This window comes from Miniopterus natalensis, chromosome 5, assembly GCF_054644295.1.
Source record: "Miniopterus natalensis isolate mMinNat1 chromosome 5, mMinNat1.hap1, whole genome shotgun sequence".
In the NCBI taxonomy this organism is placed as follows: domain Eukaryota; kingdom Metazoa; phylum Chordata; class Mammalia; order Chiroptera; family Miniopteridae; genus Miniopterus; species Miniopterus natalensis.
Genome location: NC_142085.1, coordinates 25,199,492 through 25,487,849, shown reverse-complemented (window position 1 = coordinate 25,487,849; position 288,358 = coordinate 25,199,492). Strand labels below are relative to the sequence as shown.

General features: G+C 37.3%; 1 protein-coding gene and 2 pseudogenes across 1 annotated transcript; 2 read left to right on the top strand and 1 right to left on the bottom strand.

Annotated features, from left to right (window-relative positions):
- The first annotated feature begins 52,251 nt into the window (after nt 1-52,251).
- On the top strand, nt 52,252-216,264 carry COL21A1 (collagen type XXI alpha 1 chain). The gene is made up of 30 exons (XM_087817452.1): nt 52,252-52,382; nt 104,221-104,344; nt 107,363-107,914; nt 120,806-120,974; nt 121,064-121,280; nt 123,597-123,770; nt 124,802-124,879; nt 126,535-126,543; nt 127,093-127,176; nt 133,331-133,393; nt 147,816-147,869; nt 147,958-148,011; nt 162,925-162,978; nt 163,453-163,508; nt 164,127-164,178; nt 164,290-164,343; nt 177,094-177,147; nt 195,241-195,285; nt 197,257-197,310; nt 198,347-198,400; nt 201,346-201,399; nt 203,375-203,446; nt 205,092-205,127; nt 208,425-208,469; nt 211,414-211,446; nt 212,011-212,157; nt 212,240-212,294; nt 212,802-213,002; nt 213,813-213,890; nt 215,042-216,264. The coding sequence occupies exons 2-30, from the start codon at nt 104,260-104,262 to the stop codon at nt 215,227-215,229; spliced, it is 2,871 nt and encodes a 956-aa protein (XP_087673578.1). The 5' UTR covers nt 52,252-52,382; nt 104,221-104,259; the 3' UTR covers nt 215,230-216,264.
- LOC107525807 (bax inhibitor 1 pseudogene) lies at nt 80,540-81,383 on the top strand (annotated as a pseudogene).
- Nucleotides 216,265-280,397: 64,133 nt separating the features above from the next.
- LOC107525821 (cytochrome c oxidase subunit 7B2, mitochondrial-like) lies at nt 280,398-281,742 on the bottom strand (annotated as a pseudogene).
- Between the last annotated feature and the right edge of the window lie 6,616 nt (nt 281,743-288,358).

Below are 288,358 nucleotides of genomic sequence, written 5' to 3'. Positions count from 1 at the left end.
TTCTTGTCTTCTCATATAAATGAATTTAAATGAGAGACTTCAGATAATATTTGGGTTGTGAATTTATTTAAAGTGAATTTATTAAAAAATAAAGTGAAGTTACCAAAAAATTAAAGCATGCACATTTATTAAAGAAGCAAGGCAGGCCCTATCTGGTTTTGCTCAGTGGTTAGAGCCTCAACCTGTGGACTGAAGGGCCCCAGGTTTAATTTCAGCCAAGGGGATGTACCTTGGTTGCAGGCTCATCCTGGTCAGGGTGCGTGCGGGAGGCAACCAATTGATGTGTCTCTCTCACATTGGTGTTTCTTTCTTTCTCTCTCTCTCTCTCTCCTGCTCTCTCTGAAAAGCAATGGAAAAAATATCCTCTGGTGAAGATTAAAAAAATAAAGAAAGAAAGAAGCAAGGCAAGCAAATCTACACATCTGGCTTACATAGCGCAGACAGGCTCTCAGCTAATCTGAAGAGCCAGTGGTGTTGGGGGGTCTCTGCCTTATATACCCTTCTGTCTACACGTTTTTAAAAAATTCCTCTGCTAGAGATCCTGGTACAGGTTAACTCTCAAGGTCCCCCCTTTTCTTTGTCATGGCTTTTCCACAATTTATGAGAAGCACCTGGCAACTTTATCTTGACAAACCCAAGACTGCAGCCTTCACTGTTTAAACAGTGGGACGAGATAGACTGCTCCCGTCTTTCCCCTCCTCCCTGCTGTTTTAACAGCTTTTGGGATGATTTGCCCTAAGTAGTCCGATACCTCCTCTCCTGCATTCTTTTGTGAGCAGAAGAGTTTAACCCTTTGTTCTCAAGATAAGGTCCTGCTACAATCGGCCTGCAATGCTTTTTGGCTTTAACTTGCCTGTCTTGGTTTCCCCATTCCTCCTGCCCTGAAATTTTTCTAGCTTCTTACTATCCTATAACAATGGTTTATTTTTTCCCCCTGAAATGGAAATTGGAAGCATGGTCATCAGCTGAAGCTAAGGAGTGAGGCAAAGGTGTTGAAGGTTTGAAGACAGAAAATTTATGAGGGAGAATTTAGGGGAATGGAAGGTATAGTTGGATTTCCAGGTAGCACTAAGGGTTAGTGAGCACGTGTTTAACTTAAGACCAATCAGCATGGTTGACTATTTTTCTTTAGTCATGTTTAGCTTCTCAGGTACAGGTCAGAAATAGGCAGAGTTGGATTCAACCAGAGTATGAGTCCTACTAAGAGAGTAAAATGAAGAGGACAGAGATTTGAGGGCAGAATTATAATGATGGACCATGGATATGGACAAGGTCCGCCAGGAAGGTGACGAGGGACAGTGAAAAGTAGAATGAATGGATTGTACGTCTATTGTCATTGAAATATTTTGGGGGCAGAAGAAGTAGAGGGATTGAGCTCCAGAGATAGGATGTATGGTCAGAAAATGCAATGTTTGAAATAGAGATTATGGAGAGACTCATATTTTTAATGGCAAATATGCCTGACTATGGGAGTAGAAACTGAGATAGGATGAAGGACATGGTCATCTGAGGCGAGAGGGAGGTCAAAGAAACAAGACCTCCCTCTCTCGGAATATTGGAAGAGTCATTTATATGGATTTTGAAATTCCTAGAAGTTGTGACAGGAGTAACTAGTGTATAAGGAACTGACTTCACACAATGAGGAGGAATCCATAGAGGTTAGTAGCTGATTGCAGCAAAGGAGGCGTTGTGGTGCTGCGGGGCTGCAGCAGAGAGCATCGTGTGATGGGGAGAATTAGAGACGTGGAAGCTTCTGTGTGGTTCCAGGCACACAGAAAAGTTCAGAAAATCATTTTTGAAGTTATTTAGTTCTGACCTGTAAAGAGCTTTGAGATCATCACTCCTGTTCTTCCAAGAAAAAGCTGAACAAACTGAAAATCAGCGGCCCTCCTTGATCCTCAGAGAGCTGAGGTTGTGGGGCAGCCTGCCACTCAGATCTAGAGAGGGCTGAGTTCAGACTCTCATAGGTGAACTCAGAGACCTGCGTAACTGGAGCAGAAGCCGCTAGAGCCATGACTGGTAGAAACACTTAAGTGATCATTGCGATGACTTGCTGGGAGGTTAAGTGTAGACTAGCATGAAAATGAGGAACTCCTGGAGGCTGCAGTCTTCAGTCCTAAATCACACTTCTGGAGAAGTGCTGTGTCTTTAGTCTGGGCTTGAAATTGGACACCCTCTAACCCAGTCTGCTGCCCAGAAATTTTTCTTGTCAAATCTCTGACGAGATATTTTTAATAAAACTATAATTATGTTTTTTAAAAAAATAAGAATAATCTGCTAGAAAATGGATTTTTAATTATAGTTTTATAATTTATATAAATTTGTAATTTATAATTTGGCTCCATCGCAGTTCAAGGATATGCTCATGCAGTTGCAATGTAGAAACACACTGAGTACCACGTGCGAAAAGGAAATTGGTTTGCAGTGACATCACGATTACCACGGTTGTGCTTTTAAGCTGTTTTTTTTTTCCGAAGGATGGGAAAAGGTCTCAGTGAGACTAACTCAGGTGAAGATCCATGTGGAAGAACAGAGTTGGGATGGGGGAGAGGGAGAGGAGGAGGGAGAGAGGAAGGAAGAAAGGGAAGAAGAGAGAAATCTCAAAGGAAACTAGACACAGCCTCTAGAGAATGGGGACTGTACAGTAGTTTGGAAACGGAAAAGATTCAAGGTTCAACCCGGATCTAAAGATAGACCTTTCTAATGGCCCCTCAGGGGAAGGAATCCGAGATCATTGCTCTTTATTTTCTTCTCACATATACTTTTGTAGTCACCTGACTGATTCTCTCCATAGCCGTAAACTTAAATTTCAGAATGAAACTCTTATTGGTGCAGCCAGTCGTTTGTGTAGAGCTTTAGTATCAAGTTACCCAATGGCTGGTTGGCCAGTCTCTGGGTTCTCTCTCCTGCGGGACCCAATCAAGAAGCAGGAGGGTGGGCCTGAGGAGAGGGGGGGCCATCACAGGTGGAAGACATAGGCACCCTGCTCCAAGCCCCTTCATGAGGCACTGTCCCTTCAAAAAGGACAGAATGTAGCTGTCCTGTGTTGTGTAACTAGACATCTGCATTAAAAGAAAGTCGGTTATTTGAGTTGACATTCATGCATTTCCCTCATTTATAGGCACTCAAAATGTTTACATTAATGCTGGCATTAAATCTCAGTTTCATTTTTTAAAGTTATTTGGTCTGTGTTTGCTGTGACACCCCATAATACTGCCAGTGCTGAGAGATTCCAGCAATTACATCATGTCTATAGCTGACCCACCGTAGGATGAAATAGGAAGGTACCAAAGAATCTGTGTTACTGTACTGCCCTCTTGTGGTTTCCTCTTGGGTTTATAGCTATTCTACTGCCATATGTAGAAAGCCACCTTTTGCACTAATTCAAAGATCCAAGGGAAACTCTGCGTCTGTTTCATTTAGAAAATGCAGTGAGTAATATCACAATATCTGTCTATTTCTTACCATGGGAAAATCACAAATCAGGCCTGTCTAACAAAAGAGCCTGAGTTGGAGACTATGGAATCTGAGCATTTTGAACCTTAGAAGCTTTTCAACATTGTTAGAATTACATATAACATTAGGAATGGAGTGAAGTTTGAGACTATTGAGTCCAACCCAGTCATTTTACAGTTGAGAAAGCAAGCTCCAAGACTTAAATAGCTTGGCTAAGGTGCTGCAGATAATTCCCAGGAGCACTGAGCCTAGAAGCCAAGTTCCCTGTCTCCTAGGCAAGGAATCTTTCTTCCAAACAACTACATATTATAATTACACTTATTCAATGGGGAGAGTGCTCAAGGTCCAGGCTGATATAAAAAAAATGATGTGATATCTTAAAAAGGAAATTAATCCATCAGTTGTCTGAAGGAACAGGAGGATATATGCTTTCTTTCAGGAAAAATATACAATTTAAAAATATTCAGAAAGCACAACTTGTGCCTGAAGAAAAGTTAAGACTCAAGTGTTGAAACTTTTGATACTGTCAGTGATTTAAAAAAAAATAACATATAGAAGAAAGTGGTTAAATTCTACTTACAAAAAACAAACCCACCAAACACGAATTTCTTAGTTAAATTGATAACTTCCCCATATGTTCAAAATGGAACAGAAAAGCTAAAACCCATCATTTCTATTAAGATGGGTTTTTTTAAATCAGATTTTTCAAATATTGGAAACAATATTATGAAGTAGCTTTATCTGCCTAGACCTAAGAAAGAGCATTTTAAGTGGTTATACCGGAAATGACTATGTTTCAATTTTGTGGTAGTTCAAAAGTGCTAAATACTACTTGAGATTATAGTTTACAGATTAGTGGCAAGGGCTAGGGATAGGATTCAGTTGAACTCTGACTTCCAGATGCCCTCAAACACGTAGTCCTTCCAAAGTGCAGCCAAAAGCTATTTTGCTAACATGTCAGAGTAATCTGTATTTTTGTATGTGATTTCTACTTTTATAGACTTGTTTTAAATAAAATACATTTTTATGAAAATAAAAAAAAATATTATCTTCTTTATTGATTCTAGAGCATTATTTCTGGGCAAAGCAGAAGAGTGGAGAAAATAGGCTGAGTAAAGCAGAAGCAAGTCAGGGATGTCTATCCATTTTCTGACCTCAGCTGCTCTTCTTTCTTAATCAAAGAATAGGTTATGTTGGAGGAGGGTGATTTGACTGGGGCATCTGTACTTTTTCTATCAGGGATACAAATGGCAATGTTATGGATCAAATTGTGTAACACCCCCCCCCCCCCATTCATATGTTGAAGCCCTAACCCCCAATGTGACTGTATTTGGAGATAGAGCATATAAGGAGGTAATTAAGATTTAGTGAGGTCATAAAATAAGGGTGGAGCCCTAATAGAACTGTCACCTTATAATAAGAGGAAGAGAGAGAAATCTCCATCTCTCCACCATGTTAGGACACAGAGAGAAGGTGCCATCCCAGAAGAATTTTCACCAGAACCCAACAATACTAGCATCCTGATACTGGACTTCTAGAACTGAGAGAACATAAATTTCTGTTCTTTAAGCCACCCAGTCTGTGGTATTTGGTTATGGCAGCTCAAGCTGACTAAGATAGGCTCCATTCTTATCCTTTTCAGGATGTCACTCCCAGAAATAAGGGAGGATTGAACCGAGTATGAGAAACTGAGCATCCCTACTGCTGTCTCCACGTAAGTGGTTGCTTTTGTCTTTCCTTCTATTTCTCCCATTCTGGAAGCTGTAGAGAGGGATCAGAAGACACAGATTCTTCAATCCCACCTTTACCAGGTATTCTGTGCCTGGCCCTTTACCAGGTAAAGTTCCTACTTTATGCTAGTCACTGTGCCATACACTTGCTATCGTTAAATTTTAACTTTGCAAATTTTGGAAACTAAGGCTCAGAGGATAACTTTCCACCCTTGTAAGTGGTGGAACAACATGTCAAACCAAAGTTGGCATGGTTCCGAAACTCTAGATCATTCATTCCATGGCACTGTGCTTTGGCCATGTAAATACCTTTACTAGTGGCCTGTAAGCTGCCACCGCCTGCCCCATGCCACCTGGAATGATCCTAAGAAATCCATGGAGATTTATCAAGCATGGTTTAGTAGTCACAACAATAAAATACATGTGCCGCGACGCCAGTCTTCCTAGAACGAGTCCATGGATTCTGCCTTCTTACTGACTTCTCTGATGGGTTTGCCACTGTGGACCATCCTCTCCTTGTAAAGCTCTCTTCCCTTAGTTTCCATGGTACCAATTCCTACCGGCTCTCTTTCTTCCTATATAACCCTTCCTCCCTTGTCTCTTAAGAACACTCTTTCCTCCATAAACACTGTAGTGCCGTTGATGTTTTCCAAATGGTGTCTGTCCATTGTTGTGACTCTAAATGTTTCTTTCTTTGGTCAATCTAATGTCCAAGTGTATTATTATTAATGATAATACTTTATCATTATCAGTATTATATATTATTATTTTACTACTACCCATATTCTTAGGCCTTCCAAGTAGCTTTCTCTTTCTTTCCTTTCTGTCCTTAAGTCTCTCCTGAGCTTTGGATCCCTGTATCAAGTATCTGTTGGATATTTCTCTTTGAATCTCTGACAGATATTTCAAACAAATTATACATCAGAACTTAGAAGTTTTCATTCATTGAATGTTTTTACATAAATTCGTCATTCCCAGACCCAGCAATATCAACAGCTTCCCAGTCACCCAAGCAAGAGAGCTTGGAGTCAGTCTCTGTTTCCTTCTTCTTCTTCTCCCTAACCAGTCAATCATCAATTCCTATCTATTTTATAACCTAAACAATCACAGACTTTATTCTTTCTCTCCTTCCCTATTGCCGTTACTCTGTTTCATAATCTCTTCATTGCTTGCATGCATTGCCCGTCTAACTCGTCTCCCTGCTTCCATTATTGATCCACTTAAATCTTTCATACTGCAGCTAGACTAAATAATCTAAAATACAAATGTAATTCATTTCAAAGGAGGAAGTTCAGTCTCTAAAACAAGGTGCATATAGTCCTTATAATTCAGTCGCTGCCTTTCCTTCCAGCCTCGTCTCTAGTCACCTGTATAGCATACATCATATTCCAGCTTTGCTAATTTTTATAGTTCCCTGTTCACATAATTCTGTTGTCAGTTCACTGTGCTCTTTCCTCTGTCCATTAGTCACTGCTGCTCCAAACCTCAGAATAATGTCTATAACTTCTCAGTTTTTCAAGACACAGTTGAGGTGTCTTCCCCTCCAAGAAGCCTTCCTGATGTTGCACTAGGCTAGGTGTCCTCTCTTCCTGCTAATATAGAATCCTGCACCTTCCTCGGCCACTGGACCTACCATTTTGTAGTTAATGTCTGTCTTCCTTTGCTCCTCAAAGGCAGTGGGTTCAGCCCAATGCTTAATAGGTCCTAACAAGTGTTTGTTAGACTGAGGTTATTTAAGGGTAGATTTATGTCAGAGCCTCTCATTTCAATACCTTGTGGGCCACTATTAATTTTTAGATGTATATTATATTAATTATACTTCATTAATTGCATTATGTCATTAGTTATATTAATATATGTATATATAGTCATGTAATATGTAGGCATATATGTATATATATTTACATAGCTATAAGCACATTAAGTAACTGCTGTCTTCAAAAGTACAGAAAAACTCTGTTATAAATATCTAGAGCTATATTGCAGATCATTGGAAGGAAAATTGCTTTATCAAGGTTCAACACTCTCATGAATATATGGATTGTAATTTTTATTTACCTCCCATTGTAAACAGTTCCAGCAGCAGCACTTTCAACGTTCCCTCTCCTTCCCATTGTTTATCTGATCAGAAATAAGAAAAGGCATTAAAATAAGTAGGGTGGCAGTGCAGGGGCCCAAGTTACTCCCTGCCAAGGGGCTCTGACCTGGACGGCTCCCATCATTGTATCTGCAACACATGTTTTCAAACAAATGTTCTAATGTAACAATTCATGTCCTGGAACAAGTTTCTAGTCACTAATCCAAGACTTGTATTCTCTGGTTTATTCTTTTTACTCAGAATCTTTCTGTGTTCATCTTGGCCAGAAAAAGTCATTGTATTCTGTAGAACTGGTGTTTGATGGGCTACCATTAGGAGTTTTGGAAGTTTTCTCCTTATAGAAAGGTGCCTTTAAAACACATTGGCATTTCATTGCTAAATCCATGTCATATCTTTTTAAAACTGAAGCTTTTATTAGTCCTGGCTTTTGTGAGTGAAGTTTCTGTTAATTTGCTACATCTGTGCGAGAGATTAAATGTTTTAATATTTTAAATGTCTACTCCTCAAATGTGCTTATGGGCCATCCAAACAGTCAGATTTCTGGTAAAAGGAAAAATATATTAATGTATATACCAATATTAATATGTTTATATAGTATATTTAAAATATTCTATGACAATATTTAAATAGTAAACACATTAATATATAAATGAATCCATATTTATTCATTTGTTCTGGACATACCCCTTGGCATTGGACAGTAAGGTTTTTGCCATAATGCTGACTTAATTAGCCATATAAGTTATTCTGGCTGTAATTATGTATTTGAAAATGGCTTCCAAGTAACTTTTATAAGCATAAAAAGAAAAATGATTGCAATACTAGAACATGTACATTTAAATAAAATTTTTGGTCAGTAGTAATTATGGGGCACAGTTTCAGCAGTGGGGAATTTACTTATAGTCTGCAGGCCTCCCTACTTGTCAGGCATTACTGTGCTTCTAAGACAGTGGTTCCCAGTGTTGGATGGATATTAGCCTCATCTGGGGAGTGTTAAAAATTCTGATACAGACTCTTCTCCTAGAGATTCTGATGCATTTTATTTGGATGAGGACTTGGGTATTAGTATTTTTCAAAACTCCCCAGTGCATTCTAGTGTGCAGCCAGCACTGACAACAAACGGCTGAGCATGATTAACAAGCAATTGGAGGTTAAATGGAAGCCTCTCCATTTGCCCCATCCCACTGCCCTCCACTCTGGCCAAGACAGTTAATCAAAAGCATATTACATCCCAGAGAATAACAGAAATTAGTGCCACTCTTAAGGGTCTAAAGCCAGGCTGCCCCCCAAATTTTCTGCAATGATGGAAATGGTCTATGTCTACCCTGTCCAAGAGAGAATACAGTAGCCATACGTGGCCACTGAGCACTTGACATATGGTTAGTGCTACTGAGGAACTAAAATTTAAGCTATAGCCCAGCTGGGCGTGGCTCAGCATTTGAGCATTGACCTGGAATCCAGGAGATCGGGGTTCGATTCCTGGTCGGGGCACGTGCCCAGGTTGCGGGCTCGATCCCCAGTAGGGGGCGTGCAGGGGGCAGTCGATCAATGACTCTCTTATCATTGATGTTTCTATCTCTCTCTCTGAAGTCAATAAAGGTATATTTTAAAAATATATATATATTTAAATATAATTTAAATAGCCACACGTGGTTAGTGGCTATTGTATTAGACATCACAGATCTAAAGAGTGCAGAAATGGTGACCTCATAGTTCCTTTTAATCTCCTCCGGAAAACTGTTTCTAGTCGGAAGCAATGTTGTTCCTATCTGTGTCTCCTATTGCTGCTGTAACAGTTTACCCCAAACTTCGTGGCTTGAAAGAACACACATTTATTAGCTTAAGTTCTGGAGGTCTGGAGTTTCTGGAGGTCAAAAGTCCAAAATGGGTCTTACTAGGCTAAAACTAAGGTGTTGGCAGGGCTTTGTTTCTCTCCAGAGGCTTTAGGAGCGAATCTGTTCCTTTGCTTTTTCCTGCATTCCTTGGCTTGTGGCTTCTCCCTCCGTTTTCAAAGCCAGTAGCGTAGCACCTTCACATCTCTTCCTGCCTCCCTCTTCACTTATTGTGACCCTTTAGACTACATAGGGCCCACCTGAATAATCCAGATAATCTCTTCATCTCAAATTCCTTATTTTAATGATACCTTCAAAGTTCCTTTTGCCATGTAAGATAAGCTATTCAGAGGTTTCGGGATTAGGATGTGGGCACCTTTGGGGAGCCATTATTCAGCCTATCCCACAATTGTAGTGATTGTGCCTTACCTTCTAGTTTCTCATGTGCTTTTCTAACTCCTTGAGAGCAAGTGGGCATTACTGATTTTAGTCCCTAGGATAAAGCTGTGGCTTTCACACCATAGGTACTCAAAATATATTTGTTGGAATGAGTTGATTAAAGTAAATAAAAGAAGAGAGAGTATTTGATAGATGCTGAGTGAATGAAGCATCAAGGTGGATCCTGATGCAGTAAATTAATTTTGAGCATGTTCATGGATTGAAAATATTCAGTAATCAATTGAACAGTCAACGCATTAAACAGATTTTGGAGCAATATTTATCAATCACCAATCAAATATGTTTTGAATAATTGGGCCCTGATCTGTTTATTTTAGCAAAATATGTACCTTGGATTAATGCAAGTCATGGAAACATGATTCTGTAGGAATTAAGTCAAGAATTTACATACTATTTGACGAAGGAAGTTAGTGTCTGAAAATCTCTATGATTACTTTTATTAAGCATATATGTCTAATGAGTAAACAATTTACTCTTGTTTTTTTTAAAAAGATATTCCAGGATGTCCAGTTTATTTATAAATTAAGAATTTAATAACAACTTATCCTACAAAATTTAAACTTATTCAGAAGTAGAAAGGATCAAATAACAGGCCCTATGGACTCATGACCCAGATTAAACAACTGTCATCCTAAGGCCCGTCTTGTTTTAATCTATACTTCACTTCCCACTGTCTGTCCCCACCTCCACCTCCACTCGGATTATTTTCAACCAAATCCCAGAATCATTTCATTTTATGTATAAATTTAATCATTTATAAACACATTCGGGCAGATTCGCTAATGAGTTTCCTTATATTCATGTGGGTTTCCTGCACGTTTTGCCGGCTTCATAATCTTCCTGACATTTCCTGTCTTTCCTTTGCCTTCGGTGGAATTTGTACTAGAGGACAAACATAACCAAATATAGAAAGTGCTAAGCTGGCCAGCCTTGTATAATTTTCCCATTGCTTCAATTCGTATTTTAGAAAGTAGCTTACAAAGTGGAAATATATGAGATTACAAGTAGAGTTAAAACAATATTTGCATTTTTACTTAGTGGGGGAAAGAGGGGCTCTTAACCGCAGGAGAAATATGAGTGAAAAATCCAAGCTCTGTTTCTTCTTATTTTAGGAACATATTAAATAATCTTTTTTGTTTGTTTGTTAAACCTCACCCGAGGATATTTTTTCCATGGGTACTTAGAGAGAGTGGAAGAAATGGGAACGACGGGGAGAGAAGGAGAGAGAGAGAGAGAGATGGATTGGTTGCCTCCCACAGTGGCCTGGAACAGGGCCAGGGATCGAACCTGCAACCCAGGGACGTGCTCTTGGCTGGATATCCAGCACAAGACCCTCTGGTACAGGTTGACGATCTAACCACTTAGCACACCGGCCAGGGCCAAATTAAATAGTCTTAAGGTAAAACATATATAATACAGTTTAAGAAGGAACATAGAGGACTTTCAGGATTGGGAATATTCTGAAGGAAAATTTTTTTTTATAGAAATAGGTGAAGTCAAAACTGGAACTGAGAAAGAAAATATAGATAAAATAAAAGTCTGATCATAAAATATGAACCCATACAAAATACAGTTTTATAAAATATGAAAATATGAAATGTTTCTTTTGGGCACTAAAATACTATCTTTTCATAACATCTCTATATGGTTTCTTTTTCTTTAAATGACCTCCCTCAATATATTAAATATATTAACAAAATGGCTATTTTCAGGGTTGGCTGGGCTGAAGGAGTTGATGATTTTATTATTTTAAAATCATATATCATTTACAGTTGTTTCTGTCTTTCTGCCATTTATTTCTGTCTTGTTGTCTTAAATTACCAAGAACCAGAGCTAATTTTTCCATTAAATGGACCTCAGTCACAGCACTTTATTAAAAAAATACAAATTAAATATTTGGAGAAACAAGTAAAGTCAATTTCTAATTTTTCATTTCCAAATTTGGCATTCTAAAATTCATCAAGCTGAAATTCCCTGTTATACCACTGCTTGAAAGCAGAAAGTTTTGAGTATCTGTTTTATTCATAGACTCATAAATAATTCTGGCTGAATATAATATATAAAATTATCTAATTCAGCTTCATATGTGGGCTCTGATGTCTCTGGATTAAGTGAATTGCTGAAGGTCACACAGATAAATAGTGCCAGTTCAGAGACAAGAAACTGACTTTCTTGCCTCCCAGGTTGGGGCCCCCATTCCAAATGCTACAAAAGATGAGAGGCTTTTTGTTTGTTTATTTGTTTTTGTTTTGTTTTGTTTTATTTATGTCCTTATTGATTTCAGAGAGGAAGGGGGAGGGAAAGAGAGATAGAAACATCAATGATAGGAGTCATTGATCAGCTGCCTCCTGCATGCTCTTCACTGGGGATCGAGCCCACAACCCGGGCCTTTGCCTGACTTGGAATGGGACCGCGATCTCCCGGATCATAGGTCAGTGCTCAACTGCTGAGACACACCAGCTGGGCAAAAGATAAGGTTCTTATCTCAAGTGACACATAAACAGAATTATTTGATTGTGTTAACAATCATCATTGTGTGATAATATAGAAATCAATACTTAAGTGATATGACTTTGAATAGGCCTTGTTTCAAGGAGTTACAGGGTTCCCCCACTCTCCAAAAGTAAAGCGTTCCTATGAAACCTTTTGTAAACTAAAATGGCATAAAGCGACGAAGCAATTACTGTCATTTATATGAAAAAAATTTGAGTATTCCCAAACCCTCCAAATAACTTACCAAATGATACCAAATAACACATAAAACCTAAAATAACATAATATATAGTAAAAGCAGGAATGATTTACTACACACACAGCCTGTATAAAGTAGAAATAATGAGTGTACAGTGTAGTTTCACTTACCTGACACGGGAAGACAGTGAGCCCAGCGGAGGGCTGAGAAGTACTGATGCTGGTGCGTTGGACTGAGTGGTGGGAGGTACAGGAGACTGGGGCGGAGGGTTGTCTATCGACATGTCACCATTGGAACCCATCATGTGAATCCACCTTCTTATGTGTCTGCCTGCCTTGATGTTGAAGGTCAAGGTTTGTCATCTGCTGTGGCTGGTGCGGCTGATGTGGAAGTCTTGAAAGAAGACAATATGCTTGACTTCTTAAGCCTCACACATTTTTGTACTATGCAATTTTTTGTTGTTTTGTTTTACAGGCACTCAAAACATCCTGCAAAACTGCCTGACATATATATGCTCTCTCAAAACTGAAAGAAATTTTTTTTTTTTAAAAAAAAAAAGAAAAGCCATTCTTTTTCTGCAATCACTGTGGCGCTGTCAGTCGTAGCGAAAACCTTGTGCAGGCGCTTCCCATTCAGTTCCTAGATGAATTCATTTTTGTGCTGTTTGGTGTGGTGTTTGGTTTCCATTTGTATCTTTTGCTCTTGCAATGGCATCAGCTCTTCATCAGTCAGGTCTTGATCATGGGTTGTCAAAACCTCCCCGACGTCATCTTCATTGGTTTCCACAAACCCAGCCTCCTTCGCGACAGTCACCTCCTTCAACGAATAACTACCTTCTATGATTACTTTCTTCGGTTCTTCTGGGAATTTCTCAGCAGCTTCGGCACCAGCTGCAGCACTCTCTCCGGCAACCTTTCAGCCATGGACTGCCCTCGCCTCCATAACAAATCAAACCACCCATGACCACCTATAAATTCCATGTTTGCAAAACTTTCACCAACTATCGTCAGTACTTTCTATTTCCATTTATTAAAAAGATTGAGTTCTCCTTAAGTATAGCATTACTTCACAGAACACCGCACTTTGCACACTCGTCAGCCCACTCAGGCAATAGACTTTCCATTTTATTCGTTAGTAAACGCCAACTGAAAGAGAGCAGTTTGCTACCAGCAGAACCAATAGTAACTTGGGCCATTTTCAAGATTCTTTCTCTCTGCATGTGGATGGTGGTTGCAGGCCAGTTCAAGGCACACAAACTGTCTTTATTTCATTTTCCACGATAAAAATGGCTTACTTACATCCAGTGTTGTGCTAAGTGTAATACCCTTATGAGCTCTCTTAGGCTTTTCTGATACCTTAGGACACATTTTGCTAACGGCTGCACAAAACAAATCAGGATAAAGCACAGTGGAAACCTCTGGGGGCTCCATGCGGAGACGCTGAGGGTGGTTCCCGGGAAGGAGCTGCCCCCCCCCCCCCCCCCCCCGACGGCTCCCTGCTAAACCAGCCTGGTGCTATTTTCTCATTTTGCCTGTTTTCGTAAAAGCGAAAACCTCCTCTTAGAATTTCTTTCTGTTGGTAAAAATAGGTACTAACGTAGGCCTTTCATAAATGTGAAGTGGTGACGTGAACTTTCAGGAAGCCAGGGGGTATTTTTATATGACTTTTACGGTCCTTTCAAGCTTTCAGGTGATGAATTTATAAGGTGAGAATAAGATCCTGGTTTGAATTTTAAAAACCTGAATACTAAGTTTTTGCACACTAATGTCATAAAACTATGCCAAATAATACCAAAAGATCCAATATAAATAGAGGGAAGACGGGAGGGTTAGCCGTCGGCTTCTGGTTTCTCCATGGTTGATATTAGTGGAGGTGACGGTAGGTTTACGGCTGTGCCCAGCGCAGTTCTAGCAACAGCAACACGCCACCCCCAGCCTTTCCTCCGAGGCCTCCCTTCGCTTCCTTGCTTCCACTGAAGCTTTGTTCTTCCTTGAACATACCACCCACTGCCCAGTCCCCTGGCCTCCGGGCTGAGAGCGGGGTGCTACCCTTCTCGCTCCCCATTACTATTTTCTAGTCATTTCTCCTCCATCCTCAGACCACACATCCAGCTTCCAAGTGCACGTGCAGTATTTTTGTAATTAATTAGTTTTGTTTTTGTTTTTTACTATTATAAACAGTACTTTGAAAGCACATATTTATTTATTTTTGTTTAAAATATTACAGATGTCCCTTTTTCTCCCCAGTGACCCATTCCACCCCATCTCACCCCCCTCCAATTAGTTTTTTTTATTTGAACTTATTGGGGTGACATTGGAAGTTTTGTACAGGCCCAGCAAACTCAGTTGCTCCTAACTCCCCTCGCCCACCATCCCCCTGTCGAATCTTCTCCACGTCCTGTGCTCACTGTCTCACAGAAAGACAGCCTGAATTTGCAGTTGCTCAACACAGAAACCTGGGAACGAGGCTTGGCCCCTTCAGTCAAGTCCAATTCTGTTGATTCTACCATCAATACACCTCCGATCTGTTTGCTGCTCTCCAAGCCTGTTGACATAACGTCAGTTCCCGTCATCATCATCTTTTTCATAAACTATGACCACAGACTCCCTCACCGTTAATTAGACTTGGTGCCTCCCAGTTTATTTTTCTACATGGTGACAACCATGTGCAAAGTGTTTTTTTCTTGTAGCATCCGTGTTGCTTTCAAAACAGAAACCGAACCTCAGGAAAACCAAACAATCTTCTCACATTAACACAACTTTTGCATGTCAGAGCCAGATATTCTGACCCCTTACAAGGGCTCCGTTCACTTCCAGATGCCTCTTCTGCAGGTCTAAAGATACGTGTACCCTTGAAAAATAAATAGGACAGAATTAAGGGCCAACCACAGGGTAAAATTATAGGAGGCCCTCAGCTCTTAAGCCCTAACTGTAACAGTGTTCAGCTGTTTGAAGGGTACGTTCTGAGTCATAATAATGGCATTTAGATGCCATCAGCCCACAGCGCTGTGACCTTTTGAGAACTATAACTTCATTGTGTATAACTTGTTTCTACTTTCCAGTATCTCATTTTATTATCATGATAAATCATGCTTGTTTTTAAAGGACTTTAATTTTCAGATTGCCATAGATGAAAAACTAAACTATATTCTTTGGGCAGAGTTGTAATAATCAGTTGCCCATGAAGCCAAATAAAAAAAATTACAATCCATGAAAGAGCACAGTAAATATCTTAACTATTCTTGACTACTTTTTTCCCAACTTGGACCTATTTCACAATACAACAAAACATTAAGCAAAATAAAAATATATATGTTGGCTACTGATCAAATTTTAAGGTCAGTGAAAAGTAATCCCAGGTTTCACTTGATTTAAGCTGAAGAGAATAAATAGAACAATGAAATGAGAAGGAAATTCTGAGATGTGCAGGTTTGGGGAAGGCTTTACTGAGACTCCTTTGAAGGGCAGAGAATAACAGAAACTAGTTTTTACTTGTCCAAGGTTTTACTTGTTTTTCATAACTCTAGTTCATTGTAGCATGATCTGTATTCAGTCATTGTTCTATCAAAGTATGCTGTCACTATAGTCTGTTTTGAATGCTCCCTTCCCTTTAAAAATTAGGAAATACGTGAGGCCCATATTGGGTCTTTATGGGAGATTAACAATTTAATAGGGCAGTGGACTATATTCTCAAGCTACAGCAAGAGTTCTGAAGACTGATATCACTTATATGTGGAATCTAAAGAACTTAATAAACTGATGAACAGAATAGATTCAATGACATGGAAGCATAGATGAGACTGATGAATGTCAGAGGGATGGAGGGGGGCGGGTGGGGGGAGGGGGAGAGAGTAACCAAAGAATTTATATGCACATATGCACAACCCAAGGACACGGGCAATGGTGTGGTGAGGGGTTGCGTAGGGGATGGAATGGGTCATTGGGGAGAAAAAGGGACATCTGTAATATTTTAAACAAAAATAAACAAACAAAAAAAGAGTTCTGAAGACTAAAAATTTAAAAAGTGGGTACATAGTCAGAGGGGCTTCAGATGTCTCATGAGTTGAGCCTTCCACAGGTTGTTAGACATGCCGATGACCAAGAGCCTATGGACAGTAAATACTTTTGGAAACCCATCCTCACTTTGATAAAATGTGCCATATTTTCACTCCTGTGATGTTTCATATATTTAGTGCTGAGGTAAAGCATTTTTCAAGTATTCTGTGGACAGTTACGAATACTTTTTTGAAGGTGAAATGTACGCTTGGTCAGAGTGGCTCAGTTGGTTGAGCACTGTCCTGTGCACAAAAAGGTTGCCAATTCGGTTCCCGGCCAGGGCACATGCCCAGGCTGTGGGTTTGATCCCTGGTGGGGCGTGTATGGAGGGCAACCGATTGATGTTTTTTTCTCATATCAATGTTTCTCTCTCTCAGCATGTCTTCGGGTGAGGATTTACAAAAAATGAAAAGAAATGTATAAGTATTTTGTTCCTGAGAAACTCTTCTTGGTGGTTAGCAATGTGGGAATTTTGCATGAAGTTTTCCAATCTGGCTGTCCATGTGTTGGCATATTTCTTCCCAAATGGTAGTTTACCATAATGGAGACATAGTCTAAGTATTATCTCAAGTCACAACTTAGCATAACATACAGTATGTCTGTCAACAATTTAGAGCCAATGAAACAAATTACAAATTGCCTTTGGGTGTTTATTACACATGGCACCTATGTGTGTTTCAAGAGAAAATTAGAGGAAACGTAATAATAGTTTTTAAATATCAGATGTGTTGAGGTAATTGGAGAACTAGCTAAGTGTCATGGACAAAAATTTAAAATAATTAGTATGCATAATAGTTTAAAGAAGTGATTTTGACCAGGAGAATTGCAGGGTAATTTTGCTTAAACATGCTTTTCATTGAAGACTGAAAAATGCTATTGCTACTTAACTACACCCATTTGAAATTATTTGGATGGATTATCTTCCTTTCAAAAAATGATGTATATTGGATATACTGTTACTTTAAAAGTTTTAGGTTAGACAAAAAAAGATGACATATTACCCACAATGTTTTAAGACAGATTTTATTTTAATGCTGAAACATACTAATACTTACATTAAAATAAAATAAGATCCCAGCAAAGTAGGAAGGGAAGGGAACTTCCTCAACCTGATAAAGGACACCTACAAAAAAATCTATCGCTAACATACTTAGTAGTGAGAAATTAGATGTTTTCCCACTATGATCAGGAACAAGGTAAGGATGTGTCTCTCACTACTATTCAACATCGTACTGTAAGTCCTAGCTAAAGCAATAAGAGAAGACAAGAACATCAAAGGTATGCCAACTAAGAAGGAAGAAATAAAACTGTCTTTGTTCATAGATGACATGACTGTCTATATAGAAAATCAAGAGAAAAAAATTCTGGAACTAATAAGGTATTACAGCAAGGCTGCAGGATGCAAGGTCAATATAGAAAAACCAATTGCTTCCTTATGTACCAGCATGAATATTTGGAATTTGAAATTAAAAACAGAATGCCATTTATATGAGGACCAGAAAAGAAAAGATAACTAGGTATAAATCTAGCATAACATGCCTAAGATCTGTGTGAGGAAATAACAAAAATGTGATGAACAAAATCAAAGATTTGAATAAATGGGGAGATAATCCACATACATAGGTAGGAAGACTCAATGTTGTTAAGATGTTTGTTCTTCCCAAGTGGATCTATGGATTCAAACAACCCCAACAAAAATTTCACCACGTTGTTTTGTGGATATTGACAAATTGATCTAAATATTTATATGAAAAGATCAAAGGCCAAGAACAGCCAATAAAATATTGAAGGAGAAAAACAAAGTCAGAGGACTGACTTAAAGCTACAGTAATCCAGACGGGGGGCATTGGTGAAAGAATAGACAAATAGGTAATAGGAGGCCCAGAAGTTGGCCCACACTAATATAGTCAACTGATCTTGATGAAGGGGCAAAGAGCAATTCAATGAAGAAAGGCTAGTCTTTTCAACAAGTGGTGCTGGAACAACTGGACATCTGCATCCAAGAAAAAAAAAAAAAAAAAAAGATTCTAGATATAGACTTTCACAAAATTAATTCAAAATGGATCATAGATGTAAATAGAAAATGCAAACTATAAAAATCCCAGAAGGTAACATAGCAGAACATTTAGGCAGCTGTGACTTTGGCAATGGCTTTTTGCATACAGTACCAAGGCATTAATGCCAAATGTTAGGAATAGAGGAAACTGTGTACACGTGTGGAGGGGGTGGGCGGTGGATGGAATCTCTGTACTTTCTGCTCAGTTTTCTGTAAACCTAAAAAGCAAGAGTGTGAAATTGCTTTCCTTTTGAAGGTGCACTACATAATTTATGAATATTATATATTATTAATGTATAATTGATATACAGAGGACTGCACATATTTAATGTGTAGGATTTGATGAGTTTAGACATGTGCAAACACCATGATATGATCACCACAGTCAAGGTAACTGACCTGTCCAACGCCTCCCGGAGTTTCCTTGTGTCTACCCCCACCTTTTTGTGGCAAGAAAATTTAACAAATTTTGGAGGGCACATATTGTATTGTTAACTATTATAAACACTGTGTTGTACAGCATATTTCTAGAACTTGTTCATAGAGCATAAATGAAACTTTATACCCATTGAACGACTCCCTATTTAATATCCCCAAAAAAGAAAAAAAAAATTTCTACAACTCCATTACAAAAAACCCAATAACCTTAAAAGGCAACTTATGGAGTGGCAGAAAATATTGGCAAATCATATATCTGATACACATTGTTTCTGGAATCTTTAAATGTCCTTGTTCTGTGGAATTTATTATTTATTTTTAGTTTTGACTGAAAAGGCAAAAAAGTTATGTCATCACGAATCGCAGTAAACTCACAAAGGTGGCAGGGACGTGTTACTTAATTCAATCTTGTCTTTCTGTATAATTTAATATCAAAATATAATAGTAATGATAGCCTGAGTATTTAGTTTAGCAAGGTGAAGATAGGTGTTTGAAATGGTTATGATTGGTAGAGTAATACAACAGTTCTGGTTCATGTAAATTGCCATTTCAAATCAATTTTCTGGTTTTATTTTAATTGAGTTTGACTCACCACATGCAGTTTTCACCATATGTGCTTCGCAATGAACCGGGATAAATTCCAAAAGGAGCCAACGCATCTCAGTTGTCACAGTTCAAGTTCAGTTGAAACGTAACACAATAGAAACTTTCCCCCTTTCATAAAAGTTTCTCATTCCTGAATGGGTTTTGTATAATTAGCCAACTGTTTTGAAATTGTCATGTAACTTTTTCTTTATTTTGATGAAGTTTAAAAATCCAAATAATCAGTTTTCATGTTTCTTCTCCATCTTAGATTTCTCTGGCAATTTTCTTTTTTAAATCAAGAGCAGCATTTCTATGATAGGTTTGTAAAAGAAACTGATGAACATAGACATGGAAGCATGGCACAGATGGACAGATCTCAGAAGGAAGGTGGGAAGGAGGTTGGGAAGAGATTAATCTAAGAATTTATACGCATATATGCATAGCCCATGGATACAGGTAATAGACAGGTGAAGGCCTGGGGTGTGGGGGATCTGGGCAGAGGGGGACAATGGGGGGAACAAGAGGGACATCTGTAATACTCTCAACAATGAACTAAATTTTAAAAAAGACTTAAGAAAATACATACACACAAAAGGGCAACATTTCTGTAATATGTTTGTTAGCAATTGAGTCAGAGAATTTCAGAAGAGTTTTTATCTAAATCTTATTTTTTTCATTAATATTCAAAAATTAATAATAAGTTTATGACATGGTTAAACACTGAGATTTTTTCCCCTTTTAATATAGGACACCTGGTCTTCTAATCTCTGTATAGTAAATGTATGATTGTTGGAAGTTATACTTTTTTTTTTCCTGGAAGAATGTCAGATAATATTTTTTTCAGCATATTTACTTATCAGCTTACTCACACTCAGATAAAAGAATCCCTAGATGTCATATGTCATAGAGAGTTTTAAAGAATTGAAAATCTCAGACTCCATGGCGGATGAAACTTGTGAGGAAAACCACCCTATTCACAAGCAAAACAATCTTATAAAATCAACTTGTTTTGGCAAACCAGTTACACAGATGTGAACCTTTGATTTGAAATCATTGACACTTTTTATGTTACTTAATTTTCTTATCTCATGCAAAAGTTGAAAGAGAATTTATGATGTCTGGAACTAAAAACTGAACACGTACATATGGATGGAATTGTGATCCTCTTAGTGTATCTTTAAATTATAAAGAATCTCCCACATTTGCAAAAAAGTCACTTTTTAAATTCACACTTTCATATGAGTTGTGCCCTCATGATAAAAGCATACTATAAATTTCCATTCTTATTGAATATGTATGCATATGTTGTTTATACTAACCCCATGTATAAACATATCCCATCTTAAGTGAGTTTTAATACAGTTATTAAAAGGATCGGCAGTTGTCAGGAACAATTATCCTTAAGCTTTGAATAAGTTCAAAATGCTTAGACTTTATGACTCAAGTTTAAGCGTAAGCGTCAGGAATGCCCACCAGGTGGCAGAAGCGTATCAGAAATGTTCCCAAGTAGGCCCCTGCCCTGGGAATGTGCTGGTTATGCCAAGGCAGTGCCATCAAGGGCATTTGCTGGCCAGTTATTTCCCTCAGCTGGGCCTATATGGAGGCGCTGAGCTGCCATGCTCCCCACCCGGTGTCCCTTGTGGCCAACAGGTCACATTTACCAGATGCCTGGCAGAGTGGACCACTCCTGGCTGGCTAACGGCTTCTCTCAGCGCCCAGGCGCCTGGGTGGGAAAGAAATGCTGAGTCCTCAGGCTTACTAGCCTCCTGCTGAGTTAAAAGACCGAGTCACCTTGAGGGGGTCCCTGTTTTGTTGGTATTAACTGCACGATCGAGCTTTTTAAATTTTACTCAGTCGCTTAAGGAAGGACTATGGAACAAAAGGATGCCGATTTGCTTTTGTTTGTAATACTTTAAAATAAAAGGGGAAAAGAGACAAGGAAATATTTAGCTTTTATGAGAACACAGAGACTGAATTCATTTCTTTCTCTCATTGAAAATACTCTTTATAGGTAAGATGATAAACCACAATAAAGTCATGGTTTGTATCCTTGGCATCAGGGAACGATGTGTGATTATTTTGAAATAGGGGTTGCTGCCAAGCTACTGACTAACTTGCGGTAACTTGTTTATAGGTCAGGGTAGATTAAAGAAGGGACAGCCTCCGAAGCAGGACTTCTCACACTCTGTCCTGCGTGGGAATCCCCTGGGGATCTTGCTGAAATGCAGATTCTGAATCAGTAGGTATGCCCGACATTAAGCTGTTGTCGCTCGACTCCAAACCTGCCCTTCCAAGCCTTGTGTTGCCGAGGCTGGACTCTGCCAGCCGCCTTTGTGCTTTGCCAGCTGGCTCTGTACTAGGCTTTACCAGCAGGGGGTGCTACAGGGAGGCCGCAAAGCCAGAGGCAGAGGAGGCCGCAGGCCACGCGTTGCTCCTGTGGGCATCGCCCAGGCAATGCCGCTTCAACCCTGCAGCAGCGGTTCCTTTCTGCTGCAACACTTTCCAGTTTGTAGCTGTAACACTTTTAGGATGAGCTTCATTGTACCCTTAGGAGGCCCCAGCCCTCCAGCACTGGCCCAAGAACTCCCGTCAGGGATTCCCACCTCCTTCCTGTATTTGCCTAGCTCTACAAGTGGTAGCTATTGTCCACAGTGGCTATCTCTCTAATGGTATTAGAGTTTATTTTTACTCTTTTAATTACCTAGGTAATGACTTTATACCTAGTTAACAATTCTTTATATGAAATTCTCACTTTTGAATTCTCACTTATGGTTTTTGTCTCCTGCCTGGACTCATGCAGTAGGTCTGGGATGGGACCAGAGTCGGCGTTTCTGACAAGCTTCAAGGTAGTGATGCCAGCTGCTGGTCCACGGACCACGGTATTAGTAGCAGATAGCTAGAGAAGTGATGATCAACATTTGGCTGCCCATTGGAATCACTTAGGAACTAAAATAAATACTAATGACCAGATGCCACCCTAAGTGAGCGCAACTTAGTTGGTTTGAAGGCAAAGAAAAGGGGGAGAGGAAAAATCACGCCCAGAGGCCAAAGAACTTGGAAAAGCAAGGCATACTTGGAGAAGGTAAGTGGTCTGGAGTAGGTTCAGTGTTAGGTGAACTGATCTTAGCCGGATGAGGGAACTTCTGGACAGAAGGTGGACGGGTTGGTGGAGGTGAGCCCCTGAAAGGCCGGGATTGCCGTAGTAACGAGATGGGTTTTATTCTGTATTCTTTTGAGAGCTAAGGAAGAACTGTAAGGAAGGGACACAATAAGATCTGTACTTTGGAACGACAATTCTGGGATGACTGGGGCTCATGACTGGAGAGAATAAGACACCATTGCCAAGGAGGCTACTGCACTAGTCCAGGCGGCTAAAGGCACTGGGCTGGAGAGGAAAAGCCATACTCTACAGACATTTCTGGGGTAGACTCAGTCTGGCTGACCAGTGGGCTGAGGCTGATGAGAAAAAAAGAGAGTCCAAGAGAATGCTGTTTTCCAGATTATGCTTTCAGGTATAAAGATCACTTTTAACATCAACTAAAAAACTACATACATTCATCTGTATCCTGGTAATTACAGTTTTAATGTTTGTCGATTGAAAAAAATCAAAATGATTGGCAAGCTTGCTCCAGGTAGGCCGCTTTTCTTCTGGTTACTGTTTGATTTATCTCTGTCTCAGCTGGGGAGGGGTGTGCGTGTGTGCGTGTGTGCGTGTGTGCGTGTGTGTGTGCGTGCATGCGTGTGTGTGCATGTGTGTGCGTGTGTGCGTGTGTGTGTGTGTGTGGCCCTGCCCTGCCTTCCTGAGATTGGATCTCTCTCTTTTTTTTATTGGAATTTTTGAGTTATGGTACACTGTTCAGCGAGGTTTATTTAAAATATTAATTCTTCCCACAGATAGCTACTCAGATTTGTGTATGATTTTTTTAACTTTTACTGATTTTTCTTTTTTGCAACATTGTTTCATTATGTGTTGTCCTATCACCAATCATCATACTTTCAAAAAAATAAAATAAAATTTATCACTGGGTATCAATGACAGAAACAATTTAAAAAAATAGTACATGTTCATTATAAATACAACATGTAGGAAAGTTGACGAAGAAAAGATTTACTCACAATAGAGCCCTCTCATACTGTTAGCACCTTGGTATATTTCAAGTATGCCTACACTTATTTGTAAAGGTAGGAGATGGCTTCCCAATAAATTATTATTTTCTTTATTTTTTTTTCACTTATTCTTGGATTATGAGAATTTCTCCACATGATTAAATATTTGTTAAAAATTAACTTTAATGACTGTATATTATTCAACTAAATGGATTCACAATAATTTTTTTTGCTATGCCCCTTTGTTGAATTTTATTTTTGTTTCTTTCATAAATGATGCTACACTGAGAACCTTGCACATAAATCTTTGTGCAAGATCTGATGTCCCAGGGATAGATTTTTGTTGTTGTTGTTTGCTTGCTTTTGTTAATCTTCACCTGAGGAAATTTTTCCCATTGACTTTTAGAGAGAGTAGAAGGGATGATGGGAGGAGAGAGAGAGAGAAACATCGATGTGAAAGAGGCACATCGGTCGGTTGCTTCCTGCACAAGACCGGCCCAGGGCTGGGGATGGAACCCGCAACCCAGGTACATGCCCTTGACTGACAGTCGAACCCTTGACCCTTCAGTACTTGGGCCGACGCCCTAACCACTGAGCAAGGCTGACCAGGGCTGGGATAGATTCTTAAAAAACGATTTACTGGGGTTAAAGTACATTTGTCTTTGGAGATCATGTATATAGGTTGTTAAATTACTTTTCAAATTTTTGAGCATATTTACAGAATGTTAGAATGTATTGTGATGCTCTCGATGTTCCTTAATTGTAATAAGAGTTTCTTCTGACCTATACTGAACATTTTTTTTAATGAGAAGGGTTAATCCAAAAAAGTATATCCATGCTGTGAGAGCCATGGGGAACAAGGTTAACACGAATAGGCTACTACGTAGGCTGGTAAATGGATACAGCATATTCTTATATTTTTTATAGCCATGAAGGGGATTACTGATACAAATGATTTTTAAGAGCCAGAGTTCATTAGCTCAGTGGTCCTATGATAGGTTTGCAATGTGGTTTTGGGTGGCAAGGAATCTTACTGAGTGAAGAATAATCAGGTAATTAAAATCAACCTATACATTTCTTGGGAAGCCTTTCTGTATTGAAAATTGAGCGAGGCTAACAAGGGTCTGGATCTTGTTTATCGAATCCGACACACAGCAATGCATCTGGAAGAAGTCTTCATGCTGTGCCATGTTCTGCACGCAGGTCTGACCACAGAGGCGCTTTCCCATCATAAGCTCATGCTCGACAGACTTCGAGCCCTTTATTCATGGATCTGGCATCCAGGGCTCTTTTCTCTACACATGTTTTATAGTAATAGAACAATAGAAATATGGCATCAGTCTTTGTACCTTTGTTTGTAATTTTCTTTTTCCCCCTGGGAATATCTGCTCCAAAATTATTTTCTCTTATTATGGAAAAACCATGCATGTAAAAGAAGATGAAATCTTATTTTTAAACAAAATTTACCGCCATCCCCAACAGAAACAAGCATCTTGTTTACCCTTTCTGGCTTAAAAATTTCTAGTTTTTTTTCTTTAGGGTTCCATCAAAATTGTCATTGATACCTCTAAAATTTTGATGGTAACCAATACAAAGGTTTTCTGAGGTGCTTCTTTAATCTGGGAACACAGACTTTTTGTGTGTGACCCCAATCAACAGTTGCTTATTTGGCATGCCTAGGACTGTAATTTGAAGGCACCAGGGCTTTTAGGAATCCTCCCAAAATATGTACAATGGAAACTTACCACTTTGAAAACAGCAATCCTAAAAACCCACGCCCGACACGTCATCTCCCAAAGCAACAGCAAAGTTATTCAGTATTCAAGATATTTTCTAAGAGTTTCTAGAATTCGATATTTCTCCTTTTTCAACTCTCAGAAATTTTTTTACCATATCTTTCTGATGGCACTTAACCTTTTCTGGGTGTTGGATTTATCAATGTAGGATTTATCACCTGATTCTTACCTGTACCCAGCCTCCCACATAGTATGAGCTCAATTAATACAAGAATTGGGTACTTACATTATTTCTTAAATTTTCAGTTTGAGGTCTGGAGGCAACCACTCAACTCATAGGCCCTGGAGGGGCCGCTCTAGATTAGCAGATGAAGTTAATTGGCAAAAAGAAAGAAATGGAACGATTAAAACATTCACTCAGTTCACGATGAGGAAGAACATCAGAACTGGAGATTTTATTTTTATGAAATCCTGGAAGTATTCTTGATGCCTAGATCTCACATACCATGAATGCTTGCTTGGGTTGATGATGATGTCATTGGTGGTGGCTAGGAGAGAAGTTCCTTCCTTGCTTTTCTTCATTACCACATTATTTACAAAAACATAAAATCTTTCTTAGTATCCGTGCATAGTTTTTATAATGTGTGCATTAATGTGAAACTTCTTTATAAACTGTAACTAACTGTTATTTGAGATTGTTATTGTTCACGAAAACCTAATCATCTTCCATGACATAAAATCTCCCATTTTCTTTCTTTTCGTGAGGCCCAGCACACCAGGCTGTGGCCCTGTTTGGAAGCCTCCCACCTTGGAACTCCTGGATATGAATCGTGCAGGAAGTGTGGAGGGCAGAGACCTTAAGGTCGTAGGAGAGAAAGCGGGGTGCAGTGGAAAGGACACTCCCCTTGTAGTCAGACAAACTCTGGTAAGTTATTTCACCTTCCTGAGCCTCAGTTTCTCACCGATAGAATGGTGATGATAAAATCTCTTTCATATGCAAGACAATGCCTGTTAAGTTCCTGAGCTGGTCACAGAGCCTAGGAAGCCACCGGCACCTCCATCCACCTGCCTTAGGAGCCAACTTCACTCAGCCCAGTATCCTGACCTCCAGGACTCCTGTGTCCTTCAAGGGCAGGGATCGTCTCTTCCTCACTTTTCATCTCTGGTGACCAGTTCAGTTCATGGCAGAGTGTCTGTGAGTGGTGGTTACACTGAGCTGTATTCAATGTGCAGAAGAAGCCACAATAATAGGAATTTGGAGAAGAGTTGAGAAACTCGGAAAGCAGCAGAATAGACCAAGAAAAGCCTGGTCCTGTGCCACCTAGTCACTTATCTCTCGATAGTTCAGGGCTTGGTCAATACCTGTTGAATGAATGATATTAATAAGAACATTTGTTTTTGGTTTTTAAATATATCTTTATTGATTTCAGAGAGAGGAAGGGAGAGGGAGAGGGAGAGAGAGAGATACAAACATCAGTGATGAGAGAGCATCATTGATCGGCTGGCTCCTGCACGCCCCTGACTGGGGATCGAGTCCGCAGCCCGGGCATGTGCCCTGACCGGGCATCGAACCTCGATCTCCTGGATCCTAGGTTGATGTTCAACAGCTGAGCCACGCCTGGCCGGGCACTAAGAGCATATGTGAATGAGCTGCACAGGAAAGGTATGTGGAATTGGGATTAGGTGACCTAGCTGCGTGCTTGGCAGGTAATGGACACCAAATAAATATTCATTGAATCAATGAAAACATGGTTAAATAAATAGAAGACACAGCTGAGTCACAGATGGTAGTTAAGTAAAACAGAGTATTTGTAAGGTGATGTATGTGATGGAAGGTGGTAACCGTTTGTATGTCACCTACACAGTATGTGTGTGTGGATGTGTGTGTAGGGGGGGAGGGGAGGGAACCACTGAGGAACTGAGTGATTTATGAGGCTAGTGTCCTGTCATTGCTATCAAACATTAATTTCGATACTGAGGGAGGCTGGTGACCTTAGAGACAAAGGGAAAACTCATCTGACTCCTGTAGCTGAGATACAGAGCTGTCGGATCCTGGCGAACAGAGGAAGGGACGGCACCTCACCCTGGCTACGACCTCTTGCTAGTTCACCTGCTCACAGACCAAATTGTTCTCCAGCATGAACCAAGACTCATAAAAGAAACTTCCTTTGGTATTTTAAGCAGTTAAATGAACATGGCTTTTATTTTGCACCTGAGGTTTGTGAGTCACCCTTAGGCACTTGCAGCATTTTTCCTGCCCCAGGCTGGAGTTATCGAATCTGGCGATGGGACTTGAACGGTTCCCAGGAGGACTGTATCTCAAAGGAGTGGCCGCCGCTTCCTTTCCAAGAGAAAGGCCCCCCTGCCCCCTGCTGTTGCTCTCAGGGTCCTAGGAGCTGCCGGGGCCCAGGCACAGCTGCCAGCCTCCAGCCCGGCTACAAACAACCACTGAAACCCCTTCAGCCTCATTCTCCGCCACCGGCTCCTAGCTCAGTGCTAAACGGCTTTCTTCTCATGCACGGGCCTATTTATCAAAGGACTAGAGATTAGAATATTTTATTGCTATTTCAAGAGCAAATGTGTTCAGGGAGGTGGCGGTATTTAGGTGGTCAGGGAGGTCTGTGGAGGCTCTCGCGGGTTGCAGGTTCCGCCATTCACCAGGCGTTGGAGCGATGTGGGGGTCACCGCCCCTCCTGAGCCCAGTCCTTCATTTGGACGGTGACCACGCTCCTACTCAGCCACGGGGCTGCTCTGAGCATCACTGGGAGCGGAGGGGAGTGGGCTGCGGGCCGCACAAATGTGCGTATTTTGTATTGTGCATATGTGCAGAGAGCGGGGAAAGGGAAGGGGGAGAGGGAAGCCCCTCCGGGCGTTAGGAGGAGTTTGGCTGATTGTGGGGAGCGGTGGGGGCGCCGTGTTTATGGGCTCCTCAACAGGCAACACAAATGAGAGCAGGAGGGCACAGAATGACTTAGGGAAATGAGCTGCTTTTCCTCTCCCTCTCCAGCCCCCCACTGTCAAACCCCCTGCCCCCCTTCGGCTTCGGCGCAGGGCTGTGTCAGCTGGGGTGCTTCCTGAGATCGTGAGGTGTGGCCCCAGGCAGTTGCACAGTGTTTTAAGCGCTGCTCCACTTAGGGTAGCCCCGCCACCTAGACATAGTAAGGCAGGCCCAGCGCTCAGGGCAGGAGAGCGCTGCGAGGGTCCAGGCGACAGGGCCCAGCGCTCAGGGCAGGCGAGTGCTGCGAGGGTCCAGGCCACAGGGCCCAGCGCTCAGGGCAGGAGAGCGCTGCGAGCGTCCAGGCGACAGGGCCCAGCGCTCAGGGCAGGAGAGCGCTGCGAGGGTCCAGGCGACAGGGCCCAGCCCGGGCCAGGAGAGCGCTGCGAGGGTCCAGGAGACAGGGCCCAGCGTGGCCAGGAGAGCGCTGCGAGGGTCCAGGAGACAGGGCCCAGCGTGGCCAGGAGAGCGCTGCGAGGGTCCAGGCGACAGGGCCCAGCGCTCAGGGCAGGAGAGCGCTGCGAGGGTCCAGGAGACAGGGCCCAGCGCGGGCCAGGAGAGCGCTGCGAGGGTCCAGGCCACAGGGCCCAGCGCGGGCCAGGAGAGCGCTGCGAGGGTCCAGGCCACAGGGCAGGTGAGCGCGGCCGCCGTCCAAGAGCATTTGAAATAAAGCCCAGGTTCGAAGGACATACTTTGCCACTGTGAACAACGTTATTATTTCAGGCTCCAACAGATAAAAAGGTGCTCCCAAGGTCTTTAATTTTGATGAGAATTATATAAAAACTTATGAGAGTTAACAAATAATAACTTAAGTGGGATCTTTTGCATAATTAGTTGCCTTTGTATAATTAGTGGAAATATCATCATTTCCTTGTTAGGAGATAACTTAGTCTGCGTCTTATTAACCCCCGGCATGTCTCATCTGAAATCACAAGCCATTATTGGCGTTGTTATAGTTCACTTTCTTATGTGAACCTTTTTTGATTGTTTTAACAAGGATGTTTAATATGTGAAATGGCTTACCCAAAAGGTGATAAAAAATAGAATGTAGATTTCTAAGATCAAGGAGTTTCAGGACATTTAAAAAATCTTCTGCACAGTTGCAAAATATCCATACGAGTTGACATTTTTTTTCTTTCAGTTGTTTAACTTTATTTTAGGGCTAGAAGTGACGTTCAGAGCTTGAGTAGGCTTATCTTTTTTTTTTTTTAAGTTTCTTTATCTTTATTGTTGAAAATATTATAGATGTCCCCTTTTTATCCCCATTGATTCCCTCCACCCCACCCCGTATCCATCCCACCCCCAGGCTCTCCCCATACCAATGCCTGTGTCCATGGGTTATGCTTATAAACATGTAAGTTCCCTGATTAATCTCTCCCCACCCCCTCCCCCCTCCCCACCTTCCCTCTGAGATCCCTCAGTCTGTTCCATGCTTCTATGTCTCTGGATCCGCTTTGTTCATCAATTTATTTTGTTTATTATATTCCACATATAAGTGAGGTCATGTGGTACTTGTCTTTCTCTCACTGGCTTATTTCACTTAGCATAATACTCTCTAGTTCCTTCCATGCTGTGCCAAAGAATAAAAGATCCTCCTTCTTTACAGCTGCGTAGTACTCCATGGTGTAAATGTGCCACAGCTTTTTTATCCACTCATCTACTGATGGGCACTTGGGCTGTTTCCAGATCTTAGCTATTGTGAATTGCACTGCTACAAACATAGGGGTGCATAAGTTCTTTGTGATTGGTGTTTGGGGTTCCCCAGGATATATTCCTTGAAGTGGGATCACTGGGTCAAATAACAGGTCAATTTTTAATCTTTTGAGGAAACTCCATACTGTTTTCCATAGTGGCTGCACCAGTCTGCGTTCCCACCAGCAGTGCACTAGGGGGCCCTTTTCCCACACCCTCGCCAGCACTTGTAGTCTGTTTATTCAAAATATCTATATGGGTTGACATATTTTTATAAATTACTGTGCTAATCTTAATAGAAATGACTAGTATATGGGTAGATATTATACATGTGTAGTAGCCATAATAAATATATCTCTTGATTAAATTACAATACCTGTTAGAGTTATGCTGTGGTAACGAGTCTACAAATTTATAATGGGTAAATATTATAGAAGTCAATTTCTCGCTCACATAAAGTCCAAACCAGGGAACTTTAATTGACAGGGAGCTCTCCTCCAAATGGTTATTGGTGACCCAGGTATCTTCCATTTGGGGGTTCTCCTCTCTTCACCAGGAGTTTCCAAGGTTGCTGGGCTCATCTCCATCAAATCGGTGAAAAGAAAAAGACATGGAAGATCATGCACAAGAGGTTTTGATGGACCAGGAACAATTCACTGGCTGTGTCCTAGGAAGAAGAGGAAGCAGGCTGGGGAAGAGCTAGGTGGTCTGCCACTCTAGCACCCTGTTAGCACTCAATGAGTGTTGGCAATGATCATTGCTGTTGTTGTTACTATTATTATTATATTTAATGTTAATATACACCTTTATATTTTAGATAATGTGCAGGATAAAACATTTTTTTGTGAATGTGTGCCACACTGAGAACCAAGATTAGTAATCTAGACCCCTATTTGGAAGAGCTGTTAAAGAGGGTACTCCTAGGCTGTATCTTAGACTAAAGTCAAGCGTGAAGTAACTGGATTTTTAAAGTAACCATTTACATTCAGGCCTGAGCTATGAGCCACGGAAAATATGCAGATATGACTAAGTCAATATGAGCTATTAATAGTTAACTGTACATGGGAAAAGAATGGTGAAATTATTTCTTTTTCCTGAACATAGTTTGAGGTAGATAATCTTCATCAAGTACATTCTTTAAAGAATAAAAATAATTCTTAAAATGAGGTTAGTAAAGCACTTCTGATGTCCTTTTTTCACTTCCTTTAGATGATATGAATGAAATTGTACAGGTAGGTGGAATATCATCTACTTATCTATCATCTATCTATTATCTATCTAGTAGGTGGAATATCATCTACCTATCTATCATCTATCTATCATCTATCTATTACCTATCTATCATCTATCTATCTATCTATCTATCTATCTATCTATCTATCTATCTATCTATCTATCATCTATCTATCATCTATCTATCTATCTATCTATCTATCTATCTATCTATCTATCTATCTATCTATCTATCATCTATCATCATCTATCTATCTATCTATCTATCTATCTATCTATCTATCTATCATCTATCTATCCATCTATCTATCCATCTATCTATCTATCTATCTATCTATCTATCTATCTATCTATCTATCATCTATCATCTGTCTATCATCTGTCTATCTATCTATCTATCTATCTATCTATCTATCTATCTATCTATCTATCTATCTATCATCTATCTTTCTATCATCTATCATCTATCTATCTATCTATCTATCTATCTATCTATCTATCTATCTATCTATCTATCTATCATCTATCTATCCATCTATCATCTATCTATCTATCTATCTATCTATCTATCTATCTATCTATCTATCATCTATCTATCCATCTATCATCTATCTATCTATCTATCTATCTATCTATCTATCTATCTATCTATCTATCATCTATCTATCATCATCTATCATCTGTCTATCATCTATCTATCTATCTATCTATCTATCTATCTATCTATCTATCTATCATCTATCTATCATCATCTATCATCTGTCTATCATCTATCTACCTATCTATCTATCTATCTATCTATCTATCTATCTATCTATCTATCATCATCTACCTATCTATCATCTATCTATCATCTATCTATTATCTATCTATCTATCTATCTATCTATCTATCTATCTATCTATCTATCATCATCATCTACCTATCTATCATCTATCTATCATCTATCTATTATCTATCTATCTATCTATCTATCTATCTATCTATCTATCTATCATCATCTACCTATCTATCATCTATCTATCATCTATCTATTATCTATCTATCATCTATCTATCTATCTACCTATCTATCTATCTATCTATCTATCATCATCTATCTATCATCTATCATCATCTATCTATCTATCATCTATCTATCCATCCATCCATCATCTATCATCTAACCTACCTATTATCTATCTAAATAAATTGTACTGTAAAAGGTAAGGTACTCAGGTACTTTTCTTTCAAAGGAGAGCAGTCATTCTGGCCTACCTAGAGAGATAGCTTTGCGGCCAGGGCAGCAGTTAGCAAACACTTCCTGTGAAAAGCCAGGTAGTAAATATTTTAGGCTTCGCAAGCCATAGAGTCTCTGTCACAGCTACTCACTTGTGCTGTTTTAGTATGAAAGCACCTGTAGACAACATGTAAACAAATTACTGGGGCCATGTTGAATAAAGCTTTATTTACAAACACAGGTAGCAGCCCAGATTTGATCCATGGACTGTAGTTTACTGACTCCTGGTCTAGAATGTTCTGTCCTCTCTAAAAAGGTTTCATTTTCTAATTGGATATTAGCTATTTATGACATTTATGAAGCTGGTTTCTTTCTACAGCATTTAGAGTTTTGCTTTCTCCTTGACTTTTTGTGGGAACAATGACCATGGCCTCGTATAACATGGACTATGTCTCCTGTCATCTGCACTAATGAAGCTATAAATCTTAGTTATGTTGGCACATTTAGTTAGGCTACAGGCCTGTAAATGCCATTGGTTACCCAGAGTAAAGCTGCCTCATTAAAAGCACTGGGAGAAAAGCTGCAGTGACTGCTAAAGAGGGGTTGTAAGCCTTTCTGACTAAATTCAGCCTTTAATGAAACTTCAGTTGCATGTATTTGCTTATTTTTTCTTCTAATACGTAGATGGAATTTAATTTTCTTACTTCAAAAGATTTGCTCTGCAAGACTCCGGGTAGCATCAATCATTTTATTTAATGTTTTCAAACTATGTAGGAGGGGATTGTTTTCTAAAATGTCATCAGCAACTAGAGTGAAAAATTAGACACAACCCTGTGCACCTGGCAGAAGCCCATAAAGAGACCTAATTAAGTGATATAGGTAGAAGCAGGCCTGCCGACTGACACATGTGAACCGGGGGGTGTAGCCTTCTCTAAGGAAAGGAATTATGGCATCTGCAGCATTTGTTTATGTAACAATTGTTTTTGAACTAGGCTTTAGACCCATCTTGCAGGGGGGTGGGGAGTATCACGGTCTGTCCTCGAATCAGGCCCTTCTGGTAGGTGGGGTAGGAGGAAGGAAGGGAATGGACAGTGTCCCTTCCTTGGTTGGCTCTTTTGTGGTCCTTGAGCTGCTGGTTCCTGCTTTTTATTTGGACTAACACCGACTAACCTGTGGTGACTTATGTGTGAAAAGCATCCAAGTTCTATTTCCCTGTGAAGAACTTGCACGTATTCTATTGTCTCTCCCAGCTCCCTGCTTAGTCTCCGCCCTGGGCGGTGCCCTCTAGAGTGTCTTGTGCCCGGGGTCCCCATCAAGGGACCCACTTGACCCATGGCAATCTCACACATTCTTGATTTTCCCAAGTAGCTTGTAGACGATCTCACTGCCAAGCCAGTCTTAGCCCAGCTGTCTCACTCCAGCCGTCTTCTCCTCTTGTTCGGCTAAGCACAGAGGGCAAATCCACAAGACTTTTGTGTGAGGCAGGCATCCACTATGGAATGAGACACCAACCTCCCTTCATATAGGCATCTCCAGTTCTCGGAGTGATTCTTTCATAGTTGCTCTGAGAGGTGTCATCCCTTCCCTGTGGGTAGAGAAGGGGAAGGACTTCGCTAAGAACTACTGATGACCCCTGGGCAACAAAGAAGTCCCGCTCAGCATCCTGCTTCAGTATCTTGGGCTCGGCTAATGGTGGTGTTAAAGCATAGAAGTGGATAGATTAGAAATATTTAGGAGATAATATTTATAGGATGTGGTGAGTAGATTATTACATTAGATTCAGTGTAGGGGGTAAAGGGGACTGGGTGAGAGAGAACACCAGAGTAGGATCAGGTTGGGGTTCATGTATCACAGATTCAGGCTTTGATATGTTGAGTTCGAGACGATGGTGCAGACGTTCAGATGGAAATGTCACATCGGCTGTTAGTTACGTGTACTTCAGAAGCCAGGTCTTGAAGCACACACAGGTTTGTGAGTCATGTGAATCAAATCATCTAGGGAGACAGTTTGGGATGGAAAGACGAGGGCGTCTCGGATTGATCTTTGAGGAATTCTAACATTTAATGGTTGGGTGGATAGGAATACGCATTGCGAAGGAGACTGAGGAGAAGCAGCCACAGAGGCGTAAGGGAAACCAGGAGGTGGTTTCCAGGGTGGACAAGACGCTTAAGGCAGCAGTGGTGGGATACGGGGTATGTGGCAGAAGGGGGACTCTCTTTATAGTGCTCCTATCCATGCACGAGGGCTTAACTAAATGGAAATGCAAATGCAAATGGAAGCATTCTGAAACTCCTGTGGGGAAATGCTCATGCTGTTAAATAAACTTTTATTTCAGCAATTTGTTTCCCATGTGTGTTATAATCAGTTCCAGAGAGGCTTCATTTATCATAAAGACAATGCTCTATGTATCACAAGGAAAACATTATAAACAAGGAGTCATCCCATAAAGGAATATAATTTCATTCTTTATAGATTTTTAAATATATCTGTGTGTGTATGTGTGTGTGTGTGTGTGTGTGAGTAATTCTTTTTCTAAAGCCCAAAGTTATCATTTGTTCTTTCTTCTAGATTTCTTATGATATTGTTTATGCTATGTGCTGGGTTAATGGTCAAATATCAGGGAAATATTTAAATAACTGCCTGAATTGTATGAAGCTTATTAGAAAGAGAATGTTCAGCAGCTGTTTTCTATTTCTCCTGATAAAAACAAGAACACAGCTTCCTCTTAAGCCATAAAGACTTGGGTAACAACAAAATAGAATTGTTTTCTAGAACAGAATGAACAGTGGTGGGTTCCTGCGGTCTAGAATGAAACATGGCTTAAGTGAACCATGATTTGGGGATAGTCTGGTGCATACTCTTGGTGTCCCTGGCTGTGGACATTGTTATAAGTGAGGCTTGCCTTTGGAGTGCACACAGTTCTTAACTTCTCTCCGACTTAAGCATCATCTTCCTCTGGAAGATGGCAAAGCTTCTATAATTTGATGCCAATGTACTTTTTAAGCCTTACCTCCCACCACTCCCCTATTTCAATCCTCTATTTTGGGTAAAAATGCAACCTCCAAATATAGCCCTTGTGTCCCTGGGTCAGACTTTTCTTTGGAAGATCTGGCTCATATGTCATTTCTGCAGTGGAACCTTCCAGAGCACCCCAATAAAATGTAATCTCTCTTTCCTGATTTCTTTAGCCTTTCTTGAAACACCACTTATTTAAAACTTATTCATCCATTCAATAAATATTTATTGAGCATCTACTAATTCAGATTTTATATTGGTGATAGGAACTTGGAACAAAGTAGTCCTTGACTTTATGGCGTTTGCATTTCCATGGCAGTGTAGGGGCTGAGGCCACATATTTGGGGGCCAATTTCCCTTGGTTTGCATCCTGGCTATGTTACTTTCTAGCTGTGTCATCTTGTTGAAATTTTTATATTTCTGTGCATTAGTGTCACCATCTGAAAGCTGGAAATAAATCACAACTATCCAAAAGAAATGTTTGGTTTCAGTTCGTGTGCCACCCCAGATCCATGTCCTCACCTTGCTTTCTAGCAGGAGCCATCCTTGTAGCAGCTTGTCCTCTCCCCCTGGGCATGGACCCAGGCTGCTGACACTACTACAGACCTGGAGCCCGCAGAGTGGCTGCTCCTGATCTAGTTGGAGATGGGATGGACTTCTCAGAGACATAGTAGTTAGTGCCTTTTTTGCCTCTCTAAATCCCTCTTCATTTCCTTTGAGCGTCTAGCTTGTCACAAAGCTGTGGCCAGGTCTGTATCCCAGTCCCTGATATATGTTCCCCCTTTTCCCTGCCTCATTTTCCTCTTCTTACCCTCCTGTTTCTTTTGATTTCCCACCTAACACAGGGCTAGCACATATGCTCTGTTTTCTGGGGAACTTGGGCCAAGACACCACTTCATTGGCTTATTGTGGGAATTAAATGGAAAGGCCTCAGAAGAGCACCTGGCGTAGAGTAGATAATAAATGCTGGTTATTATTGTGGGGAAAGTATATAAGAGCCCGGAGAAGGACTCTTTTTTTTGTAGGTGAACTAAGGAGAATTATTTTAAAGATTCTCAGAAGAAATGCTGTCTAAGCCAAGACCCGAAGGTTGAGCAGCATAGTGTAGGGTTTGATGGTGGAGCACATTTGTGAGTATACAAAACAGAAGGAGCCAAACAGAAGGAGAGTTATGTTTGAAAGCCTGGGGAAAAGAAAGAGCATAGATTTGAGGAATTGGATGCATTAATAATTAAAAATTATCTGTTATATTCAGCTATAGTTACTTGTATATATACACTTAGCAGAGACAATAAGTTTATCAAATATTCCACTTTCTTTCCTCTGCCTCCTAGTCCTCTTGCAGTTCTGAGTGTTGAAATAAAGCAAGTGACATGTCACTGCTGGGCCAAGGCACTGTAAAGTCTATATTCTTTTTCTGATCACTCCAGTGATCAGAGACCACATGTTTCAGATGGATGGGATACAACATGGTAAAGCTTCCATAACCCAATTCCTTAAATTGAGTTAAGCCCAGCAGGATTATGGGATTGCTTTGTTATTACAGCTTAAGCTAGCTCATCCTTACTAATACAGTGATTAATCTTCATGACTACAGCATTAGCTTCTGGATCAGGGTCACGTCTAAGGTGACGCAAGCATGTGGGAGCTAGGGTGCAGGATTGAAGGAGGCGCTCACTCTTAGGCCAGTGGGTGATATTACGACCAAAGCGGAGTGAATGGGTGGAAGAGTGTTGGGAGGTGAGATCTGAGAGGTTGAGGCTTCAAAGACCATCACTGATCTTTGGATTTGTAATGGAATTATAGTTAACTCCTATTTTCTATAAAAAGCGAAGTCAAGGAAATTTCAAGGAAACCAAAAGCCAGAGGAATTCATTTAGACACGGAAAACTTGCTTTTACTATTTAAAGCAAAATTGTGCTCCCAAAAGGTTCTTCGAGAGGAAAATTGTCTTCCACTTCCACTTTCTCAAAAACCCTCCCTGGAGTTTCCACATTGTCTATAATAATATGACGCTACCTTGCAACTTTTGTTGAGGCGTCCTTGTGAGTCAAGTTTGTGGTTACAGAAGATCTTCTCTATCAGGTTTAGGGTCATTCCTTGAAGTGGATTAAAAAATAATTCATCTTAAGCCTGGATTCATGAATGATATTCTCCTGTTAAACCAGACTCATTATTTGGTTCTGACTCCCCCTCTTCTTCACTGTATTGTTGAATTTGAAACCTGCTGTGTGTGTATGGTGAGATGGTAGTGGGTTAGAATCCAAATGTTAATATGAGAAAGTATGCTTTTGCTCCTTGGTAAAGAGACTTATGAAAATGACCAGAACAAATCCAGGATATCATATTGTGGCTTGGAAACCGACAAATGCTGAACTGGCCATGCGTTTCTTTAAGCTTTCGCTATAAGGGGCACATACTTGCAAACTGGAATAATTGGTTTTGAGACGGCTATCCTAAGCAGCACCAATATTCTAACCTGTGCACTTAGCAGCCTGGCTATAGAAATTAGCTTTTGGGAGAAGTACGTTTTTCTAAGAAGCTATTCATTGAATTAAAGGTTAATGCATAACTCTCCCTATTGTTTGGATATCTGAAAAATATTGCCAAAATAGAAACAATGAGATGCATTCAGAGAAGAGTATGTATTGGATGTGCTCAATTCTTAGAAAAACAAATGCAGGATCATCTAATCTCACCACAGTTGGATACATATGTTTTTATAGATACAATGTTATTTTTTAAAAATGTCAGCTGTGTGTGTGTCATAAATACTGAAAACATATGCTAATTTTTGGCAGCAGCCAAGGGAAGCTATGGTGCTTTTAATGTCAATTTAAATGCACAGTTGCTGAGTGAGCATTCAGCAATGATGGGAATGTGCTAGAGCGATAGCACCTGTGGCATGGAGTCAGCGAGATTGATAGAAGGAAAAGCAGCAGGTGGAGAGGAAGGGGGTTGAAAGAACACAGTTGTCTAAGTAGAAATGCAAATAGAGCAGCCATGAAGCCCCGGAATACAATGCACCCCCTCCAGGGTGGGTGTGATTCAGAGTCTGAGACCATCCCAGTCCCAGGCAAAATGACCTGAGGAGGGCTAGCGCCTGTTATTCCACCCACCCCTTTCCAAATTGGCTGTTTTATTGGCCAGGTCGAGATATTCCCTAGAGTGTTCCTTGGAAACAGTGTGGGCTGGATGTTTAAGTGTTCCTGTTAAAACAAATGCGGGAGGGAAGAGCTGGGAGACCACAGTAAGTTTAGAATACAATGAATGTAACAAAGTTAAATGGCTTTCCTTACTTTTAGACTTTGCAAAGCCTTTCATGTGCTAATATGAATTTTGAGTCTCAAAAATGTACGTAGTGTTGCGTACAAATATTATATGCTGCACCTCTCACAATGATATGAGCACAGATCTTGTTTTTTTCTTTCCCCATGCAACATGTCATAGGCCAAGTGTTTGTGAAATATGCTTGGGAAACGCTGGCCTGGATGCCTGAAATTTACCCATCAGCTAATTTTTCAACTGCGTTGAGATATTCAGATTCCAAGCCTCTTGTTAAGATAAATATAAGGAAGTTTCTGGAGTCTTACAGAGTCAGCCCGCCGTCCGGTGCATAACCACAGGGCCGACGCAGGGGCTTACAGGCTGCTTGCTGACCCGGAGCCAGCAGCCGGCAGAGACGAGGCAGGGGGTGCGCCTGGGGTTAGATGGGTGCCCCCGAGAGCCCCGCTGGGCGCGGGTGGGGTGGGAGAGGCGGGGGGGGGGGGGTTCTCATGCCAGCGTGGGGGGGGGGTGGCATGAACCTGCAGAGCAGCCAGGGAGTGGCTCAGAGGGAAATGAAAAAGCACTGGGACAGGCTCTGACTTTGGGGCTAAGATTTAACGATTAAGTTTAAAAATAATATGCCCCTAAAAGTAAGTGAATTGTTATCTCATGTTTAATAAAATGGTGGTGTTTGGAAGTTATTGCTAGAAAAGTGTGAGCTTCGTCCAGAAGTTCAGAAAGGCCAAAGTTTGAGTAATGTCTAAAGAATGAGAAACAAGTGAATCTTTTTAGCCAAAAAAGTTCTCCTTAAAGTGTCATTTTGAATCATAAAATAATATATACTTACTGTTGAAAAATCCAAAAATATAAAAAATAAATAATAAAAAATCTGTATCATCCATAATCTCCCAACCTAGAAATAGCCACTATAAATCTTTTGGCTTATTAGATCCCAGTCTTCCCTCCTCCCCCTCTCCTCCCACTCCCTCAATTTGTAAAATTTTGACTCACATTAAATATTGAACATAAAATTTGAATAGTGATACTTGAATTTAATCCAGGGGTTGTTAACTCTGGTCTACCACCTGTTTTTGTAAAACTCATGACCTAAGAATGGTTTTTACATTTTTAAATGGTTGAAAAGAATCACAAGAACATTTCACAAAATTTGAAAATTATACGCATTCAAATTTCAGTCCCTTAATCAAATTTTATTGGAGCCCAGCCATGTTCACTTACTCACTATTGTCTCAGCTGCTTTCACACCACAGCGGGGGAGTAGCGGTTCTGACGGCCTGGTCTGCACAGCCTAAAATATTTACTCTTCGAGCCTTTACAGAAAATGTGTGCTGACCTGCGAGTTAACGAGTCTATGATTTGGGGGCTCCTTTGGTTTTTATTCTTTTGCCCATTATATAAATGATGTTTCATTGTTATCCTTGCACATAAATCTTTGCCTACTTTTCTGATTATTCTATATGAGTAGTTTCCTAAAAATAGTATTTCCATGTCAAAGGGTATGGATATTTTAAGGCTCCTGATGCATAATGTCAGATTTCTTTCCAGAAAGTTCAAACTAAATTCAACTCCCACCAAAAGCATATGGGAGCTACAAAGATTTTCTTTTTGGCAATATAATCTCTATACTATCCTGCCTTAAACTATTTTAATTTAATAATAAAACAGTGTTAATTAAGTCCAACCTTGCCAGTAATGAGCGTTTGCTGATGGAGTGTCACCTGCTTTATACTTTTTCTTTTCAATACAGCCCTGAATCTGTGCAGCGTCTGCTCTCGACACACCCTGTTGTGAGACCTCATAGACTTGCTGACTCCTCAGTCATTACAAATAGGAGTGTTTAATGAAGAAATGTCTGTCTCCCTGTATTATGGGGATATAAGATTCATCAGAGCCTGCACCTGATTCTGTGTAATGCTGAGAGTACGGCTCCTTGGCCTGTCTACACAAATTTACTTGCATTTTGAATGTTAGAGTCAATATTACAACTTCTAACTGAACCTGCCCACACGCATTTCTCCTCCAGTGGATGAATGTGTTTGCCTCCTGAACAGGGAAGCGTTGTTAGCTTCACTCCCAAGTGGAGCTGAATGGGACATAGCTGTGCCCGTGAAAAGGGCTGAGTAACTCTCGTGTTAATGTTATTTCGTTGGATGAGTGGAAGAAAAGATAGGTTTCAAAATCTTAAATCTAGATTTTACCTCTCCTTAACAGAAAACTAATTTACATTATAGAGGGCACAGTTGCAATCTCTTTCTGTTTGAAGCTTTACTTTGGCACTGCGCAAAAGTTATATTGGGTCCTGATTCTGAATATTTTTGGGCCAGATTTTCAAAACTGTAATTTGACACTAATTTTATTTATTTATTTAACTTTTAAGTTGAATTTATTGGGGTGATATTGGTTAATAAAATTATATAGGTTTCAAGTGTACAATTCCATGATACATCACCTGTATATTGCGTTGTGTGCCCACCACCCAAATCAAATAATCTTCCATCACCCCCTTTACTGTTTGCCACCCACCTCACCCCCCCTTTCCTCTGGTTACCATCATGCTGTTATCTGTGTCTATGAGTTTTTGTTTGTATTTTTTTTTTGTTCATTTGTTGCTTTCAGTTTTATATCCCACAATGAGTGAAATCATATAGTTCTTGATTTTTTCTGTCTGACTTACTTCACTTAGCACAACATTCTCAAGGTCCACCCATGTAGTCACAAACGGCAGCATTTCGTTCTTTCTTACGGCTGAGTAGTATTCCACTGTGTACATGTCCCACAACTTCTTTATCCAGTCATCTAGCAAAGGACACTTAGGTTGTTTCCATGCCTTCACCACTGTGAATAGTGCTGCAGTGAAAATAGGGCTGCATATATCTTTGTGAATCAATGTTTTCAAATTTGGAGGGTAGACACCCAGAAGAGGGGTTGCTGGGTCATATGGTAACTGTAGTTTTAATTTTTTGAGGAACCTCCCTACTGTCTTCCATAGTGGCTGTATCAGTCTACATTCCCACCAGCAATGAATGAGGGTTCCTTTTCCTCTACACTGTCTCTAACACTTGTTATTACTTGTAATTTGACACTAATTTAAAACTTTTCAATTTTTTTCTATTCATAGGGAAAATATTTTATAAGTAAGATTTTTTTTTTTTTGACATAAAACAGATTTTCACCTAGAATGAAAGTGCAGAAATACATTTTATTAGGATTTGAAAGGAAAATATAATGTTGTTTATGAGATGAGTATTTCCCATCTCTGTCCCATCCTTATATGCACCAGAAATCAGGAGACTGGACCTGAAGCTCTTATAAGGTCATCCTCAGATTAAATTTTCTGAACTCCTAAAACAGAGCAGGATGAGAGTAATGGGCCGAAAAGTGTTATAAGACCTTTAAATCGCCTTTCATTTTAGCCTGGCCTTAGGCTAGTTGTCACTTAGAGAACCTCATTCCTTTATTCCTTTATTTAAGGGTTGAAGTTTCTGCTAAAAATGCTCTGATGCTCCTTAACTTTTCTGCAGGGGAAAAAATCAGAAATATTCCAAGAGAGCCTCTAGAAGTATTCTCTTACATCCATCCTCACATAGGTTCCATTAATCACGAGATGAGAACCTTTGGTGAGGCTCTTTCTTTCAGCTGAGCCAAGCAGACCTCCTAGACTTGTCTCAGTTCACATTTGGAAGAAACCTGGGGAGGTTCTCCTGCGCAGTCCACTACTCTCAGAGACCAGCTGGGGTAAGAGGTGAGGCTGTGACCCCATTTAAACCTTGCTTTTATCAGGTACATTGCGATTTTCTCTAGTTCATGTTCGAAGGTGTTATCAAACTCAAACTCATAAAGGGGCTGAGGGGGAGCCACATCTCTCTTGTACACAAGGTCCTAGCAGACGACTCTGGCACAGCAGAGGGACTGCTCTGTTTGAATAACTTGGCACCTTTGAAAGTCTGCATGCAGCCAGCCAAGGAGTTCATTCTGGCCCACTGCTGCTCCAGGAGGCTTCCCAAGTATGCTTTCAGCCAGGGAACAACCTTGGCACAGTGGGAGGGAGAGATTATTTCCTTGTTTCTTACAACAGGAGGTCATGCAGGCAGGTGGCATAATTTATGAAGGCAAGTTCTGGAGATAGCAGCTGATAAAAAAAAAAGTATGTCTATTAAGAAAAGATTAGCTTCACAGGGGTCTGTGCAGCTAGACTGCAGAGAAAACACTAAGCATACATACACCCTCACTTGCAAGAATAATGATCGATTTAGAGGGTTAGGAAAGAAAGGTTTTATACCCAGAATACAGCTTGTTCAATTAACTATGATTTATAGAACATGGGAACTGGGGTAAAAAGGCAAGTTGTAATGTATGATTGTAACTAGGACTTGACTGTCCCCATAGAAGTCCAAGCGCGTCAGAGCTGGAAAGGGACCATAGACATTATTTCATCTGTCATCCTGATTTTTCGTGTGACGCATGATGAAATATCTCTTAAATCTGGTCAAAGTGACCTTTATAAAAATATATTTGGAATTAAATTGAATTAAAATTTAAGAAAATGAAAGCTGAGTCATTTACCTGGGGGGAAAACGTAGGTTGGATAATAAATGACTTATTATGGCAGAAAAAAATCTGATGGTTGTTAACATGAATTGTGAAGCCAAACAGCACAGGATTTAAAAATAATTTTTTTTTAACCTTCACCCAAGGATATTGTTCCGTTGCTTTTCAGAGAGAGTGGAAGAGGGGGCAGGGTGGAGAGAGGGAGAAACATCGATGTGAGAGACACACTGCTCGTTTGCCTCCCGCACTCCCCGGGATCGGGACCAAGGTATGTGCCCTTGGCCGGAATTGAACCTGGGACTCTTCAGTCAGTGGGCTGGCGCTCTAACCACTGAGCGAACCAGCTAGGGCAGGGTTTTTTGGTTTTTTTTTTAAGTAAGCAGCATACTGTGGAATGTCTTCTCCAAGAGGTCATCACTGATACTTTCCTGCATGAATTATAGTTCAGGGACGTATGCAGAACTTGAAGACATCTCAGAAGAGCACTAAGAAATTGATTGAAGGAAGGAAAAGATGACTTTTAAGGCAAGTTCAAAGAATTTTGTTGTTATAATTTTTAGAAAAATATGTTAAGTAACTTTAATGCCTTCAAGTATTTCTCATTTGTATACACACACACACCCCTATTGGACCTTAAAACAATTATTTTGTTATATATTGACATTTTAACTTCAAAGTTAATGGAATACTCTTTAAAAAGTATCCTCCCCAGCCCGGCCGGGCGTGGCTCAGAGGTTGAGCATCGACCTAGGATCAGGGTGATTGGGGTTCGATTCCCAATCAGGGCACATGCCCAGGTTGCGGGCTTGACCAATGACTCTCTCATCATTGATGTTTCTATCTCTCTTCTTTCCTCTCTCTGAAATCAATAAAGATATATTTAAATAATAAAAAATAAATTAAAAAAATAGATAAAAAATATCCACCCCAGCCTGCTACTAACCATTTCTATAAAGCATTCAGGGACTTGTAGAGTCCTTGTTGATAGGATGCTATTTCCAATTTTTAACTGTAACTCAAAGGAAAGCCAGTACTGGATATGTAGTTTCACTTCAGATGAACCATTTCAATCATAAATGAATTCACCAACAAAGAATGTATCTTCCTTCTACTTTTGAAGATGCCTGGACATAAATGACCTCAACACTGAGGGCAGCCATCTGGTGTCTTCCCTCTGCACTGGGCTAACCACATGAGACACCTTCGAAGAGTTTCTGTAGGGAGAGCACTAACAAGAAATCATCACTGCAACTAGTTAGAAAGAGTGCAGTTTCTCATTTTTATGCTATGGTTTAACTATGAGCGATGTTGAATTTTCCATGCAGCCCTTAGATAAAGATATAAGAAATGTGACCTAAAGCCTGGGGAATATGAATTAATTTAGTGTTTTGGCCAGAACTTGGTATTCTGAAATTGAGAAAGAAAGAAGCTATGAAATGGAAGAAGTATTGTCAAACTCTCTCTGACTACATATATATTATATATATATATATATACACACACACACACACACACATGCCTGCCAATTGAGGTGTCACATATTTGGGTCTAAGAACATTCCCTAAGAAATAATACCTGAAGATCACCCAACCATATTAGTATATGAGTTAAATTGTATTGAATTTTTAGACTCTAAAGGGGACTTATAAAAATACCCATTATTGATGCCACACCCTGATATTAAGTATTGATATTTAGCATTTAAAGCTATACATTTAAGAATTTAAGACACCAAAGGACTTTATGTTGACATTTTTCTTAAGTCTTTCAGTTTTGGAATTGCTTTTGGGTGTTTAAGTTAGAGCTCTTCTCATTGAGAGCAACAGAAACACAATTCAAATTAGCTGAAACAAAAACAGGATTTATTGGCTCACATAAGGGAAAAATCTAGAAATAGGCTAAGTTTCAGTAATGGCTGGATATATATGGGGTGTTCCAAAAAATGTATACACGCCATGTCTGTAGATTCTATTAAATTTTGAAAGTGAAATGCATTTTAATAAACACTGCCTTCATAATTATTCAAAGTGTGTATACATTTTCCCCCTGACACCCTGCAGATACTCAAAAGGTATCAGTAGATTGTTTTCTCTTTCTGTAGTTCTGCTTCTGTCCGTATTGGCTTCATTCTCAGCCAGGGTCTCTGAAAGATCTAGGCTTACATGGTCCTTGCTGTTCAAAAATCAAAGGAAAAAACACCCAAACCAGCAAAACTCCTCTTTCCCTCCCTTCCAAAGTCCTAGAGAAATGCTAGCCCAATTTGGGACATATGTCATCCCTAGGCCAGTCCATGTGGACGATGTCCTCTGTGGTTGAGTGGTCCAGTAATGGTGTGGGAGCCCAAACCAAGGATTATTAGAATCACTCCTGAAAAATCATGGGCCTCTGGGCTGTGACACTTCTAGAAACACTAGCTCAAGGTCTGTAGCTCAGAAGTGATAACCTGAGGTGTTTTCCAATTATTTTTAAGGTACAGCTCTTAGAAGTCGTATCTTCTTGCATAGGATACAATTATTGTACTTCAGGCCCTTTGGATTTATCTGTCACTGGAGGTGTGTGTACAATACAAGCGTTGGAAGCAGCAGGGGGTGGCTCCTATAGTTGGTTCTGAAAATGTCCTAAGGAAATGGCGTAGTTTTTCTCTCTGAGGTGGCTGTTTTGTTTTACCCACTTAGCACTCATTTCTCCTTTTAATGGTACCAGCACCCTGTTTTCCTTTGAGGATTTCTTCTTCCCCACTGTGGTAATTTTAGCAGGCGAGTACAATTAGATACCTCTCTCCTAGCTGAAGGGGTTTGCAGGTGACCCAAGCTAGGCCAATGAAGTTCACTATCCTTATACGTTGAATAAATTAATACAATATATGAATGGGGGAGAATAGCTCATTTCTACCGCTGGTGGTATCCTTTCAAGAATGCTAAGTAATTCCTGCTACCTCTGTAGCTTTACCTGGTTCCTCAGGTAAATGTGGCTTTTCTAAATGTGGCTTTTCAGTCCTTCTGTGAGCTACTCGTGTATTTCCAGAGTATTCATTTTCTGTGTAAATTAGAAACAGTTTTTGTGCTTGCAGCCAAGGGGCCCTAACTGATACAGAAATGAAGGCCAGAAGTAGGATGTTCCAAGTCACAGAGCCTAATGTGCAAAATTCTATGCGAGGGAAGATGGAAGACAGAAAAGATGCACCTGTCCAGGGCTGAAGAAGCTGCCATGGTTATGATTCAATAGGGGGAAAGCTTGTTAAGCTCCAGCCTGTAGTGACTCTGGGACTCAGACCACCTGAGTCTTTCAGAGACACAGAAAACAAAAGTGAAGATAGTAACATTTTTGCCTACATCTTGCAATCTTTGGTAAGACCCAAGAAGGAACTGATACAAGTAAGCTGAAGCCCATTTTGAAAACAGGGAAAGTTGGAAGAAAAAAAAAAGCTTTTCTAAAGACACTGATTGGAACCTACAAAATGGGATGGCTTAAAGCCTGGTGCTCTGGAGCCTTGGATAATTGGAAAAGCTGACTTTTCTGCTTAGTGATAAAGTGAGTGTGATGAAAAGTAGGAAGGTGGGAACCACGGAAGGAAATAAGATTGCCTTTGGGTGAAGATGAATCCCTAAGCACCCTTGCCTGGAGCTCTTATCATGCAGCATCTGATTGTCAAGAGAGAGAATGTCATTCACTTCAAAGATGCAGTTGGGCCGTAGTTTGAAGACAAAGGTCAGATGGGGCAAGACTCTCCACCCCACGTTCCTGTTTATAATTGCTCTACAAGGAGGCTAGGGAGATGGGCAGAAGCCTGACATTGCTGCCAGGAAACCAGAATCCTCAAATAGATGTCTAGATTCTGGAACTGACCAGAAGCCTCCCGGAGATGAAAGATCTTCTCAGATAGACCTCAACCTTGGCAAAAATGTCCTCTAATCAATGGTCAAGAGATATCCTCCTGGAGGGCCGATCAGGATGCTCACTTCTCTTTCAGGGGACCGTCTTGGCTATTTCTTTTCAGCAGGATATATTATGGACAGGGGTGGTGGGATGATAAGTGCACTTTTTTCTACCCTTTTCCAAGTGGGAGGCCTTTACTGTAGTTCTCTCTCCAACATTGACATTCGTTAATTTGATCATTTAGCTACGGGTTGTTGGACCATCTAAACGTGACCAAGAAAAATGCACACCTTGGATTTGGAGCTGAATATGGTACTCTGATGAGGTTTGGGGCTGTCTTTACTTGGGAAAAGAATGCATTTGGAAGCTGGACAGCAAAGGTGTAGACTTTGGAGGATATTTGTAGCTTTTCGGTATCTCATCTCTCAGGTCTGTTTCTTCTTTTTCAATTAACGGAGCCCTGGTTCTATTTGAAGAACCACCATCTCCCTCTTCTAGTCTGTGGGCTCCGGATGAGGCTCTGCTCCTGGCCGTAAGGATGGAGCATGTGACCCCAGCCTCTTCGGTCAGCACCCTGGACATTCCTCCCATGGGAACTGCTTCAAGGTTGGCCCCCTGGTCAAGCAACTTCCTCATGACTCTGGGAACTACTTAAGTCTACTCTGTATTTGAAGGAGTTCTATTGGGCAGGGCTGACTTCATTTTCAGGTTGATCAGATAATACCCAGTTCCTGATTGTCACCTGGTGTCCTGTGGTCAGACATTTTCTGGCCACCAGCTTTGGAACTGCCGACCTACCCTCCCCTAGCTAGGGCAGTGGGCATCTAACCGAAGCCTGGCTAACTGGATTCTCTCCCTGGACTTTTATTCTTAGGTGGAACCCTGCAAAGGCAGAAAAAACAGTTGTGGTCCATTCTCTCAAGCTGTGGTGCTTTTACCAAACTGTGGAGCTGTATCTGCTGCACAGACTCTGCCCTGACCGTCTGTCTTTGTCCAAACCTGGTTCTCCAGCCTTCCTATCAATTCTGTGGCCACTATCACTCCAATACATTCCTTTGCTGCTGAACTAATCCAGAGTTGGCTTCTGTGGTTTGTACCTCCAAGACCACCAGGTAATTTGCCCTTTCCCTGTGCAGGGAACTTCTTATACCCTTCACACATGCCCTTGATTTGAGTTTTAGTTATATTTTAGTTACATAATATTACTGGAGGAAAGGGTGAGAACATAACATTTTCTTGGGGTGAACCTCTCTGCAATCTTAGAGAGAGCATTTGAGAACTGCCTGCCTTTGTGAATGGCACGTTATTTTAGGGTGCTGTTAGCTATTTATGAGGGAGGGCTGGGGCTTGTTTTGTTCACATATATGTCCCAAAAGTCTAGTGCGGTGCCTAGAGTGTATCAGTGGGTTCAGTGTGTACACAGTGATGTTAACCTCCCTTTGTCTTGTCACATTAGTTCATTCATTCACTTGATAAATGTAATGGTGATCAATATAAGTATGGCACTTGCTCTCATGGGTGCTGACTTCTGGTTGTGTGTGTTCAACTCCGTGTAGTAGCTTGATTAAATATGCCTTTTTTGTTGAGAATTTGATACTTAAAATGTGATAGTATAGCAATAATATAGGCTTATTCTTCTGGAGAAGAGAAAAAATTGTTACCGTGAGCAGAAGTGAACTTTGAAAAGACAGAGGACAAGGCATTTCTTTTTTTTTTCTTTTTAAAAATGTCTTTATTGATCTTAGAGAGAGGAAGAGAGAGAGACAGAAACATCAATGATGAGAGAGGATCATTGATCGGCTGCATCCTGCTCACCCTGCAACCCGGGCATGTGCCCTGACTGGGAATCGAACCCCGATCTCCTGGATCCTAGGTCGACGCTCAACCGCTGAGCCACGTGGGCTGGGCCAGAAGGCGATTCTAGTGGAGCACTGTGTCAGTCATAGGCAATCCTACTGAAACAGTTCCTTCTATATCCGTGGGGTAAGAGGCATGGATGGTGCTGAGAGAAGACAAAGAGGGTTGCAAAGGAAATGAGGATTCTTTTGGTCTCTTTTGCCCTAATTTTGGAATCTATGACTTAGATCTTTGTTGTTGATGAGAAAGAGGCAATATTGTAGATTTGGGCACAATTATGTCCTAAAACAAAAACTGAGAAATTTTACTTGCCAAGCATATATTTCATCTAATTTTAAAATTTAAGTGTTTACATGCAAGTCTTACTTAAATAATTAAAATATTTAATATATATCTTAAATTTGCCAAATCAGTAACTAAACAATTAATAATCAAATAAAATTAAATAATAAATAAAATAGTTATTGAGGGATATAATAAATATTAATTGTATATCAAAAATATATTATATTTATTAAAATGAGTAGCTCAGGAAATTTATACCTTGCTAGAAGAGTTGGACTTCAGTTCACTGTGTTAATTTTTCAATGTTGTGTAACAAATTACCACAAACTTTGCAGTTTAAAACAACATAAATGGACCCTATCACAGTTTCTATAGAAAGGACATCTGGGCAAGGAGGGTCTGCAGCAGCAGAAGTTCAGTGTGGAGAGTGTTTAGAGGATAGGGGGGTAAGGAGGTGGGAGGAAGTGGGAAGTCCTGCGAGGTAAGCAAGGTAACAGTAGTGGAGAGAGGCTGAAGAGCTCAGAGCTTATCTTAACAGTATTAGAAAATCATCTTGGTGTTTGAATCAGGACAGGCTCAGATGTACTTTAGAGTGGAGACTATGGAAAGTCCTGTCTTGATCAATTGGACGAATAGTGGGCCCTTGGGAAAGATAGGGAATGTCGAGAGCAGGAGCAGGTTTCTTCTTGAGGGGGACAGAAAGGTAATAAGCTCAGGTTTGACCGTATTTTATTTGAAGTGTCTGTCATTCATACAAATGAAGATGTCCGGTGAACAGTTGGGATACTGGCTGAAATTTGGGGAAAGGGATCTGGGTTGAGATGTGGGCATGCGAGTAGATGAAGGGCTCTTAACCTTTCTGTGGGTGGAATAATGGTCAGAGGGCTATGCTTTGATAATCTAAAAGAATCTAAAATTCCTCTCCCCAGAAAAATTAATATATATATGTGTACAGAATACTGGATGAAAATTAAGAACCCCAACTATCCATGAAGCTATGGAAATGGATAACCTGGCTGAAGGAGAGCTCACTGGGAGGAAAGAAGGCTTGGGGCTGAGCACCTAGAGACAGAAGAAGGGCCTGTAGCAGAGACAGGTAGGTTGGTGAAACGTTAGTAAGGACAGGGGAAGAAAATATTTCAAGATGGGTAGAGTAGGGACGAACTAGGTCGAAAACTACTGAGAGATTTAGAGAGGAAAGAACTGACAGGTGGCCTTTGCAACAGCCTCAACAAAAACTGTGTACTATAATGACCGAGGGGGAGCTTCTGCCACCTGCAGATCCTTAGGCCCCATCACCACGCTTCTGAATGAGTATCTGATAAAGTAGGGCTGGTCCGTGGAATAGTGGAGGTTGCTAGCAAACGGGGCTGGAGCAGTGTTAGGGAGCGGTGAGAGGAGCAGTACGTAATGGATTGGGGTAGGAGAGCCTGGAGGAAGTTTAAATAAGCTTTTGAAGAGGATGAGTTTAAAGATACAAGAGAGAATTGGAGCCACAAATAGGGTGGTTTCTGAGGAGACAGAAAGGGATGGGACACAGAGTAAAGGTGGGGGGACCCCCTTTTCTATTTTAATAGATGCAAAGCAGAAGCAATTGGGTGCGGGTTTGGTTTTGACAGGCTTCAGTTTCCTCTGCAAAGTAGAAGAGGCCATTTGCTGAGAATTTGGACTGTATTCTCTTCATTAATAAAAGTAGTGTCTGGAAATTGTTATCCATGTCTTCATACTGAAAAATTATTTTTACATTGCCATTGATACGAAAATATCCACGAAGAAGCATATTTACATGACAATGGGCTGTGTATAACATGAATGTATGTACAATGCATGGAGATGTAGGAAATGATCATCGCTCCTGTGTGTTTGCATCTGACCTTGAGCTCGGAAGGACTGAGATAGAGGGAAGGCATTCCTTTGTCAAGATTCTCCGTTGGGGAGATACTGATTCACGCGTTCACTCAGCCACTATTTATTAGACACCTACTATGTTCCAGGTATTGCCTTAGAGACAAAGGGTAAAGCTGAGTAGAAGACCCATCCTCTGTCCTCACAGAGCTCACCTTGAGATGGGAGCAAAACAAAAGCGCAACAAACAAGTAATAAAATTACCCCCTCCCCCAAAAAAGTGGGGCTAGGGGATGGCATGGTTGTGGGGTTTCCACCTGGCTGGGTTGTGCAGGGAGGACTCTGGGAGTGACGCTGAGACTTGAATGAAGAGGAGCCGAGCTTTGGAGGCAGAAGGAAGCGCAGTGAGAGCGCACGCGGGTGCGGATAAGGGAGGCCCACAGGCCGCCCCGGGGGAGCAGAGTGAGAAGGGGGGAGGGAGCCAGCTGGGGGCCAGAGGACAATGGAGCCCTAAGAACAGGAACGTTAAAGAGCTTTCTGGCTACTCTGAAAGATGGACTAAAAGGGGCAGAGCACAGAGCACCCCTTTATTAAGCCAGTCACCTTTTTTCCAGGACTTCCCTGCGCCTCCTAACTCCTCAAAGGTAACTGCGCACCTGTGTGAAAGTGAGCGCCTCTCGGGCTTTCGGGCAGCGACGGCCGCAGGTTCCAGGCGGGACGTCAGCGAGTTTGCTGTGGGGCAGACTAGGGTGCCCGCCCCTGGCGCCCCAGGGCCCTTCTCACCCGCCCGGGGAGGAAGGAGGGAGGAAGGCCTCCCGGGACGAGCGCGCTGATGCGCCCAGGCCCCCGCCCGGATGCGCGCCAGTCCTTTCCGCCTCCGCGTCGCCTGCACCTTTCCCGCCGCATTCTGCCCGCTCTCAGGGCTGTATTTTCTGGTCCCAGCGGCACTGGAAGTGAGCATGTGTCCATCAGGGTTCCCCTAGCAGTTGGCGCTTCGAGAGCCAGATCCAAAACCCACCCTCTGGCCTTCGCCCCGGAAAGGGGGCGGGTGGGGAGCGCGAACCTTATCTCCCGGGCTCCGCCTCCAGGGGGCCGAGAGCGCGCTCGGGAGCCGCCGCGCTCTGCAGGGCCGCTGCCGGGACGCGGGCTCCGGGCGGAGCGCAGCAGACCCGCCGCGGCCCAGCTTCTCTCCGGGGTGCCGCTGGTCACCGCCCGGGACACCCCGTACCCCTGGCGGAGAACGCAGTTGGCTGCGACCGCGACCCGGACCCTGGACGCCGCGCCAGGTAAGGTGGCACCGCTTTCTCCCGTCTCCTGGCCCGAGTGACAGCTAGGGGGCTTCAGGGCGGGCCCTCCGGGGCTGCAGGCGGGCATTTGGGGTGCCCTGAGGGTGCAGGTTCCTGCCCGCGCTGCAATGCGCGGTGAACCCGGAGGCGGACTCCGCGCCCCGCGGGGACGGTGGGACGGCAGGTTTGTCCTGCGAAGTTCCTTGGGTGTTAATGAATCTAGAGGTTCGCGGGGCGCGGAGTTCTGCCTCGGAGCGTTTGGCCTCTGAGAACGTGTAACGTGCGGGCATTTACTTCCCTGGCCTCTGTCTGCTCGGAAGGGGCCGCGGCGTCCACACGTGGTGCGCGCGGGAGCAGGGCGCGGGGCGCGCGGGGCGCGGGGCTGTGCGGGGTGGGCCAGAGGCTCCTCTCGCTGGCTGCACACGAGGCTCCCGCGGGAGGTTTAATAAAATTCGGGGCGTGAGCAGCACCCCCAGCCCAATGAGGTGAGCCTCTCTGGGAGTGGGACTTTGGGCATCCAATTTAAAACGCCGCTCCCAGGTGATTCTCGGTGGAGCAGGGTGGGAGCGCGGGAGTGGGCAGAGCCTCGGCTCTCACGCCCCGCCGGGCCCGCAGCGCCGGCCTCACCTGGGAACCCTGAGAAATGCAAACCCTGGGGCGGGGCGGGGGGGGGGCGGGGCCCCTGGGAGCGGGGCCTCCAGGGGCGGCGAGCGCGCACCGCTCGGGACGTGGGCCAGGTGAGCGCGCACAGCTGGAAATGCCCCTCGGCGGAGGAGGGCGAAACAGGCCATTTTGGGAAAAATACAAGGTATACTGTGAACTGTGGAGAACCCCCGTAAAGGGCAGAGGCTTAGCCGTCATCTTGAGCAATTTTTACATACCTGAATTAGCGTTTTTGCTTTAGGAGAGATGAAGAATTTCATTTTTTTCAGAGTTGAAATGAAGCCAGAGAGGAAAGTATCTGCGAGTCTTGCCTCGGGCCCCTGATGACAGGATCCCAGGTTATTCCTGTCACCGGTGCACATGACAGGACTCATATGCAGTCTTGTTTTAAAAAGCCATTGGGGGTTCCAGGGATCCGTGCCAATTCTCCAGAGCGAGAGGGAATTCAGCATTCCAGGTCTTGGAATGTCTGAAGTGGCACTTTCTTTTCCCCTTTTAGAGAGACCCGAGATTTCAAAATTTTGGCTAAAAAAATTCCAGCTCTTCTTAAATCATTAGTACAGAAATAAAAGGACTTTGCAAATAAGCTTAAGTGGACTAGAAAATCTAACATGGGATTAAAAAAAAAAAAGGCATGGCTCCAGTCCCAGCACGTGTGCTGTGGTGAACACAGTGCTGACTGTACCAAGGCTTTCCATGCAGAGAATGTTTACTTCCCAAGCTGCTGTTCCTGCAGGTTCAACACCTGCTCTTCTGCTTCTCTATGCTCTTGGGTGGTGGCATAAATTCTCCAAGTCTCAGTTTCCTCATCTGTAAAATGGGGACTGTAGTAGTATAAAGCGTACTTCATAATTCTCACAGTATTGCCTGAGTTAAATGAAATAATACTTCTATAGTGTCTGGTGTAGTAAATTAAACATGTGTTAGCTTAAAATACGCACATACCACACACAAACTGAAAAAACCCCCACAAGAACCTAATTCCCAAACACTTGAAATGAAAAAATACAGTATATTGGTAACATGGTCAGATTTCGTGTTTATTTACATGCCAAACTCACCCTTCGAATTTAAAGTTTTTGCTTTTTACCTGAGTGTGAACATATGGATATCCTCTGTTGGTCTTCAGGATTTTTTTGCATGTTTTATATAGAACTTTCTAGAAAAAAATTTGAAGGAGCTTAGCTGCAAATGAACCGCTTTGTTTTTGTCTACTCACTGTCTGTGGTGAAGGATTTCATCATGTGGTGGAGTTTATAATCTATTAACATTCACATTTAAGTAGTCTTAAACTCTAGCTCTCCAGGATATCATTCCGTATAAAAGAAAATTCATATGGTAAGAGAGTACCTAAAGTGGCACGTGTGGCCTCCAGGAGAACCAGTTGGGGAGTACTGTCTGGTGTTTCTTAGGTTCTTGAAAGAGAGAATAAAATGAAACCTTAACCAGTTACATCAAGGTTTGTTCAAGACAATATAAGACAAAGCAAAATGAGGACACACAGCAGGGACAGGCCTAAATTGGCAAAAAGGGCAATTGAGGTCCTTTAAGGGTCATATGCAGTAATTTCGAAATGCTTCAAACCACATATACAGAAAGCAATTTCTTTCACGTTGGTTGGAACTGATCTGGATGATCCTCTTAGGACCAAATGGTTCTACTGGGAAAAAAAATTTATACTATGAATTCCAAAAAGGATGCCAATTGATTCTGTGCTTTGAAAGTCGTATTGATTCTCCTTTAATTTCAGTGATAAACTGAATAGTAGATTTCTAAGTTGAGTACCTTTTAATGACTCATCTTGTATCTTTTTAAAATTAAATTTATTGGAGTGACACTGGTTAATAAAATTACTTAGGTTTCAAGTATAAAATTGTATAATATATCATCTGTATATCGCATTGTGTGTTTACCACCCAAAGTCAAATCTCCTCCTTTCACCATCTATTTGGCCCCCTTTGCCCTGTATTTCTCCCCAAGCCCCCCTTTCCAGGGGGGACCACCCTGCTCTTGTTTGTGCCTGTGAGTTCTCGTTTGTCTTGTTGGTTCATTTGCTGGTTTCAGTTTTACATCCCACTTATGAGTGAAATCCTATGGTCCTTGCCTTTTTCTCCCTGTCTGACTTATTTCACTTAGCACGATATTCTCAAGGTCCAACCACGTTGTCCCAAATGGCAGTATTTCATCTTTTCTTATGGCTGAGTAGTATTCCACCGTATGTATGTACCACATCTTTATCCAGTCATCTACCAGAGGACCCGTTGGTTGTTTCCATGTCTTGGCCACCATGAATAATGCTGCAATGAACAGAGGGGTACATAAATCTTTGCCAATAAATGTTTTAAAATTTTTCAGGTAGACACGTAGAAGAAGGGTTGCTGGGTCATATGGTAGCTCTCTTCTTAATTTTTCGAGGAACCTCCATATGTTTTCTGTAATGGTTACACCAGTCTACATTTCCACCAGCAGTGAATGAGGGTTCTTCTTTCTCCACAACCCCTCCAACACTTGTTATTACTTGTGTTGTTGAGAATAGCCGTTCTAGCAGGTGGTATCTCATTGTAGTTTTGATTCGCATTTCAAATGCAAGTAGTTATACCCTGCCTATTACCAAACTTGCATGACTTCTAGAAGACTAAACATAATCCAAGTTCTGGCATATAAACATCTTACTGACTCCATTCAGGAAATCAGGTCTTTATTAGGATTCTTTTGAAATTACAATTTAATGTTATTAAATTGAATAGAATTTGAATTTAATGTTATTGAATTAAATGTAATTACAATTTAATGTAAGTAGGGCTTTTTTGTTTGGCTCACTGTATATGATATGATTGTCTGTGGGGGTGAGAAGGAAAGATCAGAGGCCCATCTCTTGATGGGAGAAATGAAGGCCTGTGGAAGCAAATTCAAACTCTCAGTTCTCAAATTAGTGTTCTGGATAATTTAACTGAAGAGCTAAGAGAGTCTGTGATGTTGCAATTCAGTGACAGGATGTGGCCAATTAGGAACTATCAATATTGCAATGCCCTACAGTAATTTTACAATTCTCCATTTACAGGCATAAGGCCTGGAGCAGAGATGATCATAAACAAGTTTGTGTAATTGCACTTGATTTACATCACCTGGCTCACTTAGAAAGGTTTTGATAAGAGTTACCTGGCATTCATTTGGGTTCATTTTGAGGGCCTATTTGTTTTAAAGTGGATTGTTTTACTCTTAAACCCAATCTCCAAAGTCTTGTGAGTAAACACATCACAGAAAATGGATACGTTTTTATTTTGTTATTTATTATCTTTAGATTACACTGTTCAGCGTGCAATAGTAATTCTTTAGCTTGATTCATAATCATTCTTGTGAAAACAAAGTTGAAATGTTTATTTCTGGTAGGTGGTTTAATCTCACTCAAAGAATTAGCCATGGAGGCCGAGTTCCTCCACTTTCTCCACCTCATAATTAAAGACATCCACTCTTCAGCCCGACTGCCTAGCCTTGACCCTGACTCTGGGTCTTACTAGTTGTTTGAACTTGGACAAGTTACATAACCTTTTCCTTTTGCTTCTGTTTTCTGATTAGTAAAAATGGGGTCATAGTACCTACCTCAGCAGGATTGTTGTAAGGAGTGAGTTGACAAATAGGAAGTTTTTTTGTTTATTTTTTTTAACAGTGCCTGGCTCATAGTAAATGTTTAATAACAATTTGCTGTTCTTTTACCGTGGACATTAATGATTGGTTTAAGCTGAAGCTCTCTTTTCTTTCTTCACCTCTGAAAACTGGATCCTAAAAAAGAAGTAGCCATTTATATTATGTTCATTTGATATTTTTTATGTTTCAGCAAGGGGGAGAATTTGTTTTCTGAATACATGAATTACGTCAAGTTTTTCAGAAAATGATACAACATTTTGAACATTTATAAAAATTCCCAGATACTGCTGCTGCTGGCCAGAGACCACACGTTAGGAATCACTGCTTTAAGTCACTGGTCCCCAAACTTGACTGCACTTTGGAATCACTTGAGAACAGTTTTTTAGAATGCTGATGCTCAAGCTGGTTAAAAAATTAATCCCTTTGGTTAATTTATTGTGAAAAGGGATAATGTAATTATGTCCTTTATAAGGAGACCTATTAACTACGTTCATGGGATTCCCATGTGCTCATAGACTTGTTAGAACAGTAAGGGCAATTAGACGTTTTCTGGTATAAATGGGGAAACAGACTTGGAGACATCCTTCTTGGCTAAGGGCTCATGCCTGAATAGCTAGTGGTGGCCCTGGACAGCAGCTCAGGTTTCCTGTCTTCTACTACCTTGCCTTCTGAAAAATCAGATAATGTAACACAAGGCGCATAATCCAAGAGAGAGTGTCTTTTTGGAAAATTATAGGTCATCTTGTCCCATTTAACCCAGTTTGATTTCAGGGTTATTTATTAAAAAGATTTCCTAAATGAAAAACCACTGAAAACAATATGTCCACAGTGACAAGAAAATTAATCTGTAGGTATTTGTTGTGAAAAGGATAACCTTTTCCACTAGGTTTGTCTTTTCTAAGGATTTAATTTAGTTTTTTTCCCTTTTTGTTGTTTCTTTGACATTTTGGTTTTCACTAATGAAAAACTCAGAAGATACCTTTGAAAATTTCAGGAAACTTTGACAGTTTTCTCAAGTCCAAGTTTGGTGACCTTCTGGGAATCCTGCCAGTGGCTTGTGTTAGAGTCACTGTTTAGTTTTTGTTTTGACTTGTCTTGTTTTGATCTAGGTCAATTTAGCCATGATTACAGTGTTATGTTACCCCTTAACTATTTGTTTTTACAGTGACTGGTGTTAAGAAGAAAAGATTAAGAACCAAGAGAATTTCTTTTCTAAAATTTAAAGTAAAAAGTCATTGTAGTGAAGTTTGAACTTTATAGAAAGTTTGTTCTGCTGTAAATATTCTTTGGAAATTGCTTTAAAAATGTTTATTGTGTAACAGGGATAAATAACAACAAACACTCAGAAAATATGTATTACATTTTTATGGTAAACTTTCAAATCCATAAGTGACTCAATGATTGAAACAACTTATTGAAATACACACTTTAAAAAATTCTCTAAAACTTTCATACATGAATTTTGCTACTTTATTGGGAAGAGCGAGTTTGATTCCACCTGATGGGGTTTGTGTAGGTCCGTGTTTTCCACTAGTACGTTGAATAGATAGAGTATTAAAGATAAGACAGGGAGGAACATTTTTTGTAAGGGCTCAGCCATTCATCAGATAGTGATTTAGTGCCTATCAAACACCTGGCTGTCTTCAGAGGATTCAGAGAAGTTGCTAAGTGCAGTTTAGTCAGTCAATTAAAAGCCAATTGGAAATTTATTTTAAAGGGAAAATGCCCTTCAGTTTATTGAATAAAAATAACATTTTATAAATATCTTTAAATGAAAAATGTATGAGGCAGAAATAGTTTTCATTTTGCCCTGGCTGATTTGGCTTACAGGTTAGCGTGTCCGCCCTCAGACGGAAAGGTCCCGGGTTCGATTCTGGTGAAGGGCATGTACCTCGGTTGCAGGCTCCATTCCTGGTCCTGTTGGGGAGCGTGCAGGAGGCAACCAGTTGATCTGTCTCTCTCACGTAGATGTTCCTCTCTCTCTCTCCCTCTCCTACTCTCTTTGAAAAGCAGTGGAAAAAATTATCTTCAGGTGAGGATTTAAAAAAAAAGTTTTCATTTAAATTTAGAAAAATCTACAAGCATAGCATGATGTGTCACTTGGTTTCTTCTCAAACCATTTTTGTATTCTCATTTGACATAATGCCATGTGCCAGCCTGTAGAAAGTGCTGAATGTGGTTTGATGGTGTGTCTTGGCAAGGAGAGGAGAGGTTCTCCCAGAGAGGGGCACCGTGGAGAAGGCAAACATCCCAGGTCCTGAGAATGTAGGCAGCTCCACCCCTGCCCTGTAGAAGCTACCCTTCCCCTTTGGCGGCCTGCCTGGGCATCACTTTACAGGGCCTTTACTCTTCTCACTCTCATCAAATCATCCAGCACCTCTGGATTAAGGGTTGAAATGAGAGTGAAATAAAATCTGTGAGGAGCAGGCATGACATGGTAGCTGTCTTAACTAGAATGGTACAGACAGAATCCCTACTGGGGTCCCTTTGGTGAGGAGGGGGCAGGGGTGAAAGAGCTCTAGATGGCAAGTGGAGGCACATGGAGCCTAACGCGAATTCCTGTATATTTAGTGAAAGCAAATATGGGAGTGTATAGTGTGAGCAGGTAGGTACCTACAGTCCACGTTACGTGGCCTTTCTATGCTACCATTTAAATAATAGCAATAATATTTATATGTCAAGTAATACATAAATAGATGCTCTCATTATTTCCAAGAAGGCTCTAGACCAAGAAATGGGAAATCTGGTTTCTCATCCTAGTCTGCCACCAACTTACTGAAAGTTGGTAGCTTAGGAAAGTCTACAGTCGGAGAGCTGCGCAGGTGTGACTGTAAAGTTTTCTCATTTTGCCCTTTGCATAATTTTCTTTTTCTTGGTTAAAAGCACCCTTTGCGGTCATCATGGCACATGTAAATAATCGCAGCTTAGAGCGTCTGTGTATGGAGTTGAAGTCACTGTGGAGTAGTATTCTTTGGGAAGTCAGTCTACTGAGAAATGGAGAATGCATTCCTAAAATTCCTATCAGCATGCTTCTTGAATGTGCACTGAAGATGGATGTTACTGTGAATGAAGAGTAATGAAATACCAGGTCTTTTTATTTCCAGAACATTTTCATGATGGCTAAACAAATTTTTCTTTTGCCTCCATGTGGGAATTATATAAATAATGTTCAGCACTTGAAAAAAATTTCAACACTTGAAAAAAAATTTTTTCCCCTGATTCTGAATTATGGCTTTTGTGAGGGAAATCATGTTTAGATGAGTAATCAAATTATATATTTGAGCTCTAAATTACATGTTTCTCAAAATGTTAATGGTTGTGTTTAAGTGGCAGAATGATAAATATTTTCTTTCCTGCTGTTGTTTATTTTTTAATATACACGTATTACTTTTATAATACTGAACGAATGCATAACTACATGGTTTGTAGAGAGAAACATTTGAGGGTTATAATTTTGAATTTCCATACAAATGAGAGATAATGATGTTATAGTGTGATTAATTTATGCTCCTGTAATTCATAAAGTACATGTTACGCCAGATGTACTTTTTACATATCAGACACACTAAATACAGATAGTAAAATCTGGCTAAAATGACACAAGAAATTTTTCTTAAAGGCAGAAAAATCAGTTTATTACTCCTTGTGAATGCAAAAAGAATATTATGTACTCTACTACATCAAGACCACATGAGTAATAGCTGAAATCATGGGTGTTGTGCAGTTGTGGCCCTGACACTTAGCACCTGTGTGACCTTGTGTATGGCATTTCACCTTTCAAAGCTCAATGTGCCCATCCATTTGTTGAGGATCTTAGGACCTATTTCATAGTGTGTTTAGGAAAGTTAAATGTGATAATGCAAATACCTGAGTACAGAGCCTGGCCGATGACAAGTACTCAAATTAGCTTAAAATTTGTTATCATAAATACAACATTCTCCCTATTTCTAAGCTTTTACACATTTGTGATTTGAATATCTATCTTTTGAAAAGCTTGTTACTTCTTTAGATGAGAACATCTTCCATAAAACCTGAGTCATGGAAGAGAGGCAAATTCAGGTTTTTGTCATTACCCATGTTGTGCTAGGGGAGAGGGAATGGCCAGTGCAGGGGAGGGACCTCCCGAAGCTGGCAAAGCATAACAGCCACAACAGAGGCTTTGAGAGCAACTCCTTGTAACTGTCAGTGTTGATTCTGGAGTCCGAGATGCTGTCATCCTTTGCCACTTGTCTCAGTCCCAGGAAGTCACTGTGGTTGTTGGGTGGGATTAAAGGTATCCTCAATTCTTGCTTACAGCTGCAGGTGGCTTGTCACAAGCTCCTAGGTTTAGCAATTGTAGAGATCTTTTTGGTGAGGGCCATAGATAGCTAATATCGACAGTTTGTGAAAATCAGAAGATAGCTTTTTCTTGGGGCAGATGTAGCCCTGGGTTTCAGTATCCCTTTGCCTCATCTACGTGGGATATGCATTAACTCATCCATTCAGCAAATATTTTCAGCCCTTTCTATGGTTAAACTAGATCCTAGGGATACAGTAATAAATAAGACACAACCCTGTCTTCAAGGACTAACAATCTCTTAGCACTTTTCCCCGTGGATGCTTTGGATGTCAGGGTTGGTTGTCAAACCACAAAGCTCCAACTCTGTTCCATCGCTGCTTAGGGTAGAAGGCCTTGAGGATGCTGTTGTGGTTGTTTGTATGTTAATTGTCTCACCCCCACTAGTACAAAGGTTTATAATTAGAGATTGTGGTTAGATCTATGTTCTCATCCGAACTTTAATAAGTTCAATGTATATAATGCACATCAGGAAGCTTCTACAAAGTATTCAGACTAAGCATATCTTCTATTAAGCCAGAAATGAAACAACAAAAAGCCATGATGAAATGAGTTGAAATGGCTGAGTCTTAACAGAAGGAAGTTATGGAGGCTTTGGAAAAAATCAAAATCAATTATTTTTAGACTACAGATGTCAACCCTGGAAATAAGTGTGAATATTTTTTATCTCTCAGTCCTTCTATGGAAATAAGTGTGAATATTTTTTATCTCTCAGTCCTTCTAATAAGTTAATTAAATGAATGTCTGGACAGTTACCGATGTAGGACACTTAGAGTCATTTGTGCATCTGCGCTTTCATAACTGTGGCTCTAAATATTTTTAATACTTAGGTGGATAGTGTAACTTCAGATTGGTCATTTTTGGCCAGACCTATTCCGTTATTAAGTGCTAAGCCTGAGTAATGCAAGAAGTTTGTGCATTTTAAGTGTTTCTGCATCATCTTGCATATGGCTGTCAAGTTGAATTCCAAATTTCTCTTCTAGTAACTTGCCATGTTTTTGAGCTTTGGGCCTGAAGCAGCCTACATAGGTCTAGAAAAGCAATTATAGTTTCCCATTTTCAAACTTGATTTGAATACTAATGGCAAGTTTAAAGTTAATGTGTGTATGTTTATCCCCTCTTCCTGTTTCTCTCCAAAGAATGAGCATTTATTATAAAGTTAGCAGAAGAAAGTTTTTTCTTTTCCTCTCTTTTATTGTTTTAGTATTTCCGGTCCTTAGACAAGGCCAATCTATTTTATCCAAAGCTGTGTTTTCAAGGAACCCACTTACACAGAATTGCACTCTTTCCAAACTGCATTGAAGAGGAGGAGATGCAGCCTGGCTTCTTTAGAGTGCAAGGCTTTGCTATTACTCTGCTCTAGAGAACTGCAAATTTTGACTTTTATTTCTTCACAATCTTTCTTCTCCTGGCATTTACCTTTTATTAGGGCCAGCTATTGGTATGTTCTAAGGTAAAAAGGGAAAGGGAGAAGGCATATTTTATATCTACAAAAGTGGCAATAATGGGTTCCAGTTTCTGCAACCATTATTCTCATTAGGGAGTTTGGAAGTTTTAAGTAGAAAAATACAGGGATTTTGATATATCAGAGGGGCATGGGGGACACAGGAAGTCCCAAGGAAGTTAGTAATTTGTATGTCATCACTTTCACAGCAAGGATATATCGGTAATTGTGAAAATATTGAATATATGCTATATGTAAAAAGCAAGAGAAGTGATAAGCCAGCATATGTAATTTCATTGGCTACCAGGGTAGATTGATGTTCCATGACTCCAGGTTGCTTGTGATACAGTTGGGAGATGGACCATTTCAAATCTAATTTATAAGAAGCAAAATAAGACTGTAATTGATCTTCAAATGGTCTAATACTGGAGGTAGAGCCTGTGGAAGATATGGTCTGTTTCTGTCATGATTCGCTTCCTAGAGGAGGTGGGGCTTGAACCTACTTCTTGAAGCATCGGTCAATTTGAACAAATGATTCAGTTTAGATACACACTCCAGTCAACATAATCATAGGACTGGAAGTTATCCTACAAATAACTGTTGTTTGCAATACAAGTATTGTTTATACCAGCAATACTTGATGGGTTAACATCTCTCTCTCTAGCATACTTAATGAGCAAATTAGCCAATGCCTGGCACATCCAGTGATGGGTCACTTTCAGTTTCAGGGACATCCCCATTTATTTAAAACATTTTCCTCGAATTAAACTGAAAACTTCCTCCCTGGAATTTCCAGGCATTGATCCTAATTCTGTACTCTGGGAGTGACAGGGAAAAGTAAATTTCTTTTCCACATGGCAGTCTTGCGAGTATTCGAAGACAAGTGAAACATTATCTTCTAAGACCGTTTCTCCTTTGTAATGGTCTGGAGTTACATCTCCAATCTTATCAGCTTTCTCTGGCCACATTGACTTTGATTCTCTCTGACCACTGGTTGCTGAATGGAAAGGGTGCAGCCCTGTTCTTTTTTCTCACTTGTAGCCCAAGGCCAAACAAATTGTTGGCAGCCAGTTCACACTAATGACTTCAGTTTACCATTAGCTAAGACCTTACAGTCTACTCAGACCTCCTGCTATTAAGCCAACTGAATCCTATTGAGCATTCTACAATCCAGATTTTGGCTCCTGGGATTTTCCTGTGTTTCTTTTGAATTTTGTCTTCTTGCAGTTGGCCCATTATTTATCCAGGTGAGATCTTTTACATCCAAAGTCTTTCATTTAGTTAGAAACCTTTTTTAGCATAGCTTTGTCTGGAAATTGATTTGCAGCTCCTCATTGCCCTCTCCAAATTACAAACAACTAATTAAATGAACAGGGCAAATGTCCTGGAAGACTAGAAACTTCCTACCAGGATGGCATATGGTATTATTCTCCTTTGGGGAGCCATTTAATTAGTTTTATATTAAGCTTGCATTTATCTGTTTTCATTTTTGAAATATCGTGAGCATGGTAATCTAATATCAGCCTAGTACTCCCATCAAAGAAATACAGGTCAGTTTCATATGATTTGTTCTTGACACTTGACTAGTGTTTTAGGTAGGTTTCTTGTTTTAAGCAGTATATAGGTGGACTTAAAAACCACACACAAATCTGAAATTTCTGAATTCAAATAGCAAATTTAACCCATTAAACTTTATTATAATTGCTAATATATTTGGACTTTTTCTCTGCATGTTACTTGGGTTTCTATTTTTACAATGCTTTCTTGTGCCTTATAATTATTGCTATTAGTTTTTCTGTCTTTGTTTGGAATTAAGTTTGCTTCATTTTCTTCTTCTACCAGTTATCTCTGGAAATTATGTTCCTATTTACATAATAATGGTTACCATTATATTTCTATATATCAATTACAACTTAATTTTTTCTAGTAGCTAGTTGGAATCTATCCACCCACCTCTGAGATAATTTACCTACTTTATTTACATGAGTCAGATCACCTTCACTGCCCACCATCTCCCACTCCTCACCTAGCTCCTAGTTTGAGAACTTGTATTTTATTTCTAGAATTTGATTAGCTTTTTAAAGTAACAGTTTTAGACAGAAGTTTATTTTGGAGAAAAGGTTAGGGAGGGTGGCAAATTTTGTTAATTTAAAAACAATTTTGTAACCCACAATTAGCTTAGTTTTGTTGATCTTCTGATAATTATTTGGAGAGAGTGAATAGATAGTAAACATTTCAGTTCTTTAATGTTCAAGTGATCAAAATGTTTATGAATGAATATTTCTTTGGTTAGGTCCATATTTTCCTACAGAACTTTGAAACTTTTGATCCATTGCATTTTGGGCTCACTTCTTTGGTAATCTCTAGATGATCTGAATTTATTTCTTTTTAGGAATTTTCCCCACCTCCCACAGAAACTCAGGATTTTTTGCTTCATCCTTTGAATTGTGATTTTTTTCACTAATATTTGCATAAAGGAGGTCTTTCTCCCCCAACATGCAGTCAATTTGGCACTTACAAAACCCTTTCAATCTGAAGGTTCAAATCTTTACTTAGCTCAGAAAGCTTTTAATTATTTCTTCATGACTCTTTTTTTTCCTCCTAAAAATTCTTTTTTTAATATTTTGGAAAATCTGTGTCTTTTTCCATTGTAATCTGGTATAATTCTTCAAATTGGTTTTTCCATCTAGCTACTTTTCTCTTCAACTATCCTCACATATATCTCTGAATATTTTAATTACATTTAAGTTAGTTGTCTTTTTACTGTTACTTTTACTGTTACTAACTCTATGGGTGCTCCTTACTATATTTGTTGAGTCTGTGGCCTTCCTCCATGATGCTTGTTTTCATTGAATATTTGTGTTTGCCATTTCATGTTTACTACTATATGGATTTTCTTTCCTGTTTACCACAGCTTGCTCCTAATGATTGTGGAGTTGGACAATGTACTGGTTTGTGTCTTGTCTTCTGGATATGGCTGCTTCCTGTTTCTCTTGGGTTTTGCTGGTGGGGAACCTACCTGAGACCTGCTTTGCCAAACAAGTCTAAGAGCCCATACTTACGGCTTCCTGTGGATACAAATGGAAAAGAGTTGCATACTGTCCAAGAGGCCACAGTTCTTTCTCATTCACACAAACTGCTTCCTGCTCAGCCTGAGAGACATCTACCTCTGTCAGGATACTTTTCCTTCTCTTATTCTGAGAATCCCTTTTCTCTCATCTCTGAGTAATGTTGTTCCCCTGGCCTTCTCAGCAATGTAGGCCATGGAGTTGGGAAGGAATCACATGTTCACTGTTGATCTGACAGTTTTCTAAAGCACCTGTAATTGTAGAAAGGAACAGGCATTTTGGTGCCTGTTTTAGTACTTCTGCTATTGTTGGGGGAAGAGATGTTGATCACACTCTGTTAACTGTGATTGTGAAAGCCAGGAAGGCACCTAAGAGGAATAGGACCATCGTTGTTTAATGATTATTCAACTCACTCACTATAGATAAGAAGTTTTCCTGCAGATCTTGGGAAACTGGAGGATGTGCTGCAAGAAGAAAAATAGAGCTGTAAAAAGATGAGACAGCTTGGGGCCCTGTGGGTCCATTGCTCAGAAAAGAAAATGCATTTCCAGAACAGACAAAGGACAGGACGCACTTTGATTTGGTTGCTGTGCCTGGGGCCTGACCCCTCTCCGGGAGTTTGCCTCAGAAATGCTGACCACTCTCAGGTCCTAGGAACTAGTGGAACTGGGTTTTAACACCATGGAAAATTAACTACCTTGTTTCCGGACTTCAAGATCCTGGAAGGAGACACATGGACCACAGACCCTGCAGCCATCCTCCCCCTGCTTACCCCCTTGCATGCAACCCTATATAACCAGCCAGGTAATAAGGGAAGGGCAGAACAGATTTTATGTGGACAAATCCCACTGCTCTCCCATTTTGCCAGCAATAATGGAATAAATGCTCAAATATGATTGAAACTTGTCTCTGCTTAATTGACTGAAGTAGTAACAGGCAGCCTGGACCCATTATGTCCATTTTCACTGTGAAGTGAACATTTTGGACCAAGCAATATATAGACAGTCATAGTTGCTCCTTTGGGCTGTTGGGTACTGTGACTTTAGGGTCCTTGTTTACAAGTTCTTCTGAACACAAATGGATGATGTAGAACAATAAGAGGATCTTCTTTTGGATTAAACTCTGACATATTGTAATTCTGAGATACACTTGGCACTGCCTAGAGAAATGTCAGTTTTCCATCATGAATGAAATCCATCTGGTACAGATGTTGCTGTTTTAGACCATTGAATTTGAACATCTGTTTAAGAGAATGTAACCAAGAAACTTTGGAATGAGAAGTGAGGCATGAGAGTTTCCCACCTCATGAGTTTTTTACATTGTAGATGTATTTGATGATAATAACAACACTATCTTAAGTTTGTGTATCATGATCCCTTTTAGGGCTCTTTCTGCAAGAATTTTTGTAAATATTTAATAACAATGTCACCTCCTATAATTTATTCTTTTTATCACACTAGCCTCACAGAGCAGAGATTTAAAGATATCTTTTTAAACATCACACACTATTCTTATTTGCCAAGGTGTGAACCAAAATATACAAAATGCTTTCTAGTTCTCTTGGGTTGGATTTTCCTCAGAAAGTTTCATTATTTACTCAGCTTGAAGTACAGTGTTGTCAGTTTTCAGAATGCCAGGCATAGTTTTATTCAAATATAAGAATTAAACACATTCCAATGCCCACTTGTATGCCCCCCCCCCTCCACCATTTACGAATATCTGTACAAGTTTTCTCCCGCCATTCCAACTGACAGGTAATCGAAACTTTACTGTGATATTTACTTGCTAACTTTTGGTGTGTGTTCTGGGGAGAAATGTAAATAGTTTAAGAAAGCCCCCATTTTAGAATTCAAAACCACACTTCAAGCATGTAGTTGAATCTGTGTACTGCTTGTCATTTGTTTAAAAGGAGGAGCATTTTTGCCCTGGCTGGTGTTGCTCAGTGGTTAGAGCATCAGCCGCACACTGAAGAGTCACGGGTTCGATTCCTAGTCAAGGGCATGTACCTGGATTGTAGGTTTGATTCTGAGCCCCGGTCGCAGGGTATGTGTGAGAGGCAACCAATCGATGTTTCTCTCTCTCCTCCTTCCTCCCTTATACTCTCTCTAAAAAAGAAAATCAGTGGAAAAAATATCCTCGGGTGGGGATTAACCAAAAATAAATAAATAAAAGGAGGAGCCTTTTCAAGTCATTATTTTTTGTCTGATAAAAAAAAGTCTCTCATGAAAAGAGAATGTTCAGAGTAGTATTGTGCATGTCTTTGGAGCTCTTTGAATGTAAGAGAAATGTTAATGGTGTGGTAATTTTGCTTACACAATGGTAATTTATAGAAAATTCATAATGTGTAAGATCTAGTAGATCCAGGATGGAATAATGGAAAGAAATGACCTTTTTGGTTTTTTTGGTTTGTTTTAAGAGGCTAATTATTAACTTGTATTTAGTGAAATAAGTAGGTATGTTATTTACAAGACTAGAACTGTAGCCAATTTGAAATGGAAGGGGTCCTCTAACTCATCTCCTCACCCCTGGTTTTATGGAGGAGATACTGAAGTGCAGCCAGGCTTGTTTTCTCGCCCAGATTCCTACAGTGTCCTAGTGACATTGTTGGGTCTGGGACAGAGATGGTCCAGCTGCAGGTACACCTCACTGAATAAGGCCAGGAAGGAACTGAGTATTGTGACTCATCACTTTTAAACAAGTTACTGTGACTGAACTGAATATAATGCTTCCTTAATTAACAAATGCAGGATGTTCATTTTTCCATACCAGAGCTTCCTTTTAGATGGTAAAAATCTGCACACTAGTTTGTTTTTGAGGATGGTCTTTTCATTTCCCATTCTTTTCAACAGTTAGTCATGGTTCATTTGGTTGCCTTGACTGTCAGGATGGTAGGCTGTATCAGTTCCTTTTTTCCTCAGGAAACCTCTGGCATTCCTAGTGTGTGGCAGTGGAGCCATCTGGGAGGCGAAAGAAGATTGTGCCACGTGAGGCATTTTGTTTTTCTTGGACGTTTAGCTAGCATTCTTCTGGGAAGAACAAAAGGTTGGCTTTTGAACTGGTAGTGCTCTGAAGGGCGCACAGGGAAAACCATGGCAGTGTATTTGGGGGAAGGGTAGAAAGCATTGAAATTGGTTGAAATCCTCACATTTAAATAAGCACATAAACATTTCACATAGATGATAGTAAGAGTTAAGATGAATTCATTAAAAAAATTGAAATGAAATTGATGAATATTTCACCTTTCCCATAAACAGGCCTATAGACTGTGCACATTTCAAGTTGGTATTTTCTTAGTTGATGAGAAAAAGGAGGAAATTGGGAATATTAAGTCTTTGTCAGGGAGTTAGACACAGTAGGTATTTTGCAGTTTGAAATATGTGTTCTTCCCCTAAACATCAAAGCATTAAGTATTCAAGATAAAAATCATCCATGACAACATTATATGTTAACAGAAATATAGAGTAAAAAAAGAATTAGTACCATTCATCTTGGTCAAGGGTGCCATTTAAGTTAATATAAGAACTGCATATATTCCTAACCAATAAAATGAGGCTCTGTGGAATTGAGGAAAAGCTTTTGAAGCTTAAATTTTTGTATTTTAGGAGAAATAAAAAGTGAACTCACTACTTGCAACTCACTAGGTGCTAAAAATACGAGTCACTTCATAATATTTCTTAAATGATTTATTATTAAGAGAATATTTTATTAAATAAAGAGTAAAAATTGGACTCAGTTCTTTAAGATACCACAGAGGTACCAAACTTTTATGGTAGTCATAGGACATTTGATCACAGGAGCCTGTATGAAAATTATGTTTCTATATATGTGGCTTAGTTGGGGCTCTCATAGAACAATGGCTTTCAGAAGTTTTTACAGAACCCACAGGAAGATAGTTCACATTATGACACATCTGTATTTATTTGATAGATGTATATCAAATATTGTTTCATGATCAATATCTACGTTTTGTGCATCATGTTCTGATTTTTCTCCTTCAATTCCATTCCATTCTACTGAAAAACACTGGTCACAACCCACTAAATTGATTTTACAATCTACTGATGGGTCATGGTTTGTGGTTTGAACAACACTGCCATAAAATTCCCTCCAATTTTTTTTGGGGGGGGGTTGATGAATTTGTAGTTATGTGTGATCATTGTTAGCTCTATTTGCCAAATATATTTCAGGTATGTGATGAGTTTATATCTCCTGATCCCATGGTAGTCCTGGCCAATAAGTTCAGTGGAAATTGACACACACATGTTTCTGTTTGAGACCTTTCAGGGCTCTTTACTTCTGCCAAGCGAGTGGCATGCTCCTCAGAATGGGTCCCAAATAGAGGAATGTGGAGCAGAGCCCTTAGCCAGCCCATAGTGGACATATAGCATGAATAAAAAATAAAACTTTGTTCTTATAAGGCACTATAATTCTTAAATTTGCTACTCGGCATACTCCAATTTCTCCTGATTGGTAGAGGATAGTTCAGTTATGTGTTCTGCTGGTGGTGGGAGAGAAAGCTTTCTTTTGGAATTGACTCTGTCTAAAAATATATATAAGCTTAAAAATAAGCTTATTATTTCTGATTATAAAACAAGATGTATTCTTTATAGAAAAATATGGAAAATATGGAAAGCATAATGAAAAGAATTAAATATTTGTAACACTACTATTTGGAGGTAATTTTTGACATTTCTATGAAAAGAATATTTTTACTCAATTACTTTATAGGTTTGTGTTTTGCTATATCTCTTACTGTTTTTTAATGTTATTAAATACCCTTGGAACACATGGACTTCATGCCTCTCTAGTGCTTCATCCTATAGATGAACCAGTATTTATTTAGCTATTCTTGTAACCTTAGATGTTTGTTTGGTTCAATACAAAGGGTTTTTATGGTCTAAAATCACAGCCCTTGGCACTCAAAAGCAAATAAAAAACCAGAGGACCCACATCCACTGACTCTGCTTAGCATCAGCTGCATCTCCCCATTGGCCCTTTCCTGGCAGAGTGGGACAAGTAAATAATTCCATATGTACATATACCATATGTAAAGTTTATACTCAACTTTCTAAAAACTAAGAAGCTTTTTATTTCCCCTCCTCCATCCCCCAGCAAACAAATTTGAATTTCCTTCGGAGTTCTTTGTTTCAGGAAAGGTCTTTGCCATCTACTAGATGCAAAAGCCAAAGGCCTGGGGTCATTCTCATATCTCTCCTCCACACAAACATAATTAATCAAACTTGGCTTGTTTGTACTCCTGAACCTCTCTCAGCTCTATTCCCACTGCCCAGTCCTATCTCAGGCCCTCACTGCCTCCCAGTGTCTTTGCTGTTTCCCTGTGCATAATTCTCCCTTTCGCTGCCATCCTGAGCTTTCTAAACCATGAATCAGAATGCCATTCCCTGCTTAAAATCCCTCTGTGGAGTTCTAGAATGAGCTTTAAAGATGAAAACCATTGCTTTGCACTTGATTTAGAAGGCCCTTCATGATTTGTTTCCTGAGTACCCTCCCTGTCATTTTTTTTCCTGACTGCCAGCTGCGGACTGAATTGTGTTAGAGCCTTATAAGGAGATAATTAAAATTAAATGAGATCATGAGGAGGGTGGGGCTCTGATACCATTGGATGATAAGATTAGCAGTTCTTATAAGAAGAGATACCAGGGAACTCTCCCCCTCACCCCAACACACACACACACACACACACACACACACACACACACACAGCCAGCAAGGTGGTGGCCTGCTTACAGAGAGGTCTCACCAGAAATGTACCATGCTGCCCCCCTAATCTTGGACGTCTGGCCTCCAAAACTGTGAGAAAATAAATGTCTGTTGTTTGAGGCCCCCAGTCTATGGTATTTTGTTATGGCAGCCCCAGCTAAGACACCGCCTCCCATTCCCCCAGATACTTCACTCCAGAAATCTTTGCTTCAGAAATGCTGTTTCACTGAGAACATCTTACTCTTTAGTGTTACCAGGCAAAATCAGGTACTATCCTCCTATCCTCAGATTACCTACAAATGCCTGGTTTTCCTTCCAGTCACAGGTCAGACTTTACCTCCTCTTGGAAAACGTTCCCCTCTCCTCTCTGCCAGGGGATTTTAGGTTTTCATTTCTCTGAGCTCCACTTGCGCCTCACTCACACCTCCATTAACATCTCTACTCTTCTGTGGTAACCGGATTTGACAGTTTCCCACCAAACCCTGCATTTCTTAAGGCCATTAACTAGCTTTTTCATCTTGTATCCCCAGTGCTTAGCACATTGACTGAACAATAGTAGGTGGTCATAAATGTTAGTGAATGAATAGACAATAATAGTAGTAAAGTAGTTATTCATGTATTCACTTTTGTCTCTGGAAGATCTGTTCTACTCTTTTACAATCCAAACAACCAAGCTTCATGTATTCTTATCAAAACCAGCTGTGAAGACAGGATTTGAAATTTATTTACTCTGAAGTATAAATAACCAATAACTTTATGTCTCCTAAGGGCATTTTGATTTTAATAGGGATAGATTTCTTAATCTAAAGAAAGAAAGCTCTCTTGGTGGAATTTCAGGCTTAACAAGCATATGGGATTGGTTTTAAGTGAAGGTAGGGATAGGGCTTAGGAACTTTTCGTTATTCGAAATTCATAGCCCATAGGCTCTGCCTAAACATGAGAGCAGTGCCATACCTGCTAGCTCACAGAATGGATTGGTATGTCAAGTTACACGGCAAATTCATTTTTGTTTCTATTGCACACCATAGATCATATGAACTTCACATCTGGTAAACGTTTGCACATAAAATGTGCAGCTGCCAGAAATTGTGGTTTCCTGGTACATCCCAGTGACGCTGAGTCAAGGTCACAAAGCCAGCATTGCAGAGTTTTGGTCATCTGGAACTGCATTCTGCTTTTAGTTGCTGAGAAAGTTGCTCTCTCAGTTCCTTTGAAGACCCTCTATGTCACCATCATAGCCTTGGGAAAGCAACTGAGTGAGTCAAAGTCCATTCAGCTGTTTATGGGCTCCTTCTATGAAAGTTGTTCCACCGGCATGAGAATCTTGTCATTCAATAAAAGAAAATCTCCACACACAGTGTTTCCCAATTTTTCTCAATGACCTCTTTTTATGTTTGATGGTCTCATCAAAAGTTTCATTCTCATACTAACTTAAATCCTTCCTAATTTAGTTTTGTCACACAATTCTGCTCTTCATAGAAGGGAGCAACATCTGATTTTCATATAAAACTGCAATACTAAAGAGACCAAGCAGTAAATTGTCCCATAAAAGTGAAACAAACTGAAGTGCACATCACAAATACAACCGAAGTTTAATTGAGTTAGGAAAATGGGATTTTCTAAATACAACGTGACTCAAAGCAGACCTGCTGGTTAGACTAGAAGGCTGACACGTTGGTATGTTGCTTGTATTATCAACATTTCCGATGAATTTTGTCCTGAAAAGTCTTGTAACATTAATATAATTGAAGAATTGGTTTATTTTGTATTATTTTAATTCAGAAAGCAGTTAAAACATTTCATGGTAGTTATTTTCTTTGAGGATTGTGAAGGAGAGGGACAGATACTTATCTCCTGAAAAGTAGAATCATTTAGAAAATGGATCCATGTGAATTAAATGATGGAGGGACATTTGGTAAAAAGTTACCTTTCTCTAGTTTCTAGAAAGGAATAATATGACATTTCTATCATTGTAGGTGAGGAAATCAAAGCGACTTATCTTGGTATAAAATTGACTGTAAAAGCTCCCAGATTGGGGATTCAGCTATGCCTGATAGTTTCGGTATTTTCCTCTTAGTGAATGAATTAACCATTAGTAATATTTCTGATGTTGGGTTTAAAAAGTAAAATTTGATGCATATGAATTCTTCAAACAGTTTTGTTTAGTATTGTTGATTCTTAGGAAGAGTATTTGAAATAAGTTGAAAAACAGAGATCACAACAGAGATACAGGCATAATACTGATTGTAACTACTATAAATATATACACCTTAAAAAGATAAGATGCTCTGTTAAGTAATGAATATAGTTTAAAATTAAAGGTCATGAATATATTAAAAAAATTCAAAATTTTGCCTGTGGTTCATATTAGTGACATGTCCTTGTGATTTGACATCTTTTTCTTTAAAATGATCTTTTTCTGTGCTGAAGTTCTCATCAGATATTTTTTGTGATGTAGATTGTTTTGTTTTCACTGAGTTCCTGAGAACAGCACCTCCGTTGGCCTGGAACAAGCCAAATTACTCATCCGGTGGCAAACTAGCAGCCACATGCTGGGTCTTTGCTGTCAGGGTAGGTTTTGGTTGCTGTCATTCTAGCAAGTACCTGAGGTTCCCTGTGTATTTGAGCAGAGAACTGAGCTACTTAAAGCTTCTAAGTTTCTTTACTGATGAACCAGCAGCAAACACTAAAAGTGAAATTCTGTAAAGTGTTTCAGAAATTTTGAGTCGTTGCCTCTCTCAGCTTTAGGTGTTCGGAATTGATGATCAGTTGATCCAGAGCAGCAATTTTCAACCTTTTGCATCTCATGGCACATATAAACTGATTACTGAAATTCTGCAGCACACCAAAATCCATATTTTTGCTGATCTGACAAAAAATAGGTATAATTTTGATTCATTCACACCAGATGGCTATTGTTTTATTGGCTGTTGGAATTTTTTATTTGACAATTTAAAGGTAAAGAGGTCAGTGCCCCTGACTAAACAGGTATTTATGTTTTAAAAATCCTCATGGCACACTGGTTGAAAATTGCTTATCTAGTGGTTAGATAGTTTCTTAGTAGCTCAGGGTCTCAAAATGATTGAATGAAATGGCTATTTAGTACAGAGAAAGATGTTTGCTTTAAAGGAAGTCTAATTGTAATTTGCATGATATGAAAGGAAAATGGAATCTTTTAAGGGTTTTGTTGGGAGGGAGTTTAAATTGTGGCTTTGAGAGAGTCAGTGGTGTTTAAACTAAGTTAGTGGTTAGAGTGATCACTTTTAGAATTTTAAGAAAAGGGAAATTTCTTTCTGATTTTTTTCCCCTGGAGGGTTAGGACTTTGTCTATTCTCTCCTATTTATTAACATAAGTATTTGTTTCGTGTTAAAATTTATATTACATGGTATCTTACTCAAGAGTCTTGCTATTCTCCATTGTCAGTTTTGAGAAAGTTAGGAAAAATGGTTGGTGTGATTTGATTCACTAGTTGTGATAGTTAAAGCAGTACTTTTCATTAAATACATTTAAATAATAGTTACATAGAATGAGATACCATCCAATATTTCAGCATGGTTATCCAGATGAAATCTGATGAGTCATTATTTTCATCAAATTGTTCATATCGATGTATTTTTCCTCAGGAGGGGACTTGGTAAAATAGAGCAATGTCAGGAAAACAACACCCTATATGTCACTATTTTTATGTTTTGATTCAGTCATATCTGCTGATTCTAAGAGACACAATCCTGGGGTTCTTGGGGAGTGGGGGTGTTAAATATGATTTTTGTTTATGTCTACAATGTACCAAAGAGATTCAGACTTGTTAAGTGGCAATCACTTATTGAAATAAGGCATGTAAAATAATCAGGTCTTTTTTTTGGTTTGTTTTAATTACGTCTAATGCAAAGTATAGACTGTAATACATACTTTTGCTAAAGAAGATTGTAAATCTACATAGTAAATAATGGACTTTAGTTATACACAGTGACTTGGCCTCTTCATTTAACATCTGCAGTTGCTGTGTATCTGCTTTGTTTGTGTCAAGTACTGCCAAGGGTCTCAGATTTTACCCTGCTTGTAGTCTAACCAGTTCGTCGGGCACAGTGTTAGGCGAGCAGACAGGAGAATCTTGGGTCAGACAAAGAACGTTATTAGTCACAGCCCTGCAGACAGCATCAGCTTCATATCTGCATTGGTTCCTCTTACCCTACAAGACCCATGAGGGTGATGTGGAGGGTGCTAGCAAACATGTCCAACATTTGTACTGGAGGAAGAACTCATCTTCATTATACTAGTCAAGAGACAAATCTGCCACCATCTCAAGAAGGAGACACTATCTCCCCAGGCTGTCTGGGATAGTTTCCAGCATCCTTGGGAATAGTCTGGAACAATGGCCGATTCAAGAGGCACAGAAACACAGTATGAAGTTGTATTCCAACACTTTACAGTTGAAAAATCAATTAAAATGAAAAATGTTTATTATATATAGCGTATTAATTAATTTAGTTCTTAGGAAGTGGAAACATTTTTGGTGATTGTTAAGAGGAACCATGTGCATTTTGTTACTCTGGCAGCAGTTAATGATATCACGTTCCTGAGCATCTTCGATTTAAAGGTAGCTTTACCTCAACTGCATTATGCAAATATAGTTTTTCACTGATTAAAGTTTTTATATAGTTTTAGATATTAGGATTATTCCTTCACCTGTGAAGAACCAATGTAATAACTGTATTTATCATCAGAAACCATTTACTGGTGGCCTCCAGAAAATTTTAATGCTCTTTGTTTGCCAACATATATAGTGAACGATAGAAACCTGGTATCTAAATTCTTAGAAGAATTTCATATATTTTTATTTTAAAAAATTTAATGATGTAGGTATTTGGGAAAGCAAATAAATTGGTATTTCTGCGAAGCATGTTATGGAATAAAGAATACTACTGATGGCACCCACATAGAGCATGAATAAAACTATGAAAAGAGAAAGTACCGGCCTTTTTCTTTATATTGCCCTCATGGGGGATGTTTTTACCCTTCAGTGGGAATGGAAAGATAAAATCCAGACAATAGGTAAGTCACCCTGGCCAGGGTGGCTCAGGTGGCTGGGCATCGTCCCGTGCACAAAGGGTTGCCTGTTTCATTCCCGGTCAGGGCACATGCCTGGGTTGTGGGCTCCATCGCTGGTGAGGGCCTGCAGGAGGCAGCCCATAGAGGTATCAGTGTCTCTCTCTCTCTCCGTTTCCCTCTCCCTTTCTCTCTCTCTAAAACTCAGTAAAAAATCTTTTTAAAAAAGGCAATAAGTAAATAAGCAAAGGATTTAGGTTCCCTAAAAAGCCACAGCACTGTCCTCCCTTCTACCGATATTTCTGCCAGTCACTAACAGCCTTTCTTCAAATAAACACGACTGATACATAGACTGATTTTCATGGAAAGTAATATTGGTAGGATTACTGTTTATCCTAGAAGAGACTGGGCCAATCATAGCTTAACCAGGGATTGCAAAATTTTTTTGATTCTGAACTGACCCCAAGAATATCTCTTCAAGCCTCACTATGTACCTTCTCAGAAGCATTTAATAAAAAATAAGTATATGAACCATTTACATGAGAGCTCTTGTCTCTTTGGTATGAGAGCAAAGATGTGAAGAATGGGAAAAGTAAGAGACATAAAATTAGTCCATTCACTTACCATTGTCAAAATCATGTATTTAGTCTTAGTTTTTTGGAATCTGGGAGTTCTGATCTGTGTGAGCCACTTTGAAATTCTCCCAGCACCTCCCTGGGAGTCCCTCTTTTAGAAGAATATGTGCTTAAACTGAGTGAAACTATATCCGATTGACAATCACATGAAAATCCTCTAGGCTGAAAGCCAAAGAGTCTTTTTGTACATGGTTTTTTTTGGAGCCTTAAATGTAACCAGATGAATTTTCTTTTAGTACTATCCTACTCAAGTGAATTAAATGAATGATTTGCCTTCCAATGGGAAACCTGCATTTTGTCACACAGATGGATTACATGCCCTAAATTTTACTCCCTAGAGAAGCAGTACCTCTTTTGCATTATATTCTTTCAAAGTATTAAGACTCAGACTATATAACAGTTTCATTATATGCATGAGACCTGAGAGCTTTGCAGATATATGGATTGAGAAGCATGACAATATAACCATCATTATGTGAGGGAGTGAAGTATAATAAAAATCCTCATAGGCAACATTATTATAATGTTTTGCAATTAATTATCTGTGAAACCAGAATAAAATAGAAGGAAAACGCTTTCAATTTTTTAAAATATATCTTTATTGAGAAAACACTTTCAATTTTAAAGGGACTCTGTTGTTCATGGCCAAAGAATTAAAAGCAAATGCAAGCCATGAAATTGAGTGTGGTAGGTTTTTTTATTTGCTTTTAGATTATTTTTTTAATAACTTGATCCTTTTCAAGAACATTTTATTATGAAATAGAAGCAAAATCCTAGAAATACTGATAGTGAAAAAGTAGAGTTTATTGAAAGTCTGAAACAGAAAGGCTAACCAACAAGTTTAAGCCTCCTTAATATTTTAAACAAACTAATACTTTTTTACCTTATTGGCTTATTTTTTGGGCAAAGGACTATGAACATGGTAGTTGGTTCCTACTATGAAATCTAAGGCAAAGTTAAAATGCAGTTTCATTCATTAAGTCATTCTGATTGACAACCCTTGAGGCAACCTCTAGTGATTCAATCGGTTGATTTGGTCCCTGGCTGGGTCTAGGGATATTTTTTGTTTTCACTATTGGAATCTAGTGGATAGAGGCCAGGGCTGCCACAAACACTCTAAAATTCACAGGACAGACCCCATGATAAATACTTATCTGACCCCAAATGTCAATAATTGAGAAAACTTGAAGTAAATACATGGTAGTGCACTTATTACTAAAGAACTATAGAATATCAATTAACAAGAGGTAGGTTTTTGCTTCAAGAGCAGCACCAAATTGGGCAGTAGAAAGCAAGGCTTATATTGGCCTCAGAGGGACCTTACTAAAATTTCTGGCTCTGCTTTTCTGACTACCTTCCTGTAAATCTTTCAGAGCCTCACTGTGCCATTGTCAAATAGGACTAGTGGTACAGTTGCTACTTCAAGGGATTGTAGGACTAAGTTAAATAATGTATGTAATTGCTTAATCCATTGCCTGGTTCATATAAGATCTCAGTAAAAGTTAGCTCTTATTCAGGGTGCTATCAGGAAAAACCGTAAAGCAGTTAGAACCATCTAAAGATTGATGGTTTGTTTAGGAGGTAGTTAAATTTCCTGTTCTTAGATAAGTTGAAGTAGAGTATGGACAACATGTGTTCCTTTTGACTCTATAATTGTTTATATGGCATTCCATTTTTCTTAGTTATATAAAACCATTCCTAAATAAAGCATAAAATGGCTGATGGCTTTCCTTGAGTTTTCAGTAAGTACAAAATTTTAGGTGAGGTTGACATCAAGAGGGCATAGATAGCTATGATACATTTAGTAATATTAAGACATCGATATTAACTTTTTCCCTCTGCTAAGCAGTGTTAGTTATTTTCTTGGACCCCCCCCCCCCCAGGCTGTTTTCTGTGTTTCTTTGTACATCTGTTGCCAAAATCAAGGGGTGTTCTATTTAAGAAGAGAAGTGGTTGCCGTTCGGTAGTTTTACTTACTTGCAACAACTAAAGATGGGTCATTCACTAGAAAGCTCTGTGTCCCTGAAGGGAGGTTTAGCCATTGCTTATACACACCATTTGGTTAATTACATGTTGATTTCTTCTTTGCAGTTGGCTAAACATATCCAGTTGGGTTCTGGTCAAGTTTATCTGCTTACAGCTGCATCAGCAAAATACTGTGCTCCATTATAACATTTAGCAAGAATAGCATTTAGTAAAAATCACCCAGATCTTGAGACCCTTGTCCTATCCAGCACATCCATTGTGCACCCATTGCCTAATATAGGTCATGGCTGGCTAGCTATCATTCCATCTAACGTGACACTTATTGAACAGCCCTGTATGCCAGGCACCGTGCAATGTGCTGTACATGTATTGTCAGGCAGGCAATAAGTGCTTATTGAATGAATAAGTGAACAAATATGTTAACAGTAAAAGCAACATTAATTGAACTACTATGTATTATGTGGTAGTACTGTTATTAAAAATAAAAAAATGTATAAAACACATCTTTATCCAGTTCTGTAAAAGCTTTTAGTTTTGTTGGAGAAACAGGATATATTTATAATAAACTTCCTCTAAACAGTGCTTTAAGTAAAATGGATTATACATCAGTGCTTATCAGGCATTAAATAAATATCAGGTATTCAGTAAATCAGACATGCAATAAATGTTTGCCCCCCTAAAAATTGAACAAAGTGCCATTCCGTGGATAGATGAGCAAAATTTTATTGCAACAAAAGTTAGCTGTTTGAAAAAGTGGTATCTTAACTGTGTAATGAAATGGAAGTTTTCGGATGATATCACAAAGGATAGATATGCCTCATTAAAGCAAAAGGTGTTTTATTGCAGTTTTTGCTAACTAAATTTTTGTAAATTTATTTTGGACCTCACAGTTGAGCTGGATTTCTGTTCTAACCTGGTGTTGAGTTAACTGAGATAAAGATGTTTGGCTTCAAATGACCCAGTAGTGGGACCCCCACCAAATGGAGTCCTCTTCATTGACTAGACCAACTGTCTAGAAAGAGAACACCATTCAGTGAAACTCATATAGTGTTCCATCATAGAAATCTTATTTTAATTAAAGTTAACATTATACTTCCATCACATTTGAAAGTATTACTCTCTAACACTATTTCTTCTTATTTTGAAACATAGTATATTTTATAATCAGCACTCAAACTCCTCATCTAAAACATTTTAAAAAATATATGGACCGGCACTCCTAGTTGAAGACTAAGACTAATCTCTTCCAACATGGCTCAAGACAGCTCTCCCAACACAATCAATCATAGGGGAAGCCACACTGCACCAAATTCACAAAAGGTTAACTGAAAATACTCATCAAAGCCTTCAACCAAGAACCTTACCCAGGTTACAATACCAGGCAAAAGCTTGCCTTGGGAATGGGCATTGAAGAGTCCAGAATCCAGACTTGGTTTCAGAATTGAAGAACTAGGCATGGAGTTCTGAGATCAGGGCCTGAGGACTTAGAAGCAAGTCAAGACCAAGGTCATGACCAAGGTCAGCCTGTGAAGACTCCAAATAGCGTTGTATCAGCTACACTTCCTCCTAATTACACACCCTCACTGAGGCATTTAAGAACAACCTGGAGAAGCGTATCCAGTGTTAAGAGAGCTTTGTGGGCTCCAGAAAGGCGGGTAAGAAGAGCGGAGGCTGTGTCCCGCAGACTCTGACATCATGAATATATTTGATCGGAAGATCAACTTTGATGAGCTCTTAAAATTTTCCCATATAACTCCTTCAGCACAGCAGCACCTGTAGAAGGTCTGTGCCAGTTTCACCCTCTGTATGTTTGTGGCGGCTGCGGGGCCTGTGTACACGTGGTCACTCATTTCATTCAGGCTGGCCTGCTCTCTGCTCCGGGCTCCCTGGGGTTGATGATTTGGCTGATGACAATACCTCATAGCCATGACACTGAGCAAAAATGACTGGGACTTCTTGCTGGATTTGCTTTCCTTACAGGGGTTGGCCCAGGCGCTGCTCTGGAGTTTTTCATTGCCATCAATTCCAGCCTCCTTCCCACTGCCTTCATGGGCACAGCAATGATCCCCACCTGCTTCACCCCGAGTGCACTCTATGCCGGGCGCCGTAGGTACCTCTTTTTGGGAGGTATCTTGATGTCAGCCTTGAGCTTGATGGTCTTGCCTTCCCTGGAGAATCTTTGGATCCATTTGGCTTTTCCAGGCAAGCCTGTATTTGCGGCTGATGGTCATGTGTGGCTTTGTCGTTTTTGATACTCAGCTCATTATCGAAAAGGCTGGAAATGGAGATAAGGATTATATCTGGCACTGCATTGACCTCTTCTTAGACTTCGTTACTCTCTCCAGGAAACTCATGTTGACCCTGGCTATGAACGAGAAGGACAGGAAGAAAGAGAAGAAGTGAAATGGCCACCTAGCCTTTCCCAGTTTGGCTTCCTCTCCCTCCGCCCTCATTTTCTCTGCACACATTACAGGTGGAGTGTTCTGTGATAATGAAAAACATCAGAAAAGCTTTTGTACTTTGTGGTTTTCTCTATTTTGAAATTTTTGATTAAAAAAACTGACTAGCAGAATATAGTTTGGAGTTTGGTTTCACAAACAAACAAACAAACAAACACAACCTATATCCTGGGATTGATATCAGAGAGCAACTTGCTAAGAAAGTGGAGGTTCCAGTGTCAAGAGTCCAAATTTGGTTTTATAATTGAAGATCTAAATTCTATAGCCAGAGGAAAAAAGAAGCTGATGAACCATCAGAACAGGAACAAGACCAGGAACAAGACCTCTGACACGAGGGAGTTCAAGGTATTACAAAAAGCTACACACAGTGGCACCAACCTCCTTAGCAACTGTCTTCTTTCTCTGAAGCCAGAACAGGGTGGACCAAGAGACAAATCAGTGTGTTTGATGTCATTGGCCTGGGCTCGAAGCTCTCTCACTCTCCCTAGGAACATGCCCTTCTAATCCCACCTTCAGCTTCTCCAGAAGCTGAGCCTTCTATCTGGAGACAGTAAGTGGAACTTCAGGAGGTGGACAGATACAAGGCACCACACAGCCCTACCTGAGGAGCCCGGCTCCACAGCTGAGCAGTCAAGGGCCATGAAAATAAACTTATTCATATCACTCCCCAGCCCCAAACTGGGTATTTTATCCTTCATTTTTAACTAAGTCTCAATAAAAAATATTAAAAAAAAATGTACTGGCCACATTTTTATAAGAACTCACACAATTAAAGAATATGTATACTGCTGTATATGATATGTTTGCTTAATATAGGAAATACTTATAAGCTGCTTTGGAATATATAAGTAGGACTCACTTTGTAAATATGCAAATTTATTTTCTTATGTACTTAATTTTCAGAAAGAAATAACTGTAATTATCCTATTTTTAAACTATGAAAGATGTTCAGGCAAAGGATCTCTTAAAATTTTTTATTGTTTAAAAATGGAAACAGGTGTGGAAAAATCCAGCTTAGCCTTCATGTGTTAAAAAGTTTTGGCCTGAGTAATAAGACACATGTCAAGAAAATATAGCTCTCTGCAGGTGGTTAGGGATGGGAATTGAACTGGAATCATCTTGTAGTGAATAATGCTGACTTAGTGTTGGCTCCATGCAACTATCAAGCCTCAAGTCTGGGTGAGGTTGACCTTAATCAAGAGGCTCCGTTGATGACTCCGATGGGAATTATTTGTATAACAGAGAATGGAATAGAAGGAGAGAGAATGGGCTTCTCATCTCTTTGAGTCATCCTAGTGTAGACTGAGCTTTAAAAGATATCTTTTGCCCAGAAGGAAATTCATGTGTGTGAGCAGGGGATGGATACCTTTTTGCTGTTTTCATATTTGTTGTGCCACCTTTTGGTTCTACTTGGGTCAAAATTTCAAAGCTAAAATATGATACTTCTAAAAATAAGCTCTTCTCCAAAAAGAATAATATTGGTCTTCTGTGGAGTTGGATGGTATCTGAGCTGGCTTGCTGGCTTGGTTGGAACATGGCCACTAGTGCGGCAATGGGTTGCATGTGCCAGCTGACTTTACAACCACGCTCTGTACACTTTGTCCTAGCCGATCATTCCACTGATGTGTGACTCCAAAAGAAGTTTGCTCAGAAAATGCAGCTGGATTAGCATAAATCTATCACCGCTGTGAAAACATAAAATGAAATATCTTACCAGTGGTGGGTGAGCCATCAAAATATTTCACTGATTGCCTATAACATGTAAAGCACAGTGTGGCTCAGACAATTAGTGGTTTTAAATCCTGCCCTCTAGGAACTCACAGCTAGTCAGGCAACTAGGAGATACACACCCATGAATGTATATTAACTTACAGGAAAGTGATAGACACCTGCTTAAAATTTGCAGATGTTGTAATATGAATGTTCAGGAAAAGGTGATCTTTTCAACTATAGCAATCAGTTGTTTTTCTACTAATACTTTTGAACATCCTTGTGTTAAAAACTTTAAGGAAAAGGGAAGAAAAAAAATAGTATTTTTTGAGTTCTTACGATGGGTGAGAGACTTTTTAAAGGTGCTCTTATGTCATTCCATTTAGCATTCACGGCAGCCTTCAAAGTAGATAGGGTAGATTTATTTCTGATTGTAGAGCCTAGGAATGTAAGGTTCAAAGAGATTAAAAAACTTGTTTTAAGTCACACAGTGGTAGATAAGAACTTAAATCTGTTTTAATTGAAAGCTTATAGTCTTTCAACCATGCCATGGTTTTTAGATTTATGTGCAGGAAAATACAGAAGAGCCCAGATTTGGGCAAGTCTCTAAAGTTACCATTTTGATCTGTAGGTAATTGTACTCCTAAGTGAGGATGGTGGACACTTCTGCAGATAGAGGGTAAGGGTCAGGATTGGAGAGGGAGGGCAAAGAGCACAGGTACAGAGTCAATGGTAGGGCCAGTATTTGAAAACTAGAAATTGAGAACTAATGAGTCAGCATGAAGGAGGCGGTATAGAGGCCACCCAAGCTGTCAGAGCACCCCAGGGCTGGATGAGTGTTTATGCCCAACACTTTACTGGTAAAGAACCTCTTTTAGAGAACCAAAAACTGGCAGGAAACAAGGCTGACATTCAGCAATGGATGTCTATATATCCATCCAGACTGAAGCACACTGGGAGGGAGAGAAAATTCAGGTCATATCACTGTCCTCAAGAAACTCAGATTTTGGTGGGAAAGGATGGACATATATACAAACACTTCTTATATCAGAGATCCTCTGATATGAGACAGAATCCTAATTCTCTCTAACTGGGAAAGCTATCACCATGGAAAGTACCACAAGGATCATGGTGTTTAGCAGGAGTGGACAGCGATGGTTCTTGAATGATATGTGGGGACTACATCATAGAAGGGCTTGTTTGAGAAGGAGCTGGAGCTGTGTCCTGAAGGCAATAGGAAGTTTTTAAACAATTTAAATTAAAAAATATTATTAGAGAATATTTTAAACTCATAGAAAAACAATACAAAACGCCAGTGAACCCATCACTCATTTATTTGCTTCAGATAGTTCTGTCTTTTTAAAAGTAATATAATTTCAGATCAACAGCTAAAGATCTACCCACCCCATGCCTTTCTTCATCTGTTCAAATCCAGAAGTAATCACTCTCTGAAGGTTGCTATATATTATTCCAATGTTAAAATTTATATAGATGGCATCATACTGTTCATTTCTTCCTGGAACTTACTGGTTTCACTTAACGCTATATGGGTACACACAGCTCCAGAATATTCATTTTTACTGTTTTGAAATAGCTAGGATTTATATTTTTGCTGGACATTTAGGCTGTTTTCCTCGTTTTCTGGTTACACATACTGCTGCAGTGATATATATGTGTCCTTGATGCCTGCCATGTACAGAGGTATATTTTTCAGCATGTACTCCTTGAAAAAGACTCATGAGATTGTAGCATATGCTTTTTCAACCATACTAAGCATTGTAAATTGCTCCTCAAAGTGGCTATGCCAGTGTACTCTCTTTAGGAGTATGGATCCCTAGTTTCTTCTGTCTATCCTCTTTAACTTTTGCTGCTAACATATTTTTGTGGGCATGAATAGTGTTTTGCTTTAGTTTGCATTTTCCTATTGTCAAGATTGCTCTTCTATTCATACTGGACATGTGGGATTCCTCCTATTCAAGTATCTTGTTCATAATCTTTACCCATCGTCCTATATAATCACATTTTTCTTTTTCTTTTTTTAAAAAATATATCTTTATTGATTTCAGAGAGAGGAAAGGTGAAGAAGAGAGAGAGACAGAAACATCAATGATGAGAGAGTCATTGATCAAGCCCACAACTGGGCATGTGCCCTGACGGGGAATCGAACCCCAGTCACCTGGATCCTAGGTCGACGCTCAACCGCTGAGCCATGCCCGGCCAGGCTAGAATTATATTTTTCTTATTGAGCATAGATCAGGTTTCTTCATCTATCCACAGCATCAATCTTTGGTTATAAATGTACATGGCAAATATTTTATTCCAGGTTAGGTTTCTCTTTTAACTTTCTGATGTCTTTTATTAGAAAACTATAAATACCTTTCTTTCCCAGTGGTAAAAATACCTTTCTTTTGTACATATTTTCTAAGAGTTTTAATGTTTTGCTTTACACATTTAGGACTCTAATTCATCTTTAGCATATGGTGTAAATAAGGGTATTACTTTATCTATGTCTCCCCTTCCTCATATGATGAGCAATCATCACAGCACGTGCCTTCAACAGTCCGTCTCTGCCATGCACTTATAATGCCACTTCTCTCTCACAACCTGTTCCCATATATAGGTGGGATTGTTTTTAGGATTTTTTTTCACACTCACTGTTCTAGTCTAAACTTCTGTCAATACTAAATCTTTATAATTACTAACGTTTTAAAATAAAATTTTACATTTGATAGTATAAATCTGTTCCTCCTAATTTTTCTTCCTCAAAATTGTCCTGGCTAATTTTGGCCTCTTTTTCTTCCATTTGAATTTTTTTATCAGCTTGTCAAGTTCTACACCTACACTAAAACATAAAACACCTGGGTTTTTATGAGAATTGCATTGAACGTATAGATTATTTGAGGGAAAATCTTTTGCCTTTATGATATTAAGGCTTGCCAGATAAGCACATTTATTTTTTCATATATTTATAACTTTTTTATACTTCAATTATCACCCTAGATATGCCATTGTTTTCATTGCCATCATGAATATTATCTTCAAAAAGACATTAAAAAAATTCTTGCTTCTGGATAAGGGAATGCTATTTGATTTTTAAAAGCTTAGTTTTGTATGCAGATACTTTGCTGAAATATGTTATTTTATTTTTATGTAAATTTTTAAATTTAGATAATGTCCCCAATAATTGATAATTCTATTCCTTTCTCAATCTTATACCTTATTTGTCTTATTTTCTTAGAGTGTCTATTACAGTGCTAAATAGGAGTGGTGATTGCAGGCATTGTTGTATCATCCTGGCTTTATTCAGAGTTCTTCTAACATCTCATCAGTAATTATTATTTTTTCTAATTTTGGTTTTATTATTTTAAAAAAACTTGCCTTTTTATTTTGAAATCATGAATGGGTATTGCATATTTCAAAATAATGAATGTTTAAATTATCAAACATTCCCTCTGCATCTGTATCAGTCGTGAGGGTGGGTATGACAGTGGCAGTGGATATATGGCACGTAGAATCCTGAGGATTTTGCTATTAGTTGAGAGAGAGAATAGACAGAAAATAGCTTTCAGAAGACACGGTTCTGATTTAAGATAGCTGCGTAAATGGTAGAGTCATTCCTTGACTGGGAATAGAAAGAGAATTGTAGCCCTAGTTGGTTTGGCTCAGTGGTTAGAGAATTGGCTCTCAGACCGAAGGGGTCTTGGGTTCGATTCCCAGTCAAGGGCAAGTATCTCAGTTGCAGGATCAAAGTCTCTCTCTCACATAGATGTTTCTCTTTGTCACTCCTCCTCCCTCCTACTCTCTCTAAAAAATTAATGAAAAAAATATCCTCAAGTGAGGATTAACAAAAAAAAGAAAGAGGTTAGCAATTTTTTAGGAGTAGACTCTAAGCTCACTTGAAGATTTGTTGAAATTGAGGTGTGTGTTGGTTGTTTAAATATTGATGTTCAGACTTTTGGATATAATTATTTAGAAATGGACTCTTGAATGACAGAGTTTAGTAAGCTTAGTTTTGTATGCAGATACTCTGCTGAAATATGTTATTTTATTTTTATGTAAATTTTTAAATTTAGGTAATGTCCCCAATAATTGATAATTGTATTCCTTTCTCAATCTTATAGAGGTAAAAATTTATGATTTGGTTATACCAAAGTGGATGTAGAGCAATGAGGGTTTGCAGAATAAGAAAAGTAGAGCCTCTGGCTAAATACCAGGAACCCATACACATGAAGGACAGTAGGAAGGACTCTCAGAGAAGTCTGAAAATAAGATACTCCCAGGAAGAGTGGTGTCAAGGAAGCCTTATGGGAAACATTTTAATTTTCAAAAAAGCCATCTATATAAGCCAAATGCAGGAAAGTTAGGAAAGATGACCAGAGAGAGTTGACTTAATTTGACAGTTGGGAAATCCATGGTACCTTTCACAGGAGCCGTTTCAGCTGAGTGCTAAAAGCAGACACTGGATTTCAGTGAGATGAAACTTTGGCAGGAAGTGAGGAGATAGAGGAGAACAAATGAAGGCTTCTCTCGTGGAGCTTGGCCATGGAGAGAAGGAGAGAAAGGAACATGCTAGTAAGAGTCAGGGGAACAATGATTCTTTAAGAATTAATTGTAAGTTTTCCACTTTTGGAATTGTCATATTAGCAAAACATAGGAGGCCAAACTTGGATTAAATGTGATTGTAAGATCATTGCTGGATGTGGTGAAAAGCTGATCAAGGATGTCTGAATGGCCAGTTGTAATTCAGAGTTGATTGTTCAGGTGCATATTTGCCTGCCCTTAGACTCTCGTTACTTGTGTCTAAAGGCACAGGGTCACGCAAAAGAATTTCATACAGAGCAAACTCAAAGGCTACTGCCAATCCCCGTATAACAATGAGGTCCTTAAATAAGGGCAAAACCTTTAATAAATGTAAAACATGGGACTAAAATATTTTTAAGTCATTAATATAAAACATAAACATTTTTGTCTTATTTGTGGCCTAACAACCATATGCCAAAGATCAAATGGGTCTCTAATATGAAGAAAAAAAAAATCTAAATTAAAAAAAGTAGCCTTGCCTGTTTGGGATAAGATGTTGAATCTATTTTGGTTATCATGATTCAGTAAAAGCTATTAAACCCACAGGCTCTGTTGGTCTGTAACAGAGGAAGTCCTTGTCCCTGTTCTTGCTCCAACATTAGAATCAGAGGACAACCATATTCTAGATTCTATTTATTCTGGCACATCTTTGTTCATTGGATTTGTTTCCAATTTAAATGATATCTTTGCCAGGTGAAGTTGGTAATGATTATAAAATTTAAAAATATGTTTTTAATCCAGTAAGATGCTTTCCATGTATCTATCATTTGAAAATTACATTTGTGATAAAATGGGCAAATTTTTTGAGTTGCCAAATTTATTTTTATAGTTGAAATTAGCCAAAATTGCCAACTTAAGTTGGGCTGCAACAAACCAGTTCAGGGTTTCCATGGAAACATGATTTCATCCCATCTATGAAAACCCATTTTGTTTTTTTCTCCTTTATCGTGGAACTTGAATCTCTGCAATGTTTTTCCTGTGATTCTTGCTCCAAGAAAAAGAAAACAGGTTTCCAATTAGAAAAATATTCACATTTTGCTCACTGAAATTTAACTCCATGGGACATTTTCATTGAGGAAGATAAACAATGGCCATATTCTAAAACCTTTCCTATTTAGGTACAACTATGCATTTTTGTTATTTTTACTTTGTATTTTTTAAATACTTTGGCCAACCTCCAGTTGCAATTATTCCAAGTTATGTTAAAATTACTTCATACTTCTAATATTCTTATCACGTGGTGTCTAGCTGATTTAGAAATCTTCAGTGGAAGAGTTTAATGTTCTTCATTTTAATTTTGTCCCCATGCCTACCCCAAAGCCTAACACAGGTTGGTTCTTAGTAAGTGTTTATTGAGTTAACGATGCAACAAATATTTTGTGCCTTCTGTGGGCTTAGCCTCGTTAAGGACTCTGTGGAATGCAAAAGACATATAATATACTTATTTGTAATGAGGGGTTTGAGGAGGGTAAAGAATGAAATGTAAGTGCTTGCTATTTTACCTCACATAAGGCAGAGCTTTACTATCTCACTTAATCTTTAGAACAGTCCTGGAAGGGCTGTGGGATTACACTGATTTTTCAGATGAAGAAGCTGTCTAAGCAAGGTTTAAGAACTTGCCCAGGTGATTGGTGGACAAGGGTTTGAACCCCAGGTCTGCTTTGGCAAGTACACTAACTATGGGAGACAATTCTTCTGTACAGAAAACAGTTGGCGAAATAGTAAGTGTTCTAGGTTGTGAGGCATTCAGAAAAGGAAAGGTTATGTGGGTGGAAGAAATCATGAATAATGTAAATAAAAGTGCCAAGTGCTGTTTACTAAGTGATGAACTCTGTGTGCAGTATATCTAATCAGTACTGCATATTTGCATTTTATCCACTGGAATGAAGTATCTTTGCTTTTAGGCTAATTTCTTAAATGTCTATGATTTGTCTTTTAGAAAAGCAGGCTACACAATGGCGTAGTTATACTTTTGGGTTAAAACACACAGAATACATGTAAATTGATTTTGCTGATTATCATAGGTTCACAGAATGTCATACTGGTCAACCCTTCTCTTTTTGTAGAATAGAAATCCAAGTCTCAGCAGTCCCAGCTGTTCTTTCTCTCTGGCTTAAATTCATATAATAGCAGAGTCAGGCTAAAGATAGTTTTATAACACCCAGTTTAATGTTCTTTAAGCCACATAATATTTTCACTCATTGATTTGTGGCAGATAGGTACACATCATTAATGGATAAAAGTATTTCTAATAATTTGAGTATATGTCATTTATTTTCTCATGTCTCAATAAGCTATTATAGAAATGTTTACTGTGGAAACCATGCATTTCACATCCTTGTACAAAATAGCCTTAGAGATTATTGAAAATTTTAAGTACATTATTAAATTAGGTGATAATAATGCTTTGTGTCTGTCCCTTGCTTATTTTTTAATGCCTTTTCCTTGGTGATACTTTGTCTCTTTGACAATGACTCCAAATTTTAGTTTTTCCCTAGGTCTTCTCTTGGGTTCCATGTAAATGCCATGCATTTTTATTTTCCGTGATTGATTGTTTTCCTTGAGAGGGAAAAGTTAAAATTTCAGTAAGATAATTATAATCATTGTTCTACTTAAATGCTGTCTTTATCAACGTGTCATTACTTTTAACAAATCGAGAATTTCTCCTGTAAACCTAGAGTACCTGAGAGTAGGAATAGTTATTGTATTTGTAACAAAATTATGCTATGAAATCATGACTTACTAAGTGGTTTATATTCACTATAGGAATATTATTTTGGGAAGGGCTTTGTTCCTGACTCACAATTAATTTAACATTAAATAATATATTACTGGCTATCTCTCAACAGCAATTATAGACCCATGATAATTCAAAATAGAAAAATAATGATCCAAACCTTTAAAAATGAACCTAAGTACACAGTACATATCAATAATACAAGGCCCTAAGGTACCATAAAGCATTTCCAGGAAACCCTCTAGTGTATATCATAGCTACAGTTTGAATATAAGAAATGTTAATGAAATGCTTAGCACTAATTTTATTGGCCCTCTTAGAATTAAGAATGATTTAGGAGTAAATTATTCAGGTTAGACTAAGTCTCTTAAACCATCCATGGATATTTGAATTGGTGCCATCTGTTTCTCCAGTGTCCACTTGATAATTTCACAATCTTTGAAACTCATCAAACTTGGTTAGAAAAAAAATCAGAAAAGTAACTACTCATACAATGCAATGCTTAGAATTGCTTTTATTGGCATAACCGTTCATTGAGTTTTGATCAAAGGGGTACAGATTGAGGTATTTTATTAATTAGGCAGCTTTAAATTAGTTTAAGTTGAAACTAGAAACTGCGGGAGGGAAGCTATTTAATGAAGAAAATAAGTAGTTTTTAGAGAATGTCCCAGTAAAATAACCGTTAAAAAAAGGTTGGGGGGAATTTTACTAATTATTATATATGTCACACATACATTTAAGCTACATTTGGTTAATTAGTCTAGAAGAGAAACATTACAAACCAGATGACTTTTTTTTAGTGGAGGTAAATAACTTAATATAGTGCTTTCTTCCCTGAAATGGCTGAGTGTTTATTTCACTGCCATGCGTGCTCTTTGAGTGTACTGATGCTATTAGCCATACCGAAGAATTTTTTGTGTGACATAACTTTTAGTAAATTCTGGCCATTAAAAAGGTTTAAAGTAAGAAAAGCACAGGCAAAACAAACTGGGTTTACGATTCATCTTAGAAAAAAATTTAGAATAAAAAAGTTTTGTTTTGGATACAAATTTTTTGTTGATTATATGTTTTTTAAAAATACATTTTTATTGATTCCAGATAGAGGAAGGGAGAGGGTGAGAGAGATAGAAACATCAATGATGAGAGAGTCATTGATCGAGCCCGCAACCCGGGCATGTGCCCTGACCAGAAATCGAACCCCGATCGCCTGGATCCCAGGTCGATGCTCAACTGCTGAGCCACGCCCGGCCGGGCTGATTATATGTTTTACAAATATTTTTTACCACTGTGTGACTTGTACTTTTATTATTTTATACGTCTTTTTCTTTGAATACTTAAGAAGCTAAAGCAAACACAATCACCATGCTAAATGGTGAATAACATTTAACGTCTAGTCCATGACCAGTTTTCTCCAATTGTCTCAATAATACATATGTACAGGTGGTTGTTTAAATCAGGTTCTCAACAAAGTTCACAATTATATTTAATGGATGTGTCACTTAAGGTCCCTTACTTTTGTTTTCATGTTATTTAATTATTAATTGTACAAGTTTTCATTTTTTATTTTTGCTAATTTTATTCTCTTGGTGTCATTTAATAAATTTCAAAATTTCTTATAGTTGAGTGGATATAGAGACTTGAATAGATTCTGGTTTTACTTTTTATTGGCCCAAATAATTTGCAGCTGGAAATGTGCCCCTTCTACTATGTCGTGTGAGGAGGAATGACTTACTCTACTTTAATGGTAGGTGAGTAGGTTCAAGTGTAGTCAAGCCTAATGTACCTGTCCTAATTTCTATCTAACCTTTCACCTAATAATACTAGCAGTACTGGGGATCCTTGCCTAGATCCATTATTTCTTTAGGGGTTGAAAAATGTGATTTTCTAATTCTATTAGTCTCTTGGCATTTATTAACTGTTTTATTATCCTGAAATATCATCCATATGTAGTAAGTAGGATAAATGCTTGATTCTCATTTTTTGTACTCTAGCAACCTCCATAGTGTTTAAAAAATACATTTATCAAATTATGAACTTATAGAGTTAATAAATTGCTATATTTTAATCCGGTGTAGTTATTATTTGTAATGATCAGATGATTTTACCCATTGTAATTATTATTATTATTATTTTAAAAAAATATATCTTTATTGATTTCAGAGAGAGGAAAGCAGAGGGAGAGAGAGAGATAGAAACATCAGTGATGAGAGAGTCACTGATCGGCTGCAGCCCGCAATCCGGGCATGTGCCCTGACCGGGAGTCAAACCCCGATCGCCTGGATCCTAGGTCGACGCTCAACCGCTGAGCCGCACCTGGCCAGGCTTAATTCTTAATTCTTTTGCTAGTTTGTCAGAATTTTGCCCTTCTCATTTCTGTTTCTGCCAGTTGATGCTTCCTTCTACTAGTGCTACTACCTTAATGTCAGAAATATAGAACACAATAGATGTGTGTGTGTGTGTGCGTGCGTGCTGTGCATAAAAGCGGGATGGCTAGGATCTCAGTTTTCCTGTCTTTTCCTGTTTTACAATTTAGTTCAAAGACACAGGCTATAAATAAGCATAAGTGTTAGTTAGTGTCTCATGAGGGGACTATTTTTAGTCTTCAATTATATTTGAAGGTTTTACTGCCAAACAAACAACTAAATGTTCGTAGGCATTTTTCCTCACAGTCTCTCGTTTTGAAAACGTTTGTTACTTTCCTGGTGGCTCCTCATGGAATTCCCATGCCTTTCTCGTGGACCCACAGGGAGGAGATACATTCATTTCAAGGAGATAAGGAATTTGCTTTCATTTGTATCCACTCTTCTCAGAAATTTACTCACAAGTACTTATTTTGATTTTAATAAAGTGTCAGAGACAATGACAGTGGGGTATGACAAACACATATGGTAAGGAAATAGAAGAGATATGAAAAGAAAAGGAAAACAGTTGGTGCATTTATCTCTCTTCTGCTTTCCCTGAGAATCAAATTCTTAAATTTTCAGAACTTTGATTTTGAAAGTAGGAAGACTCCCTTAATGTGAAAACCTTGCCATGCTTCACCCATGCTTAAAACCCTCCATTGGATTTAATTTGTACTTATGGGGCAAACAATTCTAAATTTAACATGCTACATGTGGTCCTTGCTATACTTTAGATCCTACCATTATTTTTATTATTTTTTTAAATATGTCTTTATTGATTTCAGAGAGAGAGAGAGCCTGCAACCCAGGCATGTGCCCTGACTTGGAATCGAACCTCGATCTCCTGGATCCTAGGTTGATGCTCAACCGCTGAGCTGTGCCAGCCAGGCTAGCTCCTACCATTCTTTATCTCTCTCCCACATGCATTCTTCCCTGACCTTCCTTCTTTTCCTAGAACAAGTCAAACTTAATTCATTCCCAGAAGGGAAAGTTTGTCTTCAGTTCCTGGCCAAGATGGCTTTTTCATGTTACTCAAGTGTCAGCTCAAATGGCACCTTTTCAGAGGCCTTCTCTGACCTCCAAATCTAAAGAAGAGAGCCCTTCCTCTCGTCCTGGCCTGATGTGGTGCATTACTGTGTTCATTTCTTCATATCGCTTACCACTGCCTGAAAATATCTCACTCTATTATTTATTTAGTCTCTGGAACATAAGGTACATGAAAGCAGATTCCTTATCTGGTTTGTTCACTTCTGAATTCCCAGCACCTAAAAAGAGTATCTGGCACATAATAGGCACTCGGTAAATATTTGTTGAATGAATATAGTGGAGAGAGTTCTGGTGGGAGAGAACCCGAGTTTGTTTTAGGTCTGTTGCTCAGTAGAGGACATGTGCCCGGCAGACCGTATTACCTATTTGCCTTATTTGTCTCAACACTTCCCAAGATTAAAAGAAAGAGTGTTGTCTCAAGCATCGTAAACTATAGTTTTCCTTATCACAGTAATCCTGTGAGATAGAGAATATGGATCATTATTTCTCTGTTGAAGGGAAGATTATAGATCACCAGTTTCATCTCCTTTTCCATTTTGAACATTAGACCCTATAAAAAGATATTAAGTTATAGTTGAAGTGTTATATCTAGAGCCTGGATTGCCTGTTGTATATTTAGCATAGTGTATATTCCATGTTAACAGGTGAGTTCAGTTAAAATTCTGCGTACCTACATTCTGTTATACATAATTTCCTCCTTTCCCATTGTCCATTAAGAACTATTTTATAGCATTAAAAGTTACATTTTCCCCAAACATCATTTTTCATGTTTAAAAGGAGCATGTATTCCTACATTCCTTAGCTGCCCTTTCACTAGCAGTGAGGCTAGTGGTTATGGACCTTATGCCACATCAATGCCACCTGGGAGCTTGTTAGAAATAAAAAATCTTAGGCTGTAAAAACACCTCCTGAATCAGAATCTGCATTTTAACAAGATCTCAAAATGATTTATGTGCATGTTAACCTTTGAGAAATGGGTATGCTCAAGGTCCCTGACCACTCTTTGAGTAGCAAATCTTTGGAAATTTTTTGCTTGTAAAGATTCTCTTGAGTTATGCGTTTCTATTTGGCGTTGCTAACTTATTTCTCTACCAGGGGAATAGAGACCATAGGAACCAAAGGCATTTTTTTTTCTTATTAATCAGTTTTGTATGGCCTCATATCAGAATTTCTAGAACTTTGGTGTTCATTAGCATATGGGAAGCTTTTTTAAATTTAAGGTTTGGTCCCTTACTCTATAATCTGAAGCTATTAGGTAGGGCTAGGACATTCATATGTTCACAAAGCTCCCCGGATGATAGAAGTAAATGTTAAAACTTGACGTGGGCCATTCTCAAAGATAGACCACATGTTAGGACACAAAACAAGTCTCTACAAGTTCAAGAGGATTGAAATCATATCAAGCATCTCAGATCACAAGGGCATGAAATCAGAAATCAACTACAGTAAAACACTCAAAAACATTCAAACACATGGAGGCAAAATAGCATGTTATTAAACAATGAATGGGTTATCATTAAGGTCAAGAAAGAAATAAAAAACTTCCTGGAAACAAATGAAAACAAACATACAACAACCCAAAATCTATGGGACACAGCAAAAGCAGTCCTAAAGGGAAGTGCATAGCACTACAGGCCTACCTCAAAAAGCAAGAAAATTTTTTAGTAAACTAACCCTACAACTTAAAGAATTAGAAAGCTCCCCTGTGAAGCCTTCCGGACAAGGGCTTTTGTTTGCTGGAAGTTTTTTTTATTGCTACTTCAATTTCATCAGTTATTAGCCTATTCAGGTTTTCTGATTCTTCCTGATTCAGTTTTACATGGTCTCACTCATATATGGAATCTAATAAACAAAATAGACTGAGGAACAAAACAGATCCACAGACATAGAAGCATGGAACAGACTCATGAATCTCAGTGGGAAGGTGGGGGTGGGGCAGTGGGTGGGGAGAGATTAATCAAAGAATTTATATGCTTATATGCATTACCCATGGACACAGACAATAGTGTGATGAAGTCTTGGGGGTGGGAGTGGGGTGGATGTGGGGTGGAGGGGATCAAGGAGGGGAAAAAAGGAATATTTGTAACACTTTCAACAATAAAGATAAATTAAAAAACAAAAAGAAAAACTTGATATGCCTCAGTTTATATGCATTATACATAAGCATGCAAAACATTTATACATAGCTATGAAACATATTTATGAAACATATCAGTTATGTCTCAGTGTGGCAGAAACGTGTTTAATGCCCTTTTCATATCATTACTTTAAAGATTGTCCATCTGGAATATAATAAAATTAGACAGTTAAGTTTCGCCCAAGAATTCTGAAGGAATTATTAATAATGAGTATGTTCTCAGTGGAAGAGCAGAATAACTTAATTTTGAAACCTTTGGGGAGGAAGTTAGTCAATATTTATTAGTACACATTGTTGCCATAAAACAGCACATCCTAGTGATGACTCACCAAAAATGCCCCTCACTGACATTTCCTGACCTTTATAACTCTTTGTCCAGAGGGGCCAGCCAGCCTCATTTGAAAAATGACACTGATGCTATTGGACTGATTGTTTTGCATTAAGGTATGATTTGTATACAACGAATTATGCAACTGCCAAGCTTTCATTTTAATGGCCTTAGACAAATTCATATACCTGAATATCACCACTGCAAACGTAGGCTGTTTCTGTCACCCAGCAAGTTAACTGGTGCCACTTTCCAGTTGACTTTTAAAAGCAAATTTTTCCTGATTTCTAACACCGTAGGTTAGTTTTGTGTTTTGGATCTTCATACAACTGGAATCATGCTCTATCTATTCTTTTGTGTTTAGTTTCTTTCATTAACTAGAACATATTGAAAATGCACTCATTTTGCATATAACAGTAGTTCATTACTTTTTGTTACTCTATGTTATTCCATTATGTGACTACACCACATACCTTGTTTATCTATTATTCTCCTATTGATAGCTTTTGAGTTATTTTTAGTTTGGGAATATTATGAACAAAACTGCTATAAATATCATTAAAGTCTTTTTTGTGGGAACATGTTTTCATTTCTCTAGGTTGTATACATACATAGCAGAAGAATTACTAGTCATAGTTTATAAGAAACTGAACTAACAGCTCTCTAAATGGTTGCATAGTTTTGTCACTCTCCTGAACATGTGTGTGTTCCAGTTTCTTCACATAGCCTCTTAAACATTTGATACAGTCTTTTAATTTTAGCAATTTTAATGAGTGTGAAATGATATCGTATTGTGGCTTTAAAATACATTTATCTGATTACTAATGATGAGCACCTTTTAATTTGTTTATTGGCCATTTTTGTATCTTATGTAATGTGTCTGTTCAAGATTTCTACCTATTTGAAAAAATTGATGGTTTTCCTTTTTGTTGATTTGTAGGAGTTTAAAAAATATATATATATATATATTCTGGATACGAGTCATTTTTTCATAAGTATTTTATTCTGAATATTGGCTTGTGCACTTAATGGTGTCTTTTGAGGAACAGGAATGCTGAAATCTCTGTTTCCATATTTAAAATTGCTAGTGGTTTTTGAGTGCTAAGAAAATTTGCTTAATTCCAAGGTTGTGAAGAAATTCTCTTTTGTGTTCTTCTAGAAGTTTTATAGTTTTAGCTTTTACCTTTAAATCTGTGCTTCATCTAATTTTTGTACATGGAATGAGATGGGATCGATGGTCATTTTATTCTGTTTGTCCAGCTGATCCAGCACCATTTATTGAAGACTTTCTTATTCAATTATCCTGACACTTTAATTGAAAATCAATTAACCATGTAAATGTGGGTCTGTTTCTGAACTCTATAGTATTCTATTCTATATGCTTATCCTTATACCAGTGGCACACTTTCTTGATTATTGTAGATTTATTGTAAGTAAAAATCATGTAGTGTAAATTGTACAATATAGTTTTTCTTAGTCAAGATTGTTCTTTATTCAAAATTACTTTTCTTCATTTAAAATTATTTTTTAACTCCAAATTATTTGCATTCTATATAAATTTTAGAATAAGTTTGTTAATTTCTTTAAAAAAAAATCTGCTGGGATTTTTTGGGATTGAGTTGAATCCATAGGCCAGTTAGAAGGGGATGACTATAACCAATACTGAGTCTTTTTATCCATGAATGTAGGTCTCTCATTTTTTTTGCTTTCTTTAATTAACCTCAACAATGTATTATATGTTTTAATATAGAGGTCCTTCATATTTTTCATTAGTGTTATAACTAGGTTTATGATGCTTTTGATACTATTGAATATGGTATTATATTTCCTTCCAATGTTGTTGCTAGTATATAGATTCACTTAAAAAACAACAAAAAAACCCCAACCTATTAACTTTCTGTATTGTGACCTTGCTAAATTCACTCATTAGTTCTACTAGTGTTTTAATAGATTTCCAAAAGTTTTTTATGTAGATAGACAGTCATGCTTTTTTTCTTTATATTTTTTATTTTTCATTTCATATATGGCACTGGCCAGGACTCCCTGTTCATTTTGAATAGAAGTGATGTGAGAGTATATCCTTAACTTCTTACTGATTTTCGAGGGAAAGCATTTAGTCTTTCATCATTTAATGTGTTATCTGTGGATTTTTCATAGATGGCGTTCATTAGGTTGAAGAGGTTCTCTTCTGCTTAGTTTGCTGAGAGTTTTATCATGAATGGGTATTAAACTTTGTTATTTGCTGTATAAATTGAGATGTTCATTGAAGTTTTTTTAAAGTCTCTTTGTATAGTAAGTTATATCAATTGAGTTTTGAATGTTAAAGCAACCTTGTATTTCTGGGGTAAACGTCACTTTTTATGTATTTCTAGATTTGATTTGCTAATATTTTATTATAGATGTTTACATCCTTGATCATGAAGGCTAATCAACTATAGATTTATCTTGTAATACTTTTTTCTAGTGTTCTATTAGGGTTATGTTGGCCTCATACTAAAAGTTGGGGAAAGTTCATTCCTCCTCTATTTTTATATAGTTCTTTTCATGATAGAGTTTTTTTTAGTGTCGTCCCCCCCCCCCCCCCCTTAAATGTTTACTAGAAATTACTGGTGAGACAATCTGGACCTGGAGTTTCTTTGTGAGAAAATTTTTGGTTAAAAATTCAATTTATTTAATAAATAATTTCAATTTAGACCTGATTTAATAAGTACCATATTCTAAGAGTTTGTCCACTTTATCTGTCAACTTATTATTCTTTCAGTGTCTATAGGATCTGTAGTGGCAGTCCCCTGTTTCAATATTGACTTAGGTAACATGTTTTATGTCTTATTTGTTAATTATTTTTGCAAGGATTTTGAAGTATATTCATTTGTTTAAAGAATTAACGTTATTTTTTAATTTCCTGTTTCACTGATAATTTTATTTTACTTTTTGTGTTTAATTCGTTGTTCTTTCCCTAGCTTCTTAATGTGGAAGCTTTGATACTGATTTTTAATTTTTTTTTCTAATAAATGTTTTTAAGCTAAACCCTTCTCTAAGCAGTACTTTAGCTTCATCATAAAATTTTATTTTTAAAAATAATTATTGGTCAGTTTGAAATATTTTTTAATATCCCCTCTGATTGTTTTATTAAAGTATAGCTGACATATAATATTATATTAGTTTCAGTGTATAATATTAGTGATTCAACATTCATATACCTTATAATGTGATCACCATGATAAGTTTAGTAACTGTCTGCCACCCTACAAAGTTATTACAATATTATTGACTATATTCCCTGTACATTACATCCCCATGTAACTGGAAGTTTGCACCTCTTATTCTCCTTCATGTTTATATTCCACATATATGTGAAAACATATGATATTTACCTTTCTCTGTTTGACTTATTCACTTAGCATAATACCCTCTAGGTCTATCCAGATCACAAATGGTAAGATTTTATTCTTTTTTTATTGCTGAGTAGTATTCTATTGGACATATATACCAGATCTTCTTTATCCATTCATCTATTGATGAATACTTAGGTTGCTTCTATATCTTAGCTTTTGTAAATAGTGCTGCAATGAACATATAGGGGTACATAGATCTTTTTGAATTAGTGTTTTCAGCTTTTCTGGAATATATACCCAAAAGTGGAATTGCTAGACTGTATGGTAGTTCAATTTTTTTCTTTTGAGGGACCTCCATACTATTTTCCATACTGGCTGCATTGATTTTCAATCTCAACAACAGTGCACAAGGGTTCCCCTTTTGCACATCCATGCCAATACTTGTCATTTGTTAATAATAGCCATTCTGACGGGTGTGAGGTGATATCTCATTGTGGTTGTGATTTGCATTTCCCTGGTGACTAGTGGTGCTGAGCATCTTTCCGTATGTCTGTTGGCCATCTGTATGTCTTCTTTGGAGAAATGCCTATTGAAGTCCTCTGCCCGTTTTTTTAATTGGAGTGTTTGGTTTTTTGATGTTGAGCTGAATGAGTTCTTTATATATTTTGAATATTAACCCCTTATTGGATATATCATTTGCAAATATCTTCTCCCATTCAGTAGTTTGTTCATTGTTTTATTGATGGTTTCTTTCACTGTACAAAAACATTTTAGTTTGATATAATACCATTTGTTTATTTTTGCTTTCTTTGCCATTGCCTGGAGAGGCATATCCAGAAAAATCTCCTAAGACCAATGTCAAAGTGTTTATTGCCTATGTTTTTTTTCTAGGAGTTTCATGATTTTAGGTCTTATATTTAATCTTTAATCCATTTTGAGTGTATTTTTGTATATGGCATAAACATGTCATCCAGATTAAGTTTTTTGCATGTATCTGTCCAGTTTTCCCAACACCATTTGTTGAAGAGCCTGTCATTTTTACAATTGTATACTCTCGCCTCCATTATCATAGATTAATTGACCATATGTGTGAGTTTATTTTTGGGCTCTCTATTTTGTTCCGTGTCTGTTTTTGTGCCATTACCATACTGTTTTCATTACTAAAGACTCCACCAAAAAACTATTAGAACTAATAAATGAATTCAGTAAAGCTGCAGAATACAAAATTAATACACAGAAATCTGTTGCATTTCCATACACTATTAAACTATCAGAAAGAGAAATTAAGAAAATTCCATTTATAATTGCATCAAAAAGAATAAAATACCTAGGAATAAATTTAACCCAGGATGTGAAAGAACTGCCCTCTGAAAACTGTAAGACATTGATAAAAGAAATTGAAGAAGACCCAAATAAATGGAAGGATATACTGTTCTCAAAATTTGGAAGGATTAAAACAGCCATACTACCCAAAGCCATGTACATATTCAGTGCAATCCTATAAAAATACCAATGGCATTTTTCACAAAACCAGAACAAATAATCCTGAACTTGATATTGCACCACAAAAGATCCCAGATAGCCAAAGAAGAAACAAAGCTGGAGGTATATGCTCCCTGCTTTCAAATTCTATGACAAAGCTTTAGTAATCTCTTTATCTCCTTTTAATTCATGAATTATTTAGAAGTGTATTGCTAAATTTTCAAGTGTTTTGGGATATTCTTCCTTTTCTAAATTAATATCATTTAGGTCAAAGAACATAAGCTGTGTAATCTGAATCCTTTGGAATTTAAGACTTGCTTTTTCTCCAGCATATGATCTATTTTGTTGACTATTTTATATGCATTACAAAAGAATGGATATTCTGCTGTTGTTAGGTGGAGTGTTCTTTATATGTCCACTCCATGAAAAGTAGCTCTTTTTCAGATCTTTTGTATTATTGCTAACTTTTTGTCTAATTCAGTAATTACTGAAAACTGATGTTGAAATTTCACATTGTGACTTGAATTTGTCTTTTTCTTTTTTAGCTTGAAAAAATTATTTTGCTTTGTGTATTCTGAAGCTTTATTATTAGATGTTTACACATTTAAGATTTTTCTATCTTTCTGATCTGTTGCCAAATTTATTACTGTGAAATTTCTATCTAAAATTCTTATTATTGTTCCTCTGTATGTAACATGTCTTTTTTCTCTGGCTAGTTTTAGGAATTTTCTCTTTTATTCTTATTTTCAACTGATTATGATGCACCTAAATGTGACTGACTTTATATATTGTTGGGGTTTGTTGAACTTTTTTGATCTGATTGTTTGCAATGTTTATCAATTTGGAAAATTCTTGGCCATTGTATTTTCAGATATCTCTATATTCACTTTCTCTTTTCCATCTCAAAAACTAATTACTTGTATGCTAAACCTGGATTATTCGATAGTTTCCCATAAATTTCAGATGCTCTGTTCCTTTTATCACTGTCTCCCCACCCATTTTTGGGTTTCATTTGGGATAATTTCAATTATTCACTTATCTTTCAGTTTACTGACCTTTTCCTTATATGTATACAGTTAAGGCCATTTGCATGAATTCTTTTTCAGTCTATGTGTGTGTGTGTGTGTGTGTGTGTGTGTGTGTTTGTATATATACGTATATATATATACATACACACACATATTTATTGCAAGCATTTCAGTTTGTATCTTTTTTATAGTCTCCAGGTCTCTTCTAAGTCTTTTCATATTTTTGCACATTGTTGTCCATCTTATTTATTAGATGTTTTAACAAATTTATTACAGCTGTTTCATAAATCCTGTTTGATATATCTGATATGTAGATCATCTCTGAATCTGCTTGAGTGTTTTTCTCCTGATCAAAAATCAAATTTCCTTTTTGTTGCTATTAATTCTCACCCAGGGTATATATTTTCCATTGTTTTATTTATTTTTGTTTATTTTTTTAAAAATATATCTTCATTGATTCCAGAGAGAGAAAGGGAGAGGGAGAGAGAAAGATAGAAATACCAGCGAAGAGAGAGTTGTCATTGATCGGCTGCCTCCTGCACGCCCCCCACTGGAGATGGAGCCCGCAACCTGGGCACGTGCCCTGCCCGGGAATCGACCCGGGATCTCCTGGATCTGAGGTTGATGCTCAGCTGCTGAGCCACGACGCCGGCCGGGCTCCATTGATTTTTAGAGAGAGTAGTAGGGGAGGGAGAGAGAGGGGGAGAGAGAGAGAAACATTGATGTGAAAGACACATGGATTGGTTGCCTCCCATAGGTGCCCCTACTGTGCCCGGGGATTGAACCTGCACCCCAGCTACGTTCCCCTTGTCCGGGAAGCAAACCTGCGACACTTTGGTGCACAGGCCAGTGCTCTAACCACTGAGCAAACCGGCCAGGGCAGAAATAAAATGTTCTCCCTTCTCCTATTCTGGGAGGTTTCTTTCAGCTTTTCAGTAGGGTTACAGCTTTTTGTATTTCCGAGTCTATTCTCTTGGCCTTCGGCTTTCTGCCTTCCGAGGAACCTCTCTCCATGTAGTAAAGGCCTGCAGGGTCTGGAGGGACTCCGGTGCTGTTGCTTCCCTTCTAGCCCTCGCAAGCCACGGGTTTGTATCTGAGCTCTGTCCTGGGTATCGGAACCGGGGGAGGCTCTCTCTATGCTCTTTCAACTGCTCTCGTCTTTCTTTGTATTACTTGTCTGCTCCATGCGCTCAGTGAAAGCTCTTGGGGAAGAACTGCTGGGTGGGGCACCCTTGGTCTGTGGCTGGGCCCCTCAGGGTGCCAACCTGTCTCACCCCCTTTGGCTGGCTTCTCCCACGCTGTGGCAAATTCCTCTTCTCCAGGGGAGTCCCTTTCGGCTAGGCACAAAAGCAGCCCCGAATCTCTTCTTCCTTATGAAGGACTACTAACTTTTGGAATTTGGTTTATTTAGGTTTCTTTAAATCGAGTCTTTTCTTCTAGGTTTAAAAATACTACAGTTTTATAATTTATCTGGCATGTTCTCATTGATGGGAGTGAAAGTCTTGCAACTTTCCACATTCTAACTAGAAGTAAAGCCCGTGGACTCACTTAAAAGATACATTAATGTCATATAACTGTTTATAAATCAATTATATCTAATGTTTATAATTACACCCCACTTTTAAAAGTTAAACTTTATCACTCAGTTTTATCATATAAATATTTTACCAGATACCATTCGCATGTTTTTTAAATGCAAATACATATTTAAAGAAGACTGTTGGTACCATCAAGATAATACAAAGAATGTGATAAGGCTTTACAGAATATGCTAAAAGGAATTCTGGAAAATATTTTGGGCAAAGCCCAAAGTTTTAGAAAAGTTTATAATTTTTCAAGATAATTATGAATTAAAAGACTTATCAAGGTCTTCCTCAGGTCCTACTCCTTGTGTGGCTATTTTAAACACACAAATTAATTTTAAGGATAGTAAACATCAACTGTACTACAACTGGGTATTGCAGTTTTAAAATTAAACTTACAGTGGCTAGGTTGTTGTGTTATTTTTAAAATATATTTAACTTCCCTTTTTTCTTTTTCTTTTTAGGAATCCTAAAACCAAAATACTTGGAACGGAAACGGAAACATGGCTCTCCATCTCAAGCTCCTGTGGGCAGTTGTGGCCCTGCTTCTCCAGGATTCCCTATCCGCTGAAGATGAAATACGATCGAGTAAGAGCACCCGCCCCCCGCGCCGCCCCTTTCTGTTACCAGCAGGCTGTAGGAATCCAGCAAGAGGCGCTCCCGCAGTGGTTTCAGGGATCTCCTTCTTAGGGTCTTTGATGTTGTAATTTTCTAACAGGAATGAATTGCCATGTTACACATTAGTCGAGAGGAAAAGCTTCTAACAGAGGTCATTTGGAGAGAACTCTTCGGTAATTGTTTATTCTGTTAACCCATCAGGCTTTGGAATAAACCTTCGTGTTGAGTTCAGCCACTTATGATACAGAGATAAAAAAATACCTACCTCCTAGGATGGTTATCAGCACCATCCTCTGAGGTTATCTCACAGAGACAGTGAGATAATTCGTGTAAGCGAGATAATGCATGTAGACAGCCACTGTTACTGTAGTTGCCTGTAGGAACCATTTCTAGAGAAGAGCTATATTAATGTGGTTCTGCTACCCAGGCCTCTACAGCAGATATCATACTTCTTTTTAAGAATTGGCTTATTTTCATATTTTAAAACTTATAAAGGCCCTACTTTAAGTTAATTATGGTTTCTATACAGTTAAATCAGGTGGTTTGACAGCTTCATTTTACTTGGCTTAAAATTTATTAAAACAATGTTTGCCTAACACTTTCATAGTTTAATACACCCAAGTACCCAACAAGGTGGATACTTTTTTCTCTGTTTTGAGCGGGAAAAGAGATTCACAAAATTTCAGGGGGTTACCTAGTTTCATACAGCTCGTTAGAGCTGTAACTAGTCTTTCCACTATGCTTTTATCTTCAGTCCGTTTCTTTTCTATGACATCGGTGATTCATCTCCCCAAGGAGAAGGTCTCTTGGAGTACTATTTTGTCTGGTGTTTATAAATGGCAATATTTGCTTTTTGTACCCATGGTCTTGGCTAACCGTGCAGGTATGAAATATATACTCTATGGCTCTGGAAAGGGGTAGAATTGCCAAGAATAACCCTGTAAGCATTTATAACTACAGATTCAAGTGGCACAAAAACACTCGCAGGTCCAGACAGTAATGAATCTCACAGTATTTAGAAAGGGCAACTTCGAAGAGCTCTGCAAACACAACTTCCCTAGCCTTTCAGAAACCTCAATAAGAGCATAACCCCAGACCAGGGTTCAAAAATAACAGAAAAATTGCATTCCCTTGGGTTAGAAAAGTTGCCAGTGGGCGGAATTCCATTCTGCTGTCCCTGCCCTGAACCCTGGCAGTGGCCACCATGGCAGAGGTGGTTGGAAGAGTGTCCCTTGCTCCCTTCTGCACTGCACGACCACCTGCCGTTAGCACCTTAGGAGTAGCGTCATGATCACACTTGCATTTTTGAGACAAATCCGTGTTTTGGCAGGTTTTTCATTTTGTTTTTTAAGTAACATCTTGACTCATACGTGTTCACCTGACAACAGTGTTTATTTAGCTGGTTACTGTGATGGGAAACTGTAAAATTGAGGACTCTTTATGTGAACCTTGTCATCATCATCCCAGATATGTAAGAAGGCAAACATCAGGAAAAGGAAGGAGAGGAAAGGAGAGGAAAGGAGGGAGCGAGGAAGTGGAAGACAGGGAGAGAGGGAGATTGACTGATAACTTACTCCTAAGGAGATACAAAAATACGAATACTAATTCTCACTAAACCATTCTTTCCAATACCATTCTTTGCAATTATGATATCTTATTTGAAATATATACAGAAAATAAATCATCCTGGGCATCTGATCACAACTTAAAGGAGACCATTAATATGAGTAAAAACATAAGATTTAACATTTGCTGTCGTAGTACCTTGGCTCAGCTCATTTTCTTCCAATTCATCAAATCCAGGGGCATGTGATCCTCATCAGATGGGCTGTGAATGTTTTCATAATACTTTGTACTCTCCCTACCCAGCCAGTTATCTGTCTTACTAGACTGTGAGCTTTTTGAGATATCATATGTATCTTTGGAGCCAGTACCTAGCATGATATCAGACACGGAGTAGGTATTCAATTATACACACTAAAATAACGAGATAGAGTTGGAGGCATGCTGTGTGCTGTGGGAAACAGAGTGAAGTTTTTCTCTCTACAAGTGCTCAGAACTTGTCTAGGTGTAACTTGCACCAGAGTTAGTCTTTTTTCCCAGTAGAACTATAAGATGTGCTGATCACACTGTTTCCTGGTATCTTGAAACAAGAATCTTTATGGAAAAAGAAATAGCTTTATACCTTTGAATATAGATTCACTTCGCACAAGCTAATGTTTTGGCTACGTTAGTCACTGATGATGAGAGATCAGACCTTTAAAAACTCACTTTGCATGTAGTGCAAGACTGATGACTTTGCTGATTTTGGCTCATTTAACTTTTATGAACTTTTAAATGAAGAATATGGATCTTTATTGGCTGCTTGAGTCCTGGAGTTGGCAGAAAGTTTGTTTTTATTTCCCTCTTTTAATTGTTTTTTATATATTTGTAAATAATTCAGGCAGTATTAAATAAAACATATTTCATTGATAATTTAAAACAATAATGTTTGTGTATAGCTGAAAATCATGCGGTTATTTATTTATTTTCATTTATTCAGTGGGGAAGTAGAATAAAATGCTGCTTTATGATAGGTAATATTCATACCTACAAAGAAATATCTAGATATCATGTTCATGTACAGCATGCATATTTTATTCCCTATTTAAAGCTGAATCGTTAATTTTAAAAATAAGATAATTAAAAATATCGGCAAAAATAATAGCCCTCATTTACAAAGAATTTTCATGAGCTAAGCAGGGTATTTTAATCTTCACAAAGCTCCTATAAATAATTACTGTGATCTTTAAAAAAAATTTCTGGGGTACAATTGACTTGTAACTTGTAAGATGTTTAAAGCATTCATCATGGTGACTTGATATACATATACACTGTGAAAGAATTCAGTCCATCTGGTTAATTAAAACATCATGCATGTAAAACTTTCCACTTTTTGCTTTTTATATAACAAATGTGAGCTGATGCTTTTGTTTCCCCCCCACTTAGGTTGTCGTACTGCTCCGACAGATTTAGTTTTCATCTTAGATGGTTCTTACAGCGTTGGCCCAGAAAACTTTGAAATAGTCAAAAGGTGGCTTGTCAATATCACAAAAAACTTTGACATAGGACCAAAGTTTATTCAGGTTGGAGTGGTCCAGTACAGTGACTACCCTGTCCTGGAGATTCCTCTTGGAAGCCACATTTCGGGAGAGAATTTGATGGCAGCGATGGAATCCATACACTACTTAGGAGGGAACACAAGGACTGGCAGGGCCATCCAGTTTGCACTTGATTACCTCTTTGCCAAGTCCTCCCGCTTTCTGACTAAGATCGCAGTGGTACTTACGGATGGTAAATCCCAAGATGAAGTCAAAGATGCGGCAGAAGCAGCAAGAGACAATAAAATAACATTATTTGCCATTGGGGTTGGCTCAGAAACAGAAGATGCAGAACTTAGAGCTATTGCTAACAAGCCTTCCTCTACGTACGTGTTTTATGTCGAGGACTATATTGCGATATCCAAAATAAGGGAGGTGATGAAGCAGAAGCTTTGTGAAGGTAAGCCTTACTATAATTTGGAAACAATGAATAATTGCACTTTCTTACATTTTGGCATAAACTGTTCATTTACACTGGTATAGATAGTTATTTTTAACATCAAATAACATGTTAGAATCGAGGTGAACACAATTTTTTGTGTTATATTTATTCTAGATAAGTTTGTTTTTAGAAACAATTACTTATAATATCTCCAGTTGGATAATACAGTATTTTGTTATATTTGTTGTTTTATCTTTTAATTACAACATGTCTATTGTGGAGATGGCAGGAAATAAAGATATATAAAGAATAAAAATATATGTAAATTACATATGACCATATCACTGCTGTTAATGAGTCTTTTCATCTTTTTTATTTCAGCCTTTTTCTGTTTTAGTTCAGTGTGTCTGAGAGTTTATTCATGTGCCTAAGTAAGGATAATATTGTACATATAATTTAATACTCAATTTTTCTATTATTATATACTTTATTGTTGCATGTATAATTTGTAAACTATTAGCATGATAGCAGACACTCTCCTAAGATTATTTATTTAATAATTTCTTTATTTTTGTATGTTTAGTTCATTTCTAAGTTTTTCTAGCACAAAAATGGGATATTCTTGAACATAGTTCTGAATGAGAAACTCTCATTTCTTCAAAGAAAGATAAAATTACTAACATTTTTAAAACTCTGAAAAAATGTTAAAAATTGCACTTGAGAGAACTGGAACTTCCATGAGCAGTGAGAAAACATTGGAAATATAGTGTTAACCTGTCTATTTATTATGTTTATGCCATTCCATAAAATCTAACTTCATGATAACTTCATGGTATGGGGAAATCCCAATTTCTGGTAAGCATTAATCCTGTTAGGGTATAGACATGCTTATGTTCAGATTATTTGGGGGAGTGTAATTTGTTCAAATCTTTTTATTTTTTAATCCATTAACTCTTCCTGTGATTTCTCATACATTTAGGTTTATTTATTTCCTCTTATTCCACATTTCTCTGTTTCTTCTCTCCCCTTCTGTCCTACCCTCCTTTTTTGGACTGAGATATTTTAAAATTTTTAAAAAATTTTTAATTTTTAAAAATGTATCTTTATTGTTTAAATTATTACAGTTGTCCCCCCTCCTCCCCCCCACTGATCCCCTCCACCCTGCGTTCATGGTTCTGTGTTCATGGGTTATGCATAATGGATATAAGTTCTTTGATTAATCCCCCCCCGCCCTTCCCTTTGAGATTCATCAGTCTGGTCCATGCTTCTATGTCTCTGGATCTATTTTGTTCATCAGTTTATTTTGTTTGTTATATTCCACATATGAGTGAGATCATGTGATACTTGTCTTTCTCTGCCTGGTGTATTTCACTTAGCATAATACTCTCCAGTTCCTTCCATGCTGTCTCAAAGGGTAAGATATTTTTTTTTTTTTTTTTTTACAGCTGCATAGTATTTCCTGGTATAACTGTCCCACAGCTTTTTTATCCACTCATCTACTGATGGGCACTTGGGCTGTTTGAAGACCTTAGCTATTGTAAATTGCACTGCTATGAACATAGGGATGCATACATTTTACCTGATTGATGTTTTGAGTTTCTTAGGATATATTCCTAGAAGTGAGATAACTGGGTCAAATGGACATTTAATATATTATATAGCTGGAAAAATAATATTACTGTAAAATGGAAAGGTTTTTTTTTCCTGTTTACCATCAAAAACTTAAAAATTGATTGGTTCACATTTGATAGAAAAATTTCTAAATGATTGTGGCTTAGAAAAATTAATTTCTCTATTTTTAAAAATATTTGTTTGGGGGATATGGTAAATAACATTTCAAAAGTTTTTTAGATTATTAAGAAATTAAGCATTTTCTTTAACCAAACTTTTAAAAGGTGCCATAACAAGTATAAATAGTCATCACAGTTATTCTTTTTATGAACCTCTAACAATAAGACTGTATTGACTTTTGTTCATCTTGAACAGGCCTGAAGGATATAGATTTTTAAGATGTTGTCAAAGTATAATCTTTGGTTTTGAAGGTAGATATATTTCATTATTAAAATAGACTTTTCATGTTGAGATTTTACTTACTGTTCATTTTTATCCTAAAATATAAATTTGATTAAATATGTCTGCTCAGTGTATGCTTCATAGATTTTTTTATAGATATGTATTTTGGCAAATGCATTCTATTAAAAAAATTCTATTACACATGAAAGAGTAGCTGTACTTAAAAGGGGTATAATTTTTTTCAGTTAAAATGTACAATCTATAAAAAAATATCAAATTTGAAATCTTGCCAAATATTTTTCATCTACACTTTGAAAAGAACGTAAATAATATCCGTGTCTATTCAGTTCGCATATATGCTGTACAATAGCTATCTTTTAAAGTGTAATTTTTGAAATCATAGTTATGGAATATATGGACTTTTTGTACTTGACTTTTTATACTCTATTAGATTATGATTAATTGACAAAACTAATGCATTGCTGTATTGCAGCAGCCTCAAATCATGTAATGTGCATTTGAATCATTTGACAGTTTCATTTTTTGACAAATCGTTAACTTCCACTGTGAGGTTCTCAGCATATAGAATTACCATTTCCTAACACTGTTTACTTTTATGCTATGTTGTGGTTGACCCATAGTGAACAAAATATTATTTATATTTTTATTCCCACATGGATTATTGCACCTTCACTGATTTATTATTTCCCTGGAGGTGTTTTCTACACTACATTCCTTATTTCAGGTCTACTTTTTGTTGGTGAGCAGTGTTTTCTTCATCTGTCTCAGAGTCTAATTTTCTTCTTTTGTTTTCTATTGTATTTCCTTAATTTTTTAATTCTAAGTTACAGTTTACATTCAGTATTATTTTGTATTAGTTTCAGGTGTACAGTGTAGTGGTTAGACAATCATATACTTTACAAAGTGATTCCTCCTGATATTCCCTATGCTGTTGTTTACAACCCTGTGATTATTCTGTAACTACCAACTTATAGTTCTTAATCCCTTCACCTTTTTCACCCAACCCTCCTTCCCCCTCCTATCTGTCAGCCATCAGTCTGTTCTCTGTATAGGTCTGTTTCAGTTTTGTTGTTCATTTATTTTGTTCTTTAGATTCCACATGTAAGTGAAATCACATGGTATTTATCTTTCTCTGTCTGACTTATTTCACTGAGCATAATACCCTCTAGGTCCATCCATGCTTTGCAAATGATAAAATTTCATTCATGTTTATGGCTGAGTAATATTTCATCCTGTATTTGAATCAAAACTTTACTCACTCATCTATTGATGGGCACTTGGGCTGCTTCCATATCTTGGCTATTGTAAATAATGCTACAATCAACACAGGAGTCCATATATTCTTTCGATATATGGGTTTCTTTGAATATATAGCCAGAAGTGGAATAGCTGGGGCGTGAGGCAGTTCTGTCCTTAATATTTTTGAGGAAACTCCGTGCTGTTTTCCACAGCGGCTGCGCCAGTCTGCCTTCCCGCCAGCAGTGCACGAGGGTTGCCTCCTGTTCACATCCTCGCCACCACTTGTTGTTTGTTGATCTGTTGATGGCAGCCATTCTGACAGAAGTGAGGTGATATCTCATTGTGGTTTTCATTTGCATTTCTCTGATGATTAGTGATGTTGAGCATCTTGCTTTCTATTTTTTATTTTGGTAAAAACACAATGTGAGATGTGCCCTCTTAAAGTACACAGGACAGTACTGCTAACTATATGCACAGTGTTGCCCTGCAGATGCAGATAGCTAGAACTTTTTCACGCTGCATGACTGAAACTCTTTGCCCATTGAACAGCAAGTCCCCTATTTCATTCTCTCCACAACCGACAACCACCACTCTACTTTCCGTTTCTATGAGTTTGACTAGTTTACATAGTTCATAAAGGTGGAATTATGCACTATTTGTCCTTCTGTGACTAGCCATTGGGATTTTGATAGGAACTGCATTGAATCTGTAGATCCCTTTGTGTGATCTGGACATTTTTTAAATATTAAATTTTCCAATCCATGAGCATATATATCTTCCCATTTGTTTTTAATTTCATTCAGTAATGTTTTGTCGTTTTCAACACTTAAGTCTTTTGCCTCCTTGGTTAAGTTTATCTCTCAGTATATTATTATATTTGATGCTCTGGCTAGTATTTCCGATAGTGTGTTGAATAGATGGCAACAGTGGGCATTCTTATCTTGCTCCTGATTGCAGAGGAAGAGCTTTCAGTTTCTCACTGTTGGATGTGTTTTTTCGCTGTGGCTTAGTATAGGGCCTTTATTATGTTGAGGTAAATTATTTATTTATTTTGATGAGTGTTTTTCTCATGAAAGGATGTTGACAAATGTATTTTCTGCATCTATTGAGACAATTATGTGACTTTTATGCTTTATCCTGTGAATGTGGTATGTCATATTAATTGATTTCATAGGTTGAATCATCTCTGCATCCCAAGGATAAATTCCACTTGGTCATGGTGGAAGATACTTTGTGATTCTTTTGATATGCTGTTGAATTCAATTTGCTAGTATTTTGTGGAGGATTTTTGTATCTATATTCATCAGGAATATTGGCCTGTAGTTTTCCTTTCTTGTACTGTCTTTTTTTGGCTTTGGTATCCGGGTGACTCTGGCCTCATAAAAAGAGTTTGGATATATTCCCTCCTCTTCAGTTTTTTGGAAGAGTTTGAGAAGGATTGGCACAGTTCTTCTTTCAATGTTTAGTGGAATTCACCAGTGAAGACATCTGGTCCTGGGTTTTTCTTTGTTGGGAGGTTGTTTGAATACTGATTCAGTCTCCTTACTAGTTATCAATCTGTTCAGATTTTCTATTTTTTCATGGTTCAGTCTTGGCATGTTGTGTATTTTAAGAATTTATACATTTCTTTTGGGTTATCAAATTTGTTGGTGTATAAGTTTTACAGTTCCTTAGGATCCTTTGTTTTTCTGTGGTATCAGTTGTAATTCTCTTCTTTCATTTCTATTGTTTTTTATTGGAATCTTCTCTCTTCTTTTCAGTTAATCTAGTTAAAGTTTTATCAGTTCTGTCAATCTTTTAAAAAAAACTCTTAATTTTGTTGAGGTTTTCTATTGCTTTACTATTCTCTATTATATTTATTTCCAGTCTAATCATAATTATTTTCTTCCTTCTGCTAATGTTGGGCTTTGTTCTTTTTCTAGCTCCTTGATGTGAAATGTTAGGTAGTTTATTTGAGATCTTTATTTTTTAATGCAGATTTTTATTGCTATAAATTTCCTTCTAATACTGCTTTTGCTGCATCCCATAAGTTTTAGAACATTGTGTTTTAGTTTTGCTTGATACTTTCTAATTTCTCTTTTGATGTATTTTTTTGATTCAGTGGTTATTCAAGAAAGTGTTATTTAGTTTCCACATATTTTTGAATTTTCCAGTTTTCCTCCTACCATTAATTTCTAGTTCGTTCTACTGTGGTTGGAAAATATACATGGTATAATTTCAGTCTTCTTAAATATGTTGAAACTTGTTTTTTGGCCTAACATATTTTTTCCTGGGGAATGTTTTCCTTGTGCTTCAGAATGGGTATTTGCTACTGTGTGGTGGAATGTTCTGCGTATGTCTGTTAGTTTCACTTGATCTATAGTGTTGTTCATATCCTTTTTGATCTTCTGTCCGGATGTTCTATCTTATATTGAAAGTGAAGTATTGAAATCTTTTACTATTGTTGTGATACTCTATATTTCTCCCTTCAGTTCTGTCAGTGTTTGCTTCATATTTGGGTGCTGTGATGTCAGGTGAATATATGTATTTATATGTATAGTTAGAGTTATGTCCTTTATGTCTTGCTGGTGAGTTGACCTTTTATCATTACATAATGTCCTTCTTTGTCTCCCTTGACAGTTTTTGACTTAAAGCCCATTTCATTGGATATAAGTATCACCACTTTTGCTCTCTTTTGGTTACTATTTGCATGGAGTATCTTTTTCCATCCCTTTACTTTTAACCTGTGTGAGCCATTAATTTTAAAGTACATGTCTAATAGACAGGATATAATTGAATTTTTAAAAATCTATTTAGCTACTTTGTGTCTTTTTATTAGGGAGTTTAATTCATTTATATCTGAACTAATTACTGATAGGGAAGGATTTCATATTGGTATTTTGTTCATTGTTTTCTGTCTTATAGCCTTTTTGTTCTTTTTTCTCTTGTGGTCTTCCTTTGTGTTTCATTGATTTTGTAGCGATATGCTTTGATTTGTTTCTCACTTTCATTTGTGTATGTTCTATAGGTATTTTTTGTGTGGTTACCATGGGGGTTACATTAAACATTAAATTGTTATAAAAATCTATTTTAAACTGATAATATCTTAACTTCAATCACATACAAATACTCTACAATTTTATATCACCCTGCCCCCTCACACTTTGTTATTGATGTCACAGATTACATCATCTTATATTGTGTATCTATTAACATATTTTTAGATATAGTTATTACTGTAAAAGTAAAAACTATATAGTTTATACTTTTATCTTTTAACTTTTGTATCAAAATTAAAAGTTATTCACACATCACCATTATATAGTATTTTAGTGTTCTAAATATATGTTTACTTTTGTCAACAAGTTTTATACTTTCCATGCTTTTGTATTGCTATTTAATGTTCTTTCAATTCACCTGGAGGACTTTCTCAGTATTTCTTGTAAGGCAGGTCTAGTGGTGATGAACTGTTAACTTTTTTAAATCTGAGAAAATGTTTATTTCTTATTCATATTTGAAACACTTTTGCCAGATGTAGTATTTTTGGTTGGTAGTTTTTTTCAGTTCAGCACTTTTAATTTATCATCCCATTCCCTTGTGGCCTGCAAGGTTCCTACTGAGAAATCCACCGATAGTCTTATGGGGTACTCTTGTCATAAGGGGTTGCTTTCTCTTGATGCTTTCAAAATTCTCTCTTTGTCTCTGGATGTCCATTTCCTTTCTTTTTCTGCAACTCCCACACTGTGTATATTGGTCTAGCTGATGATGTCCCATAAAGTGCTTTGTAAAAATGGCCTATACAATAGCCTTCCCTTGCATTTTAATGGAAGTCACAACAGGTAAGGATACACATATCAGGAGCCATGGCAAGGCTACCAAGATGTCTTTGGAGGGGGCAAGTATTTTAGCTTCCATGATTTCGTAACAAATGTGATTAATTTCTATGCTCTCGCATGAAATTGATTCCTTCTATTATTCCTCCCCACTATTGATATGCATGAATTTTCAAACACTGAGGTGAGGCAGGGAGAAATGAGAGGACAAAGGTGGAATGAAGCTTGGCAGATAGAATAGGATTGTGTATAATGTTTTATAAAACATCATCAAATATTTAGGGGAATCACTTTGTATTATCTCTGTAGATTAAGACAATTTGAATCTAATCTGTTTTGAAGGCAACTTACACTATCAGGGCTTGTGGTATATCCAAAACCATGAATTTTCCATTCATTTAATTAGAGAGGCTAGAGCTATGTTTCAAGAAAAGAAACATGATATGTTTATATTTTATGTGAAAAGCAGTGTTTGTGTATTCATTGGAAACAGTGGGATTACTGTGGCATGATTCAGAAAATATACAAAATAAATTGTCAGTGTTTATGATTGGATTTTGGTGCAGCTGTATAAGTTAATGCTAGGACAGAAACAAACAAGAAAACATTCAGAATAATTTTTATTAGGAATATTTAAGGTTTGTATGAATAGCCTATTCTCTCCTTTTTCTCTAAAATATTATGCATAATTACCACCTAATTACATATTTGATTCTCATAACCCCTCTATGCTTTATAAGTGGCAATAGCCATGCTAGTTGGAGTAACTAATATCTGACAAAAGCTCAGTCTATTCAAATTAAAAATGAAAAAGTAAAGGAATAAAGACTAAGTAAAGGACTGTACACATACAATTGTCTGGATCTATGTAAAGGCAGGCATATTAACAGTTGGATAACCAATTACTAGTTAGATACAACTAATTTGGAAAAATTTTTGGCATTATCTACTAGGGCAAAGCATACACCTACCCTATGAAACAGCAAGTCAACTCCTAGATATTTAACTATGAGGACAGACAAAACTAATTAATCTGGTTATAGAAATCAAACAGTGGTCTCTGATGGTGGTGGTTATTGCCAGTAAAGGAATATGAGGTAGCTTTCTAAGGTGTTAGACATTTTTTATTTTGTCTGGTGCAAGTTATCTGAGTGTATACATATGTGCCAGTTGAGTTCTATACTTGAGATTAGGGTATTTTACTGAATGTAGGTTGTACCTTAATAAAGAAAAATTAAAAATTCAGTAAGCACAACGTCTGTTAAAGTAAAGCACTATCTCCTAATGGTTTTATTTGCAAACCCGAGGTCATATGATTATATGGTTGTCCAGCCCAATCTCTGGGAGTCAGGTCCAGATCTGGGGTGATCCCTGACTTTTTCAACTTCTCTTTCGTGAAATGCGATCTTGGGCTAAGTGACTGACTCCAACCTTGGTGATGATATAGACCACATTCTATGAATGCTTAATATCAGTGTTCTAGAGAAGCACTGGAACATGTAAAAATGCCTGGATGCTTTCAAAATTCTCTCTTTGTCTCTGGATGTGCATTTCCTTTCTTCTTCTGCAATGTCTAGTTAAAATGCATGTCTAGTTAAAAAAAATAGAGTGTATATGTTAAAATGATATATAACTAACATCTGACAAAAGCTCAGTCTATTCAAATTAAAAATGAAAAAAAAGGAATAAAGAATAAGGTAAAGGACTGGATGCATATGACTGTCTGGATATATGTAAAGGCAAACATATTACCATTTCTCCATCCATAGTATTCAAACAGAGGAAAGAATAACTTAAAATTTTATCGCACAATCAATGCTTTTAAAATGAAAAATGGCAAAATCAGATGAATTATTTTTATAATTTTGTAAGCTTTTAAAACTATATTCTCCTTAACTATTTTCTAAGCCAAATATGGATTTCCATTTTTAAATATTTTTTCTTATTGTCAAATAATAACATATTCTATGATCAGTGAGGCTACTTGTGCAAAAGATTTGGACTTTTCTAGTTTGCACACAAGTAGTTGGAGTCTACTGTTTCCACTGACTTATCACTGAAAGGAATGCTTTAAAAATCTATGCTTCTTATGTCCCATATGAATCAGCCATGCATCTGGCGGACTTCCTCCTCAGGTAAAGGACTCTTCACTCTAAATTAACCTAGATTTCAAGGCAATGGGAATGCTTGCTGGTAAAGGATGGTGAGATTATTCAGTCTGTAAGGAGAAAATAAATTGTGTAAAGTTGGGGCTGCCTTCTTGTTTATTTACCTAATCTTTGGTAAGAGGATCTCTACTTGGATTATATATTTTGGTTTTGCTATTGTTACTCTCTAATATGATATGAGTTTAAGTTATCAGAATCTTAGTGCTAAACTGAAACAATGGTGACTGTGATGAACTTGTGCATGATAGGAAAACACATGATGAAATAATGGACCTTAGGAAGGTAAATGTATTAAATTGCCACTGATCACTGTTGAGGGGTGTGTATCAGTGGCACATACACTCACGTTTGCCTTACCATTAAAACCAGTTCATCCTAGGAAACTTTGAAGAAATTAATGTGTATAGATCTGAGTTGTACCATAGGCACCATAGATGACTCTGCTTTATTGAATATCAGTAAAATTACTTTTGGTCTCTGACCACAGATCTCCTTGATAGAATTCCCAGTTCTCAATAGAATATGTGACTTTCGGAGTGGAGTGACATACAGTCTGGCAATGTGGAATGGATTGTTAGTCACTTATGAACTAGGCTAGATATATTCTGGAATAATGTGTTTATCAGTGGCCCTGTGATATTAACTTATAACGAGAAAGAAGTATCTAGATGCATTTGATTGCCTTGATTAGAATCAAGATATATACAGTTTTTGTGTTCCTGTTCATGACAGGATTTTAACTAAAACACATTTTCAATGATCTTGATAAGACTAAATTACTTATAATCCTAAACCCTGAGGTTTAACAGAAAAGCAAATATTACTGGACCCCAGGGTTTAAAATAAATGGAGTAATCTGTGCTTATCTCAGAAAAAATTTCTATTACAAATGTTCTCTGGACATATTGGAGTAAACTGACATCATATCCGTGTAGTCGGTGTAGGAAACCATTTGTGAACTTTGGTCTCCTGTGTGTCCTTTTTGCCCTGCTCCTGAATTCACTATTTAAAACTAACTTTACTTACCTAAATTATTCTATCTATCTGTTGTAGGTGTTGAGCAAGTTTCCAAGTGAGTCTCTCTTAGTATTTGATTTTCCTGGTACTTAAAATTATAACTTTTAAGTTCCAATTTTTATTTTTAGTTTCCATTCCCCTCTCTGGATATGGTTGTATACTTATACATATATTTATTTTTTTCTACACAATGGGGATGTTAATTATTTACCTGTTTTCTTTCCCCTGAAATTTGTGAAAAAGCTTTGGGTTGGTAATCAAAATAGGCTTTTATATATGTAAACTTTTTTTTTTTAAACCTATATCTTATCTCTGGATATATGCAAACATACAAACTATATTTGAGCATTTTAACTACATTTTTCTTTTCAATTTCCATGTGTAATGCTATTGTTCTTCTTGTAGATGACCAAATTGGGCAGAAGGTTATTCCTCCAAGAAAATATAATTATTTAAATACATTTTCCCTAAAGAGATGTGCCTAAGTGAACATGGACACATGGCTATATTGTGGCTATTTACATTCCTGACTTCCCAGACTGTCACATCGCTTTCTATAAAGTTTTGGGAATTAGAATGCTGTATGTGTAAAGGATTTTATTATAGAAAACAATGCGTGCTGTATCCCCTGTACATGCATGCGATTTTGGAGTTACAAAGCACTTTCCGTACATCATCACATTTGATCCTCAGGCAAACCCCACGAAGATGATGATTCTCACTTCACAGATGAGAATCCAAAGTTTCATGAAAGGTTAAGAGAGAGGCTTAGATCTAAACCTAAAGTTCTTGTCTTAAGTCTGAGCTCTTAGAACTTCTCTTTTGTAAAGCAAATCAAAGGAGCAGTTGAAATCTGAATATTCTTATGATGTCATGTTGAACACATTTTCTTTTCAGCTGAACTTCTTTGTTTTGCAGTTTTAAATCAAATGCATTTGAAGTGAGGCTTCATAGATTGTTCTGTATACCCCCCCAATACTGCCTCCTATGGCAGGGAAGATTTAATTTTATTCATTGATTTATGATTTAAACTGTGTAATAGTGTATTAGTGGGGGCAATTATTTCCTACTTTTCATGTTTTCATATGGAGGGATTAGCTAGACTAACTCTTTTGCTCTCTCTCTCTCTCTCCTTACCCCCGAAAGAGAAAAACATTTTTGGATTAGTGAGTTTGATAAAAGTAGCTGGTGGAGCAGGTGTGATCTTAGTGGGCAGGGTGTGCCCCTGAGGTGAGTGGGAGTAAATCCGCCCTGCATTGCTGGGAGGCTGTGGGTAACTAGCGTGTACCTCATGACACTCGCTGGATCACACCTCTAACCAACACTTTCTGTTTGCCTGATTTCCCTGTCTCCTCAGTTAGCTGCAAGCTTACCAGGGCAAGAAGGATGTGATTAACTGGGTCCTTTCAAAACTCAACATCTTAAGGCCTGAAGAGTAAAATACCTCTCCCTTCCCAGGGATGCATCTGATTTTATTTCTATCAAACCTTTACTTTATTTCCAATATCCTATGGCACAAGTTATGACTGTCATGTTGGTTTAATAAAATTCATCTCATTACTCTTTATTGTATTATAAGTATGATACCCTCCCCTTTCCTTAATGTCATGTAAGAGAGTGATTATCTTAAGGTATATTTAGTGGAGTTCTTGTTTTCTCTTGTTAGCTGCTCTATAAAATATAAGCAGTCATGCTCAGTGTGTACGTTATATGGGGGCCTTGGAAAAATCTGAAAACATTGCAGCACTTCTACGGTATTAAAGCTTAATGTCATTTCAGCCATATAAAAATTTCCACATAATTTGAGACACTAGTTTTCCAGAGAAGTGAAAGGCGTGTCATATTTTAAATTTACATGGATGACTGCATAATGCAAACCATAATTCTTCTTCTTAACGAAATAGTTTTTACTTATGTATAAATGGTTCTTATAATACATAATATAATTAATGACAGATGAGGTGATAGCCCATTTTTAGAACTTCTGTGAATAGAAAAGACCCAGAATTAAGTTTTTTCCAGAGTGGCAGAATCAATGATATTTAAACTGTAGAATTATAAGCTTCTAGAACTGGAAAGAATATTGAGAACAACACATTTTTTAACCCCTCAAATTCTGGGAATGCAAGAAAGGAATCTTAGGGTTCATCTAGATCCAAGAAATTTAAGAGTTATCCAAGGTCATGTGACTAATTAATAGCAAGCCCTGGATGAGAATCATGAATCTTGTTCCGGTGTCGTCCTACCCTTCTATGGTATTGGGTTGCTTTGCATTCAATATACATAGTAACTTATACACTTCAGCATAGTGTTTAAAACAGTCTACTAACAATTGGATTTCTGTTTTAACAAATGGATTTCTGTCCTCTTGCATTTCTGTTTTATGTTTCTCCCCTTTTAAGGGGAGAAAAGACAATTGAGACTTCACTCTCAAATGCCAAAAAAATTCCCCCATGTTTTCTCAGAAAATACATGTACATATATTTATATATATATATTTGCATGTATATATAAATTTTATGATTATGTTTTCTAATATCTCCCCCTTAATATCATTTTCTTGTTAAAGTTGTCCACAATTAATCAACTTTTACTGCTTTTGCTTTTTTGTTGTTGTTGCTTTTGCTTTTGATTTATAGAATCTGTCTGTCCAACACGAATTCCAGTGGCAGCTCGAGATGAGAAGGGGTTTGACATTCTTTTAGGCTTGGGTGTAAAGAAAAAGGTTAAGAAAAGAATCCAGCTTTCACCGTCAAAGATTAAAGGATACGAAGTAACATCAAAAGTTGATTTATCAGAATCCACAAGGTAAATGTTATGTGTAGATACAATTTTTTAAATATGTCTACAGGTGTGTTGAAAATTCTTTAAGCTTATTCATGTTCTTCTTTTTCTAGCAATGTTTTCCCAGAAGGTCTTCCTCCATCATATGTATTTGTCTCCACTCAGAGATTTAAGGTCAAGAAGATGTGGGATTTATGGAGAATTTTAACCATTGATGGAAGGCCACAGATAGCAGTTACCTTAAATGCTGTGGATAAAACATTACTATTTACAACAACCAGCATTATTAATGGCTCACAAGTGGTCACTTTTGCTCACCCTCAAGTTAAGGTAAAGATGCACGGATATCATTATGATATTTATGAGGAAACACTGTTGGGTTTATGTGTATTGGGGGAAGAGAGCTATAATTTTAACATGACTGGAAATATATTGACTTCATATATTAATGCTGCTTTACTGAAAAAAGCAAGAAAGGAAGGAAAATTCTTTCTTAATCCATGTGGAATTTAGGGGTGGGGGAACTAATATTTTTTTGAATGTCTACTACTAAGTACCAGGCACATTGAATTATAATAACTACCCATGGAAGAACCTATTATTCCCATTTTACAAAGAAACCAAAGTTCAGAGCTATTAAGTTCCTACTCAAAGTAACAGGGCTAGTTAAGTGGTGACAATAGAAATTGAATTTAGGTCTGGTCATTTTCAAAGTCCATGTTGGTCTGTTTCACATTGCCATGTCCCACAGGATATTTAAATGAAGACATTTGTTAGAACATTAAATACAGGCAGAAAATGGATGCAGAATTTACATTAATTATAAGGACATTTTATTTCCCATAAAGGGATATATCTTATAAAATCAATAAGCTAAAAATAAAAGTGTACTTTCTAAGTCATGTGTTCAGAATGCAGATGGGATGATAAAAGCAATTAAGTTTTGATCATTACTATAATTATGAAAGTCTAATGTAGTATATAATTTAGAAAATGTACAAGGTTATATATGAGATTATGCATTTATACAATTTCTTCATTTGGTAAATAGATTAAATTTTTAAAAATGTGTTGTCTGCCATTTTCACTGAAGGCAATGTGCTAGGTCTGTAAGAAAGGACAAATGAATAAGACATGTTTCTTATCATCAAGGAGCTTATTTATAATGAGAAATTCAAGGCTTCTGATACCTAATAGAAGTATAGCATGTTAGCAGAGTGTGGAGGGAAAAGTGGATTCTAATACAAAATATGAGAAAATCTTCATAAATGAGATGGTTTTTGGACTGACTTTGAAGCATGTAAAGGGTTTTGATGGAGAGAGATAAGGGCACATTAAGTCAGTGGTTCAGTATTGAGTAGTCATGTGTAGTACAATTCAGGAATTTTATTTAGAGAATGGATATTTGTATTCCTTGTGTTTGGAGTATAAGATGAATGAAAGAGGCTATCAAGGTATGAACTCAAATTGTGGGGACCTGGAAAGCCACACAAAGGGGTTTGGATTTTATTTGGTGGATGACAGGATTCTATTAAAAGATCTTGACCCTACGTAGGTGTGTCATGGCCAAAGCAACTCTCTCCTCTATTTTTCTTTTTTCTTTCATAAGCATTACTTTCAACTCTATTTTGGAATTATGTTAGGTCCTGGGAATATGGAAGTTAAGATGGGGCTTGTTCTCTGACAAAACTCTAATGCGAGAGATTAGTGGCGGTATGAAGGACCGCATGAAGAAGGAAGGATTAGAGACAAAGATAGGTCTGAACATTATTCAAATAAAGCAAGATACTCATGAGCCTAACTTATGGCAGTGAGAACGGACATGAAGAAGTGAATTTCAATCATGTTTAGGAGACATATTTTGTAGAACTTTGCATCTGTTTAAAGTTGCCTCTGAGGGAAAGGAAGGAGGTAAAGAACCTTGCTTTGGTTTAGAAACGGAAGATACTACGATCCAAGGGAAGTAGGGATATGAAGAAACTTTGGGAGATAGTTCAAGTTTGTTTTGTAACATACTCTGTCAGGCTGATTGTGGACATCCTGGCAAGTTTAGTCCAGCCAGTATTAGAAGTATAGCTATCATATGTTGATGTAAATATGGGAGTTATTCCATAGAAGTAATAATTGACCTGTGGGAATGAATGAGTTAGTCAAAGAGGAGAATGCAAGATGTCAAGGACAGGCCCGTGGGGAGTGCCGCCCCAGAGGACAGGCTGAGCAAAAGGGGTCCTCACAAGGAAAGAGCAGGAGCAATTGGAGAAGAAATGAGGACAGCCAAGATGGCTTGAATCATGGAAGTTGAATGAGAATATCAAAGAGGAGGGACTAGTTATGGAGTCCAAAGTTGCAATGAAGTAAAAAGAATTAGGACTGAGAGGAAGCATTTGGACTGGGAGATTAGGAACTTTTTTGTGACCTTGAGGGAGTTCGGCACAGCTCTTTCGAAATATGTAATAGAAGCTTTAGGGATTAAGGAAAGAATTGGTGGGTGGCATTTGAGGCCCAGCTTGGGTCAGGGAGAATTTGTATATAATATAGCTAATTTATGCGGGGTGGATTTATGGTTGTCAGCAGAGGAAAAGGAATGAAAAAATAAAAGGTTGTTAGGAATTTTATTTATGAATCTTCTGTACTTTCTTCCTATAGATATTATTTGATGAAGGCTGGCATCAAATTCGTCTCTTAGTAACAGAACAAGATGTAACTCTGTATATTGATGATCAACAAATTGAAAACAAACCCTTACATCCAGTTTTAGGGATTTTCATCAGTGGCCAAACCCAAATTGGAAAATACTCTGGGAAAGAAGAAACTGTTCAGGTGGATAAATAATAGTTTGCCTTTTGCACGATACAAAACAGAGCTTTTGCTGTGCTTTCTGATATGTTATCACGTGGAACTGTATTTTACTTAATTGTGAATTCCTTTAAGATACTTAATCAAAATGTGGTCAGTTCATTAGTGAAATTGTGTGTTTGTGTGTAAGTATGAAAATGTAAAGTTAGACTTAATCAGTTTTAGAAGAATCCTTAGAAAAACGTCCCCCTGGGTTCCAGGCAGAATTCTATGTTCTTCTGAAACACTAATCTCATTATTTCCAAGGAGAGGCATAGATAAAATAATGAATTTGGAAAAGGGAATGTGATTAGAGCTATAAATGGCATTATAAACATTTATTTGCAGCTGTGAAGATAAAATTAGATTAATGCATGTTAGGGTTTTTTATGAACGAAACTAACTTTTCAATATCTATTTAAAGTGGAGTATCTACATGTAGGTTGAGAATTATGTATGTAAAAGTAATTTCTTGTAAAATCCTTTATTTGAAATGTATGTTTCACTGTTTTTATTAAGGGAGGACTCTGTCACATTTAAATGTGTGGTTACACACATGGTCTTTATATATTAATGTCACATGTCACATTACAGAAAATATTTAAATAGTAACAGGTGCTGGGCCTACTCATTGCACAACATTTCATGCCAGCAACTAAATCTCTGAAACTAGGGATGGTTCTTGAGCCACCCTTTTTGAGTGTCCTAGGAAATTCTCTCTAGACTAGCTTTTCATATGGGGATACTGAAAAGCTCCACTGAGTTCCTGAAGGAAAGTAGAGATTTGTTTCTGGTGCTAGAGAAGTGTTTCTTAGGAATTATGTCTCATCACATCTTTAATATTATATTAAAAGTAGTAGTATTTAAGCTTTATATTTTCATTGTTTTAGATAAACGATGTGATTTAAACTTTCCATGATTGCTAACTCTAGTGGCTGTTTCTGTGTATCTGTGTTGCTCTTATAAAACAATTAGCTTGTTTCTCGACTTTAATTTGATTGGGTTTATGTTCCTAGTTTGATGTCCAGAAGTTGCGAATCTACTGTGACCCAGAACAGAACAACCGGGAGACAGCGTGTGAGATTCCCGGATTTGTAAGTAGAATAGATTGTTTTTCCCCCAGTGTTGCTTCAGTACGTTCAAAGCAATAAATAAAAAGCAGATACCATGTGAACCTTAATTTAATATATAGAGTTAATTTTTTCAACTGTCAAAGGAAATAAAGTGACATTGATTGAAGCATTTTGAAGCTCATAGTTGAAATAAAATTTTAATGTTTCACTGTGAAAGTATGAATGAAAGATGACAAGAAACAGTTTTTCCCACATCATCTGGTTGTGACTGTTCCAGTATTCACGTGAAGCACAGGACTGGACTTGCTTTAGAAAAACATAGGATATTTTGTCTGACTATCTAGTGTGTAAAATACATTTCTGTTCTTAATTAAATGTATAATTAGTATATTACGCAGCACAATTCTGGATCAGGAAATGATTCATTTTCCTGTTCACCAGCACATTTTCTCAACTATAGTGAACATATAGTTTTCCTTTTGTTGTTATTACCTAAGTAAGATTTTCTTATATTCGTAGGATATAAGCAACGTTTTTATTTATTTAGCTATTTTCATTAATGTGTTAAGACAGAAATAATTATAGGCTAAGATGTTATAAAGTATGCTTATATACATGAGTGTATATAATCAGTCCCTTTTCTTCTAGGCAATAAAGGGCATGCAGTATTGCTGCTAATGCAAATAAGTTACAATGTTGTAAAACTTTCTGACAAGGTGGAATCCCAGTGATACTTGAGCCCTACCTCGTGTTTTAGTTTGCATGGTTGTGCTGTCCTACTCTCCTTTTTTCCCCTATTAAACTGAACAGCTTATGAATCCACATGTTCTGAAAACTTGAGGACATAGAGCAACATCATTAATGGATCTCTATATAACTCAAAGATGGAACCTTTTAGAAATCATTCATTATGGATATTCTAGATAGAATTGCTTAAGCATATAATTTTTAGATATAAATTTATAACTGGAATATAAATCTTTACTAAAAGTATTAATAAGTTATTGCATTTGAGAGTCCCTTGTACATACTTTATTTATTGATATCTCTGCATTGATGTAATAAACATTACCATTTCCCTTCCACATAATAAAGGCGTAGCATTACATGGTGGATTTTGAATTCTCACATACATTTTTTTGTGTTTTCATGTCTTCATTCTTACTCTCAGCTGTGACTTCGTGTAGCCTGTTTGCCTTTTGTACTTTCATTCCCACCTTCTCATTTTCTGATATAACTTATTAGTGTTTGGAAAGATATTAACCTACCTCAATTGTGTGTTATTCAGTAAGAAATAGGCTGTTTAGGGAGAAGCTCTCCTAGAGTGCATAAAATTCAATTCGTGCAGTTTCTGAGTTGGTTAGATATGTTTTGGCTCTTCTCTCTGATTCTTAAAGGATTTCCAATAAGTTTAAGAACACATATAAATTCCTCCTTGAGGTGTTTTTGTTTCTGCATGGCCATTATATTAAGCAGCTTTGGCATTTTAATTTTCTTTTACTCTTCATTATTGTTAATTTTCTTTCTTCTACTACAAATGTAGTAATAACATGTATAAATAAGTAATTTCTTAGGATAGTTATCTGGACCATGAAATATTTGAAAATTAGGAAGATAATTTAGAGATTTAATTAAAAACATATTTTCAAACACATTTGTTATTGTTTTTCTTTCAGAACGGTGAGGTAGGCCTGGATACTATTGTTTTCCTTAAGGTAATATTTGCATTGGGGGACTGGTTAGCTTCCTTCCATCAACTGTAAGTATTTTAGACAAATTATACCCTTTTTAAAAAAAATTAAAAAAAAAATCTATTGATTTCAGAGAGAGGAAGGGAGAGGGAGAGAGAGAGAGAGAGAAACATCTATGATGAGAGACTCATTGATCGGCTGCCTCCTGTATGGCTCCCTCCTGAGGATCGATCCCGCAACCCAGGCCTGTGCCCTGACCAAGAATCCAACCGCGATCTCCTGGATCCTAGGGCTATGCTCAGCCACTGAGCCATGCCCAGCCAGGCAAATTATACCCATTTTTTAATGTAGTTTGAGTATGTTTAGTATTCATAGCTTTTTGTGATTAGAAATTTCTTGTTAGATTAGGCAAAATAAAATTGGAAAGTAAATGTAAGTTACCTTTATCCTTTCACACAGACATACATATATACACCCCCATCGGTACATATACATATATATGCATCTTTCCATATTTGATTATTTTAATTTTTGTCCTCGTAGTGCCTCAATGGTCCCAGTGATGTAGGTTCAACTCCAGCTCCCTGTATGTGTCCTCCAGGAAAGCCAGGACTCCAAGGCCCCAAAGTGAGTAATACCTGGCGTGCTATTCTTTGCTATAACACGTGAACAAGAGCTGAGTAAACGCGCAAAATTCCAAATCACCATTCACCCTGTTCTGAAATTTCCACCTAATAATGCTTTAGAACAGTTTAAAACCTGAGTGATATTTTAAAAAGTGTATTCTAACCTGTATTTGCCTAGCCCACAGTAGAGTGACGGGGCATTATTAGTTAAGTTTGCTTGTTTATCTGTTTGTTTCCCCTCCACTAATACCCTCCAACACTGCTGCCCAGATCCCAGAATGACCCTTACAACTTAGTAAGAAAATGAAGAAAGGGCACTTGTTATGTTCTAAATTTTTAAATGTCTAAATTCTTAATTTATCAAAATGATTTTCAGATAGAAAAATGGAGTAAAAAATTTAAAATTGATTTTAATGTTGTGTTGGATGTCTCGTTCTAAAAATAGAGGCATATATATTTATGTCAGTTAATCACGTAATAATTACTTTGGGGAAATATGACTGGAGCCATGATGTACATACTATTTTATAACCAGCTATTTTTTACATAACAAAATCCTTTGAATATGTTCCTATGTTATTAAATATGAATAAGTTTTTAAGTAAGTTGATACACAGTCTAAGATACCGAGAGGTTGAGTGATCTGTTTGCTATAGATAAATCTTGTTCATTTAATATTTTTTTTAAAAATCCTAATAAAAATGCTGTCTAACTTGAAAGCAAGCATAACTCCCTAGCCAAAAGGATTGTTCTATGTATTGATTATCTATTATTTGAGGTGACCATAAACATTTTTCCTAAATATAAATTATAATTTCTACTTAGATGGAATTTTCATAGTGTTTCAATCACTGTGACTGAAAAATTTTAGCTTCTGGACTGCTGGTCTAAGATAATTTAATCCTTCCTATCTTTTGTGCAGATTTCTTCCATCCATTTTCATATGATAGTTCATGACATACTTCATGCCTAGCCATTAAAATCAAGAAAGAAATTTAAGAAATAAAAGTCTACATTCAATGTTTCATTCAAAGTAAATCTTTTTGGCTTGGAATTTGATTTCAGTACATTATAATTAACTTACTATTGAAAGCTATTTTTAGATTGCATTTACGGAAGTTAATCCAAGAGTTCTTTAGTTAAACTAACTGCATGTTATTTAGAATGCCTGATATAAATGAGAAATACCTATAAGATGTTCCAAGGAGACTATACTTCTAAGACAGCTTGGTGTGACCTACCTGCAGATTTCTTTTAAAACATATTTATATAGTTTAAAATACTGGAATATTATACATAAAATTTATTTGATCTGCAAGAGATACAGTATGGAAATCAGAGTCCCATGTTATGTTGCCTAACCTCTCAAACCCAGAGTGCTTTCCTGACTCTCAATGAGCTCTGGTCACCCCCAGGGTCTCTAATGGGCTGTTGACTTTGAGGAGCCATCCGATGCTTTTGATGTTTTCTGATTCTTCCTTAGTGGTTCATTAGGGGTCTTGTAGTGACACCAATTATTATTCACATGTGTTTCTGCAGTAAATTTTCAGCACTCCCTTTGTCTTATCTGATTTCCAGCATTTCCAAGTTTCATGTGTTCCTCATTTCCATTCTCTTAGTCATAATGTAACCCATTGCCACCTACTACTTTAAGTGAAATTGCAGTTTTCCACCAATCTTCAAGTTGGCTTGCCTTCTCGATCTGCTTTCCATTTTCTTCAGAAAATCTGGCAGGAGGAGAGGAACACACACACACTCCTCCGTCCTTTTAAGGCTCTTTCCCCTGGAAGTGGTTCCTTACCCACATCAGGGACCTGTATGTGAAAAACAGAATCCCTAGCAACACTTTGAGTTTCATGCACTTCCTGTAGAGAATTATTTCTGTCTTGGAAAATGGATAGGATTTTATTTAGAGCCATAGAACCACTGGAACTAAAGGAGATGAAACAATTTTACTATAGATCCAACAACTTCTTGGCTGTTTTTGTTCAATGCTCTCTGGAAGTTTTTCAGAGGTCCATCAAGCAGTTACCTGTGAAAAATAGATCTAGTATTTTTATTAGCCAGAAACAGCATTCTAGGAGGTGAGAGTTGAGTCATGAGACTAAAACAGAAGAGAAATTCTTGTATGACTAGGTGAGTAAGTGATTCTTCTAAGATACAGTCATCTGCTAAAAGTTTTCTAAATTTCCAAAAATATGACAATCCTATTAAAAAACCAGGTCAAGTGAACTGTGATACCACACACTTAGACTTATCATGGCACTATAACCCTTCAATAAGCAAAGAAAAATACCTGTCACTGGACTGTGAGTGCCTTGAAGCATAGCTTGTCCATTTTGAATCTATAATGTCAAACATAGGAAGTGATTAAATTAATGAATGCATCTACTGGAATAATTTTTCTATACAAGTACTTCACAATGAAGGCAAGTACAAACTAAAGTCCCTTTTGAAATTCTAGTATCTAGCCCAGTGTTTAATAGTAATATTTTTTTAATTTAATGAATTATGGAATCATTGAAAATAAGACTTGCCCTTCCTCCTTGTTAATCTGTATGGAATACCTTTGTTCTACCTGAAAGGTCCAAGCAATCTCCAGTTTACAAACAACTTCCTTTTAAAAGACCTTTACATGCACATGGCAGCTTTTCTCACCACTTCAGTAGCCATAGGAACATTTGTGGGGAAAAACTTTCCATTTCATCTGACCTTAATTGTTGGATCTATTAATTCAGAAGTGAAAAGAAAGTATTTTTTTTTTAATTTTTTTTTTTTGGAAGGAACAATAATAAGTTCTTTGCTCAGAAATACCACCCTCTCTCCAACTATATCCCTGCTGATGCCCTTTGTTTCACCCTAATAATTCTACCACGTAGAGATTCATTTGGACTATCAAAGGATCCTCTTGTCTAAAATACAAAAAGCCTTTGGAAAGTTTCAGGGGCCATGGGGCATTTACATTTTTATGTTAATTATCCTAGACTAAGTAGATCCTTTCTCACCTAAGAGAGTGGATGTTTGAGTTTTGAGGGAGGGAAGAGGTTGGTTTTGGAGAATGGACTAGGTCTTAGGTCAGATATTCCTAAGGAGACCTAGGGTAGAACAAAGGTACAAAGATTTTGAGAAAAGGGCTTGATAACATGGGATTCGGTCCTATAAGAAGACTTCCAAAGGCATTTGTTTTAGATGACTAACTTACAACATTAGCTTGCTTTTGCAAGCTCAGCTATTTTTTATTTTAATTATTCATAATTACACTGCTTGAGAGGCAATACTCAGAGATGTTTTAGCTTAGTCCATGACATTTCCACTCCTGTCAGCAACTCAAAATCCCATGGCACAGGTTCAATTCAATGTAAGTAAGTATTGCTTTTCAGCTGAATGCATATTTTTAAAAATTCAAAATGTGCAAATGTTTCAACTAAATTAGAAGAAAGTGATTGGGAATCAAGTCACAATTATACAATCATAGCTCTATGACTAATGTATTTGGAAAATTTTTTCGCTGTTCAATTTGCTAGCAGTCCCCAGGTCTGGTTCTGATCAGCGTATGCATTTTAATGTGGGCAGGGATAGTAGTGTTTAGAAACATGGACTGTAGAGCTGAATTGGCTGATTTCAAATTCCATCTTCACTACTGTTCTGTGAACCTTGAGCAAGTTACCTAACCTTCTCTGGCCTCAGTTTTCCTACATATAAAATGGGAATAATAAAATTATTTGCTTTGTGGGATTATTATGAGTAAGTAATTTAATGTATGTAAATCTTTTAAAGCAGTTCCTAGCATACAATAAACAATAAAGATTGGGTGTCAACTTTTATTATAGTAATACAATGGAATTTTTATTCTAACTGGCCTTCTCTCCAAAATTAGGGTTTTCCTTTATTCTTCCAATTTTATGGAAACAACACCAAACCTACCTGAGTTTTTGCAAATAAATCAGTAGGGCAATATTCAAAATAACTAGTAAAATCTACCATCAATAATAAAACCTGCAAAAGAGATTACTTTTCCCTGCTAGGGCTATTGACCAGTATTATGGTCCTTATGAAGTCATATTGGATTTATCTTGTGGGTGATTTTTTTCCCCTTGGAAACTTGGTTTTGAATCATTTAAAATGTTATTGTTAAGTGTGTTTTGTACTTTTATGCAGCATAAACATAAACTCTGTTTCTTCTTGTGCCGAAGTTTTATTTCAGCCTCATCATAGTAGAAGTCAAGCCCTCTCAGATACTTTTCATGTCCTAGATTTTGCTGATAATTAGTATTCTGCAAGTAAAGGGGTCAGTAACAGGAAATTTGATTTGATTTGAAATAAGTCAATCAGCCAATAGTTATTGAATCTCTACTTGATACACAGCATTGTAAAAAATGAAAGAAAAAGGGAAGAAAATATGGACCACTTTTCAAGGAGTCTAAATCCAAATGATAAGACTAATCAAGGAAAACCTTTGAGAAAACTCTCGTGAATAAGTGATCAGTGACCTAGGAGCTGCTATAACATTGCAGTGGAAAAAGACATCAGGAGAAAGTGGAGTAACGAGGAAGGTGCAGTGATAGAAAATTTTGTCCTGTTGACTTTTACATGGAAAAGGAAGAATATCTTTTTCCCAGGAGAACAGAATGATGGAATTTGTTGAAAGGCAATGAGTCCCACTCGGAACATGGATAGAGAAAGGTGGCAGGGAGGCTAGAGATGAATGCGAATCCTCTGAAAATAAGGAGAGAAAAATTCTAACACTCTAGAGAGCCACGACGTTGCTCCTTGATGCCCAGCTAACACTGGAGTCCTTGGATTAGGTTTACAAATTACACCTTTTTAACAAAACATTAAATGTTTCAGCATTATTTTCCTCCCTGGATTTACAACCGTTCTTTCTCTGCCTCTTTTAAAAATGGCATTTTCCCTCTTCTCAGCCTTTCCTTATGCTAACTAAGCCTCTTGGGCAGCTCCTGAGTGAAAAGGCCATCTCTTCTGCATTGGCTCCTTCATAGAGTTCACATAGTTCTTTCCATTTTTCCTGTTCAGTTTCAGGAACAAATCTCCCTCGCCAGTAGCCTGAAGTAGTCTTTCAGACCAGCAGAGTTGGCTCTGTGCAAGTCCCCTTAGTTAATACATAATCCTTGGGGTTCTGTGTGAATGATTTCTTGATAAAAGCAGTAAAGAATTATTGAGTTGAAAATCAGTTGCCTCTATGCGGGAATTTATTGGTACCGATGGCTGAGACTTCGTGTTTTTTGGCAAGATGTCCTGTGTGGACCTCATGGACTCAGCAGTAGATGATTATGGTATTATTTTTGAAGTATTTCTTAGAATTAAATAATAAAACACCTCACAAAAAATGTTGCTTTCGTTGTTATTTTTTTGAGGGTGGTGACCGTCTGAGTGGGCAGAGCGGCCATGGGCAGCAGCCAGAGTTCCATAGAATGTGCCCGGGCCCACGGCCGTGCTGTGAGGGCAAAGGTCATTTCTCTGTTCCTTAGGCATTACATGTGCTGAAGGACTATGTGGGTTAGGCAGGGTTGTTTGGGTTGGGCCTCCCTCTCATAAAAATATTCAAGTTTTAGGATGTTAGCATGTTCAGATGATACCGTAAATATAGGCAGACACACTAATTGGATGGAAAGAAATGACTGTTGTGCAGCTTTAAACTTGAGTCCCACCACGTATGCAATCGCATGGCTTGTGGACTCTTTTTTTAAATAAATAATTATGAATTGAATTATCATATCATAGGTCATTGATACCTGTAGTATAACATTTAGAGTAGAATTAAGTTTGTAGGCTTATGAATAAAATATTACTATCATTGAAACTATTTGCTAGGACACTTCATAGTTTTTTTAGAATTCTAAAAATGTATCCTGCTATAAATATTAACAATTTGCATCGGTGAAATGTACTTTACCTGTTATACCTCGTGTACTCACACAAATAAATCATTATAAGTTTTACATACTAAAAAGCATTTATTTGTTAAGATAGGCTGTTAAATATGGCATCATTTTTGTACACCCTATTTTAGGACTTCTGTTTGTTTTTAACATACAAAAAGCTGCAAATAATGGAATTGGCTTTGAACTTTGATGGACTCTGACTGTGACAATATGGTTGGTTGGTTTGTATTGAGAAGTTTTCTTCTTCTCTAGGGTGACCCTGGACAGCCTGGGAACCCTGGCTACCCTGGACAGCCTGGTCAAGATGGTAAGCCTGTGAGTACTGAAAGCTTAGTCATCTCCAGTGTTGGGATTATAGTGTCAAAGTTAAAATTTCACTGGGCAAAGTTGGTCAAGGAAAACTCTATATTTTATAATTAAAAAAAAATCTTTATTGATTTCAGAGAGAGGAAGAGAGAGAGAGAGGAAACATCCATGATGAGAGAGTCATCACTGATCGGCTGCCTCCTGCACACCCTTGACTGGGGATGGAGCCCGCAACCCAGGCATGTGCCCTGACCGGGAATTGAAACACAATCTTCTGGGTCCTAGGTCGATGCTCAGCCGCTGAGCCACACCTGGCTGGGGCAAGGGTGGATTCTTGATTGCTGGGGTGAGCTAGTAGGAAAGTACTGGAGGACTTTAGGGGGGAGGTTGATCAATGGGATGGAGCTTGGCAAATGTGAGTAAGCCATCTGTATTTGCTATGTGACACCCACAGAGACTGGGAGATCTGGGCACATCATTTTTTAAGACTATGTTTCACAGGGATGGTTCTCAGGTCTTTGAGAAAGATGGTTCCCAGGTCCTTGCTAGTTGTAAAGCTAGTAAGAAGGTTTTTAAAAAGCTTTACAACTCAAAGGGGCAGAGAAAGAATTTATAGTTACAAATTTTCTAAAGTAAATGTTCTCAGAAAAGAGAGGTTCAGGGCCTAGAGTCAAGAAGAAGCCTGTCTAAACTTTAGTCAAGCTGAGGGGAACATTCAGACTGGTTTGATCAATAGAATTAACATTCTAGTCACTTTTTAGGTATTTTACTTCAAAATTGCATACATCTTTGCTACATTTAAAAAATTGTTCAGTGAATTCCTAGTATCAGTGAATAGTTATTTTCAGAAATCCTTTTATATTGTCCTTTCATGTCTATGGAAATTTTTAAGAGTTAACCTACATAAAGAAATTGAGGCAAGCTCAAAACAGTCAAAAAGATTTGTTTATTTGGGAATAGCAGGGGAATTGCAATTCAGGGCACACAAACTGTACCAAGCTACAGGTGAGTCCACTGAGGGTTTGGTGTAGGCTGTATTTGTGGAGAGGGAATGTAAAGAGGGGAGAGTTCAGTTAAAATCATGAACAAATGAAGACCAGCTTTGAAAATTCCCCAGGCAGACAAAACCAGTCCAGTCATATAAGCAAAGCTCAATCCAGCCAATTTCTGTTCATGCCTCTGGGAACCATAAACAAAATTCCCAAGGTTGATATGAGACAACCCCCGACCAATTTTATTTAATCATTTAAAAAAGTTCTAACATTCTCAGTTTTCTGTAAATCAGGCATTTATGGGAAATCAGTTTATCTGTCCTTTAAGTTTTATTTTTCCGAGAGCACATGCATAAGATTTTCCATTTTATACCCTCCAGTTCCATTTTATATTGAAATTCTCTCACACAAACTAAAACTTTTTAAAGGCTATATCATTTTCCTAAGAATCTATGCACTTATAATTTGTCAAAAAATAATATCCTCTAAGTTTCAAGAGAACTTAAGGGACGTTTATGAATTAAAGAAACATAAAGCAGATCCACTTTAAAGCATTTTCAACAAATATTTACAGGTAAGTTACTATCAGAATGTTTATAACAGTAAATAAACATTAGGAATTAGCTTTTGGATGTTAAATAATTGCCACCAAAAAAGTATCTCCTAGGAGATTTTCTTTATGATGAGACATTAACTGTTGCCATGAAGGATGGGAAGGTTTATATTGTGAGTCAATAATGTTGGAGCAGTTAGAGCACTACAGGCTTAATGTTAAACCATCAGCGTCCTCTTAGGATAGAAGAGGGGCTTGTCATGTCCTTGAGAGAGATGTTGACAAATTTAATACAAAAAAATACAGCCAAATTTTGAAGAGTAGTGATGTTCTGAGGTTTTTTACACCAGTGTTGCATGGTTAAGGGGTCGATTATACAAATGAGTCTCTCTAGAGAGAGATTGTCAAGGAGGGTGGCCAACTGGGGCTGCAGAGAGCAGAGGGGCTGGGTGATTGGGGCTGAGGAGCTAGGTGACTGATTGGGACAGTGAGGCTCAGCTGACCCAGGGGGTTCATTCTAATTGTGATGGCAATCTCTTTGGGGATTCTGAGAAGGAAAGTGACTTGATCTGCCTTATTTTTTAGAAAGAGGAATATACAGGGTGGGGCAAAAGGAGGTTTATAGTTGTGAGTAGGAGAAACAGTTTATTCTTGTATTATTATTAATTCCTGTATTATTTTCCATAGGAACAGCTGTAAGCCTACTTTTGCCCAATGCTGTAAATATTATGTGAAGGTATATATGAGTCAGGAGTGGAAGCAGGAGACCAGATAGGAGGTTATTTCAGTATTCTGAGAAGCAGGAGTAGCCTGGACTAGAGTGATATGGTGATGGTGAAGAGTCATAGTCAGACTGGATTATTTTTTAATGTAAATCTGGTTAGCATTTCTGTTGAAGGAGAGGTGAAGAATGCAGAAAAGAGTCAGGAAGACTTAGAGGATCTGAGCTTGAGCAACCGGGTGAATTGTGGTGCCATTTACTGAACTGGGCAACGCTGGGGGAGATGTAAGTTTTGGGGAGGAAATTGAGACTGCATTTTTGGACATGCTGAAGGTGTCTCCTAGAATATCAAAGATAGGAATCTTGAGTTCAGGGATATGTTTAAGAATGAAAATACACAGTTGGCACTCTTTAGCATGTGGATATATCTAAAGCCATCATAGTGAATGAGATTATTTAGGGAATAAGTACAAATAACTGGATAAGAGAAGATGACAATGGACTGAGTTTAGGGCTCTCTTACAGAGAAAAAAGAAAGGATATAATGGAAAATTGGGAAAGAATGGTCAGTGAAGTAGGAGGAATACCAGGAGAGTGTGGCATCCCAGAAGCCAAGTGAAGAAACCGCTTCAAGAAGGGGGTGACCAGTTGTGTCATTGTTGTTAAGAGATTGATAAAAATGAGATTTGTGTCTAGACCAAGGGATTTGCTGTATGGGGGTAATTGAGGACCTTGGTACATGGAATTCAGGGAGGGGTAGTACCAAAAAATAGCTGGATTGAAATGGTGCAAGAGAGAGTAGGAGATAAAACGGTGATCGTGACTATAGATGCTTCTTCTGATGGTTATAAGGAGGAGCAGAGAAATAGAGTAACAGCATGGGAAGGACATGGGATAAAAGGGTTTTTTAAAAAGATGGGAGATGTTATAGCATTTTCTATGATGAAGAAAATGAAGCATAAGGGGGAAAAAATCAATGATTTGGGATATCTGAGATATTTTTAGAAAGAAAATCATTTGGTAGGTGGGAAAGCATTGTTTCCAGTTGTAAGAGCAGTTTATCCTGGATAAGAATATGGGTAGTTAAACCTTCATATGGGCTAGAGGGCAAAGCAAATAAGCACAGAAATAACTAGGGGGTGTAGTTCAGGAAATGGGGGGAGAAATGTATCATCAACTGCTTCTATTTTGAATGGAATGAAATGAGTAGATTCCAAACCTAACGTCTCCCTTTTACCTTTATCCTGTTATCTGCCTGCATTAGCCTTGTAGTTCCTCTTATAATCCATCGTTTTCTCACTTTAACTTGAAGGGTCATGTGAATTGGTTGCATTCCCTCACTGCAACTCCTCACCCACCAAAGATACCGCCTGAGGTCCTGTGTGGGTTCTGACCCAACCACACTGGGTGAGATGAGTCTTATGAATATGAGCCCTCCTTTACCTGGAGACTCCTTCCCTGCGAGCACTCTCTCTGTTCCTGGCAGCTGCGTGCTGTCCCAACTCCAAAGCAGATACACTTAACATGCCAAGGTGTCATCTGCTGGCACCTCACAGCGACACAGAGCTCCTTGGACAATGCTGCTAAATTATTTAGGCTTCTGTTTTCTTCAGTGGTGAAAAGTCCTGGGCAATATTTGAAGGTGAATGTCGAGCAGACCTTGCACAGGCTTTTTCAACTCTAGTTTGCTTCATTTCATTTTTTCTTTCTTTCTCAATAGCTTGCCATGAATGAAAGTACTGGAAATTTATTGCAATTAGCCTGATACAATAATTGTGGCTTTTACTCTGATTCTCATTTAAGCTATAATAGACTTACTGTCTCATTTCATTCAGTACATGTACATGTTTTCATGTATGTGTGTATAATTTTATGTATAGATACAGATATAACTATGTAGTATTTGATATTGGATATTAGAAAATATTAGATGTTAGATAGTATTAGATGATATCTAATGTTAGAGAAAGAACAAACCAACTGTGGTAGACAGAATAATGTTAACATCCTGACCTTAAAGACCTGAGAATATGTTACCTTACATGGCAAAATGGACTTTGCAGTATGATTCAATTAACGGTCTTGAGATGCAGGGATTATCATGGTTTACAGAGTGGCCCAGTGTAATCCCAAGGGTCCTTATAAGTATCAGAGTCAGGGAAGGAAAAGTGCTGATGGAAGCAGAGATCACAGTGAGACAGCCTCTGGAAGCTGGGAAAGGGAAGGAACAGATTTTCTCCTAGAGCCTCTAGAAGGAATGCAGCCCCCTGACACTAAGTTTAATGGTTCCCTAAGAACCATTTTTGGACTTCTGATCTGTAGAACTATAAGTTTGTATTGCGTTAAGCCACTATGTTTGGGGTAATTTGGTACAGCAGCAATAGAAAACTAATACACTAACCCAAATTCTGTTTGCCCAGAGGTATGACTTTTTTCTTAATTACCCCCCGTCCCCCATTTCTTTCTCTCTGCAGGAGATATGAGATTGGGTGGCCAAGCAGGAAGAGAAAGTGAGCTTAGGAGCCAAAACAGCTGAAAACAGCTGAGGGTCATTAGTGTGTGTTCAGGGCCAGCACACAGCGGGAGTGGGAAGGTGTGGGTGGAGCCTCTGGCTGGCAATTGAAGCCATCTGGACCAAGGAAACTTGGATGGAACAATTCGAAGGGAATTCTGCTTTGTTTGGATTTAGTTCTGTGCAACCCCCTTCAATAAGCAATTTGAGTCTCTTTCTCATTATAACCAGGCCAAGTCAACTGAAGCTTTAAATAGTAAATTATTCCACTCTGGAGAAATACTAATTTTCATAAGGAAAATGTCTTCAACAAAAATTAAAGAGCTATTTTCAAATCCTTCCACTCCTTTCTCATTTCTCTATCAGTTAGATAACTTCTATCAGCACAGCATCTGAACATATTACTATTTTACTCTTTTATCATTATAAAAAGAGAGGCAGGGAAATATTTATATGTCCTGCTAGGTAATCAGAGCAGTACAACTATTCAAGACATTGTTCTGATACGACATTGATTTTTTAAAAGAAAGCCATATGTGGAAACATATTATAGTACTATTTTATGATTTTGTAGAAGTTTATATTTTTACAGTGCTCGTTTCTGTCTGTTTTCTGTCATTATTAATTACTCTTCATGAAGTAAAGTACTTTACTGAAACCAAAGACTTAGCTGGATGGCAGAGAGATCTACGGCTGTTTTGCCCTCTGCTTTGCTTTTAAAAGTTGCTTTGCTACTGAGGGCCCCTCTTAATCTGGAAAATGAGAACATGACACCAGATGAGGCCCAGGTTCTCTTCAATACTGATTTTCTAAGATTCCATGAAGGCCACCATATTTACTAAGAAAGGTGAGCTAGACAAAGCTACAGAATTCTGGAGATGATTTTTCATATCAGTGGCCTTAAGAAGTGATTCAGGAAGACTGACTGCATGCCGCTACCAGTGGACTTCAGAGTGGGTCACACTGGGTGATGCAGTGCTCCCCGCCTGGTTCCTGCCCCCCTCAGTGTGCCCCTGAGTGGTCTACAGATAACTACGAAGGTTTAAGCCTTACAGAAGTGGTAGTCAGCACAGATGGGGAATTTCAGAGTTACATGACCTTATCAAAACATGAATAAAAAGAGAAAGAGGAGATGAGAGCTAGTAGGAGATGGAAGTTATATTAGTAGAAGGGAGAGGGGAGAGGAGATGGAGGTGAGTTCTTTAGGCCATTGTGATGACTTTGGCTTTCAGTTGGAGTGAACTTATGAGCCATTGTAGGGTCTTGAGTAAAGGATTGATGAGATATAACTTATTTTTTATAATAAATTACTCTGGCTTTTGAGTTGAGAATAAATTTTAGGGCGATGAGGGCAAAAGCAGTGAGATCAGTCAGGAGGCTCCTGAAATAACCCAGAGGCGAGATGATGGGGTCCAGGTGGTAGCAGTGAGGTGAAGAGAACTACTCCTTACATTCTGGGGATATTTTGAAGTTAGAGATGACAGGATTTGCTGATGTATTGGTTGTAAATTTAAGAGAGAAGTCAAAGGAGACTCCAATGAGATGTGGAAGGATGGAATAGAGAAAATTGGCCAAGAGAAATCAGGAGTTTGGTTTTGGATATATTAACTTTATGTTAGACGTTCAAGTATAAATTTTCAGTGGATAGTTGAACATAGAAGTCTGACATACAAGGTGAGTTCCCTTTTTGTGATGTGTTTTTCTTGTCTTTTACCCATTTTCTAGAGGGGTGATAGTATTTACATATCAACTAATAAGAGCTTCTTATACATGAAGAGAATTCATGCTTCTATCTATCTGTTGTAAACATTTCTTCTATTTATTTGTTTTTTAATTTAGTTTTTAGAAATGTAAAATTTTCCCACAATTCAGTGTTTTATCTTGTAGTTTCTTTCAGCGGGTTTTTTGTTTGTTTGCTTGTTCATTATTAGCATGAGATACTCAATATTTATTTTCTTTTTTTATGTTTTTTAAGAACTTTACATTCTTGATTTTAGTTTCAGAATTTATTTTGGTGTTTGGGGTGACATGAAGATCCAAAAAAAAAAATGCTGGCGAACTTAGAGAATGGAGAATGACTATTTTAGTATAGTGAAGTTCAACTGGAGTAAACACATGGCTCTTCCTTGGCTGGGAGATTCAAATTTAACCCTGGTGAAACGGCATCAGCACATGCGATGGAGATGCCTCAGAGGGTGATGCAATTTTTGGCATCATTAGTACACATATAATGTCTATATTAAGAAGGATGACAGTCCTGCTTTTGGATTTGGCTTAGGGTGCTACACTTCAGGGATGTGGAGGATCTGGATTTCATTCGGAAGAGAGTAACTGGGGAGCAGCAGAACTCAGAAGGCAGCCGTGAGGGAGAATTTACTGAACTTCAGGTGTAGCCCAAACCAGAGATTCTGTTTTAAAATACTCAAGAGTGACGGCAGAGAACACGAGGACGGGGCGGGGGCCAGCGCAGCCTCGCAGAGCACACTCGACAGGAGGCGAATGATCAGTAGGACAGCAGGACCCATGGGACAAGCTTTTTATGCTTCCCTTTCCAGACCCTTAACTGACTGTGTGCCAGTCGTGGACTTCACCATTTAAGAGCTATGGGAGGGTTAGGGCTGAGAGCCATGAAGATTACAGACCCGAAAGATGGAATACATTAGGATGAACGCCAAACAAATGGCTATCATTTGGCTTGGAAAAGAGAATTATAAGAGGAAGCTTAATTATGAAGTGTATAAAAAACATTCCTCTAAAGAGAGCAATTTCTACCTGAACTCTCACTTCACCTCAATTTGAGTTCCCTAGCAAAAGGGTTTATTGTCTCACTGTCTCCCACTCCTATAAAATACACACACACACCCTCATGAGTCTCACTGATAAACTAAAATATGGACCTCAAATGAACTATTTTAAATTGGGCAGTTTATTTTCCTTTTCTGTAATAAATATTATTTATCTCTCCCATAAAGCTTTCCGAGACAGTGCTTAGTTGACTAGCTAAATGATTTTCTCCAACACTACCTTATATAAATCTCATATATGGATCTTTCCATATTTATCTCATGTGTCTCTTCGTAGATTTCTTACATATTTTATGTTGTAGATAATATATACAACAATGTATACATAGACATCATATATACTAATGTTATTTGTGTATTTAATTAAATTAAAGAGAAGTTTATGCTTATGTTGTGTCTTCTTTTGATTGTGACCTCTGAATGCAGGGCTGTTTCTATGATTATTTCTAGAGCTCTCAGTATTAGTGAACAGTTGGACTCAATAAATACAGGAATGGGCAAAAGTTGGCTTACAGTTGTGCATACATGAAAGTTTATTCTTGCATTATTATTAATTATTGTATTATTTATTTGTATTATGACTGTAAACCTACACTTGCCCGCCCATGTTTCTGTTTATTTGCTTATTTATCCGTTCGTTCATCCAGTCACATACACAATATTCATTGGGTATTTACTCTGTTCCTGGCACTCTTCTTTGCTAAGGAAGTAAAGCAGTGAGCAAACTAGACAAAAACACCTGCTTTATTGAAGCTCACATTCCACCAGGGAGAGACAGATAATTCACAGTAATAATTTAAAAATAAGTAAATAAGCCCTGACCAGTTTTGCTCAGTGGTTAGAGCATCGGCCCGCGGACTGAAGGGTCCCAGTTGGAGTATGACCAAGGGCCCGCACCTCAGTTGCAGGCTCGATCCCAGGCCCTGGTCGGGGCACGTGCGGGAGGCAACCAATTGATGTGTCTCTCACATCGGTGTTTCTCTATTTCTCTCTCTTTCTCCCATCCATTCTCTCTGAAAAGCAGTGGAAAAAATATCCTCAGGTGAGGATTAAAAATAATAATAATAAAATAAATAAAAATAAAAATAAGTAAATAATATCAGATGATGGTAAGCACTATGGAAGAAATATTACAGAACAGCAAGAGAGGAAATAGGGTTAGCTAGTGGTCACCTTCCTTTGAATATAAAGCATAATTACTAGAGATTTAGATTGGGAAGTAATTATTAAAAATGGTATCAGTTACCTTAAAAAGTTGTGCATTCTCTTTAGCAATAAGATTGATATAACTTTAAGTGTAAGCTTACTTGGGGAATGAGGTAATTTACTTAACTTTAATTAAATTATGTGAACCTAAGAACCAAATTATATCTGCAGAGATTATTTGCCAAAGGTAGGTGATGTTCTTTCATGTGCTTAGCTCGAGGCTAATTATTAGTGAAAAGTGGCTGATATTTCTTTGTATTTATCACCCATCCACCTTTTCTAAGGGAGACAGAATTAGATTTAGATTAAATTTCATTTATAGCAAATGCAGTTTGCTTTCATTTGAAGTAAAAATTCTGTTTTTCCCTCAAGAGAAGCATACACCTTCTCATTGTCCAGTATAAATCGTTTATCTCAGTCCATAAAAATACTCTTTAAAATTGTGCACTACTTTCTATTTGCAATCAATTAAACTATATTTTCCTCCAGAGGCCCTCCCTCAGTCAGTGATATTAATCAGACATCTGCTGCACAAGCCAGAATCCTGGGCATCATTCCACAACTCCAAATTCCTCACCTCCTGTAAGGCATCATCAGGTTAGACTAAATTCACCTTGAGTGGACTCAGGTTCTTCCTACCCTTCTCTCTTCCTGGCTGGAACCTCCCATATGGTCTTCCTGCCTTTTCTTGCCCCCTTTAATCTGCCCTCCAGAGCATAGCAAGTGGGCTCTTTAAAGCTCATGTCTGATTGTGTGACCCCCTGATTTAGTGGGTTGGATAAAGATCAGAGTCCTTCATAAGACCTACAAGCTGTGCAGGTCACCTCCAGCCTGTCATTCCAGTCTCGTGTGCAGCATGCATACAAACATCTCTCCTTTCATCTCCAGGGCTATGGCTCGTCCTATCATGCTGGATGACACACTGAAGGGCTGCCTCATGCGCTGTGACTCCTTTAGTGTTTCTTTGAGCTTTTGTCTTCAGAAAGCTTCCCTTGACTGTCTACTCTTCACCTCCCATTGCATCACAGTTCTTTCTTAGAAGTTAGCTGAGGTGTAATTTTATATACATTAATTCGATCTGTTAGTAAAGTACATAATTTGAGTTAAATACTTAAACTACTTGAATAGCTGGGTTAGATGGCAAACTAGTTTCTTTATTACTCATATACATGGAAAGACAGAGATTCATATATATTCTTGGATTTAGTTGTATAGAGCTATAAAGTCTGCCAGTGACTAGAAGAATCCCCAGTGGACATTAAAAGTAGACACTTGATTTTGGTTACCTAGTTACCCTGGCTATGTACCTAAGAGTATGTGGTGGAATTTTTGAAAACTTTGAAGAAAATTATGTAATATAATAAACTTTAAATCACATTCATACATTTTAAAAATAAGAGTGACATCCCAAATAATATCTTTGGATTTTATTCTCATTTTTAAGTTTAGAGTATTTAAAGGAAACCTTCTTACTACTTTAAAAAAAAAAATCTATATACTTATATTGGCAGAATATTTTATAGTATGATTAAAATTGGGCTCAGAAGACATTGTGACCCTAGCACATTTGATGATTTTTATTACCAATTTCCATTTCAAAACTATATATCTTTCCTGGAGCATGGCAACTATGAATCATGGAAGAAAAGTAAATTGACTCTGTATACTTCAACCCTACAATTTGGCAGTGAGAATATTTTTTTCCTATAAAATGACTCATTTACAAAGAAACTTTTCTGAACATGGGAAAAACTTAAATACTGTCAGAAACCTTGCAGATGGGGGTAGTGTGGATATTTGGACCTGCTAATAGTTGCAAAATGATAAAATTAATGTCAATAAATACTAAGCAGTCAAAGACTGTGTGAAGGTTACAGTGTACAGGAAAACACAGGAACTTGCATATTCAGAAAACTATATGGAAACATCACTTTTCCTGTTTCAGGACATTTTTCTTGTTTTCGTGTGCCCTACTATGAGTCAGCCAATGTTTTATTTCTTGCTCATCTTGGAAATTGTTCTCTGTTGTAATATTCCTCCCTGTTAACATTTATTTTCCTGATTTTCAGTCCAAAATTTTTCTTTCTTTCTGAATTTCATCTAATTTCTTCTGGTGATTTGCCCTGGGATTCCCCCACCTTGGATGTGGTTTTGTTTTTTAATTACAAATCATGCTTACTCCAGTTTTTAAAATAATCTTTGAATTTCTTTATACAGCTAAGTTTTCAAGACCACGTCTCGTAAGTTAAGAAAAAAAGAACAACAGTAGCTTGGTTCTTGTATTGTGGGAAGCAGTTACTATTCCTGTATATCAGTCCTTCCAAAGTCAAAACCAATAGAGCGATTTTAAAATACACTGAGGTCTTGTTCACATGTTCAGGGTTAGATATGTATGAATGTTGAAAAATGCTTAAATCATGGTGATGATGACTGGACCTGCCATTCCTCATGCATTAATGGTGGCTGTTAAGGCTCCAGAATAGCCTGGCCAGTGTGGTTTAGTGGTTGAGCATCACCCATGATACAGGAGATGGGTGTTTGATGCCCGGTCAGGGCCCATGCCCGGGTTGCAGGCTTGATGCTCAGTAGGGTGCGTGCAGGAGGCAGCCGATCAGTGACTATCATTACTGATGTTCCTATCTCTCCCTCTCCCTTCCTCTCTCTGAAATCAATAAAGATATATATATATATATATATATATATATATATATATTTTAAAAGGCTCCAGAGTAACATTCTGTACAAGTGTTCTCATAGTTTCGTATAATAGGTATTGAGACTGAAGAAAAGAAACTTACATTTGTTGAGATCCTAATATGTGCCAGACATTTTCGCCTATGATACGTTGTTTCTTTTCTGAAGTAAAGTAGGTATTATTATCTCGCTTTATGGTAAAAAACTGAGGCTTAGCTAGGCAAAGTGACTTAGTGAAAATCCCATAGAAAGGGAGGAGCAAAAATTCAGCGCAAGGTCTTTTCCAGTTTCAAAATTCATTGTCTTTCGACTTCACTTGTGTTGCCCCAGGATTCTGGGGTTTGTTTTCTCTGCCTGAAGTCACACTGTGAGTCAGAGGTGAGCTGGGAACACGTTCTGGGTCACCTTCACCTCACTTTAACCCACCGAAGGGTGATGTGTTTTCTCTAACAAATGCATTGCATTCAATTCTTCAGAGAGGACAGTGTGGCAGTTTTTGATCTTTACAGAAGATTAACTTTTTGAAAAAAATAATGAAGCAGATATGCCATTTGGTTTCACCTTTGAAAAAATGTGAAAGAAAAATAATTCATTTAATGTGAACTTTGCAGATGACCAATCATTTTTATAAATAGCTAAACTCCATAGTAACTTTCTTTTGGGGAATTTTACAAACAGGTCTTTCCTCTGGGCACTCAGAAGCCTAACCAATGTAAAAGTAGTCTGGTTAAATGGATTTCTTTGACTTGGTTAATCATTCTAGAATCATAAGATCTGATCTACCATGAATCATTTTTGATAGAGGATGGTTCCACTGGCTCTGTCAACTTCCTATCTGTGAAACTCTGGGCAAGTTACTTAACCTTCTGTGCTTTGGTGTCTTGTTTTAAAATGGGGATAAGGTAGAACCTACATTAAAGGGTGGTGTGAAGATTAAGTGAATTAATTAGGCTGAAACATGATAAGTAGTACATAAATCATTGCTATTATTATTTCTCCCAATTACAACAGCCTATTGCAACTCATGTCACACTATCCAGAGAGTGCATGCAAGGTTCTGAAGGAATCCCAGGTGGTGGCGTTTATGAGGAACCTAGCTCTGTTTAGGCATGTGATAGAATTGAAATTCAATTTCGGGCCTCTCTGATTCCAAAGTGGTGAGGGAAGGAGATTCAGTGATAACCAGAGTGGTACAGATGTAAAGCTGAACAAACTCTGCGTAGCAGATTGACTTTCTTCTTTCTTCTGACTGTCCTTGAGAACATGAACCACATGGTATTACTAAAAGCTTCAATTTGCTATTGGAAAGAGCACAAACATAACATGGTTCCTTGGGGAAAGAGATATTTCACTCTTATGTGCCGTGTGAATGACTTGAAGGTAACTTCTTCCAGTGTTTGAGGAACAGAAAATGTGCCAAACGCTCTGTCCAATGCTGGAAATATGGAAATGAATTAGACCTGGTTCCTTGTCTTAAGGGGACACTTAATTCAGTGACACAGAGACAGTGCCAGCCTGGGGAGCATATAGTGGGCTTGAAAATTGCTGGTGGTTTTTTATGGAGTATCAGAAGGTTGGTTATGAAATTCATTCACTGGTGAAGTAAAATGTTTAAGAATCGCCAAAGGGACTTGAGAGAAAAATTTAGTTTGAGAAATCCTGAATAATGCATCATGACACACTCCATGAAACCAGAATGGGGAATGAAGGAAAGGATGATTATTGGCGATAAGAATTATATAGTCATCATTGTTCTGGGAGTAACTGAGAGCATTTTACAAAATAAGAAATGCAAGTGCATGTAAAAGGAGAAAAATTATAATCTATGACTGATTTTTTAGAGACAACCGCTATTGTTGTTTTTGTTAGAGCTAGCAAAGAATAGTATAAGAAATATTTGAAAATGGGACTGGAAAAGCAGGGAATTATGATGCCTCTAAAATTGCAGCTAAACATGTACTGACAAGTGATTGGGTGACTACAAAGACCAGAGCAGATATCTATGAGTAGCCACATGGAAATGAAGCTTTTGGATTTAAGAATAAAAGTATAACTGAAACATTAATGAGATCTGTGTTAATACTACTGACGAAAGAAAGCTGTCCCTAAACAGTAAGATGTGAGAAAGATGGAAAATGGATAGAGCATGGGAGAAACATGGAATCTGAATAAGAGAGGTAAATATGTTTGCAGGTGCCAGGTCGTCCAAGTCAACCTGACGCTGACCCTGAGAAATCTAGAGAAGTGTTCAGGGCCTGCAAGTTTGCTTTGGAGTTTAATTGCCACGTGCTGAGTGAAGAATGAATAGTTTCCCCCGTCTGAAAATGATGTACTATTTTACCAAGTGTCCAGTTTCTGGAGGGATGTGTAAGAAGCAGTGGAGATGAAAGTTGACCATGCCTCAGCTGACAGCTCAGCCTTGGGAGGTCCAGGGGACATGTCACAGCCATGTTCTTGGGTGTAATAGCAGCAGCTTTCTAAAGTGGGCAACCCAAAGGCTGTTATAGACTTACTCTGAAAGACAACATTCATCAAGGTTTAATTTATTCTAGGGATTAACTGAGTGGTCATTATTCCAGGAGTTAAATGTATTACATTGGTTTAATCCTCTAGTTTTAGGTGTTTTTCTCCTGAATATGTTGAATATGTTTCTAACATTCAGTACATTTCTTTACGAGCTGTGAACATAGGCTTTTATATGTTGATAACAAAGCTTTCCTTTTAAGTGAAGCATTTCTAGATATTTTCATTAATCTAGAGATATTTAAGATCTTTTTTCCTAAAGGCTGAAAGATATGAATTCCTTAGTAAGCATTTGACACTTTGGTTTCTTAAACTAAGTCAAGTCTTAGGTGTGAGAAACTCTAGACAGGAGTGAATCCTGCAATGGGGGACTGTTCTTTGTGAATGTGATGAAACATTAATTATTTCTCATTTACTTTTCTTTAGGGATATCAGGGAGTCTCAGGATCCCCAGGTGTTCCAGGATCCCCAGGAATACAAGTATGTGATCTGTTCATGCACATTTTAGAAATATCATTTCTAGTGAACCAAAAAACCATAACAGAATTTTATTTTGTGGTTAATTTAGGGAGCACGAGGACTGCCAGGTTACAAAGGAGAACCAGGGAGAGATGGCGAAAAGGTAAACACACACGTGTCCAGTTATTTTAGTCACTCGAAGAAGACAAGGGTGTTATCTATGATGACGCCTGTTCAGTAGCGTTCACCTTGGTGAATTCCAAGATTTGTGGGCTCAGGAATTTCTCAGTGGCCATTGGCTAATAAAACTTTCATTACTAGATGAAAGTGGTTATTACTTGATGGCCACTGTCATTATCCTGGTATTATCCTGGTGCCATGTTCTCTCCTGTGGTTAAGCTTTGGGGGTTGGTGGTGGGGAGCTGCCCTCTTAGGAGAGAGAGAATTACGTGGATGGGCTGTGTCTCCTGTGAGCCATAGAAAGCCCGATATCCACATGTCCGTCTCCATAATAGTTACCTCTTTGGCAGGTGGCCTATTGGCTTAGCTTTACTGAACTTCTCCCCAGAGCTTCAGTGGGTACAGACGACATTTGAACTGCTGTCTTTCCTTTTCTTAAAGCTTTGACATTTGCCAATCTTTCTACTGAAGTACGTTCTTTAAATGCATTCAGTAATTGAACCTCCCCACGTGTCCAGTCAAGGCCTACTGGCCCTGGTAGCTGGTCCACATCCAAGATGCCCATTTGTATTTGCTCAGGTCCCCATGTTGATTTGTTAGCTTAATTCCTAAAGCACACTCTTATTTCTCAGTTCTTTGTTTGCTCCTGGTAAAAACCTGCACTAATTTTCTAACTGTAATCCTTGCAAAATGATTATCTTTTAAAATAATGTGTACAACCTCCACATGTGAGAAACACTGGTGTAGACTATATCCATCTTATGTTTTTATAGTTACTCTTATTGGATGGATCTCTGGCAGATCTCATGATGGATCTGCCGCTTTCAAGCTATTTGACCTTGGGCATGTTACTTAATAATGTCTTTGATGCTGATTTTCTTCATTGACACAATGGGGACTTCCTTAGGAGCTTTTGTGAGGACTAAAAGAGATAATGTATAAAGAATATTTAGTCTGGTTCCTGGTACAGGGCTCTTCTTAAGTACTTTGTTCATCAAGCAGCTTGGTTGCAGTTGAGGTGTAGAACAGGGTGGGCTGGCATGTGGCATGGGCAAGACATGAGTAAGAGTGGTCACCAGGGCAAACAGGAGGGCTAGTGACTAGAAGAAAAACAGAGAAGATGGAATAGATCAGGGCAGCTATAATATGGGGAGAGTTAGAGAAGGTAGAACAGGAGCAGTAACCAGTATAATTCCTGAGAAGCATAAACTCCTCTTGTCTACTGAGTGGGCCCTGGGCCTCTGTGAATCTTCTTAGCCACTTAGCAATCTCTGCCTATTTTAAATGGTGGAGGTGCACCTTAAGAGATTATGGGGAGCAGGCCAAGCTCCTGAAATATTCTGAGACAGCTGTTCTCCAGGTGAATGGGGGGTTCTGGGAAGGTGAGGAGACCTACATTGTAGTGTACAGCGTCACTGCTGTTTCTCCGACATTCTCACAAATAGCCTGATTTGGTGATGAGGGGGGTGCATAAAAGTATGTGTGTATGCGTGAATGCATCTGTGAATGGATGAGTGAATAAATTTATTTCTTCTTGCCTTTACCTGGGTTTTAGAGACCAAATATGAAAAGGAGGTTTTGTAGTCATCTTAAAAGAATTGGAGTGAATTTTCTTGGGAATAGATGTGCCTTTAAAAAAAAAAAAAAAGGATAATTTTATTAGCCACATCTCAAACTTAACTGCTCTATTGTTTTGGGTTATTGTGCTGTCTTTAAAATAGATGTGTGTGAATTTTACAAAACCATACTTTTTATTGAATTAGATAAATAAGATGTATGTTTATGTATGTTTTCAATCCAGTAATGATTTCATTCAAAAATGATTGTTTTCAGAAATTCATTGTTTGGGCATAAATCCGATTCGACACAGTCATCCTGGGCCTAGAATCACCGTGTGCCATCATCTAAATTCTGTCTCACATTCCCCATGGCTTCGGAGTTCTTTATCTAGAGTTAAAATGCTTTAGTAAGTTGCTTAAAGACTTTTCCTTGGTTCTTTCTCTGTGATGCAGTTCCTTGACTTTCAGAAATGGGAATGTTAAAAGCCATACCCCTGAGATGGCTTTGACTTGTGGCAGGGCAGGGCATTCATTCCAGGCATCACACAGCACCTTTGGGGATATTGCTCCATGCAATGCTGTCCTTCATTGGGAAATATCCCAGAACAGTTTCCATTTGGTGAATTTCCTCTGAAAACTCCCATAGCAGGAATTTTCACTTATGGTAATTAAAATTAGATGCACTTTGTTGCTTACTTTAACCAGTTCCTCACATATCAGACAAATTGAATGTATATAGATCTTGCAGGGTCCCCCCCCCTCTAAATTTACAGATCAAAAGGAACACTTATCTACCAAATGATCTTCAATTGGTAACTCATTTTATAACATGCTTTAAAGCTATTCTTTGGAATCTAAGAAATGCTTTAGTACCTCAAAATACTTCCTTAACCTTAAGGAAACCTAATATATTTAAATTGTGTGGAGAAATATATTTTGTTAAAACTTATATTGGGTTGTGTTGGTGAACTGCTATTTATGGGTTTTTGAATAGTGTATGAAAATTTTTATGGCAAATTCAATTCTGGAGACACAGGAAGTATTAATAATTTATTTTTTTAACCTACCCAGACTGTACAAAATCATCACTTGATTTTTCTAGGTTTAGGAAATAAAATATACTAATTATATCTAAGATGTCATTATGGAACAAATTATACATTTTGTTTAATTTCTTTGTTAGAACATTTAACATTTAAATGGTTCCTTCAAGACCTCATTTTCCCATTGTTCTTGGCATCAATACCAGAGAACCTTGTGATGAGTAAACTTCCCTACTTAAGTCCCTTATGTTCATTATCTGGGCTTCCAAAGTCAAAAGATTAAGTGTGCTATCGTGATTTCTATTGTAAAGTCAGTCATGATCAAAGAACTCCAATATATATGTTGAGAGAACAGCAACAAAGGATCAAGATAAACAGGATGTTAAGGAATGATATATTAAGCTTGGTATGTTAGTGGTTTTACTTCTGGCAGTGTTCCTGAAGCCAAAAAAAAGTTTAAAAATATTGAAGCAAAGCTATTAGTGACATGGGGGGAGAAATAGAACTGGCTTAGCAAAGTTGCCACTTTTTATTTTGCTTTCTCAAAAAGAGTGATCTACCCATGTAGCTTTCTGAAAGCACCACAGAGCAAACAGAAGGCTGTGTGTGTTGCGGAGAAAGGGGAGAGGGCTTAAAGTAGTTACAGATTACAGGCTGAGCTCTGAATTCAGGTTACTTAACCACCCAGTCATACTTTTTCTTTTTCTTTCTTTCTTTCTTTCTTTCTTTCTTTCTTTCTTTCTTTCTTTCTTTCTTTCTTTCTTTCTTTCTTTCTTTCTTTCTTTCTTTCTTTCTTTCTTTTCTTTCTCTTTTTTAATATATCTTTATTGATTTCAGAGAGAGGAAAGGAGAGGGAGAGAGAGAGACAGAAACATCAATGATGAGAGAGTCATTGATCAAGCCCACAACCGGGTATGTGCCCTGACTGGGAATTGAACCCTGAAGCCTGGATCCCAGGTCAACGCTCAACCGCTGAGCCACGCCCGGCCGGGCCAGTCATACTTCTTAATCTCTTTAAGCCTGGTTTTCAAAATCTAGGAAATGGAGGGGGTGGGGGACTGTGTGGAATTATTTTACAGCCTTGTTTGGAAGACTAAATGAGGTCCTGCATGTGGTTGGCCAAAATTAAGCACTATACATTTGTGATGATGATAATGATGACAATTTGCTTATTGGAACCACTATCCTGCTGATTACATAAGGTAAATGTTTTGGAAATATCTTTATTTTTTATTGTTTATCTAAATGTTGACGTGCCCCATCTGAAGCAGATAAGGAATTTCCCAAACTTCTTCCATCTGCGTCTGTCCTCTTACCTGTATATGCACCTATATTCTGCCTTCTCTCTTGTTAATATGAATGAACCGTCCATATATAATACCCAACCTTCCTCTTGTGCTCAGGATCCCGTCCTTCTTCATTACTTTGTGTTAACTAGCCCGTCTCATCTGTGTCATTAGGATTTTCTTTTCGACTTAAATTATCCCAATAACCCAAAAGATGACCCATCTGAAACCAACCACGTAGCCTCCTTTAGTTACTACCCTATTTCTCTTTCCCATCACAGTAAAAGGTTGCTTTTATTCACTGTGCACTTTCTCACTTCCCTTTCTCTCTTTAACCCATGACAGTAGGATTTCTGTCCTAACGTTCTGCTGCATATTTAGGTCACTAATGCCTACCATCTTTAAAATCCAGTAGTCATTGTTTTCCAATAATCTCTGCTTATCTTGTATGTCTCAGCAGCATTTGAGACATACAACAAGCTATTGAATATTTCCTTCTTGGAATGAATTGACTGCTTTCTTTTTGGAGTGATTTCTCTTGATTTCTGGGATATTATGTTCCTATATTTCCTCTTGCCTTCATTGGTTACTTTTTCATAGTTTAGTTATTACCTCCTATTTACATTGTCTAAATTTTGGGATGTTCATCCCGGTGCCCTTCCTCTCCTTCCTTAGTAGTCTATTATTGTAATATTACTAAATATAAACTTATAAAAATATAAATTTATGTAGAAAATATATAAATATACGTATCGAGGATAAGTCTAGTATAGTAATGCTTAATATGTTGATGTAAGTAATGCTATACTTAATATAAGTAATAAAATATTAAATGAGTACATATACACACACATATACATTTTTTCTAATAAAATATTTTGCTTTATCTGACTCTGGAGAATCCATGGGATTGTTGTTACAACCAGGGATTTTCTGGAAAGCTTTTTCTACTCTTTATGGAAGGGGTGGTACCACATTTTCCTCTTTCCTCAGAGACTTTTCTTCCAAAGCAGCACTAGCTGTGCCCTCTCTAAATATTCTCTGAAGTCAGGGGTGAGGTCCCTCCTACATATATGGTGTTGACCCGTGTATGCTCAGGTTTTCAGTACTTCCCTGGATACTTTTGCAAAGTCTTTATTGTTTCCTGATCTTTCAACCCCTTCGATTTTAAGGCTCTAGAGTAGATTCAGCATCTTAGTTTATTATAAAGAACCAGTAATTCCATTTCCTGTCTCATTTATTGGCTGCTATGCCTTTTTATGTCCTGTTTTCATTTTCTCTACTGACATCATTGGGAAACTTACAACTTTTACTGAATTTTTACAGAGTGCTTCATATTTTTTTGGTTCTAAACTTGATTTCTCAAATTCACGTTGGGTGTGCTCTGTTCTATAGTCATTGATAAGCTATGGCAGTGACCCTGTAGTAGGAGCTCAGGAATCTGCTTTTTTGTTCTGGGCCTGAGTGGTGCAGGGATGATCCCCTAACCCCAGGAGAAATGCCCATCCTGTGTTAGAGAGAGGAAATGTTTTATTAGATTTGAATAGTTCCCAATAGCTCATTATTGCTGATCCTGAGTAAGACTTAGCGTTTGTTTTTAACTGAGAGGAGAAAAAAGAACCAAATTGTGTAAGGCTTTTGATGTTGGCTGCTTGAAGGCTTTTACTGCTGTGTGTACATTTTTTTGGTTTTATTTTTAGACGTATTTTGCATCAGTATTATTCAAATTATTATCATATGGAATTTTCACAAAAAGTCATATGCAGTTAGTAGAATAAGTCATGCTATGCCTATTTTTACATTAATTGTAAGTAAACCATCCCTATTTTACAGTTTGGAAAACTAAGAGGTGAAAAACTTAAATCATTTGCCTGAAGTTACTTAAGTCATTTGTCTGAAGTTACTCCAGGATCAGGGAGTTGAGATAAAATGTTTTGATCTCAGTGTGGCTTTCTTTTCACCATATTTTTCAGCTTTGGCCACAGTAGTTTGTAGCAGGGTGATGTGTTCTACTTTCATGCTGTTGCGTGCACTGTGATAAGAATCCCTGAATGCCTGTCAGTAGCCAAGTAGATAGGAGGAGGAGGAGGGGGCTAGATGAGTGAGTTTAGGATTCATGGCCTATATCTCTCTTAGCGGGATATAGTTGGATAGTTCGCTCTAGATCATAGATCATCAAACTTTAAATTGCAAAATCTTGGCAGTAAAAGAGTTTTGGGCATGTAATCCCATATGTATGTATGAATTATATACCTATGCTACTGTACAAAGCATTATATCCTTTAAAAACAAATACACACACTGAGAAACTTTAAAAGAATGTGATTTTTTAAATATTAGTTTTCATAGTCTCTTACTACTGAAATAAGTAATCTGGACCTGACTTAAGAAACTATGACTCTAGGTCAACTTATGAGATGGACAGCCTCTTCAAAGGCATATGCATCAGTCATGAAAGCTTTGAGGGCCACCTATGGAAAATGGAACCATCTTACTGTAAATCTTAGATTCTCTTTTATTCTAATCTCTTGTAAACTTGGATGGAACCAAGATTGTGACTCCTCAGAATACTTGTTTTATTGAAGTTTTCTTGGAGGACTCAAGAGTGTTTATCATATTTTAGAAAATGAAAATATATTGTATATTCATCAAATTACCATTAATCATAAGCAAGGCATCAGCTAGGATAGAGTAAGTTATGCTGCAATAACAAACAAACCCCAAATGCCTATGGCTTGAAAAAAAAAAAAAGGTTTGCTGATAATCAAATCACACATTTATTAGTTGCAGTGAGGGGTCCCCCATTGCCCTCACATGGAGGCTTAGGGTAATAGAAGTTTCACCATCTAGATTATAACTAAGTGTGGTAGCAGGTACATGGAGAATCAAATAGTGGTTCTTAAACCACTTCCATTCATCTTTGATTAGCCAGAGCAAAGCTTGTAAACCACACTAATTCCAAGAGTCAAGAAAGAGTGATTCCTTTATGTACTTGGAGGTAGAGAGAATCTGGATATTGATAAATAGTTGTCATATTTACAATAGGAGTGAATCAAGAATGGATTTTTCTTTTTCCTTAACGAGATTGGGATCATAAAGCACATAACACATATAAAGTAACTATATTTTAAGATAGTCCATGTTAAGTGCCAAAGAAGGGAGATGAATAAAAATTTCCAGTAGTTTAGAGGAAAGTTGAAAATTTGGAAAGACTTCATGAAAGACACTGTGTACAAAAAATTAATCACAAATACACACTATAGTGGCTGTTCTTATCCAATTTAAGAAATCTCTAACTTAGGGATGTTGTGGACCTTTATTATCCTGTGGTGTGTGTGTGTGTGTGTGTGTGTGCGTGTGTGTGTGTATGTTGTGTTATCAAGAAAGTAATGAACATCTTTTGTATGTATTTCTCAGTAAGTTTTTCTGACTATATTCATAGGAAAATGTCTCAGACTTGAATTGATTATAGGTCAAAAGGTTAAATTCATAATTAAACTTCACCACAGTTGCCTATTTACTATCCAGAAAGTTTGTACTCCCCTAATAAGTATGCAAAAATATCTTTTCTCATACTGCTATCAGCACTGAGTTTTCTTAAAGTTTCTAATTTCACCACTATAAGCCAAAAATGGTATTGGTTTGATTTCCATTTATTAGTGAGTAAAATACCTTGTCATTTGATCTTTGAACATTTTGTTATTTCTCTGTAATTTACTTTTTATTCATATTGTTCCCCCCCCACTGAGCTGTTTATCTTTTTTAAAAATTATTTTTATGTGTATTTCATAAGTTGTGTGAAAATATTTTCCTGATTTATATTATGTGTTTTGACTTGTTTTATTTTTTAAATTCTAGCCCAAGAGAAAATTTAAAATTTTATGTATATATATATATTTTTCTTTATTTCTCTTGTTTGTGTCTGTATAGGAAAGTTTTACATTCTAACATTTTAAACATAGTTACTCATGATTTTATTTTAGAATCTTGTTATTTTATATTTTAACCTTAAAACTTTTGATATTTGGAGCAAAGTTAATGAGCATTCATATTTTCCCCTCTCTTTTCCTAAATGGGTAGCCAGCTGCCTCAACAATATGTATGGAATATAATTTTTAAACTCCATTTATTTGAAAAGCCATTATCACAAAATTTCCATTTTAATTGGGCTCTGGTGTTTCGGGCCTTCCGTTGTGTTCCACTCATCTGTCTACATCTTCTCTATGCCAAGTTGTTTTTAATTATTGTCACATCATAATGTGATTTAATATTGGCAGGGCTAGTCTTTCCTCATATAATTAAAATTTTCCTGGCTATTTTTGCAGGCCTATTTTTCCAGATAAAGCTTAGTATCTTTTCTTTCAAATTTTTAGAGATTCCTATTCATAATTTAATTAGGATTCCTTTGATGTTATGAATAAACTTTATAAGCATTGATATAATTTTGATACTGAATTTTCCTACTTGAAATTATGATTTATCTTCCTTTTTATTTAATCTTGAATCTCAATGGAACAACTTTAAAGTTTTTTTTTGTATTCATCCTCAACATTACCTAAGTTTCTATCTTAGAAATTTTATCACTTTTGTTCCTACTATAAATGGGACTTTTACTAAATATATTTTCATGTTCATTATTGTTTATATATAAAATACTATTTTTATTTATTAATTTTAAAATAATTAACTAATTTTTTTATTAATTTTGGGGGCATTAGGCATAATAAATGTATAATTATCAATAATTTGGTTTTTCCTCTAGTTTTTACCTCTCTTCTTTCTCTATTTTGTCTAAATTCATGGGCTAATAAAAATTGGCAATAAAACCATTAAAAATAGTGGTGAGACTATGCAACTTGGTTTACTTTTTAAGTTTCAGATGGTCACCATCTCTCTTGGTCCAGGTTTTAGGTAGTATAACTCTCTCAACGGCAAATATATATTTGCAATTTTGTACCTTTGACTTTTGATTCTAGCCAGTACCAGCATCTACAATCCTGTTTTAGTCAAAGTTCTCTCTACATTAACTAATTGTTAATAATTACTAATAAGTGACAAATTTATCAGACATTCCCTCTCTCCCATCCCCCCTTTCTCCCTCTTCCACTCCCCCCTCCCCACCCCTCCTCTCCCCCTTCCCCTCCCCTCTCCCCTCTCCTCTCCCCTCTCCCCTCTCTCCCCTCCCCTTCCCCTTCCCCTTCCCGTTTCTCTCCTCTTCCCCCTCCCCTCCCCTCCCTTCCCTTCCCCTCCCCTTTTTTCTTTTCTTTCGAGTCCTTATGTCCACCTTGAATGGTTTGATTGGATCCACCTTAGAGGATGTAAGAAGGTTGTTTATAATCATACCCTTGATTTGGTCCTTCCCAGAGGCTAAGTTTTAATTGAACTTTTTAAAAGGCCTTGGCATTTTCGTTATTTATCTGTTAGAGGTGAGGAAAAAGCTCCATCTTCTAATCCTAATCTTTTTGGATGTGGTCTATTTCTTTTAATTACTTGCAAACTGGCTAATTCTTTTCTGAGCTCATCTCTTTGATATATATAGTACCTTGTCAAAGACAGCCAATACCAATCAATTCATGATACCAACATTTTGTTTTCTCAATTCCTTACCTCTAGCTACAAGTTCATTTGATGCATTGTTTGCCTTTGCAAGTTATTGCAGGGAAAAATTCAATGAAATATTCACCACTGCGTTACATGAATAAACATCTTTCCAACCTGCAATAACTGTTTTTCACTGCTCACTACCTAACCCCATAAACAGTGCCATATATATTTTAATACCATTGTTTTGGTGGCCTCTCTTGTCTGCTCTACCAATCTCTGTATTAATTAATTTAGGTTAAGCTGTACCGCAGTAACAGATGGCCCAGCGGCTCAGGGGCCAGCGCAAGAACATTTATTTGTCTTTCACATTACATGCCCACTGTGGATCAACTTTGGCTTAACTTTACCATGTTTGCTGCTAGTTACCTTTAAACCGTGACCAGAACTTGGCTGAATATAATGTGTTTGGGTCACACTTTCTTGTGTTCTATATTTGGTAGATACTGTCTCAGTGTTCCCCAGCCATTGTGTTCGTTAAGTTTCTCTGCTCCTGCTTCTCTCCCCAGCCCCCTTAACTGATGGATACTAATGTGGATGCCATGCCTTTTTATTTTTCTTAAAAATCTTGCACAAGGGTAGCTTTGTCCATATATCTATATCTATCTATATCTATCTATATCTATCTATATCTATCTATATCTATATCTATATCTATATCTATATCTATATCTATATCTATATCTATATCTATATCTATATCTATATCTATATCTATATCTATATCTATATCTATATCTATATCTATATCTATCTATCATCTATATCTATATCATCTATCTATCTATATCTATCTATATATCTATATCTATATCTATATCATCTATATCTATATCATCTATATCTATATCATCTATATCTATATCTATATCTATCTAATCTATATCAACTATATCTATATCATCTATATCTATATCTATATATCATCTATATCTATATCTATATATCATCTATATCTATATCTATATATCATCTATATCTATATCTATCTATATATTATCTATATCTATCATCTGTATCATCTATATCTATATATGTATAGATAGATAGATAGATAGACAGACAGACAGACAGACAGACAGACAGACAGACAGACAGATAGATAGATAGATAGATAGATAGATAGATAGATAGATAGATAGATAGATAGATAGATAGATACTTTTTGTCCCAATGTTGGTGAATGTGCTCCTGGTCTTCTCATTTGATCTGAGCTTTGTTTGTAATCTCCAGTAAGTTAAAGTTTGCAAGTTATGTCTTCCATAACTCTTAGCCAGAGAATGGAAGTTTTAGCTGGGACTTAGTTTAATTTTAATAGGAAATCCTGGTTTGCCCCTTTCTTCTGTAGTTCTATCAAGTATTCAATGCCCAGCTAAATTCCATTTTATCAAGAGCGTATCTTAATCTAGCCTGGCCTTGAATTTGTTATCTCATTTCAGTCTTCCAAAGAGTTAGCTTCAGTTGTTCTTTAACTTCAGTCTCTTTTCTCTCTCTAGCAGCTTTTACCCACTCCCTCCTGCTTTGAGCAAAATGAAAAAATATATTCAACAGGTAGTTTTGGTTCTTATATTAGGAATCTACATGATAGGGGAAAGAAAATCATTCAGTTTTCTTGTGTTTCTTGGTGGCTTCTTAAATCCTTTTTTAATTTTTCTTTTATCCTCTGCTTGACTAAATTGTTGAATTTGGGGGGTTTAAGCTTGTGGATGAAAAAGGGAATCTGTAATAAATCTGAACAGAATAACTTCCAGGGTGATCAAATTCTTAACTGGGTAGGTCGTGGTAGGAGTCAAACCCAAGACTATAAAAAAGGTTTATCTTTGCCATAAGCAAGCCCTGCCCATCGTTCTTGTGCATCTGGTTATCCCACCTTTGAAATGCCAGAGTAACCCTCTTTTTTAGACCCCTGGGAGTCATAACCACCTTCAAGGGAGCACATAATTTTGTTAACTATCCTGTACCTTGCTTTCTCCCACCTTCATGCAATCTGCCTTACATTCCCCCACTTAATTCCAGATATACAAAAGAAACTGCAAAACTGTCATTTTCTGGAACATTTGAGATTTTGCTTCCTGGTGTGTTGTCAGTTTGGCTCAAATAAACTCATAAAAATATTTCTTACGTTGAAAACTCTGGAATGTGTGGGCTTTTAGTGGATCTCTCTCTCTCTCTCTCTCTCTCTCTCTCTCTCTCTCGCACACACACACACACACACACACCCCAAATTGTTTTTAATCTTTGATGGAAAATTAAGGTAATCAAGGGTAAGCTATTAGTCTTCAGAAGGACATTTGTTACAAGCTATAAAAGTACTATTCCTGTTTATACTTAAAACAAATTGAGCCCAGAAAAATACAGTGGCATAAATGAGAAGGATTTTTTGTTTAGTTTTTCTTTTCATGTAATTTATTGTCTGAGAATTCCTTCAGGGACTCACATTTTTCCCTCTACTTGCTCTAATCCCCCTTAGAATGTTTTTTTTTCTACATAGTCAAGGCTGTTTCACTGGGAACTATCACCTCTGCATTCTAATCCGATGGGAAGAATGAAAGAGAAGTCATAGCAATTGCTTTCCTTTTCATCAGTGATTTGGAAGTTGCATAGCATAGTGCTATACACAGTCTGGTAGCAAGAATTCAATCACATGGCCATGACTAACTGCAAAGGAGCCTGGGAAATACAGTCTTTAGTTGGGCAGCTATGTGCCCAGATAAAAATCTATTTGGTGGTGGTAAACGGTGAATACATTTGTCATCTAAGAAACATCCAAACCTGTAGGAAAATTTTATAACAATTTGTTTGAGCCAAACCACATATGCCAAGAACAAGTACACTCCCTCCTGTAATGGTTTTGCAGCTGCTTCTGTGCATTTGAAATTAAGAAGGGAAGGGAAGGAAGATTACTCCTTCGAGGTGGGATAAAGCAAGGGGGGGACTGGATTACAGGATAGTTAAGATTATGTGCTCTCTTGAGAGTGGTTACAATTTATTTCAAAACTACTTAACTAGAAACAATGGACAGGACAGTTTAAGGCAAAGGTAAGCCTTTTAGCAAATATGTTGTATGCCTGAGGCATGATTACTCACCATGACCAGCCCAGTTAGAAATTTAAGATCTGATCACCCTGTGAAGTTACTTTCCAAAGAACCACTTTTTTTCACCCACAGATTTTTGGATATAATCATCAGTTGAGCATACCTTTTCATACCAGACAGATTTATAGCTTAAAGGACCCAAACATAATACAGATATATCTAAAATATGGTAATTTTTGTTTCTTATTTTCCATCAGTTGTTATGGGAGAAGATCGGGGGAATTCCTGGACTTTGGGCTTTGATTCCCTGCCTGTGAAAATTTGTCTTTTAATGCTGTGATTCTTTTACTAATGAAAAAAATCAAGGAGTAGTTCTATGTATGAAATAGATCAGTCTTAAAATTAAAGTTTTTTTTAAACTGAGAAGGCCAGTAGTTTGTCTAGTCAGGTAAGTACATTCCCAGATTTTCCTGCAATCAACCAGAGTGGATCAGGAATAAAATTGGTTCAGCATAATACAGAGCAGGTCATCAGTATTAGGGCACCTACATGAGAGGTCACAGTAACCCTGTCTAAGGGTTCAGTGTCCCACTGGAAAGTATCCACAAGGACAGTTGGAGATTACACACCATGTGTGTATTTTTTCAGTTTGTATCTTTTCTCTTGTTTCTGTCCAGCTGTTTTCTGTAACAGTGAACTGTTGCAAACCCTCCTCTCTAGTGGACAAGACACCCTGGATGTTGAAGCAAAAATAAGTGACTAGGGCTTCTTGATGATGAAGGGTTGAACACACACATTAACTTTTTTCTCTACCTTAAACTCTCATTAAAGCAACAGTCAAGGAAAGAAAAACAATTACATAATAATAAAACCTAACATGACAGAGAATGAAAGTGGAAATTATAGCTGCACATTTTAGAAACTGAAAGGATCCAAAGAAGCTGAATCCTAAAATTAGAAGTCATATGACTTATATGAAAGAGAAAAGAGACCCCCTTTATACATACAAGCACACATGCACACATATGCACACCGGCACCCCAAAGGCTCAGGAAATGATAATATCAAGTACTTTATTGATGGTAAATTGAATGTAGAACTAAAAGTGGGAGCATGGTTGAATGTGCCTTTAAGAACAATGAAATCCCTCTCTCTTTTCCTCAACTCTATAGCCAAGTGAATCCCTGGCAGAAACATAAAATTTATAACACCTAGAGACGATAAAACCAAGGACCTCTTGACTGGGAAGAAAAGGTGGAGTTGTACTAAAACAATGGGATTTAGAGAACATTTACCCATGCTGACACCTGCTCTTTTCCAGAATGCTGTCAGCCAGTCCTGTATGCCAAAGGCATAGAAGATCCTTCTATAAAGAATCCATTGACCTCCAGTGCTATGCAGTGAAATGACCCAACCGGATTATACTGTAGTGCAGCTCAGTCAATGAACAGTACCCACTGAGAGCCTACCGTCAGCTTCCATATGAGCTGACAACCAGGAACCACCAAATATCTTAAGAAAGCTAAAGATTAACAAAAAAATCTTAGAAGAAACTGACATAAGATATGAAGAGAAGAACTTGTAAAAGCTCTGTCATTAGTGCCCTGATAGACTCTGCTTCAGCTGTGTTCCTCGGTGTTGAGTGATGGGGCATCAGGGCAACCTAGGGGCACACCTGTAGCTCACGATCCCCTTGCAGACCACATTCTAGGTCCTTGGTGTTGGCAATTCCTGCACAAACCACTCCGATCCCATTCCCAGGGCCTGCAGGCTTCTTCCTGTCTCTGTCCTACTGAGGGCCTTCTAACCCAGTTGTGTCTACCCATATAGTAGAGGTAGCTGAGGAAAGGTTGTATATGTGAAGTGTGGATAGAGCTTGAGTGAGTGGTTAGGACTGCTGATGAGATTCCCCTAAGCTCCCAAATGCTTTTCTTCTCTGAACATAAATGAAACCCTGATAAATGAACAGTAATCTTTCATAGAGATAGCGTTTTAATGTAGATATGCATTTAACCATTCGCAGATTTATTTTTTATTTTTTATTATTTTTAAGTATATATCTTTATTGATTTCAGAGAGAGGAAGGGAGAGGGAGAGAGAGAAACAGAACCATCAGTGATGAGAGTCATTGATCGGCTGCCTCCTGCATGCCCCCGACTGGGGATCGAGCCCGAAACCTGGGCGTGTGCCCTGACTGGGAATCGAACCTCCAACTCCTGGAACATAGGTCAATTCTCAACAGCTGAGCAATGCTGGCTGGGCCGCAGGTTTATTTTTAATGGATTTTGAAAAGGGTAAGGTTGACAAATATGCGGTGATACATTTTAGGCTGAAATGTGTTTTCTTTAATTAATTTCAGTTTTATTTGCAGGGTGACCGTGGACTTCCTGGTTTTCCTGGGCTCCATGGGATGCCAGGATCAAAGGTTGAAGAAATCTGGTCTTTTAAAATTCAGCAGTGCCATATATTATTTCAAATTTCAAACTTCATATTGCAAATCTGTTATAAATAAAAGCTCATAAAAATTAAAGCATGTTAAAGTAAATGATTCAGTTAAGATTAATATTATAGGTCACATAAAGCTTTTCCAAATTTCTTTAAAATTTCCAGTCATAAATATTGAAGTATTTAAAAATTGATGAGTAAGTTTTACTATATAGAAATTCTCTTAACTCTAAGTCTATACTCTAGGCCCTGTTTTAGTACCAACTGTCCTTATTCTTCTTTGTTTTTCATTATTAAGTGTGGAGCATACCACTTTTGTAAAAAGTTTAAAATATTTTATTTCTATTTTATTTTGATGTTAGCATATTAAACTCTTTTGTTTGTAGTTTTTTTTCATCTCTGAGGAAAATATTCAGATATCTCTAAAATTCAGTATTTGTATTTTGTTTTCTAGGGTGAAATGGGCCCCCAAGGTGATAAAGGATCACCCGGATTTTATGGCAAAAAGGGAAGTATGGATCACAAAACAGAGTTCCCATATTGAACTTTCAATGTAATGGAAGTAAAAAACTTGAATTTAGTCTCTGCCTGCCACTATAGCAATTAGTTTTATTCACAGTTCTCAGGGGATTTATTAAAAACAATGAGAAAGTGAAAAAATAACTGGTGATTGTTATGTTGGTATTCTAGAAGAATACGTTGTCTTACTGATCATTTTGAACTATTAAAGTAATTACAGGGAGAGATTCCTTGGGAGTGGTAGCTGCTTAACAGCATGACCACTGACAATTGATTTAGGGCCTTCTTATTTCTTCACACTGAAGAAAGATTATATTCTCTGCATATATAAAATACTCATTGCCTTTTTAAGTTTTTCAAAATGTGGTTTCTGTGTTTAGGTGCTTGTAATAATTCTGCATCCATCAATATTTTCAATGTCTTATGTTTTGTTCACTGACCTGGTAAAGAAATACTCTGCCAATAAATTGCAAAGCTAACACAAGCTGTAGTTCCACAAATTCTGTCACCACATAATGAGGTTAACTTACTTTTCTATTTAAGTTTGAGTTGGAAGTTTAAAAGCTTATTGCAAGGATAGTTTTTTAAGTGTTTTTTTATAATACAGGGTGCAAAAGGTGAAAAGGGGAATGCTGGTTTTCCTGGCCTCCCTGGACGTGCTGTGAGTGTAATAGAAAAAGTTCTTGTGTATTTTGCTTTGAATAAAAATTATAGCATATTTCTTTTAAAAATTGTTGCAAAATCAAATTAAAATATATGTATTTATTTTCAGGGAGAACCAGGACGACATGGAAAGGATGGATTAATGGGTAGTCCTGGTTACAAGGTATTTACACAAAAAACAAAAGAGATTTCTGTAATTTATGAATGAACATTAAAAAAATGTACCAGTATTAGACTTCTTTACATGTGACATTGGTGTAAAGTTGATGAGCTAAAAGCTGTTTTACTGTAATTTAAAAATGATACTACATTTCTTTTGAGTCTATTGTGAAATCTTATGTATTAGAAATAAAGTTTCAGGATATTAAAAGATTGATGTCTTTAAAAAGACATTCAGATGGATTTGTTTGGTTGGTTAGAGGCATAAGTTCTTAACGCTGTTTTCTAATGGTTTAAGGTTTCAGTACAATTGAATGGTTTTTAGTATATTTACAGAGTTATGCAATCATTGCTAGAATCTAATTTTAATACATTTTCATCGCCTCAAAAAGAAACCCTATACCCATTAGCAGTCACTTCCTATTACTTTTTAAAAATTTTTTTATTTTAATTCCCACTCGAGGATATATATATATATTTCCATTGCCTTTCAAAGAGAATGGAAGGGAGAGAAAGAGAGAGAGACAGAGAGATGTATCAATTGGTTGCCTCCCGCACATTCCCCAGCCAGAGTGAGCCTGCAACGTAGGTATATGCCGTTGGTTGGAATCGAACACAGGACCCTTCAGTTCATGGGCTGACTCTCTAACCACTGAGCAAAACCACCCAGGGCTGTCACTCCCTATTTCCACCCAAGCCATTATTCCTCCATTTCCAGCCCTATGCAACCTCTAATCTACTTTCTGCCTATCTGGATTTGCCTATATGAACATTTTATGTATAAGGAATCATACAATATGTAGTCTTTCATGCCTAATCTCTTTCACTTACCATAATGTTTTCCAGGTTCATCTATGTCTTGGCCCATATCAATACTTTATTCCTTTTTATTGTTGATAATATTTCATTGTATGAATATGTCACATTTTATTCATCAGTTGATGGACGTTTGGGCTGTTTATATTATTTGGCTATCATATATAGTGCTGTTATGAATATTTGTGTACAAGTTCTTGTGAGGATGTATATTTTCACTTCATTGGGTCTATTCCTGGTAGTGGAGTTGCTGGAACATATAACTATGTTTAACATTTTGAGGTGAATTTACTCTTGCTATTTGCTTACCTGATAGGTTCTTGCCACCTTTCATATTTGACCTTGGTTATGTCTCCCATTTTCTAACTAGTATGGATCTCCTAAAAATAATTGAGTTTTCTTTCTATTTGTTTGTAATTACTTACTGGAATAATTTGTGATTTTTGAAAAGCCTGTTTACTTAAAAACACACACACATTTTGTAGAGCAGTTCCCAATATACTTCTTCCCTTCCCCCACTATGAACTTCTCACACCAGAGTGGTACATTTGGTACAATTGATGAACCTACTCTGACACATAACTATCAATCAAAGTCCATAGTTTACATTAGGGTTCACTTTTGATATTCTATAGTATTATGCATAATAGTTTCACTGCCATAAAAATCCTCTGTGCTCTGCCTATTTATCCCTCCCTCTCTTCAACTCCTGGCAACCATTGATCTTTTTTCTGTCTCTGTAGTTGTGCCTTTTCCAGAATGGCACATAGTTGGAATCATACAGTATGTGAACATTTTAGATTGGCTTCTTTTACTTAGCAGTATGCATTTAATTGTCCTCCGTGTCTTTTCATGGCTTGATATCTCATTTCTTTTTAGCACTGAGTAATATTCCCTGAATATTTTAGATTATATTTCTTTTGAGGAATCTTTGAATATTGAATCATACCTAATTTTTCTCTGACCTTTTAAAAATCCATTATCTCCACCCTCCAATTTTTGTTTTGAAAATTTTTCTACAGGTCGTTGAATTACATAAATAAATGACTATTTCTTTTTATAACACATTTTTAACCACTGAGAAGTAAATTATAGACACTCTGCATTTCTGTCCTAAATACTTAACCCTGTATCTTCTCAGAATTCTTTAAATTCCTTTATGACACCAAAATACTTAGTATCAATACAATAATATTTTTTAATATTGAGCCCATATTCAAATTTTGTCTGTTTTCCCCAAAATGTCCTAAATAGTTACTTTTTTTTTACTTGGATACAATCCAGATTTGTATATTTTATTTAGTATCTATTAGTCAGGATTTTCCAGAGAAACAAGCCAATATAGGTTGTGTGTGTATGTATATATTTATGTGTGTGTGTATATACATATAGGTAGATAGATAATAGATAGATATAGATCAAAGATAGAGAGAGAGACAGAGACATTGAGATTGATTGTTTCATTTTAAGTAATTTTCTCACACCCTTGTAGAAGCTGATAAGTCCAAAATATGCAGGGCAGGCAGGCAGGCAGGCAGAATACCCAGAGAAGAATTGATGTTATAGATCCAGTCCAAAGGCAATCTGAAGGCAAAATTCTTTCTTCCTCAAAGACATCGCAGTCATTTTTTCTTTCTTTTTTTTCCCCATCAATTTTTCTTAAGTCCTTTAACCCATTGGATAAGTCCCACTCACCTTATGGAGGTTAATCTGTTTTATTCAAAGTTTACTGATTTAAACATTAATTATATCTTTTAAAACTCCCTCAGAGCACTGTCTAGACTGGTATTTGACCAAATATCTGGGCACTGTGGCCTAGTCACATAAAATTAACATATAACCTTATTTTGTTGACACATACAATGATCACAGATTGCATAACTCTTTACTCTTTTAATCTAAAGGTTAGCCTTTTTTTTTATTATTGTATCAATATTAAGGAAATTTTCTGATTGTTTCTTTATGATTGCATTCAGGATAAACAATATAGGAGATGTTTTGGCAGGAATACAATATAGGAGATGTTTTATGCTTTTGGCAGAAATACAATAATAGGAGATGTTTTATGCTTTCTATTACATTTCATTAGGAGGCACATAATAACTGTCCTATTATTGGTAATACTAAGTTTGATCATGTGGTTAAGAAAGTGGGAATAGCTGTGTATGTAGGCATATGTATGTGTTTGTATTTATTGTTTTCATGGTATAGCTCTAATTTATCAAAGCCCTATTTAAATGTCTCTAAAAATTTTTAATTTCTTTATAAAGGTGTAGCACATACTTTGTTAGTTTTCCCCAAGTATATAATATTGTTGATGTTATTATAAGTAGTATCATTTTTATAGCTTTATTGAAGTACAATTTATATATAAATAAAATTCACTCATTTTGTGCAACTACCACCAAATTCAAGGTTTAGAACTTTTGTAACCCCAAAGAGCTCTCTTATTCTCCTGGCAGTTAATTACTAATCCTGGCACTTGGCAACTACTGCTCTGCTTTCTGTCACTATTTATACCACTCTTATAATTTCAATTAAATATAATTATGCAATATTTAGCCATATGAATATATGACAGTTATTACTTTCATTCATCAGTTGATGAACACTTTATTTCTTATACTTGACAGTTATGAATAATGTTGATATGAATATTCTTATAGACACCTGACTTGGATATGTTTTAATTTTTCTTGAGTTGATACCTAGAATGCTAGGTTGTATGATGAGTATATATTTAAATTCTTAAAAAAACTACCTATTTTCCAAGTGGTTGCATATTTTGCTGTTTCCATCAGCAGTGCATAGGAGTTCCTATTTTACCAAATCCTGCCAACACTTAGTATTATCACCTTTTTTATATTATAGCCATTTTAGTGTGTAGGTAATGGTATCTCATTTTAGTTTTAGTTTGCATTTTCCTGATGACTGATGGTGTTGACATCTTTTTATGGCCTTGTTGGCCATTAGTATATCTTCTTTTGTGAACTGCCTATTCAAGCATTTAGCTATTTAAAATTTTGAGGGGTTGTTTGTCTTCATACTAATTAGTTGTAAGAGTTCTTCATGTATTTGGATATAAGTCTTTTATCAGATATATATTTTCAAATATTTTCTCCCAACTTTGGATTGCCTTTTTATTTTCTTAATGGTGTCTTTTGGTGAGAAAATGTTTTTAACTGGGATGAAGTCCAATTCCTTATTTTTTTATTTTTTTATTTTTTAATCATTTATGCTTTTTGTGTGGTATTAAGAATCTTTACCTAACTTAAGGTCACAAGATTTTCTCTTATCTTTTCCTCTACAAAAAAAAAAAATAAATAAATATTATTTTCCTAGACACATATTTACAACATATATTTTCTGAATATTTTCTAAATTAATATCATCTTAGGCTACAAATTTAAATCTATGATCCATTTTGAATTAATTTCTATGTTTGGTGTGAGGCAAAAGTCAAGGTTAGTTTTTGTTTGTTTTTAATATGGAGATCCAGTTATTCTAGCATCAGTAATTGAAAAAAAGTGATCATTTCCCATTGAATTATATGACCATTTTTGCCAAATATCAGTTGACAAATATCTGTATGGAACTATTTTTGGACTTCTCTTTCTGTTTTAATAATCTATACTTCTATTCTTCCTCAACAGCACACTGTCTTTCTTATCATAGCTTTAAAATAAGTTGAGATCAAGTAGTGTAAGTACTCTAAACTTGTTTCTGTGATTTTAAATTGTACTGGATATTCTAGATTCACATAAATCCTATATAAGCTTTAGTATCAGCTTGAAATTTTTACAAAAAGGCTTACTGTTGTTTCTTAATTAAACTTTTTAGTTTGGAATAATTTTAGATTTACAGAAAAGTTGCAGATACAGTATAGAGAATTTCCTTATATGCTTTACCCATTGTCTCCTTATGTTAACATCTGATGTTACTATGGTACATTTATAAAAACTGAGAAAATCAATATTGGCAAATTGCTGTTGAACTCAATGCTTTATTTGGATTTCATTAGTTTTTTTACTTCTGTCTTTTGTCTGTTCTAGGATCCAATTCAGGATACTCCACATTGCATTTATTTATCATATCTCCTTAGTCTCCTTTGATCTGTGATAATTTATCATTCTTTTCTTATTTTTCATGACTTTGATAGTTTGAAGAGCATTGGTCAGGTAGACTCATTCAATTTGGGTTTGTCTGATGTTTTCCTCATGATTAGACAGAGATTATAGCCTTTTGCAGGGAAAGATGACACAAAGGTGAATTGCCCCTCTCAGCATATCACAGTACATGCTATCCGCATGCGTAATCATTGGTTCTATTAACTTTGATCACTTGGTTATGGTGATATGTGTCAGGTTTCTTCACTATAAAGTTACTGCTTTTTTCTTTCCACATTCTCTTTGGAATCAATTCTTAGAGAGGAGGATATCTACATATCTTTACATTTATTTGGGGGAAGTTGTGGTGATAATGATATTGTCTTCCAATCTTAAAACATGGTATATTGTTCCACTTACATAGGTTTTCTTTAATTTATCTTAGCAACGTTTTGTAGTTTGCAGTGTACAGGTCTTGTATGTCTTTTGTTAAATTCGTATGCCAAGTACTTTATTTTATTTTTTCATATTCTTCTGGATAGATTTTTTTAAATTTATTTTTTGTTTGATTTTTACTAGTATTTGAAAATACACAATTAGTTTTGGTATATAAATCATACATCATATACCCTACAATACTGCTGGCCTCATTTATTGGTTCCTGCAACTTTCTTTATAAATTTTTTAGGATTACCTGCATAGATGATAATATTCTCTGCAAATAAAGACACTTTTCTTCTTTCATACTAATTTATTTTAATAGTTTTATTGCACAGACAAGGCCCTGCAATGCAATATTGAACAGAAGTGGTGAGAGTGTACATTCTTGCCCTCTTTCTGTCCTTCTGTATAAAGTCTATAAAAGCACTTCAGAATTCCCTTAGTAGCCCTTTACCTTACTTAGACATCTAATCTTTGCTTTGTTAACTTTAAATAATACCCTGTTATCTCTGTTGCAATTGATGAACTGACTCTATTTCCCCTTTCCATTCGCTGTATTTGTTTGAACATATAACTTCCACTTTTTCAGATCATGTAATATTTATAAACTATTTTTCCACCCTTTCCTCACCTTTCTTTCAGATCCACAATTAAATATATTTAGCATTCATCACCAGCCCCATAGTCAAAATTAGAGTTTGATGATAATTCTCCTCTAGCACTATATTCCTTAGGAAGCTAGGCTTGTGTATACAGGATTCTTTGAATTCTTATATTGCAACATATTCTTCTATATTCTTGTTACTTGAATGATAACTTGTCTAACTATTATAAAACCCTTATCACCTCAGTGTTTTCCCTTGAATTTCTTTGAAATGTTGCTTCACTACTGTCATATATGTTACTGATGTCAACCAAATTATCTTTCCTTTGTAAGTGGCTTTGTCATTTTGTATAGAAACCCAGAGGTGTTTTTTTAAAAAAACAAAAAACACCTTTATGTTTATAAGCCTAATAGCATAATTTATAAATCAGAATTAAAAATTTTGCCTGGCCTGGCGTGGGTCAGCAGTTGAGCATCAACCTATGACTCTCTCATCATTAATGTTTCTATCTCTCTCTCTCCCTTCCTCTCTGTGAAATCAATACAGATATATTAAGAAAAGAAAAGAAAAAAATTTCAATTATCCTCAAATCCTTTCAATAAGTAGATTCAGTGCTTCTTTTAATTCTGGAATTTTCTCTTGCATTTTAGTTTTAAATAGAACTATTTTTTACATTTTTTGGTTTACAGATATGTTGAGACTTCTTTGATATGTTGAGTCTTCTATCTCTGTTACTTTCTGAGCCTTTTTATCTTTTTAAAAATTTTATTTTTATGGGCTATGTTTAGTTTCCTCCTCAATGCCTTTTTTTTCTTTTTTTAAATCCTCACCCAAGGATATGATTTTATTGATTTTAGAGAGAGAGGAAGGAGAAGAGAGAAAAAGAAAGAGAGAAACATTGATCCATTGCCTCCTGTATGTGCCCCAACTGGGGATGGAGCTCACAACCTAGGTATGTGCCCTGACCAGGAATCAAACCCACAACCTTTTTTGGGTGTATGGGACGATGCTGCATCTAACCCAGCCACCTGGCCAAGGCTCTCCTCAATGCCTTTTTAAATTTAAAATGAAATCTATTTCCCTTTGGTCTCTAGTAATTTAGTTATAATATCCAAGATGATTTTGCCTTTTCCATTTATTTCCTGAGTTAATTTAATTCTTATTTTGTATATTCCTTTTTTTTACATCTGAAAATGCTTGTATAATGTTAATCTAGGTTACAGCACTTTTTTACAATTTTCTTCTGCTCCTTGTTTATTTTTGTGTGAGGGAAATTTACTGAAATGTTTTGATTCACATTTTCTATTTTTTCTTTTAGTAGTTTTGTTTGGGTATTGTCTGCCAATTCCTTTATAGTTTGAAATGTCATATATATTTAGACTTGCAATAGTAGGTAGGGTGTAAAAGTTTAAGTGGCTTACTAGGCTTCTTAGAGTGTCTCTTTTTTAATGTAGAGTGAAGTTAGAAGTTTCTTTAAACAATGGAATGAATTACTGGGAAGGGTTTACTGTATCTTCTGTTGAGGGGGTGAGAAGTGAGAAGCATAATGTGTTCATTTAAGATTCTTGTGGCACATCCAAGAGTAGATGGGCGGCAAGTAGTTAGATCTAGATAATGGCTCCATCTCATTCGGAATGGGGAATGCAAGGGCCACTGAACAGAGCTGGAAGGGTTTCTTAGGTTGTATGCGGGACATCTGTTACACTGTAAAAAAAACCAAAAAACAAATGCAGGCAAGTGTATTGGTTTGGTGGCAGAATGTTTGACTTGTTTTCTCAAAAGAAGTGGGAATTGTCACCTTTTGTGAGAAGGGACAAAAAGGCAAAATTTGTTGAGTGGATAACTTTTTACGTATCTGTGTGAAAATATGGTAGAGAGGAGGCCAAGTAAATATAACAGTTTTATTGAGGTCCAGTCGAAGCTGGCGGTTATGATCTCTGTGACTATTGTACTGTTTTTCCCTCCCGTGTCTACACTTAGAAGCCCAGTCGTGGATCTGAAGGGGCTTTCAGTTTGGTTTACTCAGTATTGGGGTTTGCATAGCCAAGCGAAGCAGAAGCAGATGAACAGTGAACTAAAGGGGTAAGAATTTAGTCAGAGAGCAACTGAAATACCGAAACATGGTATTTAAACTGGATATGAAAAGACATGAACATAGGAGAGGACAGATTATAATAAAGGACATAATTTATTGGATACTTACTACATGCCTGGCTCTTTCCCCAGCACTTTATACACATTTTCTCATTAATATAATAAATCATTATGAAAGAGAAAAAAATTTGTGCTTTTACAGTTGAGGAAAATAAGGTATGGAGATACAAGATAATTTGTCCAAGATTAGCCATAATTTAATAACCAATGAAAATTTCTTTTACCAAATTGCTGAAAAACCATTGTACCCAAATAATCTTTTCCAAACATAGGAAATGATGATAAAACTATTGACTTTACTGTTTTTATGCATTTTAAAATATTGACTTTATTTTTTAAAATACTAATTTGCCTAAATTATATTGCCAAATATAAAAACATTTGAATGCTAAAATGAATCATAAAAGTAAAGGACTGTTAAAACCCCAACTTTTTTGGTGGCAGTGGAGTAGCTAACTGTTATGGATCTACCGTTCTATGCTGAGAGCTATGCAAGACACTTTCACAAAGGCTTTTTTTTTTTTTTTTTTAAAGAAGAAGACCTAAAATTGGGAGTATTGATGTCATTTAGACATTAAGATCAGATTAAGAGAGCTTAAAAAGTTTACTCGAAAGTGCAGTCAGTTACTTGGCAGAGTGAGAATTCCAGGCCGCCTTTATGTGACCCTGTCACTGCATGATGCCTTCCGAGCTCCATGTCTGTGTATTTGGTCAGCCAGGGATGCTTCCCAGCCTTATAGCTTCAGTATAACCTCCAGAATGCTAGAGGCTTTTTTACATATGAAAAATCAACTGTGCAGTAAGATCAAAGTCAAAATAAAGTGTTTACTAACAAAGTAAAGATCTTCCTCAAAATTAAAGTATGTTGTAATGGTCTCACATCTCCCACCTGATTTTGAGGGTTGCTGTGGTCACAAGGAAATTACTCTCCATCCTTTTATTTTCTTGTGGGTCAGGATTAAAGACACAGCATGAAAGGAGATACACATGCAATGCATGTTTCATATGTCTGTTTTTGGTTAAATGTCCTTCTTAAAAATAACTGGTTTGTTGCAGAATAAATCATCTTTGACATTAGCTGTAGAAATTGGGTTTGAGTACTAATGTTTAGCATGACATTTTCTCAATTATTTTTTTAATTGAGAAAGAAGCTAATGCAATAGCAAACTAATAAGTTAGAGGTAGAGGCATGCTATATGCCATTTTCCACCAGCCAAACAAATGGGGGTGTGTGTGTCCCATTCTCGGGGTCATGAAAACAGTCGGGTGATCAGGTTAAGTTCTGGTTGATACTGAATTTCACAGGTTAGTTGTGTACTGCGTTTGATTATGTTATGGGAAATGGCCAAGCAGAAATCATCCTTTCATCTCTCAGTGAAACATCATTAAAAGAATGAACAGAACACTCCTAGGTGAAGGTTATTGACTCTCACGATAACTAGCCTGCATAATCTTCCAACAACAAATGCTGTAGCCCTATCCACAGATGTTTTCTCCATTTCATTTATCTGTTTGAAATTAAGCATTTGAGAATAAATAGTCCCGGGGGTCTTAATATATGGTGACGGGAGAAGATATGACTTTGGGTAGTGGGCACACAGAGCAATATACAGGTCTTGTAACATAGATACCCCCACTTGAATCCTACATGTTCATATTGACCATTGTCACCCCAATAAATTTAATAAAAAAAAGACTAAATAGTCCATTCCCTCTTCCTTGAGATGCTTCAATGTTTGAAAAGAAGGAGACGTATCACCTTGTATATAGTCTTACATTCCGTTTCAGCACTGTTCTAAATATTGTAGGTGATTTAAAAAACCTCATGTTTCCTGCTTTTAAAGAATATGCAAGTCAGGAAAACAGCACCCACATAAACGAGACCCCTGCTGAACAGCCTGGCCGTGGTAAAATTTAGTGCCAAGTATAGAAGTATACAATGCCATTGTAGTTCACAGATAGAGGGACTGGTAAGAGCAGAAAGTCTCTTTCTTGAGATCTGGGCTAGAGCAGTGGTTCTCAAAGTGTGGTCCAAGACCAGCAGTGATGACACGTCCTGGAAACCTGTTAGAAATGCAGATTATTGGGATTTACTGCCGACCTATAAATCAGGAACTCTGGGATCTGCAGACTAACAAACCCTCCAGGTGGCTCTGACAGAGCTAAAGTCTACGAATCGCTGCTGTAGATTATAAAGGATAGATTATATATCATTCTGATTATCTATCCCAACAAGAAGTAGGAAGACTAAAGATAAATGAAATTCTCACATAATTGAGGAATTTCATTATTGAACCTTGCTGATGGTTACTTTTTTTTTTTTTAAAAGACAACCTGCTAATTAGGATAAAATAATAACATTTGGTCAACAGTCAGAGATGTAAAAGGGGAGATTTTACTAACCAAAATTGTCATGTAATCCCAAATTAGCTTTTTTCTACTAAATGACAACTGTCCTCCCCTCTTTATTGTATATACAAAATATCTAAACTACACATGTGTGGAATCTAATGAACAAAATGAACTAACAAGCAAATTAGAGACAGACTCATAGGTGGAGAGAAGTCTGAAACCTGTTGGATGGGGGACAGGGCTGTGGAGGGGTTGAGTAAAAAAGAAAAAAAAAAGAGAAAAAACTCATGAACACAGACAACAGTGTGGTAATTGTGGGGGGCGGGGTGGGGGGCCGGGGAGAGGAGAGTGGGGGAAGGTGGAGGGTATAAGGGGATAAATGGTGATGGATGGAGGCTTGACTTGTGGTGGTGAGCACACAGTACAGTGTACAGATGATGCCTCGTGAAGTTGTGCACCTGAAACCTATATAATTTTGATAACTAGTGTCACCCAATAAATTCAATAAAAAGGAAAAATAAATTCCAGATTTGCTTAACAAGTCACCTGTGACAGTACCTGGAGGTCGGGGAGGTTAGGTGGCCTGATAACAGTAGTGCCATGGTGCCGAAATCCGAACCAGCGGGAGATCTGTTAAAACAGATTTTTGGGCTCCACCATCCGGAGCCGCTGGTTCAGTAGGTCTGCTGTAGGGCCTGAAGTTTTGCACCTTGAAGAAGTTCACACATGAAGTGGAGCTGATCTGGCTGGGGCGGGGGCCATGCTTGAGAACCACTCACTTGGATGAATTCTCCTGACTATTGAGATGAGTGTTGAGTGTACGTAAAGCTATTGTATTATTTTTCTGATAATTTAGAATCTCACATATCCCTTTTCTCTAATTTTTAAGCCATACCTTTAAAACTAAGTGGATCTAACATGCATCTTTGTTTTTCTGAAAATTTTTATAAGCTTTTCTGAAGAATTAGGTCAGCAGGACTTCCTTCCCCCAATTTGATTAATTTACAGGAAAACATACTTTTGCTCCCTCTGTTCTCAACTGTCCGCTAATGTTTGTAAATAAAATTGGAACAGATGAACTATTTGGCTTTAGTTGGTATTCCATTGTGCTAATGAAATGCAAGATTTCATAAAAGTGGGGGAATCCGTGTTTATATAATGTGATGTGATTGGATGTTTTCCTAAGTGCTGATTATATTAGCCAAATTTTATAGGTTCTTCCCTCTGTGGTTCATTTCTTATAATTTTGGGAAATTCATTAGAATGTGAAACTCTGGGAAACAGTATTGGCGTATGCTCAGTATATGTATCCTTATACCTCTTTTAATTCAGGCATTTCAGGTATTTATAAAAATAAATTTTTTTTGTTTTACTTTCTCTCTTGCTTGCAGGATGAAATGGTCTCCCTGGCATGAAAAAAGTGTTTACTTGTTATGATGTAACAATTCACTGAACAGAGACAAAATCATGGCTTTTAATGACTGTTAGGTTTCAAAAAGCCTAAATTTGGGAAACACTTTTAGGATGCTAAAAGGTGGATATAAAATAAGATGGTTAAATAATTTGAGCATAAAAATGTAGAGGTATACAACTAAAAGTTATTATACTTTTTTGACAGTTACCTAAAAATACACATTTTTTGATGTTCATTTTAAATAGGTAGACACTAAAGTACCAAATAATTTCAAGTAATAATTCCATTTTTTATTTTGTAATAACTCCATTGTTTTTAAAAAAATTTTAACTTATCTTTATTGTTGAAAGTAGTACAGATGTCCCCCCCCCCCCCCCATTGAGCCCCTCTCTGTTCCCTCCCCCTCCCCAGGCTTTCATCCACTATTGTCTGTGTCCATGGGTTATGCATATATGCATATTCTTAATGAAAGCGCTTTATTTTGGTTTTAAAATGCAAGTCTTGGGAGGCAAAACTAGATCCAATAGGATGATCAATATTCAAGTAAAACTAAAAATAAATATTAAAAGGATTGATGTAAACTTTGGTCACATTTACTGTGAAGATAAGAATAGTATCCTATTCTCGTGAGTACACAGTACACAGTTATTTTATAACTTAACTACCTGCTGTCATATATAGATTTACTATTTGTATAGTCACTTTATGAATTTCAGAATAAGTTATTTGATGTCAGGAAAAGTGAATATCAATAATCTAGGAGTAATTTTTTTTCTTGTTTGCATCTAATATGCTTTAATATGTAATATATACAATTATTTTATAAACATGTCTAAAAATGGAATTCTTTCTTTTTACACTAAAAGGGAGAAGCAGGACCTCCAGGTGCTCCGGGCCAGGATGGATCACGGGGAGAGCCTGTAAGTACCTTCTCAATTCAGTTCTAAGGGATGAAGTTCTTTTCTTTTCATGAAGTCTCTCGACTACTTACACTCTCCTCCCAGGCGCCCTATTCTTCTTCAGTGGCTTCCAGATTCGGAAGTTGTAGGACTCTTTGTGGAACGCTTTAAAATAGTGAAATATGTGATCAGCTTTTACAACCTAGGGAGAATTTTGCTAGCAGGAAATTTATGTGCAGCATGAATCACAAGCAGTCCTGCCCACACAGGCGAGCATGTAGCACAGCAGCATGGTCTCTCAATGAACCTTAGTCAATGTCACTTTGTCACTTGCTCATTGCTTTGTAGTATGCTCGCTGGGATTATATGTTCAATAAGAATCAAGGTTAAGAAACACATGATTGTAAAAGTAGTGAATCTGAATCCTAGATTCATGTATTTGTAGCAAGTGTGCCATATGACTCAACTTCAGATGAGTTTTGGAAATACAGTTTTTTCCACTTTTTATTCCTACAACTCATGGCCAACTTGGCCAACATTTAAATACCAGCAGATTTTGTTTTATTTTTCAAAATTGCCTATCTTCAGGGAATTTTCAATTAGTTTTGGGGGGAACTAGGTCAAGAAATTAAATAATAGCCAGTATCTGTTGGAGTGTATCACAGTGTTCAGTTGAGTGCTCAGAATCTAAATATTGGGCATAAGAGGGATCACTGAAGCTTCTTAAATGAGGTGGAGGAATTGAACTACTCTTAGAATCACTCAATCAGATATTCATTGAATTCTCATATTGTGTATTTTGGTGCACTGGGTCAAGTTTCTCTACATAGCATGAGTTTATAATCTAGCTTGGGAGATAAAAAGTGGTGCAGACCAACCTGAGGCAGATTATAGTAAATGCCAGATATGGGTTTAACATGGAGTGAGAAGCCTAGGGCTTGAAGATAGTTTCTGCCACATTCCAGCTGTGTGAGCTGGGATAAGTCACTTCACATCCTGCAAGACCTTTCTCCTCATTGAAAAAGTGTACTTGTAGTGCCTACTTCATAGATTTGTTGCGAGGCTTACAAAGGACATGTGAAAAAATTGTGAAAACATTGCACAAGTGCTTGGGGTTATTCGAAATGCTGAAGGAGCTTAGAAAGGGAATCTTGATTCATGGGGTGACTGAGAAATTTTTACCAAGGATTTAGGGCTAGATTTAGTCATGAAAGGGTGACTGGGGATGAAAGGAAGCCAAAGGAGGAACTAGTATGAGTGAAGACACACAGGTAAGTTGGTTAAGGGTGAGCCCAAGAAATAATGAAATGACCTTATGAGGTCGTGTGAAGAAGGGTCCTCGTTGGGTGGCAGGAAGTAAAGTTAGGAAGGTTGATTAGGACCCTGTGGAGACCCTGGAATATGAATTTGGGAAGCAAACTTGATTCACTTGCCTTGAAAATTTTGCAAGAACAGAAGAAGAACATGTGAAAAGTAGTGCTTTAGAGGCGGTTATGAGCTACTGGTATATGTAGAACAAACAAAAGGAGAGGCAACGGGAATCAGGGCAGTGATTAGCTGGCTGTTTTGACAGACCAGGCCCCTGAAAATAAGGTCTCAACTGGGGTTTCAGTGGAATGGGGAGAATTCAGTAGGGATAGTGTGAGTTCAATATGTCTGACCCATAATTATTATCAAAGTATAATTCTAGGACTAGGTAACTGGATATGAGACTGACTATGTTTATATTTTGGTTTCAGAAAAATAGAAAGTGTGTGTGTTTGTGCACATGTGCACTCACGCCTGTGTGAGTGAAGACAGGGAGGTGAGAGAGAAGGTGAAAGGGGGGAGGGAAGTAGAGACAATGGACATCACAGGCAGATTATCATTTGAGTCGATTGTGTTCTAAATGTTTGTGTCAATTATTTGTAAGCATTAGTGACTAATTTTTCCAAAGGAACAGTGACCAGCAAGTCTCTGTAAACCATAATGCCATGTGAGCAGCATATATTTATTTTGAAATTAACACTACTGTGATCCTGTTAATTAAAGCAAACTGAGATGAAAATGAGTAGAAAATTAGGAGCTCCCGAGGGGAGTTTTCCTCTCCCAAGGCTGCCCTTCCTTATTGTCAGCTGGAAGGACACCAACTTGCGTTTTCTCCTGCCCTGCCTGCTCCTACTTTATTCAAGACTTACCCCTGTCTGGAGCTTTTGCACCAGCATAAATTCTTATACCAGGCAGCGTGGCCCTTCAGATTTCAACCCGACATTTAGTGCATCCGTGGAATGTGGAAGGCGTTGGGTTCAGTGAGGAGAGAAACACTGCAATGCCCCATGGAGGCTTACAACCTCATAGTGGAGGTAGACAGTAAAAGGATTTTAAAAACCCACACAAAGAAACCTAAGCCACAAAGTTCTAAGAAAAAAATCAGAAGCAAGGAGTTGGGGCAGGGAATGATGGCAGTGGGAGAGTGGAGGTTATTTAGATGTAATCTCTCCTCCTAAACCAACAAGATAGAAAACAGGGAGTTACCAAGTGAGACTCTTCAGTTCCTCTCCCACCAGATCAGAAAATGTAAGAAAGGGTCCCTTATCCCTTTCTCTCACTTCTCTCTCTTTCCTGCTAAATGGTGGGGAGGGCAGTCAGGTTTCCTGTGCCAGGCGACATACTCTGTTAGGAAAACAATGAATAGATTAGCCTCTAAAATTTACCCATATTACCTGGATACAGTTCTCTTGGTCTTTACTCTCTTCCAGTTAAGAACAATTAACATTACAAACTATCCTGTTAGTTTGACAATTAATGGAAATTTGGTTGTTAGAAATGTCATCCTAGGGAGACTGATCCTTACCCTTTGTGGAGAAGCTTTGAAAACATGAAAAAAATAAGTTGATATACTTGATGATGCCAAGAAATGAAGTCTCTTCCGTTGCATGTGGATGCTGGTTTTAAGTATCTATAATGAAAGATTTGGCCCCACTAAAAAGGTCATGTTCACTATATTATTTGTTCTATAATGTGGCAGCCAGGAAAATTAATGGAGCTTAAGTTGAAAGGACAGAAGCTCTTAGAAGAAATGCTTTAAAGCTAATTAAACACAGCTTATAGCAGCCGGATGATGACTCATCCATGTAAGCAGATTGGTAAATATGAACTAACTCCTGGAATTCAACTTGAGGACAAAGGCTGTATTTTACTGGAAAATAATTATGCTGCTTTAAAGTACAATTACATCCACATGCCTATGCTTTGCATTTGAAAGGCCAGTATTGTCAATCCTAATAGTAATTCAGTCCTAAAGGCAACTTACTTTCTAAGTAGCAAATGATACCCACTCAACTTCTGCTGGATTTATTATAATTGGTTTCAACCATGTTTCACTGTGTTTAAGGATCATAACATTTAAGTCATTCATCCAGTAAGCATTTACTGAGTGTCTGCTTTGTGCCAGATGTCATACCAGTTGATGAGAATGTGAAGATTAATGTCATGGCCCTGCCTTCAAGCAGTCAGATGAGCCAGTAGATCACAACATAGCATAAATATTATGGAGGTGGGAACAGGGGAGTCTTGCAAATTTGTAGAAGATGTGTAGAACACTAAATGAATTTGAGGATGCTACTGAAAGGGGTGCATTTTTTTCTAAACAGCATTTTTGAGAGAGAGTTCACATACCATACTTATTTAAAGTGTATAGGGATGCATTCTTAAGCAGGATGCTCTCTTGGCCAAATTCTCGAATATAAATGGGAGTTGGCTGATTCTTTGGGCTTGCAAGGCAGGAGTCTGTAGCCTGTTTCAAAACATAGAAGTAAAAGAAATCATGATACTCTGAGGAAAACTGCCACTAGTTTAGGCTACTAAGTATACATGGAGAGAATGGGATAACAGTGCAAGGTGAGGTTGTAGGGGTTAGGTAGACTGCAAATCAAGAAGGGCCTGATATGTCTCTGCTATTTGGACTTAAATCTGAGAGCAGTGGGAGCCCTTCAAAGGTTTTAGGTAGGGGAATAATATGATCAGATTTAGAAAGCAGAGTAGAGAATGAATGCATAGAAGGTGAGCTGAGATGGAAGACAGACCCTGGTAGCTGAGCCCTGTTACCTCCAGTTCCAGTAAAGGCAAGAACATTCAGAGTTGAGGTGGAGAGTTTTGGACTATTTAAAGTGAACTAAATGGTACCAGTAGAGCTCAAGGATCAATTGCATGTGGGTAGGATGAGAATGGATGACTCAAAATCTTATCACGTAGGTAGAGGCACAGGAGGACCAGGCAACAAACTAGGAATAGAGCAAGAAGAATTGATTTTGGCTCAGGGTGGTGATCCTAATATAGTTTTAAATGGAACATATCTAGATAACACTGGGGGCATTTCAGTAGGGGGGACTAAGCTTTGAGTAATTAGAATAGACATGTAAAAGTGGGGACTAATTGAATTCTAGTAAGAGATGGTGGGTCAGATTCAAGGAAATTTTAAAAGAATTTCTGTGGATACTAGGTGTAGTTGATTGAATGATGGATGCTTTGCTTCCCCAGAAGGATATCAGACCATAATGCCTGAAATCTAGAACTGTTGTCTTATTAGAATAAAGGGTCTTCGCAGATATGTCTAAAAGATCTTGTGGTGGGGAAATGATCCTGGCTTACCTGGGTGGGCCTGATCCAATCAGTTGAAAGGCATTAAGAGCAGAACTGAAGTTTCTCAGAGGAGGCAAAGAGAACATAGTATAGTGGTTGAGATTGGGATGATATGAGGCCACAAGTCAAGGGATGCTGGCAGTTACCAGAAGATGGAAGAGGTGAGGGATGGATTTTCCCTTAGAGCCTCTGGGGGACTGCAACCCTGACTGGACCTTGACTTTAGACTTCTGGCCTCAAGAACTATGTGAGAATAAAATTCTGTTGTTTTAAGCTAATACGTTTGTGGTAATTTTTTTTTTTTATAGCAGCCAAAGGAAACCAGTACACTGGGCTTTTCATCTCCTCTAATCCTTAACAGTTATTTCTGTACTGAACCTATGTATAAAGGCATATGACTACATATGACTACATACTGATACATATCTCAAACTCTTGGTAGCACATGTATTAATTGTAAACATTTGGACTTAAAGCAAATAGATAAACAGGTTTAAATGACAATTTGGTTAAAAGCAAGGCTCCTCAGTCACCAATATTTTTTGTGTAATCAATTTTGTTAAACTCTCGTGTGTTTTTAAAAACTTATTTTTATCCGCTTTCTCATTTTTCTATATTTTTGCATTCTGTTTAGTACCTTTGAGCCCATGTACCTTCCCCGTACTATTCATCATATTACAAATTTGGAACAATTGGAATGTCTGACACATACTGTATAATGTATATAAACCACAGATTAAAAATATACTACTGTATGAATCTGTATGCATAAGAAAGGATCTGCATGGTAAACGTGGCTTTGCTTATGTTTTCCTCCAGGTAGGTTTCTGATGTTTGTTGTGTTCTACTTTTGCTTGCCTGTCTTTTATTTCCCCCTGTGAACATGTTTCTGTAATATGTTATAAAAAATTAAGGCCTGGGTTTTGAGTGTTTTGCACCCTTTCTTTCTTATTAAAATATTTTGGTTTGTCAGGTTCCATTTTATTTTTGTGCCAGGCGATGGAGAACAGTCATTCCTATTTTAGGGAGTCCTCAATCATTGGACCTACGTCTTTCTAGCTTCTCATAAAATCCCTTTGATCTTCCTTTGCGTGGATGGGGCACAGGGCGGTACAGCAGCCCTCTGCGTTTACCAGAAGTTGTAAGGTGGTAACCGGGAATGCTAATTTTCGTTCCAGTCAGCGTTCCGACCAGGTCCTCATGTTGGTCAGTCTCCTGTTGGCCGGCTGTTGCCGACCAGGTACCTGCAGGAGCAGTGTTTCCACAGCCTCTTTGTCGCAGCGACTCATGTCCCGCCCCGCAGTCCTGATGACACCTCGCGTTTAGTGTAGCGTTTTTCTCAGGCCGCCTGAGCCACTCGCTGGTGCACAGGGAGCCTGTGGCCCGCGGTGCAGGTGTGTAGGCAGGACTAGGGTTCTCCTGTTTGAGCCAGGATCCCTGGAGCTCCGTGGCTCACGGAGGGTGTCAAAAGATGCAACATTTTCTGGATCTATGGAGGTGAGCACGTATTTCTTAGTTAAGGATGCCTTAACTCTTTTTTTTTTTTTTTTCCCTTCTGGAAATGTTTGCTTTATCATTTTTCCAGGAATAAAGACATGGGAGTCATTGACTGTATTTGAGGACATTGGCTCCTAGAGGCTTTTGTTTCCTTTCCTCATGCCTTTTGAATTCTTGCTAAACCACATGTTATGCTTGTCTCATGGTGTAATGTTAACTGCTGAGCCCTTCCAAGTCATCATTTACTTAAGAGACAAGTAGGTCTTTTGTTTAATCACCTTTTCTGTGGTGCGATTACTTGACATGTCATTTTTAGGCATATACACAGAAGACAAGCATGAAATTCCTGGGAAAAGTTCAGGTTGAACTGCTATGGTGGTTTCCCATGTGGAATAATCCACTTTATTATACTAGCGAAGGGGAGGTGTCTTTATTTGCCCACTTGACTATATTTCTTATTTGGATTGAGAATAAAGGTAAGAGGGAAAAACCCCACTGGTTCTGTCCTTGTTCTTATTTGATTTGCAATTGTATGGCAAGATTTTAAAGTCTTTTGTGCTGATTTGTAACACTTTTCCCCCCACTCCTCTTGCAGGCCCCAGGAGTGGCACATCCTTGGTATGTGTTCAGTGGAACAACCTTAACTTTCAGTCTGCTAAGAATTTGACATTGCATTTTTAGGGTGAAGGCAACCAGCATTTAACAATTTAGGAAATTCAATTACCATTATTGTTATAATAATTCCTTGCTAATTCCAGGGTTAGGTTTTAAAACTTGGTGGAGAACAGCTCTTTGAATGAATTTTGAAGTATGTTTTATTTAAATTAAATAATGTAAATGTCTGATTATTTACAGGAGTGACTAAAATTATAAATAACATGTACATTTCTTTTTCTCTCCCAGAATATGGCATTTGGCATTGTAATGGCTGTGAAAATATATATTTTCTTTGATCTTACAAAGCAGATGTTGACCAGCTATCTATATAAAGTACAGTAGTTAATAAGGTCCCACCAGGTATAATCATAGACCTGTTTGATTCTTTCCTGCTATAAATGACTTCACTGGCATAGTAAAACCAGACCACCATCAGACAACTTTATAAAGTGACATAGTGGATTTTAAGTTTAGAAGCTCTGTGCTTATGGTATTGATCATTTTTGTTGGTGGTGTTTTGAAGAAATCTTTTATAACATGGTTATTGTAAGATTGTTGATAAGTATTAAAATATACTTCTTTGAGTCCCCCTTCTTTGTCCATTTCTTTGTAATTTAAGAGACTTTTTGAACCCTGAAACGACAAGAGGAATAAATGTAGTTGAACATAAGAAACTATGTGTGATCAAGTCTCAGAATGGGTAACATATCCTCTGAGTAAATATGCTCTTTAGTCATATGAGGACCAGGGGCATTTTTGTGTTAAAAACCTTTGATATCTAAGAGGTACTCTTATGATATTCTTAAAGAGTTCAAACACATTCTCCATTCTCAAAGCATGAAAAATACAGAATTAACAAAACAGTGTTGCTCAAGACAAGTCATATTTGTTTTAATACTAGTTACATGAACCATATAAACTGCTATTTGAGCAGATGAAATGGTAATGTTTTACCTTCATTCTACTTTCAATGACTGTGGAAACAACTATATTTTTTTATGTGACCCATAGTGCACACTTTGGTGGCTAGATCATTTCATTCTAAAGATCTCTTTCTTGTGTTTTATGTTTTAATAAATATATTCAAAGTGCTTGAGTGTGGATACCACTGGGAACACTAGGCAAATGTATGATGCCTCTTGGAATTAACACCTGAAAATTATTTATGTTCTGGATGTGTGTACAGGATGTTAAAATGGAGGGGGAGTATCTGAGAAAGAGCACTCAAAAATATTTATTTTGTTTACATCAATATTTGTTTTTATTTTTGGTAATGAGGTAAGCACCTAATTAGGTAATGGATGGCCAATAGTTCTAGGCACTGAAATGGTTTATAGAAATAATTTTTGTAATGAGCAGGAGTGTTCCGTTGTTTGAAATAGATATGCCTAATTAAGTCCTAGTTATCTGTTTATATTCTGTTTTAATTTTGGTTCTTTAAAAGATTGTGGCTTTGAAATACTTTGGCGTGTATACATGCTTTGGGGGTTATATAAAAAAATGAAGTGTGTTGTTAGCTAAAGACTATATTAATCACAAGACTAGAATTTATAAATATATTCCAGAAGTCATGTGCTACTCTAATAGTTCACAATGAATTTAATCTGATGAAAAATATCAACACAGATTTCTTTTAATTTTATTTAATTAACACATAGGGACTGGGTGTTTTCAGTGAAACTCTTTCTTACAAATAAAGTACAAAGAGTAATTTGATACACTAATATTAAAATTCAACCAGGGCCAAGGAGTCCTATGATGATTTATTGGTTCTAAAAACTATGAATAATTTTGTTGTTGTGATAGAATGTTCTTCAGCTGTCTACATAAAAGAGAAGGCACTTAATTGATGGATTTGGTAAAACAAAGAATTTCTGAACAAAATTTTTTATTTTATTATTATTTAAAAAAAATATTTTTATTAACTTCAGAGAGAGGAAAGGAGAGGGAGAGAGAGAGAAAGAAACATCAATGATGAGAGAGTCATTGATCGGCTGCCTCCTGCACGCCTCCTGACTGGGGATGGAGCCCGCAACCGGGCATGTGCCCTGACTGGGAATCGAACCCCTATCACCTGGATCCTAGGTCGACGCTCAACCACTGAGCCACGCTCGGCCGGGCAAGAACAAAATATTTTAAAATATAGTGATTAGTCATACAAAATGAAAAACCTCCACTAGAGAACCTTAGAATTGTTGCAGATACTTACTGAGATGCATCGTAGGTGCTAATATTGGCTGAGCAATCATAGAATGTACATTATACCAGGTGGTTTCAGATGGAACACTTGCTCTTCGGTTAGAGAAATAGAAAATTCATTCAAGAAACATACTCTATAAAGGTGTGTATAAAAATTGTGTGGCAGGTTATGACTCTTTTTAAAAAATATGTTTTTATTGATTTCAGAGAGAGGAAGGGAGAGGGAGAGAGAGATAGAAACATCAGTGATGAGAGTCATTGATTGGCTGCCTCTTGCAAGCCCCCTACTGGGGAATTAAGCCCAAAACTTGGGCATGTGCCCTGACTGGGAATCAATGGACTCTCAACCACTGAGCAACACCAGCTAGGCAGGTTACGACTCTTTAAAGACATTAAAGAAAAATGAAGTTAATCATGAAAGGCACAATGTTAAAAATTTTAATCACAGGGTCAAAGATCGGTGAGAAAATAAGTTATATATAGTAGTTTTTAAGCAGAGAGACATAAAATGGATTGTGTGAAAATTTAATTGGCAGATCATAAATCAAATTAAAAACTCCATGATGACTCTCATAGCTTAACATCCCAAATACAGATAATTTTTAAGAGTTTTTGTTATTTTTTTCATAAAGAACTTTTTCCAACTGTGATTCACAGATTACCTTAATCAGAATTGCTCAGGGTTTCAGTTAAAATTCAGGTTTCCTAGCCCAACCTCATCCTAATAAATCAGAGTCAGGAGCTGAAGCCTGAGAAACCGTATTTTTAATCAGTACTTGTGTGAGTCTGATGTAAAGTTTGATAACTAGTGATATAGAGGCTATGAAACAAATTGATCAAAACAGGAATATGAAAGTAGTAGAAAGATGGTACCCAGCTGAGAACAATTAATTTTAATGACACTGATAAAAGAAAATGGAATTATGACCCTATCCTTTTAGGCCGTATGCATTTTAATAGTTTCCTCTGCCTAAATAAGCTTCAGTATTGCCCTGAATGATAATATGAAATTATATTTCCAAATGGATCCAGTTCCCTTCTATATTTAAAATACTTTATTATTATTATTATTTTAGAGAGAAGAAGGGAGGGGGGGAGAGGGGAAATATCTGTGTGAGAGAGAAACAAGATCCGCTGCCTCCTGCATGCACCTGGACAGCGGATCGAGCTGGCAACCCAGGCAGGTGCCCTGACCGGGAATTGAACCAGCGCCCTTTTGGAGCATGGGACACCGTTTAACCAACTGAGCCACCAGGCCAGGGCTATTTTATTTTTTGACACAACCTCAGAAACAAATCTATCTTGTAGAACAAAGATCCATCTATATGCAATTGAATTAGACTAAACGTGTTTATGAAAGACAGGTCAATCTTCACAAAGATAGGAATTCGGTCATTTAAACTTATTCTACTTTCAATTTTACATGAAATTTTTAGGTGATTAATTTTACTAGACATTTAAAAATTTACATAGTATTTAATAATAAAACACTTTTTAATTCTAGATAAGTTAATTTCTGTTCCTGTGGGTAAGTGGGGAAATGCTCACCGGTTAGGCTAATTTTGTCCAGTGCCAAATTTCTAGCTCTTTTATCAAAGACCTTGCTTCTTAAACACAGCATTGTCCCTCCCTAAGAAAGACTGGTGCCTTTGTCTAACAGTTTCTCCTGAGCGACATGTAAAAAATTACCTACAAGAATAGCCTACCAAGCCATGAAAACTGAGCCAGTGTGTTATTGCCTGAAGTCACAGTGGTGAGTCTGTTAAGACTCTTCCAGAACTGATCTTTGAGTCTTTCTCATTGTTTTAGCTTTTGTTTGGACCCAATGAGAGCCACAGCCATTCAGAGCATTACCTCTGTGTTTTGGCAGACCAGCGTTTCACAGTAGTTTCTTTGATGACTCAGACGTGAAGAAAAAGATCTTAGATGGTTTTTCTGAGAATTTTTTGAAATGTAAAGTCGGCGGGGGCCACGTTTCAATTTATTGAACATTTGAATTATATTTATTTATTCATTGTTTACATTAATTATTACACATTTTTATCCTTTAACTTTTAAAAAATAGGCAAAATATATAGAAGTTTTGTTGTAAATTTGAAAGTCTGTCGTACCCAAATCCTATTGCCATCTCCAGAGATAACAGCTGTTTTTCATTCAGTGAGATCCTTTTCAAACTTTTTCTTTTCATATTCAAATATATAAGCAACACATACACATATTTTTACAATAAGGAATGCTGTCCGTTGAAGCTTTAACTTTACAATGTTATGGGTGCTTTACCAGACCAGGTTACAGAGAGAATATAGAACCTACTTACAGCAGGGATGCATTTCATTTAGCCTCTCCTGTTGATGTTTTTACATTCCCACGTACTTAGGAAACCGTTTGCAGAAAGGACATAGTCCTGTCCGTGAAATTACTCCTTCAAAGCCACCTGTGCTTTGTTCCTAACTTTGACTAGAAATGTCTATTGTTTCACCAAGTCTGATGAAACAACCATCGGTTTCCGATGGATTTAGACTCAGTTTTACCAAGTTCTTGATCTGGGTTGTTAAAAGTCTGTAATAAGTAATACAGGATACATTTCACAAAATGAATTTTTAGTACCTTTTGAGATGATTTTGTATTGTTCCTCCTCTGTTACTACAGTAACTTACATGAGCATAACATTATATGGGTATAGTTCTTAATGCCGAGCACTCATTGCATCCTGAAATAAGTCCTACTGCATCACGCCCAGCTTTTGTTCTGTCTCACTGTTCTGTTTGATTTCCTAACGTAATAATAAAGCCACTTGCATTTGTACTAACGATATCGATCAGTTTGTAGATTTCTTTTTTTAGGTATTATTCTTGACTGGTTTTATTATTAGGGTTATGATGGCCTCATAATTTTAATTTAGACCATCTCCATCTTTTTAATGCCCTGGGGAAGTTGAACTAACATAGAAACTATCCGGTCCTGGAATAATACTGTTTCTGAGGTAGACAAAATATTGACTCCCCCACCCCCAGAAAGGTATCCACATCCTAATCTCCAGGACGTGGGAATAGGTTCATTTTCATGGGAAAGAGACTTTACAGGTGTGATCGAGGTGATGACCTTGAGATTACAGTGGATTACCTGGGTGGGCCCAATCTCTTAAAAAATAATTAAACCTGGAAGGAGATGGGTGAGGAATGGTTCGGAATATTCAACTGGAGAAGAACCGACTGGCCATTGCTGACACTGAAGATGAAGGAAGGGGTCCATGAGCCAAGGGATGTGGTTTCATCTAGAAACTGGGAATGGTCCTCAGTTTACAGTCAGCAAGGAAACGGATACCTTGGTCCCACCACTGCAAGGAATTCAATTTTCCCAGTAACCCGACTCAGTAGGAAATGGGTTCTCCCCTAGAAGTTTCAGGAAGGACACAGCCTTGTCAGCAACTTGACTTTAGCCCAGTATCACCCATGCTGAACTTCTGACCTGCAGACTGTAAATGAATAAATTCTGTTGTTCTGAGTTACTAAGTGTGTTGTTAATTTGTCATAGGTCAGTAGAAAACTAACAATTAGTTTTTTTTCTTTAGTCAATGCTTATTAGTCTATCGTCTCATTATTTTCAGTAGAAAAAAATGGGGATATACATCATACAAACATAAAACTCACAGTGGGCAGAGATACACAATAAATACAATAATTTAGGTGTAACATTATATAATATTTCAAAAATAGGTTATAAATAAAGACTAAAGGCTATAGATATAATTTTTAAATAGTTATTTACTTTTTACCACATAAATGAATTAATTAGGTTCAATATTCATTAATTTGTTTCCTTCCTCAAATTACCTTCACCTTTTATTTGATGCTTTAAATACTTTTATTTGATGACTTATATATTTCTTTGTGTTTTTTTGAAATTTATTATAATTTTCAGATTTCTCTGGAAAATGGTATACAGCTTCTATTCAGTAATTGAGTCAGTTACTAAGATCTTTGGAAAATCCATGTTCAATTTTCTCCTTATTGAGAAATTCACCACAATTTGGTTTGAGTTATACAGTGACATTCCATGTGCCCCCAAAAAGTATGATCTGCACTTTTTAGGGTTTCAGAGTCTCAGAGATTATTTTAGAACAACTCTGGTATTACTTTGGAACTATTCTTTGAAATTGAATTGGTTTTCAGGTTTACAGATGTGTATATGTTCCTTTTAATTCACTAATGTGTTTCACATGCATGATTTCACTTGCTGATGTCCAGGGATAGGTTCTTTTTCTGGATTTGGGGGATCAGGGTGGTTCTATGACTTCCCATGATGTGGCAGTGCAGACTATCCCAGGTTTCTTATTTCTGTCCCTCTCCACCTCCTCTGGGTTTTCTGGCATGTGATTTTAATTTCACAAATATTTGCCTTTTTAAATCTTGTCCAGAAAAATAATCCATTTGCAAATCATGTAGAATACAATCTTCTTGGCTTTTTATAAAATAAGTTTAAGTGCCTTTAGGCTAGGGTGAGAAATGTATTCAAATCGGTTACATTTTCTGTTGTATACAAGTATGAGGAGCCCAAAAATATTTACCGAAGAATTTCCTATTGAGATTATTTGGGTAATTTGGATCCAATCTCATGGGGGTCCTGGTTTGTACGCTAGGGAGAATGAATCCATCCAATGTTACTTAGATTACTGTTTCTCCCCTTAAAGGTGAAAGGGAGTAGTAAAACTGTATTGAAGTATTAAAGAGGATGGTAAAACTACTAATTTCCTTATTAAGGGCTCATTGCAAGTACTTGTATCTTGGTTTCTTTAAGGTGTGGCAGCTATGACTGTGACTTACTGCTCTTTAGAGTTACCCTGCTGCAGAGTAATCTTTTCTCCATCATAATGATATATCTGTGGAAGTAAAAAAAAAAAAAAAAGGATTGAAAAATGTGGAGTCCACCTGCAAACATATTTGAAACTTTTGGTTGTATTTTTCTGGGGGAAAAAGTGATGAAATATATTTAAAATGTTTTAAAAGCAGAAGTGATGGTAGTCTCTTTCTATAATCAGTCTGCTCAGCATGAAAGGCAGAGGTGGTGAGTGAGGGCAGTGCCAGCATCTTGGCGCCCCCTGGTGGGGAGCCTTCGCTTGTCAGAGTCCCCTTGGAAACCACGGACACTTGGAAATGAGTGTAGGAAAAGGACAGGCGGAAAGGCAAGAACAGAGTTCCTCGAAATGGAGAAAAAGGGCAAGTTTTGAGATACTGGAGATAGGTGACTCATTTATTTTGTAACTTTCAAAGGTCAGGGAGGAGCTGTGGAAAGACAGTCATGAAAATGCAATGGCTGTGCCAGCACTGAGCTCAGCACTTGTGAGGTTCATTGATACAATGTAACAACTCAATGAACTAGGTTCTGCTATTTTCCCCACGTCTGAAGCAGTGGTGCTGAGTGGTACACAGTTTAAATAACTTGCCTGGAGCCAATTAGCCCCTTCAGAATGGACTGGCTTGACTCCAGGGTCTAAACGTTTAACTTTTTCATACTACTTCTATGTTCTTTATTAATAATCATTGCAATCTTTATAGCAAATGAGAATAATACTTTGTTTTTCTCTTTTAATCCTTCCCCGAGGATATTTTTTCCATTGATTTTGTTTTGAGAGAGAGTGGGAGGGAGAGATGGGGAGAGAGAGAGAAACATCAATGTGAGAGACACATTGATTCGTTGCCTTCCCCACGCTGCCCGCCGGCCGGGGATAGAACCTGCAGCCCAGGTACATTCCCTCGATGGGAATTGAACCCGAGACCCTTTGGTGGGCAGGCCGGTGCTCTAACCACTGGGCCACACCAGCCAGGGCGAGAATGATACTTTCAACATGAGTTCTCCTTTCATTGAATCTTTGGGAATAAATTAATAAGTTCTTTATATAAGGAAAGGAAACATAATATGCTTCTAATATTTTGAAAGCTATGCAATATTAAGTATCTCCATCCCTACATAGAAAAGTGGAAAATTTTGATTTAAAAATACCATTAATGGGTTAGATCTGTTTTTAGTACATTGAAAATATTATATTACTTAAAAACAGATTTGATTAAAGATGTTCTAATTTCAGGGGTAAGACAAATGTATTCATTGTATGTGGGAAAGTATAAAGTGATATTTCATCTTTTCTAAGTAATGTACCATGGACACATTTTCTTCATTATAAAGTAGTCTCTGGGATATAGGGACCAAAAACTTTATTCTAAATTCCGTATGTCTATTTTTAATAACTTGTTTGTTACACAGCAGTGGTTTAATAGTTACAGAGAAGCTTCTAGAACATTTCTTTTTGTACCAACATTTTTCACCACAACATTATGCAGGAGTTTCTAGTTGACTCTCTGCTCTTCCTCAAACCCAAACTGAAATCACAAAAGTACAAGACATATGTCCCTTTACTCTTATCAAATAAAAGACTTGTTTCTGTCTTTACTTATACATTTCACAGTTGCCTGAACCCCAAACCACACAGGCTGAAAGTGAAATATAAAAGAGTTAGCTTGGAAAAACATATGCTCTATGAAGTAATTGTTACTAAATACTTTTGGATCAACAAACTGGTAACTTTCAAATAGTTTTGAATGATATTTCTGCTAATGTAAAATTGGCAAGTTTAGCCTATTTCAATAAATGTATTGGGAGCCCAGGAAAATATTATCTAGGGGAATTTTCTTAACTAATGTGCTCTGAATGATTTCAGTTCTTCTGTTTAACCAATCTCTGAACAGTCTTTTATTCCATGCACACTCATGGTATTATATTAGTTTGGCTGAGAATTGCTTTTATAAATTAGTTTTACATTTTGTTTTTGATATTATGTAGTTTTATTTATTTTTTGATTGTTTATAAAATATGCGTTTAATAATTCTTGGTAGAAGTGGTCATAGAAGATATGACTTCTTTTCACATCTATGAAATGTATTTTAATGTTTGCTAATTTTAGAAGAGAGACAATAGTTGAAAAAGAACATTTTTTTTCCTAATCTAGAATTCCTCTCCCCAAAATCAATATATGATATATTGAAATAAGATAAGATTTGTGGCTATGTCCTAATGTAGACCAAGCTCAGTCTTAGAATTACTCAGATAGAAGGGTGTCAAGTCAGACCCAGGGAGGGAATGGGGGTTTCTCAGGGATTTCTGGGAGACGAAAGCCAGGTTGTTGCTCAAGGATGCCTGGCCATAACTCCATTTGTCCCCCCGAGTGAAAATGTAGCCTTGCTGACTCCAGGATTGGCTTTAGAAACAGGAATCGTCAGGATATCTATAACTGTCTCCTACTAATATCATAGATTAGGAAGGGCACAGAGACTTGAATAGTGATGAAACCCTTAATAATAAAGGAGTATGTAAAGCAGAAACTTCAGCTTTTCAGGTCTGACTGTCTCAGGGCAATTGCATGACCCCGTGAGGGTTCTTGGGGCCAAGGGGCACTGCATTGACACAGCTGTATCAGCATAGAACAGTGTGTGGCCACCTTGATAAGATTTTATAAGGAGATTTTATTTAAATTCGGAACTTGATCTAAACCGATAATTAATTTGTGTGTGTGTATTTGAGTGGGATTTGATGACAGGAGATTTCTATTGAAATGGGGTCTTTATTCTGAACAATATTCATCTTGATTGCTTTGAGAATATACATTTTCTGTCTATAAAGATAAAGTTTGTGTTATTCTATTTATGCTCAAAACGCACTTTTGCTTTAGGTTTTAGAGTGTTTATAAGCTGTCCTGCCTTCATGTTTTATAATTACATTAAAATGTAATGTTGTTTTATATTATTATCTAGTTAGTATGCTTATAAAGGCTGTGCTTTCAACTAGACTGCAAGCTCCTGTTGACAGTCATTGCTTACATCCATCTTTTGCTGTCTGCAAAAGGCATAGAGCCCTGGCAAGTTGAATTGAGCCGAACAGAATAAAATTGAATTGTAATTTATGATTCAAGTAGATTTTAAAACCAGAACTATGTCCTCCTGTCTTGCACTATAATTGTGGCTAACACATTGAGCAGTGTTGTATTAATAAAGTCAATATGTGAAAGGCAAAATAATGGCAGGCTCTCCCTGCAATCGAAGATGTTTGATCTCCCTGATAGTGGCTACTCTACCACTTGCACTGATTTACTGACAAGAGCACTGCTTATTCTTTGACATCCCCGATGATGCAGAGGGCTTCCAAAGAAACTCTGATGGGGCCCAATTTCCTTGTCTTTCCCATTCCCTTTCCTGCCAGGTTGTGAAAACACACACACACACACACACACACACACACACACACACACACACACACCAATTATTTCATCTGAAGTGTCATCAAGAAAGGAGCTAAGAAAAAATAAGAAATGAAAATTGATCACCATGATTAGCACCATCACTGTTTGTTTGGGTGATAAATGACCATTTTGGTAAATGCATTGAATGACCGACTAGAATTGCTTTCTCATTAATAAATGTACTGAGGTTATTCTCAAATTTATAAAGTTAATATTAATTTCCTCTGAATCTTGCTAGAGAGCTTGTACATTTGGGTTGAGCCATGTGAAAATCTCTCTGTTTTTCTGTCTGTCCACAAACTGTGGTCTGCATCTTCTTTATGATTTTATCAGCAAGGGACTCATTAGGAGAAAGATTACCATATTTTACACATGGAGTTGGGCTCCTGGGTGTTTCCAGGCTCAGTTTGGAGGAAATCATTTAGTTTCATCAGTTTTAGTCAGTTATGATACTGTGAGGGACTTTGGAAGTATTGTGCTGAATCTGGACTGTCTGATTTGACAGTTTTTATTTGCATTCTTGATCAGTAACACAGGAGTGCATTTCAATGAAATGTCCTTATTTTATCACTTATGTTGGTCTGAAAGAAGAACCAAGGTTAACATCCTCATAACTTCTCTTTTTGAAAGCTTTTATTTAAAACTTTAAATATCCATAGATGTTCATATAATATTGACTCATAAATTTCCTACTTTCCAAATTGGACCATTATAAGTGGCAGTGTTATATCGTAAATGATAATATTTGAAATTCTGCATTATTTAAGAAGTTAAAAATCCAATTATGACCTATCCTCTAATGTTACAGTCAACAAATATTTTAATTAAAAATATACTTTATTTCCTTCTAGGGAATCCCAGGATTTCCTGGAAGCCAAGGATTAATGGGACAAAAGGTGCGTATTAACAAAAGTTGAAAGATTTGGGCCTGGACCTGCTTATTAAAAGGGCAAAGTGGTGATGTGCCTTCACCCAGAATACTTTGTTACTACATTCATGGCAAGAGTTAATTGTTCAAATATAATATAATATCAGAAGCATTATTTTGACTTTACAAATTGGTTTTTATTGTTGTTTTATCCAGACAATAATATTTTGGATTTACATACATGCTTTCTATCTTACTAGGTTACTTTTCTGTCTTGTGCTCTAAGACCCTCCTTACCTCTTTTGGGGTAATTTTACTACTTCCTAAACTATATCTTTAGAAGTTCCTTTATATGCAGATATCGTGGTAGTAAACTTTTTAATTTAATTACAAATATCTTTACTTTTGCATTCGAGACATAATTTTGTAGAGCATACAACTCAAGATTGACGATTATTTTCTCTTAGCACTTTCTTGTGTGGTCTCCTGGCTTCTGTTGTTAACTATGAAAAATCTGCTTTGATTTCTCATGGCCATTGTTCTGTAAGTGGTCTGGCCCTTTCTTTGGGATCCTTTTAGGGTATTCTATTTGATTTCAGTGTTCTTGAAACTCACTGTGGTGCTTCTAGATGTAGATCTCTCTTTACTTGTCCTGGTGGGTGTTCAGTTTGCTTCCTGGCTCTGTGGAATTATTTCTGTTAACTCTGGAAAACATCAGTCATTACTACAACTTCATTTTCTCTTGCTTCTTTCTGGACTTCTAGTGAGATATATTTTATTCCTTTTTTTTTTGTTCCCTTCATCTCTAAATAGCTTTTTATTTTCATATTCTTTATTCTGCCTTACATTCTGGTCAAATTTGGGGGGTATATTTTCCAGTGCACTTATTTTTACTTTCCTGTATCTAATCTGTTTAAACCATCAATTGATTTAAAAAAAATTTTTGAACACTCTTAGATTTATTTCTAGTTCTAATTTTTAACAACATCTTTTTATGCTTAATAGTTTCTTGTTCTGTTTTCAGCCCTAATAGTCTTTCTGATTTTATTTTTTAATTTAAGATTTCACATGCAGTTTAAATTCTTCTGACAATTCCAGTGTCTGCAGTTGGTTGATATTCCTGCTGAGTGTCCGTCTGTGGCTCGCGGCCTCCTCTCTTTCTTGTTGATTGTGAGCTCATTGATCATCTTAGTCCGAGGGAGCCCTGCCAGCCTCAGGGGAGGGGGAGAGCTGCCTCCTGCTGGCCGGACGGGCACCATCTCGGCCCCCTGTGCAAGCCCGGCCTCTGTCCCCGGCCCAGCCAGCAGGCCTTTCCCAAGCTGACACACGCTCCCAGACAGCTCCACCCTCTCACTCCTGCGTCTCGGCCTCTGCAAAGGTTTCTGGACAGTTCCGAATCCTCAGAATCATAGCCTCAGTCCAGAGTATTCTTTATTAAAATGAGGGATCTTTGAAGATCTCCTCTACTTCTTATAAGACCAACACTCTCACAGAGGATGCTCTTTCTGGTTTTTTTTGTTGTTCTGGATTCAGAGAATCCCTTGGAGCACCTAGTGTGCCACAATCCCAGAAGTTGAAATCTAATGCTATTCTGTACCTATTTTTTTTATTAGTTTATTTTCAAGATCATAGCTCTTAAACCCTGATAAATAAAACAATTTTCTCTTGATTCCCTATCGCCCCCCACTCCCCATTGTCTCACCTTACCAACTATTTGTGAATTGCAAGGTCTTCCTTTGAAAGAATGGCAAGTGTCACACCTGATTTCCTAATGAAAATGTTTGACTTAGTAATTTCACAAACCCCAGGCCCAAGTTTTAAGGTGTTCAATTCCTGCGTTTTCAGCCTTGACTCGCTCCTTTCTTACAGTAGAGGAAGGGAAGACAGACACTCCGGGCTGATTGGTATTGAATTTTCATTCTATAGTGCTTTCGTAGGAAATTTCTGGAAATGAATTGATAATTTCCAATTTTAAATTTGATCTGTACTTGATTTTTAGGGAGAAATTGGGCCTCCAGGACCATTAGGAAAAAAAGGAGCTCCGGGGATACCTGTATGTTAATGTCATTATTATCAGGTGTTTGAAATATTGTTACTATGTACCAGGAGTTCTTATTCTGGAGTTCACAAAATGGAATGGGATCCAGCAATGAGATATTTGGGGTCTACAAATTCCATCCATTTGTATAAAAAAAGATAATGTTTATGTCCATTTTTCTAGAAGAGCCTAGATTTCTTCAGGTTCTCAAAAAGTTGACCACCCAAATAAAGATCAGAGACCTTGCTATAGATAAACCGGAAAACAAATTTCTAATATTTTACATACTATGCTATTAACTAGTATGTTTTACATTTTATAATTGAAATAACATCCTAAATTGACAGCAAAGCATCATAGTGATGACATGGTATTTTCAATATGGCAATATTGTGATTATATTTTCTGATGATATTAATTGAATTTTTATTTTGCACATCATGTTTCCTTTGCCATGTTTAAGAGAAAGCAGGTGTTTTTAATGTATATGAGAGCATTTAAAGTAAAACAAGAACTGAGTCAGGTCCTTGTGCTAGAGTAGTTATCATTGTCTTATTATGAATTATATGATTAGTAAAAAAAAAGGGCCATTTTGTAACTTGAAGAGAGGTTATTATAGTCAAAGAATTTATTAGATTTTAACTCTTTCAAAATATTGTTCAAGAAAATAGAAATTGTAAGTAATGTTGATCAAGGTAACGTCTATGAAGAAACCTAATTCTTAGCCCTCATGACAAAAGGAAGAAAGAGTATAGAATAAAATAAACTTTCCTTTACATCTGTCTTTTACTAGCCTTTCTGTAATTTGTGCTGTTGTGTGTTTTTTGAAAAAATAAATTATAAGGGCTCTGCTAGCCTTCATGCTACCTTGCATCGGTCGGTTGCTTATTTACCTTGTACCCTTTATTTAGATGTGTGTGAGGAAATTTCCCAAGTATTGTATTATATTTTAGTGAATCAATTGATATGAGAATGTGTAACTTGGAAATGAATTTAGTATTTTTAAATGTTTTTCTCTACATTTCTCTTAAATTCCCACTTTAAAATGTAGGGTTTGATGGGAAGCGATGGCTCACCAGGTCAGCCTGGAACTCCAGGATCTAAGGTAAATATAGGAATTAACAAGCTTGAGAACTTTGTGCAAAATGATCATTTATGTACTTCAGGAAGTGTTTGGACTATATTGATTTTATTTTTAATGTGGTTTTAATTCTGTGAACAATTACTTGTTAAAATAAAATCTTAGGCAAGAACTGTGCATATAGGACAGACTAAAGTAGAGCAGGTATGGTTTAAACTGGAAAGGGCCTAGAGCCCCTCACTCCTCAGCTCCCTCCTCCCGATGGGTACCCCGAGGGCACTGAGGAACGTGCAGAGTTCTAGGAAGTTCAGTGCCAAACCCACTCACCTAGAGCATTAGTGGTCATGACTGAGCACTAGCGCTTGCACCAGTTTCCCAGGCCTGTTTTTGGTATTTTTATTTAGTAGGATGTATATGAAATATTTATTTGTGAAATGCCTTGTAGTGAGTTTCATCAGGCATTTCTTCCCTAAGGACTATGGGAAAGGGAGCTTATTATCTTTACTCTCAGAATTTAACAAAGCAAGGCAAGCTTGACAAATATATTTAGGATGTCCGGTTAGGGATTCTCATGGTAGAACTGAAATTCTTTCAATACCATAGTATGACCATTTTCTAGGTGTATAGAATCCTGTGCTAAAAGAACTATTTTTGTTGTTTTTGTTAATTTTTTTTTTAGAGGATGGAACTAAGTATGTTCTGGCTAGACACAGGAAACTGTTCTCAAAAATTTAATGAATATAAGACAACCTTCCAAAAGGAAGTAATAGAATCGCTGTTTTGAAGGCATTTGACCTTTAACTAGACATTGTTTCAGGAGAATAGGCCCTGGCAAACTAAATGAGTAGATGACCTAATCTACTTTCAGTTTCTGAAGCATTAAAGAAGAGATAGGATAAAACGTCAAGGTAGCCTAGTGATTAGGGAAAAGTAGATGCCCTTTTACCAGCGGTGGACCCATGTGGATTCTTGGAGTTCTGTGAGTCCTAGCAGCAGTTGGTGTGAAACTTTTGAGTGACTGGTCTTTCCAAGAAGAGGTTCTCCATAATTTCTCAAGGTTGTTTTTAAAAAGAAGATATAGAGTAGTTGCAAACCCCTTAAGTAAATCCCATGGTGTTCTGGATGCTCTAAATTTTGAGAGTACAGCCTAAGATTTCATCAGCTTTTTTATTTTTATTTTTATTTTTTATTGTTGACAGTATTATAGATGTCCCCCATTCGTCAGCTTTTTAAAATTGGCCACTTCACATTGCTGGCTCACACTGAGCTGGAGGTTGATTATATCTGCTGGATTTTTTCATAAAATATTTTAGAACAATGTATCTGTGGCATTTGTAGATTTGGCTGATTTGGCTGGGGAGGCAAGTGGCTGCTTCCAACATCACAGTTTGTTATTTTTACATGAATTCCTATAAAAGTCTGATTTCCCTCATCTTGTACTTGTGCAATAATTTTGTTAAAAATAGACTCAGGATGTTAAAATTATACCTATTAATGTAATCTTTTCAATGAAACATTTTAACTTTTCGTGCAGTGTATTAATTAGCTCAAGTTTTGGAACCCTTTTCTGCAAAGGGCAAGATAGTACTTTAGTCTTCCAGGGCCATGTAGTCTCTGTTGCAACTACTCAACTCTGCTATTTTAATTCAAAAACAGCCATGGCCAAATACAAACAGTGTGGGATGTGCCTGTGTTCCCCTAAAACTTCATTTACAAAAACACACCTTGGGCTAGGTTTAACCCACGGGCAGGCCATAGTTGACTGACCTCTATATTAGCTTATCTCTGCCAATTTTTCAAGTATATGTTTGTGGACTATGCCTCCAGTGTCATTGGTAGAAGTGCAAGAATGGGACAAAAAGCTGTATTAAAAGGGCAGGGATGAAACTCTGTGGTAGATCTTTAGAATACTTCTAATTTAGGTTATACTACCACTTTTTAAAGTAGCTGTTGAAAGACATTACTTAACTGGTATTAAGATATATTAATGTAATCAAGCTATGTAACTTTTGGCAAGACTTTTCACCTCTGTGATTTCCAGCTTAATCATTTGTAAAATTAGAAACATTAAGGCATTGTTCTATGGTTCAACAATGCTGGTATGTGCTAAATGCTTCAATTAAATCCATATGTTAGGTTCACATGTTTCTCAACATGAGCAGCCTAGAAAACTTTTCAAAAGCTGAAAATGAAGTTGGTTCCCTTATGGGTGAACCCAGCTTGTCTCTGGCCGATCATTGCCTGCCCCTTCTAGGGGTCACATGGACCTGTTTAATTAGGGCTTTTGACAGATATTGACTGGTTTGTAATTTCAGGTATCAACGTATATTTGAAAACCAGAACTACCTCTGACAATCTCTCCTTATTAGGAGCAGGCATGTTCTCTCTTTCATATCCAATCCCCTTGTCCTGTGTTACATTCTTTGCTGTCAACTCGGTCTTGCTCTCCAAGTTTTTATTAGGACTGTGCTGGAATCTTGAAAAGAGCACAAATTAAACATTTTCATATTTCTTCAAAAAAGCCACTGTACATTTGAAGCTAAGTTTCTTTCCTTCAGGTGCATTGTGAAGGTGAGCCATAGTGAGAAAGTAGAACAGGGCAAATGTAAAGATTCTCAACCCAGAGGGTTCTCTTAAAATGTGTGGCTTCATTCTGTGCAGTGTGGAGGCCTAGCTAATTAGCTCTGATCCCTAAAGATTTGAATCCCTCCCCTTATACTTGGACCTGCCAGTATAAAAAGCCAGTAAAACCACTTAACACATATTTTTAGAGAGCTTTATCAATGTGCGGACTCACTTCCCTGCATAAAAGAGTTTTCCTTTATAAGTAGGCTTAAATATAGAGTCTAGGTTTCAAACAATTGGTAAGGTGAAAATGTAAAAATTTTTAAAAATATATTTCTGTGTCTATATCCGATAAATTATGACTCTTTTTTAAAAAAATTCAAATGGTTTTGATGCATTGACAGGGAAATAAAGGTGAACCTGGACTTCAAGGGATGCCTGGGGCTTCTGGGCTCAAGGTAACTGATTTGTTGCATTTGGAAATATTTTCAAAGAATTATAAGTTCCCCTCTTTGTTTGATGAAGTTAACATTTATATCCCTTAAGAAACATATCTGAAATTAGAATTACCTTTGTCTCAAAATTAAGGTCAATGAAAAGAGATGAACAACATGAGCCAATTTCATTTCATTTTTTTGGATACTTTCTCATAGTTTGGGTAATAAAAACATGAAATATGCTTTGACTTGATTTTTCTGGAAATGGTAAAAGTTGTGTGATAATATGAACATTCTCTCTGGTCTGGAGAATATCACTCTCACGTGGCTGGGAACAAGAGTGTGTGGCTCCCATAAGTGGTGCTGTTCCTTTGTTTGCTGATGGATGGGACTTTGTTTTCAGAGTGGGGACTCAGGCTGCCTTTACCAGTTTCCTTCAAAACAAATGGTTTATGTTTATCTCATGAGGTTTCCAATTCTCTTTAGCTTTTAAAAATCTAAAAGTGTAATATTGAGCAGCTCAGGAGTGGGCACAGTGAGCAAAGAGAACAACCCTTAGTTTCTACAAAAGAGAATAGTCTTCAGTTAATGCGATAGAGTTTTGGACTGTGGTTAAACACAAAACAAAACAAAAAAACCCATGAAGCATTCAGGATTGTGTTCCATCTTTTACGGTTTTTACCCCAAAGCTCTTGATACATCGCTATGTGCTTTCTGAGGACCTCCTTATTTAAGATTTTAAAAACGTGGCCCAGTTCATAACGGGAGGCCGCAGGGGTCAGAGCCACGGCGGCGGCAACGCCACACAGCGGCAGGCGCTGGTACTGCCGGCGGGCCGTGCTGCGCGCCCGGGCCTGGGCCTGCGCTCCGCGGCCTCGGGGATGAAAAGGGCCCGATCATCCCAGCCGCCCCGGCGACGCTCGTGCTGGGACAGGCCGGCAGAGCCAGGTTCCAGCAGGAGCAGCAGACGCAGCAGCTGCGGCCACCAGCCGAGCCTCCCCCGGGCCCGGGCATCATGAGCCTCCCACCGGGACGGAGCCTGCTGTGTGGCTCCTCTCCCAGCCCCAGCCCCGCTACCCCGAACCCCCAAACGCAGGCAATAAGGCGATCCTCAGCACTACAAAACGGAAAGAAAAAGAAAACCCCTAGGAGATGATGGAGAGTCGACAATGTGAGTTAAGATACCTCAAGGATATTCTTTGTGCTGAAACAGCTCAACAATTGACTTCTACGAAAATAATATTGCATATATATAAATAAAAAATATAAATGAGGACACAACAAAGGTATTCACCCTGATATTGTTTATAAAAATAAAATTTGAAAACCAATGTTTAGTACTGTAGGAACGTTATTCAGTAAAATATAGTAAATCAATACAGTTGAATACTATGCTGTGATTAAGAATCATGTTTTAAAAAACATTAATGGCATATAAAGAACTTCACAATATTAACACATGTTGAAGTAAAAGAAGAAAAATTGTGCATATGCAGCACATATTAGTAACTAAGTTATGTGTCAGAAAGGTAGAGAGAAAATAAATAACAAAATAAAAATAGTGGGGGATGAGATTTTTCAATAATTTTTATTCTGTTTACTTAGCAGTTTTGTAGCAATAAAGTAAATTTTTCCAAGTAGCATTATGAGGGGAAGCAGTTTCAAGGAGGAAGAAAAAGTAATATATGAAAAAAGATACCTGCGTTTATCATTTTCACTACTCGATTACTTACTTTATTAAAGTTATAAAGCAATAGAAGTAAATTTTAAAATATGGTATGCTATCAGAACTTCTTAACTATAGGAAAAAATATAAGAGGTTTAATTGAGACTCCAGTAAACTTTTTATTCTTCATTATTCCTGTAATAATGACTCTAAAATGTCAACCCTTTTTTTAACCAGCAATTTAAAATTAGAGATGCATGTAGAAATAAAAACAGTGGTATTTCTCATCAGCCATAGGTCTGTGAGCTTTCTGTAATTTCTGTCACTTAGGGAGAGCAAGGAGCAGTGGGTCCCCCGGGAGAACCAGGATACCTGGGTTTACCTGGAATTCAAGGGAAAAAGGTATGTGTTGTTTAGGAGATATAATTCACTTTTAATCAGCTACTAATAACATGTAAGTTTTCCTTTGGTGAAAATAGGCTGGTAAAACTGATTATACTTTTAATGACAAAGCTGACCTATATATTTGGTGCACTATGTATATAATGTGTTTAACCTCATGTTGATAGCTGTGGCGTCTTTCACGTCCCTACGTGGGTATTATCTTCTAGATGAAGACTTTGGAAGAAGCATGCAGATCAGAAAGTATAAATGTACAATTAGGTAATATTCTGTAAATTTATATTGTTTTACAGTCAATTCAGGTGAGTCAAGAATTTTTAAGGAAAAATATTCAATGTTATACTGAAATATGAATCGCTCTTACCAACACTAGGGCAAAAGTCTGAAAGGCTAAAAATTACCACCAGGATGTTTGACCATGAAATTCCTATCTATGAAACAACTGTATTACAAAGAAATCTTTTAAAATTAATTTAAGGAGTTTAAAAGTCATATATGCTCATATAAAATTCTCTCCCTCTCTCTCTCTTTCTCTAAAGGAACCCTGAGCTGTATCATTTGTTTGAAGCTTTTAAGCAACAACTGAGTGCCCATTTGTCAAAAAAGTCCATGCCACTATAAATGGACTATACATTTCAGGTTAAAAGTAAATATAGCGGCTTCTATTCTGGAAAGGATACACACTCTTAGGTCTTCATCTTCATATCCTTTGCTGCTGCAGTTTTTCTACCATTTCATTTTTCTGTCCCTCAAGTATTGTCTACTTGGCTCCTAAATTATTATGTCCAGTCTGATCCTTGATCTTTTGGTTCTGATGAGCAGTAGACAGGACTTGCTGACGCAGGAGTGATCTTCATAGCAGCAAGTGTTAGACCCTTAGTGATAAGTAAATCTATTGTGAATATATATTTAGATTTAGAGGATTTCCTTGTTCAGAAATGTGTCATATAAAAGAAAATCTGTATTTTGTTTGCTGTAAACACAAAACTCTATTCTCTATGTTTAGATAACATAGGAGGTAAAAAAAGGAATTTGGAAACAGTGTCCAAGTTGAACTTTGAGCTAATGCTTACCTTTCCTGGTCTGCAGTTCATTATCTATACAAACAAGGACCTTGAACTAGTTGGTCTCTAATGTTTCTTCTAGTTGAGAAATTCTAGGAAACTTATTATTATGGAATATAATTTTCTCCCAAAACTTCATTTTTGAAGCTTATGTTTTCTAAAACATCATTTCAACATTGTTTTATTTCATTGTTTCCTCTAAAATTGTGGCTACTATGAACTTAATGGAAGGTTTTCAGTTTGATTTCTTAAAACATTTGCCAAAATAAACCCTCTCTTGCTTGTTTGATTAACCTCAGATTATGATCAATATAGAAACGTTTTTCTTCTTCTGGTAAAATAGAAATAGCAGTGAATTTCCTTTTGAATGTAAAAGCACAAGAAAATGTTCACTCAGAACATCATTTTGACAGAATGTGGTTTTATTTTGTTCCCAAATGTTGTGTTGGAGTCAGCTCTGTATATAAGGCACTTGTGGAATTTGCATGACATCATGTATTTTTCTTTGCTGAAAAAAAAAAATATTTGAAAGAATACAGAATATATTACATTCTGATACATATAAAACTGCCTTTTTGCAGGGGGACAAAGGAGATCAAGGTGAAAAAGGCATTCAGGTATGCTGTTGGCTTTTTTTTCCCTGCTTGACTGTAGAATCGGGGCTTTGTTCTTTTTAATTCATATATTGCTTTCCCAGTTCCTTCATATTTTACCGTCAATATCTAATTGTTAAATCCCAGCTTTGTCCTTTTGCTACTAAACTTTTCAGACCACATCAACTCTAATGTTAAGATCCTGAAACACCAATCAGAAAGAATATATGCCACCCCTATGTTCATAGCAGCATTATTTATAATAGCCAACATCCGGAAACAGCCCAAATGCCCGTCAGTTAATGGGTGGATAAAAAAGCTATGAGTACATTTACACCATGGAATACTAGCTGGGTGTGAAAAAGAAGGAAGTCTTACCCTTTGGGACAGCATGGATGCACCTGGAGAGTATGATGCTAAATGAAATAAGCCAGGCAGAGACAAATATCACACGATCTCACTAATGAACAAAATAAACTGAGGAACAACATAGGACCAGAGGTATGGATACATGGAACAGACTGACAGATCCAAGACAGGAGGGGGCTGGGGGGCACTGGGAGAAATTAACCAAAGAACATGTATGCATAGCCCATGGACACCGACAAAAATGAGGTAAAGGATTTGGGGAAATTGAGTGGAGGGGGGCAAAGGGGAGGAAACAGGGGACATCTATAATGGTGTCAACAATAAAATAAAAGATTCTTCACCACTTCACTGTTGTAGAAAACTTAGAAACCAAGTGATTGAACAAAATAAATATGAAGATTTTATTATATCTAATATATATTTATATATTTATAGTGTATATATTTCACAAAGATTTTAAAGGGCTTATGGCACAAATAAATTTGCTAAATCATTAACATCAAATATAAAAGATATTCAAACTAATAAATAGAAGGAGAATTAAACAGAAAGTTATATATCAGGCTGAGGAAATCTAGGGTGATTTAGAAGGACATTTCGTTTTGGGTGTTTTAGCAACAAAGGCAAAGAGGAGAACCATGCGACTACTATGGATGGTTTCACCTCCATTCAAGTAAATGTTCAAAGGGCCTTATCACTAACTGAACACTGACCCATGAATAGTACACCACTAGCAGAATCAGTGGTATGCTTCTCTGGAATAAATTATATCTGTTGGTCTTTCAATCTGTTAAGTTTCAGAAATGGAAGACTTTTCCAACCATGAATTACAAATTTAATGTCCAGACAGCACTTTCATAATGTTTTTAAGATTATAAAACTCCATTACCATGGCTGAGTTTTATGGAGCATAGCTTAATGTAAAAAGAAAACTACTTTGCAAAATTTCACAGGTAGAATTTTGAGAGCTCTAGAATTTTTGATGCATAAAAGGAAATTTCAAACTGATGTAATAATAGAATCAAAATCTGCTAAGGTAACAGTCCAACAATTGTTTTTTTAAAAAAATAGCAAAACCTGTTGTTTTTTATAGAACATATTCAAGTATTATTATGATTCCTCTAAGTTAATTTTAAAATTAGGAGTGAGCTAAATTTTAAGTAAATGCCTATGAGTTCTAGACACATATATTCCAATTTCCTTCTTGGTATTGTTTTTGGATTTCTCATGTGCACCTCAACATATTCAAATCAGAACTTGGTATCCTTCCCCATAAACCATCTCCTATCCGTAGATTCTTTGCCATAGTAACTGGCACCACCACACAGTCACCGGAGGGAAAAACGTCTTCAAAGTCATCTTAAAGGCAGGATCTTCAGATTTCTCCACACGCAGTTGTACATCTAAATGTCCCTTGTTCTTGGCTCTTCTCTTCTCCCTGCCCCCACTATCCTAATCATTTCTTACCAGTGGCCCTGGATTACTGTGCTGTAATATTTTCCTAACTGCTCTGCTTAAGTCCAGTCTACTCCCTCCCCCCACCCCACACTGTCACCAGCATCCAGCCACGAAATCACCTGTCTGCTTAGGAGTCCGTCAGTGGTGCCCCACACAGTTCAACATAAAGTCTGTCCCACAGTCCCTCTTGGTTTGACTGTCTCTTCTACTTCGGTCTTCTCTCTGCCCACTCTTGCCCACTCTTGCCCGCTGCTTTAGATGAACTATTGCCCTTGTCCTGTATTTGTCTTCCCGGTGGCCATCTCCCCCTCCTCCTGTTGCTGCTCTTACTCATCTCAGAGGCTGCACTCAAGGCTCCTGGCAGATGTCCCTTCCTATGGTTCAGTGGTGTCCAGCCCAGATGTTTAATTATACATTGTACACTTATCAGACAGTATTTTCAGTATCCTGCTTTAAAATTTTTTTTTTTTTTTTTAAATATATCTTTATTGATTTCAGAGAGAGGAAAGGAGAGGGAGAGAGAGAGATAGAAACATCAATGCTGAGAGAGTCATTGATCAAGCCCGCAGCCCGGGCATGTGCCCTGACCGGAATCGAACCCCGATCGCCTGGATCCTAGGTCGACGCTCAACCGCTGAGCCACGCCAGCCGGGCTAAAATTTTTTCAACCTTGATTGAATTGCTTGTCTTTCCCCCCACTCAGTACGCAGTTGGAAGGCAACAATGATATCTTTGTTTTAGTGTCCCTGAGGCCCAGCAAACAGGTGCTTCTCAATAAATATTGAGAATTCATTTTTGTAAGAAAATGAACAAATCACTATGCAAGAGTGATTTAAAATTGTAGTCACTAGGTCTTTAACTAATTATATTATCAAGGCATCTGTTTTCCTAGAAATTGATCATGTTCTTGTTCCAGGTAGGAATGAAGCAGTGCTTCAGGGTCTAGTACAATGTCTTATATATGGTAGATATCCAACAATATTTGTTGAGTAGGCAAATTGTTTATATCTTTATTAACTTTTGTCTCTTCTTGTTTGTCCTGATTTAAATATATTCATTCAACATATTTTTGCGGTATATTTTTAATTTTTAAAAATTCCTTTAAAGAGGTCTTCTTGTCCTCAAATGTGTATTATCAACACTGAATATAATTACATCATTGAAATTAATAAAATGTCCACAGCCGTTGGATTTTTAAATTACTTTCATACTGTTAATGTGGACTCAGCGGAACATTCTCAGCTATCTAAAATTATTTACATGTTCTCCCAAAGTTTGTTTCTTGTCTCTATTTTAACTATAAGATTAGGTTGATTTCCCTCTCACTTTTATTTTCTTTGACAGGCTACCCCATATCTAACATCACTTTACATATTTGCATTACTGCTTTCATGATATTTCTTCTAGACTATACGATAGTACATGGTTTGTGTTTATATGTGGTTGCATCATATGTGTGCAAACTAATTAATAACATTTTGTTAAATTTTAAAGGGTCAAAAGGGAGAAAATGGAAGACCGGGGATTCCAGGACAACAGGTATTTTTTTTTCTTTGATGGAAAATTAAATAGGGAATAACATAACTGGACAATGCTGAGTGAGGGTTACTTTCAAATAAAAATAGGGGAGAAACGAAGATACACAGTTCTAATCAAACAAGGTTGAAAATGCTAGGTGGTGGTATAATGTTTGCTTTAATTGTTCGTTTTATGTTTATTTTCTTATCCCATTTCTTTTGGCTATGAAACTTGCTTTTCAATGCTTTTTTCTGGCCATGTGCGTGACAGAAGGTGGACAATGCCACCCATTTTAGGAGCATTTATTGGCCAGAGTCAGCCATACAGTGACGGTATCTCCATATCCACTGTTTAGTCTTGATTTTCTTCTCACACTATGAGCAGCGGGGTCCATATGTGGTGGAGGGATGCACTTGTTTTCCTCCAGTTTGTTCAGAGATATAAATTACTACACCAGAGACTTACTAAAATCCTGTCTTGAGGGTCTGTGTTACGAAACAGATACATAATAAGATTGTTTTGCTTTTCCCCTGACTAAACTCTCCTCATTAGTTAGTGTCTCAGCAAGATCGCCATTTGGCACAAAAGTTAGTCAGAGCCAAAGTGGACCAAGAAGAACATAAATGTGATTAATGCTTATAAGGCATGTTTCCTGCTGCACAGCTTGCAGTTAAGCTCAGTTCCAACTTGGTCCGCATCTAAAGAGCAAACTGTACATATGAGCCCTCCCACAGGGTGGGACTCTTTTGCATGTGGGTAGGAGAAAGATTCAGTAATTAGTTTTAGAGACACATGGATAAAACTGTATAGTGATGTCTCCAAAGACAGGGCTCTCTGTATCCCTCACTTGGAGAAATCTGAAAGTCCACGGAGAGAGTGTTTAAAATGGCCCCAAGGTTGTCTGTAATATGGGATGGAAGGTGAGTGCAGGATACCTAGAAGAGTTGAGAATTTGAAGCTAACAATAAGCACCAAGGTATCTAAGAGGAGAAATAGATTGGGTTTCCCTGTAGACCATTACGTCAATGGAAAATGTCTCTTAATTTTAGTGTCCCTCCACTTGACTCAGATCCAGAGATGACACCACCAGCTCTGTCCCTGTTTGCCTCCCTGGCAACCCAGACCAACCCTCTCAATTTCCCTGAGTTAATCACACAGTCTCTATAAGCAGCTCTTCCCCGAGGAAGACCTTCACGCCTTCATCTATTCAACCTTCCTAACCCAGGGCTTTCACCAGAAATTGTTACAATAACTCTCTGGAAAGAAGGATATTTCCTGTGGAATTTGAGCTCACACTTAGCTAGCTCACTGACTTACAGATGACAGTCTCCAAGTTTCCCTTGTTTGTTTCTCACTTCTCAAGGAAAATAGCAAGTCTGCTCCCTAAGGTAGGATTTGAATTCCCTAGAAAGCTTCTGTCCTTTATGGAAAGCTGAATTTCCCACCACCAGGAACTGAGCTGAAGTGGAGGACCCTGGGGCCAGAACACTTATTGCTTTTCAGAAGCTGGACACTCTACCCAAACTCTTTAAGTCAACAAAGTCTTAGTTACCTGCCATCCTACTAAGTGCTGCACATGTGTAATTTCTTGGCCTTCCTGTTGTGAATGGAGTTCATGAGAATGTTTCTCTCATGAAATCATTTTAGTGGATTCTCAGTGACAGCTGTTTTCAGTTTCAGCTCTTATTCAGTTCTAGGCCTGAGAACTTACTATTTTATCTTTCCTCTTACACTGGCTCCAGCCGTAGGATGATGTCTGGTAGGAAATACTGCTGCATATTTTCAGAATCCTCAATATTTAAAGAATGGCCTTACACAGAGAGTTTTATTAACTAAGATTTTTATATGAAAACGAAGTGTTTTTATGCTCACATTTAATTTGAGAGTCTACCTTTCTCTGTGCCATACACTGATTTTACCTAATTTTTCTTTCCTTTTGTCTAAATTGAATATCCATGTTTAAGGAACTGAGAAATAAATCAAAATAAATACTCAAATACTGTGGAATGTTACACACTAAGTTTTATATGGAATTGAAGGACACCAAGTTTTAATTTTAAAGTTAAATAATGAAATCCTACCTGCGTCCAGGAAAACTATACCCTTTTTTTGAACTGATATTGTGTGGTTTTAGAGCCTGCGTGTATGATGAATTTCAAAATAGGAAAATTTTAATGCCTTTCCCGAAAGTTCTTATATCACGTCATTGAAATGAACATGTCAAGAAGATGAGTGAAAACTAATTTAATACAGCCAACGCATGTATCCGCATCCAGGAATTGTAATGAGGGAGTTTCATGTTTGGGCTCCCATTGTTTCTATCACTGAAACAAAATATACCATATTGAACATCACACTGCTTCTCTAATTTCCAAATTCAATAGCAGTGAGTGGTTTAGGCAGAAGACAAATAGACATTTTCCTCCCTATTAATCACTTTTGCTGGTATCTTTGCTTTAACTCATCTTTTTATCAGTAGTATGCAATTAAATTTAACTTTAAGAGCATAAGCAGAAAAAGACAATGCTTCTTTTAATCACAAAATAAAAGAATAAATATACCTTCTATTACCTTATTTGAATTTGAATTTTCATTAAAATAGTAATATATGTTAAGTTCATCATAAAATTTATTATTTTTAAAAAATTTAAATAGAATTCAGATAGAATCTCATTCTAACCTACATATTTGGCCTGCAGCATATAAAAATATTCATATCTAAGAATGAAACAGTTACATAAATTAACATTTTTATATATCCAGTTAATATATTGCCTAGTCATTGGTCTCCTTCAAAAAGGCAAAAAATATCTCTTATGTATGTAATTCTGTCACCAATTTTTGTCAATATTTTCCAATATAAAAATTAAAGTTGATCAGCTGTGTGGTAAATGGTGCATGCCACATTACTGGTACTGTAGCCTGCACGTTTATTATAGTTTTTTTCCTATTATTATTTTCAAAGGGAATTCAAGGTCATCATGGTACAAGAGGAGAGGTATGTTTCTTCATCTGTTATGCTCCCTCTGTTCTGTTCTTATTGCTTGAATTCTCACTACCATATAAATCTAGCAATTGATATTGCAAACAGAAAATGCCTTTTATGCTCTTTAGTATTTCCTGTATAGTGACTTTCAGAATACACAGATTCATTCAAGTAGGTATGAAATGTTATGTACTTGACAGTATTATTGGTGGTTCTTCTAGATTAGGGGCAATTTTTCAATTAGTAATATTGTGTTTTTATATTTGTCTAACTAGAATTTAAACTCCTTGGAAACAAGACTGTATCTTGTTCATTGTTGTCTCTCTGCCACTGTACATATTGCCTACATAATATACTGAAGAAATAGTGGATATTTGTAGGGTTGCATGGATGGGTGGATGGATGCATAAATATCAGTTAAGGTGATATAAAATTTCCCTCTTGATCAATAACAGTATTTTCTAGCAGTTTTCTGTATAACATATATTTATATCCATATCCTTGAGGATTTTTCAGATGCAATTATACCTCCTGAAATATTTAAATAGAATGCCTGAGGATTTCTTTTGCTTCTAGAAAGGTGAAAAGGGAGAACCTGGTTTCAGAGGTGCCACCGGACCCAAAGGAGAATCTGGGATGGATGGCCTGATGGGGCCTGTGGGTCCCCAGGGACAACCTGGGGAAACAGGCCCTCAGGGGCCTCCAGGATTGGATGGGAAGCCTGTATGTATTCTACTTTCTCTCATAGTTTTCATTGCTTTTTACTTGGTATATACATCTTATAACCCCTAATAATTTGATGCAGGGAAGAGAATTTTCAGAACAGTTTATTCGACAAGTTTGCACTGATGTGTTAAGAGGTAAGTATCAAACAAAATTTTTTATAACTTTTTTCAAATTACAAAAAGAAAACCAATTTTTCAATAGAAATTATAAAAGATACAAGTAAGATAAAGAAGAAAATAAAGAACAACATTTATAAACCTTTGTCTGTATTTTTCTAGATGAGTATTTTTATAATGAAGATGAAAGATTGTATGTACCCTTTTGTAATATTTTTAATAAAGCAATTTATTATTTTTTCATCATTAATAAATTTTCTGACATAATTATGATAATTTAATGCATAAATATGAATGCCTTTAATTTATCAAATTTTTCTTCAGGGCACTTTCACTTTTTCCCCAAAGTTAAGCAAATGATAAAATAAAATTACACAGAGCAATGAATATTTACATAGTTAAATTCCTAGAAGTGAAATTATTGCCCAAGTGATACACAGCTGTAAAGTTTTTAAAAATTATTAGAGATATTGTTAATTGCTGCTCACACTGAAGCATAAGGAGGTGGGGTTCTTTGTTTTTAAGCCCAGCTACCAGTCTTACTTCAGAGTGGAAGGATTCAAACTTGTGATCGTTGCCAGTCCCAACATGGTTCCCCTGGTGTTCCTGGGCCACCTGGTCCTATAGGCCCAGAAGGTCCCCGAGGATTTCCTGGTTTGCCAGGAAGAGAGGGTGTTCCTGGACTAATGGGTGCTCCTGGACGCCCAGGTGCCAGAGGATTCAAAGGTATTTAATTTGTGTGCTTAAGCAAATGAACAAGAAAGGTATTTTTTTTTTTTTTTGTATCTACACCCTAAATTTGTTCAGGAGGAAAGAATTCATCGTTGTTTTCATGATGACAAAATATTTTTTGTAAATCCTTTAGCCTCTAAGTAGTTTGTCAACTGAATTAAAGAACACTTATTCTATTTCTTGAAGCAACATTTTCAAGTAGAGGGAGATAGGTCAGAGTTATGAAGATGTAAAGTTACAAATTAGAAAATGTTGACAGTGCACTTAGAAATTTTACTTGAGTCTAATAAGGTCTTTAAATAGAAAACCAGAGATGCTATTTCCTTTTTTTTTGACTTTGGTAATTTCTGTTACCAAAATTATTCAATTAATTTTTCTATTACAGGAAAAATTATGTTTTGCAGCCAAACTTTCCAATAACCCACAACTTACTTCTCTTTGCCTTTGAATGTTTATGTGAAATGTTATTTGCTAATTCTTCTCTTTTAATTTAATATTTTGTGACAGTATAGATGTTTCATTAAAGTAATAAAAGAATAAGGATAATTAACAGAAAGGGCTAATAATTCCAAACCATTTTCCTTTCTTAATATTTAATCCCTACTAAATATTTCTGGCCACTGATACTTTTAGAAATTGTTGCTTCAAAATTTGTTTCCTGTTAGTAATAATAAATAGGTGGCAAGCTATTTTAAAGAGATGTATTTTTCTTTCAATGTGTGTATTAACAGCTTTTAAATAAACAATCTAGGAGGCTGTGATTTTATAGGAAAAATTAGCTTACTCCCATCTTTAACACTACAGGCCTACCAGGAAGAAATGGGGCAAAGGGGAGCCAAGGGTTTGGGTACCCTGGAGAGCAAGGTCCTCCTGGTCCACCAGGTAAGAATTGCTGTATGTTTATCAGTGTTGCTGCATATTTTGCTTTAAGAAAAGCGTCATAAATCTATGTCAAATAATTTGAAACCAAGACTCTTAAGTTACCCTCTTCTAGCTGTGTTATTTAACTTTGCCATGCCTCAGTTTCCACATTTGTAACATGGTGATGACATATCATCTACCTCATGACATTATTCAAAGAATAAGTGGGTTGATGCATGTAGTGCTTGCAGAACAGTACATGACAATCATAGCTATGTTTTCAATAAATGTGTGCTACTATTATTTTAGATGATATTATTACCTCATGAGGCTTTGGGTGGATCAAATAATTTAATACTGTTTATATAAAACACTTAGAGCAATATCTACAATTGTAGTTAAGTGTTAAATCAATGTTTATTAGTAGTCCTAGTAGCAGGAAGTAGTAGTGGCAGGAAATGCCCCACAACCACTCTGCTTCATCCCCAAACCTGAATATTTTGCTTTTGTTATTTTGAAGCATCAACTTTAAAAGGTCAGTATCCTAAATTAACTCTTCTTACTTTGAGTGTGCTAATTGAACTAATTGGGCTGTGGTTCACACATTAGTACTATAGCACTTATGAGTATTGATCACTATTTTACTATGTGTGATAATGACAATATATTTAGATGTTCCGACTAAAAGAATATGTATATTGGAAATAGTAATTTTTATTGCAAATATGGCACAAGAGTGACATTAGAGTTTTAGCATATATATATATATATATATATATATATATATATATGCTAAATTAGGAGGATATATATATATCCCCCTAATTTATAATAATACTGGCAGAAAATATGCTGAAAGGAAGAAATAAGTTTGGACAACCCACAAACTGAAATATTAGAATGTTAGCTCAATGTCTTAATTGGTAGCATGCTTGCTATATTAATATAGCTTAGCTTAGTTTTACAAAAATTACTGATTACTTTTGTATGGTCCTTTTCAAAGTGGCAGGTATGTAGAATTAGCAAAAGAATAGCTTTTTTTTTCACATTAGTGCAAATATGTACAATTTTCAAGAATTTTCTTTTTCCAGCTTAAATATCTTACAGAATCAGCTGTAACACCATCCAAAACCAAACTCCCCTGTTCACACACTGCTAATGTCCCATCGTAGGTCCAGAGGGCCCTCCTGGAATAAGCAAAGAAGGTCCTCCGGGAGACCCAGGTCTTCCTGGGAAAGATGGAGATCATGGAAAACCTGGCATCCAAGGGCAGCCAGGCCCCCCAGGCATCTGCGATCCATCGCTGTGTTTTAGTGTAATTGTCGGGAGAGATCCATTTAGGAAAGGACCAAACTATTAGTGCCTGAAGCCTCATTCAGCAACCTAGGCAGGGGGCTTTTCTTCTGTGGCCTTTTGAATCTCAGGAAGATAACAACAGTCATCCCTTGAAAAGGAACTGAAGTACCTCGGCGTTTTTAATTATTATTTTTCCTTAAGGGAAAATAGAGAAAAAGTCACATATACTGATCTTACAGGATCCTTCGTAATTTGGAGCCTTCAGATTAGTAGCATTAACTAAGTCTCAAGGGTTTCTTGTAAGTCCATTTGTTTTCATCAAAGCTGAACATGAAAACCTCCATTGCCTGTTAGCCAGTCCATGGCGGTCACTGTGAACTATTTCACATGCAGCAGAGTATTTGAGTTCAGTTTCATGTCCGTGTGAATTTCATGCTTCCTAACTCACGCTTCTTCATTAGACAGAACATGTTTCTGGTCATTCATTGGAAATGAGATCAGGGCTGATATTCAGCTGGGACAGACCATATCGCCACACCAGGCATTGACCCCAGTGTCTGTGCTTACTGGATGGGGCAATGGACTGCGGGTTGCTCAACGTCTTGAATTTTACATGTGAATAAGATTAATGTGTTTCTTATATCATTTGCAAATTATCAAATTTGATTAATGACAAAGCTAAGAAAGTATCAGCTTACAGGAAAAAATATTTTTAAAAAGTGCCATTGTACCTGGTCAATATATTCAAAGCAAACAGAAGCTTAGAAATACTAAAGACTTTCTTCTTCAGACTTGCTTGGTAATTGGAATGTTTGTTGCATGCCTTCATGTTCCATTTCACTTATTATATGTGTATGTTCATATATGTTAACTTTCATTGTAGCAAAGCTAATGGGAATAAATGCTGTGGTTGAAGGAAACTCCACAGTTCCTAGTATGTCTTGATGTTTTAAGTAGACTATAATATTAAGAATAGTCTTTGGGTACTGTACTTAATGCTTTTGTAAGGAACATAATTTGAGATACTTTATCTTTATTATGCTCTTAATTTTGTTATATGCTTGTTATTCAAAGTACAATAAAGTTTTTACATACCTGATTGCAGTGTCTTTTTTTTTTTTTTTTTTACTGTACTATAACTTATTTTTCTTTTTTCCTTTTAAGTGTTGAATTTATTGGGGCGACACTGGTTAACACAATTATACAGGTTTCAGGTGCATAATTCTACAGTACATCATCTGTACACTGTATTGTGTGTTTACAACTCTAAGTCTCCCTCTATCACCATTTATCCCCCCTGTACCCCCCTTCACCTCCCCCTCGCTGCTCCAGCAATCACCACACTGTTGTCCATGTCCATGAATTTTTTTCTCTTTTGCTCAATATATTCAACCCCCACCACTTACACACCCACACAACCCTCCCTCCCCCCATACCCCGGTTTCTATCAACAACCAGGTGCAGGTATGGCTCCCAGACGTAGGTCCTCTGGCCCTATGGGAAGTGACTCTTAACCCTTCCTGAGTTATGGGCCCCTTTGGAATCTCCTAAGGTCTTCCTAGAAAAATGAACACAGGGTTTCAGGAGACCAGTCAGTAGGAATGAGACTTGAATCCAAGTCCCATTAGTGATAAACAGCCTGATTGTCATCCCTCTAGGACCTATGGGCCATTTCTAGCAGACCCTGCTGATTTTGTGCTCAGGGAGGGAGGGACACCCCCTTTTTCTGTCTATAGTGTTTCTTAAGTTCTCTGGAGGCAAGGGATCTGAGGAGTTTTAGTGTCCTTTTTTATACATAATTTTAACTGATTGTTGAGTGTATTATTCATATCACCTGGTTATCTATTCATTGGATATAATTTTATTAAATTATGTACCCTATCCTTAAATAACTGGTTCATCTGAAATAATTTAGAATTCAGTTGGTGTGCTACTCACCTCAATGAACAGCACTTGCTTCTGGGCCCAGAAATGGCTGTTGATCAGTGTTTAGCTTTATTGACGTCATTCTGCGACTTTGATGAGGACCTTGGAGGAAAATGATGTCCATGACATAAGGCTTGCTTTGCTGTTCTATCTCCAGCAAAGCCCCAGGTATCCGATTAGGCCTAACCATTCTAAAACCCCTGCTAATTATGGTATTTTATGCTAAGACCTGGTAAAGAGCAGAATAGATAGTTCCTATCATTTCTTAATTTATTCAACCAGCATTGACCACAGGACTATTAAGTGCTAGTTACTGTGGTAGGGATACAATAGCAATATTACATAGAGGCTGGCCTGAGGGAACTCAAGTCTAATGAGGCACAGGTAAGGAAACAGGTGATTCCTATACATTCATTCTAAGAAAGGAGAAAATGCTGTAGAAATATATAGCATGATGCTATGGACTGAATTGTACCTCTTCCAAATTCATATGTTGAGTCCATAACCTCGATGTAACCATATTTGGAGATAGGGCTTTTAGGAGGTAATTAAGGTTATGAGGTCATAAGAGTAGGGTCCTAATCTCATAAGATTGGTGACCTTATAAGAGGAAGATGTTCTCTCTCTCTTTAGATGCCTGCACACATGATAGGCCATGTGAGCACATAAGGCCAAGCTTGAAATGGAGCTGAAAATTACTCTTTGATTCCCCAGCAGAGGGCAGCAAAATATATAAATATATATTTTTTATATTTGTTATATATATCTTAATATATTTATCATATAAACTATAACTATATATATTTAGCCTGAACATTTTTTCAGTATTCTAAGTATGTTTAGATTTATAGCCTTAAAATTTAATTATTCCAAAGAAGAAAAAAAATACTGTCTTCATAAGTTGAAACCACAGTTGATGAAGCCATTTATATTTTGAAGTCTTGACTTTCTGCTTTAACTTTATAGGGTGCAGTTTACCTAAGTAAAGTGCTCTGGCGAGGGGCTTTGATTGATTCTTTGGATTGATAGCTTTATTGTCAAAGCAGAGGTTCGAAGCCCACTGCTGGTATTCCTGTTACAGATCTGGTCCATTGGCGGTGTCTTAGCTGTGTTATGCTTGGGGAAGACAGAAAGTTGTTCTTATTATCTAGAGATTACAGTGAATAGTCAATCTGCATGTCCTATAATCCTGGTACAGTACATTGTACAAAATGTTGACACAAGAAACAAGCAGCTCTTTGGCTAAAGCATTGGTAGCCTAAGCTTTGAGAACTATGGAATATAATGCGGAGCACAGAGGGAAATTAAAATTAAGTCTGCCTGTAGTTTTAAGGAAAAGGCCAGAAATAAACCCATACTTTAGTTAAATTTTCTATAAGGATTTCTCTGGAATGTTTTAACAAAACTTTATCTTAAGAGCTACATAGAAAAGTTCATTTTGTCCAAATAACATATTTGAAATAAGGAACATTATTACTGTTTTTGCTCACTAAATTATTCCTGGGTTCTGCCTTCCCCAAAGTAGGTTTTCACCAAAGAATTTTGAATAAATAGATAGATTTTAAATGTTCCATATTGATATCTTAGAAGAAAATGACAACTTGAAATAACTGATGGAGTATCATCCTGAATTAACAGAGAACTGAGAAATACTGACTGTGTTTTTCCACTGTGGTCCAGTTCAGATGCCATTTGAAAAGTGTCTATAGCCCTGACCAGTGTGGCTCAGTTTGTTGAGTGTTGTCCCATGCACCCAGAGGTCATTGGGTCAATTCCAGGTCAGGGCACAGGACTTGGCTGAGGATTTGACCCCCAGTAGGGGGTGTGAAGGAGGCAACCAATTGATACTTTGGTGTTTCTCTCCTTCTCCCTCCCTTTCTCTCTCTCTGTAAAATTAATAAAAGCATATTAAAAAAAAAAAAAAAAAAGTGTCTATAGCTCTTATAGAGTGAAATTCAATGTAAAATTTTGAAATAGGTAATTTTGATTTAAAAAAAGGTAAAGAGAGGACTGTGACATGTGTGACCTTAGATGAATCAGGTAACTTCCTTGAATTTGTGGGATTTTCTTTTAAATCTCTAAAACACAAAGTTTTAGGTACTATGTTTTCAACTCTGGCTGTACATTAGAATTACCCAAAAAGCTTTAAAATTTTTTCCTTTCTTAAGGTCCACCAGAGGTTCTGGCTTAATTGGTTTGCCTTTCAGGCAGAGAAAATATATCTACAAAGGCCTTGAGCAAGAGAACACAGATCAATGGAAGTGAAAGTAATTCTACATTTATTTTTAGGTCTTAGTAATTCTATACTTATTTATAGAAAGCTGGCTGTAGAGGTAGGAGAGGTGGCAGAGGACAAGGGTAGAGCTGTTGTGAGCAGGAAAAGGGATGGAGAGGGAAGGAGGTTAGTTATATCAAAGAATCTTGCAGGATTTTAAGGAGGAAGCAGAACCAAGAGCTGAGGTAAGAATAGATGAAACCAATCATGACTGTGTGGATGAAAAAGGGGCTCGAATTAATCTGACAATCTCAGTGACCCAAGGTAACCTCACAAGGTGAGCTGATCCTAAATTCCTAACTGGGCATGGCGTGGTGGGAGTCACACCCCAGGCCTATACAAGGTTTATCTTTGCCTTACCTTTGTCCATTGTTCTTACACATCTAGGTTAACATACCTTTGAAATGCTCGAAGTCCAGACCCCTCAGAGGCATACTCACCCTTAAGGGAGCATATCATCTTGTTAACTCCCACTTTCATGTAATGTTTCTTACTTTCCCTCTCAATTCCAAATGTGTACGAGAAACTACAGAATTGTCATTCTCCGGAGCATTTGAGGTCTTGCTCCCCAGCATGTTGTTCATTTGGCTCAAATAAACTCTAATGAAACTTCTTTCCAGGTTTGGACATTAGGACAACCACTGGAAGTGAAGAAGCTAATTAAATGCCATTGCAGTAGCATTGAGGACGAGGGTGAAGATAAATCGCAGAAGGGACAGGACAAAAAGACCATCAACTTATTCTACTAAAATCATGGATAATTTCCAGATGTGCCCACGGCATCCTCAGTGACTCCAGGAATGTGAGGCTAACTGTGACAGTGTGAGATAAAGTATGAGTCAAAATTTGTACTTGGTTGTTACACACAGAATGTACTTGTAAAATCTAAAGGGTTCAGTTGAGCAAAAATAGATTCTGATGCTGCAGTGCCAAACCAGAAGGATAAGGAGGGCTTCACCAGCAGAAGCTGGATAAATAGTTTTATACAGAAGAGATGGAAACAAAGCAACGAAATATTTGATTGGCTGTAGCTTAAGAAGTTGCCTAGTTGGCTATTTGTCATTAGGTTTTTATTTCTTAATTTTGAGGCATTTCAGTCTTAGGTTTTGGTTTACTTAGCCTATATAGGCTACTAAAGCATTGAAACCACCCCAGTCGCATGGAACAATTTGTTAAATTAACATTGGTTACCCCACAAGGCTCCTAGCGAAATTTCCTTCTCTGTGCTATAATAAACAAATATTTCCAGATCCAGACATTAAGGAATATATGTAATAACTAGTTCTAAATGACAAGTGAAGAAGTGATAGAATCTAAGAAAATCTCAAGTGTTAAATGTAATTTCAGAAATACTGTCAGAAATGTATTTCCTTTTCTCAAGACTTATTAACCTCTTGTATTAGAGAGAATTCATTAGACAAACTGAGTCTTGGAGGGTTTGCTCAGTATTTGGGGGGGGGGGAAGGATTGTTTGGTCCTTTACAACTGAGGGGCAAAAGGGAAAGGGAGAAGATTGCTTGGTAGGAAGTGACTCAGACTTCAAATATTCAGAAGGAAACCAGTGAGCACACAGAATGGTAGTGATTGGGGCTGGAGTGGCATTTCCATGGGGAATCTATTTTTTATCTTAGGAGTGGACTCCATTGTTTCAAAAGGGGAACCTCCTTATGCCCACATAAGTGAAAAGATCAAAATGTAAATAATATTCCCCCATGTTTTGCTTCTATAATTATGAGTCCAGGGAAACAAAGGGTCTAGCTTTAAAAAAAAGCAGAGTGTAATGTTAGAGAATTGCTTTTATAACAGATCTTGTGAGTTAACTTACTATTTTTAGATGCAAAATGTTAATGCTGATTAGCATTTTGTTTATGTAAATGAGTAATGCAGAAAAAGAGTCTGTGGTTAAAGATGATATTTGCTGAGGACAAAAGGAAAGAATGTTAAGAACCATGTAGAGATTTTTCTGATAAAATTTCAGAACATCTAAGATTCTTTATTTCTAACGTACCTGCCCAAGGATCTGTTTGACAATAATGTGTTTAAGTCCACTTAAGAAAACTTACTTTTCTTTAGTAGCTTCTATAAATTTAAGTGTTAGCGGTTATTCTGGCTTGCGCTTAACTAACAAACACTTCTCAGCTTGTCAAGAAATCAGAAGTGGGAAAGTTCTTTTTAAACCTTCATAGGAGTATGTGGCACCCAGGTAGGAAAAATGGGGAACAAAGAAAGTTGCCCCTGATTAGTTTCTTGCCACACTATACCATGATTTTGTTTAAGGCAAGCTAGTTAATATTTTAAAGATATTAACTCACATAAGAAATGATTACTGTCTCCAATAATACCCAGAGAATAAAAGATGAATACTGTTATCTGTCCCCATGAAATGTTAATGGCCCCAGTCAGGTTTTAGAGTCCTAGGAACCAAAAAGAGAAGTAACAGGGACCTGCTAAGTAATATTATTTTTATTTTATAAATGAAAGCACTGAACTTCATATGTCTAGACAGTAATGAATCCAAGACTGCTAGGCTCCAAATTCATGTTTTCAGTGTTAATATAAACTAAATTGTGCTCTTCATGTTGCAAAACAATGTTTAATTGGCCAGTGGAAGCCATCTAATATTTCTACGTCTGTGTTCATCAGGCAGAAGTTTTCACTGCCTTACAATTTACCTAGTTCAGTAGGAAGACGTCGTGCTATGTTTTTTCTGTCCTTTGGAATGTCATTTGCAGGTTTCATTCAAAGTGAATATCCCAGGTCAATTTTGAGACCTCTGCTAAGTGTTCTGCTAACATCACCCATGATGACATTTTTGTTTTGAACCCTGTTTTACAATTGTTGTTTTATCACTCTCCCTTATGAGTTTTAAGCTTGTTGAAGGCAAGCTTCATGCAGAGTTTGAAAATACGTTTTCAAGTATAGCTCTTGCCAAGCCTTGATTTGAAATTCTTTTTGAACTGTATTTAGTAGTATAATGAAGGAGGGTAATGGTGGTGCCCATAAGCCTGGGATTTTGGCAAGTGGGGTAAAATTGTTAGAGCACCTGGAACACAGAAAGTACTCAATGACCGTTAGCTATCATTTCACAACTTTCTCACGATTGGCTTTTCTCTGAAACTTCATCAATGATGAGAAGGAAAACAGAGGGAAACCAGCAAGGTCTTTACCAGCACAGGTTTGGGACAGAACTGCCAAGATTTCCTAGCTGTGTGGCCTTGACCTTGGTCATGATAAGCACCAGTGTTCTCATCTCTGAAAAGAGAATGGCAATAATACCTCAGAGGATTGTTTTTAAATGTGCTAATTAATTTTAAAATACCTAACAAGTGCCCATCACATAGTAGGCCCCCCCCCTTAGAGGTGAGCTGTTATGATTACCAGGGGAGCTGGAGGTTTCAGTCTAGCCACTGTCTTGTCATTCGTGCCTAATTACTAAAGTATTGGGACAAGTTTGACTCAGACAATGACCAGATCTCATCTCAGACTTTGATCCTAACTCTTTCTCTAGTCTGCCTCTTTCTCTAATGAAACCTCTATCAGAATATCCTACTATTACGTATCTGGGTGAATAAAGCAGGATTTGGTGTGCTCACCCTTGCGACCCGAGTGCCACCATCCCAGTGGCAGCATCCCTGTCACCCCAGACCAGCTGGGGAGCTGCCCCCTCTTGCGCTAGGTGGCCAGGCCGCCTGCCGCCCGGGCCGGGGCGCGGAGGGGCGAGGGGCCGCGGGCAGCGAGTGTGGCGGCGCCTCTGCTCCCTGATGCGTGTGCTGTGGCCATAAATAAGCCCGCTTGACTTTGGGGGGATCAGGCCTCATTGTTGCTGAGGATTGCAACTTATTGTGAATTTTTAGTACTTTTGGGGGTATATTTATTAAAAAGCTCCTCGGAGTTAAGTGAGAGTATTTTCTGTGATTCTTGCAAAATTGATTTTTATGATTTGAATTAAACTTCCTCTATCTATATAACAAATGGTGTATTCAAACACATTTTTTTTCCATTTTAAAATCTGTGATAAACAAAAAGCACTGTGATGTCTTTGTTAACATCCTCAAATCACGTATTATTTTATACTAAATAGGAAAATATGGCTTTGAATAATTCGGAGCATTCAAGCTAATTTAATTTAATGCCTTGAAAACATTGAGCATTAGATCAAATATTAGTCAGTTTGGGGAAAATTGGGGGAGCAAGGAATAGAAAAAATATATATGTTTCTATGGGAAATCATAATTCACAATTTTATTTTTCTGATATTCTCCTAATTTAATATTGGTGCCTTCTAAAGACATGACCACATTATCTAATTGTTAGTGGAATAATGTGGTTTTCTGGTGCCAAATTCTGCATTCCACAAGACTAACTGCTGATGAAATTAGAAGAGCTTGTTGAATATTAGAGATTCTGGTCCTTTTGGCATGGAAATTAAAGAAAAGTATTCAACCACATGACTTTTTATGCCTAGTATTATCTAATTTCCACACTGGAAATTGGCAAGGAAACATTCTTTCCCAAATATGTATTTACATGAAAATCTGTCTAAATGCCTATGAAATGAAATTTGTACATAATATTACGCAGGGGAAAGAAAATTCTGAGGGCAAAAATAATTGCAATGGTTTTGTACTTCTGATTACATAAAAGATACTTTAAATGAAAATATAAAAATGTAATAAATCAGATAACTATTTCTGCTCTCTCCTTATTTCACAATTTAAAAATAACCTGATATTAGTCTGCATTATATATATTTTTCTATCTCCTAGCTTTCTCTTATCCCTCCTTTCTTTTTTTGTTTCCAATATAAACTAAAACTTGATTTTGTTTACTGTATATATTCAATAAATATAATTGGCTACCTTAAAAAAGCCCAACTGTGCTGAAGCACAATTTACATACAATAAAATGCATTCATTTTTAAGTGTATAATTCGATGGATTTTGACAAATATATTCGCCCATGAATCAACCACCACAATTAAGATATAGACTATTTCCATGACCTCCCAAAAGTTTTCTTGTGTCTTTCCTCAGATAATTTATCCTTCCAGCTCCAGGTAACCCCTGATCTGCTTTCAGTTGCTATAGATTAGAATTTTCTGGAGTCCCAAATGAATGGAATCACACTTTATGTAATCTTTTGTTTCTGGCTTCTTTCATTCAGGGTAATGCTTTTGATATTCATCCGTGATGTTGTGTTTGCCAATGATTTATTACTTTTTTGTTGTTGAGTAGTATACCTTTGTATGACTACTTTTCAACTTGACTATTCGTTTACCTGTTTAAGGAAAGTTGGGTTGTTTCAAGAGTGGAAATATTCTGAATAACACTTCTGTGAACACTCACGTACAAGTCCATGTGGAGATGTTCTCATTTCTCTTGGGTTTCAGGAGTGGACTCACTGGATTGTACTATAAGTTTATTCGTAACTTTGTAAGCAACAGTATTTTCTAGATACCAGTCCTTTGCTATATATTGAAATATTACTTCAAGTCTGTGGCTTGCATTTATATTTTCTTGTAGTCCTTTAAAGTGAAGTTTGAAATTTTTATGAAGTACAATTTTTATAGTGTGTATATTTTGTGTTCCATCTAAGAAATCTTTGTCCTGAGATCATGAAGATTTTTTCCCCTTTGTTCCCTGCTAGAGTAGCACTGTCTAATAAAAATTTCTGCAGTGATGAAAAACTTCTATATCTGCACTGTAGCCACTACCTACACATGGCTACTGAGCATTTTAAATGTGCCTAGTGTGGCTGAGGAACTAAATTTTAAATTTAATTTGAATTCAAATTTAAATAGCCATATGTGGCTAGTAGTGACTGTATTGGATAACATAGGCCTAGAAGTATTTATAATTCTAGCCTTTGTGTTTAGACAGGTCTGTGATCAAATTATTTTTAAATTTTATTTTTCAATTTCAGTTTACAATAAATAATATTTTGTATTAGTTTTAGGTATACAGATAGTGGTTAGACAATCATATACCTTACAAAGTGTTCCCTCAATATTTCCAGTGACCAATTTTGAGTTAAGTTTTGTGTAAAATGTGAGTGAGGATTAAGGTACATTTTTCCTCAAAAGGGCTATAAAACACTGTTGAAAAAACTGTCATTTCCCCATTGAATCACTTTTGTCAAAAAAAAAATTGATCATAAGTGTACAGTTTTTGTTCCATTAATGTATATGTTTATTATTATGCCAATACCACACTACCTTGATTACTTTAGCTTTAGAGTGAGACTTCCAACTTTTTCTTTTCCAAAGTTGTTTTGGCTATTTTCATTCCTTTGCATTCCTATAAAATTTTAGAAACAACTTGTCAATTTCTACAAAAAAGCCTGCTTGAATTTTTATTGGGATTGTAATGAATTTATTGACTACTTTGGGGAAAATTGACATTTAAAAAATATTTAATCTTTCATCCCTGAGCATGGCATATCTTTATTTATTTCTTTTGTTTCTTCCAGAAATGTTTTGTAGTTTTCACAGGTCATATACACACTATTTAGCAAAATTTATTCTTATATAATGTTTTTGAATAATTCTTGTAAATGGAATGTTTTAAACTTTAATTTTCATTTGTTCCTTGCTAATATAGTTTATAGAAATACTGTTGATTTTTTTTCAATTTTTTATTTTTTGTATGCTGACTTTTTATTCTGGGACCTTGCTAAATGTACTTATTATTAGTTCAAGTAGATTTTTTTGCTTATTTGTTAGAGTTTCAAAGAACCAGATATAGGTTACATAAATTTTCTTTTTCTTGTTTCATTTTCTATTCCACTCTGTGCCTATTTCCAGCAAAGCTCATCTCGTATAAGAAGAGATGGTTTCAAGCTGAATGAAAGCAAATACATAGCAGATTATAAACCTACAAAAGTTATTTCCCCAACTTGATGGTGCAAAATTAAAACAAAATTTTAAAAGAAGGTTGAATTGTAAAGGGACACTGGAATGGTCAGATGCAGTCATCTCCCTCCACAGCTTCTTTCGGGCCCACTTCTGAGAGAATTGTAGAACAGCCAGCTGTTTTCCTACAGCTATTTTGAGAAAAATAGAGGGGAGAGAAAGAAGAGAAAAGATTAATTGTGATGAAAAAAGTGGAGAGAGTAGCATTTATATGGAAGTACTTTCAAAAGTCAAGTGAAGCACCATCCTACTTGGGACTTCTGTAAAGGGCACAGGGGTTGGCTGAACTTTGCAATGAGGACTTTGGGTGTCTCTAAAATTGCTGTAAGCGTCACAACACTGTATTTCAATCAGTGTGTGGAGAGAGTGGTGAAATACACTTGGATGTGGCTGTGACTGGAAAGAATGACTTTAGTCCGTTGTGGAAGGCCACGGCTCCCTCAGTGTTTATAGCCACCAAACTCATTGTGTGCTGAAACCTCAGGCTTATGAGCCTTAGAATACAATTGCTTTATTTTAAATTCAAAATAAAATGTGTATGACTATAATTTCTGGAAAGGAAATGAAAGGAGTTAGTTATAAAACACATTTCTTGACAGTAGCCTGTCAAAAGGACAGTTTGTTTGGTAAGAAAATGTCCTTAGGATCTTTAGAGAAGTCTCACTTTATGAAGAAAACACAACCCTATGAACTAAATAGGACAAGTATTGTTTTTTTTAAATTTCATTTTAGAGAAGGGTGCTGAGGCAAAGAATTGCTGAATTTCCTAATATCAAGTATCTAGTTAAAAATAGAGAATGTGTCAGAAATTTTAGCTCTTAACTCCCAGTGGAATATATTTTCTTTTCAACTCTTCTGCCTCACTATTCCCATGTCAAAATACCCTTAAAAATATCCTGCTAAAATTTATGTGGACATTGGAGTGTAAGGTAATATCAATAAACATTTTAATAGCCTTTGAATAGCTAGCTGTAGCATATATTGTAGACACTGGATTTGAGCAATAAGAATTTAATACATTTCTTTTAATGAACTGGTCTGCAGATTGATTTCTTGAAATATCATGTTTCTTAATTGTGAATTTTGTTATATGATTCTTAATACAAGGGTTAGAACAAATCTGATTATTTTTTAATTGACATATTTTTGACAGTGTAGTCCATTTGTATAAACTTTGAACTCTACTCTGGGGATTACAAATTTATTTTTTTCTTGGATTTTTAAAATATAAGAACCTTGGCACATCTGTAGCTCTGCATCTCAATGAATAGTCTGAATTATTGTGATATTGAAAGAAGATTATATTTGGAACTAATTTTACTTTGGCTTCTGCTTTTACAGAAAATGCATTCATAGTTCCTCTGAAATGCATGGAATTCCTAAAGGTTTTTAAAGAAAATTAAAAAATACTGTGAATAGAGCTTGAAGGCTAGAATAAAAGGTAGAAAAGTAATTATCTATTACTTCTTGAACCTTGTTTAGACCTTTTTACAAACACATCATTTGAAATAAGATATCTTTGATACAACTGGGAAATGTAAATACTGATTATGAACAGCACAATTAGTTCTGTAAATACTGTTAATTAGATTTGATGATGGAATGGTGTCTGTATTTAAAAAAATGTACTTTTTAAAAGATGCAGACCAAAGTATTTATGGGTAAAATAAAAAAGAATTGCAACAATATTCATGAAGTATTAATGTTAAATAATAGATATGTGAGGAAAAGTCTTTGTACTATTCTTTCTAATTTTGTTTTTAAAAATTTCCATAATACAAAGATTGTTTTTTAAAAAAAATCTCTAAATGGAGGTGATGTAAAAGGTTTTCCAAGACCAAATAAGGAGATTAGGGGAGGCCTCGCTAAAAATGTGCGATTAGAGTAAAAATTTGAAGGAGAGAGCTATGCGGATCTCTGGGGATTCCTGGGTCTTTTGCCCATTTTTCTATTGGGTTGCCTACCTTTTTCTTATTGGCTTGAAGGGATTTTCTATATTTTTTGGTTATGAACTCTTTGTTGGATATGGCCCTACATGCATTCTCTCTTCTCCCCACCCATCCCTTTTAACTTTGTGACCCTACCTACTACTGTTTTACCCATTGCTTATTCCTTTCCAGCTATTGGACTTCATGTTCCTTAAATATGACAGACTCAGTCTCACCTCAGGGCTCTAAACTAGCTCCTACTTCTGCCTAGGATGTTTTTCCCCAGAGATCCACAGAGACTTTCCTTGACTCCAAGCCTAGCACCAAGTCCAACATGCTACAGTGCTTCTCAGGCAACCATGTCCGCTGGGGAGGACATCCACATTGAAAGCTACTGTTTGTTTGTTTTCCTTTTGTTTTTCCAAATTCCTGGCTGCTACTGGTTTTTGAAGCATGTTGCCAAGAGTAACACCACCAAGAGTAACTTCACCAAGCAAACACTGACTGGGAAACAGGTAGCTGTGAAGATCATTGACAAGACTCAACAGAACTTGGTCTCTGGAAACTATCTCATGAGGTAAGAATCATGAAGGCTTTGACTCACCCCAACATAATGCAATTACTTGAAGTGAAAGAGACTGGGGAAACACTTTACCTTGCCATGGGGTGTGCTAAGGGAGAAGAGGGGAAGCTTATTTTGCCCTGAGGAGGGAAGTCTCTGGGCTCAATGTTCTCAGCAGGGAGTTGCTAAAGTACCTCCTGTGCTCCAGGGACTTGTGCTGGATAAAAAGCCCCAGACAGAGACTGAAAAGGCACAGTTGCAGTTGGCATCATCAGGGCAACATCTGGTCATGAAATTTAGAGATGCTCATTCTCATGTGTGAAATTTAGTTGCAAAAATCTTCAGGCTTAACATTATTTATAAATTGAGTGGCCTCCCATTTTCATTATTCTTCTCAATGGGAGAGTCTAAAGACATCCAAAAGAGTTTTCTGCTCAAAGCACTTGTTGGAAAAGACATAATTTTGTTTTGGCTTTCCTAGTACTTAAGACTATATTGTATTACATGTATATGCTCCTTCTGCCTTAGGCTCAAAAATTACCACACTGTCACTAATGCATGAAAGAATGCAAAGAAAAGAACAAGGGATCAGGACACTTGAGCTCTTGTCTTAGTTTTCCAATTTTGTGACTATAAACAAATCAATGAGTTGTGAAGATTAAATTAAAATAAACGAAACTCTACATCAAGAGCTTAGTACTGTAACTAAGTAGTTGCTCGGTAAATGCAGTCTTAGTGTTGACTATATTCCAAGCTATTCTTGCAGCTCTCCATGGCCATGTGACTAAGTTCTGCCCAAAGGGATGTGGTCAGAAGTGCTGTGGGCTATTCACAAGTTATGTTCATAAAGGGAGAGAACTTGCTCTCTTGTCTCCTTCCTCTATCTTGCTTCTTGGAATGTGGACATGGCAGCAAGTCCTCTTAGACCATGCAGATAAGCACAATATGCTAGTGATGATTAGACCAGCAAGATGACTTGGTGAAACAGATTCTTCGTACTAACCCTGGATCATTCATGACCAGACTGTTATAAGACAGAAATAAATTTCCAGCTTAGTTTAGAAATTTATTACATACTACAGATGTATATTCTATGTAACAAATATCAAATTAACTACCAGAATATTTGGTTTATCAATATACAAATAATACTAATTCTTTTATGTGAACCATACTACTTTTTTAAATGAAGTACAATAACAGTTTGTACTGTTATACAAGTCTTTTTATTTAGTTTGCATATGACACGAAATACATTTTCTATGTCCACTGTCATATCTAAAGTTTGTTCATATATTATCAAACCACACACACACACATATACACACACATCATGTAATATTACACATATACCCATCAAAATGTAAAATAGCTATATATAGTCTTGTTTCTCTATTTGATATAATACAACTCCATTTAAGATAAAGGGTGCAATTAACTTAAATTATTACAAATTATAAGCATTACTTGAGTATTACTTTATTATAGGAATTTATGTTCGAAAAATTCATTATAATTAGATATTTGTTTGAGCCAAGTTTATATTATGCCACTTTCCAATAGTGTAACTCCTTTTTTGACCACATAAAATAGGCTTGGCATCTTACCAATTTCCCAGCCCATAGTACACAAACCTGGAACTTCTTGAATGAAAAAAAGATGAAATATCCTTGAGGAAATACACTGTAGTACCATCACAGAGGAAGGCAGAGAGGGATGCATCAGAAGGGGAAATCAGATTCACAGCACTAGAAGGAGCTGATCATGAGCCAGAGAATGCAGGTGGCCTCAGGAAGCTGAGGATGACCATGGATGAAAGCCAGCAAGGAAATGGGGACCTCAATCCAACAAATATATGGAATGAAATCCTGCCAACAACTAGATTGAACCTCAAAGCAACATTTTGATTTGGGCCTGGTGTGATCCATCAGAATTCTAACTGAATAAACTGTGAGAGAAATGGGTACTGTGTTAGGGTAATTTGTTATACCAGTACCAATACTCAGAACATCTTGTGGTTCACCGGTCATTGTGGGCTTAAGGGGAGTTGAGGTTCAGTGATAAATTAGAATTTTGGCTCAAGACCATGTCACAGTGGGCCTATCAGATGTGAAAACACAGCCTTCTATTATTCATCCTATTTCCTAAGTATATTATTGGATTAGAGATACTATCAAATTTCCAAAATGACATGAAGACCGTCATGGAAGAGTCAAATGGTAGATACCGGCATGCTAAACTAGTTCCCTACCAAATACAAACTGAAGAAATACTGCACTCATAGGAAATCATAGAGGTTAGGTCCACTATCAAAACCTCAAAACATGCGGATGTGGTTATCCTAACTGCAGGCTCATTCACTCACCTGGAGTACTTGGGCCTGGAGAGTGAGGGTTATGAATATAAGTTTACTCAAGTGGGGACTCTATTGAAGATGTAGTTTTTTTTACCAGAGCCTCTGGTACTTGATATGAACCTATTGACCTGGAAAGCACATCACTCTCCCCCATGTCAATAACTGGATCCGAAATAGAACTTTCCTCCCAGAGAGGCAGCAGCAGTGCACCTTCAGGGTCAATAAGAATATACCTGCCGGCGTGATTCCAGACATCACCGTTGTTATCATCCAGTTCCTTGGCTCGAATTTCAGGAGAACACTTAAACTAGGAAGGCCAAGGGGGACACATGAACTCTTGATAATGAGCCCTCTGCTGGAACTATAGTCCATCATCATGTTTTACATCGTAAAGCATCTGGGTTGACGATGTCTACCTGGCTCACGTGAATTCGTGTCTGGAACATATCCAGATTAGTTTGTGTACAAACCTTTTCTAGGTCTAAATATATGACATTAGGCTAGAAGGGCAGCACTTGAGCTTCCAGAAAGTTTGACGTAGCTTTCAATCGGGTTTTTCACCTGCAATTATTCCCTTGTTTTTAGAAGAACCCTGAAAGCTCATACCAAAATCTGTTAAAGGATAATGTTGCTAAGCTCTGCAATATTCTGACTGCAGTATTCTGACTGCACCAACTTCTTCCTATAGTGAGATAAGGTAAACCTTACATAAGTAAATGTTATTTTATTTTTCTATGTCATGACTATATCTGCTCTTATCATCAGTCTGAAATAACTATTGTTACTATTTGCTGGTATGGTGGTTTTAGATCTCAGCTTGGATACCCTTTCATAAAAGCTGACCAACCTACTGCCACTGGTAAGTGTCTAGGTTTCCAAGCAGCACTCAACCCTGAGATCACTGCCCCTTCTTCCCTGCCCCCCACTTCTACCCTGTCCTGCCAAAATGCGGTTGCTTGCATACTGTGGAGAGCTGGCAGCCAGCTGATGGCAGGTTGAGTATAGTGGACGCCTTCTATCGTGGACCGGGAAGCACTTTGTGGGTCCTTATGGAGATATACACTTGGATTTTGATATACCTTTCCCGACCACCATACTGTTGAAAGTGTTCTCCCATCAGATCCATCCATGCAGGCCTTGGATTCAGAAGTGAGCGATATAAGGTGGAGGCTACATTTGGAGGAAGTGATTTGGTGGTGGGTGCCACGGTGCCCTTCCCAGATCCCCCTTCAAGACTAAGGCACTCGTTTTGAATTTGCTCGTATTGGTGCTGATAGCTCTAGAGCCGTCAAAGGAAACCTTCTCCTTAGAGGCAGCTTGTATCCAATGACTGCTCAATTCTAAGGGCCCAACCTTTTGGTCTAAATCTGGGACAACTCTAAATGTCTGGATCTCTCTAAGGGATTGACTGAGGCTTCTGCTACAATTTCATTACAGTTCAGTTTCTCCTTCTACCCAATGTTACTTCCTTCACTCTCCTCTAGGTGTTGTTCCTGAGACTATTTCCCAAGAAACATCATGCACAGAAATCTCTGCCTCAGAGAGTCTTTCCCCAATAACCTGACCTAAGGCATCTGGTTAGTACAGTGTTTGGAGGAGGCAGTGTTGGAATTTCTAGCATCTAGTCCCAGGTACTTGGGGTTTTAATATTCATCTTTATTAGTTTTATTCTGAATGTGTACATGAGGTGTTCTGGATCAGAGACAGATTTTGTATTTATTACCTTACAATTAATATGTGTGTAATTTCCCCTCACCTCAGTCCTTACCCCTGAGGTGATGTGATGAAAGCCAGATGGAAGAATCTCCTACATAAGTAGCTGGACACTCCATTGATGAGGAAAAGAGAAAACTGGATTCTCTCCTTATATACAGAAGAAAGAAAGGAGAAAAGGACCTCTGCCCCGTGGAGAAGGGACAGAAAGGGTCCTGCATTCTCATTAATGTTTTGGAACAGCATACATCTCTCCAGGGGCCACAGCCTCATGGATCTCTCTGGCTTTTTATGACCTACAGATGTCTCCAAGGTCATGGGGCTTCATTTTCTCTTTAAATATAAACATTCTTTCAGAGTTTGGTGAATCACTCTGGAATCCTCTCACCATCTTATCCCGGGAGGCCAAGTTTTCAGCAAAATTTATTCCGGAAGCCCAAATGATGCAGAAACACAAAAATATTTTCTCTATATCCCATAGCATCACAGTTACTGCTTAGAAGTGTTGGTATTTTCATTAAAGAAGATTTGTGATGTGGTCAGACTGTGTAGTTTCAGATGCTGCCTCTGAGAATCTTGTAGATTTTAAACAAACCAAAGTAGATTCTTTTGCCTTTGTGACTAAGATTCCCAGCTGATAAAGATGCCATTTATATAGTATCATAGAGCATGCAAATGAAGATATATGTATATGTTATTTAAAGAAACATTTAGTAAAACTATAAAAATAGGTCTAGGAATAATACATAACAAATTGAAGATTACCTGATATTTAATTCAGAGGTTGGGGAAAGGAGGAATTTTGACTGGTAAAGAGTACAAAAGGACTATAACCATATTGGTAATGTTTTCTAAATTATGAGTAAAGGGTACAGGGATAGTTGCTGTTTTATTATGTACGTGTGCGATATACGTGTGTGTGATATTGCACAATAAATGTAAAAATACCCGCGGAAAATATTTTAGTGCAAAATTGAAGCTGCTAAACAAAGAGCTCCCCCAAATACATGGCTTAAAGAAAAAAATTAATTGATTCGTGTCTCACAGAAGCATCCTTAGAGAAACAAGCCAGGTTGTTGGGGTTTCTCTGCTCCATGCTGTCATTTAGGGACCCAGATCCCTTCCTTCCTTCTTCCTCCACCTTCCCCAAGGGCATTGTCCTCACCTGCATGGTGAAAGCTGGGTCCCAGGTGTGTGGGAAAAGACCCACAAACATCCAAGGTTAAGACAAGACTGGGGACCTACAATCGAGATAACTCTGCGCAGCAAAGCTCTCATTTAGAATCAATGGGCATATATAGAGCTTCCCAGGCAAGAAAAAGCTAAAGGAGTTCATTGATAAAGAGAAATTTTGCTGGTTGCTGATGGGTTGGGTGAAGATGGTGCAGGGATTAGGAAGTACAAATTGGTAGCTGTAGGATAGTCCTGGGGATGTAAAGTACAGCACAGGGAATGCAGTCAATAATCTAATAACTAGGCATGGTGCTGGATGGGGGCGGCATTTATTGGGATGCTCACTTATTAAATTGTGTAATGTCTGGTCACTGGGGTATACACCTGAAATTAATATAATAATGCATGTCAACTGTAATTGAAAATAAAAATGATTTAAAAACACGAGGCCGAGACCAGGTGGCTCACATCATCGCTGCTCACCCTGCAGCAGAGAGATCCGGTCCGATGGCAGACCAGGCTGCAGGAGTGGCTGGGAAGCGTTCTTCCAGCTACAACTTGCTCACTGTGATTTTGATAAAAATTATCAGTCTTTTCTGAAGGGACTTTGTGAAAACTGGTACAAAGAATGATTTCATAAGCCATCAATATGTATGTACAATTTTTTTCACTGCTCACAAAGCTACAAATGTTATTAGTTACCATTTCATCTGACTTCAAGGGTAAAAATTCTGCATTTTAGAGTCAGAATAACTGTGGCTTTTAGTAGCTTCAAGGATGTTATGTGAGAAACAACTTATTTAAGCCTAAAGAGGAAAGTAATTAAGAGCTTTTATAATCCTTGCAGTTATTTAGCAATGTTTCATACAAGGAAGCTTAGTTGTCTCTACATAAGTCTCTCTCTGCTCTGTTTGGCTTAGTTTTAAAATTCACCTTCGAATTGTCTTCTCATAGCAAAGAATGAAGAGAAGGTAAAACTATTTCCTTTGTATGTGTTAGAACTAGGGAAGATCTTCCCCAAATTAGGAAAAGGTTAACTTGGCAACAGTGTGGCGGTTATTTTCTTCAACTAATTAGCCCTGATTCCAGTCCATGCTTGAATAAAAGCAATGGTTTGCTGAAGCAGACAGAGTTCCAGCTGTTTCACAAATTAGCTTGTGCTTTCAGCACAGATTTTCTCTTTTGATGTTTTGGGCTTTCTCCCTGAATATTAAAACAAATTTTGAATAAAACAGTTTATAGGTAGAAAAATGTTGTTTCCACATACTATTTCAGCTATAAAAGAACCAGGAAAAAGGAGATCAAAATAATAGAGACAACCCCCCCTTCCCAATTCTAGTAAGGTTTCAATAGGTTAGGGCTTAAGTTGGAATTATAATTTCAGGTTTGGGTTAACACAGACCAATAGATATCAAGGATTTAGGTTAGATTTAAAACACTCCATATTAAGAAGTCTTGCCATAATCACTACAACTTTTCTTTTTGTTCATATCTTGATAACGTCTTGTTTTTCCTTTTTTAGGTTGTATGTAACATGTTGATGGATTTGGTTTTAAAAACCATCTGTTAATAGCGCCTTCCCTGTGTGGTATGTAAGCCTGAATAGTTGAGGGAGCAGGTAGACTTTCTTGGGCAGATCTCTAAACTGTGCCCAGTGTTTCATGTGGTTGATGTCATGAAACTTCCTGTGGCATTATTCTAGATGCTGGTGTGAAATGATGAACAGTCACTTCTTGAAACACTTTGACATTTTGTTTTAGTAACTTCATCTGTGGGGTATAATTGTAATGTTGTCCTGTAAGCACAACTCCTCACAGGCTCTCAAATCAGATTTTATGACAATCCAGGATGATGTCTTTTTCCCTCAGTTGTTCTACAAAAAAGCATCAAGTTATATATCTACAATGTTTTCATGTTATCAGTAATCTTAAGAGTTTATTCCTAAAATGCATGAGTATAATATACACGGATTTAATATAGTTGTATGTAATATAGTCCTACTCTGTTGTTTTACAAATAATAAAGCTAAAAAAAGGCCTTGGGAGGAAATCACTTAGCTAATTAGCTATAGGCAATATTGCTTAGAACAGGGATGCCACATGGCCACCCCTCCCTCCCTCCACCCCCAAACACACTTCTTTTTATACCTATCTATTGTAGAAATTGTTAATTAGTATTTTTCCTGTTGAACCCAACTATGGTTCATAACTCATTCTCAGCAAAGTGTTTGAGGTAGGTCCTGTTATTTGGAGTTGATACTTGAATTGAAGCTATTTCCCAGTCCTTGTCTAACCCTTTGTCTCTTGAACTCTAGTCGTGAACTCTAGTCCAGTCTCTTTATATTTACCACAATGTAATTTTCACTACTTTACAAATGATTTAAATATTTTATTTCAGTGCAAACTCTGAATTTTTAAATAAGTCAAACTACTTTTGTTGTATCTTTATAACCAGCTGTTCACACTTTTCCAAAGCATAATTAATTTATTCAGAAAATATTTAATTTTTTCATAACTGTCATAAAGTTCACAATTCTGCCTCACAATTTTTATTCTTTTTTTTGTGCCAGCCGGGCACAATTTTTATTCTTGAATTATATTACACTTGAATTATTTTGCTCTTCTTGCATTGTTTTAACAATGCATACCTTAAATAACTAGACATCCTAAGACATTTACCTACAAGTAAAACTGCACAAACATGAGATATTGATTACTGAAATACATGCACATCTATACACTATAGAAAAATGTTCCTGAACTGGATAAATCTTTAATATCTCCTATTTTCAAAATGATTGCATAGTTTTAGAATATGCTAACAGACACACTAACAAATGACAGTTAAAGTAATGGTTATTTATGCTAACAGACACACTAACAAATGACAGTTAAAGTAATGGTTATTGAACCAAAAAAATGTGACAAACAAAACGAGACCCGCCTAAGACAGGATATTGGGCCAAATTCTACCATAAATCCACACATGAGACTGTCTGAAAGGCATCCTCTCAGCAATAAAAGGCACAGTTTAGATTTTGGTGGTTATGTCTGTGTACAGCCTAAGGGCTGAAAAAAGAAGGACTTGAAACGATTCAGAGTTCCACCATTGTTCTTTGCTATGTTTTTGGGAGACTCTGTGAATTGATTTAGATTCAAGAAGAGAGACCACACAGAAAAACAATCCTGCAACTTATTTCAGCTTTACAAGTCAGTTTCTCCATCTCTTGTGACAATGCATGCCCATTAGAGACAAGGAAAGTGGCTGTTCACATTTCCATGCTCTCACCACCAGCCGGGAATGCCATGGAAGCAGAGTCCACCTCCAGGCAGAGGTGGTGCCTCGAATTAGCCGCCTCCTGGTGCCTCGAATTAGCATTGATGTTTTGAATATCATTGCATGCCTGACTGTGAACCAAAAACACTGCTGCTTTTCAAAAGAAAACTGATACTGAGACCCTCATTATGTTGGTGATTTTTGTGTGTAATTGTGTTGCTAGATGATGCAAAATTAATTATGTCATAATTAATAATTCAACTTTATACCTTTGTAGCATGCCAGGACATAGATTTCTAAATGTTTTGTCCGAGTTTTTCTTGGATCCAAACATCTTTTTCTTTTGTTTATTTGTAATATTCAGTGTAATCGGTGTTGAAGAACTTAAAAGGCCTACTAAGTTGTGTCTTCCATACTGTTTCTTAGTGCTGCCCTCTTCTGGAGGAGAGCGGAGTGGCAGTGGAAGAGATACTGGGTTTTCTCACTTTTTTTTTTAAAGGGAGGTTAGGAATACAGTCCGTTTAATCTAATTATTTTACAAATAGAGAAACAGATTTTTTAAAAAAATAAAATGTGATCCTTTTATTTTTAATTTTCTAAAAGAAGATACCTCTGCCTTTTTCATATATTCTCTCAAAATTCTAAGTAATTTCAATCATCTCTACTTCCAGCTTAAACCCCTATCACTGATTACTTTCTTTAACTACAGCCCCAGGATTAGGTATGTATGTTCTGTATAACCAAATTTGATTGTCACCAAACAAAACTGTTGACAAAAAGAAAAAATTATTGTCCTTAATATAAAATAAGGGGCCATGACTATGGGACTAAAATTTTCTGAAATTATTATCACATGCCCCATAAGTACTATGAATAAACTGTAAAGGCATTTTAGTTCAGTAAGCACTATATAACCTAAGGCACTATGTTAGATGGTTGGGGATTAATAAGAAAATAAAAAAAGAAAGACAAGTTTCTGGCAGTTGCCCTTATAAAATTTGTAGTCTACAGACTTTTGAAACAATATAGAAATAGTACTTCAGGCCATATATTCCTCTGCTTACAACTTTTTAATTGTTTCACCTTGCTCTGAGACCAAAACAGAATACCTTATTATGGCTCAGCAGGGCCTCCTTTTCTAATATGACATTCTTACCTTGTTTCTCCACTTTTTCACTGTGCTCTACCAATCTTAGCATCTGGCAAATCCTAGGGCATGTGTATGTTTGAAAGCATTTTTAAAAAGTTTAAAAAATTATGTCATCAAGTTCCCACCATTAAAACCTCAATCATCCAAAGAATGTTTAGCTTTAAACAATATAATTTCATATTGTAACCACGAAGATAAACTAGTTGTCAGACTGTACCCTTTGATAGTGAACCACACTGAGTCGCTCTATAGGACTGTTAGCTGTATGCTGGTTGATTGTTGAAAGCAGCCTTGCAAAGATGAAATGTTTTGATCTAAAGAAATAACAGAATTTGACTTCAGAGTCCTTGGAACACTCTAGAGGAGTTAGAAGGCTCCTTGTGTACCAATCTCATTTATTTATCGTTTAGTATTTTTTTTTCTTCATCATATAATGTCTTCTTACAGAACAACCACAGAAGAAATTCTCCCAGTTCTAAGAGAAGCTTCTCTTCAGTAGTTGTTCTTAGCTCATCTTATGGCCACTTAATTTTGTAGCTGATCAGAATCCCTTTCTTTCCTTTGTCAAAAGACACATTTGGAGTCATAGCCACAGCTCGAACCTACACATTCTCACCCCAAAGTCCAGGGTCTTTCTTTCATACGAAGTTTACATCTTTTCCCCTAAATCCCTCTGTCTTTACCTAAAGTTCATCCAGGCCATAAAATATTCCTATATTATAAAACCTCCTTTCTCTTTCCAGTTTAGAGTCCCTCAAACTACATTCATGATCTCTTTCAGGTTCTGGAAGATTTGGCGTGACACATACTGTGTCTCTTACCCATGTTCCTCATTTTTTCTTTGTTACTTTGATGTGAAGAGGCTGATTTAGGAATTATGAATGGATAAGCAGAAGGAAGTTCTCTCCCTCTCTCCATCTCTCCACCCTTCCTTTCTCTCTTCCTTTGCCCTCCTAACTTGTCTTCTATTTCTTCTTCCACCATCCATGATATTTGTGGTATTTTTGTCATAACCATGTTCCAGGTGGAATGCATAAACTTTGAACAAAAAAGCCCTCTGTTTCTATGAGAAAATCTATAAAGAAGCTGAGAAAATATACATATACTTATGGCCTGTCTTCCTCTCCCATATAATTGTTTTTGTCCCTGGGAATGTTTTATAGATGTTGCCTAGCATAGAAGCCGAAAACAGAGAAGGGAAAGGGAAAGACAGGGAAGAATGGCTTCATAATTAACCGGAGGATATAGGCTTTCTGAGTGTGAATTACACACGGAGCAGTGTTTTCAGTCAAGTGAAAACTGACTTGGAAATGGATTAAGCACCACGTTTTAGGTCTCTAAGGGACTTTGATTTTTTTACTTTTGCTATTTAAAGATGATCCCTCTCTGGGTGAGCCGAGTTGAGGCCAAAAGAACAAGGCTCCCCTGGCTCTTCTGAAAGTACAGAGATTTATTTCTCTGGGGTGGCCTAAGTGAGTGCTGGTTGATTCCAACAAATCATCCTGTTTTCATTTAGAGATTAATATGTTACAATTTAACACCCAAAGAAAACTGGACAAATTAGTAATGATAGATTTCGAGAACCATTTTACCATAAAATAAATTGAAAACATGGGGCCTATTGTATGCTTAGCTATGCAGAGGACTGTATGAGATTACCTAAGGGAATAATTTTGAAACCTAGGCCAGGGTGTTACAGAATGAAACCATCTCATTGTCACGTAGATTTATGAGAAACCACTGGAGGAGTTACATTTAGGATTAACAATCTCTGTTGTATTGATTTCCACTTTTACTGTTGGGATTTATATACATCCATCTCTTCCCATTTTAACATGTTTTGTTCACTTTATTAATTAATTCATTATTGTGTGCTAAATACGTGCCAAGTGCTTAGGATAGAAAATTTGTAAGTGTGGCATCTTGTTGCAAGAAACTGAAAGACCATTGAGATGATAAATCTCTGAGAAAGCTGGTTCCCACTCTTTACCCCTCCCCTTTCCTATGGGAGAAACTGAGGAAAATAATGATGAAACAATATTTAATGCTATTTTGGAAGTAAAAGAGATATCTGGAGTATAATTCACTTATTGATCCTATTTAATTTTCTTATAATCATCCAGTTTTGAGTCAGAACCCTCCCATTTGCCCCTCAAGATCCACTCCCAGCATCACATGGTTTCTTGATTTCTGGCTTCTCCAGGCTCGATTTTCCCATTGGGAAGCCCTGGCACGCCAGGAGGTGGCAGGAGTGTAAGGTCAGGGTATTGATCCCTCCCCCACTTGGTGGCACCTTGAGATGATGGTGTCCTCCCACCAAAAGTCATCGCTCTTCTCCGGGAAGATTCCTCTCCAAGACTCTCTGATTCTGGGTTCCATTGACTGCTCTCTTTTCAACTCTGCAGAGTCAAGCTCTGCTGTTTCTGAGTGCCACAGCATTCCCGAGGTTCCCCTACACTCTGCCTGTGATTTTGAAAATCGTTCCTTTGTGAATAAATGCGCTTAGAGTTTTCTAATTTGAATGTTGAGACTCTGATTATTACAGTGTTCATTCGGTCGTCTTATTATGTCAGGATTATATCTGCTTCCTGCCTTGTTTCTAAAAACACCATAAATTTACATGGTATATTTTTATGTTGTTTAAATACAAAATTATAATCTTTAAACTATCTGAATCTAACTAAATGTTATAAACATGAAAATAATATTCCTTTCTAAACCAGTATTTTCTCACTTGTTTTCATATATTGTATAATGATTATTGGCATGAACAACAACAAATGCAGAGGTTGCATATAAAACGAGATGGATAAAATTGTGCCCTAAAGAAAAATAAATTACTCTTTGGCCTTTTTTTGATATTTCTTTTTCTTGATTTACTTGTTTTTCCATCCTTCAAAATAGAAATGAAACAATATTACTTTTGTTTCTTATTTCAATATTATTATGGTCTTCTCTGACTTTTAATGGAGCATGTGTCGTTTCAGTCTGACAAATCTGGCAAGATTTCTTAAAAGAAACAGAAGTAACACTGACCACCAGGTGTTTCGTTACTCTCACAGGCCCAATGAAATGACTGAGTTAAAAGTTCAAATAAAGTTTAGCAAACTTGATTCAGTCTGAAGAACGTTTTTGTTAAGATGGCTCTCAACTAATATTTCTAAAAATGAAGTATCAGTCATAGTAGATTAAATGACTTTTTAATTCTCATGTATTAGAAATGTTTAATAAATTTATATTTACTCAGTGGAATATTTTAATATTTAAAAAATCTGATTAGAATTTATAGTCAACAGAATTAGAGTACATTCTGGTTTTCTCAAAATATAACCCTTCAATTTTATAAAATTTACAATAACATGAGTAGGATTTCTCCTGGCCCCAAAGCTATAGAACAAGCCCTAGGATATAATATGGAAAATACTCATTTTTGTTACATATTGGTATTTTCCTGGGAAAACTTCCTAAGAATTTCAAGGAGGTTAAGAGCCACGAGTTTAATTTTTTTAAATATGATTTTATTGATTTCAGAGAGAGGGAGAGGAAGAGAGAGAAACATCAATGATGAGAGTCATTGATCGGCTGCCTTCTGCACACCCCCGACTTGGGATCGAGCCCACAACACAGGCATGTGCCCTGACCGGGAATCCAACCATGACCTCCTGGTTCATGGGTCGATGCTCAACCACTGAGCAACACTGGCCAGGCCCCACTAGTTTAATTTTCATTGAGCATGGTAGATTTTACTAATGTTGACAATCTTAAGGAACTTTATGTATAGGCCCCTTTTACAGTGGAGAGGCATGTGAGTGTTTTGATCAATAAAACTTGGGGAGTAGCATGCATGCCATATCCAAGCAGAAGCTATAAAACATTTTCCAGTTTCAGCACTTTCATTTATTTCTGCCATCAGACTAGATATATCTTGAATGGAGGGTGCTCTTATCAGTCTGGGTCTTTGATAAAGCAGTCAGTGGAATTTTGAGGGGTTTCTTGTTCTTTTGCAGCAAAAATTACCCTAGGCTGACGGACAAGTAGGATGGTCAATGTCCACATTCTTTCTAGAGTAGACTAAATCAATTTCCTGTGTCTGGTTAAACAGTAAATCAGCTAAATTTCTACTTGCTACTTTCCATGTCATTCCATGGTGCCTGGTATGTCATCATTCACAATGACCTCAACATAAAGATTTCCTACCTACAAAATTTTTCATAAACCCTTCCTTGTTCAAATCAGTTCAAGCACTTTACTTCTAGCCTAGCGGTAACAAGAAAATTATTTGCCCTCCCTGCTGAAAATGACAAGAAATATACAGACAAAAATATAGGAAAATGTTTTCAAGATATTGGATATCAGGCAGCAAAAAGCAGCGGTCTCTGAGAGACAACAGATGAGGTGAGTTCAATATGATAAAAATCTATCAGTTGATTTATTAAACTACTAATATTTGAAGTTGTAAAATAGTTTAGACCATGAAATAGTAAGTTTAAACCCTCAAACATATTTTACTTTAATATTGAATGTACTTTTATCGCTTGGCTAGCCTCATCAACCAAACCTAGAAAGTGATATAAATATATGTTGATTTAATACTGAAGTAGCTGAAGTCATCTTTCTGCAGCCAAACAACCTGCAATTAGTTGAACTATAGAAAAAATTACAGTCAGATGACAGTTAAACAGCTCTGAGTGAGAGTGACCTTCAAGGATTCTAACTTGAAACTCCCTCATCTGAAAGAAGTTCCACATGAGCTGGCTTGCAAAATCCAGATTGTTTCTTGTTACTATGAGCCTTGCATTTGGAAACTCACATTTCATCCTAATGTTAAATGATGACAATTTTGCTATAAAATAGTGGAAACTCCTTCATTGAAATTATAGGTTTTATAATTCTTGGATTCTATTAGGAAACAATGCTCAAAGTTTTCTATAAGTATACATTTAGGGGAAATGTATACTTGTAGGCTATTGACTGAGCCTCTTTGACTCTCACGGCATTGAGCCTTATTTATTTTCAAAACTCTATGAATTGATTCTGTTCCCGCACCTACACTTTGAGATGAGGAAATTAAGTCTCAGAGGAGTTAAGCCACTTACTTGCTCAGGATCTAACAGCTGTGAAGCAGTAATGGAGTTTTGAAGCTATGAGGAAGGTCCTGACTCAGGGTTACCATTTCGCATCTAGATTAGATCCAAGGTTGCCTTTTTTTGTGGCCAAGAGATGCAATTATGAGCAAAAAGTTTCTTTGTTCTGGAGTAGCTTGCTTTATTTTTCAGGGTAATTATTAGTTACTATTTTTAATTAGAAAATCACAAAAGTAGAAAATATATATTTTGAACATGTAAAGTTGCTCTCAAACATGAAAATTATAAGTTTCAAAAAGCAGAATGCAAAATTATTTAGAATTTTTTGAGCTTTATTTTGGAATAAGAAGACCTATATAATGCAAAAGAGAAATCTTAACAAAGCAAGAGAGAAACAGGAAACAAGGCAGTAGATTCTATTTTCAGATTTGTCTTCATCTGTCTCTAAAGCTTGGAGCAAGGCAATTAATGTGGTTATGCCTTTGTTTCTGCATTTTTTAAATGTTGATTTTGGAAATTTTTCCCAAATAGAAAAGTCTCTAATGTTATGAAATAATCTAAGGTAGCTTTGCAAAGAAATAAAATATAACTATCAACAATGTCAAATGTTACACACCTTTCGAACAATTACCATGTCACAGTGATATGTGGGAAAAACAAATGAGAAGTTTGCAGTTTTCACTTTAAATTCAAACTTTTCATTACTCATAAATCAATTTTTCCAGAGCTATGTATTCTATGTATTGTAATATGTAAAAGTGCTGTTAAGGATAAATTCAGTTTTAAACATTTTACTTTTTGTTAAGAACACATACATATATAGGGTGCTCCCACAAAATGTATACATACACTTTGAATAATTACAAAGGCAATGCTTATTAAAATACATTTCATTTTCAAAATTAAGCTATCAGCTGTTAAAGTGTGTATACATTTTTGGGGGGAGGGCACCTGTATTTGTACACTGAGATAGTTAACAAGTATTTAACTATACATAAGGTAGAGCGACTGTAAACTTCATGATATATCCCACCAAGCCAAACTAGAGGAATCCCTAACTGCAAATCTCTTAGCCAGATCACCAAAATGTCCATGGCCACCTCAACATGACCTCATGTAAGGAGAAGTATGATGGAGAAGAGGTCCATGCGGAAAGAAAAGGGTCTTAACTGGTCACAGTTAAATTATCAGAAACATGTCACCATGTCAAACATTGCTAGGGTTGTTTAAGGGCCTTGAAACAGAAACAGGCCCTGACAAATGAAAGAACCTGAAGTTCAAGCTTTGCTAGAATTAGAGTGAATATATATATATATGTATATCTTTATTGTTGAGAGTATTACAGGTGTCCCATCTTTTCCCCCCAATTGACCCCCTCCACTTCACTCCCACCCCCTCCCCAGGCATTCACCCCGTTATCAACTGTGTCCATGGGGTATGCTTATATGCATACAACTTCTTTGGTTAATCTCTTCCCACCCTCCACCCCCCTTCCCACTTTCCTCTGAAATATGATCCTCTGTTGCATGTGTCAATGTCTCTGGATCTATTTAGTTCATCAGATTCTTTTGTTCATTAGCTTCTTCTTAAAGAAAACCCTTCAACTTTTCCTGGAGTGCTGGTCTGGTGGTGATGAACTCCTTTAGCTTTTCTTATCTGTGAAGCTCTTTATTTGACCTTCAATTCTAAATGATAGGTTTGCTGGATAGAGTCATCTTGGTTGTAGTTCCATGTTTTTCATCACTTTGAATATTTCTTGCCACTCCCTTCTGGCCTGCAAAGTTTCTGTTGAGAGATCAGCTGACAGTTGTATGGGTGCTCCCTTGTAGGTAACGAATTGCTTTTCTCTTGCTGCTTTTAAGATTCTCTCTGTCTTTAACGTTTGGCCTTTTAATTATGATGTGTCTTGCTGTGGGCCTCCTTGGATTCATCTTGTTTGGGACCCTATGTGCTTCCTGGACTTGTAAGTCGATTTCCTTCCCCAGGTAGGGGAAGTTTTCTATAATTATTTTTTCAAATAGGTTTTCAATTTCTTGGTCTCTTTCTTCCCCTCTGGTATCCCAATAATACGAATGTTGGGCCTCTTGAAGTTGTCCCAGAGGCTCCTTATACTATTTTCATATTTCTGGATTCTTTTTTCTTTTTGCTCTTCTGGTTGGGTGTTTTTTGTTTCCTCATGTTCCAAATTGCTGGTTTGATTCTCAGTGCCCTCTACCCTACTGTTGATTCCATGTAAATTATTCTTCATTTCAGTTCTTGTAGCCTTCATTTCAAATTGGTACTTTATTATGTTATCGATTTTCTCAGTTATTTCCCTAATAGTCTGTTTAAACATCCTTATAAACAAAATTCTGAACTCTGTATCTGTTAGCTTGCTTGGATCTATTTCATTTAGTTCCTCTTCTAGAGATTTCTTCTGTTCTTTCCTTTGTGACATGTTTCTTTGCCTCTGCATTTTTGCTGCTTTTGGGTGTTTGTGTCTGTGTATTAGGTAGAGCTGCTGTGTCTCCTGGAATTTGTAGAGTGGCTTTGTGTAGTAGGTGTCCTGTAGGGTCCAGTGGCTCAGCCTCCCCAGTCACCTGAGCTGGGCCTTCTAGGTGCTCCCCTGTGTGGGCTGTGTGCACTGTCCTGCTGTAGTTGAGCCTTGGTTGGTGTTGGTGTCACTGGGAGGAACTGACCCCCAGGCTAATCAGCTGTGAGGACCAACTGCAACTACAGCCAGAGAGCTGCTGTGCTGGAGACATCCCTATGGAGCAGGATTTGCTTCAGTGGAACTTTGGTGTTCACCGAGTGCGCCCCTTGAGTGTCACTTGTGGGTGTGGTAGGGTTGTGATCCAGCGTGGTAGAGTCTGACCACCAGGTGCACTGTCTCTGGGCCTCCAGGGAGGTGCAAAGTCAGCCTGTGCCAGTGCCTTGCCCAGGGCCACCCAGCATGAGCTACACAGCAAACCATAGCTGGCTGCTACTTGTGCTGGGCTTGGAGGAGCCCAGGAGAGGCCAAGCTATGAGCCAATGCAGCTGCCGCTAGTGCCAGGCCTGGGACCACTTATTAAGCTGTATGGGGCCCGCTGCTGCTTGTTTGAGAGATTTTAGGAAAGTCCTGAGCATGAGGCTCGAGAGGCCACGTGCACAGAAAAGCCCCTGGAAATGGCCTGGATGAGCTGCAGGTGGGGAGGGGCGGGGCCTCCGGGAATCACGGGGCGGGGCCAACGGTGTGAGTCAGGTGCTGGCGATTCAAACATGGCGCCTGCCTGCCGGCTGTGTGCGGGGAGGACTCGCCAAAGGAGCCATGGCCTCCGCCAGCCCTTCTGCCTGGGAGGAAGCCGCCCCTCCGCCTCTCGCCCGGATCTCAGGCAGGTTAGTTCCCCCCGAGTGTCGCGGGTCCTTTCAGGCTGCTGCCCGGCGCTGGGCTCAGAGGGAGCGTCCGGGTGAGTCCGTGCGCGGGCCCTTTGGAGGAGCTGCTGGGGCTCCCGCAGCCTCCGCGACCCTCAGGGACAGTCCCCGCTGGTTTCACAGCCGGGAGTTGTGGGGACGTCTCTTCTAGGCCCTGGAGCCCTGGGCTGGGGGCCTGAGATGGGGCTGGGAGCCCTCACTCCTCCGGGAAACCTCCACCCCGAGATTCCCTCCCCGGTTTAACCCCTGGCACCGGGTGTGGGCCCGAGGCCGCATCTCCGGGATCCAGCCCCGATCCGCCTGCGTCTCCGCCCCTCCTACCGGTCTCGGTGCTGCTTCAGCTCCCCGGTTGTGGGGCTTCTGTGCAGCAGATCTCAGGAGGCTCTGAGTGATGGTGGTTCTTTTAGTTGTAATTTTGATGCAGTTGCGGGAGGGACAGGTGCAGCTGTTACCTACTCTGCCAACTTGTTTCTCCTAGAGTGAATATATTTTAATAACATAATTTGATAATTCCAGGTGCAAAATCCAGATTAATTTGAATTGCCCCAGAGTGCATTTCCTTCATATCCAGGCCACGACAGTTTAATTTGCTTTCCACAGTGTCAGAAATGATAATAATCCTAGCAGATACTTAGCAGTTAGTTACCTGTTTACTAGTTTAGTTTATCCTACTCTTGATCTTAAAGGGTTTATTTTAATAAAGCCAAACAATTGTACATTTTATTATTAATTAGCATATTCTGTTACAGCAGTAAAAGGAGGATTTGTGATTTCAGACTGCCAGAGTAGATTTTTTTAGAGTTTTAATTCCCATTTGTGCACTGAAATTTGTATTAAGCACTAGATTTTTGTGATTTTCTGCTGAATCAGTTTCTTAATATTGAGCCATGAATATCAGCTGTGTATTTCTATGTTTAATGGTCAGATTAAACAGTTGAGCAGTATTGTGAGGATGTTTTGCAGAAGAATTTGGAAACAATATTTAAGACTTTTATTTTACTGCTGCTGTGCTATAGATCATGGTTTTGGAAAGTGTTTGTCTTTTAAAAATAACATATTTATTCTCCAAATCTTACTTGAGATTAGAATTTATTAAAAGTTTCAAATCTTTGAGAAAGTCATAAAATATATAATAAAACTTACAAAAACATATTAGGAATTAATTTAACCTGTTTATATCTAATATTATTTCTAATTACTCTCTTGTTTTTCTTTTACGGATAATATTTGATGTTGAGCAGATGTTGTCCTGTCATTGGCCTCTGTCATTTAATAATCACTTGCTCCAAAAGAAGTTAAATCTCTTATAGAAAAGCAAGGCTGCCTTAATTTTTTAAAATGAATGTTTCACTCTCTGGAAGTGATAAGTCAGTCCATGTATTTTGAACAGTCACCCATACTAAGTGATTATGGAGATATTACATAGCAGAAATCTGTAATTACCCATGACCTAAGGAGACAATTGGAAATGAGAGGTATCTGATACATGTATGATTTCATTGGGCGTACTGTTCATGAAAATAATTGACATACCTAGTACTTATTTTGATAAATCAAGATTCTCAAATGGTGTTAAAAATATAGTGAAAGGACAACTGTCAAAATCTAGTGAGAAAATAGTTCTTGTTTCTGGGATAAATCATAGGCTAGTGTTGGAACAGAACCTTCTGGGATTTAGGAGGGAGTCATTAATCCTTCAAACTAGGATGTCATCATGTTTAGAGAGCACCTCATGTGCATGAAACCATTTCAAATTTCCCTGATTATAAAACAATTTCAGAGGTTTTTGTTCACTATGTGAGCAAGTACTAACTTAATGATGACTCTCCTGGGAATCAATTTGAATTCACTCATCACTCAACAAATTCCAAAGGACCTTTATAGACTTGTTTGATTGATCTGAAAAGGTCAAAGTCGATCACATTCAGCTTAACACATTGTGTGCACTGTGTATAGGAATGAATTTCATTGAGCAAGCCTCCTCAAAATACTTGCTTTAAACCCGTACATGCCAAGGAGGTTGTTGCCATGGTTGGCATGATAGTGACTAGTTAAAACAGAAAGTTGGCTATTTGAGTAGACATTTTATTTTTTGTATCACCAGAAGTCAGATGCTTTGTTTTCTCATGGGAAAGTGCTTTAAAAACATCTCTCCTCTGGGAATGGCTTTGGAATTCACACACCAAGGTTAATACAGAATGTCTTGGATAGTATTGGAGATATTTTTAACACATGACAGAAGTCATGCTGTGGGAATTCCAAAATGTGAAAGAGAAATTCTCTCTGCAATCATATCTTAAATAATAAAAATAGGTAATGTCCATTCCTTGCATCTAATCTTGAGTTTTTATAAATCTAAAAATGCAATTCTATCTTGGGCAATATAAATTCATCATCAACAATGACTAAAATAAATGAGATCTGATGCAAGAAGTGTTTGATTTGAGCAAATTAGATGGAATTAGGTCTTGGTGTAGAAAAATAAATTCAACATCCTCCTTTCCCTTCTTTTCTTACTCCCCAATTTCCAAATCTGTAAAAGTGAAAAGAAAGGAATTAAACATTTCAAAGTTGTTCTGCAAATGCCAAGATATCAACAAAATCCAATATTCACTCCTTTTTTTTTTTTTTTTTAAAGGCAAATTTGTTACTTATTTTCTGGTTTAAAAGGAAACACGTTTATAGTAGGTAATTTTGAAAATAAAAGACAAAGAAGAAACAAAAAAAATCCCATTTAAACCATCAGTCAGAAAAAACTGCTTTTACATGAATATACAACCTTGCAGATATTTGTGTATATGCAGGCATATGAAAACGTTGGTTCTTTACAGAAATTTGTGTGTGCATGCATCTGAGAATGCTGGTGTGTAAAAACACTGATTTGTATTCTTTTTTAAATATTCTTTTTTTATTTAATTCCAGGAGATCAGGCATCCTGGTCTGTTTTGTTCACTGACGTATCCTAGTGCCTGGCACATGGTAAGCTATCAATAATTATTTGTTGAACTTACCAGTACAGTATGACTTTTATTCACATGTCAGTCGATCTTCTTTGAAAACATGATATTTAGTGACTGCATGACAGTCCATTGAGCAGTACAACACTGTAACCTATGTAACAAATGTACTATTGCTGGGAGTTAAGATTATTTCAACCTTTTTTTGGGCATAAAATTACCAAATCATCTCTTGTGCACAATTTCTTTTTTGTACAACTTTGATTACTTGAAATAAATTAAAAAGCTAAAATTGTTTGAAATTCCCTGTGGAAGGCTTCCTTCCATAAAAGTTAAATTTATGGCCTGTCCGGTGTGGCTCAGTGGTTGAGTGTGAACCCATGAACCAAGAGGTCATGGTTCAATTTCCGGTCAGGGCACATGCCAGGGTTGCGGGCTTGATCCCCAGTAGGAGATGTGCAGGAGGCAACCGATCAATGACTCTCATCATTGATGTTCCTATCTCCCTCTCTCTCTCCTTCTCTCTGAAATCAATAAAAACATGTATTTTTTTAAAAGCTAAATTTATGTATACCACTCCTTCCTGGAAATAGTATTCTCTACTTTCTTTGATGGACCTTCTCTCTGATGCTCTCATCCAGATGGTGTGGTTGGGATTGGCGCCATCCATGAAATCATTTCCCAGGACAGAGTGAAAGGCTCAGAAATGGAACTGTGACTTAACTCAGTGAGAAATATTTGGAACCAGTGGGGAAATGATTTGACTTTTTTTTTTTTTTTTTTTAAATATATCTTTATTGATTTTAGAGAGAGGAAAGGAGAAGGAGAAATAGAGATAGGAACATCAATGATGAGGGAGTCATTGATCGAGCCCGCAACCCAGGCATGTGCCCTGACTAGGAATTGAACTCCGATCTCCTGAATCCTAGGTCAATGCTCAAAAGCTGAGCCATGCCCAGCTGAGCTCTCTTTACTTTTTGATGGAAAGGAGGGACACTACTAACTGCTGTGGGAATGCTTGTGCTGTATGGGGAGTCAACTTTAGGTACTGGGACACCATAGAAAGCAAAGAGGAGAGACAAAAAGAACCTGGCTTGTTCTACACTAGGACCAGGCCTCACTGAAGCTTGACCTAACTTTGAACTTTCCAGATTTTGGAGCCAAAAAAATTCCCCCTTTTCCCAGTGTGAGGTAACTTTTCTATTAGCAGTAATATAAATATCCTGATACAATGAATATCTCTCATTGTTTGTAAAGAGATCATTTCCCTAAATCTACTCAACATTGGTTATCATTATAAATTGGCTGATTTCATAGTAAGTACATTATATCTCATTTTTGTTCCTTCAATTGTTAGTGAAGTTGAACACTTTGCACATTTTTTTTCTCCTTTTATGGTTCTAGTTCCTTGTGGGGCATTTCAACTACTTGGATTCCAAGAGCTGTATCAGTATCCTTTTGTTTTTGTTTTTTATATAACCTTTATTTTGGAATAATTTTAGATCTGCACAAAAATTGCAAAGACTTTGCAGAGATTTTCTCTATGCTCTTTACTCTCCTCCCCCCAACATCAACAGCCCACATAACCATGGTGCTTCTGTCAGAACTAAGAAATAAACATTGCTACAGTACTATTAAACTAAACTATAGGCTCTGTTTGGGTTTCAACAGTTTTTCCATAATTGTGCTTTTTCTGTTCCAGGATCCAATCAAAGTCATATTTAAAACAGTTTTCGTCGTTCGTGAATTCCTCTCTAAAATATTCACATTATTGCAACCCATTTTCACTTGCCTAAGTCAATCATAACTTACAAAGTGCTAACTTATTCTTAACATTAAGAAGATTTGAGAAAGAACTCCTTATGGTAATACTTACATTATTATTTTTTTTAGCTGTCTGCAATGCTGTTCAGCAAGTACCCACAGTGATTCAGAGAAGATTGACACAGTAGGTGGGCATATTATTTGCAGGTAAAGATGAATAAGATAATCTCTGAAGTCTCCTCTAAACTTGCATTCACTTTGGAATGAGAAGGACTGAATTTAAAAAACTAGAACATACACCAGCTGTGTATGATGCTGGGTAAGTTACCTAAACATTGTCTTTCTGTTCCTTGTTTGTAAATTATCACTGTGTTAGGGAGGTGGGAATGTGTCAGGAAAAAGTTGCAAAGTTGCATGTTTTTTGACATTGTGGGTTTTTGGTCAGCTCAGGCATCTGTAGCTAGGTCCAGTGTTCCAAAAATATAATTAGAATATTGCAGTTCTTTCATTTGCATTTATTCTAAGTAGCAGCGTAATGGAATTTAAAATATATTTTGGATGTTATTTATTTCTTTCCTGGATAATGCTGTTTATCTTTTCTCTTAAAATTTTAATATGTAAAACTGAATTTAATTCCTCACTATTTAATTATTTACTTATATCCTTCATGATTCCAAAAGAGGTTTATTGTTGGTTCCTGCTACTGTAATCTACCCATTACCCACACGCATGTGCACACACACATACACATGTATTTGTGCATATATGAAAGTTTATGATTTCTAGTAGAAAGTCAGTTTGGAAATTATTGGTTATAGGTAAGAGTTGAGAGTTGTATATAATGGTTTCTGATAAACTGAAATTATTATTTCCATAGTGCATCTTTAATATATTTTTGTTTCCATGAATCCTGTTAGGTAACCAATAGTATTTGAGATAGCTTAAGATGTTGGGAGGATGTTGGTCTGAAGACTTCTTCTGCCTCGTAAGGTGGGATAGCATGTGATGATGCAAGACAAATTTTCCAATTACTACAGGTACCAGCACCTCTAAGGTTCATGGGGTGGTGATCTGACTCGAGTAAAGCATCCCCTCTCTGCTTTACCTTTGAATGCTTCTTACTATATTCACAGAGAACTGAAGTTATACTGCTGAAGTTTTAAATATCCCAGAAAGTAGATTAATTAAATCAAAGGACCAGTATGGTGTTTGCCATGGTCTTACTGATATGACCTCTGACTGATATGAAGTGGGCATCCACTGGCTATCAGGCCCAAGGCACTGATGATATCAGGTGAGAAAAAATAGTAATATTTTCTGCCCTCATGCAGCTTACAGATAACAGGGGGAAGTTGGCATTAATCACAGAATCACATGGGAACCTGATCATAATGCTATGAAGGAGCAGTTCAAGTTTCTCTAAGAGTAAAGCTTCTCTAAGATTTGACTTTGAGAGGCAGGGTGTGGCCAGGGGTGGTAGATGGTCTTCCTGAGGAAGTTGCCATTTGTAGGAGCCCAGAAGTATGAATGGGAAGTATTAAGTAAATGAGATGTGGAATGGGGTTAGGTGGGCATCAAGGAGTGTGGGGAGTGTTGTGTAGAAATTTCCAGGCAGAGAGCATCTCTGGGGAGTGAAGGAGGCATGGTCTAGGATATTACAGTGAGCCAGTGATGCAGGTAGTGAGAGGAGGAGAGGGAGGTAGAGGAATCTCTCTTTGGGGAAGGACCCAAGAAGTATGGGAAAATAGTTGAGAGACAGCACTGGGTGTTGGTGCTGGGGAAGTGGGGTTGGGAATGTGTGTGGATGTAGTGGATGATGTAGTGGGGCTGGCTGACCATGGGAACTCTACTTACTTTCCAATTTTGCCTAAGACCAACCTTGCCCTTATATCTATGAGATTTTGTACTGAAAAATTGATATATCCTCCTAAAACACATAGCCTCAGTCTAATCATGAGAAAAACATCAGACAAACCCAAGCTGAGTGACATTCTGCAAAATAACTGACAAATACAGTCATCAGAAATAAGGACAGTCTGAGAAACTGTTAGAGCCAAGAAGAGCTTAAGGGAAACAAATGAATGCAATGTGTTATGTTGGATGGAATCCTGGAACTAAAAAAGGGCATTAAGTAACAGCTAAGGAAATATAAAGCATGGACTTTAGTTTATCATGATGTCTTAATATAAGCTTAATAATGGTAACAAATGTCTCATATGGATGTGAACATGTTAAAGATAGGGAAAGCTGGCTGTGGGATATAAGGGATCTCCCCATACTATCTTACATTGTTTTCTGTAAATATAAAATTATTTTAAAATAGTTTATTTTGATATTCTTAGATCTCAGAAAACATATTTTGAGGGTTTCTGAGTGTTGGCAGCCCAAATCCACCAATTTTATATATGAAATTTCTGAGAACAGCCCAGGTACAATAATTCTATTCAAGATTCCACCACTCACTTTTGCCCTTGAACAAATTAACATCTCTGCTCTACATCCCAAGTTTATTGCAGTAAAATTGCTTACGTTAAGCTATGTGTTCTAGTCAGAGGAGACCATGTGCAGCTCTCCGACTATTCATCTCAGGCTTTCAGTCTCCTCAGTTCATTGCCTGCCAGAACACACTTCTGCCTTTTCTGGATCACAATAACTTCTACCCCTCCTTCTAGGCCCAGATTTTCTGATATTTCCTCCAGGAGCCACCATGACTTCCTTAGACTAAAGTGGCTTCCCTTTCCCACACTTACCTCCTTGAGCCTCATTCTGTCATAGTATATGAGACTAATCATCACACCACATGGGACTAACAATTTACTGTCTGTGAGCTTCTAAAGGACAGGAACCTGTATCTCGCTCCTCTCTCTTTTCCCAGTGTCAATCTCAATGACGACACCTACCGTGAGACACTCTGAAATAGTTCTGCTGATGCATAACTCAGCAAGTGTTGGTAATTTCTTTAGAATGCCTTGAGTCACAAGAGCTATAAAAATAGAAAGAAATACTTCTAATAACCTATTACCAGTTCACAATGAGATACTGCAGTGAAAAGATTTTGGATACAGCAGAAACAGATGGCTCAGTGAAGATACCAAATAGGTCAGATGCTATCTTGGAGTTGGGATCATGGTCGATTTTGTCGTTTCTTTCCCAATGAAATAAGCAGAGCTCCCTGGAGAATAAGCCACCTCCTTCCCCTCCCCCAGATGGAAATTGAGAAGGAGGGTGTCTGGCAAAGTAGTTTATTGAGGACTTCGTAGAACAATGATCTCCAAACAACTTCTTCTTTTCTAAGGGATCTACCCTTGAAAAGTATAGTTACTGCTTTATTTAATAATGTGACTCACTATACGAGGAGGCAGAGGTCCCTCCCAAATTAGGAAACTATCTTGTGCTTCTTTAATGGTTAAAACTATCTAAACAAAACTGACAATTTGTCTTTGCCCTGAAGAGGTGTATCCTTTGTTCAAAAGGTCAGCCTGCAGTGTGGCACACAAAGAACCCTAAGGGCTTTGTGAGACTTGAGCACCAGATGGCCCTTGTCCCTAATGGATGCTGAGGGCCATGTTTCTCACCACTTATATTGCCTAAGTCCCCTGCCCCATCTTCAAATATTGCATGGATTGAATGAATTAGATTTAGGCCACTCTTCTTGTAGGATGAAAATGGGTATGGAGAAAGGTTGGATATTGTAAGTAGACAATTAGATGTTTAAAAAGATAGAATGGAGATTCTCACAGTGGAGTTAACAAGGCATTATTTTGGAGTGTGCACAGACACACACACACACATAAAATCAAACCAAAATAAATAAATAAATAAACAAACAACAAAAAAAACAAAGAAGGGGCAGGGTTTTTCTTGGGACTCTCCCCTTGAACTCTAAAAGTATATAGCAAGTCCTTGAATGACATTGTTTTATTTAATGTTTTCTCATAATGTTGAAAGGGGAAAAAAATCAATTCCCTATGGAGGCTGCTGTCTGTGTGACGTTAATCTTACTTGTCTTTATTAATCTTTCTTAAATGTATCTATAGCTCACATTTTTTTCAATGTTTAATAATTAGAAAGGTTTTGAATCTTTACTTAGAAGTTTGGTGGGCTTTGTGACCAGAAAATGCCATAGAAATTTAACTGTTGTTTGTATCAATTAGCCTATGATAAAATTAGTTTCATTTTACATTGTTTCCAAGACCGTATCAGCAATGTTAAGTGAGAATTTACTGCATTTATTTCACTGTCTTGTTTCCTCTGGGGCCCACATGAAGACAGAGTGCCTATCAGGAGGCTGTGCATAGGAGTGGTGGGATATGGACTTTTCAAGTGAGAATGGCTTGTGGTTGGAGCTGGTGTGAGAGATGAGAACAGCGGGGAGTGAATGTGGGCAAAAGAGCAGGGGATGGGGGACATCTGTAATAGTGTCAACAATAAAAAACACACAAACCTCCCAAAAATAAAAGTTCAGGACCAGATGGCTTCACTAGTGAGTTCTACCAAACATTCAAAGATTTGATACCCATTCCTCTCAAATTCTTCCAATAAATTAAAGAAGAGATAATACTTCCTAGCACGTTTTATGAGGCCAACATAACCCTGATGCCAAAACCTGGCAAGGATAATACAAGAAAAGGAAACTACTGACCAATATCTCTGATGAATACAGATGCAAAATACCCTAAACAAAATACTAGCAAATGGAGTACAACAATACATTAAAAAAATAGGACATCGCGATCAAGTGGGGTTCATTCCAGGGGCACAAGGACGGTTCAGCATACACAAGTCAATCAATGTAATACACCACATTAACAAAAACAATGAATAAAAACCATATGATCTTATCAATAGATGCAGAAAAAGCGTTTGATAAGATACAATATCCATGTATGATTAAAACACTCAGTAACGTGTGTAGAAGGAAAGGACCTCAACATAATAAAGGCCACATATGACAAACCCTCAGCCAATATCATACTCAGGGGTGAAAAACTGAAAGCTTTCCTCTAAAATCAGGAACAAGAAAACAAGGATGGCCGCTCTCCACACTCTCATTCAACATAATCCTATGCAACTTTTTGTAAGCCAAAATGATGTAAAGCAAAGAAGCAGTTACTATTAATTTATACGGAAAAATTCTGAGCATTTTCAGACCCCCAAAATAATCTACCAAGTCATACCAAGTGACACATAAAGCTTACAATAACACTAACATATAGTAAAAGCAGGAATGCACAAAATAAATTCAGATAAAACACAGGTGCTCAAAGACCGTGCAAAGCTCTGGTGGCTTCATGCTGACATGCCGAGTGTAGTTCCCTGGGAAGGAGCTTGGAGGGGCCACTCTAACTCTTAGGGGTGCATGCTGACTCTATAATGGGTCTGCTCCTTGAAAAACAAATGCTGAATGCTATTTTTGGTTTTCATCTTTGTGTAAAAGTGAAAATCCTCTTCAGATTTCTTTTAATTAGTGAAAACAGGTACTAGCATAGGTCTTTCTTAAAAGCCAATTGGCAAAATTCAAACTTTCAAAAAGCAGGGGATACCTGTATTTCATGGGTCCTCAACACAATTTGTTCTTCATAGAATTTATCACTCTTACACCATGTGTTCAAACACATTCCCCTTCTTAAATTTCTCATTGTATTCGATGATTCTGTGATTCAATCAGTACTTCAAGCCTGAGGGTGAGGGACAGATTACCCCTTTCTTTCCGCCTTCTATATCTAACATGCCACCAAATTGCATTGATTCTAATTCCTATATAATTACCTCTGTATTTAAAAAATTATACAATTAATATATAATTAGTATTAAAAATTATGCAATCCAGAAATATACAGAATAAAGGTATACAATTCTTTTTCAGTCTCCCTGGCCATAAAACCCAGCCTCCATAAGGGAACTCTGTCTATATTCCAAAAAGCTTCCAATCAGGTAGTTAGTCTTTGGGTCTAGGGCTTTCCACACCCACAGCATGATCTTCTCTGGGTAAGGTAGGCTCAGAGAAGAAGGCTACATAAGTACCAAACATGGACTCTACTGAGTTTGCGTCCGGGATAACCAGAGCATGGTGTAAAAGAGTGATCCTATGCTTTAGGTGGCTGTGTTGCATTGACCATGAGAAGGAGGGGGGCAGTCCTAGCCTGATGGGGAGGTTGTGTAGCTAGAGCTGGGCAAGATAGGGCCTTCTGAAGATCAGGGTCTAGGGCAGGAGCCCTGCTTTCCTAAGATTAGGACTAGTTTCTAACATAGTACCAGGCTTCATTTGAAATAATTCAGAATTTGAGTAGGGCTGAGACTATAGATTATTTAATTTTTTTTCTTCATCACGTATCTGAGTTGTTACCATAAACTGGATCCCATGCATGTACTGAAGAAACGACCCAGTTCCCATGTTCAAGGAGCATCTTCCCATTTCATGTAGGTCTTCAGCAATGTGGCCGTGCAGGCAGCAACTGACATACTAATATGGACACTTTAGTGGTGGCTAATAGTCTGTCTTACATAAATTTGATCTTTCATGTAAGAAGTGAGACTGGGCTTCATTGCTGATGTCCATTATTTAGAGTACACTGCCCTCTGGTGGTTAAAAATACAGTGTTGTTTTTTCTTTTTTCTTTTTTTTTAGCTTATCCCAAGGCTCCCTAGAGAGGAAAGATGCATGGGTCTTTGCTGATGAAGTTTCTCATTAATAATGTTTTATTTATTGTTTTCCTGAATAAAGCCCCGCTGTGTTTGAAGTTATGTCAAAATCACACAAATAACTATCTTGTGGAAAGTTTAACCATATTCTGAGAATCTCAGAATCAATTACAATGAGATTTGAAGGGAAAAACCTAATTAAAAAAATTTTTTTTAACTTATCAGAAAAAGCAAAAATGAAAGAATGGTCCAGAAGTAGGAATACTCTACCAAAAGAATAGAGACCCTCTCAATAAAACATGAGTACAAACTTATAAAACAAAAGGTATTATAAAGACCCATAATTTTAAAAAACGTGGTGCTACAGCTAAAACAAAAAGGTAAATGACCCAGAATTTAAAAAAATAGAGACAATTATAACAACTTTTTGGTATTATAATGTTGCATTTCAAGGCTATTAGTCTATCAAATCATATTAGAATAACTAGTTGATTGTAAAATGAAATTTAAATTTATACCTCACAGCTTAGATTAATACACTTTCTTAGTTTGTTGAAATTTAAATGAAAAAAATGGAACTATGAAAAATATAGAGAAATAATCATGTGACCTTGGGTTGTTAATAAACAAAGAAATGACACCAAAGAAATCAAAAAGAAAATGTTTATAGGTTTGATTACTCTACATAGGTATATAATACATATAGGTGATAAACAACAGAGTATATGGCATTAAAAAACAAAAATAGAAACAATGACATTAAGTGATAGAAAAAGGTACTATATAACATGCTATATAACAAATTTACACACATAAAAAGTTAGAGAAGCAAACAGCCAATTCATAAAGAACTATTAATGGTGAATGAACAAAAAAATGATTTTTCTATTTGTGTAATCAAGAAATGAAAGTGAAAATAGCAATGCAAGAGTATTTGTCTCATATCAGATTGACCAAGAAGGAAAAATTGACAAGTGCCGAGGCATGTTTGGGTAATAGGAATCTCATGTACTAGTGATGAAGCATAAAGCAATATAAACTTTTTGGAGGGTAGTTAGGTCATTATGTATCACAGTGTAAAATGTAAATATGCTTTAAGCTCAGTAACTTCAATTATAGTAATTTTCAAAACTACAAAACTGAACAAAAATATATACTTTTAGTGAATTTATAAAACTGGTCAAAATGTATGTTATCTTTATTTTCTTTTTTATGTTTTTGTGCATTAATCTGAATTTCCTTTATTATGTCAACAAAAATTTATTGAGTGTCTGCTAAATATTAAGCATGCTGATAAATGCTGAGGATACAATTAACAAGACTGACTCAGCCCCTGACTTAGGAGAGTTTTTCTTATTACTTTATATATCAGCATAAAGCAATATAATTACTTAAACTTACTTTGGCAAATCGTTTTATAGGATTCATCACAGCTTTAAGTTGTTTGTAGAATATCAATACTGTTAAACTTATAAAGCGTGGAAAGTTTGTGCAAACTATGATCAGTAGGTTTTTATAGGATCTTGTGTTATAGTTATATATGTATATGATGCCTATTTCTCTCCTGAATCATAAAATTATTTAAGGCATTAACCATTATCACTATTTTGTCCAGAATTTCCATATAGAAATTATTTAGTAGATACATGCCTTGGGTGAGATAGAAACTTGAAAAAAAATGTTTTGAGTTGAAAACAAAGGAATCTTTACAAATAGTAATTCGGATTTTACTCTAGTGTTAACTTAGGTCCAAATGCCTATCAACTAGAAATTGTTTACCCTGGATTCCGCTGTCAATTAGTTCTTTCTCATAAACATTAATAACCCTTAATCATGCAGCTAATGTTATAATTTGTGTTCTGAGATGGCCTACATGATTCATTTTCCAGGTTCGATAGGTCATCTTGCACTGGGATCATGTTTTCAGTCGAATTCTTGCTTCTGAGAACATATTGGTAAGGTGGAAAGACCTTAGTCTTTGCTAATAAAGCATAATTTTTGTTAAGTCATTTCTATTAAAGATTTTGGTTTCATTCAATTTTCTCCTCACACTGTTGGCTGAGAGTTTTATAATCTAAAGAGAATAAAGCTATGATGTCCCAAGGTATTGGCATTTGGCTGCTGGTCTTTATCCTGTTTCATTCAAAGGCTGAAACAGGCCCTTGCATTTTAAGGCAATGGAGAAGTACTTTAAAACTCTTTTTAGCAGTTAAAGTGTAATCTAACAAGGATCTCCTGGGGGGGGGGGGCACCACTGGCACACTTCCTGTGGAATATGATTATAATATACCCTTCTGGCAGGGGATTACTATTTAACCATTTCATGCCAAAATTGATATTGAATTTATATGTATATTTATGAATCAGTGCATAGTATATGAAAACTTGTGTAATCATTTATTTGAAGAAGTACATAGCTATACCCAGCTTTCAGATGTTTCTGCATTTCAAACATATGCTTCCCATTGTGAGACCTAGTGAACTGGCCATATTCCTCTGGGAATCAGTAAGTAAAAATGTCAGAAAGCTTCACAGCATGTATGTTGATTGATTGAACTACAGTAAATCCTCTTAGTTTTTTTCTGTTATTTCTGGTTAAAATTGTCTGGGAAAGGAAGATGCCTTCCCCAGGAGTTCTGCTGTGTATCTACCTACACTTAGCACTAAGTTAATTTGACTATCACAGGAGGAGTCTTGCTGCTTTATTGGAGAGGAATTCTTTCTACTCAGATTAAAGGACCGCTATTAGAAACTGAGTTGTCTTGATGTTCCACCTTAATAAATCTATCTTTTTTGCTGATGATAGAAAAATTGGACCCTTTTGAGGGAGACTTTTGTAATATTTTCAAACATTTTAGGTATATATATATATATATATATATACTGTGACCAATCAGTTCTGTTTTTAGGATTCTGACCTATAAAATTATGAACATGTGTGAGTAGTTAGAGGTATGATTAGGAATTTTCATTTGAGTATTTTTGTGATAGCAAAAAAGGAGAAAAATCAATATTAATGCCTATCAATAGGGGGCTGGATAAATATATTTTGTTATAATGTGAAACACCATATAAATCTTAAAATAGGAATTAAAAAGATATATGTGAACTGACTTGAAAAGCTATTCATACTGATATGTTGTAAAGTGAAAACAGAATTTTAAAAATAATATTTATGTACTAAAATTACTAAATCTAATGAACAAGTTTAGCAAAACTGCGGGATACAAGATTAATGTAGAAAAATTAGTTGCATTTCTAGACAGTATCAATGAGTAATATGAAAATAAATTTAAGAAAATAATTCCATTACAATAGAATAAAAAAGAATAAAATTACTTAAGAACAAATGTATCTAAAGAAGTTCAAAACTGGTACACTAAAACCCACAAAATATACTTAAAATGTTAAGATTTAAATAAATGGAAAGCATCCCATGTTCATGGATTGGAAGGCTTAATATTGTTAAAATAGGAATATTCCTCAGATTAATCTACAGATTCAATACAATCCCTATTAAAACTCCAGTTGACATTTTTTTTGGTAGAAATTGGCAAACTGATGCTAAAATTCATATAGAAATATAAGAAACCCAGAAAAGCCAAAAATATTTAAAAAGGGAATCAAGTTTGGAACTCAAAGTTTTTTATCTTTTTTTTTTTTTTTTAAATATATCTTTATTGACTTCAGAGAAAGGAAAGGAGAGGGAGAGAGAGAGATAGAAACATCAATGATGAAAGAGTCATTGATCGAGCCTGCAACCCAGGCATGTGCCCTGACCGGAAATTGAACCCCGATCGCCTGGATCCCAGGTCAACACTCAACCGCTGAGCCACGCCTGGCCGGGCACAGTTTTTTATCTTAAAACTTACTGCTGAGCTGCAGTAATCAAGACAGTGTGGTACTGGAATAAAGATAGACATAGAGAGTAATAGAACCTAATTGACAGCCTAGGAGTAAACCCTTATATTAGAAGTCAATTGATTTTCAACAAGGTACCAAGACAGTGCAAAGGGGGAAAATACTCTTCTGTACAAGTGGTGCTGGGGCAACTATATATCCATATTCAGGAGAATGAAATTGGACCCTATTATCACACCAAATGCAAAATTTAACTCCTATGTCTTTTGATTAAAGCACTTAATACATTTATATTTAAAGTAATTATTGATAGGTATGTAGTTATTGTAATTTTATTATTCATATTTTTTATTATTTTTCTTCTTCTTCAAGAAGTCCCCTTAACATTTCTTGTAATGTTGGTTTGGTGATGACAAACTCCTTTAGCTTTTTCTTCTCTGGGAAACTTTTTATCTGTCCTTTGATTCTAAATGATAGCCTTGCTGGGTAGAGTAATCTTGGTTGTAGGTCCTTACTTTTCATCACTTTGAATATTTCTTGCCAATTCCTTCTGGCCTACAAAGTTTCTGTTAAGAAGTCAGCTGACAGTCATATGAGTGCTCCCTTGTAGATAACTAATTGCTTTTCTCTTGCTGCTTTTAAGCTTCCCTCTTTGTTTTTAACCTTTGGCATTTTAATTATGATGTGTCTTGGTGTGGGCTGCTTTGGATTTATCTTGTTTGGGACTCTCTGTGCTTTCTGGACTTGTAAATCATTTTCCTTCACTAGATTTAGGAAGTTTTCTGTCATTATTTCTTCAAATAGGTTCTCAATTACTTGTTCTCTCTCTTCTCCTCTCGGTACTCCAATGATGCAAATATTGGTTTGCTTTATTTTGACCCAGAGGCTCCTGAAACTATCCTTATTTTTAAAAATTCTTTCTGCTCTTCTGATTGGCTGTGTTCTGCTACCTTGTCTTCTACAATTACTAATTTGATCTTCTCCTTCGTCTGATCTACTGTTGATTCCTTCTAGTGTATTCTTCATTTCAATTATTGTATTCTTCATTTCTGACTGATTCTCTTTTATGTTTTCTATCTCTTTCTTTAATGTTTTCTATCTCTTTGTTAAAGTTCTCACTGAGTTCATTAGACACCCTTATAACTAGTGTTTTGAACTCTGTATCTGGTAGATTGCTTGTGTCCATTTTGTTCAGTTCTTTCTCTGAAGTTTTGCCTGTTCCTTCATTTGCAACATGTCTCTTTGTTTTCTCATTTTGGCTGCCTCCCTGTGTTTGTTTCTCTGTATTAGGTAGACTTGCTATGTCTCCCAGTATTGGTAGAGTGGTTTTATGTAGTAGGTGTCCTGTGGGGCCCAGTGATATAGTTTTACTGGTTACCTGAGCCAGGTGCTCCAGGTGTGTCCCTTGTATTTGTTGTTTGTGACCTGTTGTAGTTGAGCCTTGATTGCTGTTGGCAATGTCAATGAGAGGGATTGACCCTTAGGCTGATTGGCTGCGAGGACTGGCCATGACTAAAAAGGAGGAGCTGTTGCTCAGGGGCTCATACCAAGGAGCAGGATTTGCTTTAGTGAGGCTCTGGTGCCTTCTGAGTTTGCCCTTTTGGTGTGTGTTGTTTGTGGAGGTAGTTAGGTGGTACTCTGGTGTGATCTCAAGCTGGCCATCAGGTGTGTTGGTTATGGGGCCTCTTGAGGGGAACTCTGGTGCAGGCTTAAATCAGCCACTGCCTTTTCTCTGCCCAGGACCATGTGTATGAACTACAAGGTGATCTAAAGATGATTGCTGCTTGCGTTGGGCTTAGAGGTGCTCTTGAGAGGCTAAACTGTGAATCAAGATTGGCTGCTACTAGTGTGAGACTTCGAGGAACTTAGCCAGAGGCAGATGCTGCTTGTTTGGTGTTTGTGAACCATTGTATGATTTTAGGAACATCTGCAACATGAGCCAAGATCAGTCATTTGTATAGAAGAGCCACTGTAAATGGCTTTGCTGGCTCCCAAAGTTGGGTCAGGTTGGGCTTTAGGGAATCACTAAGATGGAGGGAACAGTGTTAGCCAGGTTGATGTAGACTCAGATATGGTGTCCACCTGTGGCTGCACGGGGAGGGCTATAAAAAAATAATGGCTTCTTCTAGGACTTTTGTTTGGGAGAGAGCTTCCCATCCAGTCCTTGCCCTGAAGCCAGACAATTCAATTCTTTACCATATGTCCCTGGTGCTAGCTGCTGCTCCAGTACTAGAACTCAGGGTGAATGAGTCCCTCAACAAGTAAGTCCATGTGTGGGCCCTTTAAGAGGAACACCTGGGACTCCAGCAGCCCTCCATCTCACTCAGCCACAATCTCTGCTGGTTTTCACAGACAGAAGTTATGAGGGCTTCTCTTCCCAGCACTGGAATCCTGGGCTGGGGAGCCTAGTGCAGGGTTGGGAGCCCTTTGCTCCTCAGGGGGACCTCTACAGCCCAGATATCCCTCCCAGTTTTTAACCACTACATATGGGTGTGGGGCCTGCCCATTCCACGTCCCGGCTCCTCCTACCAGTCTAGCTGTGGCTTCTTCATATCCTTGGTTATAGGAGTTCTGTTTAGCTAGACTTTAGGCAGTTCTCAATGATGGTTGTTCTGTGTTCAATTGTAATTTTGATGTAGTCGTGGGGGAAGGCAAGCATAGCATTCATCTACTCTGCCATCTTGACTGGAAGTGAAGAAATTCTTAAAATAAGAAAATAAACCCAATTAAAAATTGTCAAAGGATTTAAATAGACATTTCTCCAAAGATGATGTAAGAGCTGTCAATCTGCATGTGAATGGATACGCAACATTATTAGTCATCAGGGAAAGATACATCAAAACCACCATGAATTACCACTTCATGATCACTGGAATGGCTATAATAATAATAAGAAAGATAGATAGTAGCAAGTATTGATGAAAATATGGAGAAATCAGAACCCTGGTATATTTCTGGTGGGAATGTAAAAACTGTGCAGCCACTTCAGAAAAAAGTTAAGCAGTTTATCAAAATGTAAAATACAGAGTTACCATAGGACCCAGAACTTCTACTTCTATGGATCTACTCAAGATAAATGAAAACATATGTCCACAAAAGACTTGTAACGAATGTTTATAATCACATTACTTATAAAAGCCCAAAAGTGGAAACAACCTAAATATTCGTTTACTGATTAATGGTTAAACAAAATATGCATATCTATTATGGTTAAATATATGCATATGTATTTAAATAAGCATTAAAAATGGGGCAACGTATATTAAATACATTGTTAATGAGTTTCCTCTGGGGAGAAAAGAAGAAAGATTGGCAGAGAAGTGTTCAAATCGAACTTTATTCAGTTTTGATTCACTTAAATAGACTAACACGCAAATTGATTTCATGCTTTTATAAAATAAAATTTAAAATCCATTATAAATAAACATCTAATCAATCACTCTAATGCATTTTGATTGTAGCTCTCATTAGTGATATTATCTGTTCATTTATTGTCAATTAAGTGACAAATAGACTAGGTCCTAGAGATGAGTAATATAGTCCACAGTTTTAAAGACCTGCATCTAGTTGATAGAATTGTAAAAGCAAAGAGATCTTTATGATCTGACCACTGTTTCTCTCTTTAAAATATCATTATTTATGATTATTTATGTTATTTAGAAGCATGTGGAAAATAGTACCATCTTTTCTACACATCACTGTTTTAAAATAACTGTTTTTATTATATTAAATATAATAAACCTTAAATCTGTTTTCTCTTTTACATGGATTAGCAACTATAGTGGCTCTTGGATGTATGGTGATTATATCAAATAAAACCCCAGCACACTAAGTTTACATCTTTATTATAAATGTTTCCTATTCCTTTAACACTTTCCCCTGCCCCATCACCATTCTTAGGCTGATTTAAGAGTTATCTTTCTGTATAATAGTTACTTATCTGGGTATTTATCTGTATAGGCAACCAATAGTTGGTTGTCAGTAGCTACAACAAGAGTTCAAAGTAATGGAAATGAATGGGCTTTCTCCGACTAAGTTTAAGTAAAATTTGTGATAAGTACATTGAAGGGTATTGAGGCACTATTCACAACTTTCAGTAGCTTATTGGGAAAATAATTAAATTACAGTTTATAATTTGAATTGTGTTCACTTCAGGCAGACAATTACACATAATACATATACCGTCCCCCCCCCCCCCCCCCGTTAGTGGTTTTCTATATAACAATAGCTGTTTGTTACCTATGAAAAGTAATGGCATTTTACAAAATTAAAAATTTTGATGTAAATAAAAATATATAGTGTCTTGGAATTGAAATTTGACATATAATGCATGAAAACCAAGATATTATTCATGTGCTTTTTATACATTTTAAAATGTATTTCCACTAGTAGAGGCATTTTTCTTGCATTCATTTATACATGGTATATTTATTGAGTTGTTGCTAAGTTCCAGGGACTCTACTAGGTGATTTGGAAGGATAATTGAGTAGGATATAGTTTCTGCCTTCAATACTCATGATTAAATAAAAAGACAATCTTATAAATAAGTAATTATTCTAGAAAGTGAAATAAAGAAGTACCTACAAAATGTGATGGCAAAGAAATAACAAACAAAAACAAGCAAACACGTGGACACAAAAATGTATTCAACTGTGGAACATAAAAAGAGAAAGTACTAAATCATTTTATTAACCCATTAATAAAAAAATGATTTCTTTATTGCAGCAAGAACCTTGAAATCATTGGTGAAAAATTATAAAATTGAAAATTACTTCAACTTAAATCTTAAAATGCTAACACATTTTAAAAAGGAGATACGTCACTGAAAAATTACACAAATTTAAATTCTATTTAAAAAACCCAATGCTGTGGCCTCATAAGGAAAAGCAATGTTAATACTTTCTATTTTCCCTTTTATTCCCCCAGATCTTAAAACAATCATCTTAAAGTGGATGAACACTGAAGTTGACTTTGAAGAATATTAGACCCATCTTCACATTTTTTACAGGTAGTTCATTAAAACACCTTGTGTCACACAACTGCCTGTATTTGATTGTCTGATGTCCCACCCCCCTTCTGCTTTCACCCAAAATAGAGAGGTATGTAAACACCTTGCCAGCAGGGTCCTTGATTCATGTCTCCCTGAAAACTTTTTATCATTTTGAGTTATAGTTATTTGCATACACATGTTAGCTCCGAGTCCAGATTATAAAGTCGTTGATGACAGGGACTCTGCCTATTTATAATTGCATCTGCCGCAGAGTCCAGTGTAGCTGCTTAGACAAACAGGTGCTCAGCACTTACGGCATGCACAAATGATCTGCTACCAATCCAGGAAACAAACTACTGAAATTTACATTCCCCCCACTGACAAACATTGATTTAGAGAATGTTCCTCTTAAATCCTTGGGAAAAGTTAATCAGAATCTAAATCTACCATGTCACTTCCTTTATACAGTCCAGTGCAACAATTCTTCTGGGTCCATAAAAGTGTCTGGGACATTTGCCAGAATGTATTACTTTAAAACTTAGTTTCAGCACTTTAGAAATTGTTTTTCCTTTTAATACTTTCCCAATAATTAGGATTTCCTGCCATCAGGTAGCACCAACGATTATAGTACCTTAAAAAAAAAAAAAAGTCCGGGGGTGGGGGGAAGTGTTTTTTGAGATCCAGACTCTAGTTTTCAAAACAACTTAAAATAATCAACTAAGAATAAGTAACACTAAAAAGATACATAATTAAATATACTTGAAGAGACAGTGGAATACTTTGGGATTTGTTCACTTTCCACATTTCATCAGGTCTAAGATGTCTTTGATTTTAACTGGCACCATTGTTTTATGTACCATAATTAAGGAAAGGACATTGCCAATTATGCAGTAATATTATGCTTTTTAAAAATCATTTAAGATTCCCCCCATCTAGTTAATTATCACATTTGTCACCTCTCATATTTTTCTTTATTGAGTATCTAATGTATAACATAGTGACTATAGTTGATAACACTGTATTATATGATTAAATTTGCTGAGTATAGAAAATGTTCTCACCAATTTTTAAAAAATTTATAATTATTGAAAAAGTTCTTTTGTAATTATTAGACACAGATATTTATAATATATTACACTGCTTTGTTCCCATGTTTTTGTGGGTATATGGTAACTTTTTATTCAATGCTGAATCAACACAATATTTTTGAGGGCATTTTGTGGCAATTAAATTCAACATGGGTACTGAAAGTCCTCAAAATTATTAAAATTATGACAAAATAAATAGCTACTACTGAGTTTGTACATGCTTAAGCTTAAGTTACATTGAGAATGCTACCAGAATGACCTCAACTTTGAGACGACTGATGCTCATTAAAGAAATTATTTACCACTTTATTGTGAGCAAATTTGAACTTAGGATCAGTGAAAAACAGTATCTGTAACTTTGCCTGTGTTAATTAAATTTGAACTTTTAGTTGATAATCAAAGGCGTTTCTCTGAGCTTTGGGTTCCTTTTCCCTCAGCACTGTCTATTTTTACAGTCCTTTCGAGATCTCTTATTTCCAACCTAATGAAAAAAGGTGTTTAATTTTCTCTCTCAGTACTGCTGAGCAACTAGAAAAAAATTTACAATACAGCCTCTGGCCCTAAATATTTCTTCCAGCTCATGAGACTATATACGAGATAAAGAGACAAGCTCACAGAACACTGAGCTTTGAAGTTCTATGGCTAGATCCTTTCCAATCACAGGAAGTAATTTCCAATTTTGTTCTTTAAAAGAGTAAAACATGTACCCCAACCCCCAAATCATCCTCTAGTTGTAATCACATGTTACCTTTCATGTCTTAGCAGCATTCTAAAATGAACTTGACCCCTGGGACTTTTCTTCCTCGGCCAGCTGGGGAACATGGTTCCCCATCTCTCTCATTTGGTTGAAGGTTTATTGGAATCTCCAAATAATTCCCATCAGAGATTCCACTTTCTTTAATCATGGATCAAATGATTCCAGTTTTAGCATCAACATTAAGATTAGAGAAAGGTTATATATTGTTGAAAGCTCTTTCTGGGAAAGGCATTTAAAATTCAACTGAATATCCCAAGCTGAATACCCTACACTGAAATGACGATTTCTCTTCTGGTCTCCTGAAGCACTGTGCACTCGCTCTTAGAATTTGACAGCAATTACCATTAATTCAGTTGTGCGAGCCAAAAACCAGAAACATTCAAAGACTGGCCTCATCAAAGCCCTTATTCTGTCTTTAATTATTTGCTTGTCTTTCTTTGTTATGGACTGAATATTTATGTCTCCTCAGAATTCGTAAGTTGAAATTCTAACCCCCAACGTGATGGTATTCGAAGGTGGGATCTTTGGGAGGAGATTAAGTCTTGAGAGTGAGTCCTCATGAATGGGATAAGTGCTAACATAAAAGAGACTCCAGAGAGCTCTTTCTTTCCCCCTGCCGTGTGCGGATACAATGAGAAAATGCCCACCTGAAGCCCAGAAGAGGGACCTTCACTGACCTGACAGTGCTGGCATCCTGGTCTTGGACATCTACGCTCCATAACTGTAAGGAATACACTTCTGTTGTTTATAAACCATCCAGACTATATCATTTTGTTATAGCAGCTTGAATGGACTAAGACACCTGGCCTAGACTTTAAGATCTGATAGGACAGAGACTATGATTATTCAGTTTATCTTTGCAACCCCCGTTCCTAGTACATAGTGTTTATGTTAAATTAAAATGCAAATGAGAATCAACTTATCTTGTGTCTTGAGAGAATGAGAGTCCTTATTAGTAGTTAAGGACTGAGATTAGAGGGAAACTTGGACTTTATGCGCCTTGATTTTAATTAGATTTTATTTTGTGCTTGTTTTGTGCCTTAATCGGGCAAATCCACGAGGATTTCTAGTAAGTGCTTAAGCTACTCATAGATATAGAGAATTTGAGAATTAAAAGGAAACTTGGAGATCAGTTCATTCTCAATACCAACCCAAAGCAGGCATTTATTATCTGAAATTTTAAAAATAAGAAAAACTGAGGCAGTTGGTTAGGCACTAGAGCTGCCGCAGGTTTCCTTTGTGTCTCCCCAGTTGGTGGGAAAGAGTCAAGTGTTGCTAACAGAATGTCTCTATAAATAAATTAAAACGTGTTGGACAGAACTTGCTCTCTGATAGAAAGCTAACAAAAAAATATTTGGCTCAAACTTCGTCTGGCAAAGTTAATATATTATGGCCGTTTTGACATTGAAATTCAAAGACTATCTAAGTCCAGGTTTCTTTGGAGTATAAAAAGCACTTTTGAGGATATCGAAAGATATAATAGATGAAGTGGGAGGAAAAAGTTATGGAAACTTAAGTCTTTCATTTGTTACTTTTGACAAGCTAAACCCACGTAATAGGAGGCAAGGTAGTGCTGTAATAAAGCATGCCTCACTGCGGATAATAGAGTTAATCTGTTCTCATCTCTAGCACATCAAGCTGCCAAGAATTTTAATAATCACAGTGCACAGGAGGATTAGGGAAGCTCTATACTCTTAAGTTGGTTAATGAAGTAAAGTGTTATGAGATATGTTTTCTCAGATGGGAGAAAAACTCAGCAGAACTGACTTTGGTTTGGATATGGTATCCATTTGCTTCTTATTTTAAAATAAATCTTCTAGGAAGACTTCATGCATTCCTGTGGACGTCTTTTTTTCTTTGCTGGCATCAGTAGTTCACCGAAAATGTCCTTATTAGTAAAAAAAAATATATATTTTGGCGCAAAAGGAAGTGAGGGGTATTCTAAAATTTATGAAATCCTTTGTCAGATGTGTTAAGTACTGAGACTTTACAACAACCCTGTTGGATAGGTATTATTATTTCCATTTTAGAGGTGAGGAGTATGAAGCTCACAGATGGTAGTATTTTGCCCAAAGTCAAGTGGAAACCAGGATACCATGTGAAACAGCCTGGATGCAATTGTAGGTCTATCTCAGCTTCAAGTTGACTTTCTTTCTCTTTTAGTCACTTCTCACTCTGCCCCATAAAAAAAGAAAAGAAACAAAAATGTGTTCTAACTCAGATTTTGGTTTGTTCTATGGAAAATTGTATCTATGGGACACAATAACATAAAGTAACTCTTTATTACTATTACAAATAACATTTTCCATCACAGCAGTAAATTAGAAACAACATTGATCATATGAAAATAATTCTTACTATTTGCCCCAGAACTGCAATCAAGTGTAACAGCATCCAAAACTAATAGACAAAATTTAAAAAGTGGTTAACATAAGAAACAATAACATACTATTTTTAAAGTGTTTTTTGAAGGTTAAATCCCAAGAAACAGTGTATCGATAAGTGTGAGCAAATGGGAATCCCAAAGGAATACAATTTTGATTTTAACATATTTTCTTATATGCTAGTCCTTTCCATTACCCTATTTTGCAAAAAATAAAAATAAAAGTGAAGAATAAAAGTACTTTACTTTGTTTCTCCTTTGGCCCTAGTCACTCCACCACAGAGCTTCTGCTGGGCCTCTGGTGCATCCCTCAGTTTCATAGCTAGAGAACATCTGATGTAGTTTATGTATTCATTTCATTATTATTTAGCTAGTCGTCACTTGGTCAGAGTGGAATTTCTTCTCCTTTTTCTAGGGCAGCAAATGGTTCAAATGTCATTATGATTAAAATCTGGAGAAAGGTAATCAGTAAAAAATGTCATCAGAAAACTGAAAATAAAGGCCTATATACTTAATGATAAATTTAAAACCATCTTTCTAAGACTGGGGAGCTATTAATAACATGCTAATCCACAATTTATACATTTTTATTCAAAATAAACTCTTAGATTAAACACTCATGGAGGCTATCCATTCTAATTGCTTTCTATTTTTAAAGTAATGTTTAACAAACCTACATCCAATATAGTAAAGCATGTAGCAGCTAGTTAAGCAATTTATACAATTTGAATATTAGTCGAATTTTAAGAGAACTCCTTCTAAATTAAAAGTGGCATGTTTTCAGCCTGGATTGCTTCGGGTCAACATTCTTATACCACTTGTAGGAAAACTTAAAGATACAAAAAGAAATCAACCATGATAATGGCTTCTACTTAAACAATACTCGAATGGCTTCACATGAATGTATGATAAGTATCCATTTTCTCAAGGCAGTTGTTAACATATGTTCCCTTAATTTTTTACTTAGCAAAATAAGTTAGAAAATACCATTACACTAAAAAAAGGAACTATTGCATAGCTTTTTATAATTTAAGATAGTTCGTTATTTTTTCATTCACCCACACAATATAAACCTCTACACACTCACACCTTCAGCGCCATAACTAGTTTTAGAAAACAGTTTTAAAATAATCCCTCCAGTGTCCTAAAACTTTAGGGCTGATGCTTAAAATTATCTTCTTGATTCCATAAAAAAATATTTTTTTGCTTAGTTGTTTTTATTAAACATTACCACCAGGAAAGAGGCTTTATATCACTTCCAAATAATAACCAAAAAACCTTGGAAAAAAATGGCTTGTGGTTCAATACAGATGTTATGTTGTATTCTTAAAGGTTTGGAAACTTGCACATGTTAAATGGAACAAAGCTGCAGTTGTACCTCCTTATAGACCTGGCTTAAATTCTAGGGTTCTAGATTCTTTCATGAAGTTTGTTCCAGATCCCCTAGTTTTGTGTGGCACGTGAGACTCTAAAAATAAAAATAGTTAAGAAAAGTTTCCAGATCAATAGCTGTCAGGAAAATAAAATCTCTGCTTTGGGGAGAATCAGATCCTTTTCGCCAGTAGTGTGGGTTTCAGAAGGGGTGACCGCATCCTTAGCTCCAGGTTTGGAACATTTGAGAGGCAGGCACAAGAGTGAGGCCGAAGGCTAAAGTACCAGCTTTAGAGGAGACTCACGGGACGAGAGATGCGGTGCAGGTGTGGGGCCACCCTGGGCTCTCTAACCCCGACACCTGAATTAAACAGGCTCGCCCACCCTGCTGCTGGCACCAATGGACCACCATGCTGCCCTGTGACAGGGCAGGGTACTTTCCCCCATGGGTGGGGAGGGTGCCTGTAACTGGAGGAGATACTGCTTTAATAGAGAGCCCAAGATGTTGAGTAAAGGATCATACATGTCCTTCCCCTAATTTCCCATTCCAAAAGGAAGAGTTAGAGGGCGAGCAAAGAATGTGCTTAATGTACAGTAATAGCTTCTTCCCCGCCAAGGTGAAGGGAGCAGTGGGGGAGACGTTCTCCCTCCACTCTTAATTTAAGTGTGAGACAGCTACCTAGTCATTTGGTCTTTGCACACCGTGAGGGCAAAGAGACAAAAAAAGGGGGGATGGTTTGGGTGTATTAATTGATCCTGACTTTTGAGGAGAATTGGGATTGTTACAACCAAATGAATGGCTGGGAGCCCTGGCATAGGTGTAGGGTGGAGGTGAGAGGGTGGGGGGGTTGCTCAGGGGTCCTTTATTCTACAAATATGTTGGATAGTACTAGCTAAGACCTAACTATTGCATCCTACACTGATTTCCTCAGGAATAAGGAATTCAGGCTTAGATCACCAGCCAGAAGAAAAACCCAACCAGCAAAGCTGCTGGCTGAAGGTATGGGACATAGGAAGCCAGCAACAAAGGAGGGACTATCAGTTCTAGTTTAGATTAAGTTACTGAAATTGAGGACTGTAGTCTCTATATTTCTGGAATGTGTTTCCTCTCTCTTTCTGTTGCATATAAGGTATGTTTATGGTTTTGTCCAAAGGTTGCAGAATACTGGGAAAGCCCTGGCAAGGCACTCGTGGAAATGGGTATTTCCTTGAGAATCAGAATTCAGGGAATAGGCACTCTACAGAACATTCTCTTATTGATGGTCTTTTCTCTGTGAAAAAAGTTATTAAAAATTCTAATAAATATAAACTCTCTATGTTGTTGAGTATAGAAATTAATACAAGATAGAGCAGGACACACAAAGAGGCTCTGTGTTGACATAATTAGTGGGGCACACAGAATTGTGTGTCTCAATTTTTCATCTTGTTAATAGCAAACTAACAAATGCAACCAGAAACAAATGGGTGTATGATATTTTCAGGAAATAGCAATGGATAATAGGTTTTGCTTTATGAAGTTCTGCTGCATATATAAAAATTCCTAAACATTATTAGAAAGTCACATTTTAGTTTTCAGAATAAGCTTTACCAGCAACAGCAAAATAGGTTGATTATAGAGGGTGCTGTGTGAAAACAAACTTTCTTCTTAATCAGTACACTCCCCTAATTGGGGGCTGACCTCTTTTCATGCTCCTCTCTTGAGGTGTCATTAAATACTCATTTCTAGGATCCAAATAAATAAATAAATGGTACCATCCCCACCAAAAGAGAGAAAAGATAAATCGAATGTGAATGCCTATGATGGTATTTTTATAAAATGTGCCTTCCTGATGAGTTCAGCTGTTGGAATCTGGTGTTTTGCCTCTAATGGATTCAGTTAGATTGTATATGAATATTTTTCCTTCCTATAGAATATGTCTTTTTTTTTTTTTTTTTAATATATCTTTATTGATTTCAGAGAGAGGAAAGGAGAGGGAGAGAGAGAGAAGCATCAATGATGAGAGAGTCATTGATCAAGCCCACAACCCAGGCATGTGCCCTGACCGGGAATCGAACCCTGACCACCTGGATCCTAGGTCGACGCTCAACCACTGAGCCACGCCCGGCCAGGCCCTATAGAATATATCTTAAAACAAACATTTCCTCTTTTCTCTCAGCATGTATTGTCACTTGCATCATTTCCAATTTATTTTTTACTTTCCCTTTCCACCCCTTTTCTCTCTTAAGAAAAATAATGATTCACTTGGGGCAATAAAAGAAAGCCCAGATAGGAAAGAAAAATTCCATGGAACCTAACCAAACGTGGAGATTGGAAACCAGAGTGGCCTCTATTCAGAAGCTAGAGCGCCCGTCCCTGGTGAGGGTTTCAGGACAGAGTGGCTTTGTGAAGAATTTCGGGAAAGATGGCCGGGAAGGCTATGTAGCCAGCCTGGCAACAGAGGCCGTCCTCAGTCCCAGGCCGCGGTCCACTCTGATCTGCTCCGGAGGGAGTATCACCTAGTGTGACTATTCCTTGAGTCCCCCACCACCCACGGAAAATCGGAAGCAGGATGGGTCTAGTTCTTTTAAGTGCCATCTCCCAAATGCTACATAAAATGTGTTGCAAAAAATACTGAACGGAAACAAAATATGATAACAGAAATTGTAGGTGGTTTTAATTCTTTTGTTTTGGAAAAAATATTTTAAATTTTTAAAATGAAATTTTAAATAACATTTATTGCTTTAAAATGGGGGGGGAGGTATTATTAGAAATTAAATAAAATTCAAGCATACAACTGCATGTTTTCTGTTGGCAGGGAAAGTTCAGGGTATTTGTGCTACCTTCTGAACCCTGTCTTGTTTTTGTGATAATATGAAGAACTAAAATAGGTTTTCATTCTTAGTTTTTTGAAGAGAAATTTTCTAACATTTCCAAACCTGCTTCTGTGTTTTGTCTGTAATGTTGATTGAAAAATATTTTAGAATTGGCATTGCCTCAATTTTTTACAACCTAGTTTTTTTGTTTTTTTTTAGCATTTACTTTTTTATTTTATTTTATTACTTTATTTTTACTGTTAACACTATTCCAGATGTCCCCTTTTCCAACCTCCCCCCCTTGCCCACCTTCACTCAGGCCCACTCCTTTTTCCCCTGCCCATCACCACACTGTTGTCTGTATCTATGGGTTATGCATGTATGTCTTTGGCTAATCCCTCCATCTTTCATCAAGTCCCCCCTCTCCTCTCCCCTCTGACAGCTGGCAGTCTGTTCCATGTATCCATGCCTCTGTTTTCTATTCTGTTCATCAGTTTATTTTGTTCATTAGATTCCACATATAAGTGAGATCATCTGGTATTTTTCTTTCTCAACTAGCTTATTTCACTTGGCATAATAATCTCCATGTCCATCCATGTTGTTACAAAAGATAAGGTTTCCCTTTTTACTGCTGAATAGTATTCCACTGTGTAAATATACCAAACCTTTTTATCCACGCATGTACTGATGGGCATTTGGGCTGTTTCAAGACCTTAGCTATTTGTAAATAATGCTGCTATGAACATAGAGGTGGATATACTCTTTTGAATTGGTGCTTCTGGATTTTTAGGATATATTTCCAGAAGTGGGATTACTGGGTAAAAAGGTAGTTAAATTTTTAATTTTTTGAGGAAACTCCATACTGTTTTCCATAGTGGCTGCACCGGTCTGCATTCCCACCAAAAGTACATGAGGGTTCCCTTTTCTCCACGCCCTTGCCAGCACTTGTTTGTTGATTTATTGATGATAGCCAATCTGGCAGATAGGGATCACATTAACCCAGTGTTTTCTATAGTCAGTGGATTTCAAGAAGTTAATTAATTGAAGGAAATAGCTTAATTTTATAATATGGATTTTTAAAATAAAGCTGTTTTATTGATATCTTAAATAATTTGTCACTTACCCGAACTTCATGAACTGAAATAAAGCACACGTATTTTTTGTGTGGCACAATTCAAGTACCATAGGCAGTTATTTAAATGGTGGCCTTCATTTAGTAAAACACATGATCAGCACTGAATTGTTTGCTTCAAGAATGTACAATGCCCAAGTAGTGGGAAATAAGTTCTGTTAAAGAGGGAAAGCATAGCAATCAGGGCAAAATTGACTCCAGAGTAAGTTTCATTACAAAGGTCCAGCAGGGAGGTGTGTCAGGGCACAAGTAAGATGTAAAAATTTATTCAAATAATTAATGTGATTACCTAGATCATGAGTATTCTCATAATGATCTTAGGGTACATGTCATTTAGATTCAGAAGAGACAAAAATAGAATTGCTAACGTGACTTTTTAAACCTTGGGGTCAAATTTTTATAACTTTGTTTTCAGAAGAAGGGAGTCATCACAAGGGCCTCCCTGGATTTGGGCCCAGGACAGTGTACTTTTATCCTACTCGTGCAGGTGTTCGCCGCACCTGTGTGGGATCCCAGTCCCAGTCTCACGTTGGTGCCTGGGCAGGCCTTTTTCATGCAGAGAAGATATATCTGTCTCAGATACTTAGTCTTGGAGTTTCCCGGGATGTGGGACTTTTAGTGCTAAAATCTGGGCAGTCGGAGCAAATCAGAGCAGTTGGTCTTTCTACTCCATTTTTAGTAGATTAGACATTTTGTCATTGACACAGGATGGACAAATAAACATTTCAGCCACTGTGCATCAATGAGGTAGCCCTAGTGTCCAGATGGGAGACAGATATTTTTCTTTAATTCTCAGTACCAGAAGGAGTCTGAAATCCTCAGACAGCTTTTTGACATATCTCTTTGATCAAGAGGTAATTAGATCTTTCTCCACTCACAGGGAAAGGGGGGGGGAAAGTCATCTTGATCACATCTCAATAGTGATTTGCACTGGAGCTCAGATCAAAGACAGATATGTTTCAAGTAAACTTAGCTGCTGTGCTAGATCCAGGTGGGTGATTATCCAGAGGCACAAGTTTATTTTAGGCATTTCTCTTTGGTGAAGTTTAGAAGACAAAGTTGTTGGATTATGACAGGCATAGGTAATGTCGTCCACCAGCTTGGGGCAGCAGAGCCAATCTGTCTTTTGGACATCTTTCTGCGGAGGGACTTGAGAGCCAGATATTTTTGGAATTAGCTTTACCTTTGTGAATCTCTGGAGCATTGTATTGAGTTCTGTTTCAGGACGATAGCCTGTGTATTCTCTATGTCAGAGCTCTTTCTTCAGCAGAAATATCGAGCCAGTTGTCATGGACTTTCTGATTAATAATAACTTGGTATGTTACAGCGTCTCCTTCGATTCTGACATTTGCAGTTCATTTATTGAATGTTGGATTAGCCTGCACTCCTTCCACATCTGTCAACTTCTGCTTGTTTCCCTTCAGCTCATGGTTTTCCTGAGTAAACTTCTGTTGTAGGATTAGAGGCTGACTGATAGAGAGCTCCTTAAGGTCTCTCCTTTGAGCTGAGGGGTTTTCCTTGAAAATCCATTGGAATTTTGGCCAGTTTCAGTGAAGAGGGTTATGGTCCATTGTCTTTATTTGTTTTTCCTATTTTCAACTAATTTTTCAGTGTGGACTGAAATATTGTCTCCATTATCATCAACTTTTGTTAATGTGTTTTCCAGAGAGAAGGGAGAAAGGAAGAGAGGGAGAATAGAAGAGAGAGACTGGAGAGGGAAGGGGAGAGAGGGAGGGGGCAGGAGAGGGAGAGGAAGAAAAGAAAGAAGGGAGGGGGTGAATGAAGAGAGGAAAGAAAAAGGAAGGGAGGGAGGAAGGAAGGGAGGAAGAAAGGCTGACAAAGAAAACAGTGTGACTATCAATCTGGTTCCTTCTTCAAAGACTGTGGGAAGCCCCCAATGAAAGTGTACAGGACTTTATAATTTGGGTGAAGAAATGGATATGTCCAGGATGCTATTTGGACTTCATGAACTGGCTGTCTATTAATGAATTCCCGTAAGATCTATTTCATGGCCTGGGTGGCTTAAAATCTAAATTTTATCATATTTCTTAGGTATGATCAGGTTGCTAGTGAACTCATTTAAAATACTAATTAAAGACCATGTTTGCTGTTGAGCCATATAGTTATGAAAATTACAAAACAAGGTAATTATGAAAAAAAACAAAACAGTTTTATAATCTAATTAAAATAGATCAAGTGTCTATTGTGTCTCAGGTACTGTGCTAATTATAGTTGGGGTAAGGTATCAATTTGAGTAAGATGTTTCAATAGAAGATATAAATGTTAAAACAAGCAATTAATTATTAGGTAATATTATTCTGGGTAGGTCTTTAGAAAGATGAGTATATCTAAAATGTATATTCTTATTAGCATCTTGCTTAAAAAAGTGATACTTTCTTTTTTCTTGAAACTTTAATTTAATTTAATCTAATCACTGCGTGTTTGTAATTACTAATTTTCTTACCATTGGCACATTTTACTAAACTTGTTTGTATTGCTCATGATTATTATTAAGGTTCATGATCTTTAAGAATAAAATTTTGAGAATATCCAAAAGTAAACCACAACATTTGAAGTATGTAAAGCCTCCTAAATATAAAAATCCATCTATTATTTTCTATCAATCTCACAATTTTAATAAAGAGTTGAAAATAATACTATGTCAACTTATTCTTCAGCTCTTTCTACAAAAGATATTGGGAAGCCTACAAGAAGTTATATTATAAAACCTGTAAAAATATGTATTACAGAAGAGAAGATAAAAATATTTTCTATATCATGTAAAATTGATTATTTCATTTTTATACTTTTTTTTCATGTTTTCTTCCTCATTTCCCATCAGATACAGCCTCATGGTAATGCACTAAATCTAAAACTTGATGACACCCAACCTCTAGTTGGTTATTATGTTGCACAGTTAGCAAGCAAAGTTAACTGGCCTTTTTTTCTTTTAAAATGAAAGATAACACCCTTCTAGCATGGGGAACCCTTGGATGAAATGTGATTTGAAGTAAAATGGTTTCTCTGTTTACGTAATTTGAGACTGCTCAGCCTCAGAATAGGACTATTAACTTCTGCTTATTAAAAAACACTGTATGGAATTAAGAATATTTCTTCTCAGATACAATTCTTGTGTGTGCTTAGAGCCAAGCCTACTGAGCAGAGGGCCGTGTCGTAAAAAGCACTTGATGTAGACTTATATTTACCCCTTTTCTGTGATATTTGCAAAAGGAATGATTAAGTCATCTCTTGTGGGAGATTTCTGCCTTAAACATCTTTCTCTTCTGAATCTAAGCAGATTGAAGAATCTGTGAAACTGAAATTAATGACAGTTACTAATGTGATTTGTCCAAATCCTTGGCTTCTGATGGTTGTGCTTTTGTTTCCCTGTCACTGGTAAAACTTTGAGACCTATTCCTTCTGGGTACAGGTCAGGTATGATTAATAGGCTTGGTGAGAGTCATTTAATAAATATATAAATCAAGTCATTTTGTTAAAAAATATATATCCATCATTGACACGGATCAAGTTGTGGTTTCCTTTACAACCTACCTGTGGAAATGATACAGCCCAGCTATTTCTGAGTTCCACTCTGTACTATTAAGGGAGCAGAGCTGAATCTTCCTTGGCACAGTGGAATTTAGAGAAATTAGAAGGGTTAGTTGCTGTAGGGCAGGTTAGATTCTGAACTGGAGATTGGCCAACAGGTGTGAACTTGTCTGCATCTGGCATTGAATAGTTCATAACTTCATAACGGCAACCTTATTTTGGCAAGACTATCGAGAACTACAAAGGAGAAAAAACATATGAAATTCTTAATAAAATTCAACAGTTTTAACACAGGACTAAGTAGTCACTTTGGACAGAATAATGAAACATATGTTTCAATGAAACATCAGGATTATTCCCTTTGGTTGTAATGGATGGTGTGAGAGCTGCGTCATCACTGTGAGGGCTATTCCAGGAGTGTTTGCTCGTGCAGTCAGACAGGCGCACAACATAAATGGTGGGAATGCAAATCTTCAGCCTTTGTAGATGTTATCATTGCATACCTGGGAAACATGAGAACATGCTTTCCGAACTGAAAAAATATTAAAAATGATAAGAGAATTGAGTTATTTAGAAAACAAATTAAAAATAATAGTATCCTTCATACAAATAATAACTGGATAAAAAGTATAATGCAATACAAGATTGTCATATAAAAACAAAAATAATTTACTTACAAATAAATTTAACAGTGTGCATTACCAATATAAAGATAACTGTAAAAGTCCAATAAAGGGGATAAAAAGACTCAAATGGAAGCCAAGACAAAGAAATACTACCTTGTTCCTGGACAAGAATATTTAGTAGTATGAAACTATTCACACTCTTAATTTATGCTCTCTTAATAAATCTTCATAATAAAATACAAACAAAAATGAAAGGGGTTATTTAGTTATAAATAATACTAAAATGTATTTGAAAATAGCTTAACATGTAAAAATACACAGGGCAATTTCTAAGAAAGTGATAAATAAAGGCACACTAGCCCCCACCTGGTGTTAATATATTTCATAATGTAACAGAAGCTAAAGCTGTGTTGTAGTGGAATATGAATAAACAGATGAATTAAGGGACATGAACAGAGTTCAGAAATATTCATGAAGTTTGTTTCCAGATCAGAGTGGCTTAATGGTAAGGGTTAGAACAGATTCCATCACTCACCCTATACTACTTACCACAGTCGTTTTTAAAGGTTCCAAATGTATTTTAATTTTTCAATTATGCTATATTTAAATGAGCAGCGGGGTACTTAAATGACAAGTTGACTTTGAAAAAATTCTGTATTACAGCAACTGTGATGGTGACTCACCATCCCTCTCTTTTGGGGTGACTCTGCCAACAGGGGACAGGCTCCACCGTATTCTAATCTGGGTGGGTGTAAATATCTATGCAACAACACAGAAACTGATTCCACTGGCGAGTACAGCATTACTCTGTTTGTCGTGAAATCCTGGGGGAGTGTTTTCTTTAGCCTGCCTTGCCCCAATTTGCTGGATGCTTCTTATCTTGAGACTTAATATATTTCTAGCCAAGGGAAACAACATGAAGGTGTGACGGGACTAGACAGCTGATTGCAGCTGCTGGTCTATTTCCTTGTAAAGAGACCTGGTAGGAATTGTGAAGCTCAGATGCTCTCCTCCAAAATTTCAAGATTCAGATTCAGTTCTGAAGGTTGAAAGTCCAAGGTCAGGGTGGTAGCAAGTCGGGGGAGGGATGTAGACTTCTAATTGTACCCTCACATTACTGTCCTCATTGCAGAAGAATAAACTGGTTCCAGGTCAGCTGAAAAAGTGCTGACAGTAACACTGACCCAAGGAGAGGCAACCACCACCATCTAGGGGAACCTTCAAGATACGTCGCTGCTCCCACACACATGAAAGCCTAGCATGGTTCCAGTGTGGTTATGCTTAGAAAGGTATTGGTCGGAAAGATGCCAAAATGCAAAGTGGTTACCTAGCATAACAGGAAGATGAATGATTTAAACATTTCCACATTATACCTTATTAGCCTTTGTTTTCTCAAAATTTGTAAGAAAATTTCCAAGATCCTGTTCAAGCAGAGGTCTGTGTTGCATTGTGTCCATTGGTGGGAAGGGAAGGTCTGGTTGTCCTCTTGGAGTTCAGGCTCTTTAGATTAAGTGATAGAAGAAAGACAGACTACCTGGGCTTCTCTCATTCCTTCATATAGATATTTTCTTCCTTTCACCAAATCTAAATTCTTCCCTTGCTCCATCTCTCCCTTTCTTCCTATTTGGGGCTTTTCTCTCATTATCATCAAATTTTTATTTATTTTATCATAATCATTTATGTCTCTTGTCTTGAGGCCCAGATATTTACTTTAGAATATACAAATTTATCCACAGGATGTCTCTCTAAATCAGTGTCCTTAATAATAGTCACATAACATCTAGGCAAAAAATGTAGAGGGATAATTCTTTGTGTTTAAAATTTATTGAAAAGCACTGTATTTTTATGTCATTTGGTTTTACACCATTTTTCAATTAATCCGATTACATGAGCTGGAACACAGCCAGGTTCCCTGTGCTACACAGCAAAAGCTGTGGGGAGCAGTGAGCCATCGGCACCGATTGCCTACAGAGGACAAGCAGCATGTTTTCAGTAGGGTCTCTCCATCTTCTGCAGCCACCCCCATTTCTTAAATTCTCAGTTTATAAGTCTGTTCTACTTTGTGTCTTAGAGCCTTCCTCCCTCCTCTTCCAGCTTATGATCTTCTCGATTGATTTTATTTCACAGTATTGTATCTGCTTGTTCATGTATTTCTTTAAGGATCTCTACTTTCTGTGGATAGGTTTTGCATTTATTTTTTATCAAACTTTGGTCAACTCCAAGGGAAAAGCGTAATTTGCCAAACTATTCATCTGTTTTTCAGTACAGCCCTGGATGACAGCTCATCATTCATCCTGGGTTGTCAACAGTCTCTATCTTCAACTTGTTACTATAGTTTTTACCTGTGAGAACTTTTCATTTTCAATTTTCTCACACCAGTGGTCTGCTAGTTGGCTGAGCTTATTTCATCTCCATCAGTTTTCTTTCTCTGTAGATACATCTTTAGATTCAGAATCAGAAGCAGGTCCTGTCATCAGTAAAGTGCAATTACTCAGACTTTAATTTCGTTCATTTTGTATGCTATATTTTGGATATCTGTAAACTTCTGATTTAATTTGGTTTGCTCACTGAACTCAGTATGGTGCTCAGTCCAGCTGTCCATTTCCTATGCTATTTCTTCTCAAGCGTAAGAGCTTGTATTCAATTTTCTCTTCATTTAGTTTGGCTTCATTAGGGAAACTTCCTGCCTTTGAAAAATTTACCAACTTTGTTATAAGAGTAGATGAGCAGAAATAATAAATATTATAATACAATATAACACAATATAACCCTGGTTTTATTATTACCTAGTTAGAATACATTGAAAGGATTTTAAAAATATTCTAGCTTAAAAAAAACTCATTTAAGTCATAAATAATTCAGTTTTCAATTCCTACTTTTAATTTATATGAAATGTATTAGGCATTACCATGTGACCATTTAAGGTCATTTTTTTTTTTTTTTAACTTTAAATTCCCAACATTTATTTATTACATAAAGTGTGAGTGAGGTTGTTAAAAAATAGCTTGGGGGTTAATCTGTTATTTCTTTATACTCTGTGCCAGTGGTTCTGAAACTTCAGTGTTTATCAGAATCACCTGCAGGGCTTGCTCTAACACAGACTGCTGCCCCTTCCCCCGATTTCTAATCCAATAAATCTGGGGTGAGGCGGGAGAATTTGCATTTTGACAGACTCCCAGGTGTTGCTGAATCTGAGGGCTTAAGAATCACACTGATCTCTGCTAATGTAAGGATTTTGTAAAAAAAATTATATTTTTATTTCACTTAATTTTAAATTTTTATCAGTCTTTTCCATTTCTTAAGTTATAAAGTCTGAAATTTTATATATAAAGCAATATATAAAAGCTCATTACAACACACTTATACACAAAAACATGTTCCTGGCCTTCCTCACTTATCCCAATTCCTTTTGCCAGAAGCAAACATTTTCAGTTCTGAGGACTCATTACCAACGTCAGGCCGGGCTAATGTTGATTAGCCAGGACAGCCAACGGAAAGAACTTCGCTATTGAAGGATCTAAGACTTGGTGGATCTTCTCTGTAGCTGCTGCTCTGAGCCTTTAGGAGTAGCTTTGTTTGCAAGTATACTATGGTCAAACCTTCCTCAGTACTCAGTTCCTGGGTGTCTTCCTAGATTACTAAGGAGGAAGAAAACTTAACGTCTCTGATCTCACCAAGTTAAAATGACCAGCTTCAAACATGTCATTAACCTCTAGGCATTTTCATTCTAATACCTGCTTTTGTATTTGTCCTCTGCTGGACTCTTTTAATTCCACAGTGGGAAGCTATTCACACTATTTTATGCTACTGGTTTGATTTCCTGACATCCTTCGGGTTGGTTTTACAGTCTGAAATGGGTCTCACACAATATTCTGCTACAGGCTCAGCTGTGGCCAATGAGAATGATGGGACCTGAGAAAATGTGTCAGGGTTTAAACAACATCCAAAGACGTGGCCTCTAGCAGACTTAGAGATGAACTCCTTAATCCTCAGGGTTTGATTCCCAGCAACTCTGGCATCTAGCATTTTCTCCATGAAACCCACAATATGTGGCTTGAAAGAGAAAAGGGTCCTGTCTGGGCTCATCTACGGGATCAGTACCAAGTTGGATTCTGAGGCATGCGGACTCGCCTCCCTGAAGAACGCTGGCTATCAGAGGTACTCTTTATATTGTTCTACAAGCTTGTTTTCATCCACGAAGCCTTAAGGCAACAGCTTAACTCCTCCATTTCTCCTGGAGTCTAAACTGCCTGGTATACTTTAGTGTCTTTAGAATATGTTGATTCTTTAAATCCACGGTCCTCTTGAAAGAGTTTTTTTTTAATACAGGTTTTTCTGAAAGAGAAAGCTCCTTCTAATGTGTCCACTCTCAAATTAATATGACTCTCTTTACCTAAGTATTAGTATGAATCTTTTTAAAAACGACTTTTAATTATTTTTATATAATTATTTAAAATGTTCTGTTGTTTTTAAAAAAAACCTCTGTGAGTCTTCTTCTTTTCCTATTCCATGCTAATTGGTTCTGTTTGAAACTTTTCAAGCTTTTTCTATTGAAGATTATCACAGAACACGTGTATCTTACAGATCATGTACCTCATGGCAATTATGAAAATAAAAGCCAGGCTATTAGAAAAGTTGAACAAACAAAGCATCACTAACAATATAGGTTGGCATCTAAGAGGGCTACTAGTCAATTACACTACTTTCTTTACCTCCAAAGTTCAGAATTAATTAGGAACTAAGACATAAGTGTCCAGCAAATGCCCATCAGTATATCAGCTTACTAAAGATAAAGTTTAATAGGCATTAACCCCGGCTGGTGTGGCTCACTTGGTTGGAGAGTCGTCCCATACACCGAAAGGTTGCGGGTTTGATTACTAGTCAGGGCACATACCCAGGGGTTCGATCCTGGGTTGGGGCTTGTGCTGGAGGCAACCACTCGACATTTCTCTCTCTCTCTCTCTCTCTCTCTCTCTCTCTCTCTCTCTCTCTCTCTCTCTCACCCACCCTTCCCCTTTCTCTAAAATCAATAAGCATGGCCCAGCCAGCATGGCTCAGTGGTTGAGCATCGACCTAGGATCCGGGAGATAACAGTCAGGGCACATGCCCGGGTTGCGGGCTCCACCCCAGTAGGGGGTGTGCAGGAGGCAGCCGATCAATGACTCATCATTGACGTTTCTCTCTCTCTCCCTCTCCCTCTCTCTGAAATCAATAAAAGACATATTTAAAATAAAATTAAAATAAAATCAATAAGTATGTCCTCAGGTGAGGATTTAAAAAAAAAAAAAGTTTAATAGGAATTCTGGCTAGGATCTGAGACCAAATGGATTTTTCTAACATTTTGTTCTAAATTTAAATTACTCTCTGTAGCCAGAGTTGGATGACTACAGCTCCATTAGCCACCTACCCCAGCTTTAGTGACAGAGTTTGTCTCTCTAAACTTGCAGCTTGGTGGAGTAGAAAATGTGTGATTCTTGAGAAAAAGCCTTTATGAAAGAGAAAAAGGCCCTGAAAGAGAAAATAGAGTGTGCTTATCTCCTTTTTCTGACTTTACGTGTCAAGATAAGCTGAGGGGACTCTATCTGAACAGGAAGATTACTTCTATCATCTCTAAATTTTCTGAGACATACAGCTGTCCCATACATAGTAGTTATGGAAAATGTATATCATGGAGGTCAGACATAAATGGTAATATAGACGAAGTTTCTTAAGAGAAATAATGTTGTTTTTTAGTTTCCCACAGATTCAATACCATAAGAAAGATGGGGATAATGCTGTGTGAAATGCACAAATATGATTAATGATCCAGGGAAAGATACTCGGGTTTGTGTTTTAAAAGCAGAGGTGCTAAAATTAAAAGAAAAATGAAAACAGCTGCCCAAAGAAACAGAATTTGTTAACAGTGCTTTTAAAAATCCATGAAGTTGATGGGGCCCTTATCTGAATTCTTTAGAGTTAGCTTGGATATAGTTAAACCAAAGATGTCAGACATGTAGGTGGATTAAGAGGCATTGCAACCAATGTATTCAACTAATATCATTTGAACTCAGGACAAATTTCATGGTTTTGAGGTTTCATCCATAACCATTATCCGTAAGGCAGTGAAATACTCTCATGGGAACAATTTCATTTGACAATCTGAAAAAGCTCAGGTTTATGTATTCTGCTGGCATATAATCATGCAGAATAAAGACATCCATAAGGCATGCTCACTCTGAGGGCATTGTAGCCTTCAAGTTCAACAGATGGAGCACGGAGATCTGCCAAGAGAAAGAAGTTGACAAGCCTGGGAATATTGCCATTACCTATGAGGACAAATTTCAAAGGAGAATTTTTTGCCTATCTATTTCCAATAATTCTAATGAGCATACATCTATATTTTAGGGCCCTGTGGGTATTCGGGCAATATGCTCAGTCACGTCTTGTCTAGGCTTAATGAAGGAAGCTGAGTGCAATGATTGCTTATTTTAAATTTTATGTTAATTTTAATTAAAATTAATGAAACTTCACCGTGGCATGGACAGGCTACCATGCTGTGCTCAGGGGCCTGAACCGCCCCTCCCCTCACTTGCCCTATTTCTGTAGTTTGCACCAAAGCCAAGTGCAAAAAAAGAATTTTCAAGCTGGCTGTTAAACACAGTCATTATTAAAAATTAAATTATATAAACTAACAACTAAATAAAGTAATTATGAACAAAGGTAAAAAAATCAGTGAAACTTCAAACATTTACCATTAATTCAATTCAAATATTTTAAACTGTTCATTAACAGTTACTGAAAAACAATAGGTACTATAAGTAAGAGTTATAGAAAATATAAAACTGAATATTACATTGTCTCTTCAGTCCTTTGAGGAGACAGGCTTGCAAACAAATAATTAAAACATGTATATGTATAAAGTATGATAATTAATACCATGCATTAGCAACACAAAAGTAATCAACTCAAGAGAAATTAGTGAAGGTTTCATAGAAATAAAGAGAAAATAATTTTTTTATAATATACTTCAACATTCAAATACATTCTCTAATGTGTCATGCAGGATAATTTTCAGAGGATTAATTTTTGATAATGTTATTAAGTACAGCCCATTGAATGGACAAAGATTGTTACTTAAAGATACTTTATTTCAGAGAAGAAAATTGCTGATGAGTAAAGGTTTTGTTTTGTTTTTATGTTTGTTTTTTTTTTAATGATGGCATAATGGGAAGGAAACTCACAACTTGCCCCATGACTTTAATGACCTGAATGTTCAAGATCAGCCCAAGGTCAAATTTGAGGATTAAGCTGATAGGTTCTATGCTTTCATTCTTTCCTCAATGTTTAAGAATTTAATAATTACAAGATTAGATTATGCCAAAAATGCGAGGCGTTTTCAGATTAAATTTCTACGTTGTGGAAACTGAAAAGATCCACGGTGAGAAGGTACCAAATTCAGGTTCCTTTGTTCTGAAGAACTAATTTATAGGCCAAGTTGCACACATGACTGTTATGCACTAGATGGCAGAATACTAAAAGAATAGTCTGGCATAGT

Excerpts from the sequence above, each read along its gene's own strand:
- COL21A1 (XM_087817452.1), top strand. The coding sequence starts at position 104,260 with ATGGCTCTCCATCTCAAGCTCCTGTGGGCAGTTGTGGCCCTGCTTCTC. Across the intron at positions 148,012-162,924 it reads CAGGGAGAGATGGCGAAAAG|GGTGACCGTGGACTTCCTGG; the intron begins GTAAACACACAC and ends TTTTATTTGCAG. Across the intron at positions 212,158-212,239 it reads CAGGATTGGATGGGAAGCCT|GGAAGAGAATTTTCAGAACA; the intron begins GTATGTATTCTA and ends AATTTGATGCAG.